At 37.0% G+C, this 287,090-nt stretch overlaps 5 protein-coding genes and 1 long non-coding RNA gene across 6 annotated transcripts; 3 read left to right on the top strand and 3 right to left on the bottom strand.

Annotated features, from left to right (window-relative positions):
• The first annotated feature begins 4,808 nt into the window (after positions 1–4,808).
• LOC135081267 (uncharacterized) lies at positions 4,809–5,798 on the top strand. Its single transcript, XR_010259166.1, has 2 exons — positions 4,809–5,070; positions 5,320–5,798. It is a non-coding gene; the product is annotated as an uncharacterized LOC135081267 (long non-coding RNA).
• A 38,415-nt stretch (positions 5,799–44,213) lies between these two features.
• On the bottom strand, positions 44,214–66,039 carry LOC135081266 (uncharacterized). The gene is made up of 2 exons (XM_063976006.1): positions 65,269–66,039; positions 44,214–45,379 (listed from the first exon to the last, which is right to left on the bottom strand). The coding sequence occupies exons 1-2, from the start codon at positions 65,753–65,755 to the stop codon at positions 45,324–45,326; spliced, it is 543 nt and encodes a 180-aa protein (XP_063832076.1). The 5' UTR covers positions 65,756–66,039; the 3' UTR covers positions 44,214–45,323.
• Positions 66,040–84,929: 18,890 nt separating this feature from the next.
• LOC135081265 (protein FAM114A2-like) lies at positions 84,930–95,190 on the bottom strand. Its single transcript, XM_063976005.1, has 4 exons — positions 95,077–95,190; positions 87,507–87,692; positions 85,695–85,818; positions 84,930–85,213 (listed from the first exon to the last, which is right to left on the bottom strand). The coding sequence occupies exons 1-4, from the start codon at positions 95,160–95,162 to the stop codon at positions 85,139–85,141; spliced, it is 471 nt and encodes a 156-aa protein (XP_063832075.1). The 5' UTR covers positions 95,163–95,190; the 3' UTR covers positions 84,930–85,138.
• A 155-nt stretch (positions 95,191–95,345) lies between these two features.
• On the bottom strand, positions 95,346–104,423 carry LOC135081390 (protein FAM114A2-like). The gene is made up of 7 exons (XM_063976110.1): positions 104,132–104,423; positions 102,969–103,160; positions 102,073–102,246; positions 100,677–100,887; positions 99,979–100,230; positions 96,424–96,549; positions 95,346–95,491 (listed from the first exon to the last, which is right to left on the bottom strand). The coding sequence occupies exons 1-7, from the start codon at positions 104,303–104,305 to the stop codon at positions 95,346–95,348; spliced, it is 1,275 nt and encodes a 424-aa protein (XP_063832180.1). The 5' UTR covers positions 104,306–104,423.
• Positions 104,424–107,133: 2,710 nt separating this feature from the next.
• Positions 107,134–187,392, top strand: LOC135081389 (protein kibra). The gene is made up of 20 exons (XM_063976109.1): positions 107,134–107,663; positions 122,575–122,684; positions 142,315–142,409; positions 170,198–170,306; positions 171,777–171,951; positions 172,542–173,387; positions 173,509–173,644; positions 175,352–175,454; positions 176,361–176,462; positions 176,929–177,033; positions 177,466–177,583; positions 178,130–178,310; positions 179,137–179,290; positions 179,755–179,846; positions 180,349–180,491; positions 182,407–182,517; positions 183,300–183,413; positions 184,803–184,955; positions 185,561–185,797; positions 187,176–187,392. The coding sequence occupies exons 1-20, from the start codon at positions 107,536–107,538 to the stop codon at positions 187,375–187,377; spliced, it is 3,414 nt and encodes a 1,137-aa protein (XP_063832179.1). The 5' UTR covers positions 107,134–107,535; the 3' UTR covers positions 187,378–187,392.
• Positions 187,393–188,861: 1,469 nt separating this feature from the next.
• On the top strand, positions 188,862–193,676 carry LOC135081084 (protein PF3D7_1417600-like). The gene is made up of 2 exons (XM_063975812.1): positions 188,862–189,280; positions 190,437–193,676. The coding sequence occupies exon 2, from the start codon at positions 190,444–190,446 to the stop codon at positions 190,882–190,884; it is 441 nt and encodes a 146-aa protein (XP_063831882.1). The 5' UTR covers positions 188,862–189,280; positions 190,437–190,443; the 3' UTR covers positions 190,885–193,676.
• Positions 193,677–287,090: the final 93,414 nt, after the last annotated feature.

Raw genomic sequence — 287,090 nt, 5'->3', positions numbered from 1 at the left:
AAAGTTATATCCAAACATTTTAATCTCCCGGCACTGTACAGCTCGAGACGAATCATTGTCACGACTCACGACGATTGTTCCAGCCAACAATACTGTGCGCAGGAGTGCACCAAAACTAAGCGGGAGGTTCCCATAAAATGCATTTGGATGCACCATTGCGTAATTGGTACAGAAATATTCACCTTGAGGAAATAAAGTTATTACGAGTAACTGACTTATAGGCTTAGCGCTTAACGCAGTAGATCAATTCCGATCTAATACCACAGAACAATAAATAAGTACTACGTACAGAAGTTTTACTTCGCGAAGGTATTTATTTATTTATTTATTTATTTATTAAAGACGCAAAACAGATTACAATTAAGGTTTCACAAATTATATAGCACGTAAGCTTATGGACTAAATTGTAACCTAACAACAAATGTAATAATAATTTAAAAAAATGTATGCTCAATGTCATTAACAATATGGTGTAATTTAGCCTGTCTCAAGAGTCAAGCACCATTTTGTTGACAAACGTCAGTGATCGGCACTGCGCCTAAGCTATTGGCTCTGTGCACGATTACAGCGCCAACTAGCGTCCACAACTTCGTGGGCTCTGTCACATTGACATTTAGGTCGTATATTTGTGAAAAAATATCGAAATGAAAAAATAACAAATATTTTCAACTAATAAATTGTTGTGATACCACGATTTGGGTGGAAAAAAGGTTTTGAAATCATTTTGGTCATTCAAATCAAATGAGGTAAGTCCAAAAAGTGTGTTTAATTTTGATTGTGTCAGGGTTTGTTTACTTCATTTATAGTTGTAGTTTTCCAGTAAAACAAAAAGAAAAAGCTACTTTAACGGTTTCATTATACAACAGTAAATATATTTAAATGTTCCTGTATCGCTAGTAATAAATTAAATATCGTTTTCAGATCGAAATCAGTATTGTTTTGAAGCCCGGGTTTGTGAGTGTTACAATATCAAATTCCAACCACAAACCGTATTTAAAGAAAAGTTGTTGGTATTGGCTGGACAAGTCCGAGATGTAGAAGAATTAAGAGCAAAACAAGGGCAGAGTTCAATATAATTTACGCTCTCAACATAAGCGTAATATAATATAATATAATAATAACACAACAACTACTGTGACTCATTGTTGGCTCAAAAACTGAACTCCGACAAACGTTACTTCGACATTACGTTACTCCGACACTACTGAATATCGACATAACTTTACTTCGACACTACACTACTTAGACAAAGGCGAATATCCTTTGTCGGAGTAGTGTAGTGTCGAAGTAAAGTCATGTCGATATTCAGTAGTGTCGGAGTAACGTAATGTCGAAGTAAAGTTTGTCGGAGTTTACTTAGGTAGCCCTCATTGTTGTACTACCACGATGTAACATAGTCTAGTTTTTTCCAAATTGTAAACGGCTATTAAACCAGCCCTATCGAAATACAGTCCACTCTTTTATTTAAGTTCCCAGTAGGACCTTTTACATGCGATTAATTGATGATATTAAAATGTATTATGTAGAATCGCTTTGCCATTGACAGATACATCTGATGACAGAGCTTACATTATTTCTACTTTTGACCACCATGAGCGCTGCGATAGATTATGTTACCCCCACCTAGTACTTCGCACCCAGCGAATAGGGCTGACTTCGGTAAAATGATGTGACGTGAGGTGCCAAACTGCGGAAAATGGCGGAGGAAATACATGATTTAGCATGAATTATCATGAATAATATTAACTACTTATTTACCTCTCAGGCAGGAGGAGGCAACTTAAAAAAGTACATTCTGTGTTTTTATTATTATTTAGGCAGTTAAATACTGCACAGTATTTACTACACCATTTTCTTTATTTTCTTCCATCATACACAAGGATACGCGTGCGTGAGTCAATGTTCGCTCGTATGTGAGGCCTTGTCGAATAGTATCCTGTAGCGTGTTTTGTTTTCGATGTAAACTCGCGGAGATGAACAGGCCTGCTAATACCAACATCTAATACCAATGGTATTTGTTTTAAGTCTTTATTATTTTCTATTCCGAACGAATACCACTTTTTAAACAAATACCAAAACAAGTTTGTAGGTACAGTCAATAAAAAAAACTTTTAGTTGTGAAAATAAATTGAGTTTATTTAATACTAGCTTTTGCCCGCGGTTTCACCCGCGTGAAATTTAGTATGTCACAGATCGTCATAAATTATAGTCTATATGTTAATCTGGGTTATAAACAGTAATACTGTAAAGTTTCAATAAAATCCGTTCAGCAGTTTTTGCGTGAAAGAGTAACAAACATCCAGACTAGAGATGAAACGGATAGTTGTTTGGCCGGATACCGGATACCGGATATCCGGCCAGCTGCTAGGCCGGATAGCCGGATATCCGGCGGCCGGATAGTTGGCCCATTGTCTCGTTGCATGTCGTGATGAGTTTAGCGCCGCACAGGTGCTTTGAACGCGAAACGCGTCACACTTTTCGAAAATCGAATCAGTCCGAATAGAATGTCAGATTTTGCCACTTGTCTAGGGGGCAGATCAATTCGGGCGATTTCGGTTGCCATCGTGAGTGTGTGATTGAATAGCGAAAATTAAATTAGTTTACTTGCTGCGTAATCTGACTGAACTGCATCATGACATCAGACCGTCAGTAAAAAAAGTTCGCCTATTTTATTTGTCAATATTTCGACTTATAGCCCGACCAGTGGGTCTAGACAAAGTGCAAATTATAATCGCAAACCAGTCGAAAAGTGGTCGAAAAGCCCCTTTTTTGTATGGAGTTTTGACGGATTCGATTTTCGATTCGATCAAAAAGTGCTTTTTGTCTAGGGGGGCAGGATAACATAAAAACCCTGGCATAGAGGCGCGTTATTTGCATTTGATAGTGCAACACTGAGTACAGTCGTACCTGTGTTAAATTAATAGGCTAACTTTATGTATCAAGATTCAGGATTACGGGCTAATTTGATATTTTCATAAATTAACGAAACAATATTATATGCATAAAAAATAGGTAACCTGGTTTAAATAAATTAAATGAAACCATCAATCGAGCTAGTAGGGTTTATTTTATTATTCATCAATAATCAAATTCAGAACTTGAATATTCAACTACAATGTCTGCTCATCAACGCTTCAAACTCGGTAAGTACTTCTTTCCCAATTCCATAAAATTCAACACTTACGAAGTGACAAAAAAACTTTAAAATAGGTAGTTGAAACAAACCACAACTAATTTTCATAGTGGACTGTACTATACGATAAACATGTCAGTCAATTTGACAACTTTGTTGGAAACATTATTCAATGAAAATATTGTCCGAACCCTTAGTATTTCTCTTCGACAAATACTTTAACACATAGTGCACCACTTTTCTTTCACGACTTTAAAAAGTTTTCAGCAATTTAATTCACAAAATCAATTGCACAAATTTTAAAATAAAGTTTGTTTACACTTTGACAGCAATAGACAGTTTAATTATTGACATGCAAGGTGACATGTCAATGAAGTTTTCAGTTACTGTTGCCATTAAAAGAAATTAGTACCATTAGTTTTCCGCAACATGGCGAGGGTTTTTATGTTCCTGGTTGGGCTATAACATACTTATTTACTATTTATGTATTCGTCATTAGAGTGAATAGCCCAGAAAAAGAAATTAGTTTTTTAAAGGCCTTAATATGGCTTTTTGTAACTTTTTGGACTTTAAATAAAAGCCGTCATTATTATAAGCCATTTTATTGATGTTTACCTCAAAGATTAATGTATTTCACTTTGTTAATAGGAAATTGTCGTAGATTTTTAATATCCGGTATCCGGCCGGATAGTGAGTTACTATCCGGTATCCGGCCGAATAGTAAAGGACATTGTCAGAAATCGCCTAAAAAACCGCCCAAAAACATGAACCCATCATAATTATTTTCTATTTTTTTTAATACATTAAGCACCCTTTCATTCTAATGGACACTTAAGCATTGAAAATTAAATAAATAAGTCTTTTAACGTTTATTCTATAATACTATTACAACTTCCGGACGTTTTGGTGCTTGGCATGGTCTAAAACCTATCAAGTTCCATAATTTTTGCCGATAAAATCTGTACGAGGCTTTACCGTACTTTATTGCTAGAACTGCAGATGCTTATTGCTAATGTTACACACACACACGAGCTCACGCACACACACACGCACACACACACAGACAGACACACACAAACACACACACACACACACACACACACACACACACACACACACACACACACTTATACACGCGCGCCATAAAAACTTACGCATAGGCACTTAGCACTTAACTTTAATCTTTTTGTATTGGAATTTCTTATTGTGGTCCGCGGGTGGGGGACCTGGAGGCCTGAAATACAGGGTGACCCTAGTTTAGGCTCCAGATCGCACACTCAGAACAACAATTGTTATCTTCCAAAATTTTTAATGTACTATAATGAGTGTCTGATAAAATAAACAATTTTTATTATTATTATTTATTATTGCTGGGAGTCCATGTATAGTGATGTTCCTGCGGCCATCATAGACAATAAAATATCGATTTTGAAAAAATAAATAAATCGATTAAATTGCTTTGAAGACTAGATTTGCGTTAAAAGCTAAAAATATATTGACACTATTACAAGAAGTTATCTAAAGTGTCCAACTGGTCGAAGGTCGTAAATAAAATAAAAATAATTAGGACCATAAACTGATATTCATGGTATCATAACTGTAAAAGTGTCAGAATCCGATGTTGAATCCAATGCCAGTTGAAGTGAGAGAAACATACCTATACCATCCTAGTATAGTTGCCAGTCTCTCATAATCTATGCCAATGAGGGTTTTCGCGATTGAAAAATCCAATCATGCAGCATTTGGACCTCGCGTCTACGTATTGCCATCTCGCGGATTTTTCAATCGCAAAAACCCTCATTCATAGCACATGTATAATAATAGACCAAATGAACTTTTATAGATTGTGAAAGAGAAGATAAAGATTTTATTATTTTATTAAAATCTTGCCACGAGGTAGTTTTTCAGTAGAAACCAGGATTGGATAATGGCTACAGGCAAGTATCAGAACATTTTATAAATATTTTTAATCAATTATATCCTTGTGAATCGTTTTAATAAATTGTCATTTTACTTTTTCAACTAAAACTTTTTCAATCCCTAGTCTTGTCAAACTGTCATAATGTCAACAAATTATAAATGTCACGTCAGTTGACTCAATTTCAGTCTTCTGTGCGTTTATTGTATTTTTATTTCAATGGAATAGTGCTAAAGGGTTAGTACTAAAAGTGAAAGCCTTTTTTCAGAAAGAAAACCAATGTGGAGCCCTTATTATTCATACTGTTTGAAAGTTACAAGTCAGTGATACAGTTGCCACCATTATAACTCCGTGGTGATACCATACCAAAGAAGAAGTTTTCCTAAACACTTGTGTTATTTTTATATGTGATCAAATAAAAAGGATTAATTCTACTGCTCAAATGGAATAACTTATCCCAAGAGACCGAATATAAAAAAAAAACCCTCCATAGAAATTATCACCATCACGAGGATGTGAATTTTTTTGAGAATTTGATAATGGTCCTGTAAGAAAAGTAGTTGTATTTCAGTAGTAGAATCAACCCTTCTTGTTTCATTAGCAAGAGTAACTATAAAAACGCCCTGTAGGTAGGTATTATTAAGCTGAAGAGTTTGTTTAGTGTCAAAGACTGTCACACAGTGTAACTTAAATTGGCATTTATTATGATAATGAACATAAAAACTTAAATAAATATTTATGTTAATATTTTTTCTATTTATTTATTTTCCCAAAGCTTCACAGTGACAGCTGAAACAGCAATACTGTTGTAAAACTAAACTTAGAACAAACTGTTACAAATATTTTACAAATTAAAATAAAACCGCATGTTGCTTTACTTTCTCGTATAGGTAATAAATGTAATTAATGGCTAGATTATTGTTACTTTGTTACCCTCAATAGTGAGGAGATCTTATAAAATGGTAACCCTGATTTTCATTGTCATTCAAGTGCTCTTTCTTCGCATAGGCTCATTGAAGTAATATTACTACGTATAGAACAGACATCGCGAACAAAATATGTACAGTGCGGGGTGCGGGGCGGGAATTTGACGGACAGCTGTCAGTCAAATCCATGACTATCAAGTTTCATAATTTATGGCGATAAAATCTGCACCAGAAAATGTCGTACTTCATTGATAGGATTGCACGAATAGTGACGTTCCTGCGGTCGCCTCATCATAGACATTGTGAATCGATTGTGAAAATAAACAAATCGGCTAAATTGTGTTAAATTTTCATGGTGCTCAATAGCAAAAAGGTTCAGCTACTTACATTATTTTATTTTATTATATTGTGCGTTTCCTGTAATGTAATCTAAGCTCCCCTCCCTTAGACTAAAATTAGCCCTCCTAGACAAGTGACAAAACGTAGCAGTTGAAACATTCGAAATCACTTCGCTCTGCCGTTTTTTGGTGTTAGTTACTTCACTCTGTGATGCGATTTTAAAATTACAACTGGCGATTCCGAATTCACAACTGAGGGGACTGAGGCTAATCGTGTTACTTGTGCTACAAGTGCGTATGGGCTTCATACTGATGCTTAAGCTATTAATTATTTTTCTTCCCGATTAAAATCTAATGTAATCGATAATCGCCTTGAGAATCGTTAACTGGTATTTTCTAATTCGATAAAAAAATTACCCATCTCTAGTTTAAAACTGTCATCCAACAGCGCACGAAATATTATGAGTTATAGATAATGATACCATTACAGAGGCGACACTTCGTTTACGTTTAGTTTCTGCCTATGGAATTGGATACTGTAAGGAAACATCGTCATCATCATTTTAGCTACTGGACGTCCACTGCTGAACAAAGGCCTCCTCTAATGATTTCCACATCGCCCAGTTGATAGTGGCCTGCACCCAGCGTCTTCCTGCTATCTTCAGTCAGTCCATCTTGAGATTTTAGAAAAATTCCCACTCGTCACGGTAGGAACAAAGCTAGGGATGACCCACGCCTTCATTCCAGAACCAATAAAATAACTGAAAGTCAGAAACTTTCAGTTATTTTATTGTCTCTATTGTTAACTATCTCAGTGGTTGAGTACACGTATAATAGCTGTGAGGTAGAAGTTACGGGACTATTCCCACCTCTCCTTTTCACCGCTGCATCTCCTGTGTAGCTAGCACCTAGACTAGTTGATTTAAAGCCAAGTTATATCAGTTTTTAGGTAATGACTTAGTGCATCTAAAAATGTAAAACTTTCTAGATTTTGTAACATTGAAAAATCTAAAAAGAAGCATCATTTTTTTTTACGTTCAAGTGTTTCTAAGAAATTTAAATGGAAGCTTTTGATGACAACGTATTGCTTACTTTTTCAGCTGTCGAACGAATCACTTTTATACTCATAGGTCCTGTACATCGGTAGATTTGGTAAATAAATGAATCCATCCGGACTCAGAAACTAAAAAAATTAAAATAGCTGTAATTTTTTAATACTGGATTTGTCGATTAAATTGATCATATTATTGCGCCCTAACGGGTCGGACACTGGTGACCAGACACACTGTACAATTATTATAATTTTAGCCTATCTCGTGAGCTAGGTGTCAATAATTAGGTTGATTTACTAACTAACCAGTCGCATACGAACAACAGCAGTGAGATTCAAACAAGTTTGATCCATGATGCCGCACGACTATTGTGTGAGCCCACCCGTAACCCAAGCTTATTTAGCTTAACACAAGGGGCTGGACGGGACTATTAGTAATTTGTACAATACAAAGTGCTTATAATCTTCAAAAAAATATTTTTATTGCTGTATTTAACCTTCCTTTCGTATACTAATTTATGCGTCAGTGTCAAGTCTGCGATTTTTATTCTTTGAAATTTTCGTAAAATGGCTGCCGCCGCGGTGACGCCTTGTAATTAACAAATTAAAATTAAATTAGTGTTTTAAAGTGCATAAATGTACAACTTAATGGTAAAAAGTCATTCCTTGATTTTTACTTAATATGTATCTGGAGTTATTTGAACAGTATTTTCGTCTATAGGATGGCATATTTCAAAAAACAAAACTGCACTCAAGCGTGTTGTCACAGCAACCGCTGAGCACATACTAATTGAATTTCGGTCCATGGACCTGTTTGCGTGCCAGAAACAGTCTAGTTGACATGTCTTCTCTAGTACGTAGTACATTATAACTCAATGCATAGGCTTCTGTGATTTGGCCAAGGGCCACACACATTGCGATAAAATTATGCGACATTGATTTGACGGCAGCGGAGTGAAGTCTTGCGACTATACAAAATGATACCCTGTAATCGTAGCGCATATAGACATAGACGGGATAGCTCGTAGAGCTGATGACCGCTGGGGCAGGAAAGTTCTTGAGTGGCGACCACGAGCCGAAAGACTTAGCGTGGGCAGGCCTCCCACTAGGTGGACCGACGATCTGGTGAAGGTCGCGGGAGGTGCCTGTATCACTATTTACCAGACATTACTATTTATTGTATACTCGCCGGATTACACGTAGGAGCACGCGCGTTACAGCTTCAGCCTTGCATTATTATAAGATCTTGTTCCGCCATTTTTCGAACTTCCTCCGTGAGGATATCCCCGCCGAATTCTATGATAAACCTATCAAAAGTCATATTTTGCAATGTCAAAATTAATTTGCCGAAATTCGCTGAACCAGGAACCAGCTATGTCAAATAATATTATTAGGTGTCAAACAGGATACCTTCAGAAATTAATATTACGATTTTAAAGATAAGACAAGACAACTTTTTATTGACGAAGTTGCTGGGACAGCTAGAAACTATTTTTTTTCCGGCACTTTAAGAAAATAATAAATGAATGAAAACGCAGCGTGGGACGTCCACCCACAAGGTGGACCGACGACCTGATAAAGGTAGCGGGAAGGCGCTGGATGCAGGCCGCTACCAACCGTGCGATGTGGAAGTCATTGGGGGAGGCCTATGTTCAGTAGTGGACGTCCTGTGGCTGAAATGATGATGATGATGATGAAATGAATGAAAATGACAAATCTTCGAACGTGTATAATACCGTGCCAAAGTAATCATATAATTTTGGCACCTTAATAACTATTGCCGTTTTTGTTGTAAAGATCATGCAGCGGTACCTTCGGATATTATTGGAAAGAAAACTATGTAGGCTCTAGATCTGAAGCCGCTTTAACGAACACGAACTCATACAATGCGGCGTATTTTCTTCCAGTCTTTAGTCAGGACTTTAGTCGAATTAAAACCCCGGTTGAACGTGATATAGCCGCACTAGAATACGGTGCTTTTTTGCATAATCGCAAGACTTCGTTCCGGTGTCGACCGAATGTCACGATGTATGTGGCCCAGGGGTTACTGTAGCCGCTAAGGTTTGAAACTTCTTGCTTAAAATATTGTAGTCTTTGGCATAGACTACGACGGTTGTCATGGAGATAGGAGTTTGTTATCTCGTGTCAGATGTAAATGGTGAAAAGAAAACTCATGATTCGTGTTATTTTTATGCAATATGTAGGTATTTTATAAAAGTGGAACCCCGAGTGATCTCCAAAACCCATTCTATTATTATATACGATTCGGCTTCGATATCTATAATACAATAGGAGTTTATTTCATGTGTCAGATGACAAGGGTGGAAACAACCTACGATTCATGTTGTTTATTTACGTGCAATATGTGGGCATATTATGAAAGTGAAATGCCGAGTTGTATTTCTAAAACTTGCTCTATTATTTTATACTATTTGGCTGCGACTCGGCGTGACGACAATACAAAACATTTTTCGCGAATCGGTGTTCATACATTCACACAATACATTAGACGCCATGTTGTCGTCATAAACGACATATTATAAAATCGCTGTAATTTAATATTCTTAATCATTAATTTTATGGCAAGTGTCCATCAGGAATCATTGTTCTTACACACAGAATCGTATTATTTCGCTTTCGGGTAGTAATATGTCAAAATTGTTGGTTCTTAGGCGAACAATGTATGGAGAACGAACATTGTCATTTAGGCCGGATATCCGGCCAACCGGATAGTTACCGGATATCCGTTTCATCTCTAATCCAGACATCCAAACATCCAGACATCATGACATCCAAACTTTCGCATTTATAATATTAGTAGGAAAATCAGTTTAACCAAACTTTAAATAAAGATAAATAAAATAATTTTTTAACTGACTGTCCCAAGATTCATGTTTTGGGATTAGTTCGGAATAGAACTTACGTTTATTAAAATTAATTTAAAGAGTGGTATCCGATCGGAATAGAAAATAAAAAAGTATAAAAACAAATACCATTGGTATTAGATGATGGTATTGGATCGGAATACATCACGCAGTCAGTGCCTGTGTTATGGAAGCGGGCATGGGAAGGGTAACATTAATATACACTCGGCATCAAATAAATCGCACCTCCCGCGACAAGCACTTATCAAACGTATGCATCCCCACTTCCCATCAACGTTGGTACCATTTTGAAAGCCTAGTTCTAAACTTCATTTCATTAAAGGAAAGATTTTTACCCCAAAAATGTGTCTTTACAAGGATCCAGAGTCACTTGTTCAAAAAATAGGTAGTTACGTTATAGCTATTTTTTATGACTATAAAACTGTTAAGTTGGGATTAATCGCTATCCATCTGTTAAAGAGGACACGTGAGATCTTTATTTGGTTTTATAACCATAAAAATGGGTCTATAGTCTTTTTCACCTAAGATGATCCGTATGACGTTTCGAGTTTGAAAGATTTAGAGATGTCACATAACTAAACCATAGCGATTTATCTATCGATTTTTTTCGAAGAGTTAGTAAAACCTACTTTTAGAGAAATATTTTGTATAGGTGTTATTTAACAAAAAACATATTTTTTTAATTACAAATATTATTGTAACACATTTTTATTGATAATATTCAAATTTCATGGTTCGTGTTCAAAAAAACGATTCCTAAAAAGTACTGGTTCTGTTTCTTTAAATTAAAAACTATTAATTTATTTTCAATGCGTTTATTAAAGTCAATAATCGAAAAATATCGTTGACTTTTGTGATGTTTTTAATAACTAAGTATTCACTGCAATCGATCAATGAACTGCGGAAATAATCGATTTTATTATACAAGAAATACCCCAGCACTAAATCTATTCCGTTTCACACATTGCGTACATTAAATAAAAAATATTTTTACATCGTATTTAATTAAAATATAATCAATAGACTCAGATTTTACTATACAGGGTGTTTCTTGTAAGGTGTCAAGCCGAAGGCAGGTGATAGGTGAGGATTAGACCTATCAATTTCACCCCTATGTATGTTCTACGATTTTTCGTAGTTTAGAAGTTATCGTTAATTTTGTGATTTTTTCAAATTGTATGACCCAGTAGGCTTTAAATTTTTTTATCTTTTTTTTGGGTCGACTTTTCTCAGATTTCTTTTTTTTGACAGATTCCCTATTAATTGCAGATGTTTGAAAAAAATAATCACCTTCCTATCTTTGATGCAAGATACAAAATTTTTGCTAGAAACATAAAAAATATGCTTTTAGCAGAACATTCTAAAATTTTCAACTTAAAACTTCGAAAAAAAAAAGAACTTCCATAGGTCCAAAATAATTTTGAAAACTGCGCAGTTTTCTGAACTTTCATAATAACACAAAAAACATGTACTTAATAGGCCATTATTTTCTGTAATCGCTCCACTAAAGTGGTAAGTCGGAGATTCCGTTACATGTTTTTGACTTTCTTAGGACTAACTAATGTTTGCAATCCCCTAAGTTTACGTTACGTAGAACACATTTAGAGACAATAACTGAACAGAAATTTTTTTTATCCACAACGAGGAAGCTCTTGCCCTTCATCTGACCTGATGGAAACTGATGGATGATCAGCGAGCTTCACCCGGAATCTTAAACCACAGAGGAATTGGCTGTCCTAAATAGGTGGTCTTACCACTAGACCACAGTGGTGATTCTTACTTTACGATTAAATTTGATATACCTACCTATTAGAGTGTGAGAGAAAGGTAAATAGCTTGTGTGTGTGTGTGTGTGTGTGTGTGTGTGTGTGTGTGTGTGTGAGAGAGAGAGAGAGAGATAGAGAGAGCAAAAAAGGGTGTAATGATTTAATTTAAAGTAAATGTTCAAAATGTCCGCCGTTGACCTGAATGCACATTCGACAACGACGCAAAAAAAAAAAATTACTAAAGCTTCTTGCATTCTAATGTGGTTTTGTGCTTCAGTCAGCTTTGTCCGCAGTTTATCAATATTTTCATATTCCCTGTTGTATGCCAGATGAAGGGCAAGAGCTTCCTCGTTGTGGATAAAAAAATGTTCTTTTCAGTTATTGTCTCTAAATGATGTGTTCTACTATAATGTAAACTTAGGGGATTGCATACATTACTTAGTCCTAAGAAAGTCAAAAACATGTAACGGAATCTCCGACTTACCACTTTAGTGGAGCGATTACAGAAAAAAATGGCCTATTAAGTACATGTTTTTTTGTATTATTATGAGAGATTAGAAAACTGCGCAGTTTTTAAAACTATTTTGGACCTATGAAAGTTCTTTTTTTTTCAAACTTTTAAGTTGAAAATTTTAGAATGTTCTGCTAAAAGCAAATTTTTTATGTTTCTAGCGAAAATTTTGTATCTTTTATCAAAGATGGGAAGGTGATTATTTTTTTCAAATATCTGCAATTAATAGGGAATCTGTAAAAAAAAAGAAATCTGAGAAAAGTCAACCCAAAAAAAAGATAAAAAAATTTAAATCATAAAATTTGAAAAAATCACAAAATTAACGATAACTTCTAAACTACGAAAAATCGTAGAACATACATAGGGGTGAAATCGATAGGTCTAGTCCTCACCTATCACCAGCCTTCGGCTTGACACCTTACAAGAAACACCCTGTATATTTCAAGACAAGTAGTTTTTTTTTTATTATACTGCTAATAAAATACAAATATTTTTTCAAAAATATTCTGCATATGTAGTATGCGTAATATGGATAACCTTGAAGTGTCATACGGATCATCTTACGTGAAAAAGACTATAATTGATCCCACAGGTGAGCCCAAAGTGAGGTCTATTTTCAAGTCACATTTATGGTATATGTTAATCATTTATTTAGAAATGAAATGTATTTTTCTTTAAGGATATTTATTGGGCTTTCAAATAACACCAATATTGTTGGGGTACCATGATTGTGTCAGAAGAAAATCTTTAAAGTTCGCGTCGCGGAAGGTGCGGTTTATTTGATGTTGAGTGTATTATGACGTGACAGAGCATACAAAATATCTGAAGCACATTAAATTTGAAGTCTCCCGAACGTTTGACGTCTCAAAGCACCCTCCCTTGCCGCTCTCTTAGCTCAGGCACTGATTGAGTTAAGAGCTAGGCCTATAATATGACATACTCTGTGTGTGGGAAGAAATGCTGAAAAAAGCAGTTAAAATGCTAAAAATGTTGATTTGTTTATGGGCTTCACACATGGAAGGTTCCCATAATATGCATTTGGATGCATTCGGAACTACGTAGGAGACTGTACCGAAATATCACCTTGAGAAAATAAAGTTATTAACGGAAAAGTTATTAAGAGTATCTGGCCCAATATAATTTACTCTGCGTGTGTAGTACTGAAAAAAGCTGTTCAAAATGCTAAAATTGTTGATGGGTTGCATATACAAGCGGGAGGTTCCTATAATATGCATTTGGATGCACTCACAAGGGCAGTCGGTACTGAAATATTCATTTTGACAAAGATAAAAGTTATTATAAGTATCTGACCTTAGTGTGTGGATTAATCCTGAAAAAAAAAGGCAGATTCAAAAGCTAAAATAGTTGACGAGTTTCAGCGATACCCACACATGCCTATTATGATAATAAGTTTGCCTGAGGTGAAGGAAATCGGCAAGACTTGGAGCGAGATCAAACCCGAAGCTCAAGACCGAACGGGATGGAGGATTGTGGACGCCCTCTGACCCATATAAGGAACATAAGACCTTAAGTCAAGTAAGTCATGTTTGCTTGTAGCTGTTTTGTATGTCGAATTTAATTTTCAGGCATTTTGGACGATACGTCATAGGGTGACTTGTTGTTCAGACGATGCTGTTGTTGACATGAAATTAATCAGAAGTAACTAGATGGAAGTATACTTACTTGTCGGCATCGTTAGGGTACATCGTCTTACTGGGTCAAACGCACATTTTCTATTGAAGGGCCGCCATCTAATTTAAACCCACCACGCTATTCAATGGACCACCGTGCGTGTGCCGGCCGCATTGAAGAAGAGTAAAACTTGTATGTAATGGTACTTCGAAGTTGTCACTATGTTTTTTTTATGCTAGACAAGGCAGGTTATGTTAATAAAATCTTTTTATTCTATTTTTAAGATCGCTACAATGTTTCAGGTCTACATGACGCACAGATATTATTAGTTCAGACTTCAGATGTAAGAGTCTTATGCCCGTTTTCACCATCAATCCCTAATTTTTAAGTGACCCCTATGGTAACACATAACAGGAATTTTGTTTTCATAGGTGTCACTTAAAAAATAGGGATTGATGGTGAAAACAGGCATTAATCGTGTAATGAACTGAAACATGAATCTAAATTGAGCTTTTACATGATTTTTCAGATAGAGAGAAATATGCGCATGACTTGCAAGATTTCATTACAGACACCGGACAGGTGAAACTAAATAAAAGCTTGTAAAAAACGCCTGCTGAAAACTTCTCAATATTTCTTAGTAGGTATTAGTACCTAAATACTAATTTTAAGAGATTAGAATGAACTTTGTAAATCTAATGTAATCGCACTACTCAGAACCACATTATGCTTTGCGATTTTAACCATTTTTGTGTGGAGATCTACTAGGTTAATATTTTTTTGTCAGATTTACGAACAAGCCGAGGAAGGGTTTCTGCCTCGTCCATTTGACTTGATTCTAGGTTAATAGTGTCATTGTGTCACAGGCTCACATTCCAAGCATCGAATGTTGATCGCCGGCATCTAATCGAGTACGCCAATCGCTGGACCACCGTGCGCGTACGCAACTGCATGGAAGACTTTTGATAGTTGTATGAGAAGACAGTGCTGTATGTGACAGTAATGTGGGTTCCTACTGAACCCATATGCCATAGAGATAGTAGATTCAAGTACGAAATAGGTATGAGGCTTGAGTTATTTCAGCAAGACTAGTGTCCGTTTTCACCATCAATCCCTAATTCTTAAGTGGCCCCTATGGTAACACTTAACAGGATTTTTGTTTTGATATGGGTTACTTAAAAATTAGGGATTGATGGTGAAAACGGACATAGGACACTCTGTCATAACACAAACTAACTACTTATTTTCAACAATATTTTCACTGAAGAATAAAATTATTAATTTTCTATAGTAAAACTATCAATGTGCCAAACTTTTTCTCTTCAGTTATGAGTTTCCGACGATCGAGAAAGAAGTCAATGTCGGGTTCGTTTCAACATGTCGTCCATTTGCGACGACACTGTGATATATCAAAAACAGTGGTTTTACAGAAATCGACTTTTTAACTTTTGAATGACCATAACTCTTAAAATAAGGTTAGGATTACCTAATTGTGTATGAAACGTTTAAAGATTAACTATTAATGAATTTAAATATTTATAGTAAGACATAACTTTGCGTCTAAATTGATGAAATTATAGCGATTGAAAAAAAAAGAGACAACTTATCACGTTGTTCTAGTAAAAAATAATATTTTGAAGATGGTAAGTTCAGTTGTCACGTTGTAGATGATATAAAAAAATATATTTATATAAGTCATTATTTAGATAAAACGTTGATCTTGAAAAATTTTTTTTTATTTTACTAACATTACAATCAGTAAAAATGAGGTAATTATTGGAACAGGCGAATATTTCGCTTTGCCATGTTAAATTTCACTTATAAAAACATTATCTAAGTAGACAGACAGTTGTATACATACAATATTTAAGTTCACATTAAGTTTTCTTATTCTAAAAACTAATACTTATCAAAATAAACGAAAAACTCTCAAAAGTAAAACCTCGTAAACTACTACAAAAAAACACAGTAAGAGAAACTGTACTAAGCATGTATGTATGCAGAAAAAAAAATTGTAGGTACCTACTAGGTTAGTAAATAGATGTTTTTTAACAGACTAGTTATGACAATTTAATCCTAAAACTATCAACGCAAAAATCGCCGTCTCCGGCGCATAAAATGGCAAAAAGCGACATTTTGGTACCTTTTGGGGTCTTTTAATTTTTTATACTTATTTAAAATTAAATTTATAAAAGATATTTAAATAATGTATTAATAGTGAAAAATAACAACCACTATTATTTTATAAATAATGTAGCCATTTTATTGGCGTAGTTTTTCTGCAATAGTTATACCTATTGCAATATTATTATACAAAACAATGTTGCGCCCGCCAAAGTAAATTTGGGCAAGATGCGATAAAATTCCATCAATTGCTGATGATCTGTAATTATATTAAAATTAATAGATAATTTTGTTAGCTATCGTCTTAGATTAAGCTAATCTAAGGCTTTTGTATGATAATATAAAATATTTTGCTTGTTGTGTCTGTAAAAACAGACAGTCGTATAAGTATGTTTTATTTGCACTGTATTTCTTGTATTTGAACTATTCTTCAAAACGAATGTATGTTTATCAACCTATATCTACTCATATTAGTTCCGACGTTATTGTAGCTCAAAGAGACCCTTTCACAGCGCTCGCATAGCGCTGTTAGTCATGTTGTCGGATTAGGTTGTGGAATTCCTTCAGGCAGTGCATCGCCACAAATATTAACCTTTGCTTTTTTGCATTGCTAGTCCCCATCTGTAATGATAACTGGAGTTTAGTATTACTGTTTAGCGTATACAACGTGACAAGTAGATATACCATTCAATTTCAATAACATGTATTCTGCAATAACAGAACATCAACAAATGACCTACAACATATTTCCAATATAGGAAAAATTTTCATCATCTACAACGTTACTAGTTAAGATGTCCCGATGATACTTCGATTTTCTTACAAGAATAACGTGACATATAAATAATGTATCTTTTACTTTGCTTTTTGTTTTAGAAGAACACTGTGATAAGTATGACGTGCCACATTGTCGAATAAAATAAAAATATTTTAAAAACTTACCTTTGTCATCAATACCGCGGTATCCTCGAGATGTCACGTTTTTCTTAAAAACGAAGAGCACCTCACATCTCAAGGCGCAGGTGGCAACTGAACTGTCACAGTGTCGAAGCCAACTAGATCGCCGAACGAGCCAGCGCTATAACGTAATATTTTGTCTCTTTCTCTCATAGTATTGTTGTTTTTGGAGTAACAAATACCCTGTTTTTGGAGATAAAAGAACGCAAGATCGCGGTTCAGAATTTCGGTAAAACAAAAAATCGTATATGTCGAGATGTCACAGTGTCGTCGCAAATGGGCGATGTGTATGTAACTCACGAACGACTTACATCGATTTAAATGGTCTCTGATTTTTCAGATTATGTCTAAAAAAATTTAAATTAGGTTTCTAATTCGGCCATCTTCCGCAATTAACAGTTAATGAGCTCATCACCTCTAGTAATAAATAAATAATGATAACACAGGGTGTACGGTGTACATATTGTATTACACTCAAATCATTCCGTCCGCGTCAGCAATTCCGCCGTTCGTACGTTCTAATTCCATTCAATAAATCAGTGCTTTCATCGCATTCATAGCAATCACACGTCATTCTTAGCATTAGCATAACATTGTAATTTACGACATATAGCAATAAACTCTTAACTATCTCAATCTCCAGTATTTCACTTAGCATTCTTTAGATGTACTTCTCTCACGGTACACAGGGCATTCATTAACTGTTAGACGAAGATATAATAATAAATCAGAGCACGTAAAACAAACAAACCAATGCCGTGGCAAAACAAATAATGAATACATATAACACAGTCATGGCTATTTTGAAATGTGTTAACAGCATAAAACCCCATTTCCGTGTACTCCCAATACAGGATCAGATATAAAACAGCTGGACCCTAAATAATAGAGAATTTGAAGATCATTGCCCTGGGAGGCCGGAGGGCCGGTAGGGCTGGCCAAACTAGCTGGTAGAAATAGTTTCATTGTGGAAAATAGACAAAGATTTTAGTAATTGTCACTACGAAGATTATCTTCATCTTGCCAAGTTTTTTACTACCTTGTGTCTTAATTACGGTGGGTTTCTTGAACTGAAATTGCAGTCAAAAGCTGTCTAGTCCTACTCAAAAAAGCTACACACTGAAGTGTAACTTTTACAGTTAAATCCACTAACGAATTTAAACAAATTATAAGAATCTGTATTTTTCTTGAATTTTGAATAAGTACTACATATAGTACGTTACGCCTCTGTATCCATATTTTCGGCTTTTAACCCACAAAAAATTTAGAATTAGCCTTATCGATAAAAAAGAAACACCAACTTAAAATAGGGTACCTATAGTGACGCCACCGGTTCAGTTTTAAGTAACTCAGTTTTCCAGCTAGAACGTGTTTTTTTTAAAGATGTTTGGAATTATGGTTTGATAGTAACTATCCAAATGCGCTGTATAGGAATTCCCTATGAATATTTGTTTCATCTATTTTTCTATAGTCCACGTGGCAGCCCTACCCGCCCCTCTATGATCAAGCCGCGTGCGCAGGACTCGTGAGAGCGCGTTAGGAATGCGTGCGCACAAAGCTTTACTCCCTAATGGCCCTCCGTATCCCACTCGTGAGATAATCCTAATCCAAATGTACAGACCATAACGCAACTTGATAGACACGGTGCCATCTTGTATAGTTGTAATAGAGGTGCTACTTACCCGATTGCACCAGAAGGAAGGGGTTATTTGCTACAACAATTTAGATAAAGTCTGTAATCTTTTCAATTTGACGTTATTATGCATGTTACTTCTCAATTTTTATCGAGGGAGAAGAAATAAAGTTCAATGTAGGATCTTGTACTAGTCCGAACTTGAGTACGCGAAAATTGGTTTAGTGCTTTATAAAATCGTAACAGACCTGTTTTTGTAACTAGGTAGCTATGGGGAAGGTGTACGCTTGCTTCGCACCTGATTAAAAGTAAAAAACAGGCTAAGCATAGAAGCGATATTTACCCTGAATCTTCAAGCACAGTTCACAGACAATATTTTAATTTGTTGTTAATGACAACACACTTAGGTAGAATAGCCAGGCAGACATAAACCAATCGCAAACATAAATCCAGAACAAGGAAATCTGGGTCTGATTTAAGTGGTTTTACCATTGATTGTACTCGAAGTTAATATTAGAAAATAACTTCTTCACAAAGTTTAATATACCTAGCTACTTTCTCTTATAAAATCCCTATTTACATAAGTTGCATCACACCATCCTGGTCATCAATTAGGAGCTAACGACTGGGCGGACACCTGTCGTGGCAAGTGGATAATGACGGCCAGTGTTGCCAGTAATTGCACTTGAGCCAATTAAATTTGAAAGTTGCCACTCGTTAAAGTGGAACTTTTTGGAACGAGGTTTAGAAGTTTGATGACGAAGAAATTAAAAATGGTGTACTTGACCCATAATAGTCAGTGGACATACAGTTATTTATTTCAGGATACTAGAAATCGAATTATACAGCAAATTGAAAACCAACTCAATTTTCAGGGTCTAGCCCTGAAAATAAGTAAGTTTTTAAGAAATCGCGGTTGGTGTTTTGGTTATTGGTGTCAACTGCCCTTAGAATCTTACTTATCACAGCTGAGAACGATACAAAGTGTGTGATACTGTGTGTGAGATAGGTACTGCCAGTTTTCTCTCAGTTGCCTGTCTCAAGTTCGCGAAATTCACAAAGTGTTTTTCATTTTGTGTACCTCATGTGGGAATTGAATTCAGAACTTTTGAGCCCATATGGATAGGTTTTTGAGAGACGGTGTTATTTTATTTATGATTTTTGGCACTTTCTTATGATTTTTACAAGATAACTGAATAGGTATATTACAGTTTTAAAATCTGTTAGATTAGACGGTTTTCAAGTAATTTCTAATTATTTATTTACCGTTTGTTTAATGTGTAAAATATTTTTTTATGCTAAATAAGTTTTATTTACCTTTATCTTTGATTTATTTATTTTTCCTTTGTGTTTCCCGACCGTTGCATCAAGACACAGCTGCACAAAAACAAAAGACAGCAAATCATCAAACCCTCGGAACTCAATCAAGTCTTATTAATGAGTGCATATTGTTTCGGGGTTCGTTGACCCCGACCACGTGTGCGCGCACGTGTGAACGCGCCTTTATGGAAATCTTTGTCCGGCGTCTTTTGTGATCTTTTCTAAGCCCTAAATTTTGGAGGGACAGTTGATTAGGACAGAGAAAGGGATAGAGCGGCACATTATAAAAAAGTCGAACGACAAAGTTTTGTTAACTTTATTGTAACTTTCAACTTGGCATTCGATTTTCAACTGTAATTAGGTAACTTGATAATGTCATTCAAAATAGTCGACATTAAATCCTAGAAGTATTTTTCATCGCAAAGTGGCATTGGGTAAACTTGCCTGAGTGCTGTAATATATTTTTTTACCCGACTGCATGCACCAGAAGGAGGGTTATATTTTTAAGTAGAGGCAGTACTTATTATTATTCTGTGGTAGAGGTATTGAGAACTAAAGTAAATTTTTTCGAGTAAGCTATACATATAGGTGATACAATAAGTATAAAGCTGTAAATATGTAATTTTGTACGTTTTATTGTAAAACCCCACAGGAAAGGCATACTAATGCGCAATTATTTCTTATCGTAATATTATTACTGCTAATGTTAATACTGTAAATTGTAAACAAAATCAATGTAATAAGCATATTTTATATTAGTAATTGGTTTTAACCGCGATAAATAAGTGAACGGGTTCTCTTATCAATTTCATTAAAAAAAAATGCATATCGGAACCATCAGCTGATAGTATGACCGTTGCATGTTGGTAAAGTAGGTATAAAATGAAAATAAAAACGATACAATAATCTACCTATGTTCATCATCATCATCATCATTTCAGCCATAGGCCGTCCACTGCTGAAAATATGCCTTTCCCAATGATTTCCACAAACGCAAGTTTGTAGCGGCCTGCATCCAGCGCCTTCCTGCTACCTTTATGATGTCGTCAGTCCACCTTGTGGTGTATGTCCTAGGCACTTCCACTCTTCATATTAAATAGGTATTAATACCTGCTATATATCGTTTCACGAAGACGCGCCCCACCAATTTTTGGTCGAGGAAAGCGCGGGGTGTGGGGAGTTTGATCCGAGCAATCCGAGCGTCATTATTGTAGTGTGCGTGAGCACTCATGGATGATTTAGCATGTACCGATAACACTCAAACATTAGCGGAAGAATGGTGGGGCGCGTCTTCGTGGATGAGACGTTCTATACTAATCTACCTGAAAACTGAAATTAATTATTCACGAATCTAAACGGCTCTACACATTTCTGTTCCCTGATCCCTCTCTGTTCTCAAGCCCTTTCTTGGTTGCACTTGCTAGCAAGCGACCCTCCGATCCTCTCCTTTGAATTTGACACTCCCATTCATAATCTAAAGAGGTATTGTATGACTTAATGCCCAGTCTTAGATTGTGAGTTGTGACCGAAAAGGTTGACTAGTTACATCACTGCAGACTGGTAACATACTCTATTTTATTACTTTCCTACGACAATTCAGAGGATTATTTCTTAGTAGAGGTGCGTAAAAATAGGTTACTACATCATTTTAAGGTTGACAAAGTTCAGTCAGACAACAGTCACATCACACCAACACTTATGTTAAACGGTTGTTGTAGACGCTTTATTGCAAAAAAAAAACTTTACATTTTTAGTGCTAATAATTTTATCGTAATTCTAGCTAGAAGATTAACAACGCGCATTCGTCAATAGAATCTACCTATCATCTGGATGTTGAATATCACTCTGGTACTTAGTCATGCATGATCCTTACTCCGGTATTACATTCTAAAGGTTCAGCCAAACCAACGCGATCAGCCGGCGTGCAGCGATGGCAATCAATGCTTTTAAGTCTGATCACCATCGCTGCACGCCGGCTGATCGCGTTGGTTTGGCTGAACCTTAATTCTCACCACATGGTAGGTACACCTGGTCGCACTACAACAGCCGCCAATATTTTTCCTTCATTCGAATACCTACTTACTGTTAATAGTCCAGTCAATAAAGCATTATAGATGGAAAACTGTAGAACACAATTTCTGACTTCAGGACTTTATTTAGACTAGTTAGGAGGTGAACATAGCAAAAGTCCCCGTCCTTAGCCCTTGAGCCGGCGGGGAGAGGGGGGTTTAAAGGTGCCACTTTTCGGTTTTTCGCTTAATCCTCGGAAACTATGCGTCCTAGTGACATGACTACTTTGAACCAAAAAAAGCATATTCAATTTGCTACAGATGAGATTGACAAGTTTTTCTATAAATTGTATAGTTTTCGCGGCATCTGCTCTAGAAGGTCTGTAATATTGGAAATTTTATTTTTGTCTTACATGTTCCCATCAGGAGAAAATCGACTAAATCAACATTGAGCAATCATTCTAGACATGCGGGAGCATGTTAAGCCTAGTTCCAGCGAGGGGACTACACTGTGCGTATATTTAGACGAATCACTTTGAGCCACTTTTGAATCCTCATCACTCAAAAAGTACTGTGCATTAATACTTCAAATTTGGCTTATGTGTTGAGACTTACAAGATATACATTAGTTTCAAATTTCATAAATATACCTCAAACGGTTCTTTAGATATTGACGTCCAAAAATCTACATGTCTGAACTATAGACCAAATTCTAACCACTTCCAGATGACCTCGAGGTTCAAATTTGGCATCCAGAAAGGTAGTTATGTAAATACAAAGGAACAAATAAAAAACCAGTAAATTTTAACATTTCACATGTGATAGATAGATAGTAGTGCTCTAAATATCGATTTTTGAACGTCAATACCTAAATAACCGTTTGAGGCATATTTATGAAATTTGAAGCTGATGTACATCTTGCAAGTCTCAATACATGAGCCAAATTTGAAGTGTTAATGCACAGTAGTTTTTGAATGATGAGGAGTCAAAAGTGGGTCTAATTGGTTCGTCTAAATATACGCACGGTGCAGTCCCCTCCATGGAACTAGGCTTAACATGCTCCCGCATGTCTATAGTGTTTGCTCAATGTAGATTTAGTCGATTTTCTCCTGAAAGGAACATGTAAGACAACAATAAAATTTCCAATTTTACAGACCTTCTAGAGCAGATGCCGCAAAAACTATACAAGATATAGAAAAACTTGACGGTCTCACCTGTAGCAAACTGAATAAGCTTTTTTTGGTTCATAGTAGTCATGTCACTAGGACGCATAGTTTCCGAGGATTAAGCGAAAAACCGAAAAGTGGTACCTTTAAACCCCCCTCTCCCCGCCGGCTCAAGGGCTAAGGGCGGGGATTTTTGCAATGTTCACCTCCTAACTAGGCTAAATAAAGTCCCGAGGTCAGAAATTGTGTTCCACGGATTTCTCTCTACACCGTCGTTAAGGCATTCATTGACTGGACTATAATAGTAGTTAATGACATAAATAACTTCAATGTAGTTAATGTCTTTAATGTTATTACTGATACTGTCTGGTACGCTATACTTATCTTCCCTCGTGATAAACATTGAACCCTGACGATGTACCTGTCCCTAATTATTCCTCATTGTATATTAACGTATTCACGATGGAATCTGCTGAAATCAGGACGTCCTGACACGCACCGTGACGGCGTAATGCATGCACCCCAGTATCCTGTAGGCAAACGATTGTATGACCTCGTTCGTTAATGATTTACACATATCTTATGTAGGAGTCCATCATACGTTGAATAAGACATTATTCAAGAAACCATTCACCTATAATTTTTGAATGTCTTTGGTTCCAAAGTGAAGTTTTAAGCATACAGACAGTCAAAGTGATTCGAGACATTTTTTATCATCACATTACGAGTATTATCTCAATCCAGTAAGCTTACTATGACTCATTCAGTCTAGATTGTATCCTCAGTCTTACTTACACCATAAAAGAAGAAAAGGAAGAGCCCACCACCATGCTTGGATTGGAAATCTAAAATATCTTTCCCTAGTTTGATATTTTTATTATTTTAGTGAAAACAACGTCCAAAAATACTTACTTATTTTGATGTAAAAAATGTGTTCCTTCATAGACGATTTGACGATACCCAATCATTATCACCTAATTAACACAAAAATATGCGAAACTGACCATAAATTGAACCTAAAAACATAACCTCCAATTAGTGGTGGTCATTTTTATTTTCCCAACATACATAATGTATGAAAAACACATAGGTACAAACAAAAACGTCGCAAGTCCCGTGGGAACGGGCAGTGTGCGTTGCGCACGCGATTCCATCAATCTGGGCTGACGTCACGCTCCTTGAGCAGGATTGCGATTGATATCGATTTCAATTTGGAATCCTTTTTTAACGAGAACCTGCCAGTAACATGTTGCAATCGAATAAACTCGAATAAAAAAGAAACAATACGAATTGTGATTGTGATCAGCCACAGATCACAATAAAACGAAACAAATGAAAATCAGATTCTCGTAAGTTGTGGTTCAATACCACACCAACCACACCTTCGAGTGCGTTTAAAGAATATCAGAAAGTTAAGCTTTGACTAGATGCAGGTAGCCCTAGTGACGCTCTACCTTTGGGCTTTGGCTTGACACAATTTTTGAGACACCCTGTGTCTCACATACTTAAGAAGAAAATGGTTTATTAAACCTAATTAAAATTAATTTAAAGGAACTAGAATTAACACCTGCTCATAAATGATTCAAACAGGACTTTTCTTCAATTATTTTTAATGGAGTTTTCTTTGATGACAAAATCTATTGATTCAAAACAGTATTGTGTAAAAATGTTTATATTTTTCATGATTCCACTAATTTGGTTTTATTTCATCAGTGTCGAGTTCACGAAGTCTTAGAAAATTTGCTGAAATGTTAATCGAATTCTATAGTCAATTAATTGCGCCTTAATTTAGTTTAAAAAAAGATTAATAAAACTTAATATTTATTCATAAACGAACCGAAAGTGTACGGAAGCATAGCACATTAAATAACTCGAAAGTGAAACTACAAAATGCTACAAGGACATACAAATCTTAACGATCATACAAACGCATAATATAACTTCCTGGCATTAGTGCAAGTGTGAAGTGGGGAAGAAAACGAATCTCATGCATAGTAATGAAGGAAAGATCCGCTCCACTGGTGGAACGAAGATCTGAGGAGTTGGTGCGTAAGGATTTAACATTTGGACGGTCTATAATAGCTTTAAATTTTAAATAAACAATTTGAAAAAATCGAACTGCCTAAAGGTGGAACTCGAACCCACGACCTTCCGCTTGCCGGGCGAATGCTCTTCCAAAAGTTTTAAATTTAGCGATTCGATAACTCTTTTAAAATGCGAACAGCTAGGGACTGGAATTCGTTGCTTGCTGCTGTCTTTCCCAAACACTATTCCGGGCCGTTTCAAGATGTGAGTGAATAAGCATCTACAGGGCAGATTATGTACCATAACAGCCAGCATCTCATTTAGGATCAGGTGCGATTGCGGGCAAATACCTGCCTTGTTCTATATAAAAAAAGTCTGAATTTACTGCTCATTGTTTTTTGGAAGTCGAGCCGTAGCTTCTAACTCCTATGATCTTCTGACTAATTTTGATGCAGGTCCGAAATAGAATGACAGCTTAACTTATTCCCAGATACTAACTTGACTTTCATTGATTCAGGTGGTTGGCCGCGTATGTGACAAGTGTAGAGAGATGCAGACTAGGACACCAAAGCACCAATCTACATAGTGCCAAATTTAATATGTTTATAGTGTATTAACTCTTTTTCAATGTTTCTTTGAAAACTTACATATTTCAAAAAAAAATCAGAGCTAAATATCTCCTCCAAATTAAAGCCTCAATCCATTTTCTTGTTTTTTCACAGAAAGGAACTAAAAGCATCATAAGTTTTTGGACTTAAGTCAATTTTTCAGAGGAAATAACTATTTATAATTTATTTATTGTTCTTTTTATTTATCAGTCAAAATTCACATTGCATAATTATTTAAAGATAATTGATTATAACTGAAGTTTAAACAGTATTACATTAGCTCATATCCGGATCAACTGCAATAAAAACGTTTCCTTATCGATGAGTCAATTGCGTCGCTGCCGGGACTCGAATCCGATACCTCGGAACTGGCAGCGGACGGCAGCTGTCTGCTCAACTTATTGGGTTTCACTGACACATGACAGGAAAGACAGTTTTTTAACAGCAATTGCTGATGTGGCAATTTTGTGGCACCAACATTAAAATTTTAGGCCTTGTTGATGTAAATGGTTTTGTTTCTTATAGAATCAAAATTAATACCAAAATGAAAACGTACACCAAACTTTAACTGTTAAAAATATCTTTACTTGTTATTACTTAGGTATAATCATTCATAAATACTAAGTATTCTAATCAATTCTCGTATTTAAATTGTGAATAGATTAATTTTAAAATCTTGAGCAATAGACAAAATAATTTAAGGTGGTCTGGACTGGTAGAGCCCTAATTTAAAAAAAAAACCCCTATTTTCTATTTAGTAGAAGTGTTTTATGAAATACTTTAAAAACTATTTATAATTTTAGTCATACTAAACCAACAATTTTAAAGTGCAAAGGTATACTTATTTTTTTGTAAATGATTGGAAGAGTACATTTTCTGGAATCCACGGGAGTGCAGCCAAAACAAATCAATTATAAAATTAAACAACAAGGGGATGCCCGGTCATTATCAATTAAAGTCCAATAATATCAATTGTTTCACTTATAAAATGATAACATTGGAAACTGCATTGATATTTTTAATCAAAAATACATTTTAAGTCATTGCCATAAGACAGAAAATTCGATGAAGCTTTGCTTGATAAAGTTGTACCTATTGCACTTACAGTTTTAGCACTTATCGATACGGCGGTGATGTGTTATCGATGTTATCAATGATTCAATACTTTAAAATTGATTGTTGAATTGTATGTTTGTTTTTTCTTAAACAAGATACAAGTGAAATTAGCTCACTTTTCCGATTTCAAATATTTTTTTCCCAGGAAAATTTGTGTAGCCACAAACGCTAAAAGCTAAGGAAAATGTTACATAAATTTGGCTGTTGGACGTGAAATAGCCAATTAATTTCCCATGGGTTTAGGATTCCGGGAGAAATTTGCATCCAACTTAGACTTGATCAGCACTTTTCAGAAAAATATTTATTTGGCATAAGACCCACACTATTACAATATTAATAAAAACTATAAACAACTGACAAATAAGGTAGACTAAGGGCTGCTTCCCAAGAAGACATCGCGTACCTATTTTTACGGATAAATTCCAGTTAGTATACGTTTTATAATATTAACGTTCACAAGAAGTTCACGTTTGCAGTGTGCCGCAAAAAACCGATCAGTACGAATTTGTAGTTCGAATTTCAAATACACATAGCTGCTCCTACATTACTGGATCCCGCAAAACGGATTGCCCTGGAAACGCACAAAATCAGAGCTTTCTCGTTTTTAAAAAAAAAATATATTTTGCTGTCTTTTATCGACATGACAGTGCGCTGCGTCGTGACATCACTAGCAGCTAATTAAATTCCGCTGTCCAAATGTGGGATAGTGGGCCCAATGTAAAAAGCATAAACTTGATTGTTATAGCATTCACTTCCACTATCGTTTAGAAGTGGTTCAAACGCCATAAAACTACTGTATGGAAGTAATATTTATGTGAAAAGGAAAGAAATATAATAGGGGAGAAGTTTAGACAAATTGATAATGGGATAAGATGGTTTGTTTTAAAATTATTATTTTCTGGTCCAATTACCAATTACATACCTACCTATCTACGAGCGTATTATTTTAGTTAATTCTAAAAATGTCATGACGCTTCAAGCCTTCAAAGTGACATTCTCTATTTTATGTAACATTCTTATGTACTAATAATTAAAATTTAATCTAAATATGATTTCATGTACTAGTAAACCTTAGATAGTTAGCTTTTTCTTACTTATGTTTTTCATTGAATTATTATGATTTTAAATATTTCCAGACGTTTAAAATCTGTGCTAACATTTTAACTTTATGTTAGCACAGATTTTAAACGTCTGGATTCACGGCTCAAAATACTCAAAATAGGAACCATTAAAAGCATTTTCCCAAAGTAATTCGAAGTAGGTAATTATAATTAACAACTGCATGTTGTGGTGACAGAGAATGTGAGATTAAAATCATTAAAGAAACGATTAACATTAATTACTCTTACTTAAGCATACTCGATTAATCTCGCTTTACGGTTTTAAATTAGTTAATATAATAGGTTTCTTGAGAAATTCCCACAAAAATCGAGAAAACCACGAACTTAAATCGATTTAAAATTATATGGATGTGGCGTTGGTAAACTATTTCTCCACACCATTAGAATGTCAGGGGTTGGTAACATTTTGTATGATAAGTCGAAAAATGTTTACCATTAATGAATCAGACGAATCCTTAATTTATTTAGGTTTATTTAAATGTTAAATGGTAAAATGAAAATCAAGTCCTACAATTCTGCTTAACTTGACCATCTTTTGGTATGAAACTCTTAAAATACTGCGTTCGTTGTGTCTAAAATTTACTAACTAGTAGTTTTATCAAGTGTATTTTGCCACTATAAATATAAAATAACTTAATGTTACAGAATTAAATATTCAACGTATTTTAAAATGTTTCCAATCTGCGTCCCATCCCATACATTACCCAAACCATAGCGAATGCATTAGGAGACGTACACACTGTCCCGGTGTCTTTCAAAGGGTCTAATGACATTAGGGCACGTACACAATAGCCGATGAAGGATTGCGCCCTTTGACTGATGAAGACGGATGGGGGCAAAGAGTACACGACTAAATAATCGAATTTAAAATATTCGATTGACGATTGAATCGATAAATTGGACCAATTAGTGTTATTATAGACCCTGGAGCCAAAAGGTTTCATAAAATGTAATTGAGTAAAATTTTTATTCAGTAAACTGGGTCATTTACAGCTTAATTAACCAGAAATGAATAACATTTTTAAGAATCTTATGATACCTAAGCAAGTAAATTTAATATTTGCTGTGTCAATCAGGTATAAGACCGAAACTGAATATTTATTTTAACACCACTTGAACTAAGAAAACGTATTAAGCTCCGAGAAACAATTATAATTAATATTTATAATATTACATACATCCGTCATTCACCGCCTTTATAAACACTGACTATTGCCATCTATCGGTGTTGGGACGTAATCACAATTTTTGTACAAAACAAAAAGGTAGGTTACTTAAGTCTACGTAATAACAATTGCTTAAATCTTTGCAAGGTTATTTGAAAACCTTCAAAAGTTTTAATTGCCATTTTTTATTTAATTGAGAGGCCCTTCATAATATTGTGTTTTTATAAGTTTAGCAGCGCAGGAAACTCAGACTATTATTTTAACATAATGATATTGAGCAAAAATTCATTCCTGAATAGGGAGAACTAGTGTTGCTAGTAACTATTTGTAACTTTTACTACAAAAAAGTGCATTGGACAAACCACAGATGGCTGAAATTCGACGCTATGGCATGCATGAGGCACCGCAAAAAGTTTACGAAAAAAAAGTTACGCAGACCGTTTGGTGCGGTTTCGTGTGATTTATGATCCCGACAAATGAAATAGGTCATTTTTTGGCGCGAAAAAAATGTTTGCGACCTCTGCCCAACTATGCAGTAAAATTAAATTAATTGTATTTGTTTTTACTTAGTTCTCGGCCTTGGCAGAGGTTTATTAATTTGAAGTAGGAATGGAGACTGGATTTAAAAAAATAAACACAAGAAAAATTTTCAAATCCCGTGGCTTTAAATATCAGTTGGTTTTTTTAAATATTTTTTTGGTACCTAGTTCGTATTAGCTATTTTCTTTTTTCATTCTACACTGCCCTTGTCTTTTTCAGACAATATTGTTAGTAAATTAAATTACACATTGTATCACTACCAATTTTAATATGTTACAGACTGAATCAATTATTTTACTTATTTTTATATCAATGCCTTAAAACAACTATAAAATAAATAGGACAAGCAACACCTAACGACATCTATTGCCGAATAGATAAAGCAATTTCAAAAAAGCTTGAAAAGGAAATCCCAATTTAATATTAAAATGATTTTACGATACCTACATTTATTAATGTTTTGACTAGGTAAATTTTGTTTATCGTGGAAAAATTAATAGACTGATTTTTAGAAACATAGGTAGGTACAGAAACTTACCTACTCCTAGATAAACGTACCATAAATACCATGATTAATTATTATGGAGATAATACTGTTTAAAAATATGTTTTTATAAAAAAATAGAAAGTAGCTACCTAAACATAATATTTATTGCAAAAATAAATCAAAAACCAAATAGCCTGACTAATCAATTTTTCTATCAGACACACGGTTAAAATTAATAAACGCCTATAAAATCATGGGGGATATCTACTTCATATAAAAATTGACACTCGACAACTTCCGTACTCAATGGGCCCATATTGTAACCCTAAAACAGTCACGGCTTATAATGTACCCGTATGTTTGTGAAAGTACTCCAGAGGGCGCTACGTGCGGTTAGACTCGTTACGTTCAATAGAAAGTCGGATTTTTATTCATTATGCCGATAATTTGATAAAAACTCATCCGGGCTTTGCTTAGTGACAAATAAAGAGACAGGGATTCTAAAAAAATACGGTGGCCATTGCGATTTTTATCATCACAAATCTTAACTGAAGTAAGTAAATGGTTTTTCTACACATGAAACGTGTTCTATCATTCAAATCTGTTATTGTAATGCCCTCAAGCTATTTTATGCAAATAAAAACTGAAAAAGAAGTTAACGTTTATTTTTATTAGTGTGATTTATATTTTTTTTAATAGGATAGAATTAGAACACGTTTGTGTTACTACTTGTTTTACAACTTTGTTTTCTAGCCGCGCTCACGATTTCAATCGCGTTAATAAATGTAGATACGTCAAAAAAAATAGGTATAGCTGGAATAAGACTATTTAAAATACTGCCAGCAAACAAAATAACTTTACTTTATTATATCAGCGAAGACATACTAATTTGAAGGCTGTAAAAAATAAGCAAAACTCCTTTGACATGAAATTATGGTTTGACTATGAAAAAAAATAAAAAGTAAACATAATAATGAAAGTGACGGGGTATTTAATACTCCCATGGCCAATCAATGGTCGATTTATAACAATTTTTTATCGCAGCGGGACGCAACGCAAGGGCGTCGAAACGTTTTATCACGAGATCGCATGCATCTGCCGATTGAAATTAATGATGCAGCTTAAAAACACATTACTCATTTGGTAGACTAATCTAAAACACATGTCTGATAAAACACACAAATCTGCCGAAGAATTCTGACCTTTATCGACCAAAACATAAAAGGCACAAAAATTGTCAATAGACGCAGGTTAAGTGCCAAGATTGACCACTTAACTTTAAAAAGCCATGAAACAACATGTGACGAATATTCTGCGGGTGCTTTTTTGCGAGAAATGTGATTTGTATAAAGAAAAGAACTCGAAATCCCATTAGCTGAAGTGCCGTCACCTAAAGAATCTTAAAAGATTTTTGTGCACTAAGTAGGTGAAGTGGGCTAAAATAAAAAGTCGTAACCGAAAAAGATACTTAAATTTTTAAAATAACGGTAACAGTGTTAAACTGAGTAGAGCAGCTGCATTAAAAAAGTAAATAGGAATAAACAAAGAAAAAAATAATTGGGAAAATTTCTCGTCTCTCGTTTCTTCTTCACACTTAAAATTACTGAATGTAGGGTGATCTAAATACGCAACATTGATTGATATGCAATGTTAATCGAAATCATTACATGGTAAGTTAGTTACAAAACTTATAAAACTATAACGCGCGTAACAATAAATTCTCTTGCCAGTATGAAGTCCGTGACAAAATTGTTCAAAAATTAGAACAAAACTTAATAAAATTACACACCCCAACAAAAGGAGCCCCAAAACATTAACAATTAAGATCAATTCGGTATCACGATGATGCGACGTTAATGCGCGTTGTGGCGGCAGATGGCGCTGATAGCATCGTGCGCACGCGCCGCATGTCGCATACGCATGCGTATGGCAGCTTAATGTCAAAATATAATTTAAATTAAGATTGGAATATAATTTGTTGCTGAGTGATTACTGATTACCTATTTACTTTTTTCTTTCTACTTTTTCTCCATCTTTTCTCGAGACAAAATTTTCTAAACACTAGTTGTCGTACGGAGAAGAACTTTGGCTCTTGAATCTTTTTGTTAGTTTTAATTGCATTTAAGTTATAATAATTACAAATTATTAAAAATCAAAAGAGGTACAAAAATTCTGTGCAAACCGGCAGACAAAATTCGTTTGTTTCGACTAAAGCCTATCTTTCTGCCAGGTAAAGTAGCTTATACATTATGAATATTATAATTTTTAATTACAAATAAGGCACCTTTTGCCCTCAATAAAATATATGAGCTGTCAAACATACGCGCCTAACGGTGGTTGTCCTAAACCGAGACTCCCTGCAGCGCTGTCACAGTGTACAGTCACCGCCAATAAAGAATCACAACCTTGTTTTAAGACATGATAAAAATCTGTTGAAGGCTTTGTAATAAATATAGGTTTAGTTTGTTTCAAACAATTGGTCACAGCTGGACAAACATCTCCCCCAAAGATTTTCACAAGATTGGATTCGTATCAGCCAAGGGACCAGATCTCTTGACTGAAATATGTCCAAAACTCCAGAAGATGGTGGTGATTACGGACTGTTAAGCCCAGAAATTGTCCCAACTGATGTATTGGTGTTAGTCAAAGTGAAAGCGACTGCAATAGATGCTGCGATTCACTATTTGAAGCCTACAAGATTGCCAAATAATATTGGTGCGGACTGTACCGCCTTCTCATTTTGTGTCACTTACGCGCAATTTATGCGCTTGCACACAAAAGGATCGCCAAAGTTGTGACAGCACCGTTAAATTTCGTAATCCTAAGTTATTAACAGCTGGTAAATACTTGGGTCTCTGACTCTGACTTATGTAAATACAATACGAGTATTTGTAATCAGAAGGGTTAAACATTTACATGCATATTAATATTTAATAAAAAATACCAACCCAATTGAGAACCTCCTCCTTTTTGAAGTCGGTTCAAAATGAAAAAATTAAAACAATTTTGATTAATTTTCGTTACAAAGATTGATGTGTTTCCTACCTAGTTACCTAATGCTTACCAGGCTTACTTCTTACCCCGAGATCGCAGATTTGATTCCCGTTCAATACTAAACATTTGTGTGTATGGATGGTTCCATCTGTTAAAGTGATCTTTTGGGTGTTTTCTATTTTATAAAAAATATTTAAAAATATTTATTTAGTTATCCCTGCTTACCTTCCTACCTATAATTATTATAATTAAACACAGGTATCCAACCGACGACATCGTAAAGGTAGCAGGGAAGCGCTGGACGCAGGCCGCTACAAATCGATCAACATGGAAAGCATTGGGGGAGGCCTATGTTCAGCAGTGGACGTCCTATGGCTGAAATGATGATGATGATGATGATGATGAAACACAGGTACGGGGCTATTTCCACCTCTCGTTCCCACAGCTGCAACTCCTATGTAGCCAAGATCTACAGATTGAATGCCAATAAAAACCCAGGTAATGAAATGTTTGTATAAATAGCTACTCGGAAGACTCACAGGCACTGCCTAGTAATTACTATACTAGACAATTACGTTGCCATGGAAACCAGCTGTCATCAAAGTATCACTTCGCCTATTTGAATAAAGTGCATTGTATGCAGATGAACCGGTGCATCCAAATTGGATTCACATAGTTAGTCCAGGAATTTACATCGTGACCCTTGACTACTTTCTCTGGTATTGTTTGATAATTTATACGGAAATTAACGATTGGTTTGATAATAGGACTCTTGGCCAGTCGATCTATGCTGGTTTTCTACATACATAATTATATTCAATCCGTCCGTCAACTGTCAAATTCCAAAATGGTTTTGATCAAATGTCTGCGGTTTTCGATGTTTATACATTTTATAAGACTAAGTATTTAAACAATATTAGTCTAAACACATCGAAAATTGTGTATATTTGATCGAAAACTGATTAAAATTTGACAGATGAAATTCGGATATGGACAAGGATTGGTTATGGAAAACGGGCGCTAGTGATTCAGAATCATATTAGGTTTAAGGTCATAGCACACTTATCAACCCGGAAAAGGATCAACATCGTATCGCCTTTCGCCGTGCTGTCAACCGCGAGGCAATGCGTTTTCGTCACGGTGCGGATAAGTGTGTATTGCAGTACAGAGTTTCATACAAAGAATACTGAACGCCTCGAGTTGATACAGCTAATCTCCGTTTTCGAGTTAATAAGTGTGCTTCGACCTTTAGTCAGTAAAACACCAAAATGAGTGCATGTTCCTAATTATAATTTCACAGCAGGGCTCAACCGTCAAATGAAGGCGGGTCAAAATGACCACAAGACACTATCAGTCCGTCCCTGTCTTGAAGGCAATGACATGCCAATTAAAACGTTATTATTACTAATTCATTAAGGTTTTTAGGCGCATTTTAGTATACATATTTGACACCCCTGTATGTGTTTTAGGGTACAAATGCATCGGCCGTTTCAAGCCTGTAAATCCTGTAATTAATGTTTTTTTTCACTTTCACAAAAAATTACAAGAAAGAAGTTTTTTAAATATTATACTTTCCACAAACTACACGAAAACAAATAAAGTTAAAGAGGATTATAGTAGAACTTTTAGCTTTTAAAATATTTTGTTTCATCATGTGAATTCAGTGACTTTCTTTGTTCAATGTTCGCAAGTGTGTAATCTTGTAAATATGTACATAGGTACTTACATAGCAGCTGTATGCCATTTACAGTACATCTGACTACATTGTCACCACATTTTGGAGTACAAATTAAATATGAAATGTCACTCGGTCACTCGACGCGTGCGCAGGGCGCGTGGCGTTTCCTAATTAATTCAGCGTCCGTCCGCCAGGTGGCGTGGCAGATGGTTTCATTTACATTTGGTGATACCTATTACTACATACATACCACAACATTTTATGTGATGACATATCGCTGGGTGATTATCTGTCCGAAAAAGATAATTGGGACTGCCCTTTTATAGCTGTGGATGGTATGACTGATTGGAGTTAGGTATGTTGTAACAAAATATCTTTCCAAACACATATGTATAAGTTGTCTATAAATTCGGGCATAATAATACATAATATACCCGAATTATACCTTGTATATTTATTAATAAGGTTGTTACTTTTATTTGAATCTACTTTCACGAAATGTCAATCAATTTTAATTCAATAGTCAACACATTGTTCAATATAAATAAATATCAGCTATGAGAACAATAAAATTATAGTATTTACCAAAATCAAGATTAAAACCCAACACTCACATTGACTGCTATAGCATTACTAGAGGGTTAAAATTCGCTCCAATTCAAAACCATAAAAACCCAATCTCCTTTAACCCCTCCAAGCCCGCATTAAAAAATAATAACGATCCTTTACACGCTTCCAGAATCAACCCTGTAATTGCCGCTATCTGTTCGCATCTAAGACAAAGGACTATGGGGTCGCTCACACCCCCAAGGCGTTACGGCCGGCTGGCCATAGAGCAAGCCAGGTGTATACCTTATTGATGCTTTAACATCTGGTGTAAGAACTTAGAATGGGGCAGAGAGCAATACTGGATGCAATGTGTATGGAAGCTCGGTGATAGACATAGAAAAATATTTTAGATGTTTTTGTACTTTTGAGAATAAATATTGATTTTTATTTTCAAGAGAAGAGTTCAGAGTTATCATGCTAGTAAAAAGGTACAAAAGATGGTGAGACACTTACAGATCAATACTGTCAAGACTATTTTGGTAAGATTCTTTCAATTTCCTTTTGTAATCGCCGACGAATGATCAAAATTAATTAATATGTCTTCGTATCTCGTATGTATCGTATTGTTAGTATCTACAGCAAATGTGTTTTTAAATAAAACATATTTTATTACACAATTTTATATTTGCAAACTGCCACTTCTTGTAGATGCCTATGTCTACTTTAAGGCCGTGTCTTCATTAGATCCAAGACATCGGAGGGTTGACCGGAGTAAATTACCTTTTTTCCAATTAAACCCACACCTGGGGTGTGCGGTACCCTCCAAGATGTTTATACGTTCGTTAGTTTTCTTTTGAACCCCATTGCGTATATCACGTCATCTTTAGTTTAAACCGTTTACCAGAAGTTAAGAGTTTTAACGAACTCTGGTACCGATTTATTTGCCCGCTGTTAACTCTTTTAGGGATTTAATTTAAAGTATTCTTAGTACTATCATCATCATCATCATTTCAGCCACAGGACGTCCACTGCTGAACATAGGCCTCCCCCAATGCTTTCCATGTTGATCGATTGGTAGCGGCCTTCTATTCTTAGTACTATATCGAAGTAAAATGTGGTTAAATGGAAAAGCGTAAGACGTGTAGTCGGTGAACTACCGGCGTTAATTGGCCAAATTCTAAGCTTTCAATGACATTTGCCTCTAGCAGTATACGAACCAGCCGTTGCAACTGTATTTGCAGTCCAGAACACAAACCACCAAGCCAAATGAATGCGAAACAAAATACTTGATATCTTCTGACTATTCCAGCGCCCTCTAGTCCTTAAGTTAAAGTAACTGACAAGCAATAAAGCTGCGATTACGCTTAAATGAAAAGTGAAAACGGAAAAAGCAATTTATAAGTATTTTATACATCAATCAACGCTGTGCGTTCAGAGCTCTATTCAATGCTGTGCCGATTTGCTGCTTCACTTAAGCAAGCATCGTTTGGGAATACGGGCGTTACTATATCACGCACAGTTTTATTGACTGACTAAATAAACCATGGTAAAGGTATTCTTGGGACAAATTTTATTAAACAGCATTTATTACAGTAATGTTCACTGATGTTCAGGCATGTCTGTTAATGTCTACAATTTTACGATTACTTTCGTTTAGGGCTGTGGTCAAACCCTCGACCAACATACCGCGTAATAAGACGTTAGGGTCGAACCCACCCCCGCGCTCGATGCGTAAAATTTATACAACACCGGCAAATTAGGGTTATTGAAGAAATTGTGACGGTATTGTACCATTTTAATGTTTAATCAAGTGACTGGATTTGCATTTTGATTAAGTGGTAACTTTGACCGTTGTAAAAGTTCAAAATGGTCGTTATAAGTCCAATTATTGATACATACTTTTTCTTCATTATGGTACTTGGGCTACTTTTCTATTCTCTGAACTAAAAGCTTCCTGCAATGATTTTCCACAAGGAAAATGGTTTTTCCTACTCAATGATAAATTCTAAGACAACGCCCGTATTCACAAACATTACTATGAGATCTCACAGTGCACGTGGACACACAGGGTGACACACGAACCAATCACAGAGCTCTATTCAACGCTGTGCGTTCGATTTGCTGCTTCACTTAAGCAAGCATAATTTGTGAATACGGGCGTAAGTTTTTTTTAAAGCCATGATGCTTTTCTGTCTTTATTAAAAACATAAACTAATATTTTACAGTTACGATACAGTCATAATTTTTATCCTTCGAGCTTCGCGCTAAGGTGTCGTGTGTCTTTTCAAACCGAAACTTCAGGCGACATCTATCGTCGGGTAGCGTGAACCAAATAATATTTTAATAGTAATTTTCTTAAACATTAATAAATATTTAAGTGAATTCAAATGCTACTTTTCATCCGATTTTACTACTGACCACAGACAATAATTTATTATTATTATACATTATAATGTCTTTCAAGGAAGGATTAGGATTAGTCTTGATTATAAGTAGTTATTAATAAATTTCGTAACCTACATTATGCTTATTTTCATTATGCATAAGAAATTGCAAAATTTCTGGAGCTTCATCAGAACATAGTCCTTGGAGGTCTATTACCTTAAGGTAGGTACAACCTGCAAGAGCGTATTGATACGTAAAAAAAATCGTAAATTTTTCTATTTCCCTTAATTAAGTACTTATTTAAAGCAACCTCTTGCTACAGCTCAAATCTAGTGCAGATGCTGCCAGATGCGCTGCAAGCTGCGCAGACAATAGCCAATCAACGCGTGCGCAACATCACTCATCCACGCATTCCAAATTTAAAATTGTAAGGCTGGGGTCTTGCTGTAGCGGTAGCGGTTTGATCTGTTGAAGTCCCTACAGGATAAAAATGGAAAGAAAAATTTTTTCTGTTAAAATATCCGACAAGTCTCTAAGTAAAATTTCAGAATGAAGAAAATTTAAATTAAGACTAATGCCTTGGATTTAATGTTATGAAAAACCTTCCCTGGTCTTTGTCAGGGAAAGTTGGAAAGATTAGAAGATACTAGTTAATATTCACCAATGTTATAAGTAGGTACACTAGCTAGAGAGAAATAAACATTGCAGCAGTGCTCAGAACACACTAAAATTAGTTTTGTTTAATGAGATTAAATTGTTTAAAATAATATGTATAAAAATTACAATATTGACAATAAATCAAAGTGAAGTAATTTTAATTTAATTCCACATTTATGATTTACCAAAACGCATACATATTCAGAATCGCTGAGCTCACACCCGAACCGCAGCTTTACATCAGAATAACCCTTAAAAATGCAATTACGGTCACTTCTCTGCGCTTGCGTCGAAAAAATGACCAATTTTGCGCCTGCTTTGCATACAAATGGACATAAAATGAGCCCTAATGCGTTTTTATCGCATTTTAATATTTGATTCTGTAAACACAATGTTTACAAAGTCAGTCTGGATGGCACGGGCTGGTTTTTGTGACATAACAATGGGACAATACAAACTTGTGTATACGGGTTAATTTAAAACAGGTATGAGATTTTGGTTAAATATTTATACGTTTAACAAAGGTATTGTTAATTTTTGACACAATGCGATCTAATCAAGGGCTTGAAACTGTTTAAGTATCCATCAGAGCAGAAAATAGAAATAAATTATTCATTATTGTAAAAAAAATACTAGGTACATTGAGGTATTCATTGTTGATTTTTACATCGAGTTAATGCGAGCTAAAATTATCTTTGTTAGTGAATTACGCCTCATCATTTTGTAAGAGCAAAGTCATCTTGAAGAACTCTGATCGTTAAGTTCAAGAAAGGAACAAGCTATTTTTGTCTTGACTAAATAAATTAACTGCTCTTTTGGCTCTTCAATTATCATAGAATAAGACATAAAATTTTAATTTTTAAGAATATTAGTAATAGTACCTATACGATACAATTTATTAATTATTTAAGTTTTAAATTGTCTTTGAACATAAAACAAGAAGATACGAGTACACACCACCAGCTCCTGAATGACGCCATTGTTGTGTAAAGGTTAACCATTATGGGAAAGTTTCAAAATGAATATAAAAACTTGAGAAACCATAAAAAAATGTAATATGTACCTACTTCTGGAACTTAATTTGTTTAGTTTTGTACAAACCAAGAAAGAGTGGCAATCTTAAGTAACTTCGTAAGCTCCTTCGAAAATTCTTTGCATCGAAACTTTAAGTGGAGCTTTTTTGCTAAGAAAATGCTTTAGGCGTTGTGTGTTTGCATTTACAACAACTGGGAACGTTTTAACGTTTGTTTTCTTATTATGTATTTACTTAGTATTTTTCATTGAAATATCTTTTTAAGATTGGTATTACCATTGGTTTGAGAGAGGGACACCAAGGAAGAGCTTTACATACTTTTATGGAGCGAAAAGAAGAAACAAACTCCTGTCCACATCTAAGTTTCCTTGGTCATTAAATTTCTTTGATAATAAGCAATGTTCTACTATAGTTTAGTTTGAGATACCACTTTTGAAATAGTTAGAGTCGCTCTTACAGTATTATTAATACCTAATTCTAATTACCTAGTTTTGTAATTGATAATTACATTAATTAAGTACCTACATTAGCTACTTACGAGTACTGACGTAAGTTATCGATGAGATGATACCTTTTTTTAAGTAATTTCATAACCCTGATTCATCTTTACACACAAGTCTCAGCAAGTTAGAAATTCTTACATCATCTTTAGTAAAGGTGAGGTGATATTATGTCGGTTCCCAAGCCAGATCCAGCGCATAGCAACAGTGAGTCATTGCAACGATGCAGTTGATGAGTCACCCTCTCCCTCAGTAGAACATACGATTTTTAGGGTTCCCTGGGCAGTGTATTAAGCCCAGCTCCCATACAGTGATTGGAATAAATTCAGTTTCTTCGAACGTAATTTAATCACGAATGTTACTTCCAGGGACAGAAAAAGTGGATAAGGAGTGTGAAACCTATCACCATATCACCAATTGGTGTTCTTCATCATAGTATTCGTAGGTAATATAATTTTACATAGTTTTTCGTCAACTAACTCAAACGATTGATCTATAAATAACTTGAAAAAACCGAATTGCTTATGAATCGAATCCATGAGCATGACTACTTTAGGTGAACCCGTCGAGATTTTCAAGTTTTATGATGAGGATTTTCAAGATTTTTAAAATTTGGTACACTAAACTCTAACAAAAAATAATAACAAATGATGCTTCGTCGTTTCAGCCGAAAGACGTCCACTGCTGGACAAAGGCCTCCCCCAAGGATTTCCACAAAGACCGGTCCTGCGCCGCTTGCATCCAGGTACTTCGCGACCTTCACCAGGTCGTCGGTCCACCTAGTGGGAGGCCTGCCCACGCTACGTCTTCCAGCTCGTGGTCGCCACTCAAGAACTTTCCTGCCCCAGCGGCCATCAGCTTTCGAGCTATGTGCCCCGCCCACTGCCACTTGATTTTAGTGATTCTGCGGGCTATGTCAGTCACTCTGGTTCTCCTACGGATCTCCTCATTTCTGATTCGATCACGCAGGGAAACTCCGAGCATAGCACGCTCCATCGCTCTTTGGGTGACCTTGAGCCTTCTTATGAGGCCCATAGTAAGCGACCACGTCTCAGAGCCAAATGATGCTTAATATCTCACAAATGAGATACATTTGTTCAACTTAGGGCTGATTTTTCAATCGTCAGATCTTTTATCTGAAGAATAACTGTCATTTTGACATATTTCCCATACTAAAACTGTCAATGTGCCAAACTTATTCTTCAGATAAAAGTTATCCGACGATTGAAAAATCAGCCCTTATTCAATACTCAATACTTTATTTGACTTATTGCGACTTTAATTTTATTATGTAAGGAACCAAATAAAGAAATGAGTGTTCTGTATTGTTTCACATTTGGTATGCTGAAAATGTGTGTTGGGCGTAGGGTTGCCAGATAGGAACTTATCAAATCCGGGACAGTTCTAAAAAAAAAAAAAAAAAAACCATGTCGGGTCGTGGCCATAATAGACAATATCATATATATAGTTTTTTTCTTTTTATTTTCAAAGGATTCATATTTATATTTAAAAGATGAAATGCCATTTTTTCTAAAACCATACTTTTATTAGCTGTAGGTATGTAGGTAATTAGCTTAAATTGGTAAATTAAAACTTTGGTAGACAATTACTAAATTACAAACAGTGCCGTAACTAGCCTTTTATGCGCCCGGTGCGAGCTTTCAAAACTGCGCCCTTGAAAAATGGTCTTGTCAGAAATTACCAGAAATATAAAAAATGTAACCTTTTTGAATAAAAAGTAACCTTCTACGGGGGGGGGGGGGTGCGGAGCGATTGTGTAAGGTTGTTCATGGATGGAAAATGAATAATACAATTGATCATCAATCATTTACCTAAATTCGAAATTTTGACCATTCCATGAAGACCGAAAAGTGACCGGTCGTATAAAAACGTTTCATGGATTTGCGTTTCACTATCGAAAAACATTGGCTAAAACTCATTTTCTATAACAAATAATAAATCAAATTCATGTTTAAATGCAGTTTATGACATAATTTTTAAATTGTCACTATTAATATTTTTTACTGAATAACCTGTAAAAGTTAATTCTACAATTTCTGAAAAATCACCTAAAAGTAACCTTTTCATTAGTGTAACCTAAAAGTAACCAATGCAGTTCAAAAGTAACCTAAAAGGTTACAAAAGTAATGCGTGATTCTTGATGTATCGAGGAATCCCCGAACATTGGGTGGGACGGCGCGGCAGAATGGAACGTTTGTGAATCGTTTAATAAATCGATAATGAATAAAATCAAAGATAAAGGGAGGACCAATGAATGTCGCTGACAGCAATGACAGCGTAACGTGAACTATAAGTACATCTCCTCAGCTAGATTGACAGATTTGCTTAGAACTTCTAAGTTAGAAGTGGCGCCCTCCAAATGAATATAGACAGAAATTGTCTCATAGTTACGGTATAGGTACTTTTGTTTGTGTATGTAATATTGCGAGCAAGACAAGGTGGATTTATATTTGTCTGATGTGTCGTGACGTGACGCGTCAGTACTGTATCGGTTCCATACATAAGCCATCACAACACAACACGTTACGCACTAGTGTGAACGTTACCATCCTACTAATATTATAAACGCGAAAGTTTGTATGGATGATGGATGGATGTTTGTTACTCTTTCACGCAAAAACTACTGAATGGATTTTAATGAAACTTTACAATAATATAGCTTATACATCAGAATAACACATAGGCTACAATTTATAAACATATTGTTCGAAATACTAATCCTGCGCAGACGAAGTCGCGGGCACCAGCTAGTACTAAATGTATGAAACCGATACCGTTCTGACGCGTCGTCACGTCACGACACATCAGACAAATATAAAACCACCTTTACAAGTGTTGTTGTTTCAAGATCGCTTGAAAAATGCCATATAGATATAGATAGTACAGAGGGCGCGTCTACACCATATTCGCAATAAAACAAAATGTACCTACTAACTACCATGCATGAAACAAAACTAGATACTGGTCTGGTCATTTCTGCGCCCCTCCAGGGTCTGCGCCCTGTGCCTGGGCACCGCTGGCACCGCCCTAGTTACGGCACTGATTACAAAATAAATAGTAATAAACTGAAGAAAACAAAACAATAATAATAAGATACATGTACCTTAAATAAATCTTATATCAATAAATTCCTAACTTAAAAAACAATCGGTACCTTGCTTTTTGGTACATAATGTTTTGTTATTAAGCTTTGGTAGGAAATCGGTACAAACAAATTATGTATCTTCTAATAAAAATAAAACTTCTTCTGATACAACGTAAATAATAATGTTAAATAAGGAGGCGGCGTGCGCGGGCGAGTGAAGTAAAACTATTGCACGCACTCCCGTCCCGCGCTCCTCCCGCACTCGCTCACCGGCAGCCATGTCATTCCATTCGTTGCTAGTTTATTTTGTTAAAAAATAATAACTTTTCAAAATCCGGGACAATGAGCGCTAATTCCTGGACACGGGACAAGAGGCAAGATTCCGGGACAATCCCGGATTTCCCGGCGGTCTGGCAAGCCTAGTTGGGCGTTTATAGGAAGTCGTTAAGTAGTTGTGGAGATATTCTTCGTGATTTTGACTGAAGGGTAGCGTGAGAATGGGCCAACCAGCCACTTTTAACGGTAACGGTTAGATTTTGGATCCAAGGTTAACTTAACTAATACTGAGTCTAAGGCTAGGTAGCACCATTTTACTTTAACTTTAACAAACGTTAAAAATCTGTCAAACTCCATACAAAAACACCGGTTAACGTTATAGTTACGGTTAAAGTTAGGTGATGCAACTCAGCCTTAGGTTGTTACCAAAAATGATTTGATGATTCTTAATTTTTGAGTACCTCATCATTTCAGCCATAGGACGTCCACTGCTGAACATAGGCCTCCCCCAAACATTTGAGTACCTAGGTGCTAGTTATTTTGTGTTTTTAGTTTATGAAGTAGGTATACCAACTTATACGAAAGGAAGTAAAACAAATAAAATTAGTTATAAATGAAAATTTATTAAACAATTTATCTTTTCAAAAGCGTATTTTACATTATTATAGTACAATAATCTACTACTATACACAATAATTCCTTTATTTTTCACCAACTTCATTCTTAATGATTTAACATTTCGTGGTATTTCATAAGTTAAATAATTTATTTCGCTGTAGTATAGTCGAAAATTTGAGTTGCAAAATTTATTTATTATTTACTTATTACCTTGTGTTTAAATACTGGAGACTGTAATATTTAAGTTCTCAAAATATTGTGTTCGTATGTGTGATTCTTAAACAATAATATTTATTAAAATTAAAAATAAACCGCATGTTTCATGCGGTACTTAGTAAATATTAATTAAAATATTTTTAATTTGCAACTTAAATATTTAATTTGATAAAGACACAATACAAAAGTCATAGGTTTTATGTTCAAATCAATATAAAACGAATATTCGCTGAAAAAGTTTCAATAATGACAAAATTGATATTGATACTAGTTACAATAAAATAAAGTATTTTAATAGAATATGTATTATGACTAACAAATACATTGATTTTCTGAAATTACAATTCGTTATTACAACGTTAATTTGCTCAAAATTAACGTGTTTATTTATTGTAGTTTTAAATAATGTTACAATATTTTTTCTAAAATGCATTAGCTAAAGAGAGTTTAGACACTGAAAATGTGTCTCTACAAATACAAAAGTTGCAATATTTTATACCTTTTCTTTCTACAACTAAGCTTATACTAAAGGACATCGTTATTAACATAGGAAGCTGTTTCTATTCGTCTTTCTTTGGACGAAAGAAAAATTATTGCAGAGATCACAGACTAGATTCTACAGGGCCTTAATATTTCGTCATTTATTATGTTAAATATAATTTTATTACAAAATATTTTATATTACAATAGAGAGAGACGTCTACCAAAAGTTTAATTCGGTATAAATTATTATGCGTTACATTTCGAATGTTGAAGCGTAAAAGTGTACAAGTAAGGAAATCCCGAAAATTAAATAACAAAAAAATCCACAGTACAAATATGTATAGTATAGACGTCTCTCGCTTCTATTTATCAAAGAGGTATTTATTAGTTATCTAACTAATTTTCTTTGTCACTAGACGCAGCATCGGCGTGTTTCCTCAGAGTCCAGTAATCTGAAAATAAAGAGAAAAAAAAAGGTTAGTTATGTTTAGAAAATATATCTTTTAGGTTGAGAAATAGGTTCATAAAAATATAACATTGTAATGGTTTTTCGTTTAGGACTACAAGCAGTCCCGGGATAGCTTCCCATAAGTAAGAATAAGAATAAGCATAAGAAAAACTTTATTTGACACAAAAAGAAAAAAATAAAAAACAAAAAACTAAGTGGCAAATGTTTGTGTTAGGAACACGATTATTTGTCCTGGGACATACATACTTGTACATAGTTGTCTCTATGACGCATTCAAAATATATTTAGTGTTCATAGTACCAGTAAAGCACTACCTTGTATATATCTAAGGAAGAATAAAAAAAAATAGGAAGGAAGTCTTTCTGATTTGTAATTTAGACTTAGTAAAAAAAAACAAAGAATGCACATAATGTTTTGGGTTCCATGCCATTAAAAATGTTCGATTTAAATTTCCCATGCCAAAAAATTGGATTTCAATTAGCAACCGAAGCAAACCAATTGTAGTCTTAATTCAAAGTCAAACGTCATAGCGTCCAGTTTCTATCAAAATAGCCATAAAGGTAATAGCGATTAACTCGGTTTACATAGCGACTGGTCGCGATTGCCTTTTGTAATACAACAGCCAAATACCTAAAAGTTTTCGGAGTAAGTCATGCGATGCCGGGACGCGTGAATACCCGGAATTATATCGGATGATCCCGATTTGGTTTGGGTTACTTTTTTGATAGCTACTTCATAATCTAAAATCGCTTCTGGCTATTTTCTTGGAAAATAGAACCCATAATTTGTTATTGAGTCAATTTTACCGGTTCAAAAACATAAAAGATTGAGACCATATCGGCCAGAGATAATCAGTTTTCTATTTTTTCTAACTTTTTCAATGAAATATTCATTGCATTTCAAAGATGATTTTACAGTGTTCTTGAGGCTCTTTTAAATATACATATAAACTAACAAGACAATTACTTTCAAATCGTGAGTTACAAACCTGTTTGGAGGTAATTGAACCGTAACTACGAACTACGAGCTCCAGTGCAGCGTAGACTAATAAGTAAAAAATATTACCCCCGTAAATTACGCTACAAAAAACCAAAGCGTTCTAACTCAAGTAGAGGGAGATGGCATTAGCCGCAAATAAAAACTGGTTTCCCGCTCTGCCGACTGTTGGACACTCACAGAAAATAAAAAAAGACTTAGTATTACAACCGTATTTCACAGGAACGAAGCGCATAAGTCGCAAAGATTTATTTCTCGGGCTTGTGACTAGAGTTAGAAACGATCTCGTTAGTTTGAGTTATTAGTTTTAGTGATGTTATAGTTTTCAGAATTAGCTATACTTTAAGGTACAGAGTGTAATAAAGTTTGAAATATTTCATGTTACATAAACATAAGTGTAAAGACGAGTTAAGTAGGGTAATACGTCACAAAATGTAGCATTTTATTGCAGAAATATTTTCTACATAAATATATTAGAGTACTAGTTTATAGTCAAAAGCTTATAATATTTTCATCATATCCAACATTGGCATTACAATCAACACCGAAAACCCCTTATCATCGTTATTTTTAGTCAAGATTTTATTTAAAAAAAAAAAAATCCAGTTTTTTTTAGTAAAAACAGACTTACGCACTTCTGCACCTCAGCCCCGTTTATTGAGGTTGAACCGGCTACCTGAGTTACGCACTACGCGGCATTCGTGCGCTGTATCTGAACAATCGAACGTGCCATACGAGGAAACTGATAGTCATGCTTTTATCTGATGTTTCGAGTTAGGTCATTGTACTAGAAATAAGAAATAAAATTTTGATTTTAGCTTGGTTTGGTATTTGCACTTTGATAGGGTTTAAGACATTAGATTGAAATTACTGCACAATAAAATAAAATCATTGAATTGCCTGAATTTCGAAATGAAGAAAGAGGTGCAGGTTAGAAAAACAGCAATGTATTTTATTACATGTTATTCAGGTTGTAATCAAATTATTTTTTGAGTAAATTACAAATCTGAAATCACGCATACCTAAATAATATGAACAATATATAAGTTTTGCTTTTATATTGGGGTCTATCAAAAAAACGGAATTCGATTAAGTATGTTCAGTATTTTCCTTGAGCCTATAATAGGGATCGTCCCTTCCTTTTCAGGAAAAATGTATTCGAAGAACTTTGTAATCTTGGAAAAAACTAGGTTGCTTTCAGATGCCGCTATTTTGTTATTTGCAATTCGAAATTAAATAAAAGATTCATTTATTTTGTATTGATTATGAAAAAAGTCCATTCAAAAACAAAACAAACATCAATTAAAAAACAAAACTTAAGTAATTCTACACCGCAGGAATGCTCAAAAAAGTGCCGCGTACATTTTGGTTGAATTTTAATTTATTTGCTTACAGCACTCGCAGGGTATACTTTATAAGCCTTTATTAGAGTAGGCGCACACCGTTGATTTTTCGTCGGCCGATAGTTTAGTCAGGCAGTTGATCAGTATGGGCATGTATGGGAGTGCGCACACTACGCCGATTCGATTTGGCCGATTCTTCATACAAATTAAAATCGGGCACAACTATCGGCCAACTAAAAATCAACGGTGTGCGCCTACTCTGAATGTTGCAAACAGGACTTATGAAAGTGAATCCAACCACGGGTGCCTTCTCGGAAGCCATAACACAGGCCACGCGTAATTTCAATACACTTCGAAGAATAAAAACGGTTCGGCATTGCAAATAAAAACATTCAAACACTGTGTTTGGTCGCCCCTTTGTGATTAATCTTTTTCTAAATACTTTTTGAAGTAAAAAAAAAAAATTGGGTATCTTGTTACGCTTTTAATTATTTTGCTAAGTTAGTTAATTGGTTTTACATTTTCATAACACTTAAAATAACAAAAAAACTAAATAAATAATGTCAGCATGTCGTTTGTCATATAAAAAGTTTATTGTTTTTAACATAAGAAATAAGTTTTCTTTTCAAAGAACAAAGCATTAAAAAAATAAGCATCAAAATTATTCGAGTTCCGGAACATTGATTTAAATTTTTCAAAAAATAAATCTTGAATTTCGAACGCGTTAGTTTAAGGCTTTTATAGTATTTGGACCACAGATATAATTGATTTTATGCGGTTGTTCACCCGGCCGGCTTACCTAACGGGAATGGGCTATGTTGCTGAACTAAGAACAGCTTTTAGCGAGAAGAGATAAGGTTTAAAATGGAACAACGCTACGGTACGACTTATACATAAGCTTAACATAGTTGCAGTACACGAATGTTGGTAAACAGAATAATGTGTAAAAGAGTAAATACGTCAGAAGGATCTGTTTTAAATCAGGGTGTATGGTATAAATTAGCCAAAATTTACAGTGACTCAACCCATTTGTCCACTGATTTCCGATAAAAAAAAACCATTATAATAATTTTATCTACCTACATATTTTTTCACTATTCAGTTATTTATTAATTTTTTAGGTACTCGTATTTTATTTCTAGAATGTACTTTCTTAAATGAGGACAAAATAAAAAATGTACTGTGAGAAAATCTAAATCCGGTTAGAAATAATTTCTTTTATTTAGGTGGTTTAAAAACCAACCTCATTTATTTTTTATATTTATTCTTTTACAGCTATTTTCCAACTAACTTTGATTTATGATTTATTGCACTTTATTGATTGATAGATATTAAATAAAATGTAGGGAGCTTTAAGAGTAAGCTTTTATGTAAGTGTAGGCCTACTGCAAGCAACTTTGTTAAACAAGGCGAAAGTTCCCAAGAAATGAGTCATTTCGTGAATGAGGGTAAGGGACTGGAATCAAGAACTTCGCGAAACCTACGACGGCTTTCCAATGGCCGATTGACCAACTTACAGGTCGATACCAGAAGAAAGAGATACGATGAGGAAAGAAGAAAAAAAACATAGTTTAGACTTAAAACTGCCTGAAATACCAGAAGTCAAAGAGATACGACGAGAAAAGAAAAAATCATCGTTTGGTAATTTCTTCAGATATGACAGTATCGTATTGTAAATGCTTCGTAGATTGTTGTAACTGAGGGCCTACCTAACCTAACCTACGACGGCTTTCCAATGGCCGATTGACCAACTTACAGGTCGATACCAGAAGAAAGAGATACGTTGAGGAAAGAAGAAAAATAAATCGACGGTCCCTACGTATAATAACGTATCTGAAAACGGCCAATTTTACAGGAGAGCGGTTTGAAGGTTTAAACATGTGTAGCTCGCGTTATATTTGTCATACATTGATGAAATTTGGTATAATAGTTTTATATGAGGTATATTTTATAAAACATGAAGAATTATCAAAAAATAATCACAATAAGTGTATTATTTGTCATTTACTCACTTATACAACGGAAAGTTTCTAATTACAAATAACGTAAGTGGTACTTACTAACTTTTACGTTGGAGTAATATGTTTGTTTAAATTATTAACTGCCACATAAGTAATTGTACACGGGAACAAAGTTCAGCTAATACTGACCGTAACTCTCACTCTAGGCCCATAGACATCTGCTCGACAAGGCATAACAGCGTCCCGCCTCGTTTCCCAAATAGTTGCATATTGGAGTCACTTCAATACCTTAAGATTGTTCCATAAGTAAGTCGTCTTTTGACTAAAGAATACCTGTAGAACCGGTAAATTTTCTTTGTCAATAGTTCCGGCCAGGTTTGACAGCATGGCATCGAGTCCGAAGATCCACATGGGTATTTTTGAGTTCGATCTTGTAGAACATTGAATACAACTGGGTACTATATGGAAACCTTTTCAAGGGCATGTACATTTCAAGGTATCATCTGTCATGCAGATAGTTTCATTATTACAAGAATATCCTGATAACTTTCAGAGCCTCCCCTCCAACAGCGAGGTGGCTTGCCTGGGCGCCACAGACGGCATTATGGTCGCCCCAGGCTAGGGACTACATATATTTAAAGGCATCTCTGACACCTTCACCTGACGCCCACATAACTGTGAAAGCTAAGGCCCAGATCTAATATCTAAGAGTAAGGTCCTGTTAATCACCAGTGACGCCAAGTAGTGAGCGTAAATACGGTGATAACCAGTGGCAGCTCGCACTTTTTCCAGTCCGTCACCGTGCCTATGGAAGACAGCTTGCTTTTTCGTGGCTGCTTCCCTAATTTGGAGGTCCGAAAACTCTATGTCGGAAGGCTATGGAGAAAGGCCGGGAGCTCTATACTGGCACCTTCAAAATCATTATTCTGTCCCAGCTAAGGCATCACCCTCACAGGGAAGGGTAACGCTGCCCATCTTCTAAGACCTTAACAGGCCCAGAAAGTCTACAGGGCTACATCGTCGGCTTTAACGCATCGTGAAGAACGAGGAGGACAGAGAGGCCGCTTGACGTGAGACTCGCTAGACTGTGCTATAGTCTAGTAGTTAATAAACCACCTCGCCGTGGCTAAGTTGGGTCACAGAACCTTATTCGCACTCGTGCTGAAGTTTAAGGCTCGCACCATGACTGGGCATGGATCCTTCGAGCCCTACCTATATTGCGGTGGCTAGGAGCATACGACACACCATATTCTTGCGGGATAGCATAGTCAAAGCTAAGTGGACGGTAAAAAAACCTGGGTGGTAATGAATCACCTCTATCTGAGAAGACAAGGTGCCGCAAGAAGCTGCGGTACGATAGCGTGACTACGAACCAAGTGCGGGTGCATTTGAATTCGCTCCAGGGAAGGTAACAGTATGATTTCCTCCTATCTTCCTTCCTCGGTAATGGCCAGCCTAACGGGGGCTGCAAGGGAGGCGTTGCATAGATAGGCCACCGTCTGCTGACGGTGAGTGTGTGTACGGGAAAGCTGTGTACTTCCAGTTGCTCTCGTCCCAACTGTCGCCATATAGGCGGGAGGTCTTAGTCCGGAATCTCAAAGTGAGCACTTATAGCAAGTGACGGGGTACTAGGGTATTTTTAGTGGTATACCCACTCATCCTTCTAACGGGTATGTATGAAATATCATGTAAACATCATGTAGGTATAGTAGCTTCTAAATGCATTTAATTGAAACTTTTGTTTGTATGTGTTACCTGCTTATATTTATTTCTGAATGCCTTAATATGCTTGATAAATAAATAAAATAAATTTTTCGATTGTTTTTTTACTTGTATCTTGTATTATAAAGTAGCATAGGAGAAGAACTTGGTTGCGTTGAGTCTAATAAATGACCCTAGATACTTCAGTCGTGTTGTATATCATATTTTATACTGTTTTGTCTTCACTTTTATCTCCACCACATATTGCTAAAATACAATTTCTCAGCGTAAAACACCGTTACTGGCACTAACTTATAGACATAAAACAAACTTTTCCAAAGTAAAACATTTGTAGTGGCAGTTACGGCTATAAGATACTTAAATTTTCCGATGTAAAAATAGGTAAGTGCCACTTATTTATAACAGTAACTTTAATTTTCCCTAGTAAAACAACGCAACTACCTTATGCCTACAGTTAATTGATTAATTTGTCGTTGGTATAAGTTTTAGTGAAATAAATTAAGTCAGAAACCATAATAATACCTATTTCCTTCATAAATCACGTATCAATTCACTCGATTTGCGCGAATGAAAGTGGCAGTTGCGGGGCTGGGCGCACGGAGTAAGGCGTGCGTTCCAACGTAAAATTTCTTAACTGCCACTAATGCGATTTTACTGCGGAAATCGTTCTAATTTTGTAGTTGCGGGATTTGTTTTTTGACGTTTTAAGGTTCAATTTGAATAAAAACTGTATGTTTTTTTAACTGAGCCGTAACTTTTGGGTGCTCTGAAGGTTTTGCAAACAAAAACGGCAAATCACGGAACTGGTAGATACTGAATTGTACGTAGGGACCGTCGAAATCGTAGTTTTGACATAAGACTGCCTGAAATACCAGAAGTCAAAGAGATACGAGGAAAGAAGAAAAATCATCGTTTGGTAATTTCTTTAGATATGACAGTATCGTATTGTAAATGCTTCGTAGATAGTTGTAACTGTAACTGAGGCTACAATATTAAATTTTTATTTGTATGACCAATGGTTGACTGGTAGAGAATACTTGTTGGCATTAAACCTACCAGATTCACCTTGGTTGATAATGTTGATATCAGACTTGTTTCTTTTATTTAATTGAAGTCTGAAAAAATACTTATTTTTTGGTCAATCAGGAGTTGGGACATTTTAGTCACAAAAAATTTTTTTTTTTACTTAACTGAAAAAAACGATTTTTGTTTCGAAATTCAATAATAAATAGTCAAAATGTACTTGTGACTAAAACCATTTACGTATAGGTAATAATCGAAATCAGTGGAAACAATGATTGGCTTCAAAAAGCCGCGACCCGAGGGCTGAGTGAGTTTACATCATAAAAAAATATATGAAAATTTTAGTTCTTGAAAGTTTCCGCTAGGGGCGCTGTACAATCCATCATTATATTTAATGTCATTTTTTTACGAGCTCACTATGTAAACTCACACCAGGCCTCCGGTAGGAAAAGTGTTTTTCTTCGCAAACGCAGTGATGGCAGCGCGTGCGTTGTTATCGTGGCTCGGTTCTTTATCATTTATCCAATGAAACAAGGAAGTCTTAGTTTGACCGCGTCCGTAGTCCAAATCAACACTTATTTTATTCACAAAATGATACCTAGACCAATCGCAAGGCTCTAAGTAGGTACTTTCCTACAGTGTGAAATTTTCCATTCAATTAGGCGGTTTAGAAGTTTACCTAAGCGGAGACGAGGGTTGTGTTTTAATAAATCAATTAGACTTCGTTATTTTCACATTTCCTCTATTCTTATCATTTGGTTTGGAAACCTGATTCGCTACTCAATATCAAAACACATCTCTTTTCGTCTCCTCTCTTCTCCACTTTACTAGGAAAAGCTTAGCTTTTCTTATGCCCATTTTCACCATCAATCCCTAATTTTTAAGTGACTCCTATGGTAACACAATATTATTGTGTCATCAGTCATGAATTTTGTTTTCATATGGGTCACTTAAAAACTAGGGATTGATGCTGAAAACGGGCATTAGACCCATTATTCCTTACTAAGAAAAGTGTTTTTCTCAAGCTCAGTGGCGGCGTAGCATGAGTTGGCACCCGGGGCGATCACCCCCTCATCCCCCCGTCATAAGTCCTAAGGCACCCCCTGGTACCCCCCGGGATTTTGGAGCTACCGATCCGCACCGTAACGTAATCGCCTCGCTCGCCAGCAATGACAGCTCGCGAAAGGCGATACGGTGATGATCCCTTTCCGAGTTGATAAGTCTGCTATGACCTTAATTTGTGGCTTCGGTTCGGAAATCAAAATGCATCTTCTCTCCTCTCATTGTTGGAAACTTAGACCAGATTTAGACCCATTATTACTTGCCAGGAAAAGTGTTTTTCTCAAGCAAACGTACCGGCGCGTGCGCTTATCGTTATCGTTTAGCCCGTCAAACAAGGAACTCTTGGGTTGTAGGACTTGTAGGTATGGACGACAGCACACACAGTTATTCAAAATACATCTCCTCTCCTCTGATTGTTGGAAACTTACACTCGTATTCACAAATGATACTTGCTTAAGTGAAGCAGCAACGTTGAACGCACAGCCACAAACAGCGTTGAATAGAGCTCTGTGATTTGTTCGTGTGTGTTAGCCACTTAAGTATTGTCTGTGAATAGGTTTTTGGGACCCTATGCTTTCACGCGCACTGTGAGACCTCATAGCAATGTTTGTGAATACAGGTGTTAGACCCACAATTCCTTGCCAGGAAAAGTGTTTTTCTCAAGCTCCTGCTGCCAGAAGCAGAGGACGCCGACACCACCCAGCCTGCGGCGCCTGCGAGACCCGTCTCCGCACCAGCCGCCACAGCACCAGCAGTCACAGCACCAGCTGTCGCAGCTCCGAAGCCCCGCTTCAAAATAGTGACGGCCCAACGCCCGCACTAAGAAAAACAACACCCGAACATTATGCGACTGCCTGAAAGCTCCCTGTCATCCAGGAACCGCCCGCTCGCTGGTCGTTCACTGGGCCTCGACCAACGTCGACTCACCCGGTGGGCTGGTACCGCGCCGAGGGCGGGACAGTGGTGCCAGGTAGAAGCCCAGGCAGTCCGTCGCCAAGCGACGTCAAACCACCGACTGGCAGTAGCCAGACGAGATGCAGCACGGGCCATGAGCACAAGCTCGACGCCCGAACCGGCCAAGAAGGTCGAAGACCTGTGATCGATCTCAAGCAAACGCACCGGCGCGTACGCTTATCGGTAACGTTTAGCCCGTGAAACAAGCGCGTGCACTATCAGGCCAGTCGCGGTCGTCGACCCGCTGCACTGTGAAGGGTCACGCTTGGAAAAAAGTACTTGCATTGTCTTTGGGTTGGAGATGGGTTTCATGGGACTTTACATTTAATTTACGGTCGTGGAAATAAATGTTGTTGTAGGTAGGTATACTGTCTAAAAAGACAGTCAGCGTTAAATAGTTCGAAACACCCATAGTGGCCAAAAAGTTGACAGAGTGGCTACTTTGGGTGTCACAAACTTTCTGACGCTGACTGTACATCGAACGGGGAGGCAGGACCGTTCGATTCTCATGTTATTTCATAATGGAAGTTTTTTTACCGATACCGATATCACTGCGTTAAGTACTTCTCTAAGATTGGATCTAAGATCTAAGATGTAAGAGTGGATTCGACCAAACAAGAGTAAATATTAATATCATAATAAATCGTCAGTTTTGACATATTTCCCATATTGAAACTGTCAATGTGCCAGTTATACCAGGAGTTATTCTCGTATAAAAGTTTGTTCGAATCGGGCCTAAGATGTATTACGATATGCTATTCCATCATCAAGCTATTTTCAATTAGTAACATTATTTTTAATTAATACTAACGTTATATTAACATGCCCTAATAAATAACGAGAGCATTCAATACAATTATTTTGAACCGTTAAATAAAGCTATTAGAGTTTTTTAATATTAACGGACATTTTCAAGATCATCATCATTTTAATCATTTTCTGTCAATTAAGTTTTGTTATAAATATCATCCAGTTATAATTCAAGGCAGAAAAAAACGAATCCTATTCAAAACAAATATAACTGGTTTAATTGTGCTTACCCCAAAGGTTGACTGGCAGAGAATAATATGCCTTGTATTAAGTACGCTTCATGTACAAACAAACAGCACATGAAACACTGTCATTTTATCTCGTTATAATAGGTGCCATTTTTCTGCAACCATGTACGAGTAGTATAGTCTGTTGTACAGTCAGCGTCAAATAATTGGTGACACCCAAAGTGGCCAAAAAGTTGACAACACAACCTTATTCCAATTGTAACAAAGACGTGTTGCGGACTTTTTGGCTACTTTGGGTGTCACGAACTATTAATTATTTGACGCTGACCGTACTGTTCATTTGACTAACAATGTTCTCATTACACTAGTGACCAATATTTACCAAAATGGGGGCTAAAATCAAAATCCTACTTCCTACTAATATTATAAAATGCGAAAGTTTGGATATCTGGATGTTTGTTACTCTTTCACGCAAAAACTACTGAACGGATTTTGATGAAACTTTACAGTATTTTTGTTTATAACCCAGAATAACATATAGGCTATATAATTTATGACGAACTGTGACAAACGAAATTTTACGCGGGTGAAGCTGCGGGCAAAAGCTAGTTATAAAATAAATCCAAAAACTGCTAGAACCATGAATCCTGTTATTAAATTAACCACCGTTTTTCAGTCTCTAAATCGTATTCTTAAAACCCACACGTATTTTTTCTACTAATCAATCATTTTGCTCAAATCGTTGCTACACTGTGGGTATAATTTGCAAAATGCCCGGGAGTCCATAGGGGGCTATTTTCGTATCGCACGCAATGCCGAAATCATGCTAATTTTAGCGAACGGTTCGAAAAACTCACTGATCACGAAATGTCAAAATACGATTCAAAAAGTTTGGGATTGGCGTGAGCTTTACCAGGCACCGCCTAGGGGCAAAAGGGAATAACATTACAGTTAAGTAACTTAAGGGTAAAATAGCATTAATTATCACTACATACATAATTATAAGAGGCTTTGCACGTGTGAAATTTTATCCGTCACAGAAAAGCTTTATTTCAGGCGTCCCCGATTTAAAAACCGGGTTAAAAACTATTCGATATCCTTTCTCAGGACTCAAACTATCACTACCTATACCAAATTTCATCAAAATCGGTTCAGTGGTTTTGGCGTGAAAGCTTAACAGACATACAGAGTTACTTTCGCATTTGAATATTAAAGTAGGGAAGTAGGAATCTCAACGTGTGACTGAGTTTCTTGCGCTGCCGCGTTGCTTCTTTTCAGCACTGGCCCATTTAGTGTCCCGAAGCAGTATTATTGGTAGGGGGACGTGTAAAAGTGCTCTTTAAAAACCTACTTGGAAAAATAAAATGAGTTTTTTATGAGTTTATCTTACAATTTCTTATCAGATTGTCTGATAGAAAACTAAAAGTGTGAACACTGGTCTATAAACCTACAAAATCCACTACCTACCACAATACTACAATTTAAAACCAACAATCAAAGATGGCGTATCTTACTTAGCAACAAAGCCCTTTACAGCAAATGAGCCAATTAAAATTCAGTTGGCAGTGAACGGCACCGAACCGGGGACCGTGACCGGGCACCCCACGTGTGCAACCACCGTGCCCTATGGGAAAGTGCTTGGCCTTCGCTCCTAGTTCCTACCAACCGGAGAAACGCAGCTGTAGTTTTGAATATTCTAACTTCTATTTTGAAATTAACGTACGTTTTGTTTTTGTTTAATAAAAAAAAACTTAAAATTGTAATTACTATTTTCTTTTTTTGTTTATTTGCGACGTAATTTTTCAGTTGTAAAACATAATTTCATTTTGGAAAAGGAAGTAACTACACTCGCGAGCAAAAGTATGGAATCACTTACATGAAGTTGTTTCCACGCGATCTTGTGTACTAACGAATTTGTTAGTAACTAAAAAAGTAGAATCATTTTAAAGATTAAACTTTTAACTTTAAATTGATACCAAATTCATTTAAATCAAACCGGTATTTAAAAAGATATCCCGGCTGATGTGAAGAAGTAAGAAAAAAGACATGTACCAACTGTTTGATACGTCGCGAGTTGCGGCCTATTTACCCCCTATAAAAGCACGTGTTATCGGATTTTTGCGTTCACACATTGATCCATACACATCTCGGCTTCTTTTGACACTTTACCTGGGATTCTACACCTTCAGAAGCAGCACAAATCGTTTCACTATTGCAAGAAGGGCTAAGCCAGCGGGCTGTCGCACGTCAGCTCCACATAAGCCAGTCCTGGGTTTCAAAAGTTTTAAGACGCTTTCGGGAGACTGGTGGCTTTATCCCGAGATCAAGTTCTGAACATTGCCGGTGCACATTGCAGAGGGAAAACCGTTTTTTCATGTCAACTTCTCTACGAAATCGTCATTTGACTGGTATCGACGTCCAGCAAGAGCTCAGAAATGTTCGTAGGATAGCTGTTAGCAAGTGGACAGTTCGTCTAAGATATGAGCAATAAAATTTGACTCCAAAAAGGCCTGCCACAGGCTGGAAACTGACGGCAGGTCGCCGACAAGCACGCTTTCAATTAGCTCGCACTCGGAAGGCGAGTAATGGAGGCGAGTTTTGTTCTCCGATGAATGCAGACTGTTTTTGCAATGCAGCAGTCGAAGAGGTCGGGTCTATAGACGGCCTGGGGAGCGATTTGTGCAGTCCTGGTTCGCTAAAACATTGGCTTATGGGGGTGGCTTGCTCGACTTCCCATCGAGATGTGTAGGAGCAAATTGAAAGCGTGCTTATCGGTGACCTGCCGTCAGTTTCAAGCCTGTGGCAGGCCTTTTTGGAGTCAAATTCTATTGTTTATATCTTAGACGAACTGTCCACTTGCTAACAGCTATCCTACGAACATTTCTGAGCTCTTGCTGGACGTCGATACCAGTCAAATGACGATTTCGTAGAGAAGTTGACATGAAAAAACGGTTTTCCCTCTGCGATGTGCACCGGCAATGTTCAGAACTTGGTCTCGGGATAAAGCCACCAGTCTCCCGAAAGCGTCTTAAAACTTTCGAAACCCAGGACTGGCTTATGTGGAGCTGCCGTGCGACAGCCCTCTGGCTGAGCCCTTCTTGCAATAGTGCAACGATTTGTGCTGCTTCTGAAGGTGTAGAATCCCAGGTAAAGTGTCAAAAGAAGCGGAGATGTGTATGGATCAACGTGTGAAAGCAAAAATCCGAAAACACTTGCTTTTATGGGGGGTAAATAGGCCGCAACTCGCGACGTATCAAACAGTTGATACATGTCTTTTTCCTTACTTCTTTACATCAGCCGGGATATCTTTTTAAATACTGGTGTGATTTAAATGAATTTGGTATCAATTTGAAGTTAAAAGTTTAACCTTTAAAATGGTGCTACTTTTTTTGTTATTAACAAATTGGTTTGTACACAAGATCGCGTGGAAACAACTTCATGTAAGTGATTCCATACTTTTGCTCGCAAGTGTACTTCAAACCTTTACGTTTCATAAGAACTACTAAAATACGCTTGTATGTAACTTTTTATTATTATTTATCAAAAGTAAGGGGGCGTCCATAAATTACGTGAGACAATTTTGGCTATTTTTCAACCCCCCCGCCCCCCTTGGTGAGATTTTGCCTGACCCCCTCCCCCACCCCCAAATCTCACGTGATATTAAAAAAAATCCGAAATTTAATAGTTTTGGAGTAATATAACTGAGAAACATTTTTTTTTGTGTGCTTTAACGTTGTCGCTAACGAGTGCATCAAAAAGATCTATAAAGTTGAAGATTTTAGTTCTTGAAAGTGTCTGCTAGGGACGCTGTACAATCATCATACATCTAATGTATGTCATTTTTTACGCAGTCGCTAGCGGATGACGATTGATGTAAAGTCGCACTAAGCCCACTGATTACGAATGGATCCAGAAAAACACGTGTACTGACAGCGGTTAGTACTAGGGTCACGTTGTTTTTTTACAGAAGTACCTAGTCTAATTGTTCCTTTCTACAAAATCACTAATAATCTAGCAAAATCGATTTTGATAAAAAAAGAACTTGTTTTATAATTTTCTTAATTTCGTCATTTATTCTGCATTTTAGTATTCACACATGCAGACGGAAGCATTTTTAGTTTTATTTGTTTAGACTGTATAGAATAAAATGACATTATCATCATACAAATATCATTTTTAGTCCTGACAAGGAACCCTTATAGTTTCGATATGTCTGGCTGTCTGTCTGTCCGAGGTTTTGCTTGAAAACTATTGGCACTAGGGAGCTGTAATTTTGTAGAGGTATGTATATTAATCACGCCGACAAAACGGTAGAATAAAATTTTGAAAAAAAAAAATTTTTTTTAGGGTAGCTCCTCTACATGTAAAGTGGGGATGATTTTTTTTTCGTCTTCTACTCCATCGTGTGGGGTATCGTTGGATAGGTATTTTAAAATGGCTTAGGGGTTTCTAAGACCATTTTTCGATTTAGGGATCCGTTTGCAAAATGTTAAAGTTTAAAGTGCCAATTTTTGTCCGAGTAGGGCGTCCCCCCCGCTAAAAACTAAACTGTTGGCTTGATAAATCTGGAAAAATTCAAGACTATAGTGCTTTTTATGAACTTTCAAGGAAAACTATAGCGGTTAAGATAGATCAGTTAGTTCAAGAGTAATAGTCGTTTTACTCATGTATTATAAAATTTCATACCTAATAAAAATTCCTTAGAAGAAAATATTAAAAGTGACTTTAGATGAAGTAATTGCTTACTTCTGAAATATATTGTGATAACGACGGACAACTACGGAACCCTACACTGCGCACTTGGCCAATTTTTTTACTGAAGATTTAACCCAGTTTTCTGGCAAACTCTATTTCTTGTGGGAAAAAATACGTGATATTTCCCGAGACCCCCCCTCTCCCCCACGTGAGATTTAGTGAGGTTTTTGTTGACCCCCTCCCCCCCCTAAAAGCCTCACGTAATTTATGGACGCCCCCTAAGAAATAGGATACCTATCTTATATTTAATTTTTCAGCAACAAAACATCTATTTCTTTCCTGAAAATTAGTTCAGCATCGTGATGAGCATAAAAGAGTTACTTACAAACTACCTAAGTACTTAGTTATACTGTTTTTAACTCTACAGTTACTTTCGCATTTAAAATAGTTAACACCGTACTAGATGGATAAGTTGGTATTAATTTTCATAATTTGATTTGCTTATTTACTAAGTATTGAATACATTGTAATTCGTTAATTTAACATAAAGCTATCTCATACTTATGCGTGTATAGTTGGTCGTTCGTTCGTTCTCGGCATTTTTTCGGTAACCACAAAATCGTTATTTATTTTCAAGGAGGATATTCGTGACTTCCTTTGGGATGCCATAGACAGTAAACGTGCCCTAAGGACTCAATTTTGAAAGTCTTCGCCGGGCTTAGCGGTAACTTTTTTGGAGAAAGCTTTTAAGTTTTGTGGCACTTTGGCTCTATTTACATTTTATTTATTGCATAAAATATGTAACTAGCCGACCAAGAAAAAATTTACGACTTAGACGCTTTGAAGTACCCACCTACTTTTCAGTAATGTAAAAATCAGTACGTTTACAATGCGAATATTAGGCCTCCCCAACCCGTCTGGCCAGTGTGGGGAATGTAAGGCCAAATCCTACATTTGCCTCTGGGTAATTAGAGGGTCTGGAGACTAAATTGCTTTATAAATATTCTTACAATTAATACATAATTGTACTTTAAAAAATAAACAAATATAATAATCCTGGTTAAGGCGGAGAATGTGACCATATTTTTATCACAAACGCTACATCTAGCGAAGTTACGCCATTTCTAGAATATGTTATCGATTCAGACAAATCGGTTCGCTGCCAGTCTATCTGTCTACTTCCTTGTATTGTTTCATTGTGTTTGTACTTCGAAGTTATAAAAAATGCTTTCCTATTTTTTCTGTCCGCCATTTGTCAACTACTTAATAATTCTGGATGAGTTTTGAGGCGGTAAGCTTACTATTGTTGAGTTATTTTTGTTTTAAGCTTTTTTTAAGTTAAGGTCTATAATTAGTATGATTTGAGGATAAAACATATAAACTTGAAGGAAACAAAAACTAACAATGACATGAAATCGCTCTGTTTACTTTGTCAGAACTAGTATAAGAAGACCAAGCATTTTAAGTTAAAATGTAATAGCTAAAAGAATCGCCGACTATTATTGGCTTTTTTGTTCTTAAGAACCTACTTTAAAGGTACCTATTGAAGTTAATGCAAAAGCACAAGAATCTACCAAACATAAAAACAATGGAGTAGATGATCTAGAAGCTATAGAGATAGATATAATTAAAGTGAGGAGTGATTATACAGCAGTATGCCATAATTGGCATTCACCAGATGAAATTGATCCCGAAGCAATGAGTCATGCGCACACGCAGGTCAGGTGTGGTCATATCTATTTAGTGGTTACGTCAATAATAAGAGGCCCAGATGGGCTACTTAACCGTCTAATGTCCAGTGTTTTAAATTTAATGCTAGGAAGTGTAGCAAACATTCCAACATTGTGTTAGTTCATTGATAACAATTGTTTAATGGTTTTTTTTATACACAACGTGGAAGCTCTGGGCCTGTCTCTCACCTGATGGTAAGTGATGATCAGGCCGAAGGTGGAAGCGAGCTTCACCCGGAATCCTCAACCGCGGAGGAACTGGCTATCTTACCTCTAACTGCCGGAACACAACAATGCTGTTAACATTGTTGTTATGGCGACAGACTTAGGTAAGATGGTGGTAGCTAGACAGGCGGACTTAGAACAAGCCCTACCACCAACTAAACCGAGCAGAACAATCTGCCCCCACTGCCAATCGAACCCGGGACCTCTGCATCTGAAGCAAGTGGTCTTACCACTATACCACAGAGGCGGTTACTGCGGCGGAGTATTGGTGCAATGAAAATAATTGTTAATGACATAGAGTTTAGGCACTCTACTATTCGAGAAAAATGATGAAATGGATGACTGCAGATAAAAAAGGGGGCTTTCTTTCATGTTAGTGAGAGAATGGGGAGTTAATCCATTTTGGTATACTCTGTTACTTACTTAAGTAATTAGAAGCTAACCGCAATTTCATTGAAACCTAATCTAAGTTCGTTCGTTTCAGCCGAAAGACGTCCACTGCTGGACAAAGGCCTCCCCCAAGGATTTCCACAAAGACCGGTCCTGCGCCGCTTGCATCCAGGTACTTCCCGCGACCTTCACCAGATCATCGGTCCACCTAGTGGGAGGCCTGCCCACGCTACGTCTTCCAGCTCGTGGTCGCCACTCAATTTTCACGGAGTTTCCCTGCGTGATCGAATCAGAAATGAGGAGATCCGTAGGAGAACCAGAGTGACTGACATAGCCCGCAGAATCGCTAAAATCAAGTGGCAGTGGGCGGGGCACATAGCTCGAAGAGCTGATGGCCGCTGGGGCAGAAAAGTTCTAATCTAAGTAGATGGCTAAAAAACCTTACTCTGTTACTAAGAAGGAAGAATCTATTACGTTATTCCCCGTCTTATAAAAAAGTTCCATTCCTAAAATCTTTATGAGAAAAATGTAAATTTTTTTGGGGAATTATTACGCTCAGTTTTCCTGGTTTTCCGCAATTTTACAAGTATTGTCCTGTTGGAAACAGTATAAATTGTTTGTCCAAATCATGCAACAGCAATGTTTGTTTAGCGAGGATATTCGGGTCAAGTAGCCGCACCCATACAACACCTAGAGTTAGGGTTGCCAAAAACACAAAAGCCGGACTCGGTGCTTTATTTGGCCGGACATTTGTCCCTCAAAGCTGGACATTCCTTTTCTTAAGCATGTCACGGGGGTGCAATTAGTATTATACCTCATGAAGTTATGACTACAACTATCATCTTCGATAGGTCACAACTTCCTATGCCCATGTGTGCTCTATAATACCGTGGCTCGACTTTTGACTGGCGCATAAAAAGCCTGACAGGCAGGACAAGAGAATATTTGGCCGAACAAGTCCGGCTAAAGCCGGACACCTGACAACCCTACCCAGAATATTTGTTTGGACTGCCTATCGGATGCATCGTGCAACCTACTATAGCTATCGTTATCATAGTAAATATTTATACATTTCAAATTGGGTCTCTGAATGGCAAAATTTGCTCGTCGATAACACCAATTATTTTCAAAATGTGACCGGCTATTAAAATATTTACTTTACGATATTAAGGAGCTAAATTTCATGTTATCTAAGCCGATAAATTTTAATGTTGAGCCAAAAAAATGGCTGACGAAAGCTCCAAACAAAGAAGCGTAATTATAGGATCGGAACAATGATATTAAAGAACTATAGATATGTTACGTTCATAGAAATTACGATTTTAATCCGTGCCGAGCTATTCCAAATTGCACACATTGACAAATGTAACTGATAAGTGAAACAAAAGATACGAAATAGCACGCAAATGAAAGAGATAGCTATAGTTTTAACGATTCTGCACTAACTAATCTATGTCCGCAGCGCACGCATCCTTATCGCTCTAACGTCAAAACAAGATCGCTTTCTCTTTCTTAACTTGAACATGGCGCATGGCGTCTTGATTGTTTGCATAAATAATTGAAAATATAAATACTAAATAATTTTGCATAATCACATGTGGTAAGAGATCCCTTGTATTTTGTTTACTTTAGAGTCATAATTGGTACACTTTCGAAACACACACGATGGCATTTTTTATTTATTTTGGTAAGAACACAGGAACTTACGGTGTGGTACACGCGATTGCGCACGACGCAGGCCACACGAAGACTAAACACAAGACGTCCCAATTGGGACGTATTTGAGTATTCACAGCGCGAGCGCTTATAACATATCTGCTTTTGTTTTTATATAATATCATTGGATCGGAATGATTCATAGTAACTTCTTGTTTTCAAAACATAAGCCAGAATATAAATAATGTATTACGTTATTAATCCTGACGATTTTTCCGGTGACGAATGAAAGCACAATGGCTCTAGCAATAAGGTTTAAATTAGATGAGGATGCTCTGAACAGAATAAGTTTGGGAGGAAGGAACTTTGTGGTGTAAAAAAAGTGTAATGGTCGGACCTTAGATGACGTAAGCGGTCGTTGAACTCTTAAACCATGAACAAATGGATAGCACCATCGGTCATATTCCGATTAGATGTACTTTAAGGTAGAGAAAGCAATGGTTGAATAACATTGTTATAAGGAATTGAATAGAGACTTGCGTAAATGCTGTAAAGTCATGAGTGATTGATTCAATAAAATAGATCTACAATGAACTCTACGAAGAGTAAAAAGTAATTGCTGCATTTTACAGCGTAAGCGTGCGGTTTTACTGCTTCAAAAATTACTTCAGATTATTCAGTCCTATTAAAGAATATCCTATTATATTTTAAAGATGAGCAAGCAGTAAACCAAAATGCGATGAAGGCGCAAAAAAGGAACATAATTCAAGAAGTTCTTAATGCAACCAAACACACTACAAACTAAAGACAGAATATTTGCTTACAATGTTTGAACAGGCTGTATTCGATAAACTTGCTTGGCCCACTTTAAGGAGCCTATTGTGCCCCACTTGGGCAAACAACAACACAGGTAACCGATTGTGAACCCGTAGTATCAACACAATAGTCACATCACGGCACATTGTAAAAATATGCAAAGTGATTTATGAATTCAAAATGCAAAGTGCAACAGATCAGGTTGCTACGAGGAAATGAGCTGCAAGTTGCTTGCACCTATGATAAATTGGCGCTTAAATATGGCTCATGAATAATTTATTAATATTCGAAAATAACTCACCAGTCATTTGCAATTGTCTTCTGGAGGCGGGAGTTCGAGGGGTGCGCGGGGTCCGGGCTGCCCTCGGCGTGCGGGGGGTGCGCGGGGTGCGGGGAGAGCTGCCAGCACTCCCGGTCCTCCTGGAAGGAGACCCCAACACCCTCAGGTCTGTGTTCCCAACACACGCCAACGCTTCCGCGGCCGATCTGATGGGACTCCTCGAGTTCTCCTTATCCTCATCACAGAACTTCACTGGCGAGTCCAATTTGGCGGCTTTGAACGGGCACTCCGTCTCGATGTCGAAGTTGAATCTCCTGATGAACCGCTTCCTTTCCCTCGCGTACTGTTCCTGCATCAGGCGATTGGTCTCGTCGCGGTCGGGCGCGCCAAACAAACACTTGCAGCTTCCGCGACGCCTCCTCGGCGTGTTGGACACGTTCCTCAAGGCTGCCATGCCGACGGACATCTCTAGTCTTCTCTGCTTGGGTGTGCGACCTCCGGCGGCCATAGCAATGTGTCAGGTGAGCCTCGACTGGTTCGCGAGAAACATCTGACTAATCTCCGGAGAAAACAGCTGTTGTGTGCAGGTAGGGAGCGAGAGGGAGGATGCGGGCGGTGATGCGTGCGAGCGGGGGCGACTATGTCGTTTCGCACCTGGCGGATGGGCAAAACGCGCCAACTCTAACCTAAAATGCGCGCGGTGGCGTGGCCGCGTGCTCGCGCGCGCTCTCGTCGATTACGACTGAGCGTTTCCCGCGCATCGCGGCCGCCGCGTGCGCACATTTCGGCACTTGGCGCGAACGCGAATCCATTAACAATGGAGCCAAGGACGCTTTTTGCCAGTCTCCGAACACAGGTGAAGTAAAGGGGACCGAAGAATTGGCGCGTAAACTACTTTTCTATTCATGTGACGATTCAATAAGTCAGGGTTGGTAGTGGCCAGTGATTTATTTTTGGATGACGCCGTTATCTCTGGTGATAATGATTGTGTAAGACTTGAATAGCGCGTGATATTGACATTGGGGCTGGAGCCTCAAATTGCTTCAATTTTTATGTAATTCGTAAGTACCTATTATGAATAATGCTAATGATTTGATGATGATAAAAGGTAATCTAACCAAGTTTCCACGTGTAACTATGGTCAGGAGGAGCATCAGATTATAATTAATAAGTACTTACTATGATGTTAATTTTGTCTCAATTCCCAAAGGAAGATTTATCAAGGGTTATGGGAAATGCGACTAGGAATACACAATTTTGTTAAAAGAAAAAAAAAGAAATTCTGTGACAGAAGACAGCCAAGAAAAAATCATCTTCAAATAATTAAATCCAAATATTTTTTTTCCATCTGATAAGTGGGCCTATCCTCTTTGTGCATAAATTAACCCAATCTTTTGCCGATAGTAACAAATTACCGATTGACAATATTTCTACCTGTTCCTTTCGGAACTTTGAAATCTTTTATCAGATGGCGATCAGTCAAGTTTTTTACTGAAGCCCTTTTTTGGATCTGAACTTTTTATGGCCTATTCAACGTATATTTTAGTACTTTTTAATTAGGCTCGCTTGATTTATGGTACGGGTGCGATCGTCATCCGTTGAAACAAAAGAAATAATCGCATAGAACTACATGACCTACCTAGTCCAATAATCGTCTTTGAGCAAAATTATAATAGGGCACAACTTTAGTTTTGTCATGTTCTCCACGCTTTGCACTGGAGGGAAGTCCAACCCTAACTTCAAACTCCTATGTTCTTCTGATTAATTTCGTTACGGGTCCAATGACAGTTTAACTTTTCCCCGGGACAAAATTGGCCTTCTCTGGTTGGGACAATGGTCCTCTCTTGGATTTGCCCACAGATTCTTATTCTAGGAGTAACTTACTGCTTTATGATGCTATCAGTGGATGAACTCTACTCCCCTTCAATACACACAATTCAAACCTACATTATTCTGCCAATTATTTGGAGTACATTACCTACATACTGTTGATTTTTGAAATAATAGAAAACTGACAAAATACATAATTCCTTCGAAAATTCCTAGAGACTAAAGTAGAGCTGCATGTTACCTACGTACGATGGTTAAGATACTTAATTTCCAGATATCTTCATTCTCTCCCCTACAATTAAAAACTAACGAAGCACAAATTCCCAATGGCTTGAAACAACACTCATGGTCTGAGCATTTCAATAAATAACTTGTGTAAAACATCAAAGGTGCTTATTACTTTACGAACCATTTGTTCGGCCCAACACCCTCACCTTAAGACGTAGTTGCGTTACGCTAAAATCCTTGTCAGTCGGTACGTCTCAAAAAATCCGAGGCCCTTTTACAACCTATTGTTCTAAAGGGCGCGCTAGTAAAAATCATTACCATAAATTGTATGGTGGACGTAACACAGGTAGCCCATTGGTTAAGGCGAGCTTAAAAAGCTACTTTGGAACCAAAAGCACTGATTGTCGGGCCGCGTAAGTTGTAAACGGTTGAGAGAAACCGCACAGAAGTAAAACCTCTTGCGGGTTATATTGAGGAATATCTTTAGGGCTGAGGATGTACACTTAAACTGAATTCCAAGTAAGCTTATTTTTGTTTCCTAATAGCCATGGGTGTAGCTGTAGTTAGTTGTTGCAAAGCTGATCACTTGGGGAATATTGTTATTTAACCATAAAAACGCCTGCACGAGGATAGACTTGGCTAGGCCATAATTGATGCATTTGCAGGAATGCTCATGAACTATAAATATTCGCAAGTAAATATTAAAATGATAATGTACTAACTAAACAAATTCTACGGGGAGTGATTCTACTTCACGATAGAAAATTATGTCAATCACAAGTACGTGTGTCTCTATGTTCCTGAAACAATATTCAGCATTGCTGATTTCTCCTATGATCATATTCTTTTTAACCCTTAAATAAGTAATGTAGGAGCACATTACGTGTAGTTACCAATTCTGTAATAAAATACTGTTATAATTAGAAATCTAACTTACGCTACTTCGTGCCTGAAATTATGTCAATATCAATCATTTTTTCAGTATAAATATGGACAAGTAAAAACCTAAGGCGCTGGATGCAGGCCGCTAGCAACCGGGCGATGTGGAAGTCATTGGGGGAGGCCTATGTTCAGCAGTGGACGTCCTGTGGCTGAAGTGATGATCATGATGTTGATAATGAAAGATGATTAAAGGAATTGACTCCATTGGTCAGGTATTTTCAAATCATAACATGACAGTATCGCGGGTGACCTCTAATGATTTATACAAGCGATGACATCACTTTTACCTGGCAATCAATTCCAGTGCGGTAATGATCACGATCCGCAGTTATTTTTGTTTTTTGAGATTGAATAAAGAAGCGTAGGTATTTATTGTTTTTTGTGTGTTAAAAAAACGTTCTTCCTATTTTCTTCATCCGTACAACTAACATTTAATTTTAATGTGTTTTTATTTTTTTCTATGCTCAACTTTATGAACTTTATAATTTATTTTGCTGAATTTCAGTGAAATACTTCAGTACTTAACATTTTAAATAGTAGTATCTACATATTGTAATGAATGGGTGAACAACAAGATGTAATAGTTTTTAGTTTATGTACCTACTGTAGTCTGTACACTGAGTTTAAATCGGTCGGCCGTTTGGTGTAGTGGTTTTGATACGGACTACTATGCCGAGAGGTCTCGGGTTCGATTCCCGGCCGGGCAGAAATTGAAATGATGAATTTTGATTTCTGTGATGGGTCTGGGTGTTACTATGTATAATATGTATATATTTACAAAAAAAACTATTTAAGTATGTTTATATCCGTTGTCTAGTACCCACAGTACAAGCTTTGCTTAGTTTGGAACTAGAAGCGTAGCGTAAAATGTCCAAGGATATTTATTTGTCGGCGCCGGACACAGATGCTGCAAATTATTATTGATGATTAATAGTACCAATCTTAATATTATGTTATCTGTAGAAATCTGTAGAGCAGAAGGTTTGTGATTCCTAAACGTAACACCCGACTGATGCGCAGAAAAAGATAACTGTCAATGAGTTATATCATGTCAAGTGTGAGCAGGCGGCTGCGAGGTTATCTTTGAGAGCGTGTTGAGTTTGGTGGAACGTTAAATTGTAGGAAAAGTGATTGTCAACCATCCAAGATATTATCTCCTTGCCCGTTAACCCACGCCAATGGAGATTCCACCCCTAGAGTTCCTTCTGATAGAGACCCAGTGCCTTTATATTTATTATTTATTTATTTATTAAATATGATAAATGTTAAAAGTTTGTGGAAATCCATGGGGGTCTTTGTCCAGCAGTGGACGTCATTTGGCTGAAATGAACGAACGCTAAAAGGTTTTACCGAACCAAAAAACTAGTATAGTATTGTTGAATTAGGACTACGGTGAATTGCAAAAAAATATAGTTATAAAACAATCTATCACTATAATTCAATTCCTTTTACCATATGCCACATGCCACACATCATTACTGTTAATAACCTAAATCAATATGTTACCGACCGCCACGCGCAATATCTAATTATATCAGAACCAACCGTCAGTTTTGTCATGCGATGCCAATGACTATCGGAAATCATTACAAAGCAAAATTAATTGTAATTGAAAATGCCAGCCAATATTTGGGGTTACACGCCATGAAATTATAGGCACAATCAATAATAAACAATAATTTGCAGCATGCACTCTACTGTCGCTTTTGATTGTTTTGAAAATAAAATGGACTCTAGTAAACTTATTTTATGGTGTAGAAAACCCTTATTTCGTGTAAAAAAACAAGCAACAAGAACAGAATTAATATTTTTGTATGAGTATCATAGAGCATAAACTTATGGTAGAGAACTAAGACAGTGACCCTATTAAAAGTTCCTGTACATACTTTAAGGCTTGGTATTTCTGCTAAAGTAGGTATTTCGCGCTGTCAAAATCTGCGCGCGCAATACTTCGCCGAAGACAGCGCGCCAAAGAGCTCTCGCGGCTACACAGTATAGAAATACGCAGTTTAGAAATACGCAGTTGGTTAGGTTAGGTTGACTTCCTTCCGTTCAAGCGTCACACTCACAGCACTTTCTAATACAAATCATATCCAAGTGATACAAATTAAAACAACTTTCAAAATTTTTGGGAATATATTTTAGAATCGAATAAATATAGAATATAACTGCCAAAGTAAACACGGTTCAAAGAGGCGTGGCGTCACCCGACCTTCCGGAAGTTCCGCGCCGGCTAAAAAAATTTCAAGATTACGTCACCCAACCTATCGGTAGATCCTCGGGAGCTTGAGCGATTGGAAAAACATTTTATAATCAGTTACTCGTAGTAGCGATTATTTAGAGCTTGGATAATAAATTATAGTTGTTGCAATTCACAAAGCTTTGCATGTGGTTAATTACATTAATCAGTACACGCATCAATTTTGTTCAGTCTTTTTGTTTATTAATAAATAAAAATATCATACTAAAATTGCATATATTTGTTTGTATTGGTCTGGGTGTTTTCTTTCCATAATTTATGTATAATGTATGTACGGGGCTCTGTATCGAAAATCACTATGAGCAATGAGCATCACACACTGTTACCTGGAGTGCATTACCGCAGCAAAATTTTTATAAATGTTGTGCTTATAGCAGATAATTAGTCCATCGTGAGCAGAAATTTGTCCACTAATAGCAAAATTCGTTCAAATTATAGTTTTAAAGTTATTGGCTAGAAGATTATATTTTTATCTTGCAGCTTAGACCTTTAGCTACAGACCTTAGACAGTATTTTTGAAACATTCTTACGCATGGTGGAGGAAGGGACGCTCTAGAGCAGTGGTTCTTAACCGGTGGTCCGCGGACCACTGGTGGTCCCTGGAGGCATTCCAAGTGGTCCACGGACCACTGGTGGTCCCTGGAGGCATTCCAAGTGGTCCACGATGTGCGCTTGCACACCTTGGTCAAAACCACTTTTAACTGATTTTTGCAGTCAAACTGGTTTTGACCGATTATGAGGTGGTCCCTGACAAGACAGAAATTTGGTAAAATGGTCCCTCATGACTTAAAGGTTAAGAACCACTGCTCCAGAGACTCAAAACTACAAGGATACACATGAACTCCAGTTTTAAATCCGTTGATATCTGCTGCATCTGCCATGTTTTTGGCTATAAGATTCTTCTATCTTACGGCTTAGACCTTTAGCTACATACCTTAGACAGTATTTTTGTGAAAATTCTTACGCATGGTGGAGGAAGGGACGCTCTAGACACTAAAGTCTACAAGGAGTCACATCAACTCCAGTTTTAAATCCGTTGACATCTGCTGCATCTGCTATCTTTTTGGGTAGAAGATTCTTCCATCTTGCAGCGTAGACCTTTAGCTACAGACCTTAGACAGTATTTTTTTGAAAATTCTTACGCATGGTGTAGGAAGGGACGCTCTAGAGACTCAAGTCTACAAGGAGTCATATGAACTCCAGTTTTAAATCCGTTAACATCTGCTGCATCTGCCATCTTTTTGGCTAGAAGATTCTTCTATCTTACAGCTTAGACCTTTAGCTACAGACCTTAGACAGTATTTTTTATTATTTATTTGTGTCAGTGTGCTCTTCTAAAGAGTGTAAGACGATTGTATGTAGGTACTATTAAAATGTAATTTTAACTCATTGGTTTTGTCTCATATTTGAGGAATGTACGTATCATGAGTAGAGTCTTCGTTTAAAAGGATGCGAACGATTTAAATTTCAATAGGTAGACAAAATTGATAATTCTTAATTATCAAAAATTTAAGCTTTCTCCAGTAACACTGATATTATTATACTGTGACTCATCAAAGTCATCATTGTCAAAAATATTGACAAATCGCGAACTGTCACGGCCATAAAACTGACACGCGTCCGTCCTCCGTAAGCGCCACCGCGCGACTGATTGAGATTGTCCAAGCCGTCAGGACGATTTTTTCCACATTTTTTAACATAGTAACTAAATAAGACGCAATATAAAAATTTCATCCGTTAAAAGCCCTCAAGTTATTTCTGAACTTTAGTTTAGTAAAAGATTTAGAATCTCAAATCGCTTATTTTAAAAATAAAACCATAAATAGAAAACGAATAGAGGTAACTTTGGGAATTTATTCTATCGAGTCAACTTCATCAAATCGTGTTTCCATCCGTTAATAGCCCTAGAAAATATCCTCAACTATGCCCAATAAAAATCTTAGCCTTTAATTTTACTGTTTAGTACCTCAAAAATGAAAAATGAAAACCTCATTTTCGCCATTTTCTCTGCTACCCGGCCTTAAAACAAAGTGTGGTAGAAAATTTTATAACTAATGTAGAGACTGACAAGAATTGCACTGCAGTTATTGTTACAATCAGAAAAGTAAAATTTAAAATACCTATTGACACACATTTAGACCCTATTTTTTTTGCAAAAGCTGTTACATTTATATCAGATCCCATTCTCTACAAACCTGGCAAATATATTTAGAGCCGAGCATATTTATTATGTTTAAAATTACTTACCCACTTCGGAATCAAATAAAATCGGAATTCTTAACCTTTTCTAAGTACTTTCTATTCAAACAAAGCAATAAATTATACTAAATCGTACTAAATTCATACAAATAACACACCTTGTCTCGGGTGTGTAATGTATGATATAACTACATATCATATAATACTTAGAGGATATAACATCAAATTATATAAAATCATTTAATATAATAATTATTCACTATAATAAACGAATAATATAATTTTAAAATGAATAATTTTAAGACAAATAACTAACAACTGATATAAAATGGTTTGATATAATGAATATTTTCTATAAAACTTACAATGTATACTATTTAAAACAAATAACATTCAAATCATATAAAAATAAAATGTCGAACAATCAAATGAGATAAAATTCTTTTCCTATAAAACTTAAATCATATAACAAGTAGGTACCTATTTTACAATTAAAGTTCAATTGTTATAATAAGCATTGCATGCAACAAGCAAGCAAGCAAACAAGCAAGCTAGCAAACGAGCAAGCAAGCAAGCAAGCGAGCAAGCAAGCTAACATGCAGGCAAGCAAGCAGGCAAGCTAGCAAGCAAGCAGGCAGGCAAGCAAGCAAGCAGGCAAGCAAGCAGGCAAGCAAGCAAGCAAGCAAGCAAGCAGGCAAGCAAGCAAGCAAGCAGGCATGCAGGCATGCAGCATGCAAATTTGACTAAAAACTTGAGACTTCTGTCACGGCTCCGGCACTGCGGGGCTCTGGCGGTCCCTCGCGTGCTAATCGTCGCAGATGGCTTTCGCTCGACACCGCGTCTTCGGCTTGCTGGCCGGCTTCGCCGGCCAGCCTCAGCCGCGGCGCCTCGCTTCCAGCCACCTGCTCCTCAGCCCGCGGGCCGCCTCGCCCCTCCGTGCCTACGCGCTTCTAAATTACACTCTAGGGGTAGGGCAGACAAGACTACGTGGAGTCGGTTTTACGGCGATTCGTTTTTGTCACTAAAGTCATTTATAAGTCAACCTAAAGAAGAACATACCTACTAAAAGTTATGTGTAGATATATGTATATCAGAAATTATATCAATTAAAGAGTAAGTATACCAAATAGTCGTTATAACAAATAATATTTATTTTATGTAATGGTTATATGAAATATTATTTATATTAAACAAAATTACATCAAGTGAGTCTTAGATTAAGTAAGGTTTATATCAAATGTCTTTATGCGTTATGATTGGTATCTGAAATGACATTATTAGAAATGATTCATTATATGAAGTAAACATTATATCTTAAAAAAATATATCAAGTGTTATTATAACATACGTTTATTATACAATATGAACGTTATTGAAATGAATTTATATCATATAAACTTATATAAACAGTCACGCACCCCCTTGTCTCTCCTTACAATATTAGAGCATTGCTACAAAAAAAAATCGACAGCACATCAACTATACATTTAAGTTGCAAAATCGTATCTATCACAACTACATAAAGATGGTATAGTGTAAAGCTTGATGTGCTTGATACAATATTGGCAACAATCTTGAAAACGCCGAAATTATTTGGATTCGGTGCGCGGGCGCCGGCAATATGGCGGAAATGGTCACAATAAGGACTTACACACGTCTTCCGGTACGGTCAGCAGAAAAACGAAAAACAAAATTTAAAATGTGCACTAAAAAGTAGAAATATATTGAACTAGCTTTCCGCCCGCGGCTTCGCCCGCGTGGAATTTTGTCTGTCACAGAAAAACTTTATCGCGCGCGTCCCTGTTTCAAAAACCGGGATAAAAACTATCCTATGTTCTTTCCCGGGACTCAAACTATCTCTATGCCAAATTTCATCAAAATCGGTTGCGAGGTTTAAGCGGGAAAGCGTAACAGACAGACAGACAGACAGACAGACAGACAGACAGACAGACAGACAGAGTTACTTTCGCATTTATAATATTAGTTGGGATTTTTGAAAACCAATCAAAAAAGTTTACAAGATATATAAAAAAAACAGAACTTTTGAAATCTGTAAATAAACAAATGTATCATTCTAGCAATAAAACAAACAATCAAATTCATTCCTCAAAATTAAAATTTAGTCCTTTTTGTGTATGAAATACCTAGTTTAAAGCTTTTTTAGCTTTAAAGTGCCTAACGATCTAAAAAATTCACAAAAAATAAGATTTTCGCACTTCTCTGATACAAAATACGGCTATTAGTTTACTCTTGCAGTTATAAATTAACTTTGCAACTTGTTTTTTATCACTATAAATTGCAATTTATACATTCTACAAAACTGCACATAATGTGTTTAAATTGATAGTAAAAATAAATTGATAGGTGGGTGAGCTGGAATTTTAATGACTTATTAACACTAGTTTGAGACCGTGGCTTCGCCTGATGCGCCTTCTAAATAAATTTACACGCGCTGGAGACCTCACCCGGTTTTAAAGTTTATTTTTCCAAACATCAAGGCAGGCTGTATCCTTTAATTTCTGCCTACCTACCTAGTATATGAAAATTGTACTAAAGTTCAGTTTTTTTGGTGAAAACAGACAGACCTGGTTAATTTTCGTAATATTAGTAGATTGATGGTTAGTAGTTGTAGATTATGCAGTAGGTACTCATATTTAAAAGAATTTACTTTATACGAGGCAAACTAAATATTATACATTGAAGTTTTGTACTGTCATTAAAACTTCTTAGTAGCTGTAGTGATTGCGAATTTGCGACTTAATACATTGAAGATAAACTTTAATTCTTTTTTTTTTCAGAATAAATTGGGCACATTTACTGTTTCTTTAAAGAGAGATGCAGTGTTATTAGTCATTTAAGAAATTCATTGATAGAAAAAGAGTTCGAAATAGAATTATTTTTTTCCAAGTGATTTATAGGGTGCCATAAAATAATCACCTTCGGCACCTAGTTATAAATTTTTAACTTCCTTTACCTGTAAATTGTGTTGCTGACCGTACCCCAGTCCTACCTGTGAGCTTCGGAAGTGGTGGTGTATTGTCTCACGCCCTGTTCCTGCGACCTGCACACTAAAGGTTCGGCCAAACCAACGCGATCAACCGGCGTGCAGCGATGGCGATCAATGCATTAAGGTCTGGTCGCCATCGCTGCACGCCGGCTGATCGCGGTGTGATCGCGTTGGTTTGTCCGAACCCTAATGCCGATTGTGCTTTTTTGCTGCTATTACTTTTGGCAAAAAAAGCGCGCGGGCGACGACACCGTTTTGTCACTTGGTTTTGCAATATTGGCAAGTTTATTCTTTGTTTGTTTGCCATTATAACAAAATATGGGTCTTCTGCTTTTCTTTTATTCTAGCACAGATTTGGGACGCGCTGTCTGGCTAGAATAAGGATTCTTTCATATAATGGATAGTTTTGGAGAATGATGAAGGTAAAGCGAAAGCACAAAAGATCGCAATGTCCGAAAAGTTTAGCGCGTTAAAATAATTACTTTTACGATTCTATGGAACCTATCTATGACACTTTCAGTTTCGTTTGCACATTGCAAGTTTAAATCATCCTTAATTAAAAAATATACATTGAAATATGATTACGTGCTTTAAGTTTGTTGTGACTTCAGTATAATGTGTATAACCACAGTATAACTTACAAAGTAAGATGTATTGTAGAATTATTTCATTTTGGCATAACCAGTGACTTTATAATGAAATTATTAATTTTACGCATGATGAGTTCAATTAAATAATATCAATAAATACTAATCAATACAGCAACTCTAGCGTATTTCCGCAAATTAAAACTAAGTTATAACTGCGTTCAATGCTCTTTTTGTAGGTACTATTGGCACGTCAAGCTTTACACTGTGGCATCTTATTTGATTGTAATAAGTGCTATTTTGTAACAAACATGTAAAGGCACTGCACAAAAGCACCAAGAGGCAGCTGATGTCAATACCAGGATGTACGGTTTCCTATCCAACAGGTTTCTTAACATCCTCTCATTAAGGAACTTACCCGTTCGACTACTTCTGGATAAAAAGAACCACTTAGATAATATCATTTTATTAGCTCGTACTACTCGCAGTAGTATTAGTATTTCTATGTTCGATTTTACTAACAAACTAGCTGTGCCCGCGACTTCATACGCCAGAAAATATTTTATGGGACTTCAGGACTTTAACTGAGAGTTCAGGAATTGTTTTAAGCTTCGAGCCCTGGGGACAAACCGAAAAATTGTGTAATTTTCACAAAATGTAGCTATTTTATTTATACGTTTTCAATAAACTTCACGCAAGCAAACTCGCGGTACAAGTTTGTAGGACGCCCAAAACTCCGTAACTGTACTTTGTTTCAATTTACAACAAATTATTAATCTTATTCATGAGGCTGGACATTAGCATCTTATATTTTAGTAATGACCCTTCAAAAGTAGTTTTTTAAGGGAATCTTATGGAAAAACACTTCATATTCATGCGATCTTTTCATTTTCATGTAAATGCCATTTAAGGACGTCTTATTAAATATTAAGTAGCCGCAGTTAAGATTGTAATTAGATAAGCTTACATTTTTGTGGGACGAACGTCTGAAGGTGAAATCTTTAAAGGGAAGGATACTATGTTATTCCTTCCCTTAGAAGAAGGATTGTTGTTCTGTTGGTAGAGAAGATTTTGTAGGTAGTTGGTAGAGCAAGATTCTCTGGAATTATAAGTTCTAAATTCATTTCCCGGACATTGTTAGTAAATAACTTTGTGTATTATTTGTTGAAGTTTGGGTTGGACTTGAACCATCCTGATTGTCCGAAATTAGATTCCGTGCTTCGAGGGGGGAGCTTAAAGCTTTCTGTAGTGCATGAGACACCTTTGGCTGTCATAAAAGTATTTTATTTCTGCAAATAGGCTTTTAAAAAGGGTTTTTACATGTCCCAATATTCTACCAGATCTTCGCGGCAGTAAAATAGGTATAAGTTTGCCAAGGTGATAATCTTATTATTTGTTACAAGAGTTAGCGAAGCGATCACGAAGTTGACTCTGACACAAAATGTAACTTTGTCTAAAGTCCTAGGTATCTTCCATTGACAATATGAGAGGTACAGATGGGCTGCTATCGACATAGTGTATCCTTTTGAAGACCTTTCTAATCATCGATCGGCATTTCCACCTTTAAAATCTAACAGTTCGCTCGTAGGTGCCATAACAACAAAACTAACATCTGTTGGCGCACTTTAAAATGGATGATCAATTATATCCGTTCCTTCCGATTTCTAATACTATTCATAATGTCTAACCGAATAAATTATGGCTCGAGCCGGCATCGATTGTTGATCTCGAGGATTATTTCCAGATGTGAAAAACACCTTTAGACCCGTGGAGACCCTTGGAGACCCTTTAGTCTCCCTGCGTTATCCTCTAAGGCTGGGTTGCACCATCTTACTTTAGCTTTGATAAACGTCAAAATCTGTCAACTCCAGACAAAAAACACCAGTTAACGTTAAAGTTACGGTCAAAGTTAGGTGGTGCAACTCAGCCTACAGTTGTTTGATCATGGTACTTTTCTAGTTTTTGATTAATTTTTAGGTAAATACTTTTAACCTATCTTCAACATAATTCGTGTCGGTCTCTGCATTTTGTGATCTAGCAGTTGTTTGAAATGAAACTTACGAGTAGGTACCTACACTGGAGTGGAAAAAAAGAGTCGGTTTGAAAATCTTCAATATCTTCAAAAGTTACAAAAGAAAAAGAGTAAATTAATTCAGGTTTTTTAATTTCAATAAATTTCAAGTTTATAAAAATGCATAATTAAGTAGTTCTTCCACTATGTTTGGTCTCTACATGTTTACATTTTGCATAAATAAAATGCCAACTAGGTAAGTCTTTGTATCTTTTTGTTATAGCTACCTAAAGAAAAATACAAACAACATAATCTCTGTCCAGCCATAAAAAATGTCTCAATACCTACCTACTAAGCTTCTTTTACTACCACTAAAGTATGTGATCATCCAGGACTTTAGCACAATCAAGGTAAACACAGTGAGACCACTAAGGCTGGGTTGCGCCATCTTACTTGAACTTTAACAAACTTCAAAAATCTGTCAAACTGCATACAAAAACACCGGTTACCTTTAAAGTTACTGTTAATGTTAGGTGGTGCAACTTAGCCAAAATAAGAAGACTTAGCTACAACTATATTCTGACCACAAATTAATATGAACTAACTAATTGTAGGTATGCCAAAGTTAGCGAGGTTGAATGGTAGAACCTACTGGATTGATTTTGATGACTATTAAATTTTTTTATAGGCTGATTAAGCTTGTTTGTATAAACAGATAAACAGTGCGTATTTACAACTCCCGACTGTCACCTGGTTCGCGCTATATCAAAACAGTTGCTATTAATATTGTAACGAACTTTTGTATCAGAACAACTGCACAAATAGAGATGATGATGGGAGATGTCCTCGTTGCTACACACTTCCCTAATAGCGTTCTAGATAGGTAAGTAGGTATACTCAATAAAAACTTGAGAGCACTTACTGCATTCTCTCTGCAGTGTAGTTCAAGATGGTCAAGCGCATATTTAGGTATGTGCAATAATTTACAACTGATTGTTTCGCCCAGTTTGCCTTTAGACTTTAGACTGCAGCAGAATACTAATAAACTCAAAGCATATAGATGGCACCATATTCTTTACTGGTCACAGTAGAATAAAAATCAGGATCGAATGGAAATTCAAAGAAAAGAATAAACAGTGTCAAAGCGCGTAACTGAGAAGGTCCCTGGCCCATTTATTGTCCCGAAACAGTGGTAGGGTTAATACTGGGACGTGTAAAAGGGCTTTTTAAAAGCCTACTTGCAAAAATAAAATGAGTTTGGTAATAGTGACGAAATGTAACCTGAAAGAATTGAAAGAAAGAGCCAGAGAGAGACGAAACGTAACAGAAAAGTTACATGGCTGAAACTCATCATGATTCATGAAGTCTGGCTGAAAAATATGTATTTACCTATGTATTTGACGTCACAAATACATATTTTGCATTTCTCTACTACATACCGCAGGAAAGTTCTCAGATGCTATTTGCCTGTAGTGTTCGTTCGTTTCCGCCAAATGACGTCCACTGCTGGACAAAGGCCAAGGTTTTCCATAATAAACGGTCCTGCGCTGCCTGTAGTGTAATAGCCTGAAATCGGAAATAATTAATGTATGGTAATGCAACTTTGCCTGAGAGAGCTAGAAGAACAATTGAAACAAACGATTAACTACTTAAAAAATCTATTAAACTTGAAAACCAATAAAACTATTAATTTATTACATACTAGGCCTCAAGAGTCCTCTCATAAAACTGCTATCCTCTTTTTTGTTTGTTTCTCTTTTCTCTGTTAATAAAATAACAATAACTTGAAATATTAATGATACTAAGTATTCGACCCTAACACAAACGGACGAGGGTGAAAATGTACCATACAATCACCATTTCCGTCCAGAACCAAATGAAAGCACGTGTCACCAAAACAATTACACGAATCCATTGGACCGGGACCACTGGCTATCCGCTGTAAGGGCAATCAACGATGATCATTTAGCGGTACAGTCGGCTACAATCAGTTTTACAAGCTTTTGCCCGAGCTTTCGCGCTTCGTCCGCGTGTCATCCTTTCAAAAACTGGGATAATATGCTTTTAAGGTCTAAAACTATATCTATCTAACCTATTAATTGTCCCTTAATCGGTTTAGCTGCTTAAGTAAGCATGAAAAAGTAACAAACATCCATCCTCACAAACTCACTATAATTTTAATTACTCAGAAAATTGTGCAACTGAAAATGTATCATCATAATCATTTCAGCCACGGGTCAGTGCGGTCAGTGCTCATTGTGGGTAGACGAGACGTCCCACGCTGCATTTTCCGGTACGTGGCCTCCACTCCAGAATCTTGCTGCCCCATCAGCCGTCAGTTCTGAGTATAGGTACTATGTGCCCTACCCATTGCCACTTCAGCTTGCTAATCCGTCGCTAACTGAAATAATAATGGGAAAAATATGTAATTTAAAATGTATACGACTGTATCCTGATTGGCATGGCAATAATTGTCGTTGCACTACTATTAATGTTGTCGGACAACATGCGCACACGCACGCCATCGACCCACGTGCTCCCTTTATAAGGGTGATAGGTCATTTGTGTGATTAATTGTAATTTTTGTATTGTCAAAACAGGTTTTTATGTATTATGTAGAGTATAAATTTCCATTTTTGTAAATTAAAAAACCGTCTATAATTTGAAGAATTATGTTAAAAATCCCACTGTAAGAGATGACAGCACATAAATCGAATCCTTTGTTCCAAAATAGTACCTATTATAACTACATACAGGGTGTTAGGTAAATGGGTAGCCTTCAGCCCCCTAAATGTTAATACAAAATAAAATTTATAAAATCAGGTTTGTATGAAAATTAAAGTAATTAAAATGATGATAATTATCAATTTTCTGACTTCCTTCGTTTGCTAGACTTAGGCTGAGTTGCACCATTTTATTTTGACTTTAATAAACGTCAAAAATCTGTCAAACTCCATACAAAAAGCACCGGTTATTGTGAAAGTTACGGTCAAAGTAAGTTGGTGCAACTCAGCCTTAGGTTCGATTCCCACCTTAGACAATTTGGAAGTAATTGAAAATTTATTTTGAGCAATGCAACTCCTCGCTAAATTTTTTTAATAATTGAAGATGCTCGCTTTTAATATGCTGACGTTCTTACAAAAACTCATGGGTTTTCAGAAAGAACATCTGAGCACCTATTGCTGCCAAATGCAGGTAATTTGGCCAAAAATATTCCCTAAAATAGTTATTATTAACGGAGTATCAAAAACCGCATCCTCCATCACACATGACGCGAAACGTGGCGGGAAAACGAATACTGCCCAGGGATGCCACAAACGGGAAAAAGCTAAGAAAAATAATAATAAAATAATCAAACTACTTAATATTATACCTAATGATCACGATCTGGATCTAGTGAACTAGAAATTAGAGACCTAAGAATTTGGGCACATTGTGTTTCACCGCAGTTCACTTTGACAATCGTAATATCGACGATATTTTATTTTTGCTAAAAATTTTTAGATGAGTTTCATTCTTTGAAAATTTTTTTGATTCTAAGAGATATTTAAATTTTCACAATATGACAACTTTGGCATCGTATAAAATTGCAATAAATAAATATTGTAATTGACAACCCTACTCGGCAAACGTCGGCGAATTGGCGAATTGTCCCAACCCTTGCAGCAGATGTGGGCCACGCACGTGAATGGCTATTATCGAGAAACTTATATTACGAAAGACTAACGTGGATAGGTACACCTCAAAAAGACTCCTCACAAAAACCTAAACATTTTTAAGATCCGTGGTTTTCAAAGTATAGTTTCACAATTTCTATTAAGTGTATTTTTCCTCTATTTTCAGCCTCTTCAGCCCGGAAAGTGCTCAGTAGCAAATGGGTTCCTGCTGAAAATCTGTTAGGCAGGTCTAGTACCTACGTAGGTAAGTGTCACTTTCTGTTAATAAAATTATGGTTTTCCTATGATGAAAAAATTAAACAAGCCAGTGTTTAGTTTAGAGATAAAGTTTAGAGATTTTTCTATTGATGTTGTATTTAATATTATGAAACTTTAAAAACATTCGACCTTACTCATTTTCAAACAAACCGCTGGCTTCGTAGTTATGCCTGAATCGAGATTTACCCTAAAAAATGCAAAAACATTTATCCAAGCATTTTTTTTTCTTATGCTTATTCATTCTTTCAAAGATCAGTCATCAAACAAAAATCTGATTATCGGACATTTCTACAGACGCAGGTAGAAAGTTAAGTATTTTTTAGTATCGGAGGAAAAAGAGGTTTCATGTATCAAAAGACTGTATTTTTGAGGCATATCCATAACATTCTTTAGCCCAAGGGCCAAGCGAACAGGTGTCCTTACAAAGGCTCTCAGATTATCCTCGCTATTATACGTTTTGCTGTGTTCGTGTGCATTTGGTCGAAACCAGGATGCCTGCAGGCGAAAATGAATTTTATTAATTTATAAGAAAGTTTGATTTTGTAATGACGTTAATGTATAAAGCTAACTTTTGCAAATGGTTATGAATTGTCATGATTGTTATAAAAAAATTACAGTGATCAAGTTATTTTGTTCTTTCAGATTTACAACCTAGATTTTTTATTTAGGTATTGTATTGGTATAAATAAGTATTGGTTCATACTTTGAGATCCTTGATGCACGGAATATAATATGTATTTACATAACATTATCAAAGAGTTTCATATTGTGGTAATTTTTTGCGCCACTCTGGCTGGTGAGCAATAGGACCTTACTCGACAGTGGCGCCAACTAGTGAACGCAAAGATGAAGGACCCTTTCAAAAGTATCATGACCAAATCCGTATATCTCTAGCATGAACAACTTTCGTCTTCGAATCGTTTGCGCATTCGTCAAAATTCGATACTCAACCTTCGAATTAAACGATAACGTGACAATTTTGATTCTCAAAATAACTTTCGTGCAACCATTTCTCATACTAAGTTCACTTTACGACACGTTCACAAGGGCGCTGTTGTAATTTTCGTAGGTAGGTCGAATACGCCAATGATTCGATTCGAACTCAAAAGTTTTTCGTGCTAGCCGTACAGTATAACTGGCCCACTGTTTATTTAACTTACTAATATTAGAAATACTGCAGGTGAATGTTAGTAAATAAAACAATTTTTGATTTTGTACAAAATGATTTATTTAGTACCGACAATGAGCTTATTGTCACGAATAAAATAAAGTTGTACATATACATACATACATAAGAACAATTACATTAAATTTACATTTACGTATAATACAACATTCATACAATTTGTTATTTTAAATGTTTAGAATTTTAGGCAAATAAGTTACAATCGTAAGTACACATATTTACGATCAATATTGACATAAAATATTTCCTATAAGAGTGATTATGAATCTTATGCGTATTTGAATTGCACGAATAAAATTAGTACATACAGCCCGATCGAGTTAACTGCGTACCTGTAGCTTGTGACGTCACATCACATCGATGCTCTATTGCATTTTGACAGTCAAGATCTCGCTGATTCAGAAGTCGTCCCATTGAAAAACAGTTGTAAATCCGTATTCACAAGGGTCATTTTGATAGAACGATTACTCGATAAAATCAAAATCAAAAATATTTATTCAGTTTAGACCACAAGCAGGCCTGTTCATCTCCGCGAGTTTACATCGAAAACAAAACACGCACGATGGCCCACCTACAGGATACTATTCGACAAGGCCTCACATACGAGCGAACATTGACTCACGCACGCGTATTCTTGTGTATGATGGAAGAAAATAAAGAAAATGGTGTACTAAATACTGTGCAGTATTTAATTGCCTAAATAATAATAAAAACACAGAATGTACTTTTTTAAGTTGCCTCAAGACACTGAGAGGTAAATAAGTAGTTAATATTATTCATGACAATTCATGCTAAATCATGTATTTCCTCCGCCATTTTCCGCAGTTTGGCACCTCACGTCACATCATTTTACCGAAGTCAGCCCTATAGCTTCGGCGCAGTGCCGATCACTGACGTTTGTCAACAAAATGGTGCTTGACTCTTGAGACAGGCTAAATTACACCATATTGTTAATGACATTGAGCATACATTTTTTTAAATACCTTCGCGAAGTAAAACTTCTGTACGTAGTACTTATTATTATTCTGTGCCACTAGTGGCACTTATGATAGGATAGGATAGGATCGCAACTCAGTGTTTTGTTGTCGGTAAGTTTTGTTACGTGAATAAGAATACAGGTATACGCGGGGAGGTGTGCGGGTGAGTGCGAGGGAGAGTCGCATTCCAGCGAGGTGCGTAGTTAGCTCGATCGGGTTATACTTAGAAGCTCTAAATATATACAGGGTGTTAGGTAAATGGGTATATGAGCCGACACTAGCCCATGTTAACATAGGCATATAAATGGTATGGTGAAGTCAGAAATTTGATATCATGATTTAATTGTTTTTAATTTTCATACAAAATAAATTTTATAAAATCCGATTTCTATGAAAATTAAAATAATTAAAATGAAGATATCAATTTTCTGACTTCACCATACCATTTATATGACCATGTTAACATGGGCTAGTGTCGGCTCATATACCCATTTACCTAACACCCTGTATATTTGTTAAATATAAATCTGCCGCTTTTTGGCAGATAGGAATAGTGTTATTTTTTATCAGCTTTAATAGTGTTTTGCCAATTAAATATAAGGATATTATACATACGTTATTTAATTATTTGCTAGATTAAGCTTTAAATGTGAGATTTGATGAACACCATTTTTATTTTTAACATTTAATGTTGTATATAAATTTAGGCTAAGTTGTAAATAATAATATCTATACAGCGCCAATTTGTAGAATGGGTAGTGCTAATTGGAATGCATTTTGAATATACGTAGAGCTGTTGCCGGCCTGAAACAAGGATAAATAAATAAAATTAATACGTATTATGAATTTATTTATAAATTGAATTATTTATAAAGTGTGAAACTGTCAAGTTATTATGTGATATGGAAACATATGTTAAAACATTTAAAATTGTTTGTTTCATTTAATTTAACAACAATTTAAAAGGTTTGATTTCTATAAGATTTTACTGTAGTTTACAAGTAGGTACCAGCGACTTGAGACACACTAGAAACCAATAAAATTGTTACCGCAGTCTCATGCGACCATTTAGGGTCCCACGAATTAGTAATATATTATTATATTTTTCAGTTTTGATTCAGCCATGACCAACTCATACAGAGAAATCATAATATTATTATAGGTAAAATCTGACACCAGACAGAAGCCGAAAGCTCTCACTGATGATTTATATCAGCCATTGGCTTAAAACACGTTAAAATTACGAACTTAGTCGGTCAGCAAAAAGAGAGCCTCCCAAACTTACCTCTAAAAATATATTGGTGATGTAGTTGTTGATTTGTTCCTTGTTTTCACTATTGATAGAGTTCAATTTCTCGGTGAAGAGAGTCGCCAGTTCACTCACATGTTTGGTCAGCACCACTGTCATTCTGGAAATAAATGAATAATTTTACTAACAACACTTCCTGTACAGATTGAATTTATTGTGAGTTCTAAGACAACCTGCTGTACTCAGGGAACTATTGGTGGATATGGGTCAGGGATGTTATTGATATCCGTAACCGTAACCGAAACTTTCGGATATCCGGAATAAAAAAATTTCCGAAACCGTAACCGTAACCGATTCAAAAGTTTCGGATATGTAAAGGAATAACAGCGATTTACCTTTATAATACTGTCTAGTATCAATTTTTATTTTTTTATTACTTTTTATTCGATGTAAAGTGTGCGGCTATGAATGAACTGTGTTGAATAACTATTGCAAATTGCATTCTAAAGCACAGATATCCGTAACTGTAACCGAAACTTTCGGATATCCGAAATAAAATAATATTCGTAACCGTAATTGAAACCGGTATAAAATTAATCCTATATCCGTAACCGTATCTATAACCGAAACTACATATCCATAACATCCCATTCCCTAATGGGAATATGCCTACACAACGTCGTGTTTCCGGCAGAGTACAAAACAGGACCACTCCCAGTCTTCCCGCGGATGTCGTAAAAGGTAGGTCAAAGCTTCCATTTGCTTCTGTAAATTAAAAGGTCGTGCCAATAATAATAATAATAAATAATATAATTAACTTTAAAAAAAATAAAACCGACTTCAAATGCGTGAACACAAAAAAAAAAAACTAAAAATTAAAAAATCGTTCAAATTGGTTCATAATCGGCGGGCGGAGATATTGCGTATAAAAAAGTTCATCCCCAATTTTCCACCCTTGGGGGTTGTTTTTTCTATTATTAAATTTAAATGGGACCACCCTTGAGGTATTACCTATACGCCGAAAAAAGATTTGTTCAAATCGGTTCATAATTGGCGGAGTTATCGCGTAACAAACATAGAAAAAAAAAAACATACGGGTCGAATTGAGAACCTCCTTTTTTGAAGTCGGTTGAAAATAGTTTATTTTTCCCATCATAATACAGAGCACAGGTACATTAACATTAAGTTTCAGTCACTAGTTTGTGTGAGACTGATGCCTGAGCTAGGTATAAAATACCTGTGTTACAGGACATCAGGCTCCCACCACTCAAAACGGCCTAAGCAGTACACTGAATTCAGGTCATTTAGAGCAGTGGACTCTAAATGACCTGATGACGATAACTGTTGGATCTATCTAGTAAGTTTTCTATCCAGGATGTCTTATTGCTCACCACAAGGTGGACAAATGATCTTCTATAGGATGCAGGAAAGTTCTCGAGTGGCGACCACGGGCTGGAAGACGTAGCCTGGGCAAGCCTCCTACTAGATGAACCGACGATGTGGTAAAGGTCGCGGGAAGAGCCTGGATGCGGGCAGTGCAGGACCGTTCATTATGGAAAACCTTGGGGGAGGCCTTTGTCCAGCAGTGGACGTCATTTGGCTGAAACGAACGAGGTTGCAAGAATGCACTGGATGCAGGCTTCCAACCGGTCAATCTGGAAACCATTGAAGATACATCTGTCCAGTAGGGGCTGTGGCTGAAATGATGATGGTGAAAATAATGACGATGACGATGATGAAGATGATAGTGATAATGTCGTAGGGCGACCTCGTCGGCGGTGGAGCGGCTGATAATGATGACTTTTGCAAATGATAATGACGATAATGATTGCGAGATAATATACTTACTGTGTTAGCGCATCGGCTTCGTCAGCAGTGGAGCGGCGCGGCTTGACCAGCAGCATTTCTGCTGCTTTATGGTACGTTAGCACCGCCAGCGCTGTGCACTGAGCTAAGCTGGATACAGCTCGCTTGTAGATGCCTTTCTCTAAGGGTTCTGCGGTCTCGAGCCATTCTAGCACGTCTGTGTACTGCCTAGAACACAAAATGGTGTGGTTTAATAATCATGATAAGAGTGTAAATAATTATGGGAATTTGGCTCGCTTTTAATAGCGTTCTCTACTGGTTCTGCTCTTTTGAGCCATGGTTTAATAACAATGAAGCGATGAAACCCTTGCATCGACTAAAATAGAAAGACATGAGTCTTAATACGCCGTGAGTACATAATGTGACCCGTCTTTCTATTATAGTTGAAATGGAAAGCGAAAGTTTAAAATCTTATATTAAACTTGCATCGATGTAGAAGCATCGAGTTGGTTTCCAATTTCCGTAGAAATAAAATTTGGAAGCTTTGAAATAAATAAATAGTTAGCGGCACTGTCAACGGCTGGACTGTGGTGTCAAGTGCCCAATTGAAATCTATAAATCAATGGTGTTAACGTTTATACTTTATTCTGATACATTTATAATATTAAGTTCAAAACGACGTCACTAGATGGCGCTGTACTACTTTACATCGCGATGATGAAGTATTTTTCTGAGTCTACAAGGACGCATACGTTTGTAATGTAGTTATTAAGATTCTCAATAGATGGCGTTGTAGTACTTTAGAACGCGGTATTAAAGTATTTTACTGTTCCTATAAGGTCTAACCCGTGTATTATGTATGTAGATCAATCTATAGATCAATATAGTTCAATAGCCCAAGTACTACGGTGGTTTTATTTACACACCTATAGTATTAGTGCTAAGTGCAAACTAGATCAGCCAGAAGTGCGACTTTTAACAAGTTCCTTCGAGCCGGATTGCATAGAGGTCATTTTTGAGCAGTGGTCATTGAGACCACAACCCCGCGCTCGCAGTGGATTACTGCGGATAAGGTGCGGTCCCAGCCACAAGCGGCAAGCGGAAAGCGTTTTTGCGGTAAAGCGCTGGCTGAAGCTGCTGAAGTTGGAGGAGGCGCTGGGTGGAGCCAGGCGGAATTGAGGCCACCTGAGAGGCGGACTTGCGGACTGAGGCCATCTTGGAGGCGGAGTAGCAGCCGGCGCAGGGAGTGACGTGTGCGCACTCAAGCCGGAAAGGATAATACGTCACACCAGGAAATCAGGTTCAGTTCAGTGAAGTGTTCAAGTGAGTAAACTTTTATTAAAACTTTGCCAAGAGATTTTGAACTCTATTTCATCGCGTTTAAAAACTTAGTGATTACGAAGACAGTCAAGATAGTTTGGAAGAAATAATTTGGACTTGTAATATTTTCGTGATTTGGACATTGACTTAGAATAATTTGCATGTTAGTTAAGGACTTAGAATAAGATCTCAAAAAACGGGGGAACGGGGAACCTATGCCCAATTTTGTATAGAAGTGTCAAACACTTAGAATAATTTGCACAAAATTTGTTAGCAGTAGTTTGAAGTTAGAAATTTTCTAAGTTACTTTTAGTTGAAAGAATTTACTATGGAACAATTACTTAAAGTTCAAGCTGATTTACAAGGTTCAATCCAAAAGGGTTTGTCTAATTTTAAGAAAAGTCCTAAAGATAGGATATCTAAAGAGTATGTGGAGGCCAGACTTGAAAATTTAGAAAAGGATTGGTCATCATTTAGGTCCAATAATAGTAAATTATGTGAGATATCAGACCCAGACCGATTAGCTAAATCAATTTATGTGTCAAATAATTGTTATGAAAACACAGAAGAAGAATATTTTATTTACAAATCTTTAATGAAATCAGTTCTCAATAAATTAGCAATGCGCGAACCACAAGTACAAAATAAAGGTTGTGGTGACGCGTCAAATCAAATTTTAAGGCTGCCAAAAATTACCATTCCCACATTTTCGGGTGCTTACTCTGAATGGACCACTTTTCGTGATTTATTTGTATCTTTAGTGCATAAAAATGAATCTTTAGATAATGTTCAAAAGTTACATTATTTGAAAACACATTTGTCTGGTGAAGCAGAGCAACTGATTAGGTATACGCCTATATCAGACGCAAATTACAGTCAATGTTGGTCTCTTCTTGAAAAACGTTACAATAATAAAAAGTTTCTAGCTAATTCTATTTTAAAGCGTTTTTTCGCACAAAAAAGAGTACAAAACGAGTCAGCTACAGGTTTAAAAGAGCTATTAGACACCACCATGGATTGTATGAATGCGTTAAAAAATATTGATATCGACGTGAGTACATGGGACGTTATCATTATCCATATCGTCGCGTTTAAATTAGATCCTGAAACACGTAAGCATTGGGAGTTGCATAATTCTGAAACAATTTCGAATGAATTGCCAACGTTAAATCAATTTAAAACTTTCATGGAAAATCGTTTCCGAGCTTTGGAATTTGTAGATCAAAAAAGACCCATGCATCACCATAGCAGTGGTCCTCATGCCAAACCAAAGGTCTTATTATCTACAAACACTAATTGTATGAGATGCGAATTTTGTTCTGAAGGGCATAAACTGTGTTTTTGCAAACAATTTGCAAGGCTAGACACTGATCAGAGACGTAATTTTGTGTTGAAAAATAAGATCTGCTTCAATTGTTTAGGTAGCAACCACTGTAGCTATGAATGCAAGAAAATGACGACTTGTAGACTTTGTAAAAAGCGTCACCATTCACTGCTACATCCAGAAGCCGCCAGAGCTGTGGTGAGGGACGTATCAGAGAGTAACAACTCTGAGGCTGGCCCTTCCCCAATAGTTTCGTGTACGTCAACTCATAAGGCACCTAAATACGAGCAAGTTTTGCTGGCCACTGCTTTAATCAACATAGAGTCTGAAGTTTGTGGACAGCAAGCAGTAAGAGCTTTAATAGACCAAGGCTCGCAAGCTTGTTTCATTACAGAAGCTGCAGTTCAATTACTTAAACTCAAAAAGGAGTCCATAAGGGGAACAGTGACTGGATTAGGAGACAAAGGATCGACGACATTCAAACATGTAGTCACAATAACTCTCCGGTCTAGGATTGATAAACAGTTCCAGGTTAAAATTAGAGCTTATGTCATGAAAAATCTCATAATCTCACATTTACCAGAGCAAAAAATAGAGTCACTAAATTGGGTGGGTTTAGGAAATTTACAACTAGCAGACCCACAGTTCAATATGCCCAATAAAATAGATTTATTGTTAGGGGCTAATGCTTTTAGTCAAATACTAAAAGAGGGAGTGCAAAAAAGTCCAGATGGTTTGCTTATAGCGCAAAATACGTCATTGGGATGGATCGTGTCAGGGATAGTTATGAAGTATAGGAAATCATCAAGAATAGGTCATGAAAATCCCAAAATATCAGTAATGCATGCGCACATTAATGAAGACGATGCATTGAAACGATTTTGGGAAATAGAAGAGCAACCACATTCTACTAAGAATATGTGGACAGAGGAAGAGCAAAAATGCGAAGAAATTTTCGCCAGTACAACAAGTAGGACACCTGAAGGACGCTATATCGTGAAGTTACCTTTTCGTGAGAGTCAACCTGGCTGTAAGGGTGGTAATTCACGCGATATCGCTGTAAGAAAGTTCAAATCACTAGAGAAGAGGCTATCGAAAGATTCAGATCTGAAAAAGAGTTATATCGAAGTGATAAACGAGTACTTGCAGCTAGGACACATGAGACCTGTAAAAAAGAATGACTCAAAAAAGGAGGAAGCTGTCTACTTACCGCACCACGCTGTAGTCAGAAATGATAAAACTACAACAAAAGTAAGAGTAGTTTTTAATGCGTCTAGTAAAAACAGTTTCGGAATATCGCTAAACGACACATTGATGGTGGGACCAAAGCTTCAGGCAGATCTACGTCATTTAGTATTGCGCTGGAGAGAGCACCCTATTGTACTCGTGGCTGATGTCGTTAAGATGTATCGGCAGGTCAAGATAGCCGAAGAAGATGCTATTTTTCAGCGTATTGTGTGGCGTGACGACTCTGAATCTGAAATACAAGACTTCGAGTTAATGACTGTTACTTTTGGAACTGCTTCTGCTCCATATTTAGCAGTACGAGCATTGCATCAAGTCAGTTTTGATGAGGCCAAAAGTTTCCCGCTGGCAGCACCAAGGGTAGTTAATTCATTTTATATGGATGATTTGATGACAGGATGCAGTGATGTTACGGAAGGAGTAGCATTGTACAAAGAGATGAGAGAGCTATTGTTACGAGGTGGTTTTCAATTACAAAAATGGAATAGCAACAATAAACAACTACTTTCAGAAATATTTAAAATTGAAAATCAAAGTACAAATAAAACAGAACAACAGGACACAAAAACAAAGTTAGAACAAGATAATACAAAAAACGAAAAGAACAAAGAGATTGATATGAAAGCTGATAATATAACTAAGATTCTGGGTATTACCTGGGATAGAAGCGAAGATCATTTCCGGTACTCGGTGAGTCTCCCTACGGCGTCGCCTGGACCTGAAACAAAAAGATCAATATTATCAGAAATAGCGCGATTATATGATCCGCTAGGTTGGTTAGCCCCTAGCATAATTATAGCAAAGATGTTCATCCAAAAATTATGGCTAGCTGGCATGACTTGGGACGAACCAATCAGCGATGATATGAAACGTGAATGGTATACTTACCGGGATTTGTTGATTAAACTCACATCTGTTCGAGTTCCTCGGTGGCTGGGCACTTCCGGTAGAGAAGACATGCGTGAGCTGCACGGATTTTCTGACGCATCCAAGTTAGCTTACGCAGCAGTTGTTTACTTGCGGGTTGTAGACGCCAAAGGCAATGTACACGTTTCTTTGTTGGCAGCTAAGACTAGAGTCTCTCCCATAAAGCAAGTAAGCATCCCGCGATTAGAGTTGTGTGGTTCTACACTTTTAGCACGACTTTTGTCTGAAATCAGCGAGGTTATCAACATTCCTAAGAGCAACATTAAGGCCTGGACGGATTCAACAGTGGTATTGGCATGGCTAAATAGCCACCCAAGTAAATGGAAGACTTTTGTAGCGAATAGAGTGTCTGACATTTTGACGACTTTGAATTCATCGCAATGGTATCACGTGTCGACGAAGGAAAACCCTGCCGATTGCGCCTCCAGAGGTGTTTCACCCGACGCCCTGGCAAGTAATGAACTATGGTTTTCCGGTCCAAAGTTTCTTCATGAACGCAACATACCATATAATAGACCAAAGAATTTGAAACCAACTCTGGAAGAAGCTGTGAAAGTACATTTGAACACGATGACTGAAGATACATTATTGCAACGCTTCTCTACTTTAAACAGATTACTTAGAGTAATCGCTTATTGTAGACGGTTTTATAACCGCGGAGAGACACGTAACAATTACTTGTCTAAGAAAGAAATCGAAAATGCATTAGTTTGCTGTATCAAGAAAGTGCAAAAGGAAGAATTTTATGAGGAGTACTTAACTTTGCAGGCCAAAGGATGTTTACATTCGAAAAGTTCAAAACTCAAATCTTTATGTCCATATCTCGATGAAAACGGAATAATGAGAGTGAGCGGTAGACTGCAGAAGTCGCAGTTACCAGAAAACACCAAACATCCTATTATATTACCGCACACTTCACATTTCACAAAACTCCTAATAGCTGATGCACATAAAAATACCCTGCACGGAGGAGTTCAGTTGATGATAAGCTACTTAAGGGAGGCATATTGGATAATAGGTGTTAAGAGCCTCGTTAAACAACACATCCGTAAATGTGTCACATGTGTTCGACAGAATGCTAGAGTTCAAACCCAATTCATGGGGTCTCTCCCAACAGTGCGATGTACACCAGCCAGAGCATTCCTACATAGCGGAGTGGATTATGCTGGCCCTATAAAGGTTAGAACAACCAAGGGACGGGGCAATCGCTCCTATAAAGGCTATATATGTTTATTTATTTGTATGGCCACTCGAGCCATACATTTAGAAGTCGTGAGTGACATGAGTACGCAAGCCTTTATAGCAGCATTTAGACGGTTTGTGTCTCGGCGTGGACACTGTGCTCAATTATGGAGCGATAATGGCACTACATTTGTTGGGGCTTCGAAAGATTTAGCGGAATTGAATAGTATTCAAGGGGAAATTGTGGAATACTTAGAAGGCCATGGGACGGAGTGGAAATTTATACCGCCCCACGCACCTAACTTCGGTGGGTTATGGGAGAGTGGTGTTAAATCCACTAAATACCATTTGAGACGCGTAGTGGGGGACACAACCCTCACATTTGAGGAAATGTGTACCTTCTTAACACAAGTGGAAGCTTGCCTGAACTCGCGACCACTTACTGTAGATAGTTCAGATCCAAATGATCCAAGACCTTTAACCCCGGGTCACTTTCTGGTTGGGGGACCACTGCTAGCGGTACCCGATGCAAGTAACTTTGTAAAGTCAAATGTTAATTCACTAACCCGTTGGCAAGTTGTTCAAAGAATGCTACAATGTTTTTGGAGTCGTTGGTCAAAAGAATATTTATCAAACTTGATAAATAGATATAAATGGAACAACATGATTCCGGAGCCTAATATAGGAGATGTTGTCCTTATCAAGGAGGATGATTTGCCACCGAGTCGTTGGTTAATGGGTAGAATAGTGGAAAAGCACAAGGGTAGTGATAATGTAACCCGTGTAGTCACTATTAAAGTTAAGTCATCTACAATAAAAAGACCTACTTCTAAGTTGTGTGTATTACCCACTGATGGTGATTAATGTTAAGTTCATTGTTAAGTTTAGTTTGTTAATATTTTATTGTTAAGTTTTGTCACCGTGAACCAAACTGTAGGTCACAGTGGGCGGATTTCCTAAATTTTATTTGTTTGTTGAAGTACATTTCTCACTAAATGTCCTTGGTGGGCGGAAATGTTAACGTTTATACTTTATTCTGATACATTTATAATATTAAGTTCAAAACGACGTCACTAGATGGCGCTGTACTACTTTACATCGCGATGATGAAGTATTTTTCTGAGTCTACAAGGACGCATACGTTTGTAATGTAGTTATTAAGATTCTCAATAGATGGCGTTGTAGTACTTTAGAACGCGGTATTAAAGTATTTTACTGTTCCTATAAGGTCTAACCCGTGTATTATGTATGTAGATCAATCTATAGATCAATATAGTTCAATAGCCCAAGTACTACGGTGGTTTTATTTACACACCTATAGTATTAGTGCTAAGTGCAAACTAGATCAGCCAGAAGTGCGACTTTTAACAATGGCAAGATTTTAAAATATCCCTGTTTCATAATCTCATCGGATCATGGTGTCATTATAGGCCGCTGTATCATTGAGGGTCATGGTTGCATAGTGGCTCATGGTTGCATAGTGGACCAAGGTGTCATGATGAGTCATCTGAATGCCAGAGATATATGGAAATGCTTTGCGCAATGTCATCATTGCCCGGGATAGGGTGATGTGTGGAACTTCTGACATCGTGAAAAGGGTGCAACGCTACTTACTTAACTAGCGGCTGGAATTGCAGCTTGAGTCCCAAATCCTGCGTGGCGGTTTGCAGGCGCTCGTGGAAGGCGTCTGGCTTGGACATGTCTTCTGATGCTGGCTCCTCGTCATCGTGACCCGCATATCATGGTGTCATTGTGGGTCACGGTGTTATCGTGTCATCGTGGGTCACGGTGTCATTCGGAATTATGTTGTTATAGTGAGTCATGGTATCATTGTGGGTCTTCCGTGTCATAATGGGTCATGGTGTCATTATAGGTCATAATACTCACTTAACTAGTGGTTGGAACTGCAGCTTCAGTCCCAAGTCCTGCGTGGCGGTTTGCAGGCGTTCGTGGAAGGCGTCTGGCTTGGACATGTCTTCTGATACTGGCTCCTCGTCATCATCATCCTCTTCTGGCATCTCGCATAGTTCTGTGAATTACAGAATTTAGATTTGGATGGGTAAGCATTAAGATAAGTAATCAAAACACTGCAGTGTCTTGTAATAGATGCTATTTTGCAAGAAACATGAACGCTGGCTTTGCGGGCAGAGCAGAAGCTATCTACAATACCTACAATAATTTTATAAAAAGGAAAGATTTGTTTGTTTGTACTTTTTCTTGGATAGGCTCCGAAACTACATTACCTATTTGAAATTTTCTTTCACCAATAGAATCCTACATTATTTCTAATGAACATAGGCGGTACGAATTTCGTCGGGGCAGCTAATATGAGATAAAATAAAAAAGGTCTGGCCAGCGTGGGGAGAAAAGGCAAAATCCAGTATTTGCCTCTGGTAAATTAGAGAGGGTCGTGCTTCAGGTAAGACTCAAAGACCTGTAAACGTTGGAGGCGCGCTGCGATAAGTCCATACACATTTGTCTAAAGGCTTCCACAGACCAAACGCGGGCCAGAAGCAGTGCGGGTCAGTTGCAGCGCGGCTGAAGCACACTGAAAGCAGCGCAGTTTCAAAGCAATTGCAACGCGGGCGGTTGTCAAAAATTTAAATATTCGAAATCCGCTTTCAACGCGCTGCTACCGCCCTGCGTCCGGTGTGTCATGCTAATATGGCCGCCATAGTAATACAACAGCGCGGGCCCGCGTTCGCGCCGCTTCTGTCCCGCACCCGCGCCGCCTCGTTTGTCGTTCGGCAGTTGCAGTGCGGCGCGGTTGGAGCGCGGGCCCGCGTTCAAATTTGGTGTGACACACTTCAAAGAGTTTCTTGTATTACAACTTGCGCGGGCCCGCATTCAAACTGCGCTGCTATTGCCTTGCGTTTGGTCTGCCCAAGGCTTAAAATAATCGATAAGATTCTATCACGCCGCGCATCCTAGCGTGGCTGATGACAAAGTCAAGCATCAAACCTGCGACTTGCTGCATGGTCTCCTTGATGTCCTGTCGCTTGGCGGGGTCCAGTCCGCGCATGCGCTCATCTATCCGCAGCGACACCTGGCGCGACAGCATCTCCAGGGCTTCCAGGTGTACGAGACCTAGAATATTAGAACAATGATTATAGTTTGAACGAAAATCTGAATAAAAGTACAGTCACGGAATAAAAAGGTTCGTCAGTTTTCAAATTGATTCCTTCAACGAATCGCGAGCACATTATTACCTTTTGAAACTATGTTACAGAATAATCTCGAGTTAGAGAAAATAATCTTTAACTGTTCGTCAGTAAAATTCAAAAATATTCAGATCAAAGTTGTTTGACGATTTATCTTGTCAAGAAGATTATTAAGATTGATAAACTAACGGCCGAATACTGAAACGCCATTTAAATATTTGACGGCTTCTCAAATAGTTAAGCAGCTCCTAAACTTACATTTCGCATACTCAAAACAATATCTGAGCAGTTCTCAATTTTTAAGCACCTCTCAAATTAAGTTGCATTCAAACGCCACTTAAATGAATTTTCGCATACTGAAACGCCATTCAACGCTAAGCATTACTCAAACAACTGTCAAATCGTCTTAAGCAGCTGTTAAATTTGAGAGTGCTTGCGCGGTATCTTAAATCCTATTCTTATACCTAAATCGACATAAATAGTGGTAAATAATGTGTGTCATCGTTATCATTTCTTTCGAGCCTCGAGGAAATACCTAGATCTAATCGCAGGAACGCAATAAGGCTGAACGCTATTGAAAAATATTATTATAATGACATGCAATTCCGAGCGAGGTTCCGCGTCTCTAAAGAAACGGTGTTGTTTCTGGATTCATAATTTGGAAGCTCTTTGAAACCCCTCACCAAACGCCATACAACCAGTGGACCAAATACTTATTATAACCCTACTGTTCTACGCAACGGGAAGTTATGAACGTGTACTAGGTGATATCTTCCACATCTAACAACCAACTGTGCATCGTATAGTGCACGAAGTAACAACCAAAATAGCTGCTATGAAACCGCAATACATAAACATGCCTATTTCTGAGGAATAAGGGGACATCGCTTATATATATGTAGCAGCATTTCCAAGAGTTGTTGATTTGTCAATTTGATGCTCTGTCAACAATGATTGTCAATTGTCAATTGTGGTTACGTTTCGGTCCACGATCGCCACTTAATAGATTTCAACAATAAAAAGTATCACCTTTAAAATTATTTTTTTAATTAAATAAAAATGCAAGCATTAATTTTTTTATATGACAAAACGAGATTTATATACAGTGTGTCCGGGCTTGTAGTGATCAAACTATAAGGGCGTAATCTATGGACAATTTTATCGATGAAAATACTTTAAATTTGGGGCTTGACCCATTTCTCGCAAAATTACGAGGATTTAAGTTTTTAATTTTTAGTTTTCACCTCTTCCTTCAAAAACAAGTGAAAGCGTGGGTAGCTTAACACTAATAAGCAAAAATTTTATATCATGCGATAGTCAATAAAATTATCTATTAGCAGAAGTAGAAAACAGATACAAGTTTCATACATTTTAAGGGAGTAAGAATTGATTTAATAAGAAAAAAACATGACTTTTTTCACTTCTTTTTCAGTTATTTTCCAACACAAGAAAAACCAGGTCGTTAAGATATGTTTTATTTGCATTGTATTATTAGTTTTTGAGCTATTCTACAAAACGAATGTAAATTTATTAGTCTACGTCTATTAGTTTCGACGTAATTGTTGAACAAAGATACCCCCTCCCAGCGGTTTCCATAGCGCACGCGACATGCGAAAATGCACTGCCTGAAAGAATCACACAACCTATTCCGATTACTATGGAAACCGCTGGGAAGGGGTATCTCTGTTCAACAATTATGTCGAAACTAATAGACGTAGACTAATAAATTTACATTCGTTTTGTAGAATAGCTCAAATACTAATAATACAATGCAAATAAAACATACCTTAACGACCTGGTTTTTCTTGTGTTGAAAAATAACTGAAAAAGAAGTGAAAAAAGTCATGTTTTTTTCTAATTAAATCAATTCTTACTCCCTTAAAATGTATGAAACTTGTATCTGTTTTCTACTTCTGCTAATAGATAATTTTATTGGCTATCGCATGATATAAAATTTTTGCTTATTAGTGTTAAGCTACCCACGCTTTCACTTGTTTTTGAAGGAAGAGGTGAAAACTAAAAATTAAAAACTTAAATCCTCGTAATTTTGCGAGAAATGGGTCAAGCCCCAAATTTGAAGTATTTTCATCGATAAAATTGTCCCTAGATTTGGCCCATAAAGTTTGATCACTACATGCCCGGACACACTGTATAATAGAAACTAAAAATAAACTGTTCTATGTTAAGTTGATTGAGTATATTTCCATAAAAGACAATACATAAACAAACGATGCTGCGTGTAATGGATAAAAAACGCAAAGTTATCATTTGTGTAAATGAAAACATACTTTTTTTGGTAAATGTTGCCATTATGTAAACATTTGAGAGCTGCTTAGCTGATCACGGCTTCAAATCCGTTGAGTGGCGTTTGAGAATACCATTTAAAATTGAAGGATACTTAAATTTAGGAGCCCGTCAGCTGAGTGAAAGATTTGAGTAGCGTTTCAGTATTCGGCCGTAAAACCTTCTTGTTGGTTCAACCTGCCATTATTATTTCTATTAAATAAAAAAAACTATTGACAATTTATTATTGGTCAATGTCATCATTGCATTGCACTGATGGGATTGAAAAATAAACAAGAAAAACCTTATTCGTTAGCAAACATCATATTTATTTAAATGTTAGCAGCACTGTTTCTTGCACGGTTATGTTGGCAGGTTTGACTCATAAAGTACCTAGTGCAAGCGAAAACCGACACTAAGGTGACGAACCTTTTCATTCCGCGACTGTACATTGAAATAGCCTACTAATGCACACAAAAAAAAATACAAGGACCAGCAGTAGTTATTGGATAGTTTCTATGTCTTTCCGAAGGGATGCGCGAAGCCACAACAAGGGCTCTCGCGGAAGACCAGCTTCTTTGATAAATGCTGAGCTTATTGAAGCAGTGGCCCACTATTTTCTATATTCGTTTTGTGTTGTTATTGTTTATAATTTGTGCTTACTGTGTGATCACAGTTACTTTACTGATGTAAAGTTTATTCTATTCTATTCAACTTGCGTATCATATTGCTTAATTTTTGAAATTCAAAAGCACTTGTATTTTAATAACTTAAATCAGTTTACAAGACAATATATTTTTTTTTAATTTTCTATACTGCTGTTTCCATGAAACAATAATCCAATCATCTGTCTGATTTCAATTCGTTTTTGATTACTAGTTGGCTACAATACAAATAAATGCAGATTTACTCTCAGCATTATCACAAACCTTTTAAGATTGAATATAGCTAATGTTTTGGCATTACGTTTTTTCTACATCTTATGAGTAAATATTTGTTGCCTAAACTTGACTAGATGGCGCTGTATAAAATTTCCCAGATATGAAAATTACCTTCACAAAAAACTACTAACCTTCAAAGTCATCAAACAGCCGCTCATAATGGACTTCCTTCGCCTCTCTCTTCTCCTCCCTCACTTTATCCTCCTCCTCCGCTTTAGCCTTGGCCTCTCTCAGGATCTGGGAGAGCACGGGCTTATCACCAGAGTCCAGACCAAGCATGGCTCTCTTCTTGGCTAACCCTGGGTCCCCATCTTGTAACACTTCCATTGTCTTCTTGCCGATCGTTTCTAAAGTGTCAAGACCTCCGGCTATTACTTTTGTACCTGAAATTGTAAAATTAACTCTGATACAAAAGTATCTATAGTTTGGTATCGTTTGTTTCAGCCAAATGACGTCCACTGCAGGACAAAGACCTCAATGACTTACACAATAACCGGTCCTGCGCTGCCTACATCTAAAAGTACACTCCCGTGACTCTTACTATGTCTTCTGACCCATGGTTTAAGGGCAGCCCTTACTATGTCTTCTGACCCATGGTTTAATGCATTCATTCCAATTATGTTCAAAAAGAAATCATTGATTTAAAACAGAAACTGACTTAGATTATGTGATCACAAAATTATTTGACTTTGCAGTCAAAAACAGGGGTCTATCAAGTATTATTAGAATTATAATACTTGATAGGAGCATGTTTAGACCTTATATTATTAAACCTAATTTTTCTCAAGAAAAAACTACCTACTTGTAATAAAAAATTTTGTACACTTACCTGTGGTTTCAACAAACTTGGTAACACCAGAGAAGAGACTGCCAAATGGGAATGCAGCTTCGCTCGATGCAGGCGTTTCAGCCTTCTCTTGGACTTCACCTGGTGTGGTTTGATCAGTTTTATTGGCCGCCTCAGCCTCTCTCATGTTCTTTCTAGCCAGTTCTTCAGGGTCTGGTGCACCGATGCCTGTTTCTAGGACTGTTGTTATTCCCTGGAACATTAGTATTTTTTTTTTATTTTAAAGTAAATTAAAACTGATAACTTCAATAAAATGACTTAGAGAGCTCACTGACGAGCGACATTATGTCGGCAACTGCTTGTGATCGTGGTAGGTGACTGTGAGCGACTGTAAGCGACTGTCGGCCACAGTCTTCGACTTACTCCTTTCACTGTCGTGACATGTTGACACTCTCTGACTGCACGTCTTCGGGAGTCGCGATACATTGGCGACTGTCGGCGACCATCGGCGGTATTCGGATGCGTCGGCGACGGTCGTCTAATTTGAATATCTATCGTCGGCGATCATCAGCGACATCATAAGCCGATAAACTGTCGTAAGTCTGTGAGCTCCCTTACTTTTAAAATTAGAGTACAGATAATGGTGGGTGATACCAGAGTAAATACAAATGAGTAGGTCATCTTCATAGAAACGCACCGAGCGTGGTTAGTATGTGAGCGCGCGCCAATACGTATGCGGCGCGCACGCACACACTGACAAAATTCGGGGCAACTCACCGCTAATCAACGCCACAGAAAAAGTAATAGTCAACGCTAAATTTTGTCAGTGTGTGCGTGCGCGCCGCATACGTATTGGCGCGCTCACATACAAACCGCGTTCGGGCGTTTCTATGAAGATGACCTACTCATTTGTATTTACTCTGGTGATACTAACAAGCATATCATGAAATGAAGTTATGAAACATAAACAATTATATTGATAATGAAAAATCTTGTAGCCATTTTCTGCTATTAAATAAGTGTTTAGCCACACACTTGGTGGGATATACTGAACAGGTGTCCTTTTTGGCACAGTCAAAAGGGGCCTATAATAGTATTGTTCAGGATTTCAAATAAGAGTCCTTTTTTACATAAGGATTAGTTTAATCTTCATATGCTGCGTTTACAATGGTAAAATGTAGAAAATATACGAGCTACGCGCTCGAGGATTCGATCTCAAGGTAAAGATGGCCGGACGACGGCGCTAGTGATGTTCTTTACTTCCTGTTTGGAGGCATTGGCGATAGTGACGTCCGGCGCGGGGTGAAAAAAGGTTGTAAGCGCACTGCGCGTACAAGTACCTATTATAATTTGTCTTGTTTCTGTTTTTTAAACATGAAACACTGTAATGTCACATAACTAGATTTGGTAAATATAAATGATCAAATACAATATTTACCTGTGAAACTTGATTAGTCAGCGTTGTGATACCAGCAGTGGCGGTACTGAGCAGCGAGTCTACACCCCAGCCCCAGCCCCAGCTGTTGCTCTTAGTGCTAGCCGATGCGAGCCTCTCGGTGACTTCCTTGATCTTGGCATCGGGTTCCTGCTGAACTGGTTTTGTTGGTTCGGTCTGAGGACAAGTTTGGTGATTGTTTGAGGATAGCAGTTAAGTACCTATTTTATTGTATACAGGTTGTGAAGTAAATTGTACAGTAAAATCTCGATTATCCGGACTTCGATTATCTGGATATCCCATTATCCAGACTCATTTTTCAGTTTCTAATTACCGATTCCGGGTCTGGACCCATAAAAACCGAAGGCGCAATGGTCAATAGCCAATGGTCTATAATTTAGATTTTTGGACTCTAAAATGATGTATTGAAAACCTTTTCTATTGTAAAAAGTTAATTATTGTTTGATTTTACTTTGAAATTGATTATCCGGATTTCCGATTATCCAGAACACCCCTGGTTTTAATTGATCCGGATAATCGTGATTCTACTGTATGTATACAAGGAAGTGTTAAGTCACCATTTGGGTATGGCATGGCTTTAGCCAGATGGAGTAAAATATTATAGAAAAGATTGTAAAACAATTTGAAGAAAACTAGATATAATTGCGGACAGATTGTAGGTAGAGTAATACATAGTTAAAAATCCAAATAGAAGTGTTAAAAATATTATTTTTTGTCATAATGTTGATTAATTAATTTACTTTACTTTTCTTTATTCAGAAAACCACATCTCTTTATAATATTAATAATAATACAAACAGGTAATTTTATAGTTCTTACAGCCAATAATGGATTAACATTTGTGATGTTTAAAACAGCTTAATAATTATTTTTATCACCTTTTTGTGTTCATTGCTGGTAAAATCATCCTGCCCCCAATCACCAAAGTCGTCCCAGCCTGTGTCCTGTGATTTTGTGCTTTCTTTAGCTTTAGGTTCATTTTCTTTTTTAGAAACAGCTGTTTTGCTAACATTATCGTCTAGTTCATTGTTATCTATGTCAAAATCATCCCAGCCGTCTTTTGTTTCTTCCTGAAAACAGATAAAGAATATTGTAAGAAAGAGAGATTTAGTTGTGCTTAATTGGACAACTGTTTTCCACCTATCTATACTTATAATAAATCTGTAGAGAGGTCAATTCTGTACATGAAATATACTTTCAAAATAACTATCAGGGGGTGATTAGTGATCGATACTGATGCCAAAAATGCAATCAGTAAAATTTTTGTCTGTCTGTCTGTCCGTCTGTATGTTCCTTATAGAAACAAAAACTACTCGACGGATTTTAACGAAACTTGGTACAATTATTCTTCATACTCCTGGGCAGGTTATAGTATACTTAGGAATTCCCACGGGAACGGGAATTCGTGGGAAAATCCCTTTGTATGAAAAATCTAAACCGCTTAAGCGAGACGCTTGAAATTTGACATGTAGGTCTTCTTAAATCTTAATAAACTTAAAGCTTAGTTACAACAAGGAATTCCCGAAATTCCCACGGGAACGGGAATTAGTGGGAAAATCGTTTTGTATGAAAAATATAAACCGCTTAAGTTAGATGCTTGAAATTTGGTTCACAGGAACGGGAATTCGCTGGAAAATCCTTTTGTATGAAAAATCTAAACCACTTATGTTAGACGCTTGAAATTTGGCATGCAGGTACCTTAGTAAACTTAAAGCTTAGTTACAACAGGATATTGCAAAATTCCCACGGGAACGGGAGTTAGCGGGAAAAAACATTTGAGTGAAAAAATCTAAACCGCGTAAGATAGATGAAGGGGGTAAAACGGGATCCACGCGTATGAAGTCGCGGGCGGCCGCTAGTTGAAGAATAATTGAGTTAAATCATGTAGTAAATGCCAAGTTACTTTAGCTTGTAATAGGAGGAAACAAACTAGTGATACTGTAGGACTGATTGACTCAAGTAAAGACAAACATACTGCAAGTAAATTATGTAAATATGGTGTAACCACACCAATGTTTAAAACATTTTTTATACCACTTACCTTAGGTTTCTCGACGATGCCACCTTTGCTCGACGTTTCCTTAGGCCCCAAGTCCGATTCTAATGCGTTGTCGCTATAATTTGATGAAGATAAACGTTTTTTTCTTTCCTTTCTTTCCATATGTGTCTGGCCTTCGTCAGCACTCTCAAAATCTTCGCTGTCACTCGATGGCATTCTAGTACTCTATCAGGATGGCTTACTTGCGAAATTTAAGGAATTTTGTAAGATTACAAATAATTTTACGACTTTTGTAAAACACGTATGTTGTGACAAGTCAGCTATCGCCAGCCAACGATCATGACAGCAAATGTCAAACTGACGTAGTTTACGGGGATCGTTCGAATCTATGTAAAATCTATCAAGATTCATTAAATTAAAATATTATTTACAGTATTTTCTAAGTAAATTAAAAATCTTGAGGGAATATTACTACTTACTGCATAGTTTTAACACTTTACATAGTCTATTATAAAAATCGAAAATAATAATGGGAATCTTAAGACATAACAAACTCTGCGCATGTGTTTGACTATCAAACGTTTTTTTACTGCTTTGAAACTGGACAACAAAAACAAAAGAAAAATTATGTTTTCTTGCAATTTTAAAATTAAAAACAATGTGTAATGGTTTTGTTTTATTGGCATTCTTTGTGATTTTGTTATTCCTAAACAAAAATTTAGTGTTATCGTGAAACTTTTATGGGGTAAGTAAGTTTTAGTATGAAATTTTGTAGGTAGGTAGATGGTAGGTAGGTACCTACCTACTTACCTAGTAATTTAAGTAGAATAATATTATTATTCAGTACCTAAGTTCTTATAAAAAAAATAAGTGTATGAGTAGGTAAGTCAGGTAATAGGATGTAGGTTAACTATAATTTTCATAGGTAAGTAGGTAGGTAGGTAAGTTTTAAAATGGCAAAAGTGCGTATACGTAAACAGGGAATTATTCCATTAATCGGCTGTATGCATTATAAATGTGGCAAAATGCTTGGCGAGGTTAGTGAAAAGGAGGGCCCCGACCCGACCGCGACCCGATCATGTAATGTTAGGGTGATATGCCGTAGTTTCGTCATTCTCAGAATTTATTAGGTCAGTCCAGAAAATTACGACTAAAAAGCTTTTCTGTATTCCAGTATGATTTCTTACGAATGGTCATTGGTCCCTCCTAGAATATCGGGTGGTTTCTGAATTGAATCCATAAACCGGGGTAGGTACCTATAGTCATACGTAGGTATTCCTACAGAATTTATCATCATCATCAGATTTCGGTCTCCACTGCAGGAACACAACTCTTTAATTTGGTCTATTCCACTTTGATCACCTGGCTGTGATCACCCAGGTGATCAAAGTGGACTTCAGGCGACAATTTGGTGTCCTTTGATCACCCATGGATAAGATGACCTGGGTGATCAAAGTGGAATTTAATTAACATTAATTAATCTGGAGTTCACTTTGATCACCCAGGTCATGTTATCCATGGGTGATCAAAGGACATTAAATTGTCGCTTGAAGTCCACTTTGATCACCTGGGTGATCAAAGCCAGGTGATCAAAGTGGAATAGACCTCTAATTTACCTACTTCCCACGCTGGCCAGACGGGTTGGGGAGATCCTGGCTACAGGTCTATTCTACTTAGTTCACCTAGACCAGGTGATTTTATCCATGGGTGATGAAAGGACACCAAAGTGTTGCCTCTCGCCTCGAGTCCACTTTGATCTGCACCTTGGTGATCAAATCTAGGTGATCAAATTGGAATAGACCTGGCTACACAGGAAATACAGGGAATAAGAGGAGGGAATAGTCCAGTAATACTTAGATTATTCGTATATTTTTAGCCTTAGCACTACTTAGCAGAGGCAAATCCCATATCATGACATTTAGTTGATGTGATGATTATTTCCCTTGTATTAATGAATCACCCAAATCAATGGAGTTTCGTGCTGTTTGATACATTTATGTTGCTGACAAATCCATCTGACGATCCTTTTTCCAAAGTCCTCTAGACAGCTTTGACGAGTTCGCGTCTAAAGTTGTTTACGCTCATTGTAGAGTCATACATAGGTCCATAAAATGCTTCAGTCTTCAAAATCCTCTAGATAATTCTTATTGAAAGCAATCGGTTTACTTTTGGAGTCATTTACATGTATGAAGTATTTGTTATTCTTGAGAAAATAGCGCTCTACCTTTTCTCTTATATTTTTTCGAATATCAATCAGTTTGTATCAGCAGTATTTCTACCCTATTCTATTGATCCTATTTTACAAAGTATGAAGGTAGTTAGTAGTACCATAGAACTGTTTAGATGTAATTTTTAAACAATATCGAAATCAAACTCCTTTCGTTTTTGAGAAAATGATCCGACAAAACCCCACAAAATCACAAACTCTAGTAGTACCATAGAACTGTTTAGATGTAATTTTTAAACAATATCGAAATCAAACTCCTTTCGTTTTTGAGAAAATGATCCGACAAAACCCCACAAAATCACAAACTCTACCTGTTAAAACGTTTACCCTTGTTTTTTCTCAATTCATTCAGTAATCCAGAAAGTAAGCAGGTAGATACGTACCTACGTAAAAGGCAAGCCAATAAAATATACGCAAGTAGGTACCTGTTGCTGTCAAACCATCTGTTCAGGGTCAAATCGTTTGGCTCTACAATAATATCAGAGGTGTAAAATACATTCTAACCAACACCTTGATAATTTCAAAAGTTATAAAATAACAAACATGTCTGCATCATTATTCTTTGCATTTGATTTATTAGCAATATTGGGTTACTAAGTAGCGAGTTCAATGAGATAAATGTACCTACTTACGTATCGCGGCGACGAACTATCTGTCTGCAATTTGTATGTACCTACGTCTGTACATACGCTGTGGAATGCGCTCTGTACACGTCTACGTATAGCTATGTACACGCCTGAATCGTAAATAGATTGAATGGGTAAGCATAACTACCTACTTTTTGCTCACATTGCCAGTTCGTTTCGCGCTTTCCGAGTTCGCATAGTTGAAGCATCAGTTAGTGATTCGGTTCTGGTGAACCACCGTCGTGTGTGCCCTCTGTGTATAATGTAAACATTAGCCTGAGGAATGCATTTAGACAGTAGGTGTTGGAACATTATCATGAGCTGTGATAACGTGGCGGCGAGTCGGCGCGGCTCAGTAAGCGACGAGGGGTCGCGTGGAGCGGTCGCGTGTAACTTCGCTGTCGGACAAGTGACGTACGAAAGCACTCTGTGTTCGCGCTCGCGTACGCGCCGCATTCCATCGTGGGGGCCCTTCGCCGCCATTGGCCGATCCCGCGTGACGTCACTCCTCGTAATGAGGTATTCAACATGGCCGTGTAGCTAGTTCGCGAGTGTGTTTCGTTATTCGTTTGAATGGATTTAATCAGTGAAATATGCCAAGGAGACGAAACGGTGAGATACCCTTGCCCGACGGATGGGATTACGCGAGGGACTTTGACGGAAAACTGTATTTCATCGATCACAACAGTAGAAAAACGACGTGGATCGACCCGCGAGACAGGTAAGTTTTCCAAAGAGAAGTGTTAACCCGTAAGAGCCCCATGTCAAAACTTTACATTCCAATGTGATTTCTGAAGTTTTCTGTTTGAATTTGCATGTGGTGGCGTCAGTGGTGAAAAGTGCAAACGTTATAATCCGCCCTGGTGAACTTGCGAGTGGTAAACATAGTTCTAAAATAGAATAAATCGTGAAAAACAAACTGTTCGCTGGTCGCGCCGCTGCTGCGCTCTGGCGGCAAACACGCGCAACTGTTTCGATTTCACACGACATTCCACAATTTAGTGACAACAAATGAGCTAAACACAAATTATGGTTATCATTTGTTATCCTTCGGAATGTGCATTGTGGCGTGGTTGTTGTTGAAGGGTTCGATTGATAGCTGAGCGTCGTCAGTGCGGGATAAATGGGGCCACGGAACTGGTTCATAGCAACGTTAGTGGCCGAACTGGCGCAGAAATAATTCGATGAAGCGTTTATGTGTTAAGCATGAGTGTGGCATGCCTAGATGGTGGTTTCGTAAGGTACACGCGTGTGTGTACGGAGCGATAGCTCGGGCGGTGGGAGATGGAATGCAACACATAGGCGAGTCGCGCGGTGTGAATGACAGGCCATAGAATGTGGCCGGCCTGAGCCCGCGGCGATGGTCGCGCCTTTCTAAAGCGGCACAACGCCCCTCCCCTAACCCCGCAAGCTCCCCCTTCACCAACCACCGAGCTACAGGTGCCGTAAGACATCCCTATTAAATACCGATCATGTCTCTAGCCGTATCTATTTACCATAGTTTAAACGACACCTGCATCATTGTCTTAAAATGTTGACCTTATAAACTTGGCACCTGCACTGAAAAATGCACCGATACAGTTAAAAATGCTAAATGGTCGCGTTGAGATGTTAACGAGAATATTTTGCAGATCTCTTGTGGATAAAGATGGAGTGATGGATGTGAAGAAACCTATGCAAAAGGTTAATATTTCATCAGAGACACATGAAATTATGTAGAACCATCGAAGTTTTTGGGTTTCGAGCTTTGGAGCAATGCATACAGATATCGTCAATGTAAATAAAGCTTTATAGAGCAGTGATAAAAGTGATTCTGATCCTTTAAAGCATTTCATTGTTAAAAGACACAAAAAAGCTGAAGAAATAAAATTCCAGTCTGTTAAAATATTTGTGATATTTAATGTTAAACTTGAAAGAGCTACACAAAAAGGTCCGGCCAAATATTACGCACTAAACGCGTATGTGGATTAAATTGATTAAGCTTAAGAAGGCAAACGGAGAATCTGGTTCCAGTACATTGACACCACAATAAAATTGGCCGCTGACACAGGAAACATAAAGTGGTATTTTTATTGAACCTTTTGGCAAAGTGCATTCCACAGTATCAGCACCGTGGTCGGCTTAAGACTAAGATACTCGAGCTAAATATTTGGAAAAAGATATAAAAAATATTTAAATGCTAAAATGTTTACAGTCGATGAATAAAATCAGGGTAAAGCTGAGAAGAATTCGCTCTGAACGGATAAACTTGAGTTAAACAGAGTGCATTGTTTTGAACAGAATGCTAAGCAGGCACTCAAAATGGCAGTGACAGTTCAGAATTGACCTAGAAGTGGAGGCACCGCGGATGTCACTGACGTCTACTTGTGCAAAACGCGCACATAATAAACCGAGCCACTAAGCCAATTTATTAATGTCTAAAAATAACCCGACCACGTCTCTGGCGCATACACCACACTATAACCTTATACGAGGGACCTAAATGCTCTATGAAAAATGTCCGCCAAGTATGGAGCCGCGTGTTTCTGCCAGAATGCAATTTATTTACACGAGAATGTTTTAATTTTAGAGCTGGTTCTTAATGCAGATCATCATTTCGAATTCGAGATTTCTGTGATTGTTTACGGACCAAAAGTTTCGCCCTTGGGTCTCGATGTGTCGTCGTTTGGTCCGATAGAGATCTTTATGGTGCTTGCACGCAGGGGCTAGCATTTGCGGCGATAAGTGGCATCTCTTATGAGCCTGTAACTAGGCGTTGCCTGCGAATGAGCATTTTGCGGTTTTCACAGATCTAAGGAGCAGTGTGATACGTAAACTTATGGGGCGGTTGAAAAAGATGGGGCAAAAACTCGACGATACAGAAGCGTTCGACAGCTACGCATTGTAGATCGAGGAAAAACCGCTCATTGTTTCTCTAGGCAAGGAAGCGGGGAAGACAATGATAGCGGCGATTAACAAGCGAATGGGAACTTATACCCGTGTACGTCGGTGTTTATTACTTTAATTGTATCGGTTGAATGCAGTTTCACTGCCTCAGTACATTGTTTGGCTCGCATACCAGTGTTGCGTTCTGTTCATCGTTAATGCATAATTCTATGTTGCGAGTGAAATCTGAGTTAGGTATGCCAGCCTGGCTGTAGGGAAATGCATGTGGGAATCGCCTGGATGCGTATACGAATAGGAATGTCTTGATGTCTGACCAATGAGTGTCGTGATGGCCAATTTAATAATGTAATTGTTTGCTCAACCACTTACAACGGCCTTACTATAAATAATGCAGCAAATACGTATTGTGTCGACGAATGGTTTGTTTCCGAAGATTTTAATTTGGCGTCACTAATTTCTTGTGATTGTTTTATAGTCATTATGAACTTGACGATGAGAAGGAGCTCTTGATTACAGTTTGTTTTTCTAGAATTTGGAATGTCGTTTATGATAATAAGCACATGACGTGACACGTTGTGTACAACTTCACGTAGATAGCGATGCAAATTAGTGTAGATCTATTTTGGAACTAAATCGTCCATTTGTTTTGATATTTAATAACATTGTTATTATGTAGCTGAGCAATAGGTGACATAATGCGACAAATATTTAAATAGGGACTTCAGTCATCATCGTTAGAAATATCCTGTTGCAGAATATTACCGGATTATTCGACCTTTTGATCCTCCTGTTCATATAATTTTCATTACTTCTTTTTATGACCGATTTCAAAGACAAATGCGTTACATAAACGGTATTTTAATCATCTGTTGAATTCCATATCTCGTAGAATTTCCAAACTAAAAAACAAGTTGATTCCAAGTTTTGAAACAAGCTTTATATTTCAAGAAACATTGCAAGCTTCTGAGGTTTCTGTTGCGTGTCCGCTAGCTTTGGTATTACGTGTGTTTACAACCTTCCTCGTGTTGGTTATTTCGAACCTTACTCCGTGGGTATACGGACTGTTTTTTGGGTTAACTGTACCATTGATTGTAACGAAGCTCCAAGATTGTGTAACCCAAGTATGTGTAAAGTATCTTGCGGATACTTCCCACGCCCAAGACGGCTCCCTCGACCGTAACATAGGGGCTGGGCTCTGCGTTTCTTGACTTTGAGTGGGCGCCAAATAACTCCGATTTCGTTTACCAAATCAAACATTCTTAACTTGTTATTTACACGTTACGCACCAAGGTGACCGGCATTTAGGGTTACCAACTGGTTTACGTTGAAATCGCTGTGTCGTGGACCGACTTCAAATGTAGAGCTGTTCTTTAGAATATTTTCTCAATTATTTCACCACAAAAATTTGGTCAAGATTACCTTACTCTCTTATCTAGGATTAGAATTCTGACCTAATTAAGAATTTAGACTACTTTAACATCAAACAATATATTTTTATGTGCCTTTTGATAGGTAGTCAAGGAAAGAATAAGTAAATCAATTCGAAATCATGAAATCTTCATCCTTTCCTGAATTGATATTTTTATACAGGAACAATTCTTTAACTCCTGTCCATAGCAACCCAAAAGAAAAGTTGTTTCATAATAATTTTGGTAGCCCTACTGGCAAGCAAAGTGTTGCTGGAATGGACCAAACCGGTCACCTATCCGCTAAAACGATGGCAATGATGTATGTTAAAGGTCCAATATTTAGAGAAGACGAAATTCTTTGGCTCTAGATAAAGCATGCCGAGAAAATCGTGTGCGTCAGAACCGCGGGTGGGGTATCATGAAATCGAATGAAACATATTCTGGTATTTAGTAGTGTTTTACTATTATTTGATAGCGAAGATAAAAATTTTAGTACTTATCTATAAACAAAATTAAACGAAAAACAAAGTTCCACCGCCAACCTGACGTCAGGATGGCGGGTGGGTAGTTGAACGGTGTACAATACTTAGAAACTGTAAATGCCAATTTTTAGTATCTCTTCATTTAATAAATAAAATAATGTTAATTCTTATCTACGCCTTTTTATTTACTTGTGAAATATATTTTTTTCAATGTCGGAAGCCATACAAATTTTTTTTTTGTTTAGTTTCAAAAGTTCTCTGATTAAAACAGCATTAAACGATAAATGAGGTCCACTGATATTTAATACATATCTACAAGTATTGCATAGTAGAGTAAAAAGATTTAGTAGTTCTACTAAATACAAGATGAAACGATTAACAAAGTTCGCCGCCGTCCATTCTGACATCAAGTTGGCGGGTGGAAATAAAACGGTGTAAAATGCATAAAGACTATAGATAGATGTTAACTTATTATAATAGTCCTTTGGTAACTACTTACATTTATTTTAAAATTATATCTTTTAACATCTTTAAATATTATTTATTTCATTATTTTTAATAACCATTCTGTGCGCCCACATGTTAAGAGTCGCGGCTTAGATTAAATTATGGATTGTAATTTGTACTTAAATATGACTAACTTGTTTTGTGAGCCATAAATAAATAAATAAATAAATAATAAACCCTTGTTCCACATACTTTATGAGATCTAGTTGACGGGAGGGATGATCGGGATCACATTCTTTATTAGCCATGGAACATTTCTCTCGACAGAGTAAGAGCAATGAGAATGAGAAAATGTTTAAAATTACTGCGTTTCATCTTTTTAAGCTACTAGCTGACCCGGCGAACTTCGTACCGCCTTAGCGTAGAGATTTTCTTTATATTTTTTTCCATAAAAACCTTGTACAGAGTATTAGAAAACTACAAAAAAAAATCAGCCAAATCGGTCAAGCCGTTTTCATGTTATGTCGTGACAACGGAAAACGGGTTTCATTTTTATATATATAGATTATTTAGGTACTTACCTACTTACTAGTACTACTACTTAATATTGGCGGATATAATAATAATTATAGTTAATTTAGAGATGATTATGAATAAATTATGTAAACAGCAGTTGTTTTATTTAAATATTTATAAATTGAGGAACTTCTATGTAAATGTTTACTAGTAAGTAGGTAAGTACCTAAATAATAGCTTAAAAAGATGAAACGCAGTAATTTTAAACATTTTCTCATTCTCATTGCTCTTACTCTGTCGAGAGAAATGTTTCATGGCTAATAAAGAATGTGATCCCGATCATCCCTCCCGTCAACTAGATCTCATAAAGTATGTGGAACAAGGGTTTATTATTTATTTATTTATTTAAGGCTCACAAAACAAGTTAGTCATATTTAAGTACAAATTACAATCCATAATTTAATCTAAGCCGCGACTCTTAACATGTGGGTGCACAGAATGGTTATTAAAAATAATGAAATAAATAATATTTAAAGATGTTAAAAGTTATAATTTTAAAATAAATGTAAGTAGTTACCAAAGGACTATTATAATAAGTTAACATCTATCTATAGTCTTTATGCATTTTACACCGTTTTATTTCCACCCGCCAACTTGATGTCAGAATGGACGGCGGCGGACTTTGTTAATCGTTTCATCTTCTATTTAGTAGAACTACTAAATCTTTTTACTCTACTATGCAATACTTGTAGATATGTATTGAATATCAGTGCACCTCATTATTTTATCGTTTAATGCTGTTTTAATCAGAGAACTTTTGAAACTAAACAATAAAAAAATTGTGTATGGCTTCCGACATTGAAAAAAATATATTTCACAAGTAAATAAAAAAGCGTAGATAAGAATTAACATTATTTTATTTATTTAATGAAGAGATACTAAAAATTGGCATTTACAGTTTCTAAGTATTGTACACCGTTCAACTACCCACCCGCCATCCTGACGTCAGGTTGGCGGTGGAACTTTGTTTTTCGTTTAATTTTGTTTATAGATAAGTACTAAAATTTTTATCTTCGCTATCAAATAATAGTAAAACACTACTAAATACCAGAATATGTTTCATTCGATTTCATGATACCCCACCCGCGGTTCTGACGCACACGAGAAATTCCGTGTTTATTAATCTTGTTAATGCAATGAGTCTTCCTTTTAAACTAGTTTTCTTTTTTGTTCTAAACATGATCTAATTAATTGTGTGTGTACAGTACAGAATTGCGAACTCTACATTTTGGTAAAACGAGATAGCAAGAAGCGGGTAGCTAGGTAGAGCCAAAAAACCCAAAAAGATTTATGATTTTTAATGAGCAACGAAGTAGATATTTTTGAACGATATGGTGACAAATTCATAAGGTGTTTTAGAAGCAGGTAGCAATGCATATTGTTACAGATGTCAAGGTAAACACAGTGGGCTTTATTGCAGTTGTAATAGGAGCGAATTTGCAACAAAAATGAGTAGCCTGATGTGCTGTCGTCCGTACATACGGGTGAAAACTTTTGAATGCTTAACTAACCAGTAAAAATGTCTCTTTTATCGAATATAAACTACTAATTAGTACGGAATGGTACCAAACGTCAACCACAGGGCGCGGCCGCAAAATATGGTTCAGCATTGTTTACCATGCCCAGCGCATTCCGCTCAGATAAATATGTCCTTGGCGATTTTACGCGCAGACGCGGCGGAATAGTCGCACGCGCAGATGTAGCGATTCTATGGTTTTGCAGTTGTTTTGCTAATGATTTCTTTTGGTAGACTTCTTGATATTCCATTAAAAATCTATGGTAGAGTTTAAAAAACAAAACATTATCTTTGAAAATATTGTCGTTTTTATCATAATAGATGTCTGTAAACGTTTTTGCTTCTTCTTTAGTACCTACTCTTTTCAGATTCGATAGTTTCCTATGCTTGTATATTATGTGTTGCTAGTAGAATGTGTGTTTTTACGTTTATTGCGTTGCAATTGTAAGCTCTTTTAGATTTTTTGCAATTGTACACGACCCATTATTGTCGATACGAATGTGATTTCACGCGCTGAAATCGAAACGAATTCCGAGTATTACCAGCTTATTTAATATTCTTATCGTCACACTACTGCAAATGTGTTTAAAATCACGCATGTTATAAGTTATCTGTGTAAGTATGCGATAAAGGCGTGTACGGCACTGCTCTCGTTTCTAATCAAAATTAGCATTCCATTCTTATCTGCGTCGCCGTAAAGTTGTTTACCTATTCGTAACAATTTTTCATTGTTACACACGCTTAACGGTGCCATTAAGAACTATTGAGGCTTGCACGACGTGAGCTCAGCCTTAGCCCAGCACAGTGATAAGCCTGCAGAATATGGCAAACCCACATTGCGACTATGGAATGGTTACCGAGATGGAATTTGTGCGAGTCTGTCCTCCATGTAAGGAGTGTTGATAAACCGACCATAGTCGTCGCTCATAAAACCGAACAAGTATTCACCTGATTTGCATAATACTGTTTGATTAAGCTCCGGAGGATGCCCAGACGTCGTTCGATAAAGAATGTCGCCCATTTTAATGTCTCCACCACAAACATTTGAGACGATTTAATGTCTCTCGCTCGCAAAACGCGCGATCCCAATCTACTGGATAGTGGATAGAATGAAAGCGATACTGTACCGCTATCTGACTCAAAAACGTCAAATAAAAATTAAAATTGTTATTTACTGACGAGTTTATTAATGAAAGTTTTAGTCGGATGTAATTAACGCGCCTTTTATAAAGGTAAACATCGGTATTGTGCCGAGCGATGGCGCTTCGTTAGCTCGCCGTCTGGTGATGAAATATATGACTGATGTTAATGTTAATGTGTCGGTAACAAATTAACCTCGTATCTGGCACCTAGACGATCTAAAATGCATACATTTGCAATTAGAATGACGAAACATTCGATGCAGGCGTTGGTGTTTCTGAAAATTATGGTCTTGAAGCGTTGATTACTTTTCAACTAATTTGTCTTTATATGGAAGCTTAAAGGCTAGCAGGCTTCGATCCTTGATTTTGAATAAATCTGTGGTTTTGGGCGTGGGCGAAATATGTGAAAACATTGTCACATTGCCGTGAATTGACCGTTCTAATATGCACCTTGTATTCTGGTGTAGTGCGGCGATTGTTGCTCGGACCAATTGCGTTCTGACGTCCGTTTTTCGTCAGCGTTTTGGTATGCGAACCACCTGTAGAGTATATATTCAGTAACACCAATTAGGCGATAGAATCTGGCTATATTAAGTTCTGTTTTGTCTCGTGAACGACCGTATTTCACGAAACGTTATTGTTTTATTTGCCATTCATGCGTGTCTCACGTTCCTTTCCTTTAATTGAAATTGTTGAAGGTTTATTTAGATACTGGATGTTGTCTGTCTGAATGTTGATTTTAAGCATTAAAGCAGCTAATATTCTGCATAATCTTGTTGTTAATGTTCAAGGTAGGTATTTTGTGCGGAATGTTATCTTGTTTTCGCGTTATCTGAGAAAACATGAATACCTAAATGCAGAATGCCAACATTTTGTATTTTTGACCGACCAAAGTTATTCTGTTTGAGGATCTTTGTAACTATTTCAAAGATTCATAGCTTTTGGGTTTTACTATGTATAAATTCTAATTCCAAGGGGCTGTCTTTAGTGAAGTTCTGTCAATGTGGGCAGTCACCTCACAACTGAAGTGCCATTTAAAAGTGAACGAATAACACGGTAACACTGTAGACAGTACAGAATGAAACAATGAGCCTTAGGAATTTTGTACCCAAACATTCGGCGAAGTTGGTGCCTCCCATTCAATCGCGTTGATATCTGTTTGTCAATGTTTAACCGAAGTTTCCGGAACGCCCTCTGTCGGTCAAAGATAACATTGAAGTGATACATCCTTCAATAGGTATTTAGCAGACTGAATGGAGACTTCATTTGTTTATTTTGTGACTACTATGTATCATTGTGTCTGGAGGATAGACGTCCGTCAAATCTTGAGTGAATATGATGCATTGAGTTTCATAATCATCTGCCACTATGTGTCTATCTAAATTATTTGCAGTTGCTAGAGAATTTCTTAGTAGAACTGGAAGTTATTTGGATATAATTTTTGGACTCTTGCCTGTAGCAAGTTGTCTTCTGCTAGTTTTCCGTTGGTTAACGTTTCCAAGAGCTTCTATTAGTTATAGTTCAGTAGTAAACGGTCTAATAACAGCGCATGTGAACGTTGCTTTGCCATTCTTAATGTTTGACTTTCTATCACTGGAAAGTATCATTTGTGCCCCGGCGGCAGCCGACAAACGACGTTACATGCCATTAACAGCATTTCTATCATACTTCTAGGGCTTACACACTCATGCGCAACAAGCACTAGTTTCTTTCCGACATTTTGTATCACAACTATTGCATATTAACTAGCGACTAGTCATATTAGTGATAACTATTTGAAGTTTTTTCTCCCATTTTTTGCTGCCTCGTTAAAAGCGTGGGTTTTCGTGGATTCCTCAGTAGCGAATTCTTAGAACGGCCATACACGTTCTCTTGAATTTATGTAAGCAGTTTTTATATTGCCTAATTAATTAGCATACGCATCGTTAAAAATACATCTCGAATGAATGTACCATAAATTACGCTGACCATAAACTTTTGTTCTCTTGTCCTGTCTGATTTACATTGACATGCCTTTGAAACATTGAGAGTGGGTCCTTTCAAAATTTATTACGGTAATCTCCATCAAATAGCAATATCGTAGTAGGAGTGACTACAAAGCAATATCAATTAGGAATTCCTTCAGTTCCAAAGATACTGCTATTCATCATTTTCTAGGTATATTATTATAGGCTGGTAGAGTACGATTAAATATTTCTCGGCCGATTCGTGATACAATTTAAGCAGCTTACAATATTGTTCAGACATTATTTTACTATAACTACTCATCAATATCATAATCCTTTGCCAGTTTTTAATTAAAAAAGTACTTCAATTGGCCCAATATTGATAGATGATGATGATACACTACAGAAAAGTTATTTAAACCTAACCAAGCTGAATTAAAAAGTCGTAGCGTCAACATTATTTCGTTACTTATAAAATCCAGACTGAATTATGGTAAGTTTGTGTCTGATATTGTGTCGCCGCACGCGCCGGCCGCGGCGTGACGAAGGCGACTGGTATGCGGCGTGATTCAATCGGAAACCCTATATATTCTGTGTTTATGCAACCCGCTGTCCGTCCATCCGTCACTTCTACAGACAGCGTGCAACATTTAATACAAGCAGGTTCCAATTCGAATACACCGAACGCAAGTTTATGTCGACGATGTTTTAGTTTCGTTACCGCAGTGTTGAAATGATGCTGATCCTCTTTAAATTCAGCTCGGAGTGTTACATGTTTGAATTCTCCGTTCCCAAGACGAGCCTGAGACCTTGGGGTGACGTGACGTGCGTCTCAACAGCTCGGTCCACACTAAGCGCTGGAATGTCGTTTGTCAATGATCGTATAACGTGACGTCATAGCGTCACATTAGTTGCCCGCGCGCATACCATCACACTACATAATTACAACTTTCGAACGATTGCCGCAGCAATTTGGGGATAAATTCGGTGATTGGAGTCGTGACGTAAGGCACGTGGAATGCTCGAGTATGGCCTCCTTGGATCAAATGAAATACGAAATTTCGTATTCACGTGTCGGATCATCCGGTCCGGCGGGTATTCGTAGAATCCATTGCATGTTGGGTTTAATTCGACTATAACTGCGTTTACCAATGTGTCAGCGATTTGGCATGCAGGAGGAAATCACGTTGACCCCTAACGTGCTTCCTTTTTCGGTGTCAGTAATCATCCTGTTCGTGAGCTCTCGGCTTAAACAATCGCTATGAATGTCTGTCTATACTACCAAATAAGTATTTACATGACAGATACCGATCTGCAAATACACAAGCTTATGATTCTGCATTGAAGCTACATTATGGATAGATAGTTTTATTGAGCATTCAAATCTAAGTAGGGCAACGCCCTCGGTGAAGGAGTAAAAAATCGAGATTGTTCCGAAGCCCAAGGAATGTGCATTAAACGGGCCATCCGGATTAAAATATTTCCCTGGCGGTATTTATAGAGCATTAGGTGTGTGTGTAAAGTCTCGGTCGATATGTGTGAGACAGCGTGGCACCGCCTCCGACCAGACGTGCTCCAACTTTGTCATAATCCCAGGATTTGGTCATTGGACTTTTCGGCCACCGAATCGCAAATGAGTAACGTGCTGAAATTAGAACGTGGAACAACGAATATGTGAGCCAAATACCAGCCGGGGAACGGCGCCTAGACTCGGATAGCAAACAATCATTGAGACGGAAATGTGGGCTGCTTTCAGTAATTGTTGATATTCTGGAATAGCTCACAACAACACGCAACTTTTATCGTCGATTGTGCACAAAGCTGAAGCTTAAGAAATATCCACCACAAAGACTAGATTAATGACCAAGGAATACTCAAAAATGTGATAACTCAGAAAGTAAAGATAAACGAACTGACTGATAAACGTGCTATAGAGAGTAGCGTGAAATCGGCAGACCCTGCAACGCAATAGCCCCAAAGCGGTAGCAACCTTCTGGATTTATTCTGGGATGGTGATCGCGAGTACATTGGCCTTCTGGCGCGCTATTTTCCAGCAAAACTCACTGCAATTCGATGACATATCGTACGAATATACCATCAAAATCTTTGCAAGAAGTTTATAAATCCCTATATCTTATTGGTCTTTGTTTTGCCCAACTCCTTCCTTGTCCTTATAAATATTTCTGTTTAATTGTTGCTGAACTTGCCCGAATTCTTTACTTAATTGTAGTTGTTGAACCGGAACAAGGAAATCCAATCATAGTCTGTGATTTTTGTCACCTTTTCGAATGTAGGTAACCTTTCTTAAAGTTCAATAAAATGCAGGTCAACATACAAATAGGTATGTATCAGTGTTTTTAACTGCAATAACAACTCAAAAAGATATGAAGACAATCGTAAATGCCTGTTTTAAAGCGAAAAATAATATGGTACCGTTTTATTTCTGAATCAGTTAGGATATTGACTCTACATAGAACATATTAAATTCATATGACCTTTTGCCTCTTTGTATATAGCAGCTAAAATATTGGCTTTAACTGCACTTCAATTACTTATTTCCTTTCCCGGTAAATACCATTACAAGATAAATATAAACATAACGTCATAAGGAAATTGTAAGTTGCCCTTTTCCTAAGTCAATTAGAATTTACGATTTATACCGACAAAGAAAACTTTTGAATAGCCTAATATATCTTTGAGTAAAGAAATTTAAAAAAGAAAATAGTCTAGCTGTGCCATATAAAATACCTATTAAAGCTTTAAGTATTGTAAGTCTGCTACTAAAATTGTTAGACTAAATTAAACTTTAAATGACAGAGTCACAAAAAGTAGCCATACAGGTTATCCACTATATGAAAACTATTCGGACAACCTGTTCATCATAGAAAACTATAACAGCGCCACTCAAAAGCGGTTCAGCGACATTTACTTGTATTATGGCACCAATAAAAATTCTGTCACGCCTGTGTTTGATTCGAGCCAAAAAGTTTGGTGGTGTGCGTGAAAGTCTATGTGTGCAGCAAGGGATTCCATGACACAGGTCACCGTTTCCGAGAACTTGAACGTCTTGAGTCTTGACGTTCCGATGACAGGACTGGTTTGGCGTTTTACCACGGCGAGGTAACATTGTGTGTGAGGTTGTCTCGCTCGCTCCCGCGCGGCGCGTCGCTGCATCCCGCTCTTGCGCTGATGTATTGGATGCGCGCACGCACGCGCCCTCTATCCCCTCACTTCGATAAGAGTGATCGTGTTTTGAAATGGACGCCGCTCGGTAGCTGTGCGGAAGGGGTTACGAATTTTCCATTGAAGATGTAACTTCATTTACGTTACAGAGAACGGCTTTTGGAATGTGAAAGGATTACTTGAAACTCTGCTCAGTAAAGTCCTATACATTCGAAGATATTCTTCAACTTCTACTATAAACTGGGATTGGAATCTATTAGTACCTACTTAAACATAATACGTAATAAATGCGTGGCTAATCTTTCGTATCATTTTTAATTAGAGCTGCAAACTAAAAACGGAATTCATTTCATGAAAACAGTCACAAAAACTAATTTATCAACTGTAAAACCTAATGGAGTACAATCTGTTTCCAATTATACAGCAATTGAAAACATTGCATGCTTTACCGCTCACAAAACTGCAAAGCTGGACCGTCACGCGACCGAAAACGCTGATTTTAAACAAAACTGGATGTAAATATGGCCAATTAAGCAGAGAATCTTATTTAATATCCGACTACCGTATAAACGCCATATTAAAATGTAAGAACCGTTAAGTGGGATGCGTTTGCGGTGGATTTCGTCACGTCGGAAATGTGGGGCCACTTTTTGCGTTTAAACTCGCTGAATCATGCTTGAAACTTGTAGCTGGCTGGAGTATCAGGTCTCTGGCGCCAGGGGACCACGCCCTGCGAGCCTCAAGCACCTTCTATCGGACGTCATTAATATTCTGCAGCGCGGTATTATGTGCATGCGCATCTATGATCGCACCTGTTTTTGCGATATCTCCAACTTCTTTTTATTCTACATTAGCCACATTTTCTACCTGCGGGCTGCGGAATCTAAAATTCAAATTAAACTGCTAGTATGTAGGCCTAGGCATTAAAGTAAAATGTTCTTGTGTAGAATGTAATCGTAATAAGATATCTGTTTGCATTTTATTCGAAGCTAGCCAGTCATTAGCTTAGAAGCCGTATAGGCTTACTGCTCGATTAAGGGGATTGGTTAAATGATTTTATTAAGTAAACAGATAATAGGCACTTATACTAATGCTATTATGATTCATAGAGAAAAATATGTGTGAAGTTTGAACTCTCTTAAACTTGGCTGTGGAACTATCTTGAATTACCTTAATATTTAGCAGCCTATGTTCTTCTTTATTTCTCTACCAAAATTTCACCAAATTAGTTCAGTCAGGCGTTAAACCGAAACTATCAAACCGGCTGTTACTTTGGCATTTATGATGTAAGTATAGACAGTACATTATGGTTTTACGACCTCTACATGGGTCCAAATACGTGTTTACACACAAAACGAAATTAGGCCTGCTCAACTGGGCCCATACTAAATAACTAGTATGAATTATCCGGTCCAAGATCCAAAATAATAATAGCCTTCGTTGTTTTTATTTTGGCTTAATGATAGTAATAGGTATGTTTTAATAGGCTCTCCCCTGCGCTTCGTGGGAAGAGTTGTATAAGAGTTTTTGTATGGTATTTTTGGAGCAGTATGCTCTTGATTTAATAGTACACTGTGATTTGATACGGTGATTTTGGGTGCCATACTGCTAAAATTACGATGGTTATAAATCAAGCTGTAGAGGTAATAAGAGTGTGGTTACTGTATACTTGAAAGTTGAAATAGGTAGAGGAACGTGTAATTTGAATTTTTAATCGATATAATAATATCTATCTTCTACAAGTTTGATTTTCTTCCACCACTTCTTTCCAACACCAGTCTCGAAGTCATGATAGAGGGCAAGATTTAAGAAAAGGGCTAACATTATAATTATTACCAGAAGTGGCTGAGTTGCACCATCTTATTTAACTTTGACAAACGTCAAAAATCTGTCAAAGTCCATACAAAAAGCACCCGTTAATGTTATTGTTACGGTTAAATAAGTGCAACTCGGCTTTAGTCTGGCAATGCAAATATTAATAAGAAAGGTTTTTTTAACTTCTATCTCTATCAGGCTTTGTTTAATCAATTTGTTTATTGTTTCAGATACACGAAGCCACAAAGCTTCGCGGACTGTATCGGGAATGAGCTCCCTCTCGGTTGGGAGGAGGCCTACGATCCTCAGATCGGGCCTTACTACATCAACCACGTCAATCGTGAGTATTCTTCTTTTATCTTCTTTAATTCTTTTTTTTCTTCTTTAATTCTTTTTTTTCTTCTTTAATTCTGATGTAGAGAAGTTGTCATTGGTAGTATTCTGTCTTTTATCTTCATTAATATCATAGGTTGCTGCCTAATGCGATCTAGCATCATAGAAAGTCAACTGGTAGCTCTATATGACGTATGGTGCACCATCACCTGCACTCCTAGAGTTGGCTTTGGGAAGTTGTATGAGTTAATCATGATCCATCTATTATAAATTATTAGGCATTCTTATATTGAATACTTTAGTGGCTTTTTCTATGTAGAGACACAATGACAAAAGTATTGGAATCCAAACGAAATCGCACAAATATGACAAAAAATTAAGATATGTAGGTAGGTATGTGAATTGATTTGTAATACATACTTCTAAATGTGTCTCGAGATGTCGGAAACATGTATCATTTTAACTTCTGAAACTTCAACACTTATTGTTGTGGAGAAAATTAATATGAATAGCAGTAAATCAAGGTTTTATCTAAAGGCAGCGCTTCAGAAATAAATAACCGCGCGTAGCAACATTTTGAAGGGAGTAAATTGCAAGCGAGCATTCAGTTTGTCAAACGGTAGCAAATGGTACAGTCGACCGCACGTCGACGTAAACACTGTGGTATCTTACGTAGTTGCGATAAGGGCGACTTTGCAACGAAAATGTAGTCTGATGTGCGGTCGTCTGTACATTTTGCGGAGGTTATAACTCATCATCGAACAAAGAACCGTTTGGATTTTACTATTTATGTTCTTTGCAATTATGCAATTAGGGTGTGTGGACGTTTGTGAGATATAGCGGAGGCGGGCTACTGATAACAGACTTAAAAAAATCCACATCTTATTTTAGAGACTCTCTAATAGAGTCCTAAAGCTTGCACCCTACTGAGCAAAGTCTCTAAAGGACGATTGAGTCACACTTAATAGATTAATGCCCGTTTTCACCATCAATCCCTAATTAAGTGACCCCTATGGTCAAATAACAGGAATTTTGTTTACATAGGGTTTACTTATAGGGATTGATGGTGAAAACGGGCATAAGAATATCTTTTCTACTATTCACTCTACCTAAACTCATTCAGATTTTCACGTAGTTTTTTGAATATGCTCAATGTAATCAGTGCAATGCGAATTTTAACCTAAATAAGTGCGTACCAAATTGATATCATTAAAGAAAGGGTCAGTCTTAAGTTGCCGACTTATAGTTTTTATTCAGCTGTAACTCAGTAAAAATTATAGCTCCCGCTCTCGCCTCTGCAATCGCTACCACCTGTGACTATAGCAGTCCAAGAAAAGTGAAAAATGTCCCTTGTAGGGGGCATGCAGTGGCTCTAGGCATTCTATGAATTATGGAACAGCATGGAATCATGTACAGCATAAAATGTGGGGTCCATGAATTCGATATTTGAAATCGAGGTAGACATTTTTAGTGTCCTGCCATGGAGGATGGATGGGTAGGTTTAGCATTTCTTAGACTGTATGATACTTATGGTGGGTAACATAATAACATTACAGCTGGATGTTTTTCGTAAGGGCATTGGATTCGTATATTATCGGTGTTACGTATTTATTTCACATACCTACGCAAACTCAATTTATGATTTCTAGTCGTTGCTTGTTAGGTTTGGGTATTGCAGGCTTTCCCAGTTTTCCACATTTTCAGAAAATAAATAATATATCGGCTCATATAATTATCTAATAACTAGGCTTATTATCTTTAGTTGTTACATGGTTGAAGAAGTGACTAGATTGGGTAGCAAACAAAACTGAACAGCTTCTTTAAATTTCAAATTACTTTAACCTCTGAAAACATGTTTTAAATCTTAATGGAATATTGGAAAGTACATGATTTCCTTTCAAAATATTTTGCGTTTATGAATGAATCATTTCCTATTTGCGACTACTATCACAGTTGGAATCTCCCAATGTTCCCACAAGTGATAATTTACATGTTAACACACACATAACCGAATAACTAAGTGACACGACTGTATAAAATTATAATAATACCGTCGTGGATGGAGCGCCATGTCTTAGAAATGTCATATTTATGCAAAAACCTTGGGAAGCGTTTAGGTGATGGCAGAACAAGCTGTGCTACTGGATAGTAATTTTGTCTTGAAGATAGTTTAATAATCAACAATTGCAATTCAAATAGAATAAGTAATGAGACGGAACGAAAGGTACCTGGATGGAGTCACATGGTCCATTGGCTCGAGGTGGACGTTCTCGATCCATGGGTCTGGATTTTAAACTCAGTGTTTTCCACATTTTCTGTGATGATGTTTTTACTGTGGAAAACATCAAACAGAACAGAAGATCCAAGTTTTGTTTTGTCCTGTTTTGTGTGGTAGTTTTTCTGGTTCGGGGGGCTGAAAAATATACCTATAAGTATGTCAAGTATGTCCTAAAAATGATCGATGCAGGTCCCTAATTACTATCCTCCTCAATTTAATTGATCTCAGTTTATTGTTTTCTTTTTAGACTTCTAGTAACTCGGCACAAAATTCATCTATTTTCTACCAAACCTTCAGATTTCATCATAATATTAAAGGAGCTACCATATTTTCACCTTTCTCTGTGTGATACGTAGAAGTAATTTCACCCTCAGTCACGTAGCAGAATGTCCCATCGAGCTATTGATTTATTTTCTTAGCCTTCAGCAAAACCTTTCATATGTAATTTCCCGGCATATAGCTATTAATATACAGGGTGTTGCGTCAGCCGTGCATTTTCACACGCCGCTGCATTATTTATGGTATAAGGTAGTATCTAGTGGAAGATAATAATATGAACTATTTTGTATTAAAGCCCTCTTTTGTAGAATTTAGAATACACTGGAATAATAATAAAAGACATCGAATCTTTCTGTGTGATGCCAAATTGGCCACTATTCTGTTCTCTGTAGTGTCGTGATTTTTGTTGTATTTTCAGTTAGAATAAGCTATGCACTCCCCATTAAACGAATGTTATTTAATTGTAAATAGTATTCAAAACAAAAAATACTTTATAATTAATAAAAAAACATTTTTCCTGAAAAAATCCCCTCGAATTTCCCGGAATTTTATTTTTAAATAATATTTTACACCCTGTATGTCCCGACATATCGCGATAAATATTACAGGCCCGCCATTCGTGCATTTCGCACGCTGCCGTCTGCATTATGTATGGTGAAGCCCCGAGCTTTTCCGTGCTTTCCTCGCTTTTCGAGCTTTACCACAGACCACCCGTTAGACTGGTTCAGGTAGAATAACCGACTTTTAATAGCTTTTTATTTATAATGAAAGACAGAATTGGATCTTGAATAGCGCAAGGAAGTAATTGGAAAATGAATATTTTAATACACGTAATAGCCGTAACATTTTATGCAATGTGGTATAGTCAGCATGAAATGTGGTAAGGTAAGACCACTGCTTCAGACGCAGAGATCCCGGGTTCGATTCCCAGTGGGGGCAGATTTTTCTGTTCGGTTTGGTTGGTGGTAGGGCTTGTTCTAAGCCCGCCTGGTTAGCTACCACCATCTTACCTAAGTCTGTCGCCATAACAACAATGTTAACAGCATTGTTGTGTTCCGACAGTTAGAGGTAAGATAGCCAGTTCCTGCGTGGTTGATGAATCCGGGTGAAGCTCGCTTCCACCTTCGGCCTGATCATCACTTACCATCAGGTGAGATACAGGCCAAGAGCTTCCTCGTTGTGGATAAAAAAAAACAAATAGATTGTGACACCCAAAGTCGTCAAAAAGTCGACGACAATACCTTATTCCAAGTAACAAAGACGTATTGCGAACTTTTTGGCTACTTAGGATGTCACGAGCTATTTGACGCTGACTGTAAGCTTACTTTAGACTCCTCTTTCCGGCAAAGTTCGCCAAAAAAGTGGACTACACAACCTTATGCTAATTGTAACAAAGACGTATTGCGTTTTTTTGTTAAAATCTTTTAGACTGCTAACAATGTATGATACGTAGACTTTAAAGCTTTTTGTTGTGTCTTCTTTACTGGTAATTTCTTCGATATTATAGGGGTTTATTCTTAACAAGCGGGAAGTGGTTTCATGTGCGAATCTTTGTGTGGTGAATCTAGGGCACTGAGTAAGTAGGTGTTCCCAGGTTTGCGGGGTTTGGTCGTCGCAGGGACAGCGGTCATCTGCGACGATATGGAAACGGTTTAGGTATGCCTTGTGGTAACCATGGTTGGTTGCGAACTTTTTGGCTACTCTGTGTGTGACGAACTATTTGACGCTCACTGTACCACCTACCTTAGGCGGCTCTTGCTGGCAAAGTTAAATTACGATGTAGTTTTCAATCAACATAATCCATGTGAACCATCATCATCATCATCTCATTATTATCATCCGTAAGCTATCTGCGGCTGCAAAGTCAGCTGATTTTAGTCCATGGGTGTCTTCTGCTTTATTGGTGTCTGAGGTTCTTCCGCCACTTCTTCTCAGCACCAGCCCATATTGTCCCGAAGTGGTGATAGGGCAAGCTATATTTGGGACGTGTATAAGCGCTCTGGAAAGGGACTATGTACTGAATAATTGATTTGATTTGGTATTAATCCCTTATAATTTCTCGAATGATTAAATATATGTTACGGTCAAAGTGATAAATGTGAAAATTATGAATAATCGCCGGTTATTATGAATAATTACCGCATGATTTGGTAAATGTGATTAATATGAGATCATTTATGTGTGTATAAAACTAAATAGGCGGCTTAGGGGTGGCCCAAGGGCCACCCCCGCCGCACCTTAACCTATTTTTCACTTTAAATCAAAACAATATGTTATGGGCTTTATGGCAAAGTAATGTTACGAAAGAAACAGTCCAAACTGATTATGCCAAATTATATTAATATATGATATCAAAACTTGTGGCTGTACACAAGCACTATACATGAGCCATTGTTATTTTATGATATTTCATAGTACTAAGGTTACATTATTAAATAATCACTGATAAATGTAATTCATTTATTACTTTTACCTCAATTGTCGGTGATTATTCATAATAACCGGCGATTATTCATAATTTTCAATTTATCACATTTACCGTAACATATATACAAAAAATGTACTTCCCTGACAGGAATAAAGGTTTATCTGCCATAAAGTATGTTTCTTTCACCTTCTAATTACCGTAGCCAATTGAATATTAAATATATGAATATGTGCAACAATAAATTAGTACAACTGGCAATAAGTTGTGTTATTTAACCGGTCGCTTTAATTCAAACAAGTTGGGGTAAAGTAAATGCATATTTACGGCCTTGTACTGGGGTTTAGTGATGTCAACATGACTTCGTATCGATATATCGATATTTTTATTACCGTATTTGTATCGATTACACAGTATTTAAACTGCTTCATAAGTCGAAATTAATCTAACTTAAGATCATGATTGGCTGAAATTATTTTCAGTCATAATATATAAATTGCGAGACTCATTTGTATATCTTAATCCCGTTTTTGAAGTTTTTGCTTGCAATCTCAACCAGAAAGTTTACATGTAATCCCAGAATTCCTTGCCCCGTTTATCGATATTTTAAACATCGATACCATGGACGTCTCTACATGGTGCGGTATTCTCATAATTTAGCTGCGACATGCGTACGCGCCGCTTCCAAGCTTCTACGGTGTTGTAGGGTGTCCACTGTCCGTGCTAGTTAGTGTACTGCAATAATTAAGGACCAATAAATAGCGGTAGTGTTTTGTTTACATTAAAGTTTTGCATTTTGTAGCTCACTTTGTTTCTTTTTTAGATTTTACAATTTAAATAAAGGTTAAAATATCACTCAAATAAAAAACTAGTCTATGTATTAGATTTCAGGATCTGTCATTCCATCTGTTGTAAAGAAAAATCATTTTGGAAAGTAGTAAAACTAAAAAACTTTCTCATACGTGGAGTTGTTGATAAATGCATATATAACTCTTAATATTTTAATTACAACTCACGCTTAGCTATAACAATGAAAAAGCCACATGTGTAGGTATTAAAAGTAATTTACTACATCGCATAATTTCCCCTACAAAATTTTCAATTTCCAATACAATGTTGTTATCATCATTTAATGACTTCAACTCTATCGTATTCAGTCCATTGATTGTGAACATTGTGTCTTATCTTGGGGCAACGCTCCTATATAGCCCCCCCCATGCCCCCAACTATGCAGTATGCAAATGTGTACCCTCATTTAGCCAACCTGTCTTTACCGTGTTTTACTCGTGTAGATCGCTAGATAGCGTCCCATTGGAGTCAGCATTATCGTTACTTATAGTCCGGCCAGTGGTTCCCAGCCTTATGAATAGCCCACCTGGTAATTTAAAAGCAGTTTACGCCCCTCTAGTAACTTCGTTTGGTAAGGAGGTATTTGGGTATTTAAAAAAAATAATGTTGCATGTAAACTACTGCTTGATAATATACAAATCAAATATTTTGTGAGCACTGTAGCACCTAATGAAGAAAGGGGTAATGGAGTAACTAGGACGATTGGCTCTTTGTGATTTCACCATTATTGTAATTTGAATAAGAGTGGAATTTAATTCCGGAAATCCAATATTTTACATGTTTAATTAATAAAGCAATAAACTCTAACTTAATTCTGCGCTACATCTTAAGTTAATTCATATTTAATTGCACCTGTCTCTCTCCATTTAAGTATTGAAGCAATTTTTTAATTATGTTAATGATACATCTATTGAAAGACAGACAAATACAACTAAGAATATGGCTACATCTTGAAAGAAATGTACGATTTAAGAGTCAATGCTAGTTGAGTTTGTATTTTGTATGCACGATAGCTAATTTCTATTCGCTTGTGGACATGTATTATTATGTGTACTCGTTACTTTAAATTGCTTAGACTTTATAACTACAAAGTTATGCTCGTTCTCCGGGTTTGTTTATAAATACCTGTTATTCAATACCACCCAGCCCCCCAGAGGTGGCACCCCCATTGAGCATCACAACTGTAGATGTCACATCACTAATTACTAATTAAAATAATACAGTGTGAGTCACGTTAAAGTGTACATATGAAAATAGATGAAACTAGACCTATTTTTATCGACAAAAAAGGGGGCAAAAATTTTTTGAGATTTTTTTTTAATTTTTTATCGAATTTTTTTTCTCCCAATTACCTATTGTAAAGAAAACGTAATAACTTTTAAACTAAGCGGTATATCCTGATAAAATAAAAACAGTAATAATGCTAAATAACAGGCGATACTAAAAAAATACATAAAATACACAAAAAAGGCCAACAAATAATAAAAAATGATACTTTTTGAAAAAAATCTGCTTAAAAATTCGTGTTTTTTTGGTTATTTGATAAATTTATCCAAAAAATGCCCCTATAACCGGTGGTTTTTATTACTTTGTATTATTTTCTATCGTATTACCTTCGTAAAACCAAAAATCGCATGTCCCTATCCCTATCACAACGTTTGCAATGATTGTTTGAACTAAGCCTCTCCGGGCGCGCCATTCAACGCTTCGTTAACAACGAAAATGAAAATGGCTCTAGATTTGTAATTTTGATAAAGACAAGTTAGATTTCAAATAAAAACAAAAGATTTCGAAGTAAAATAAGCATTTTAGTTAAAATTAAAATTGTCTCTACCTGTAGCGGAGAATAATGTTGTGGCAGGCCTTTGTTCAAACGATCATAGCAAATGTTGTGATAGGGATAGAGACATGCGATTTTTGGTTTTACAAAGATAATACGATAGAGAATAATACAAAGTAATTAAAACCACCTGTTATAGGGGCATTTTTTTGAGAAATTTATCAAATAACCAAAAAAATATTATTTTATCAGGATATACCGCTTAGTTTAAAAGTTATTACGTTTTCTTCACAATAAGTAATTGGAAGAAAAAAAATTCTATAAAAAATTTAAAAAAAATCTCAAAAAATTTTTGACCTCTTTTTTGTCGATAAAAATAGGTTTAGTTTTATCTATTTTCATATGTACACTTTAACGTGACTCACACTGTATATTAAATTCGCGTACAACTTGTACTCGATAAATTGCCACAATGTGAGCCTTGGGCGTTTCTTAATAGTACGCGAGTTCTTTTATTTTTAAAACCGTTTAATGTTAATTAACTACTGATTTATTATGGTTTTTAGCGTCTAGCTATTAGTAATTCATATATTTTTACTTTTTTCTGTCCTTAAGCGGAGATACGAGTAATGTGTAGTCAAATAAGTCTGCTTGGTCAATTTTTTAATCTGTCATAGTTTCCTGACATTTTTCTTTATTTTAGTTTGGTATTTAAAAAAAGTGGCCATGTTTTTTTTTAATGTATTGCACGTTATTGTTATTTACAGATTTTAGTGAGTCTTATGTTTCAGGAGTAGTTTTAATTGATACAAGATGATTGTATGCCCATGGGTGTATTTTTCCTTTTCCTCTGTTTTTCTTGTGTACTTTGCAATTATTAACTCTGTTATTTTTATTTTAGTGCAACTTTGTTTCACATCTCTCAAGCCCAGATCAGGTTCTATCGTCCAAAGTAAAAATTACAAGTTCTGTAATAGATTTACCGCGACCATTTAGATAAAAACAGATAATTTATGCGTGCCAGGAATTTTCCAGGGTTATTAGACCTGGAAACAAAAACACGTTACCTCACCCTAAGGCGTACAATTTACGCATTAAACATCTATACAGAAATAAATGTAGGGATATACATATGCACATTAGGTTATACACTGTAGGATCTTAAACAGTTAAGATAAGGTGCTGTTTTGTTTAAAAATGTAAAGTTTCATGTGCTGTAGAGGTCTATCCGGTTGTAGCGAACCCTGATGGGATCCTGATAGCTTTCATTCAAATACGTTTTGCGTTATATGTAGATTGTAGAGTCGAAAGCACATTAGGCTTATAGTTATACATTTTTGTTGCCCAAGCGCAACTATTAGGGCTCTTTTACATTGCGACTTTTTGCAACGACACAAACGCGATTCAGTCGAGTTACAGCACTTGCAGCGCATCGATACAGTCGCAAAACACGCGATACTAAAAGCAGCGATACAATTATAATGCAGTCGTGTGTCTGTAAGCTCCCTTATATCTACAAAATATGTCAGTGTTTAGCTTTGTTTTGTAAGATATTAATGAAACACTTATTCGCGATTTATTTGGTAAAAAATACACAGCTCTGCAAAAGTTCTGGATGTTTTAGCAGCGAATGTACTGTCACTAGTTAAAATTGTCCACAAGTACTAAATGGAATGTGGTCCTTCTTTCTTCCCTCCACAATTTACTATGATTTTTATTATACCTGGACAAGATAACATCTGGTGATCAGGGCCGGATTAACCATCTCGGGGCCCCTAGGCACAGCTCGTGTCGGCCCCCCCCACAAAACCGCAATTTGGAATTTTTTACTATCTACATTACGAAATAGAATGAAGGTACCATCATCATCCACAACAGACTTCAGTCATCACATTGCAATGGTATATAGGTACGCTTTCCTTCAAGTGAAAAGAAGACTTTCGGCACTATCTAGTACAGCAAGAAGTATCCGAGTCATTTAAAAAATTAAACAGAATAGGAAAATCTTGCATATTTTTATAAAACTGACATAAACATTAAAAAATAAAAATGTACATAAAGTCATGTAAACCAAAGCAGTAATGCCAACTAGGCCAGTAGAATAGGACATGAAAATCAATCAAATCGGAAATAATTCCTACAAAAGGTTTTCTTGTTTTAACTAGCTTTTGCCCGCGGCTTCAGATCGTCATAAATTATAGCCTATGTATATGTTATTCTGGGTTATAAACAATAATACTGTAAAGTTTCATAAAAATCCGTTCAGTAGTTTTTGCGTGGAAGAGTAACTAACATCCAGACATCCAAACTTTCGCATTTATAATATTAGTAGAATGGTTTCATTGGTTGTTCTTTAAGATTATCGTAGGTTTTCGACTTCGACGGAGTTGTACTTAAGTGGTGTAGGCCCCCGAAAGGGGCATTTTTGCGGTTTTACGGTTATACCGTGTAAAGGACTTGCAGTATCGAAAACTGATCTTCATGATGATTGAAGGGCATTTAATCCTGCATTGAATAAGACCAAATACATAGGTACAGGGTGGAAACGATAAGTGATCTCACTCGATTATTTCTAAACTATACCAGATATCGAAAAACTGAATACTGATCCTGAAAGTGCTTCACGAGCTCTTTCAAATGATACCAATAACAGGTTACAGAATAAACGGAATCTATCCGAAATTAAATGTTTCCAGCTTCCATACTAAATGTATGCCAACCACTCAATATTAGAAGTGTAATTTTTAAAAAACTTAAAATGAACTCGTAAATTGCATTCTTATTTAAAATTATTTATGAAAAACATTAGTTTTAGGCTATAATATATAGCTATAATATTATCAAGAGACGAGTGCCATATCTGTGATAGTACTAAATGTATGGAAGAAGGAAACATTGATTTTTTAGATAGATCCAGTTTATTCTGGAACTTAATATTAATACTGTTAGATAGAGCTCGTGAAGCACTTTTAGGATCAGTAACCAGTTTTACGATATCTTTTGTAGTTTTTTATAATGAGGCGGTACCAAATGTATGGAAGCCGGAAACATTGAATTTTCGGCTAGATCCAGTTTATTATTTAACCTATTATTGGTACCGTTTGATAGAGCTCATGAAGCACTTTCAGGATCAGTAACTAGTTTTTTGATATCTTGTATAGTTCAGAAATAATCGAGTGAGATCACTTATCGTTTCCACCCTGTATATTTTGGACAAACCGTTCTCGTGCCTATCTTCGACAAAGTAGAAAATATACGTATAATTAATAACCCTCTCTACGTCCAATGGCTCGTCACCCGCAAGCTCCAAAGCCTTGAAAAGGGCCACCTTAACCAGAATATTCCTGTCAAGCCTCGCGAGTTGGATTCGTCTCTCCTTATTCATCCCAGTGCAGCCGTTCCTTTACTACGGTTGCTGCCTCTCTTCCTTGCACCCTCCTGCACGTCTGCGCCTTGCCAAGTCTTACAGCTGGTCCAAGGTCCGACTCCAAAAATACACAACAACAGGTTCGTTCATATTAAAACGCTGAAGAGTTTGTTTGTTAGTTTGTTTGAACGCGCTAATCTCAGAAACTAGTGGTTTGATTTAAATAATTATTTTTGTGTGGTCTAGCTCGTAAATTGAGGAAGGCTATAGGATATTATACCATCACGCTACGACTAATAGGGACGAAGCAGTAAAGAAAAATGTTGCAAGCACGGGAAATAGTATTCAAACTATTTTCTCGCGTATGAAGTTGATTTTGTGGCGTCGAACCTTGGACCAGGCGTACGGCTAGGCAACGCAGTCGTGCAGTAGGGTGCAAGGAAGAGGGGCAACCATAGTAGATAACACAGAGTCGTTCAGGAGGGTGCAGAGAAGATGTGCAGCAACCGTAGTTAAGGATGAAGGAGGAACAAGGATAGGTAAATCCAACTCGTGAGGCTTGACAGAGATACGTGGTTAAGGCGGCCCTTTTCAAGGTTTGGGACCCTGCGGGTATATTTTCTACTTTGTCGAAGATAAGCACGAGAACAGTTTGTCCAAAACATATGAATTTGGTCTTATTCAATGTCCTTCAACCGTCATGAAGATCAGTTTTCGATACAGTAAGTAAGTCCTTTACGCGGTATAACAGTAAAACCGCAAAAATGGCCCTTTCGAGGGGCCCCACCACTTAAGCACACTCCGCTGAAGTCGAAAACCTAGGATAGTATTAATGGGCAACAAATGAAGCCATTAAAACAATAAAATCTTTTGTAGGAATTATTTCCGATTTAAAAATCTAATTCTATGGCCTAAACGATACGAAAATGAATTAACTTCCACAATATCGAAATATGACGATTTAATGTGTAAACCAAAATATGGCGAAGTGTTGAGGTGGTTTGAGTTTTGTTGCATAAAAATAATCTTTAACATGTGTTTTTTTTTCTTTTTTTTATTCGGGAGTGCTAGGCCCCTGGTCATAGTGGGCCCCTAGGCACTGGCCTAAAGTGCCTTATGGATAATACGGCACTGCTGGTGATTCTGGTGTACAGTAAGCAACGTCAGACTAAACATTTTTATTGCATAATAAAATCACTTATTACAACGGTTTAAGACAGTGTGTCGCTTAACATGCCGTCGTCTGTACAATTGAATATATATTATTTTACACCTCATTTCGTTTGAAATGTAAGTTATTTGCATTAGCAACTTAAATTATAGCGCTGATGTACTTAAATAATGTTGTAATGTGAACATAGTCATTATTTAGTGTTTATAATGCTACTTCTATGTAAATTTTTGTGTAATAGTCGTTTTATCGAAGTGCGATCTTTAAGTCTTTTCAACAGTAATCAACAATAGTTTTAATGTTTTTTTAACACAGATGTGCCATCGATAACATTGAGAAACATACCTACATTTTGTTGTGTTATTTTTGCCGCAGAAATTATTTGACAAAAAAATACGAGTGTTACAAAACAACTAACTACCTACTTAATCCAAACCTAGATAGAGTCCATGCGACAAAAAAGCAATGAAGTAAATAAAAGAATCGTCAAATATTTCGCTCTCTCATAACTGACAAAAAGTGATAGCTACAATGATAAGGACGGATAATGATCCGTTCTGTTATTTTTGTTTAATTTAATATCAACGTAGGTATATGTTATAGTTATGTGTGTATCATAATAATGGCTTGCTATACGTGATACGTGCTATCCTCATCCTCTATCGGTCTATCAAACCCAGTTCTTCTAACTGGAAGAGATGCATATCAATATTGGTCTGCGTGTGGTCTTCACGATCGCTTTGTTTCGGGTTGTCACGTGCAATCGAATTAACGATGTGTAATGTCACTTTGTCTACGGATACCAGTGTTTCTTATAAAGCACATTAGGCGTAACATACCTCATTTGTTGCGGAATAAAACCTAATTTTGCAGTGTTGATAGGAATTGTTGACGCTTGATCTCTCGTAGAGCACAAAATAGAAATGCGTGGAGTTAAAAAAAAGCCTTTAAAGACCCTTCTCAAATGCTTTTCATTAGTTTCATCCGAATATTACATTAATTACATAGCCCCAAAACGAATATAGTTAAATAGAATACATAGTATACATGAGTTTGTGGCATAATTATTTGTAAACGTCCATGACTTCTTTATTGGCGCTCTAATTATGCATGCTTATTAGGTAAGTCGACTGACAATACAATACGAGCCAAAGTGAAGCCGCAAATTAGCATTTCGATATTATTTGGCCTCCGATTTGTTTATAAATATTTATAAAGCATTAAAAAGCTAGACTATTAATCTACCTGTATAAGTAATCCTACTAATCTTTAGTCACAAGTCCGTAAAGTATCAAGTAGAAACGGTCCCAGTATACGAAGCGATAATCACTCCGTATACGAAAGTCACAGCACTATGAAATCCGATGGACACAGTGGATTTCTTTTGATAATCTTTATTAGTATTTGACAGGTGACGACGCGCACTGAATAGCAAAATCAACCGTGAGCGCAGGTCACGACCACTTTGATGCTTGCTGACCGATTTTTTTGTTCTTCGCCGACAAGCTGTCTTTGGGTTTACATAATAATTGTCACGATACTAATAAATTGTCGAATTCTCCATAATAGAACTGGGTTACGTGTAATGCTGCGACTCGATGAATACCAATCGAAATATCAAAGTATAATAAAACGCAGGTCCCCCATATTCTTTGGTTCGGACTTTCACCACCGTGGGAATCTCCACATTTTGTGCATTGTCAAAAAATTGTTCATTCAATTTGCTCCGTCTACAATCTCATGATCATTATTAAGATTCCGAGGTGAAAAGTTTATGACCATAGTAATTTACTTATTTACTTCGCCTCAACAATAATAAGCTGTTCAACCATGTTCTTAACTTTTAAAGCTAAAGTATAACCTTCGAAGTGTTTCTCCGTTAATGTAGAGCAAAATCTAGATAAGGTTACAGAAAGAAATACAAGTGCGTTCGTTTCAGCCGAATGACATCTACTGCTGGACAAAGGCTTCCCTAAGGATTTTCGCAATGACCGGTCCTGGATTAGTAGTGCGATTGTGTAAGGCAATCGTATTCATTTGACAGTTCATAACGTACGGTAAGTATGATGTGTCAAACTACTAATTCTAATTGTGTACCAAAAATAAGTGGTCATACTGGTTCAAAAAGTTATTAAAGTGCATCAAACAGATCTTTATGGGATGTCACGCATCATGGCCCTAGGGAAAACATTCCTAAATGGAATGGAGTTTGAGGAATTTGTCACAATTATCCTAATACCGCTGACGGGCAGATGGCCTCTGGAGATAAGTGATTTGGAAACTCTAGCCAGATTCCGATGTGGCAGGGCCGTATTTCACAGTTGCGGGTGCTACGGGGCCCCTGACCTTTGGACTTGGTCAGTGCAAGCGCATAATTTCTGTCTCTTTGAATGTCAATGTGGGTCATGCTTGTCACAGGACTTGTAAATATTTTGGAGATAGAATCAGCCATTTCTGTTCGGGAATATTAAAAGTCTGTAGCTACTACCGAGTGCATTCAGTAAATCAAAACACCTCTACTTTTAATACATTTCACCTATAAACTTTATTTCCGTAATAATGCTATGTAATAAATATTTCATATTAAGTTGACATCTATTTATCATATTTATGACAAGACGTGAACAGATCAAGAAAAATGATCTTGATATTTTCATAAGAATAATATTGGGGAGCTTTGCATAGTCCATAAAACTTCACACCTAAAAGCCATCACTGCTTATACTTTGTAGTTAAAAATATGTATACTTATTAACTCATGTTCATAATTTTCTTACTCGGGGCCCCAGGGCTATAAATAAATCCCCCGAATACGGTCCTGCGGCACAGCTGCACAAATCAAATTAGCAAGGAATTCGGCCGGCATTGTTTTCCTAATCTGATCCGAGGACCTCGGCAGGACGATATACACAAGCAAAGCTATAAATTATTAATCAAGAACAGGTGTTGGTTTGGAGTGTCTGAGGCTGTGGTCTCCTATACAGGGTGTCCAAAAAAGTAGTGTCAAGCTGAAGCCCAGAAGGTAGAGCATCGAAAGGACTACAGGAATCATCCTTATGTATGTTGGGGTGGATGGGGATGATTCGAGCCCTACTGATGCTCTACCTCTGGGCTTTCGCTGGACACTACTTATTGAGACACCCTGTATAGGCCGTAGGCCGAGTCACAAATGTCACAATGCTTATTATAGAAAAGTACTGTTATTGCCTCCTTCAGACGTTGACGTCGGCGTAAGGATACTATGACGTCGATAGGAACGTTTGACGTTGACTTTGTACGCCGCGTTATAAGCAACAAAAATAAATGTCAAATATTTTCCATATTTGGAAGATTCCGATCTTTGACGTCTATAGCCATTCGTTCTTTGCACTGCATCGGACGATAATAAAGGCAAATTGATAACGTAATTGGAAGACTATGTACGCTATCACCTTTGATGACGTCTTTGGAAAGTCTGACGTCTTCTGTTTGTTTACAGAGTTTACTTTATTTATCTTAATGTTTAATTAAGCCGTTATAATAACTGGCGACTCTGATTTTTATGAAACATAGGCTCTTCTCCAATTTAAATCCATCATTGATCAGTTTCCTATTATTAATTATACTTTATTATTTCTGTAGTATGTATTATTCTCTTTTTAAATATCATTAATTTAGTAATGTCTGTAATTACTGTGCTGGCATCTAGTAGGTTTAATTCATGATTTAAAAAAAATATAATTGAATTGTATCCAATTTTGCTAGCCTAATAAAATATTCAAAGTGCTGAAGTTACGGTTCCCATCAGTGATGTTACTAACTTTGTAATTTTATAGCTATTCATATTAAACACAACCTTTTGACATTGTCTAGTAGTTGTACAGCAATCAGTCTTTGGATCGTCCTTGCCTCCAGAATTGAGCATAATAATTGAAAGATCGTCCACTGTCACGCGGCGGGCGGGTGACCGCGGAATGCAGCTGCCATCCGATTGATTCCTAGTCGCTATGCCGCTGGCTTTAGGGTTTCAGAGTGGAGTATTAAAATCCTTTGAGCGTCTTCTGTTTTTGTCGTAACTACTGGTTGCTGCAACTTAAGTCACTTCTTTAGCTTCACACCTATTTAACCTTTTTTGAGGTAAGAGTCCTGTGCTTTGATTTGTGTCGTCGTTTTGAAGATTTGTGTGGTAATTTAACACAGTAAAAATATGTTTGGGGTCTTCAAAGATGTAAATTAACTTGGCCAGTTAAAAATTGGATGGTTCATACTTACGCGTAGCATACTTACTCTATTCTATACGATAGTAGTTGGGGAACTTTCGAGTTGAGAAAAATCTGATACATCTATAAAAAGTAACAGGACACTAACGAATTATTCACGACCTGTCTACAGAACCTTGCAACTCATGTAAATAGTTGCGCCTGACCAATTCCTAGCATCACCATTAACTTGTTGACTCACAGCAATACATATTCCATATAGTTCCTATATCGCAGCGACACTGTCCACTGACTTCTAACCTCAAATTGTCAGCTTGTTTGCTGACTCACTAATCGCAGTATAAGTGATCCAAGGCTGATCCTAGAGTGGTATCTATTTTAGAGCTCTCTATTTGGGAAAGTTTCCATTACTTTGACAGATTATTATAGAATTTTTATTTGTAAATAAAATGACCAGACTAAACTTGTAACCTTTTAGAGGCGATAATAGACCAATGGTGTCAGTGTCAGGTCAGATCCGAGGAACGCGGGTTCGAATCCCGCTGCGCCTTTGGACTTTTGCGGGGAACCCCCTCGTAACTCGGTACCTACACTCGATTTTGGGAGAAGACAATCTACTATGAAACTGTTGTAATCACTTGTTCATTTTTCACAATTTTTAGCATAGTAACACGTTTCAGTTTTTCAAATTTACGTTTTTTTTTTAACTTTCTCGTGTTATCTTCTCGTGCGAAGTGTTAGTATTTTATTTAAAGCTTAATTATCTATTTGCATATTAGCTGTCTGAATTTCGGAATTCCGCCTATATCACAATTCATAAAAGTATTATCGCATTATTAAACGCGTGAACCACGCCCTAATTTACGACTCGGAACCAAAATCGCAATGCAGTAAATTTTTATCGTATTTTATCGGATGCCTTTGTACCGATCGATGATTAATTTCGTCATCGGTAATCGGTAGCTGATCGTGGCGAATAGTTGGGCGGTGACTAATTTGTTTTACATTGACGATTTGCTTTTTGGCATTGACGGTAGTTACATAAGTCACTAAATGGCGCAAAACAAGGTCTTGTTTTGTCTTATGGTGGTACTTTTCAATTACTTATATATTTTTTCCTTTAATTTAGTTGGATAATTTGTCTTTTGAAGTAACCTTTTGTCTCTTATAGTTTTAGTTAATTTTTATTTAATTTTATCATCAGTCGATTTCTAGAAATAAGTCGATTGTTTTTATTTCCAAGTTCTAGGGTTGTAGGCCACTCATATTAGTTTGTTCCAAATAGAATTTTGACTTTATAATCACTATTTTTTGTATTTGTTATATCTCTATTTACTTCTCTATCTTCCATTAAACTACAAAATGTACTTACTACAATATTCTCTGTATCTTTTCCGTCTGCCATGCTTGCCTAATCGTCCAACCTTGGCGTGCTTGGCATACCACGATGACATTAACCACTACGCTCCTGAGCCCATTCAAAACATTTGTATGGACAATTCGAGCAATTAGGCAATGTAGGATAATACGGTTAGTTAGAGCACCTTACTGCTGGATTTTGTAAACCTCGAGTTTTTTTTATGATTTGGTATCATTTGACAATAGTGTTAATTGGATCAAAGATTTGTTGCAGAAACTTTACAGCACATTGATGTAACGAAATCTGTTGAGTGATAGTGATATGAATTCAGAAGTGGTTCCATATAATATTCAGTGAAATAATTTTCATAATCAAGCTAAAGCTGTACAACAATAGAAAGCGTATAAAATTGTATAACTAAAGAAAGTTCTCTAGGTAAACAAAAGCTAACTTGCGATCCAACATGCCCAAACTTGGACGCCTGACACAAAGCATGTCAGTGCGTAGGCGCTTTAGCATAAAACTCGCGTTAGGTCAGTTTGCGACCTGGTTAACTTTCAACTTGGAATTTGCGGATATTTAGGTACAGTCAACACAGACTGCATCTTTGTTGCAAATTCGCACCTATTACAATCAGCTAAGATGCCTGTGTTCAGTTTTTTTGATGTAAGACGCTTCTAACATGTAGCTGGGGACTTGCCTTATGAAGCCTATCCAATAGGCTGTTTTTTGCAGCTTCTATATTTTTAACGTTGCCATCTTTAAATTAAATATTTTTCAAATCAGACTTACATCTTTGTGATCTTTGTGGCAAATTCGCATCTATTACAATCATCTTAGATGCCACAATGATCAGTTTCATGTGCCGTTTTTGGTACCTAAGACGCTTCTAACATTTAGCTGGGGACAGCTTATGAAGCCTCACCATTAGGCACTTTAATTTATACCCTTATCGCAGCTTCTTTATTTTAGGGTTGCCATCTCCAAATTTTAAAATATTTTACATCTGGTATCTACTATCTAACTGGACGCACTATAAGATCAAAAACAGGTCAACTATAATGCACACTGACAGTCGGCCAATAACAAAAAAAATTGTTAGAGCTTTCAATTAAATCTTGCCGTTAGCTTTTTCTTTCTTTTTATGGCCTTGTCACAGTATTAAGAAAAGGTTAGACAAAAGTTTAAAAATTAAGCTCTGTAATACCTAGTCACCTTGTAATTCATTTAATTTTTAGCGGTTGCCATTAAACAATATGCATTTTTGATTGTTTGTAAAATAATTTCTGTATAATGAATATGTTACGTACGCCTAATCTATGAAGATCGCTGCATCGACGCTGACCCAGTTTACCCAAATCAACATTGCAATCAATTGTCAAATTAATTTTACTAATTATTTTATAATCATATTCGTTTCATACTTCGAGACGGTATCACTAGGCTAGGCTAATTTTAGTTTAATTGTAATTTCTTTCTTTTAAATTAAATTTAATTAAATAAAGTTTGCTTTTTCTTGGAACCTCCGGTTGCAGCTAACGAAATTAATAGACAAATTGTCTAAGTCAACAAGTTTTGTGAGCTGTTTTATTTCAAGTGTCATCTGATTAACAATAAACAAAATCGAATAGCTAAAGGTGCTAAGATTATGACGTATAGCCGCCTGACGCTGTCACGTATACATTCTTGTTCATTAGGTGTAATAAAATGGTGTTTATCTACATCGTAAATGTTGTATATTTCCTCGGAAACGCGTGACTGTCTGCTAATGATAACTTTTTTCGGGATCCCATTATAATTATTAAACGAGACAAGAGACAATAATAAGAAATTATCATGTAATCTATTACCCTTAAAACGCCTTATCACAGAAGAAGAGAAGATTAATCTTGGACTTGTGGACTAAATTATTTAATATTTTTGTTACAGAGGTGACGCAGCTAGAAGACCCGAGGCTAGAATGGCTCAGCATCCAGGAGGCCATGTTGAGGGACTACCTCCACACGGCCCAAGAGGCGCTGGAGGTGAGTGTTTGAATCATAAGAATAATAAGAATAAAAAATTTATTCATAATGTTCATTACATGTCAAATTTTCAATATATTTTCTTATTAATAATAAACAATTGCAGTATTAATAAGAAAGAAATACACATCATGTCCAAATAAATTAATAATACAAATAGAATTAATGTCATACTTAAATAAATACTAGTTTAGATTATCTCTCCAAAGAGAACAATGGACTGACGGTAAAAGGTTTGAGGGCATGAATTCCTGCCTTAAAATAAGGGACCTAAGACTAGAATCTAAACAACAAAATTTGTAAATTGATAAAATTTTGACTACATAGATGTATTAAGAGATCTAACTAGAAGTGTATAATTCACTTGTGAATTCCACCAGTATGAGCAAAATGCAAATCTATAAAAATACAGATCACAAATACCCCTAGAGTGTAATCAGTGTAATATTAAACCGTTCCTACGTAAAGACAAATGTTCATGTTAATAGGCCTTTTAATTGAATAAATAGCTGGACTATAACTACACACAAAGTATTACTATCGCCAATCGTTAAGAGCTGACAAATTATTACGTGGCTTTCCAACGATTACGTGTACGGCCACTGTATGTCTCCGATAGTGTCGAAGAGGCCTACGCTTCACAGGTCGTAGCAATTTCCGTTTCTAATAACACATCTTATCCCCTAGGTCACGATCTCATGGGAAACCCTCAATATGATAATGTTTTCTAACGTCATTAGCAGTGTAGACGTATCTAATTTCAGTAATATGCCTTTGACCGTTAAATTGTGCTTCTAAATTACACTCACCATTACCGATCGGTTAGATATTACTTCCTAAGTTCCATTCATTATTGTAATGACTAAGTTTAGCATCTTCATTAACTTTAGTAGCTATACTAATTTCAGTACCAGCCACATGATTCTGACCCTTATAAGTTGCTTTCAAATCAAATTCAAGTCCACTTATCGGGCTCATCTGATTTCTAATACAAAATTTCAACTGTTCAACTTCGTGGCTACCAATAATCATTTTGATCTTTTATCATCTAATCGCCAAATTAAAAAGGCACCTCCAAACTATTGTTACGGACTTAAAACCATCAGCGTGGCTTCTGACTTGTTCATTATGACTCGGTTTAATAAATTGAAGGCAACTCAAGTTGGTAGCAAGATAACATCGCCACTGATGGGTTCATTCTGATTCTACTTTTGTTATATGTCACAGTCGAGATAGTGTTGCTTGCTTATTGTAGCCACTTTGTAGTTCGGTGGGAACGAAATTTTAGTAGCAGTGTTGTTGTTGTTTATATTTTTATTTGGATCTTTAAATAGTACTTAGTTACCACAAGCCTGGCTTTTACCACTACCAAATATATTATTTATTAACTGAGCATAACTTATTTATCGTTCAGATTTTACTCGTAAAGTTACTCCACAAGAGTTTCTAACGATGAAAATGGAGCTCCATCAACTTACTGCTGAGCAACACAATGCATTTTACTGCCTCGAAATCTAAACTGAGGTTCCTCAATTAGAGAGCGATATCATCGAATTAAACAGCAATTTTATCTATAATTAATGTACTCAAAAGCACATTAAATGATCAGCGGGCTTCTACCAGATAACAGAGGAATGCGATGGACCGATAGCACCAGATAAGAGATAGTGCGAAGTGGCAAGTAGTATTGTTTGGATGGGGCATACGATGGGAAATTTACGATCAGAAATAAGGGCACTCTGGTTTTTAGAAAGTGGGAAAGATAGCCATGTTATTAAAGACATCGTAAAGACTAAACTATGTTATTATTTCTTTATCTTCTCATATTGGAACAACGAAGTTGAAAACAGTGACGTATTTCTAGTTATCTTTGGTACAAAGTTTCCTTCGGAAATATAGTGAAAATACAACTCATTATTATAATTTTCAGGATTTTCCCTTGTTTAAAATAACACAAATGGGAGTTGATGCTGTATGCACCGTTATTCTTATCAATTAATGAACAATTACTCAATATCTCTGATCCTTCCCCAAAAGGTCGGATCATTAGCAAACTTAGTTGCAAAGAACAAGTCCCTTACTGAAACTTATAGCGCTGATAACCTTGACGGAACCCAGTATTAATTAACAAAGAGATACATTCTATAAAGTTTAGAATTTGTTGCCTGAGATAAGAGGAAGGGCGAGGTATCATTGATGATACAATGCTAAAGGTGATGATTGAGGAAACTTATTGTAAACAAATTGAAGGAAAGTTAAATACTGTAGAAGTCCTTGTGTGAATTTGCATTATTCTACGCATTTTATGTCCAGTTTATCTTATTTTGTCAGTGAGGTGGTGATCTTGACAATTATCCATTCACAACAACGTCTTACTCATAACTTAGGTGGCCTTCAAATTTTGAAGACATCATAAGAATTCCCATGTTGTGTGACCAAATGTGTAACGTCCCCCGGATTCTCTGTACACCGATGGTTTACAAACAACTCACGTCCACATTTGCACTCCGTGAGAATACCGTTATCACATTGTATCTTATTTAACCATGAAGACATACGTGATCGAGTTAATACAACGCACTAAGTATCAGATTTGAGACACACGGGAATTCGTGGTAATCGCAAAAGGGATTTGACAATGGAAAGGTCATAATGTCGGGAAGTGCCCTACTGACCCCACGTCTGTTTCGATGACTGACATCATAATGCGTAGAGGGTTTCACACACATGTTATTGTTAGTCGGATTTTGACTGTCATTACAAGTGTGATTGCCAGTCAAAACATTGTTGGGTTGAAAGTTGATAAAAATATGCATCACAGTAATCGTAACGGCCTCGAAGTAAATAATTTATCCTTATGCAAGGAAGTACGAGTAAGTTCAGGAAAATTGGGCCCAAAAATTATTTAGTTTGGAATTTTTTGTTAAGGAATTGGTTGTAGTAAGGTGGAGACTAACATTTGGCAAAAGCTTCTGAAGCTATTTGACATAGTAAAATACAATCCGATAAACCCCAACATGCCCTATTTATAATAGATCATAGTTTTGTTTTGCTGACTTATTACCTCATTGACATGCGATTGGAGCCATCTGATAACCTTCAGCCGGGTATTGACGTCAGTAATCGATAAAGCATCGAACGTAAACAAAAAGATACATTAGATCGATCAATTACCCACAATCGATGATGAACTGCGACCCCATAGACGCAAATCTATGTAATTGAAATCTTCCATTAGATAGCTCACCTTGAACTTAAAAGTTGGAGATTAGACAGTGATTTATCTTCTGTAAACTTACGCCACAAAATAGCTATTTAACCTCAATGACACTTGGTGTTAAATATAATAAATAAGTCTAGTTAACTCTGGGGCATCTTAGGTTGTTGCAAAAAGTCCTATTTTCCAACAAAAATGTATTGTCCAATAAATTCGGGACTATTCCCATCTCTCGTTCCCACCGCTGCAACTTCTGTGTAGCCAGAATCTACTGCTTGACCGCCAATGATAACCCAACCAGTGATGGTCAAGTTTGTCCCGGGGGAATGTTAAACTGTCATTGGACCCGAAACGAAATTGTCCAATATTCTTCATACATATTAAGTTTGAATCTTCAAAATATTGCTTTAAAAAGCGACTCCTACTAAGTTTACCTCCGACTAATTTGTTTTACCGGAAGAGCCGTTCGTGCCGATGTCTCTACATAATAATGCTTGATGTACGGTTATTTTATGTAGGTTTATGTGAATCATTCTATGCCAATATTGGTTGAAAACAAATGGAGAGTACAGCGTAGGATGTAGATTTCTCGCTTATTTGGAGCTTTAGGCTACCGTGTGATAGTGTCTTTAGTTTCACCTTTCACACCAAAATTATAGGTAGCCATAAGAAAAAAATTGTTAGTAGTAGGTCTCAGATTTTTAAATAAAATTATAGAATTGTCAACGAATTACGTAATGTCTCTCTCATAATCTTGTTTACATTCCAACAAAATTGCAATTAAGTACTATATTTTTTATCGCTCAATGATAATACAAGGAAACTTCCATTTTATGCACACGGAATTTAAATAAAATTCCACAATTAAATTGCGTAGAAAATTTCGCTCGGGGGTCGATGAGTCAATCGCTCGATAAGCTTCCGAGTAGCGATGGTTCTGCGAATAGACGCCCGCTGGTCTGCGCGGGCGCCGAATTATGGAGTTTCCTAGGAAATTTCTAATTTTATTGCATACCTCTGGGATTAGTAGTGCAGGAACTTGTCCATTTTCCTTAGATTATTGAAAAAGGAGCTGATTGAGGGCTATCGTTTTGGCTGGCGACTGAAATGACCCTACTCTATAGTGTCGCCATCCTGGTGATGCACTATTGCACTTACAGATAGTCCCGCGGTACTACCGCTTCATCATTCACCATTTGGCACCACTGTCTTCGCCACTAGCAAGTGACAGTGACCTTAGTCTACAGTGGCGCCAACTGGTGAACACTAAAAGGATTGAAATGGCAGAGTAATAGAAATTCGTTAGCCTCTAGTAATTTAACTGTAACATTATACATATTTAGGCATTAAATTTAGACACAGCCGATAAATGACAGACAGTAGTCGTGTACGCAACCAAAAATGGCTAACATTTTGCTAACAATGATAATAATTAATGGCTGTGTAGAGCTTGTACTGTAACTTTAATGATTGATTACAGCGGTTAATAATAGTTAATAATAACAATGAAGTAATTAATTACATCATTGAAACTTAACGTTCAATAATTCCTAGAACAAGAACCAAAACAAGACAGTGTATTGACAATAGATCTTAATGTATAATCGATTTTTTGTAGCTTGTAGTAAGTAGCATTTAGTGTGAGTCATGATTCATAGTTATAACTATAATTGATAAATTAGCATTCCCTCGTTATGTAATACATTAGTATTAGTTAGGTACTTAGAACATTATTTCGATTAGACGCAAAAACAATAACAAAACTTTTAGACTTATCTACGCTTTACAAATATGCTTAATCTTTGAATTATTTATAAGTCTATAAATCTAGCTATTGTGTGATTTATTGTTAATACAAGTCCAAGACAAGACAGACAATAATAATAATATGAGTATTGGATTTAATAATATTCGTAATGCCGAAATTCTTAGTACAGACTACAGTGCAAACTCTTTATAACGACACTTAGGGAACTGAGCATTTTTCAACGATACAGAGAGTCGTCATTGAACGGACAGAAAACAAAGTAAACCAACAAAGTCAAGAAATGTCGATGTTATAAGGACTTTTTCGTAAATCGAGTGACGTTACAAAGAGGTTCACATTGTATATTCAAAGTTTCAGTGCCATGCGAGTCGTGCGTGCTTATATGAAGATCCCACTGTACCATTAACAACGTTTGAACTACCACCCACATCTAATAAATTGCTATACACCGAAGTAACAGCATCTATTAGCATTATCTTGCTAAATTAGATACTAAAAGCATTATGGATATTATGAAGTACGCACATTCTCTCCACGATATGGAAATTCTTGTACAAGTATCACCACAAGTATGATTTTCTAATGAATTTATAATAAACAATAATAAAAAGGACTAGATGGTGCTATATTATGGTTATAGGGTTTTTTATGTAGCGCCAATTAGTCCCAATCTGAGTATAGCTTGTTACTATGGGACCCAGACATACGCATATTAAAGACTGCATAATAACTCTACTGTGGCAGTTTTTATGTCTTGACCAGTGGAGTCCCAAACAGACAATTTTATAAACAACTACAAACTTTAGATAAGTAGAAAACAATGTAAAGTAAAGAAATGACTTAGAATGGACAAGATACCAATAACGACGGTTATTTACTATAGTTGTTGACTGTACGAAAGAACTGCCATCATTTGCAATACGTCGACTCAATTCACATAACACAAGTCATTTAAATATTGCATCTCTTGCATAAACAAAGTAATTCAATTCGAACGCGATGGCCGACGAGCATGCGGGAGGCATATGAAAAAATGGCGGTGTATTTCTAGATACAGCAAAGGATCCGTATGTGAAAACTGAAATTTTATTTTTGGCAGATCGCAAAAGAAACACATCAAAAATAATACCAGACGGAGCAATATTAGGCATAGGTTCTCAGCATTTAGGAATTTTATGAAAAACGGAATGACTATTTTACTTATTCATCTAATTGAGCCCAATCATGTTTTAAAAAATAATGTTCTATACGAAAACCATTGCTTTTTAGATGTTTTTAAGTGTATGAACAAAAGTAGAGAATTCTGTAACTACACAAAAGGTTTCATTTCTCTAAGGATCCCTAAAATCGCTGGGTAATCTTGAACGGTAGCATCGCACCACTATCACTACGCGAAGGCATGCGTACGGGGACAATAATCCATACGTTGATGCTTGCATTGCCCTGGACGATAATAATCCTTAATTCAATGCAGTTATGGACGAGGACGACTGTTTTACGACCTTAGACACAGATGGCATGCCTGTACACACACTTGCTTTAAGTACTCGTACACTGCTAGACCAAAGACGTGTTGTGTTTGCGCAAGAGAAATGAGAGGTCCTGTCTTGTGAAGTATTTGGCAATAGCTACCCACATGGATAAATATTTGTTCATGTGCCTTGACAACACAGCCACATAACATCAAGTCCTAGTTGAAGTACTAAAGATTCGTGTTAATATGCAATACAAGTGCCTAAATGTAAATTGATGGTTTTTAAAATGTGTACTTCTTAAATCACAGAATTTTACATATCTGAGGTGGAATTGTGTAAAGTAATCGTAATCATTTGACAGTTCACAACGTACGATAAAGTGAGTAAACAAAGCGTTTGACAGAATAATCGTACGTTATGAACTGTCAAATGATAACGATTGCTTTACACAATTCCACCTCTGATGTTTAGCTACTTAGATACTGTTAGCTTCCTATAGAGCTGAACTAAATATAAATTCAATATCACAAATAATTACGACACGATAAAAAATCAATACCGAAATACTTGGTATTTTAATACTTAACCTTTTCTTTACCCAGAGGGCTTTATCTGAAGCAACTGCTCCCTAAGTAGTAGCTGGGTCGAAATATTTCGCGGAAGGCTCGCAGCTCCATCTCGCGTCGGTTCCGAGAACTGCGCACGCGCGTTCGATATCACGCCGTGTCGTGGCGCTGCCGGGCGAAGGGCTCCCATTCGTAAAAATGAAATTTATCTCAATCTCCGTAATTCAATTTTGATAATTCACGTCGTAAGAATTTACTCACTTCTTCACTAATATTATCTTGTGATTTCGTAAATTGGTTTGCTTCATTTTCAATTTTGTATTTTGATTAATCGTTTTTATGACCTACTTAATTTCCTTTCTATTCTCGTTTTGGCTTTTGTTTTGTATCGACTAATGTGATAGTTTCCGTATTATACCACTCTCAGCAAAATAATTTCAAAGTCATGTTGTATCACCAACACCTCATTACGAAGCTAGAATTTCGCTTCCATTTCAGTAATTTGATCCACCAAGCGTACTTCAGGTATGATGTTGATACTATGATGTCATCTTTGTTTTAGTGTTACGCCAACATTCGGGCCTATGTTTACTTTTTTCTTGTCACGTCCAACTAATGCTTACTCATATATCCACAGATTCTAATAAGTTTCAAGTAGATTGGGATGATTAGCATTTCCTACAACATTTCAAGTGTTATCAGATAATGAATCTAACGTACGTGCTTTTAAAATTCTTACATTATAAGTATCTGTTTTAGTAGCATTTTTGGTGGCTATTTCCATTTGAATCAAATCAGTTATGTTGTTAGAAAAATTTTAGTTGACATTCCTTTCAAATTATCTTTCTAGTTATTTACGTACCTAACAATTTAGTATACGTTTACCGTTTTTATTCGCACAAACTGATACTTGAATGGGAGGGGAAGATTAATAGCGGTTATTTTTCTACCATTTAGTTTCCTATCACTATCATTAATCTCGGCTGTTAAATGTACGCCCTTCAATGATACCCCATAAACCAGAGCCAGTATAATCAGCTGTGCGCAAATTCAGAGCAGCAATGCAATTATTCAAATGCACCGCCACAAACGCTAATACATATTTAATTGAACACACCCTCAGTATTATACTTGTAACGACTGGCTTAAATACAATTTCCACTCAAATCTCTGAAATGACGGCCAAGCGAGAACCTGTCTTGGAGATATTTTACTTAATCTACTGTATTTTGAGAATTTCATTGATTGCTTGCTCCAGTAGGTTTTACCAAAGATGCACCTTAGAATATTTAGAGAAGTTTGATCTGATGCTGTAATAGCAAAAGACATTCCAGATATTTTTACCCGAACAATTTTTAAAGAAACATTTTGACCATGAATAAAATGCACTTCAAATTGACCAAACCAGCACAGTCATCTTCATCTCATAATTTCGGGTTACGGATCCCTAGGAACCCTAAAAAAGGGGCCACGTATAATTTGTAGTATTTTGATTGTGATGGCCAGTAATTGGTGGGTGCCCACGCTATCATTACGGCTGACCCGGGATGTTCCGGGAAGGTCGACGTGGTCTCAAGCCCGGGGCACTACAGGTGAGGGGGAGTGGTCCGGCTCCCAGTTTTTTTGGAACCTGTATTGGAATAGGCAAGGTTGTTTGAAGGATCCAACTAATACCCTTTCCTTGATGAAACAAAATCATAATTTGAATCTAAATTTTTTTGTGAATATGTACCCAGTTTCATGGATTAAGCGTTTTATTCACCTCATTTTAACATTCCCAACCTCGCCACAAGATCTCTCTTAAGATAAACCAAAATTTAGCTTGTTCTTGACATTTTTTTCTTACAGCGACACCTTAAAATGTCTTCGCAGTAATTACTGATTATATTATGCTCATTACAAACTGACAAATAACTCAAGTTGTTTCTCTTGGAACCCAAGGTCCATATTCACATTGTTAACACGATAAAGACAAGGTTTTTTTAGATATGTCGAGTATTTTTAATCCAAATGTCAACAGTAAAAACACACACGATGCTAAATATAGAAACATAATTGATTCACCTATTAATTCGTAAGAACGTCAAACAAATGAGTAATAAATGACATCAACAGAAATTGATTTCTCAGTCGTTGCCAATGTCGAGGCTTTTGAACGAGACGCGAACAAAAAAATACTTTAACAGCCAGTCGTAAAAACAACGCAGCACCAACTAATGACAGAGAAAGATAGTGGACTGTAAATCTGATACGTACAACAGGCTACAATGTTAAAATGTTGAAGCGCAGCCTTTACAGCGATTAAGCTGAAGTGTGCGCAGGAGTCAAGCTCATCATTTTACTAAATTTAAAACGAAACAAACCGTCCATAAATATTAGTTATGATCCCGCCACCAGGTTACGCTGTGGGCAAAAAGAACGCGGCAAAAACTTGGCCGACCAAGTCGCATACCCGTTTATGTAGGAATGCGCGCGCGGCTATAGATCTATACATCGTAACCTCGCTCCGTACAGTTTTCATAAATTGCCACAATGTTTTGAACGATGAATGACCCGAGTGATAATTTATTACAACACCGGCTACCGATGAAAAATCTACATTTTACATTTTAACTCAAAAATAACGTACATTATAACTGTGTATATTTTCTTGTAGTTTGTGTTTTATGGGTTCCCAAGTATTATAACTGGATTTAATCATTTAAAAATCCACTTGAACTTAACGAAAAGGAAGTAAGAAAGATAAATTGTCTGCTTCTCTGAAACGTGAAACTAAAAAGTAAAGATGAAATCGATACACCTGCGTGGACCGACGAACCCTAAGCCGGAGGAGCAAAAGGGCCAAAAAAACTTAAGGATTGCCTTTTGCGGATCAGTAACTCTGATAAGTTCGGCAATGTCGAATTCTAAACTAATGTTATCTTCATTGTATCCTGACCTCAGAAAGCTGAACAAATTGCGGTGTACATCCGACATATTTATGAAGTAAATGAGTAAAACCCATTAAAGTTATAAATTCATACCATTGATGGAATTTGATACTATCAGTAATTAATAATCTTCTAGAGCCCACACCATTGAGGACGGTTATTTGTAACAAGATTTAAGATAAGGTCTCGTTTACAGAAAGATACGTAATTCTAGCATTAATATACAGTTGTTAGATGGACTTAAATGAAACTCGTCTGATACAGAAACTGATGTTCCCAGTAATTGGACGGAGCTTATCACAAATACCTTTCGGAAATCATAAAGAAAAGATGAGATTAAACTCCTAGATGTAACTGCCATTACAAGTCTAGTTACAGTTTCAATAGATTCACATCCTCTATAGCTCGATCTACTGCTGTGTACTTTATAATGTTTGCATCGAAGGGATCAACAGGTAATTACAACCGACCAACAGCACAGCATAATATTATAATAAAAGCCACTGACTTAGAAACTGGTCGTTTGTTAGTATAACACAGCGCCGGGGAGCTACTGTGCGACAGGTAGGCTCGGCTGGATAATATATTGAGCTTAGATGTAGCCTTGATTATGATATATAAACCTGCCTCCGATTCAGGCCCTTGCGGCACGCTGCCTTCCAGTTGCGATTAGATTGAGGTGCGTGGGATGTTATTATGTCAATTTCACGCTCTGCGTCCGATGAAAATTTTGGTCTGCACACAAATCGTGAAGGTCGAGCATGTTCGCCACGGTTAACTATTGTATAAGTGATTACGGTCGCATTTATCAAATGTGTGCCGCGAAATAATACTACATCATAACCCGCGGACAAGTAGAAAGCTTTAAAGCGGTATGCTGATTTCAATACGTAGTTATAAATGGTCGTTCTTAGTCCCACTTGGAAGAGATACATCTAGATAATATGCAAAGCGATTCTTCCATTTTTCATCGTAAATGTACAGCACCGGTGAATTGATTAAACCCATTAACATACCGCCGATATAAATCGTCTACGTCTACGCATTTGTCATACCGAATCCAACCACATATTATATCTCTATGCAAGTGTAATTTCTGTTCTGGCAAATTTAAATATTTGATTGTAATCTCCAAGAAAAATATGAACCGATTTCTTTAGAAGTACATATTTTAAGCGTAGATGGCTTGATAAGGTTGGTCCGTTCAGTTGTAATGTTTCCTATCTATCATTTAATTAAATTAATTAATACACAAATTTTCTGTCAGCAGGAACGTATATTAACCATATACTTGTTTCTAATTCATTATACATATAAAGTAGCGATGACAATCTTTCTTCATATTCAAATTCCATCTGAACTCGGTTTGAATGCGTCTACAAAACACATGTGGTTAGCGTCATGGTTTTGGAATGTACACAATGTACGGTCATAAAGAAAAGATTGATATTTCAAAGGTTACACATACGCACTTCAATAGTGTATCTCACGAGTCGCTTTTTTATTTGACTTTTATTGTATTCAGATATCCGTACTAAAATCTTTCGAAGTATTCCGTTATAAAGGAGTTCAGTTAGTATTGGTCTTTTGTCTTACATTTCATGGGTTTATCGTCGTGTCGTATATTAAACCAGCATTGGCCGTAACATTAACGAGTAAAGACGTCGTTATCATCAGTCTTTTGGAATTTTAAGAGGCTGGAAAGCTTCCGCCCGGTAGCGACATTAAAATTCACCTTATAATCGTCAATGCATATTTTCTGGGCAGCAACTTTAATGGTGGGCACGAGAAATGTGATGGATTCAGTTGAGATAGCGTTGCATATAACGCAGCTGAATGGTCCATTATTTATTTTATGACTTGATTGACTGCGGTCTGTAATAACAAATATTGAAATCGCTGTGTCGCAGGCTTTCACGGAATCGTGCGGGGAAGCAGCCAGAGATATGAACTTAAGTGACCATTACTTGATGGATGGGAATATTTGGAAAAGGTTTATAGCCCAGTCAAATATCAGAGCGGTTCAAGATATCGTATCGCGTTCTAAGTGTTAGCTTTTAAACGGCTGGTGTATAACAATGATGAATATATTACGAGAACTCAAACGTGTTATTATGAACTCTGATTGCTTTAGAAAGGAGCAGAGCTACATGGCAAGTCAGATCAAAGCATCATCCCTGAGGTGAAAGGAGAAATTTCAAAGGTGTTAAATCACGGACAAGAACACGATTGCTTAATAATATTGCAAAGTTAAGACCCCATTAAAAGGAATGACGCCAATGGAGATAAAATGTCTTTTAAAGCTCATTAAAAGTGTAAGCTAACGCTTTAAAACCACTAAACGATTCGTTAAAATAATTCCAACATTCCTCGACCAGAGCGAGGTTATTAACTATGGACGTAAAGTGATATCCATCGCATAGAATGCTATTGTCACATTGTGTAAATCTATAAAAATGTGGACCCGGGGTCAGAAAGGTCACGTTAGTTTCCATTGAATTCCAAGTGGATGGTTCTCAATATCGTCTTATTCGATGTAGGATGAATGTGCCGAGATAAATATTAGATATTTCCATTGTTTCAAATGTCGATACAATAAAGCAATCTTACAGAAAAATCTTGTGTGGTCATATTAATGTGATTAGCTACATAGATTCGACTAACGGTGTGTATTGTAATAATTTTATCATAGATTGCATTTGCATTTATGTATGTATTTTCAAGTTGTTTTTTTAAAGTCACGAAATCAATAACATTGTTGCTATAGCAACGAAATTGAACTAACGTTTCATTACCCAGCAATTAGTTGAGTCACCTCATTCTCTGAATTCTTATTGTGAACCGGTGTGAGTATTTGTAAGAACGTCTGTTACTTACGAGCTTCTTACATTTCAATGAGTGTTTTTAAATCATTTAAATAATTATTAGGTACGTCGGGCTGGGTGCTCGGTGCTACTGTTCACAAATTATACGTTTTTCCCTTTATCACTAATTGCGGGTTGAGATGTGAACGAAATTGTTCCACTAATTACACATGCATGCCTTCGGCGTCTGTCATATGTTGTGGCTCTTACACGTTATTATATATTTTAGAGTTGTCCCTTTTTATCTTTCTTGCTACTGGAAATTGTACAATGTGACCCGTCTCACGAAACAAGATTTTAAGCCGTGAAAGTAAATCTTAGACCCAAAAAGAAAAAAAATCGAACAAGTGAAATATATTGTTACCCCGAAGAAAACTGTCACAATATTTTTAAACACTTGCATTTCCATATTGTGTGTTGGTCTCCTTTCTTTTTTAACATCAGCATTAAAATGAAAATCTAAAAGAATTACCGATTAATTTATTCAAACCCGAGTGTATAAAAATGAAGAGGGCTTTAAGTTCTTAAGCATACTAAATAGTTTACACAAAGAATCATTTAACACTATCTAATCTCTTGTGCGTAGCACAGAAGCCAGCGTTATCCCGGTGACTTAACCATAAAAATAAAACATGTTGTCCCACCAAGTCCCTTGATATAGTGCCAGAACGGGAACAGTAAGTCGAGAGCGATGCTCGCAAAGTGGTAATAATCTATAAGATTTTATAAAGTATTTCTCTTAGATTTTGTTAACAATAAGAATAAGAAATACAGTTATTAGACTTTAGAATTCCTTTTTATTGTTAACTCCAGTAGTATTTTCAAGATCCTTAAACATAACGTCGGTGTTTTTGTTATCATTATTAACTTTAATTTGTGTCTCGTTTGTATCGAGAACCTAAGGCAAAGATCCAGATCTGTTGCCTTAGGATCTCGATACAAACGAGCGGGAGAACTTACTTTTTCTGTTTTTACTGCACTGTGCCCTTTGTTGGGCGTGTTGCCCTCTCGCTCCACCGTTTATTAATAATGTTCTCGGTTCTTGCAGTCAGAGAATGGAATGTGACTTTCCTTGCCTCAATCATCCACAAATGACAGGCCAGATGTTCCCTTTGTCACATTTTTACTCTCGTACTTTTTAACCTGATCTCAGTTGAATAACTCGGCATATAAGTTACATCGGATGTTAAGCTTTGGAACCGTTATACATATTAATTCGGCTTTTCATATTTTGGAAGAGCATAATATATGAGATCGTTTCGGTTTTCGCTGGTTTTTATGTTGCAAATATATTGCAAAGATAACGATTTGTGTGTGTCGCTTAAAAGCGTCACTTATTTATTAGGACCTGTTATGTGAAGATCATTATAAATCAGGAGTTTTTCTGTCTAAAGACGACATTTTGATACGGAATTAGCTTCGCTTCAAAGAATTAACTTCATCGTTCCAATTAATGTATTCTAGATTTCTGTCCTGTGCCTTTGAATTTGTATTAGAAAAACGAATACGAATTTACCGGTCTGTTTGTTGAATTTATCATAGTCAGAGCTTTTTTGCATAGTTTAGTTTATGTTTTGAAGCAAGGACTGATAAGGCTCGCGTCCTCAACCTGGGGCGGTGACCTCGACGCGTGCGCCCATTGTTCCCAGCGACCAGACCGTGTCTCTACAGAAGGTTTAGAAGGTTTGCGCTTGCTCGCTTATTTGGATTTGACTAGGAGTATTATTGGCTTGGATTCAGTTGTTGTTTTTGTAGCTAAACTAGGGCTGGTATCGTCTTTGAAGTCAATGGCTGAAATATTGAGTTTATTATTGTTCTTTAAAGGTTCGGTAGAGTCATCGTTTGTGTTTTGATCTAAAAGCTTACTAGCGTTAGTTTGTTTTATGTGTACACTATCAGGAATCCCATTATAGTTGATAAAGCACTCAACAATCATCGCCTTCTGCTTAGTTATTTCTTTACTCTAATAGGTCATCACTAAATTAAAGTTTCGTACCGACAGTTACCATCGAAACTCTTAATAAACCCCTTCGCAGAATTTTTCGACTCCAACATTGAAATCCTGTGCGTTAAAGCATTAAGCCTTTGCGTTGAGTGAAGGACGGGTAAGGTCGCGACCGCGTGCGCATTGTTCTACCCGAGCTAGTGTTACCCCGTTGTAAACTGCGAAGTGTGACTGTACATTTGTGACGAATTGGGAAATTTGAGGACTTCATCTTAGCTGGCTTGTTCCAGAGCAGATAATTCCATTGATGTTATACTTTTAAAGGCGGTGTGGTAGAGTGTTGTTTCTGATGAACTGTATGATTGAACCATGAAATCCTTATCTTTACGATTTTCGATATTCTCTGCTGCAGCCTGCACCTTTTCCTAGACTCTCTGCAATAAGGGTACTTCTATTTTTTGTAGAGTCGCGATCACGTTACTTTAAGATGCTATTTCACGTTACTTTTGACAACTCCGGGAACCGAATCCCGCAGAATCCCTACGCCATGCTCACCTCACCCCGCTGCGCTGTAACCCGAGAGTGTTTCCACGGCGGCGCGTGCGCACTGCTCAGGCGACCTCCGGGGACCTTGGCGACTCGCGCGCAGCCAATTATATGTTCATGCTTTAGGCCTCGTTCACGCACAGGCGGAGATCAGCGCGGGATTTGAGGCTGGATGGGAAAATGATTTGGCAAATGGTAAAGATGCTCATGGAAATTAAGAAAAGAGATAGAGAAAGAGAGATTAGTGCGAGTTTTCACCATCAATCCCTAATTTTTAAGTGACCCCTAGAGTAACACATAATAGGAATTGTGTTTTCAAAGGGGTCACTTAAAAATTAGGGATTGATGGTGAAAACGGGCATAGGACTTAAGTTCAAGCTCATGTGTGTGCCGTGGATATTACAAATGTTTGTTACTACTTGAGATTAACTAATAGGCCACTTACAAGGTGGATAGAGGACCTCATAAAGGTAGCAGGAAGGCACAGGATGCAGGTCGCTGCCAACTGGTCTATCTAGAAATCATTGGGGGAGGCCTATGTTCAGCAGTGGACGTCCTATGGTTGAAATGATGATTATGACGAAATAGCTTCACCATAGTCATTCTTGTGCAGTCTTATTTTGAAAACTCTCTAACTGTAACTCCTATTACCACTGTCTTAGATTTCAAATTATTTATCTTCACCTGGTGCTTTCTGTACGTTGACATACTATACTTTATGTTGACTTTGCCCGCCCACGCTCTGCTCGACGCCCCGCCTAAGCCCCGCGTATGGATGCGCACTTACAGTCCACATACCTGGAGCGAGCATAACGTCCGAGCCTTTTATTTCTTCCTTGGCGTCGTTAAACTTGAGGTTTTTTTCGTGAAATTCGAGGACCACTTCAATCTTGAGTAATCTGATGATTTTTAACAAGAGACTTACATAGTTGATGACATAGATGTAACGCACGCTCTATTCTAAAATCTGATTTTGGGAAATAATGGTGATTATTCACCTGGTCAGGTGTTAAAGAACTTTTCAACGTCTTTGCCTTTTAGTTCTTAATTTGTTTTTTGGGGTTGTTCAATTAGAATAACTTTTGAGTTGAGACATTTTTGCAATACCAGATTTTGCATATTTTTCTCATTTAATCGCTGAATGACTACAAACGCGTACATTTTTCACAGTTATCGTCACAGCAGCGCGTGCGTAGACACGTCAGTATGCCTTATACGGTGCAGATCATTCTTGGGCCGATTCTTAAGTAATTAACCTCTTAAGATGACATTCTTGCGCATTATTATCCTGGTATTTCTAACTATAAAGCATCGCCGCGTGATTTTAATTGTAAATTATTGTAGCACATGTTTTTTTAACATCTAGTAATGGATTCTTAGTAATTTAGCATAGAACCTGTTATACTCGTAAGAATATGAAACTGTAAGGAGCCTACGGTTAAGTAGGTATATACATAGTAAATACAAACGTGTAAGGGAATAGGGGGGTGTTGTACATAGAATAGTAAAATATTTAAAAGAAGACACACAGGAAAGTTTAATATAAAACTGTAGGCGTCTATTAAGATTCAAACCAATAAAAAAGCAAAGAAATCCCAAAAAGTTTATTTATAAAAAAAAAGATAAGACTTAAAAATTTAAATAATAAAACTATAATTTTAAACTCTATCATCAAGGGCTGAGAATCCGCAAGATACAGACTTGAAAACAATTCAGTTAATACCACCATATTAAACACAAGAAAAACGTGGCAGTAGCCAGCTTGTGCATCAAATGTCTCAGCCAATGCCTTCACTTTAATAATAAAAGCCTCAGAAAATAATTTGTAAAATGTTAATAATATAGATTTACGTTAGGCTTCAAAAGGAGTAGTCAATCAAATTTCTCAACAGCTACTTCTTCTTATTTCAGCTTCTTAAACCTATTTTGAAACAAATTGTGGATGTCAATGCTCAATCCTGCCTGTCCCATCTTTTACACGCGTTTGTGAAAAGTGGCTCATCTTGCTTTAGATCAGTTTTAGGTGTTAAGCGATCGCGGGAAGTTTTAGTTAGTGTTTTTTCCAACACAAATTAAAATACAATCTATCAATCTTTATTTATTCTCATTTGTGTAGGCTTTATTATATCATTAAAAGCTTCATAATGAGATCTTAAGCTTTTATTTTTTGTGCAAAGTTTAGGATTCATAGTGTTGAATGATTACTTAATGTTTCTTTGATAGGCTTTATTAGCTACTCAAAAGTAATTTTCGATTTTTTTTATAACTATATATTTTTAGTTAATATTGTGTGAAGCAACTATGATGTAAGTTTTCATCTTGTAGTTGTATCATAGCCGCTTCCCGCTTCGCCTGTGAATAAACTTTAGTTTGAACATACGCCAGAGGGTCACAGTCAGTATTAGGCTGTCTTAGTTCAGTTGCAACTGGTTGATTTACGAGCACACGCCCGAAGTGTAATTTGCCTTAAGCAAATTGTACTCCCTTGATTTTCTATTTCAACAGTTGAAGGATTGACGAAGACGCTTCTAGATGGGTGCGTGATTGCTCTGTCGGTTATGAGTTAGACCACTATTACCCCATTTGGAGTTAACATGTCTGAATGTTACAACGGTAATAAATGGAGATTTCTGCCCTAAACTTTGTGTAACGGCTTTGCAAATCACTTGAAAATCGGAGGGACAAGTCGCCGGTATAAAGTGCTATGAAAACTAAATAAAACATGCAAGCGCAGTCTAAATATCTCTGTGGTCGGCTGGAATAAAAACCATAATACTAAAACCACACCAGATTTTGAGCGTAACTACTACATCCCATTCCCAACCCAAGACCATTGGTCCCAATCTCTCAAGTTATTTCGTAAACGCTTTATCATTACATTAATATTACTAAGCTTACTTGATCAATCCCTATTTACAGCTCTAAGGTTCCATAATAGTTGTTTAGTACACCAAATCCTGTATAATCCTAACTTAACACACAGTATCTCCCGATTCCATTCTCAATGCAGAAATTATGGAGTTTATGTGGTTCCCCAGGTAGACTTCCAAGTTATGGAATGTCTTATTATAGTCCTGCATACTTGTCTATTCTTGAAGCGTAGTCTAGTGTTGGGCAGGCAGTTCGAGGAATCGACTCGATAAATATTATTTATAGCAGAACTAGGTTCGTGGTTGCACGTCATACTAACTCCAATTTTTTTCATAACTTCTTCATTGGATTTTTATGTAATTTGATCTATTTTTACCAGACTGCGCGACGCAATTTAGTAGTAATGATTTCTCTATAAAATATTATATTCACAGGTGATATATTAAAAAAAATCTATAACCTAATTTATGTACAGTACACCTTTAATTTCGAATTTAATTTTGTTCCAACTTTTTGGAGCAGAATCTTTTTTATACCTTTCAAATATTTACTCGATAAAATTAAACTTAAAAACCAACATCACAACACTACGTCTTCCCTCTTATACTGCCCAACAATGCCCTTTATTCTATGAAACAAACGTAAGTATGGCACGCGAATTCCAGGAACCTACGATTCCCATCCTCGACAAAGAACACCCGCTTTTTTCCCTCATTTCTCACGAGGGTGGTTTTTTTCTGGACATTCCAGAGATGTTTATATTCGAAGGACGCAGGTAGAGCCGTAGAACCGTGTACCGTTTGGATTGCGTACTTCCCAACTCTTAACAACATGAGCTTTTGTTATGAAATTGGTGTTAGATAAATGCGTCAAAAAAGAATTAGACATTTTTTTTATCATGATACAGTATTAATAAATCTTTACGACAGAATAAGTTACAATAAATTGGTCGTACCAAATAAAAATTCCATCAAAATTCTTTTCCATAATCAAATCGTAAATAGTGCTGTATGATTTATCGATGTCTCGATGATAAAAAGGCTTTCCGAGTTAAAACGTCACTGCGAAGGCTTTGATGGATGTCATTTCACAAGTTAGAACTGCAATTATCTAGTATGGCCGCCGATTAGCGGTCCAAAGTGATAGGATGATTACTATAAAAATATTTATGGAATTGATTATGGTTTAAAGTGAATTTCGTAATAGGCCCTTTAATGGTAGCGGTGCCTATTGTGAATATCTTTGCTGTGGTGGAGATGATTGTTTATAGGCCTTTAAGATTTCAAAAGTGTTTTGAGTATGTAGTATGGTATTTTAATGCGCAAAAATGTAAACCTACGTCAAAGTAGACATTTTTTTCTAAAAAAAAAACTTAATCTCTCTGAAAATGCCGTGTCTGCGCGTACGCACATCTATAGCGCATTCCACGCCCGTAACACCGGGAGCGGTCGGGCCCAATAATAAGAATATGAGTGTAAAAAACGAAAACGTCAAACGCAGCGTCCAAACGCGGCCGCGGCACGGCCCCGGCCTTCTGTCATATAGTTTTTTTACCCTTTTTTTGAACGGTGTTCCGTATGAAAATTGGGGAAACGTTGCACCCGTGTAACGTAAATGAAGGCCATCAAATTATTTTTTTGAATAATGCACTTACACTGTTTTTCTATCCTAACGCTTTCTAAAACCGTGCTCCTAGTTGAAAATATATATAAATATCGCTTTAAAGTTGCTTAGTGCAAACCGGTAGACAATGCAATAAATAAAAAATACATCAGCCGTCAGAATTTATAGCTTAAAGTGAAAACAACTATAAAACATCTATTAATCTCCGCTGTTTAAAAAACTGTTAAAACGAAAAATAACATGAATGGTCAATAGACAAAACAGGATTAAAAAAAACTACGGAGCAATAATAGAGCAGGCAGTTTTTTTAATCTTTTTGTATTCTTCGAGGATTCGAGGATAATCGTGTGTAACACTAGACTATATTCGGCCTCACCTCTAACAAATACATTTGAAAGAAAGAAAGAATTTGGTGCATTCTTTGTAAGTCGAACTTATGATTGATGATAAAACGCGTCCTTGATTTTTTGTATGTAAACTTGACATGAGCACCACTATGTTGATATAAAACGTGATGTAAACACAGTGACTGGTACAGCTAAGCGGAAAATAAAGACTGATAAATATTTATTTATAACAAATGACAAACTGTTTATGTTGTGATTGAAGTAAAAAATTCAATAAACTAATTTTTTTGAATAAATTATATGGACATAATAAAAAGTACAATATTAAAAAAATATTATAAAAAGTAATTAAACAACCAATAATTCTTGTATTAATGTATTCTATTACTTTCAATTTCATAAGTTTCCTCAAAACCAGCACTTTTTCAGTTACAACATTATTATCACTAGCCCACTCAAAGCGAGTCGGTTTTTCGTCATTGCCCACCAAGGTTAGACGGCCGAGTGCGACCATCGTCGGTTTACTAACTTCGTAGTGCGGGTTCGAATCCGTGCATGGTTCCACAGACGGTGTACTTTATAGTCACGGTCTTCTAAGAACATGCTATAGAAATATTTGTGTTCCCATTTCTGATTGTGGTCTCTTGTGGATCATAATCTAAGTGGAATGTGAATTACATTTATTATTTTATTAATACAGAATCCATTATTACCTGCGAAGGTAGGTGATTTTGGACTGATGCGATTTTCTGCAAAAAACACTACAGGATTTTGAAATACTCGTAGGTACTAAATAAACTTACAAAAAAGCTACTGCATTTTTATAAAATACTGTAGGAACCTACATACTTGAATATTTTTTGAAATATCAAATATCTCGAAGCGCTGGTAGGGCAAAAAAAGAATGAGACATGTATAGGCTCCTTAAGAGCATTTGACGATTTGCAAGAACTAATTTAATTAGTCTAAACAAATAAAGATAATTTTGATTTTGATTTTGATTAAATACATTGCTTATTTATTTATATTCTGTATAAAAAATCTAGTAATTTTTTCTTTTTCGTTATTAGAAAAATATTGAAAGAAAAATAAAATATTAAGGTCTTTTATAGTAAAAAGTTACGCTTTTTAAAATAACCGACTTAAAAATAGTCGCATTGATTTTTCCATGGTCCTGTCGCGTCGTATTACGTTGTAATACCGGCAATGGTAATCAGCCCTGTAATATGGTAATACGTTCTCGTGGGCCGACGCGCGCGCATCCAGCCGCGCCCCCAGCGTCTTAGGGTTACTACACACTTAAGCGGGCCGACATTAATCTGCACAACCTGGCGTTAAATACAATAATATTCGTGATATTAATTAACTACTCTCCTGAAAAATTGCTAGATCTGTTTAGCACGTATGTCGTCTAGAGCGTCGATAGATGAATATTTAGGAAAAAAGCCATAAAATATTACTAGCCACTGAAGCCAAAAAAATGAAATAATTTCATTGGTTTAACACAGTGTTTTTCAACCTTTTTCATGACGCGACCCCCCTAGTATGAAAAAATATTTGGCGACTCCCCCACAGTTCGCTTTTTTTTTCATGCATTTTATAATGTTACAAAGATGTTTCTAGGGACCGAATACTTCAATCCATACAACATTTTTTATGCATTTGCATAATTAGATTTCGGATAAAGATAATGTTTTTTTTTACTGAGGTAGTTTTTACGACATCTCACGACCCCCATATAGAGGCTTCGCGACCCCCCAGGGGGTCGCGACCCACAGGTTGAAAAACACTGGTTTAATGATAGATCGCCCGGAGTCCTGCCAGCAGGACTTAAAGTACTTCCGGTAGGACGCAAAATTAAAAGATCACAGTTTCGTAAGTATACATTGTACAAATTTCAAATTTACACAAAAAAATAGAGTGTTTCTCTCTCTTTCACCCAATAGTGCCCAAGATCGAAAAACGCGACTAACCGTTAGTCGGAGCCCGATGGCGCACGAGTATACACGGGGGCAGCGCGTTCGCGCTCGCGCGACACATTTTGACGCGCCGGGCGTGGAGTCGGCAACATTTTGGCGATAATATTATAATGAATGTGAAGTATTCCAGCCTAATCAAACATTTATAATTTATTTCTTGTTTTTGTTTTTAATTTGTAGTGTATTTGTAAGTGATAGGTGTAATTTCTAATACAAAGTGACGTACCAAAGTAATTAATTTAAAATTCCTTATTATAGTTCCTATTAGTTAAGTTGAAAGAAGATAAACAAGTTTATAATATATTAAGAAAAGTAAAATACTGGTTAAACAAAATGATTCTACGACATGACTTTTTATTTAATAAACACTAACCAAGTGTTTACTACTTCTGGTGAGGATGAGTTCAAATTTGAAGGTCACCGTACTGCTGGAAGGACCAGCAAGCAAACACGTACAAATTGCGTACTGCGGGCAGGACTTGCGATAATCTTCTGGCAGGACGTTTAGAACAAAAGACCAGTCCTTCCAGAAGAGCTTCCAGCAGGACAAAGCACCGGGCGATCTATCATTAACACATTGCCTTGATGGCCGAACCAATAATGCCAGCTCGCTTAAGTGCGTAGCAACCCTTAACGGCGCGACAATTATAAATAAAAAGATATGGTGCAAATTAACTGTTGCAATAGAACAAAAAACAATTTTGTAATCATTTTTACATTGTGTGTGCTGTTTTACTGCTTTTTTTAGCTGCAAGCTTGCTTTTGAATTTTTTCGTGTTTTGCTCTATTTATAAGTTCGAGAGCATGTTTATTAAGCAGTTTATGTGTATTCTTAGTATCAATAAATTTAGCTTACTGTCAAAATATTGGGTTTAGGAAAAAAGGAACAAAGTTGATTATGTAAAATTGTCTTCTACTTTAGTTACCAATATCTAATCCGGTCTATTGCCATTTATTTTTATCAGTATTAAAAAAATACTCTCCCAAAAATCATTACCCTTTTGGCTTCCTACTTTTATTTTTGGTGATTTTTATCAAAGTAAAAAAAAACATCATCTCCCATAGGACGTCCACTGCTGAACATAGCCTCCCCCAATGCTTTCCATGTTGCCGGTTGGTAGCGGGCTGCGCTCAGCGCCTTCCTGCTACCTTTATTCCTATGACTGAGATGATAATGATGATGAAGAAAAAAATAAACAAAAAAAAATTCCTCTGTCCACTCTATCGATTCCTAACTCGCCGGCCGGCAGGCGTTAGGCGTCTGGAATTTTAATCGCATCCCAACCCCAGCTCGGGCGAAACCAATAAAAAGACGGCTTGGATTTCGGAGGCGGCTGTCTAGTGCCTTTGTTTTAGTGTACGACTCTACCTTTTCGGAGTACCTGTCTAGTAGTTTAAATGGTCGGTGGAATGCGGAGCTAGATGATTTCGTTTGGGAGATGGAAGGTGAAGTTAATGCAATTTAGGATAAGGCAAAATGTGTTGAAAATGATCGAGACAACGAAGGCTTAAGTGTAGAAGATCGTACACAGATTTAAAATGTTTATTTAACTTTAAGACAGTTTTGGTGCATTTTAGCAATGATACAATTGTAAACAAGTATTTCAGTTAAGTTTTAATATAGTTCGATGATCACAAATTCACAACAAAGTCGATATGAAATAATAATATCGTAAACAGAATCTTAAAAGTTTATATTCCTTTGAAGAAAGCATACAATCTGAAAGCGAGCACAATAAAGCAAAACGCTATACTATTAGATTCGATCATAAAACGTGAAACTTATAAATTTTTAAAGCGTGAAAGAAAAATCCAAAGCCCCAACCGTTTGTAGATAGGCAACGAGAAGTAAAAGACACGATGTTAGTACCACACGAGCGAAAGAGACAGAAACACACGAAATGCTAAGCGAGACAGGGACGGATGAACATGGAACCGGTCTAAGGGAAGCAGATGCTGCCGAGAAACCCCCCGGGTAAAAGATTCCAACAATAAGAAAATAATCATTAAAACATTTCCAGTTAAACATTTATCCGGGTTTCGCATGGGAAATAAAATTGCCTACTGCTTACATAGTTAAAGTAATTAATGACTATATCCATGTCAATAATGTCCGTAATAACCTTACATGAAACGGGTTGTTTCAAGACAAAACTCGAGCTTTACAACTTGTCACAAATTTTTCAAAATTTTCCTATCTTTAGAATGTCAAAACAAAATGTTTTGATTTGCCTAAGCTTCCAGTTTTAATTCATCGCTATCAAACGCATCACTAAAGTCGTCTACGTTCATTTTAACCGCAAATGTAAAAGCAGAAGTGCTAGTAGATACGTTATTTTCGTCATTACCTGAATTTCAGGGGATTTGTTTGCAAAAAACACATGGCGTTTGAACGGAGGAATGTGGCAGCTAGCCAAGCGCTGCTTACACCATTAACTGGTAAACATACTTTTGTGAATAAACTTCTACCTATTTGGAGATTTTCTATGAAAGTTTCCTATACATTTGTTTATCAGAAGCATTTAGATCATTCAATATACTTTTGGGGTTATCCAAGGAACGGTTTTAAACCCATTGTTCTTTATACATGTGTGTTAAGAGCTTTTCTATAAAATAAACATGCATAAATTTAGAATAGAGACTCTTTTTTGTTGTTTATTCCTACATGGCGTATTTAATTAGGTGGCTGTCCTTTTTTTCAAGGTTACCTTAGAAATTTAAATTATGACTTCTAAAGAGTACCTTTTGAATATCTTTTTCATTTAAATTCAATAGGATTAGCAACCGAATATGGTCCGAAAGGTAGTATTATGCATTCTCTTTTTTTTCGTCTCTCTTTTTTCAAATTAGTTCATTACTTTTCCCTCATATTAAGCTGCGTCTTCTTAGCATAACAGCACATTGTTGTCAACGTGCGTTCGACGTTTATCTATGAATATAATCAACACGAGTCCACACATGTGTGGCTTAGGAATTATGCGGTTAGTTAGCTAGAAAAAATGCTAGCTATTCCTCCAGAGGCCGCTCGCGTGAGAATAGGCTATACGCAGACTGGTATACTCGACTAATTACTTCTTACACGTTACGTGCAAAGCGTTTTCATGTTCTTTGATAATTGAAATCGGTGCTGGTCGATTTGTGGGTTTAGATTAGTTGCAATGTAAGTCGGGCTTAAGAAGCTGCGCCGGGACGGGATTGCAAATGCGTGTAAAGGAATTCCGGAACAAAAATGCACGTCTACCTGCGCAGCCGCCAGATGCGCCGTCCCCCGCGGCGCCCGCGCTCCTCCATTAAACCGCGTAAATTGATTACGTGGAAAATCTGAGAAAATCGCACGCTAACTACAGCGGCTCGTGACCATATGAAATTGCCGAGGACATTCCGCCGCCTCACCGCCTTCTTATGTTACCGCGATTACAACTGTTTACCTAATCAAGCATCTGCAAATAAACTTTTTATTTTTATATCATCGGCCAAAGAATGCGGAGATTCGGTGAATGATTCGCGTGCAGAGGACACGGGACGAGGTCATCGGGGTCCGTTACGGCGTCGCTCCGGCCGACACCTCGGCGGGCGCGTTCGATTCGACGAACTTATTACGACAGATGGCCGGGCCGGGAGGCGGGAGCGGGCGCGGACCCCGGCCCTTCGGAGAGATCGACCTCCGAAATGCGCCCGAGATTGCATTCTTTCGGCGGTGCGGGCGCATTCCACCGCGCGCCATCCGAGCTCCGCGCGCCCGCGCCAGTCGACGCGCGCCCTTTTGGGGGTTAAGATGTGTCCGCTGCGGCGGGCGGTAACGATGTGGTCCCAGCCGCCTCCCCCCGGGCCGAGCGACCCGCCGGCGTTCCGCGCGCGCGCAGCCTCCGCCGGCGCTCACACCTGGTGCCGCGGCTGCCTCGAGCCTCGCCAACTCGCCCGCATGGTCCGCGAACCACCCGAGTACGGCGTCCGAGTCGACAACACCTCCGCCCGCCCTCCCGGTCTCCAAGTCCGCGATGAGCCCCAGTACCAAAACCTGGACGAGCTCCGCAAACGACCCGAGTACGCGAACCTGGACGAAATCAGCCGCGAGTTCGGGTACCGTCTCTGCCCCGAAGGACAGAACCTGGAAGACGAGGCCATATACGAGAACATTTTATCAGTGCGTCAAATACGTTCCGCGGAAGTGCGTCTAGTGCCGGTGTCTGAAGTGGCATACTACGAAGGCCAAGGTTACGTGGCCACGCAGGTCCTCAGCCGCAACGGCACCTTCCCCCAGTGCCCGCCTCACACCTGGAGCCGGCTGCAGCACGCCTGCAAGCTCACGGGATCCCTCCGAATGTTCACTGTAAATATCTTTCAATACTCCAACTTAAGGATCGGATCGAAACCTGTTGTACATCGCTTTTTCGGCGGAATGTATATTAAAATATTTCTTACAGAACAGGATATGAGCGTATGAAATGATGTACGAGTACATACTCGCTTTTTATGCGCATTCCGAGCAAAAAGCTGTTGCCCAATGTAATACTGTATTTATGTCCCTCACAAAAAATACGGATCGGAATTTTGCTCTAATGACTCGTTAATTTTTGAAGTTGCCCGATGAATTTCGTATACACATGTGAAATACGGTGCTGTGTTACGGTGAGCCTCTAAACGCGGGTACGCTTTGGATTAGATTTAGTTTAACTTATTTGTTCTTAACCCTAATTTTCGGTTGGTGAAATTTAGAAGTCAATGTTACATTTCGCAGATTCGCGTTGGCTTTTGCAATGTTTGTTTTCTATAAGATAGGCTATATTAATAACTGTTTCATAAAGTACCTACCTCAATTGGGACTATTACTTATTTCTTTGTCTTGAGGCGAAATTATTTAATTGAATGAAGCAATTACTAATTTTGTTTTTTTCGTGCGTCAAGCTCTTGTCTATTAAATTACTCCGTCAGTATCTTCAATTTTTTTTCCACTACGGGTATAACGCAGACCCATCTTATTTCAAATTACATGTTATTACATTTCAAAGCTATATTTAGGTTGCCATTTATATAAAGATTTATTACAATATCTATACATTCTAGATGAGTTCGTCGTGCAATATCTTACGCAATTAAATTATTTAATTGATCTTTCGGAGCTTGTGCAATCTAGATTCGAACAACATACTGATTGTGGTGGCAAAAATTATTACAAAGTTGTTAAATACCTACATATTTTCAGGAATAAAAATTCACCTGAAAATATTACATGAAAATTACTGTTCTAACTCAAAAATAAATCAAATTTTCTTCCATATTAACATATAACTAAACGGGGTTCGAATTAAAAACTATGCTCATACTGTTGGATTCTATACGTTACCCATTCCGTACTCTACATTTTATGAGATTAAAAAATGTTTTACCAATAATCCAGATTAGGTATGAAGTTATTTTGCGATGTCTACTTATCTATTAAATGCAATGCAACATGCAACTAGCCTTATGTAGCTATTCCAGTAAAGTTGTATTATTACAACTAAAACTTATTACATCATAAATCACAGGTAGAGTCATAATGATCGAAGTACCATAAATATTAATTTATGCTGCGTCTAAACTTTTACTAAAAAAAATTTTAATAATTACTATTGTCCTTTAAACTGTATTTAATACTTGTCTCATTTTGTTGCCAGGCAAAGAAGGAGATGTACGATGTGAAGAAACAGAGGCTGTGTTTGGCTCAAGACGAGTACAAGCATCTCAACAACGCTCTGTCAACTCTAGCTACCTCCAGAACCAGTTGTGAGTACATATTTAATACACTAGTACTATGTATAGGACATCCTAATAATAAGTACATAGTAATGGTCCGTCTCATATTTCAAAATTACCTTGTAGTTCCTATCTACATATAGAACACCCTAAATGTTGGGAACTGATATCATAGGAAGACCAACCTTTTTTTGTTTTTTATGTTTTCATACTTTTTATACCTTAAGTTTTTAGTTAAGTTTATTATTGCGTTTTTTGTTAGGGCATTTTTGGGCCAAATAATGTTCCTTGATTTTGAGAAAGACTGATTTCCGCGCTGACCCGCTCTAGCAGCTGTCCTTTACACTAAATGTTACCTCAAATTTTTAAGCACTCTCACAATTGTCAATCGATCCAAAAATGACGATAGATAAGCCGTGGAAAATTTTGGAATGCGGCTGGAGTTATAATAATTTCATTATCCAACGCAAATACAGAATCCAGACTAACCTGATATGTCTTTATAAAAGAACGTAAGGAACCAGTCCTTACACGACTCGCCTGGATTGCTTGCGAACTGTAATCAGTACAAAAGCATATATTCGCTTGCAAATGGCCCGATGAGGAGTGAATAAATTGTAAATAACCTGCGAATCATTCGTAAGACTAGGGTAGGTGACCATTTTATTGGGAGAGTTAGTGCGAAAGAAAATGGTTCGTAATAGAAGCGAATACAGTCCTGTAATGTAGAGCATGAAGTGGCGAAGTTTTAAAGTACGTGTACACCAAGTCTACCATAAATACTATGCTAATACTGGCTTGCAAAAAAGAATAGATCATTTAATTTATAATGAGATATTTTTTAGAAAATAAGTAAATTATTCATTTAGATCAATTTTGTAGCACCTTATAAGAGAGTGTAACAGCGCTTTAAATAGATTTTCGCGTTTTTATTTTCATTCTTGTGGTTCAATGTAAATAATCATTTGCATATTTTTTAAATACACATTCTTCGAATGCTCGCATCTGTGGAACTTGCCCATTCTCCGCTTATGTTAATAATGTTAATATCTGGCTCTGGCGTAAAATTGCAGACATTATTAAATTATGTATTTTTATCATTACTAAGTAGGTAGGCTATGCTTAAACTTTGTATGAACACATGGTTGAAATTAGTTTTACAAATAACATCTTTTAATGGCCAGAGTATAAGTATGTAATTAATTTTATTTTAGACGCTGTTGTTTTATAAAATTATTTTTATACTGTTCAACTCGACTCGTTTAGGCTTGACACTTTTTAGCTATCGACATAGTCCAATGAGGGCTATGGTTTTTATACATAACAGTTGGCACCACTGGCGATTGAAATGACCCTACAGTAGCGCCATCCTGATGGGTGCAAATGCGATAGTCCTACCGCTTTAGTGCTCACCGCCTCTGTGTTTGCCACGCAAGTGACAGTTATACCCTACTCTACAGTGACGCCAAAGTACCTATACCTACTGTTTATTTGCCGCAGTGTGTTCATCAACCACGTCAATGACGACAACCTCAACGACGTCACGACACGACCCCGAGCTCCTCCGGTCCGAAGTGACTCAGGCGCGGGGTCGCGTCGCCCAACTACGCAAGGAGTTGCGCCAAGCGAGAGCTGAGGTGGCCAGCGCTCGGAGAGGTGTCGACACGCTTGCTGAGTGAGTATATACCTTCAGCTGTTCAGGATAGAGGTCAATATTGTACGCCTAAAGTGAAGCAAGCAGGTGTAGCCCAGCTACATTTGCGTTTGGTGGTGTCTACCTTCAGGGTGTGACTTTAAAAGTCAAAATCGTTAGTTACATCCAAAGTGCGCTGCTATATCCAAATTGATGCAGGCAAGCCAGATCCAGATTCCGCCAAGTACGGGAAAAACTGATAGCTTAATTGTGAAGTTAGATAAGTTATACATTCGCTTGCAGAATGTTCTTTAGTATTGCATGCTTTTAAAGACTCGCCATAACAGTACTACAGTTTGAAAATAATTGAACACATTCCTAGAAAGCTATCTTGTTGCCATACATAGAAATGAGAGATGTGCATAACTTTGAAACAACATTTCTAAGATAGTATCGAAATGATAATTGTAATAGATCGATTTGATATTCCACACCACTATGGGTATTGCTTACGATAATAACAACACCAATCAACGTCACTCTTTGTAGAACCTTCCCTTTTCTGAACATTAGAAATTGGTCTATGCTCCATTTATAGCGGTATCTAATTGAGAATTTATTTCCTATTTCAGAGTGGAACAAAAACTAAATTCCCAACAAGGCTGCTATAATATCACCGAGGCCCAGGCTATCATGACTGAGCTGAAGAATATACAGAAGTCATTGACGTCTGGGGAGAAAGAACGGGCTGATCTTATGCAGTCGTTAGCGAAACTGAAGGATGATTTGACGAGACTCCAATTAGGAGACGCGTCTCCAGATCTGTCAACGCTAAGTCTGCCCCAAGAAAAGTTGAGCACCGCCTCTCAAACGGACCTTTGCGCTGATCTAGTTCCAATCGGTACGAGATTAGCAGAAATGGCGAGAGTCCGGTTGCAGTACGATGAAGCTAGGAAACGAATACAGCAGATCCAGCAACAATTAGCAGACCTTGAAGACAAAGTGCAACCTGGTCAAGCGGAGTCTGATAAAGACCGTCTGCTGCTTTTCCAAGAGAAGGAGCAATTGTTAAGAGAACTGAGGAGTATAACCCCGAGGACGAGGTCGAAACAAGAGATGAGCGACATCCAATCGGAGTGCAAAAGGCTAGAGCAGGATTTGAAGAATGCGTTTGAGATGTCCAATAAGTGTATAGCGGATAGACTAAGGCTTCATGAAGAGAAGCAGTTGCTGTTACAGCAGTTGAAAGACGCTTTGACGTCTATGACGACGTTGGAAGGGCAGTTGAAGACGTTGTCAGCTAGTACTCTGTCAGTGTCGAGTAGTTCCAGCTTAGGATCCTTGTCGACTGCGAGCAGTAAAGGATCTTTGAGTTCTGGCATTAGTTTCACGGACATTTACGGCGGGCCGCAGATTGCGAGCTCGTTTCAAGCGGACAAACCTATTGATATGGTGGATCTACATCGAAGAGTGGAAAGGTGAGGTGTTTCTCTTTAAATCTAAATTATTTGTATTAAAGTGCCTTTTTTGTTTTGACATAAAATATACTTTTATATGAATTTCTACTGTTTGTATATTAACATTAAATTCAAATTGCAGGCTACTGCGAGGTACCAGCTACAACGCTGATAGCGTAACGCCTGGAGCAAGCAGTTCACCTTCACAACCTTCGTTATCGCCTAGAAGTAGTCTGTCTTCTGCCAGTCCACCACCACCCCCACCTTCTTATAATCAGGTAAGATTCGATTTTTGGAAACCATTATTTATATTTCAGGCTCTACAGTTATTTATATTAGGTCCACTTTATAACCATTTGTATTTTATTTGAATTGATTCTGGGTTTCGCAAGGAGCATTACTAAGCCCCTGACTTCAAAGTGTAAAATCAAAAATATAAATAAATCTTCTTCTTTTATACCGACTAAAGCCTTGGGAATCAAACCCAGAATTTCCAAATCAAGAGTAAGTCAAGAGTCAAGAGAGTACCCATCTAAACACTAGACCTTGGGGCACTCAAGTACTTAATAATTTCAAAATCCACCGCTTATTTTTTAACCACTTGTAATATGAGATTGACAGAATATGTGTCAGATTAACGCTAAAGCGTTTGACATTAACGCATTGCTGTTCCGATCTGTCAGAGATAAAAGATTTCACTTTTACTAAATCTAGAGTCAGAGGTCAGATGGGTGAGGCGATAAAATTAGGAGTATATTGTGCGTTTTGTACGCGGGCCTCTTCGATTGTTTGATCGAGTAAATATCTCGAAATATTTGGGTTACACCTTTGAGCCTAGTAGACAAAGAGGATTGTTAAATGATCAATCATTGTGTGTCTTTTTGACGTTTTATAGTGTACATTAGAGGAGAGTGGGAAACAGTCTTAGAGAATCTAATTCCTCTATGGAAACAGTGGATCATAAGCTATAGTGGAAAAAGTTATAGCTTTTTGTTTATGGCACAAATAGCGACTTTGTTTTTCTGTCATTTCTCTAGTATGTCTCCTTACGATCCCCACAATTCCCTATTGATTTGGTAAATAAATAGATTTGCGGATGTTTAAACAAAAAATACTCTACGCAATGGTCGTTGTGGAAGCCCTTTGTCCAGCAGTGGACGTCATTTTGGCTAAAACGAATAAACTTGTAGGGATAGGGTAAATGAATTGTTATAATAAGATTGAGTGAAACTGTCTATTGTTTGTAGGCCCGTTTTTTGTTATTTAAATGTTGTGCCTGGCTCTAATCGGAGTTTAGACTTAATATTGTGCTATGTTGTTGTGTTAATTGTATTGTTATGGTTTGTTCTCTGTAGCTGTGCCTTATATACTCAACATCAAATAAACCGCACCTTCCGCGACGCGAACTTTAACGATTTTCTTCTGACACAATCATGGTGCCCCAACAATATTGGTGTTATTTGAAAGCCCAATAAATATCATTAAAGAAAAACACATTTAATTTCTTAATAAATGATTAACATATACCATAAATGTGACTTGAAAAAATACCTCACTTTGGGCCCACCTATGGGATCAATTAGACCAATTTTTATGGTTATAAAACCAAATAATGATTTCACGTGTCCTCTTTAACAGATGGATAGCGATTAATCCCAACTTAACAGTTTTATAGCCATAAAAGTTGGCTCTAGCGTAACTACCTATTTTTTGAAGATATGACTCTGGATCCTTCTAGAGACACATTTTTGGGGTAAAAACCTTTCCTTTAATGAAATGAAGGCTAGAACTAGGCTTTCAAATGGTACCAATATTGGTGGGAAGTGGGGAAGTATTCGTTTGAAAATGCTTGTTGCAGGAGGTGCGATTTATTTGATGTCGAGTGTATAAATAAATAAATAAATAAACTATATGCAAACCTTGACGCTTTTTGTTTCAATTAATCGTTCATAGATAGTCAGATATTTAAATTTCTTTTTTTACAGGTGGAAAGGCAAAGACGACAGCAAAGAGAGCTTGAAGAGAAGTTAGCAGAGATGAGGATAGGTGTCGCCACGGGCATCAACGAGGTCACTGGACTTGCTACAAGTGAGTTTGTCGTAAACATAATCTTATGTTAGTTGTATTAGATGTTATTTTACGACAAAAATTAAAGTAGCAAAAAGGATAAGTAGCAACATTCTTTTGGCACCCACTCAAACTGGTATTAGATATTGACCACTTCCTTTATGTTTTCAATCGTGTTAAGCAATAATTCTTAATGGTGCGTAATAGCTGGTGTGTATACAATTTAAATCGATGGGATTATTCACAGGCCTGAATGTATGTAGATCATCATAGATATTATGGGCCACAGTTCCAGCTACCCATTTTCGGTCATGCCGTCTCGTTCTATCGCAAAAAATCGCCATGTGATGAGACGAGAGAAAAAATGGAAATGGGTAGCTGGAACTGTGGCCCACTGTAAAATTATTTATGGCATGGCATTGAGGGGTGCCAATATTGATACTGGCAGTTGGCCCTTGAAATTAGACACATCATAATAGACTAGTTTCCTAAGAAAAAATTTTAGTCCGTCAATTTTAATATAAATAAAATGTTGGACACGTATATTTTTAATTATCAATCAAATAAATAATTACAAAGTTATAGTGCGTTAAAGTTCCGCGCAACGTCACAAAGTGCTGCACTTTTACGCACTCACTGACGTCACGGGCCGTTTCCATAGAACTTTGGCACGCTATATCTCTTTACATTTTCATTAGTTTAAAAAAATGAAAAATACGTGTCGAGTAGTCAGACTAATTAAAACTCTGGCTTTTTTACCCAGAAAACATCCCTATTCGAGCTTCATTATTGTAGTGTGGTGTGCACTCATGGATGATTTAGCGTGTACCGATAACACTCAAACATCAGCGGTAGTAGTGGGGCGCGTCTTCGTGGATGAAACGATCTATAAACATGCTATTTGACTAATAATGCCTTTATTCTTAGTTCCAGTCCAACTGCAAGGCCCGGGGCGGCCCAGCGAGCCGTTGTCCCCTATTTCAGAGACACCCCCACCACCGCTCTCGCCAAGAACTCCCTCATCTAGTGGTGAGTACCTTTTATATAAAGCTTGATGGATTAATTAAGTCCACAGACACAGACCTTAGTTCGCAAAGAACTCAGAATACCAGGGATTTCACGAAATCCCTAAGGATACCAGCCGCCTAGCTATACCTAGTATGCGCGCCGTGATAAAATGTTATCGATGATTTTAGACGACAAATGTTTGGGCTTATCGCGTAAAATCGAGAAAAGTTTATCGTGCGCGTATCATAGGCCTACAGGACATTATGTGTTAAAATATTGAATTTCAGCTAAAAACTTCCTTTTAACAAGTCCTTTTCAAAGGACCAAAGGAATTAGTCCTCTTCAGAGGACCAAAGGAATTAGTTCCCTTCAGAGGACTCCATGAAGCTTACATAATTAACGTATCGTGTGTTTTAGCTCTTGTTATAGTGTATTATGTGTAATAGTTAAATCTTTATTTATTTCATATTGTGGTATTTGTCCCCAGGTACAAATACTAGATCAGTGTCGGCGGCAGTGAGCGACGAGTCGGTGGCGGGAGACTCCGGCGTGTTTGAAGCGGCGCAGGCGCAGAACGATCCCTCCAACGCCGGTAAATATAACCCTTATTCAGTCGTGATAGGTGCGATTTTACAACCACAAAGTGATACAGCCTTTGTCGATGTTTTTGTTTTTGTCTGTCAATTATTTTGTGGGAGGTGCGTAGTGAGTAATGTAACTACAGAGAACTAAACTAAATTTGAAAATTACAGAGATTTCCTAGATTAACCTGATATTAGTTGCATTAAAATAAAAGACGAAAGGCCAAAATAAGTAATCGTTTGAAGACCAAGAAAATATTATTGTATTTTTTTATAAAATTGAAATTTTATTTACATCTATCTTTTTAATCTGTCTCCTTGAGGGACCTTCATCCACCTTCGAAACTTAGGGATCGATGTCAGAATTTATTAGCTCAGCTGTATTTTCATTGTATTGTGGTCATTATAAATTTTAATAATTTTTATTTAATGTGTTATTACAGTGAACAGTGCGCAAATTGAGATCAAATTGCGGTACTGTCCAGACGAGGGCGCGCTTGAGATCGGGATCCTGCGCGCGCGCAACTTACACGCGCTCTTCATCGATGTTGGGACGGAAGTGTGAGTACATTTATCATCATCATCATCAAAATTGGATCTCAGTCATCATAATCAGGGTCTTTATAAGCCTTGTCCGCACTAGACGAGTAACCTAATTGAGTGGCGGATAATTTACTAGCCAAACATGATCTAAATCTTTGACTGAACACCAAAAATTTTGTCTACTAGGTTAATAAATCATCAAAAAATGTGGCGCCGGGCACGCCCCCCCTCGACAACTCGACCAAAGTGAAGGAGCACAACCTTCTCTTTCTAATTTACCAAAAACAAATGGCTTTGGCCTACACTCCTCTCCTCATGCTGGCCAAACGGGTTCGAGAGGATTGGTATTTGCATATTTTTTTCTTAGTCGCCTGTTACGACATTGACGGGAAGAGTGGAGATGGTCAAATTCTAGTTTGCCGTAACCATAACCTATATTATTTATATCATTTTTTTCACTCCCAACGCAAAAGAGAGCTGTTTTAAGTTGAATGTACTCGTATGTAGGTGTCATCGAGGTTCCCAAACGAATGGACCGATTTTAATACGTTTTTTTCTTTTTAGAGCGGTCCGAGGAGCCCTAGTGATAGGCGGGGGCTGCGGCATCGCGTTCGGTAGCACGGCTCTGGCGTGGCGTGGCGCGACTCTGGCGTGGCGTCACATACAGCGGGCGACTGTTGCGGGCGCGAGAGCGTTGCGGGCTGCCACGTTGCAGGTCAACCTTACTAGCGGGACTGAGTGCTTGGTAAGTTTTAGACCTTATGACAATTGTGTAGTATTTATGGTCTGATGTGGCGTGACGTGACTCTGGCGTGGCGTGACTCTAGCGTGGCGTCAAATATAGCGGGCGACTGTTGCCGGAGCGAGAGCGTTACGGGCTGCCACGTTGCAGGTCAACCTTACAAGCGGGACTGAGTGCTTGGTAAGTTGTAGACCTTATGATAATATGCTTACGGCCTGATGTGGCGTGGCGTGACTCTAGCGTGGCGCCACATACAGCGAGCGACTGTTGCGGGCGCCAGAGCGTTGCGGGCTGCCACGTTGCAGGTCAACCTTACAAGCGGGACTGAGTGCTTGGTAAGTCGACCTTATTGTGTAGTATTTATGGTTTGATGTGGCGTGACGTGACTCTAGCGTGGCGTCACATACAGCGGGCGACTGTTGCGGGCGCGAGAGCGTTGCGGGAACGTTTCAGGTCAACCTTACTAGCGGAACTGAGTGCTTGGTGAGTCGACCTTATTGCGTCATACTTACGGTCTGGCGTGGCGTGGCGTGACTCTGGCGTGGCGTCGCATACAGCAAGCGACAGTCACGTTTGTTGTCTTTGGCTATACAGCTCAATGTCACTAATCTATCTTGTATACCTATACATTTTGTATTATATCCATTCTTTACTTTTAAACTACAACAGACATTACGTGATGAAAACTAGCCAAATTCGAGTATTCGGCTTCCAGCCTTGAGTGCCATGTGATAACAACCGGGCGAGAGCGATTCTTTCTGACCCTCCATCCAACCATTCCAAAACCAACCATATCACCAACATTACTAAGTTCAATTTCCTTCGACAGGGCTGCGCGCAAGTCAGCCTGGCTGACTACGACTCAGAGACAGTTCTGCAGAAGTGGTATAACGTGCTGAGCTTCAGGTGTATGAGGAGGGACGAGAGTTCTGACGAGTCTACCGTCATATCCTCGCAGACTTCCACTCTCACGAGGAATAGAGGTTAGTAACAGTCCATAATTTTTAAGTGACTCCTATGGACACATAACAGGAATTTTGTTTTCATAGGGATCACTTAAAAATGAGGGATTGATGGTGAAAACGGGCATTAAAGTCACTAGCTTTTTTGACAGCCGTTTGATGTAGTGGTTCGGGTACCGAACTACTATTCCAGAGGTTGCGGGTTCGATTCCCGCACAGTACAAAGATTTATGTTTTTATTGGTCTGGGCGATTTCTTTTCATTAGATTACGCATGCATTTATCGTTTTCACACGTAGTACACGCTTCGATGGCGCAGTGTATAATGATCAAGAATATTTTATCTACATATTTCGTCCGCGACTTAGCTCACGTAAAAACGTCACTAAAGTTCCACTCCATTTCCACCCATTTCATTCCGTTAAGGGCTGAAATTTTGGAAAATCCTTTCTTAGTTTACCTTACTAACCAAACATATTTGTCCAGGTCCTGAGAGTATGATGAGCGCGGAATGCAACGTGGACTGTGGGGACAACTCGGCGTCAGACGACGAGGAGTCCAGGGAACCGCTCAACCAGGTAATTAACAAGCTATAAGTGCTAATGTCTTATGTCAAGTAACACCTTTCTAAATATTAAGAACTAGTTTTACACCTGCGTGAATTTGTCTGTTATAAAAAGTATTATTGCCTCAGTGTTTCCATCCTAAAACCGGGTCATAGACCTATCCTACGTTTTAATGTTTCCAAAAGACGTCCACTGCTGGACAAAGGCCTCCCCCAAGGATTTCCACAACGACCGGTCCTGGGCTGCCCGCATCCAGGCACCTCCCGGGCCCTCACCAGATCATCGGTCCACCTAGTGGGTGGTTGGTTGTACACACTACATCTAAAGGCCCGTGGTCGCCACTCGAGAACTTTTATATCCTTGCGGCCATCAGCTCTGCGAGCTGTGTTGTCCACTGCCATTTCATTTTAGCAATTCTGCGGGCTATGTCGGTCACTTTGGTTGTCCTGCGGATCCTCATTTCCGTTGATGGTCTCTGTAGCGTTATGATAACACAGGATTCTCGCCCTTGCAGATAGTAGAAGAAGACTCATTCGAGGACTACATTCCCGAGGACATAGCACTAGAGGAGGAGTTCCTGCATCCATCCACCGCTGAGAAGGAAACCAACACGGAATGCAACTTCTGTCCCGAAGGCGCTCGGCAGCTGCATAGGCGGTAAGTTACCCTTATTTTAGGATCAGTGTTGCCATATTTATGTTACCTGAGGATAGCCGTGTTGCCAGATAGATATGGAAATTTTCCCTTAACAAGGCAGGTATTTGACCACAATCTCACCTGGTGTTAAGTTGGATACAGTCTAGGATGGTACATAATATCTGCCCTGTAAATGCTTATTCACTCTCGCCTTGAAAAGGCTAAGGTATAAAGTCAAAGAAGTCATGTGAGAGAGAAAAAATTCCCGGATTATCTAGCTATGCTCATCACTATAGGATATTATTTTATATACAGGGTGTAATTTTATTCTTGATCAAACAAAAAGGCTTCTACTGCTCAAATGCAACAACTGTTGGTCCTGTAGGAAAAGTTGTGCCTATTTCAGTAATATAATCTACCCTTCAAGTATAAAAATTACACCATGTAGAATTTAAAAAGTTCTTATAAAAAATATTGGGAAGGGTCTTCTTTTGGTGTAGCTGTATATTGCATTGGTGGAGGCTAAATGTTCTTGTATTAATATTGGTGTATTCACTTATTTATTTTTATTTTATTACTCTAAAATGTTTCCAGATTCCATAACTTTTTTCTGAATTTCAAACTTTATTTTTCTTTTTTCCTGCCAGTTGTATTTTTGAAAATCAGATTAAAAATAATTTTATTCCATCTCTTTCTTTTTACCAGCAAATTAAAAGAAACAAATAGAGGTGATTACTCTGTATTTCGGAGTATCTCAACCATCTGGCTTTTGTTTCGTCAATTTTCAACCTTTGCTCGCTACGTTAAGGTTCAAAATACCTTACCTACATTCTAACACTAAATCTGGAATCATTTAACCCGGTGACGGCCATTAAGGGGTGCTTTCTCTGCCAGATACCTCAAATGCTTGAGGCGCGTCGCAGCAGACGGGCGGCCCGAAGACGTCACCTTAGAAAAATAGACTCCGTCCGTACCGCACATGTATATATTTGTATATAGGTACGTTGGCGTTGTGTCAGAGTGAGCACTGAATGAGCATGTAACTTGAGTTTATTAGGTCTATTCCACTTTGATCACTTGGGGGCGTTTACGTCGTACGTAACTGCGTTAAAAAAATATACATATGAAGATTTTAGTTCTTCAAAGTTTCCGTTAGGTGCGCTGTACAATCCGTCATACATTTAATCTCACTTTTTTACGCAGTCGATATTGAATGCGTTTGACGTAAACTCACACTACGCCCTCTGGATTTGATCACCCAGGTGATCAAAGTGGACTCCAGGCGACACTTTGGTGTCCTTTGATCACCCATGGATAAGATGATGGGTGATCAAAGTGGGCTTCTTATCCATGGGTGATCAAAGGACACGAAAGTGTCGCTTAGACCGTTTATTAGAAGTTAACACGTCCGACGCACTAGATACAGATTATAAAAGACAATATTTTTAAGGGAAAATTACCATTTACATTTTCTACTGCTAGAATGTAGCAAAATTATCACTTCACGGGATTTATTGCAACAATATCTATTTTAACGGAAAATAAAATATTTACCCTCCCGACGTTAAAATGCAACATAATAGTTTAAAATATTATGTAGCAAAATTTACAGAAATACGAGAAACGAGAAACACATACATAATCTCCGCTTAATGTATCACGTTTCTACTATATTCGAGATTTAATACATGGCGTTGGACGATATCGCACGTTAAATTAAATTAAGATCTTTTTTTGCATGGCATGACTCGTGGCACAATGTGAATGTTACCTTTTTCATACTAACCCATTTTTGCTATTTACTTACACCATATTAGAATGTATTTTCTTACTTTTTATATACATATTTCGTTTGTATTCTAGTTTTGTAGAGTGTGGATCAAGTTTTTGCGGATTTCAAAGGATTAAATTGTAATTTATTTGTTTATTTGTACAGGAAAAGCCAACAAGTAAACGCCAATCCCGAAGAGCCTCTAGCTACAATAAAGAGATCTCAAACGTTTTCGCCGCAACCGCAAAGCATCGGTAAAGGACAGTACATTTGCAGGTCAGTTTCTGTTCTATTAAAAGCACATTATGGCTGAGTTGCGCCATCTTACTTTAACTTTGACAAACGTCAAAAATCCGTCAAACTCCGTACAAAAAGCACCGGTTATTGTTACTGTTAAAATATGGTGGTGTAACCCAGCCTATAACATTACCACTTCTATGCTGTGAATCATAAACATAGGTTTACTATGTGTCATTAAGTAGGTAGGTATCTACTGGATGAAGTGTTATTGCTGCTTTTGTTTGTTTTAAAATCAAGTTAAAACGCAATAAAAAAAAAACACTTTTTTAGAGTTGTAATAACTGTTTAACACCATACGGGATAGGAATCCCATCTTGTGATATTAATTTTTGTTTAAATGTAAATATGTTGTCAAATTTTAATGAGCGTAGCTAACTAGCGTAGCGCAGATACTTAGATGAAATCAGATAATTAGAGGCCAGCAAATCCGGCATTATTAATTTATTAATATTCATAAATCAGTCTCTATTATTTTGGTTGGTTTTAAGAGGTTCCTAATTGGTATTTTTGTCCAATGAGGGCTATCGTTTTAGCGCTCACCAGTTAGCGCCACTGTAGAGTAAGGTCCAGTCACTTGCTAGTAGCGAAGACAGTGGCACCAACTGGTGAGCGCTAAAGTTGTAGGAGGACTATCGCATTTGCACTCATCAAGATGGCGCCACTGTAGAGTAAGGTCCTGTCAATCGCCAGGGGTGCCAACTGCTAAGTATAAAAACGATAGCCCTCATTAAATTAATTCAAATATGTCCATTCCGCAGGCTAAACCGCTCGGAGTCGGACTCGTCGATGGCGCTGTACGCGCGCCGCACGCTGCAGCCTCCGCCCACTGGCATTCCCTTCGACCGGACGGTGCGCGAGCGACGCTCGCTCAGGTTAGTACTGTACTTACATTAACTTTATTATTTAATCCTTCTATACAACCTGAGGTGGAATTGTGTAAAGTAATCGTAATCATTTGACAGTTCATAACGTACGATAAAGTCAGTTAAACAAAGCGTTTGACAGAATAATCGTACGTTATGAACTGTCAAATGATAACGATTGCTTTACACAATTCCTTCCACCTCTGATCGAGCTAACTGCGCACCTCGCTGGAATGCGACTCTCCCTCCCACTTAATCGCATTCGCCACGTCTGTTTAGTGTCGATGTGACGTCACGGCTGCCAGGTGCGCAGTTAACTCGACCGGGTTGTACTAAGTAGGTAACATCACAGAATAATAATAAGTACTACGTACAGAAGTTTTACTTCGCGAAGGTATTTAAAAAAATGTATGCTCAATGTCATTAACAATATGGTATAATTTAGCCTGTCTCAAGAGTCAAGCACCATTTTGTTGACAAAAGTCAGTGATCGGCACTGCGCCGAAGCTATAGGGCTGACTTCGGTAAAATGATTTGACGTGAGGTGCCAAACTGCGGAAAATGGCGGAGGAAATACATGATTTAGCATGAATTATCATGAATATTAACTACTTACATATTTACCTCTCAGTGTCTTGAGGCAACTTAAAAAAGTACATTCTGTGTTTTATTATTATTTAGGCAGTTAAATAGTGCACAGTATTTAGTACACCATTTTCTTTATTTTCTTCCATCATACACAAGAATACGCGTGCGTGAGTCAATGTTCGCTCGTATGTGAGGCCTTGTCGAATAGTATCCTGTAGGTGGGCCATCGTGCGTGTTTTGTATTCGATGTAAACTCGCGGAGATGAACAGGCCTGGTAACATTAAAAGATGGTTGGTTTTTCATAAATAAAACGCTACACACTATTATTTTGCACTAATATTTTCATAGTTAGCTATTTTAGAAATAAATTACGGCATAATAATGACACCTGTCATTCGTTCAGCCATAGATTACAAAAATATTTAAAAATAATTATTGACGTTAACAGTAGTTACTTACTGAAATAGATAGCAGATGGCTGTCCATGTTAGGTATACAGAACAAGATAAAGAATCTCGTCTCGATCAGTATGTCGATTATGAGCGAGCGAGATAAGCAATTGTGCTGTGGATTTTTTATTTCAAAGTTGACTATAGTCTGGTCTGTGTATAGTGTTGCTGTCGCGCTCGCACACTCACTGCGGGCGTCCGTCGCACAGTCGCGACAGCAATATAATTACGCGCGAGCGATAAGGTTGGGTAGCTTGGGGTCATTGGACAAAATTCTACGTGCTCACAGACCGGGCTTTAGTTGTAACAATCGAATATAACCTTTTAAAACATTACCATAACGTCCAATTTCTCCTACAGATGGGGCCGCGTGTCAGGCGGCGCGGCGCGTCGCAGCCAGCGCGTGCGCACAGCAAGGACGTCTCTGGACTTGACTTTGGACCTGCGCGCGCAGAACGACCGTCTTAGCGACCTGCGCAACGAGATCAGCCATCTTGCGCTTTTGAAGAAGAGGTAAGGAATTTTATTGGCTTTTGTTTGATATATTGTGGTGTGATAGCCAGTGCGTGCGCAAATCAAGGACGTCTTTGGACCTGCGCGCGCAGCGACCCTCTTAGCGACCTGCGCAACGAGATCAGCCATCTTGCGCTTTTGAAGAAAAGGTAAGGAATTTTATTGGCTTTTGTTTGATATATTTTGGTGTGATAGCCAGCGCGTGCGCAAAGCAAGGACGTCTTTGGACCTGCGCGCGCAGCGACCGTCTTAGCGACCTGCGTAACGAGATCAGCCATCTTGCGCTTTTGAAGAAGAGGTAAGGAATTTAATTAGCCCTTGTCTGATATATAGCCAGCGCATGCGCACAGCATGGACTTTTTTGGACCTGGCTTATCGACCTGCGCAACGAGATCAGCCATCTTGCGCTTTTGAAGAAGAGGTAAGGAATTTTATTGGCTTTTATTTGATATATTTTGGCGTGATAGCCAGCGCGTGCGCACAGCAATGACGTCTTTGGACCTGCGCGCGCAGCGACCGCCTTAGCGACTTGCGCAACGAGATCAGCCATCTTGCGCTTTTGAAGAAAAGGTAAGGAATTTAATTAGCCCTTGTCTGATATATAGCCAGCGCATGCGCACAGCAAGGACTTTTTTGGACCTGGCTTATCGACCTGCGCAACGAGATCAACCATCTTGCGCTTTTGAAGAAGAGGTACGGAATTTTATTGGCTTTTGTTTGATATATTGTGGTGTGATAGCCAGCGCGTGCGCACAGCAAGGACGTCTATGGACCTGCGCGCGCAGCGACCGCCTTAGCGACCTGCGTAACGAGATCAGCCATCTTGCTCTTTTGAAGAAGAGGTAAGATTGTGTTCTACTTGATGTATTTTAAATAATTGTCTTTATAGTTTGCGACTACATAGGTCAGCCATGTTTCTATAATACTAACAAAATAAGTTACTTAATTTTATATTGAAAAAAAAAAAAATCACATAAATATTGTCCCTTAGTCGCATTTTACGAGTACATCATCCACGGGAAGAGCGGGAATGGTCCTATTCCAAACTGCCTCATGCCCAATGTGAACATCAGACCTATGGGCGGAATATAGAACAAATCAACAGTTCCAAAATTAGATAAGGTCGTGCTCTTGCAGTGGTCACTGAATGACCTGATGATAATGACATTAAGCCTAGGCGCAGACGACCGATTTTTAGTTAGCTGAAAGTTGGGCCCGATTTTAAATTGTATGAAGAATCGGCCGATACCAAATAGGTGTAATGTGCGCACTTTCATACATCTCCGTACTGATTAACAGCCTGACCCAACTATCGACCAACTAAAAGTTGGTGGTCTGCGCCTAGGCTAAGTGTATCACTTTTTATCGGATTACTAATGTTTGGCCAAAAAACGTTTCCCAAATTATCACATCGCAAACAACGTTTCGCAAATTTTCATTTGGCAAATTCCCATTTGGCAAAACAACTTATAGCAAACTTTTAATTCGCAAATGCCGTTTTTGGCATATTATTGTTTAGCAAATTATTGTTTGGCAAAGTATGTTTTGGCAAATGTTTCATTTGGCAAAAATATTTAACGATACACTATTTACAAAAAATTTTGATTGGTGCTTAGAATGGAGTACAAATTAACAAGTGGTTATTATTTTGTTTAGTGGGTAGTTAATATAAAATTTGTTCTATATAAATTTTTCATATTTCATTCTTTTTATCGAAATTCCCAAATGATTCATTAACAATAGAGGTGATTCTAGCGCTCGGCGGCCGCTGCCGCGGCACGCTTCGCTCGCCTTCGCGCGTTAAGGGTCACTGTTCTAACCTAACCTAACCTACTATTTTCTGCAATACCTACTTTCTGCAACCATACTATTTTCTGCAATCTCTTTGTTTTACATAACATTCTTGTGAAAACCATGATCATCTGCCTCTGCCTTATGGTTTGATTTGTGGGTAAGTATGTGAAGTGTTGATTTGACCAAACAAATTATTTGGGATATAATATTTGGCAAAATAAAACATTTGCTATATAAACATTTGCCAAATAAAATTTGGCCAAATGATAATTTGTCCAAATGAATTAGTTGCGAAAAGTACAGTTGCTAAAAGTTCATTTGGGAAATGAAACTTTGGCGATAAGTTGTTTGCGAAGTGAAATTTGGCGAAAAGTAATTTGGCCAAACGGAAGGATACCCTTTTTATCATTGCTTTCCTTTCCCCAGGTTGGAAGAGGCGTGCGCCCGCAGCGATCCCTCAGTCGCCGCGTGGGCAGCCGAAGACGAGACTCTCCGGCGCCTCCTGTCCGGGCCGCCGGAGCCCGGGGACCGCGCCGCGCGCCTGCTGCACCGCACCTGCCGCGAGATCTACCGGCTGCGGCGCTCGCGCCAGGGCGGCAGGAAGCCCGACCTCGTCACCTTCAAGTGAGTGTCTTGAGGACTAGTTCTTTCCTTAGGTCACCCCTAAGAAGCTGGCTGGCCAGTACCTTGGAACCCGCCACCTGGTCGCCTTCAAGCAAGTCTTTTAGGTCTACTTCTCCCCTCTTTCTATCTTCTCCGTCGTCTGCTGGTTAGTCCCTTGGAGCTCAGCAACTGGTCACCTTCAAGTGTCTTGGAGGCCTTCGTCTTCTCCCCTTTAGGTCGCTTCAGTCAGTCTTCTTATACGCTCCGGCGCCTCCTGTCCGGGCCGCCGGAGCCCGGGGACCGCGCCGCGCGCCTGCTGCACCGCACCTGCCGCGAGATCTACCGGCTGCGGCGCTCGCGCCAGGGCGGCAGGAAGCCCGACCTCGTCACCTTCAAGTGAGTGTCTTCTTCCCTTCAGACAGACACTTCTTTCCTTAGGTCACCCCTGAGTTTGCTTTCTCTGACGTCTGCTGATAGAACCCGGCTCCTGGTCACCTAAACCTAGTGAGTATCTTGGGACTTCTTTGAAGACTACTTCTTACCTTATGTCGCCCCTCAAAAGCTTGCTGGCCGGTCTCTCGGAGCCTGGTACCTGGTTCCCTTCAAGTGTCTTTGAAGTGTTCGTCTTTTCCCGTTTCGGTTGTTTTTCAGTGTATCTTCTAAAACTCCTGCAATCCGGCTTCATGGAAGCCCGACCTGGTCACTTTAAAGCGAGTGCACCTCTCGATCTATCTTCTCCGGCGTCTGCTGGTTAGTCCCTTGGAGCTCAGCAACTGGTCCCCTTCTAGTGTCTTGGAGGCCTTCGTCTTCTCCCCTCTAGGTCGCTTCAGTCAGTCTTCTCAGACGCTCCGGCGCCTCCTGTCCGGGCCGCCGGAGCCCGGGGACCGCGCCGCGCGCCTGCTGCACCGCACCTGCCGCGAGATCTACCGGCTGCGGCGCTCGCGCCAGGGCGGCAGGAAGCCCGACCTCGTCACCTTCAAGTGAGTGTCTTGAGGACTAGTTCTTTCCTTAGGTCATCCCTAAGAAGCTGGCTGGCCAGTACCTTGGCGCCCGCCACCTGGTCGCCTTCAAGCAAGTCTTTTAGGTCTACTTCTCCCTTCAGTCTACCTTCTCCGGCGTCTACTGGCTAATCCTTTCAGCTCAGTAACTGGTCACCTTCAAGTGTCTTGGAGGCCTTCGTCTTCTCCCCTTTAGGTCGCTTAAGTCAGTCTTCTCAGACGCTCCGGCGCCTCCTGTCCGGGCCGCCGGAGCCCGGGGACCGCGCCGCGCGCCTGCTGCACCGCACCTGCCGCGAGATCTACCGGCTGCGGCGCTCGCGCCAGGGCGGGAGGAAGCCCGACCTCGTCACCTTCAAGTGAGTGTCTTCTTCCCTTCAGACAGACACTTCTTTCCTTAGGTCACCCTTTAGTCTATATTTTCTGATGTCTACTGCACCAGCCGTTCCAGGGCGGCAGGCTCGTCACCTTCAAGTGAGTGTCTTCTCCCCTCAGTCTATCTTGACGTCTCGATTCCTGCGCAGTTCGTAGAAGGTTTGCTGCTGAAACCCTGGACCTGGTCACGCAGGAAGCCTCTGTCTTCTCCCCTTCATATCTTTTCAGATGCTTGTTGGTCCAGTCTTCTAAGACCGACCTCGTCATCTTCAAGTCAAGTGTCTTTGGACTACTTCTCCCCTCGTTCTATCTTCCCCGTCGTCTGCTGGTTAGTCCCTTGGAGCCTAGCAACTGGTCACCTTCAAGTGTCTTGGAGGCCTTCGTCTTCTCCCCTTTAGGTCGCTTCAGTCAGTCTTCTCAGACGCTCCGGCGCCTCCTGTCCGGGCCGCCGGAGCCCGGGGACCGCGCCGCGCGCCTGCTGCACCGCACCTGCCGCGAGATCTACCGGCTGCGGCGCTCGCGCCAGGGCGGCAGGAAGCCCGACCTCGTCACCTTCAAGTGAGTACCTTTGGGATTCTTTGAGGACTAGTTCTTTCCTTAGGTCTCTCACCAGACGCCTGCTGGCTGAAACGTTGGAACCAGGCACCTGGTTACTTTCAAGTGAGTGCCTTGCGGACTTCTCTCTTTCAGATGCCCTTTATGTCTTGGAGAACCTCGTTTCTATAGATCACCTCTTAGTCTTTCGTTCTTCAAGTGTCTAAGGACTACTTCTCCCATCAGTCTTATTTGGCGTCTGCTGGCCGGTCCCATAGAACACGGCACCTGATCACCTTTAAGTGTCTTGGAGGCCTTCGTCTTCTCCCCTTTGGGTCGCCTCAGTCAGTCTTCTCAGACGCTCCGGCGCCTCCTGTCCGGGCCGCCGGAGCCCGGGGACCGCGCCGCGCGCCTGCTGCACCGCACCTGCCGCGAGATCTACCGGCTGCGGCGCTCGCGCCAGGGCGGCAGGAAACCTGACCTCGTCACCTTCAAGTGAGTGTCTTTGAGGACTAGTTCTTTTCTTTAGATCACCTCTAAGAAGCTGTTTGGCTAGTCTCTTGGAGTCCAGCACCATTCGTCTTCTTCCCTTTAGGTCGCTCCTCAGTCTTCTCAGACGCCTGCTATCCGGCTCCATGGAAGCCCGACCTGGTCACTTTAAAGTGAATGCCTTTGAGGATTACTAACTTCTCTCCTAAAGAATCAGATGTCTCTTGTGTCTTGGAGGACCTTGCCTTAGGTCGCCTTTCGATCTGTCTTCTCCGTCGTCTACTGGTTAGTCCCTTGGAGCTCAGCAACTGGTCCCCTTCTAGTGTCTTGGAGGCCTTCGTCTTCTTCCCTTTAGGTCGCCTCAGTCAGTCTTCTCAGACACTCCTGGGGAGGGCACCAGACCATTCTAGGGAGGGCCGTGCCACCTCTGCCCCCCGCTATACACGTGCATGCTTCAGACGTCCTTTTGGAAGACTTCTTTCCTTAGGTCACCCCTTAATCTGTCTTTACCATTATCTGCGGCATCAAGATCGGCATTTTGATTAAATATCCTTAGGAGTCTGATGCCTAACCTATTCACCTTAGTGCGTACTTTAACACCTTCGTCTTCTCTCCTTCGACCACCAGACAGTCTATGTTTAATTTTTTTGTTTAAACTACATAACATAACTTATAAATGTTTTACTTTCAGAGAAAAGATGGCCTTCTTCACTCGCACCAAATCCACCATTCCCATTCTGCCCGGCGAAGGGGAGAACGTGTCCGAAGACGAATGGGACGATGAGCTGGAAGAAAGAAGAACGCCCGATGGCCGCTCTTCCAAAACCTTCTATGAGCTGCGCAGGGATCGAGACGTCAAGAGCTCCGAACCAACCCCTCAGAACAACGAGGAAGCACCAGTTGCCGAGTGTAACAACGTTGCCGACTGTAACAATGTTGCCGAGTGTAACACCATTGCCGAGTGTAACACAGTTGCGGAGTGTAACACAGTCGTCGAGTGCAAGAACCCTTGCCTCAACGAGCCGTGCTACGAAAACCTACCCGCGAAAATGGAAGCCGCGAATGAAACGCAAGAAACCAAGACTGAAGAGGTGAGGTATGAATTTGTTGTTGACAGAGTTCTAGGTGTACAAGTTTGAAAGATGATTGGGTTACTTTTGAATTGTTTTTAATCAAATTGGCTGGCCAATTTTTTTACTCCGATTACATCGGTATTTAATAATAGTTTAGTGTAATATTTTAACTCATTTTAGAGAGTCGCTAAGTAATATATTTCCAAAACTATTTATTTTAGTAATATTGGAAACGATTCAAAATAACTCATAAGTATGGCCTTGGTTAAAATGGCACCATAAAATTTGCAAATAAATATTTACTGTGATTATAATGCCTATTGAGATTTCTGGAATGAAGACTGAAGTTGAAAAATATATGTTATATCCGCTATGTATTTGTTATTGGTGATGTATTTAATATATTGTATCAGGACTCTGAGCGAAGTACGTAACGTGCAAAAAGGAGTGCCATAAGAGTTCAGGGATTGAAAAACCTCAGAAATTGGCTCAGATTGAAATATTTTTGAAGTCAGTACACTAGGCAACGGTGACAGGCATCATTGTGTGACAAATCATTGGCAACGTCGTGCAACGTTGCACACATTGTCACTATGATACAGCTTTAGTGTCCTCAAAACTAACTTACTGCCTATTTTATATTGTCAGACAAAACATATCAACTAATCGATCTACTTAACATAAATACCAATTTCTGAGATATCATTTTATATCATACATCAGTTTTTGTAACCATGTTATATTGTATTGTACAAACGCAAAGTGCCTTAAAGTCGTAGGTGCCTTCAGAATAGCAGCCTGCATAGTGCCATAGGTCGGCAAATATCAAGGAAAATATTTAGGTACAAAATAGGTGTATGGAGAGTCACAAAATATTATGCCAAACACTATTTTTATTCGACAGTGGAGACTATTTCATTGTATATAAATACGTAAATATATCTACATAAGCGACTGCCCACCGAAATAGTTGATCTGCTGTGAAGTCCGGTTTTTAGTTAGATCATTATTGAAAACTAAACCTAAAGTACAGGATTCTCTGAAGTCACATTAGAAAAATATACCCAGTATAAAACGAAAATTTATTCTATAACTCTGTTCCGCCTTAAAGGCAATAAATAAGCCATCGCAATTTTTCCTTATTTGCTCACCGTTTAGACCTACCCTGGACTACGACAAACATTTTAAAACCAAAATCAGCTTAATCGGCCCAGCCGTTCTCGAGTTTTAATCAGACTAACGAACAGCAATTCATTTTTATTTAAATAGATAGATATAGATAGATAATGCAGGTATTTGTCATCATATTATCTTTACCCAATTTATAATGATCATAAACTATTTTTAACAATCGTAATGTATAACTAAAAACTGGACTGTAGATAAATGAAAATGAGAGATATGTTAAGAAAATCTCCACCGAGTATAGACTTGTCAGGCCAAAAAGAACGCTTTGTAAATACAGGCTTAAGAATTGAGTCCATTTGGCGTGTGTGTGGAGTCTTTTTTTCATTCCTTACGCGGGCCCAGATTTTAAATAATTTATAAACTGTATATCCAGAGTGTCATTATATGATTCACCACAGGTTTTTTCAAAGTAGAGTACGTGTATTCTTGGGACTACAAATATTGGAATTCAATTAATGTTAGAAAGAGAAAAAAAATCTTAATTTGTGACAGAAATCACATTAAACATCTTTTTTGGTCTCATCGTAAATGGGATTTTATTGTCTTGCAAATCTAACGGACAGGGCCGGATCGTGAATTTGTGGGGCCCTGGGCTGAAACTTCTTATGACGTTGTCACGTAAAAATATCGTCCGTAAACCGACTTTATAGACAACTATTTTTTTTTACAAATTATGGCCTACTTTTTAGCGGGATCTGGGGGCCCCTTGTAACCCCGGGGCCCTGGGCTGCAGCCCAATCAGCCCATATGTAGATCCGGCCCTGCTAACGGAGATACGCGTTACTATAACTTTGAGAAAACCTGATCTGCATCAATGTTTTTTGATTAATATAAATCATGAATCAATAACCGTGTGAAGTGTATTTTTAATTGAATAACAGCGAAATAAATACAGGGTGTAACTATTTTCGGTACCTGTCCTATGTCGATGACTTGTCTGTCTGGGTCCAAGATGTTTTGTGGATATTTTGAACGTAAACGCGGGCGCTTAAAACGTTTTGACGTGCAATATTGAATGTACTTGTCCTAGTTTTATTCCATAATGTGTAGAGATCTGAACATGTACTTGGTTGATATCTCATCGTCATTTGTATGTTATTTTTGAAATATCATTAGCTTTATCATGGGGCGAGACGAAAATATACTACTATTATATTATTTTTATTGTCATCAGTAAAATACTATTTGATTTCAACTCGTTTTCGTTCTCACCCTGTATGTTAGGTAGATTAAATTAACATAATTATTTTACTGTAAATTTTGTATGATATTTAATATTATTTTAGCGCATAATTCTCTTGTAAATAATCTGAAAATAATACTTCAACAATTTGCATATCTGTATTCTGATTTTGTTCATTTAATTATTAATTGTTAGCAATATTAGTTGATGTTAAGTATTTTTTATAACAGAACGATAGTCTCATAGTGAATTAGCTGTATAATGTTACATTTTTGTAAAAAATGTATATTTTATATAAACATTTATGTTTTATAAATATCTACTTTTGTAATTGTTATGAGGTTAATTTGGATTTGCCAAATTAATAATAAGCCTTGTTTTAATTCTTCCATTAAAAGAAAGGGAATATTATATTTCGTAAAGATGCCAATATTGACGATAGCAGGTTGATATAAATAAAAAATGAAAATAAAAATTATAAATTATACTCTCTTGTTTGATTTTACATGCCTTTAGTAATTACAGCTATTATTAAAACATACACAGTAGCAGTCGGTCAAATTACAGTGATATTAGACTAGACCTAGAATTAAAATTAATGGAATTTCTTACCAGAAATTTTAATTATCGTCAGCATACCACACTACACGTTTTTATATAAAAAATGCATCAAATATACTGCAACTTCTTATAATGTATGTTTCAATACACCGATACACTATGCCGTACATAATATGTACATTGACCAATGAAAATGAATTAGAGTTTTAACAACTAGAAGAATCTCTACTTGTCTAACTAACTCTATATCGAGTTCAATTTTCCAAATTCATGCTTTTGCCAATATTACTTTATGTAACTAACACCCCGTATTATTATAGTAAAATAAAGTTATGTCCAAACTATAAAGTTGGTCACCCAAAGTAGCTAGACGTAAAAGATTTGCAGTCAAAAATATGCTCCAAATAATTCTGTGTAAGTCACCTAGAAGTCATTTGGCTATTTCGTTATATTTCTCCGTCCAAAAGTGTAATTATGTGTAGGGTCGTAATGCTGAGCCATAGATCAAATTAATAAGCCAGCACACTTCACTCAAAACTCGAAGAGAGCATTTAATTCCTCTCTAGTTTTTAACAATCACATACAGTCTTGTTGGCAACATAATTATCGCCTCAGTTATAAATAATGCGACGTCGGTAAAACTACAAGATAGAAAATTGTTTTATGTGAGAATTACCCTGGTGCTTTAAGTTTTCCAGATGAGATCATTTCTTTCGTAAGTACTACCATAAAAGCTTAATTTAATTATTATGGATACTATTGAAAAGGACAATTGGATTTGATGATTTATTGTTCTTTAAAAAAGGGTTACCTTAGCAATTTTTAGAGTTGTAAGATAGACACAGTAGTCCATTTTTAAAATTTTTGAACTGACAAGTATGTTACAGCTTCTGGAGTCTGCTTCGGCGTGAAGGCATCTCACAACGAAACCGAAAGTTACAGGTGAGTTTATAATAATACCTGTCTGTATTATTCAGGCTGTGTGGGCAGTGATGGGTGTGCGTCGAGGCCCAATCCGCAGCACGCGAACCGCCAATCCTGCTATCAGTGCGCACGATCGCTTAGATTACCGCACTAGCTAAAGGCTGCTTGGACGATTATTGTGGAGGTTTATTATTACCTATAACGTTATATTGATGTTCATCATGCAGATGAATCACGTCGTGTTTGAGAGACTTATGTCCGTTTTCACCATCAAACCTAATTTTTAAGTGACCGCTACGGTAACACATAAAAGGAATTTTGTTTTTATAGGTCACTTAAAAATTAGGAATTGATGGTGAAAACGAGCATTAAAACCGCGGAGAAGCATTTACTTATTACATTTACTTACGCCCGTACCCGTATTCACAAATGATGCTTAAGTGAAGTAGCAAATCGAACGCACAGCGTTCACAAGAGCTCTGTGATTGGTTCGTGTGTAACTCTGTGCGTCCACGCGCATTGTAAGATCTCATAGTAAGTAATGTTTGTAAATACGGGCGTTAGAATATATTTCAAGAATTTATGCTCATGTCACAGTCTTACTATAGTACAGTTTTGCATCAGAACCCGTTGGTTTAATGTAAAAAAATATAATACCCACACGTGGCCACACATGCTGATAAATCATGATGCTTTTAAAAACACTCCTCACGTTCTTGGATAAATGGCAGTATTGGCAGTCTTTTGTTCTTGTTGACAATGTAACTTCCATTGTGGGGGTTTCGATTCAATCAAGTCGCCATTTTATCTAGGTACTACCTAGTTATCTTATTTGTAACCGACGGCCACATAAATTACATTGTAGAACTATCTGAAAACCAGAGGCAAATGGAGGATTTGGCTTTCACCCCACACTGCACTGGCCAGACGGAATAAGGAGGCAGTATATGTTACCTACCTACGCACTCATATTACCTACACCTTTCTTTATGTTTCAACCGCACCGCGAGATCAAAGGCCAATGACAGGTCGCGCAAGGCCATCGCCATCAACAAATGAAGAAGAAGAAGAAGACAGGTCGCGCGACCCATGACAGTCCGCGCGACTTGGCCTATGATCGCGTCGGCGATGGCGATCTGCACGCGTTGGTATGGTTGAAGCTTTAGTAAAAATTCAACCAAATCAAAACAAATCTCATGCTCGCACCCTAAATTAGTATTCATGCTGTAAGGTACTCGCACGCACGCGTCCGGCCGCACAGGATATGCTTAATAAAACCCAGATTGTAAACGTACGGTCAAGGAGCCAGGAATTTGTACTTTTTACTCCGTGGGGTGAAGCAAATTGGGAATTTTCGGGACTTCAGGAAGGAATTTGATGTGGAACCGAGATTCGGGATTCGAATTTTTGATTTGTAACGGCTTTATGACTTGTTTGGTGCACGCGAGCGGGGAATGGGGTTTTGACTGTGACCGTTTTATTGACCATGTAATAAAATGGTTCTTTTTATGTTTGAACTAAAAAAGTTATTGGTACTGATTCTTTAGAGCCAGTAGATAAATCAGCACTAAATGTTTTGTGTAGTACATCTCAATCCCACTTGAGTGATCAGTGAACCCAAATCATGGGGAGATCTAAGAGGGAGGATGCAGTTTACTCAGTTCTATTCATTCTTATTCACTGCCTTATTGCCACCTAGATTAAAATTGCTTTCACCATATCACTTCTCAGTGTAAGTAACAACAACGATCGAAACAAATCTACGTCATAAAAGATCTATAACGTCAAAAGATTTAGATAAACCCGCTCTATCTGTCTTCCTTACTCATACCTCAATCCAGGCTGAGTGATAGAGACGACGAAAACTGAACATTTAACTCGATAATGCTAGCGTGTGCCATACAAAATTCATAAATGACAAGCATTAGTGGTATACTAGCTGTGCCCGTGACTGCGTACGCGTGAAAATAGGATAATATTTCCCGTTTTTGCAACATTTTTCTTTACTGCTCCGCCCCTATTGGCTGTAGGGTGATGTTATAAAGCTAAAAACCTTCCTCAATAAATTGGCTATCCAACACAAAAATATTTTTTTCAAATCGGACCAACAGTTCCTGAGATTAGCGCGTTGAACCAAACAAACAAACTCTTCAGCTTTATAATATTAGTGTAAATTATTTAAGCCACCGTGCTATGATGGATGGGAATAATATGGAGGTCCCGAGAAGTAGGACTTGGTCAGCTAAGATATGGAAATGAGGTAATTTAAATTTGGGAGGGTTTGAGTGTAATTTTGTGGAGTGGACAAGAGCTTTTTAGGTCAAAGGGTGTTTTATTGTGCAGTTTGTTTACTCCAAGTGAAGTTCTACTTCTTCTTTTTTCCTATGACTTATCCAGTTCATCATCATTAATGATTATGTACTGATGATCAGCACTTGTCAAGTGTTTGTCTCGAAGCGTTACGCGCTGGTAGGGGAAAAAAAATGAAACATGTAAAGGCTCCATAAGAGCATTTGACGAATTGTAAAAACTAATTTATCGGTCTGAACAAATCAAGATATTTAATTTTAGATTTTGATAATATTAAGGGCATGTCTCTACACTGGTCTATTTTAAACTGAATAATGTTAATTTTCTTCAAACACCTACTTTTTACTGCTGAGTTATACACATACATCGTAACCAAATTAACACATATAAAATCCAAATATAGCCTCAACAAGCAATAATTCTATTACATTTATTGGCCCAATAGTCCCACATTATTAATAATGTGCAGATTTTACAATCCAGATCGCCTTCGCAACTATGTCGATGCTATGACTTTACAGCTCGGGTTATAAAGTTTGACAAGCAAGTCAAGCTTTATGATCTAGATACTAACTAGGCCTGCTTTTAATGCAACTGTTCAAACTGTTAGTTACGAGTGTTGCCAACACAAATTAAGGCTGAGTTGCACCACCTAACTTTGACGGTAACTATAACGACAACCGATGTTTTTTGTATGGAGTTTGACAGATTTTTGACGTTTGTTAGATGGTGCAACACAGCATAAAGTAGAGTAGTTAATAATACGTAATTTTCTAGCTAGGATACCAAATAGTTTTTAAAGTTTTCTTTGTAATTAATGAGAAAACAAGAATTTATAATTAATAAAAATCAAATATTACCTACTCTATTTATCTTGTAAACGAAACGTCCTGATGATGATCAGTTTACAAGAAAAACGACTGGATTCTCGCGCACTGTGAAACTTCATAGTAATGTTTGTGAATACGGGCGTACGAAATAATGCCAAAAAATTGGTATTTATGTTAAAAATTCAAATTAATTTGCAGGGATCGTCAACATACCTATAAATCAAACATGTCAAAGAGTGGTTTTTTGCTCGACTTGGCGACAACATAACAAGTAGGGTTTCTGATTTCTCGACCTATTTTTTTTCTCGAGTTTCGAGAATTCTCGAGGTCAAAGTCTCGAGTTTTCTCGGGTCTCGAGTCTTTTAATTAAAACTGTCGAAATCGGTTGAAATTTAATAAAAACATAGGTTTTTTAATCTAATATACCTACTTTTATTGCACAACAATCAATATTAGAATTTAGTACCACTTATTTTGGTAAGGAAAGAAACAAAAAAATAAAATCTTCTTTCATAATTAATATTAATAATCATAATCATAACAAAAGTCATAAAGTCGCGTGTACTTTAAGGATAAATAACAATAAAAATCTGGAGCTATAATTGAATCGCTTGTTTTCCAAAGAACACAAGTCCAAATAGCAAAATTACGATAAATAGTTTTTTTTTATAAACATTTATTTATTTTATTCGTGAATAGAACGGTAGTACCAATTACACTATTCAAACAAGACGTAACAAAGTTCAGAATAACGTTTAAGTACTTATAAACAATTTTTTAACTTAATAAAAAAACATAAAAAACTTTTCGATAATTTTTTAAATTACTTGATAAATTTTTAAATTTCTTAAAGAAAACGACTTCAATAAACTTTACGAGGAGGCACGAGTACCTAACCTAACAGACAGTTAACAAATTTTTCAGTCTTTAAATCAGTCAGAGTTAAACATACATAATAAATATAGCATACTCGTAGGTGAACATTAATACTTAGTTTCGATTGAGATCATTACTTGCAATACAAATCAGTTAAAAAAGGAAAGACTAGGCCAGTCTAAAAGCAACGTTAACCTATTAAATATTTAAAATCTTAATTTTATCTAAGAAAATAGGTTTTCAAGAATATTAAAGCTTCAAAATCGAAACTCGAGAATTCTCGAGCTCCGGTAATTTTTTTCTCGTCTCGAATGAAGCCAAATTTCTCGAGTTTTCTCGAGTTCGAGAAAGCTCGAGCAGAAACCCTAATAACAAGTAAATACCAAAAACACTCTTTTACCGTATTTTTAACAGTCCAAGTTATTGTTACACAACCCCTGTGTAACAATAACAACGTGCCCCTAAATTATTTTATCATTGCTTTCAAAATTGGAGCGAAAGAGCTCGCCAATATGGCTTCCGGTGCTTGGCCGGTGCGTGACTTGGACCGGAAGCGACCGGCTAAGGGGGTAGGACCACTGGCGTTGTAGAAAAATCAATGCTTCAGTAGTTTTGAAAGTGCGGGTTTTGTATGTTTAGGTTTTCATGAAACACGGATTTTGTTGCAAACACAATATGAAATTGACAATATCTTAAGTTTACAATAAGTAAAAGAACATGGCTAAAGATATAGCCTACAAGGAATTAAAATTCAGTATAATTTTCTTACATAAAGTGAAAATACCTATTGGATTGTTATATGTCCAGTAGTAACATGTGAAGCACATTATGGTTAGGTAACATAGACTTTAATTTTGTTTTAAAGTAGAAATAATAAGAGACTTTTCAGAGCACTAAAACAAGGTTTACATGATTCCAATTTTTTTGTAAAAGTTCCTCATCATCATCATTTCAGCCATAGGACGTCCACTGCTGAACATAGGCCTCCCCTAATGCTTTCCACGTTGATCGATTGGCCTGCATCCAGCGCTTCCCTGCTACCTTTACGATGTCGTCAGTCCACCTTGTAGGAGGACGTCCCACGCTGCGTTTTCCGGTACGCGGCCTCCATTCCAGAACCTTGCTGCCCCATCGGCCGTCAGTTCTGCGTACTATATGCCCTGCCCATTGCCACTTCAGCTTGCTAATCCGTCGTAAAAGTTCCTACGTAATAATAAAATACGTTCACAATATGCGGCTTAAGGTTTTACAACTAAGTCTATTATGGCAACACCGAATTATGGAAATTTGTAACAATGGCTAGACCCCGACTTTTACAGTCACATACCGATTCACAGTTTGATTAAAGTCGGCTTTAAAATTATTCAAAGAGCGTTGGTGTTCGGAGAATGCTTTACATAATGTAGAGCTACTTAATAATATTTGTAACTCCATGGCTTAAAAGCCACACTATTGTGATTGACTGTATAGGTAGTAAGATAGATAGAACATACTGTATTGTCCCCACACAAGACAAGTAAAGAAAAAGAAATAAATACATATACAAAGACATGGCACAATTTAGGCACAATGTTGTAGTGAAAGAAATATATTGGGCACTTTTGCGAATACCTAAAGTACCTAGTCAAATAATATCGTCCAGTTATCTCGTTGTAACTTCTTACACATTATTATTTACCAATAACTTTATAACGTAAAACAATTTGGATCGCAGTTTGTACAAATAGAGCGAGCTCAGTCAGGTAGAGTCGTGACCTATCTCTACGTGCTAATCGGTATGTAATACAAATGTTTAGTAAGCCATTCATTTGACTCAATAATAAAACAATAAAGTATTATAACCTCCTTAACCTAGTTAATAATAACATTAACCTTTTTAACCTTAGAGCTGAAGTTGTTTTAGATCGATAGTGGTTATATTTTTATCGACACAGTTTGCGTTACGAACAGAGAATTTTAGGCTTAAATCCTATTACCAATTTTATGTCAAAAGGTTGCTTTTTCAACTACGAACTCTGTCGCCCGTATTCACAAACATTACAATGAGGTCACACAGTGCTCGTGGACGCGCAGGTTGACACACAAACCAATCACAGAACTCTATTCAACGCTGTGCGTTTAATTTGCTGCTTCACTTAAGCAAGCACCATTTGTGAATACGGGCGTGTGCCTCTAAAAGAAACTCAATTTGTAAAAATACGTTTAAAAGTATAAAATACTAAACTCAAATATTAAAGAGTTTTTAGTAGTTTCCCCTATTCATACATTTCCCATTGTTATGCTCCTTGCTATGATGATAGTCAAAAAGTACCCTTCATTTACACTGTCTAAAACCCGGATTTTGTATAAATTCTAATATTTCTAAAAAGGTGTGCAAATGGTAAATCGGGGACAAAAACTTTAATCAACAAATTGAGTGGTAACAATAGAATGAGGGTGAATTTTGCAAATCATTGCTACTTGTTAAAAACACAATTTGTATGGTTTCGTTCTGTGGTGCCAGGCTGTACCGAAGCAGATGTGTGGTTAACATTTTGACAATGGAGTGGAGGTTTTGAATGTAGGGTAGTTAAAAGTTAGCTGGTGCTTTCGGCTTCTATTGCGTGCAATAATTAAAGGTCTATTATTTCTTAAAGTTGTATCTATCTCTAACTTAATAAAAAATAATAAACCTAATTCAAAACTAAAGTTTTTCTTCTTTTTTCCGCCAAAACAGCAACTGATGTACGAAGGGCTCTCCGAGGCTTCGACAGCGACCAGTCTTGTCCTGCCTGATTACAAAGACGGTCCTTTTACATAAATGATACTGAAATCACATTCTTAAATTATCAGCACATCGAATGCTATCTACTAAACTAATCTTATTATTGCTGTACTTATTTAAAAGAGACAAAACGGTGTTAAAAGAGTAAAGGAATAATCCTGTACCTAATTAAAAGAGACTAAATGATGTTAAAAGAGTAAGGGCCATAGTAATTTTAATATCCTAAAAATCTAGCTAACCTTTCATAAATGTTGACTGTCATGACATAAAACCTCTATCAAAAGAACCACAACCGTACCAATAGATAATCAGGTTCTGCCCTGGTGACGTGACAGGTTATTTGCCTACATTTAACCTGTAATGTGGCATAACAAGGCTACCATCTTTGACTAATAGGGCGGGGGGTGTTCAGGGCTGCCTACAGAATGTTTTTCTATTTAAAAATACTTACTGTCATTTTAGGTAAGCTCTGAAAAATAAATTAGTGTCTGTCTGTAGTAATCAATGATAAGGGCATTTCTACGGGGACGACCGATCGACCTACTGGGGCGAAAAAAGTACCTTTAAAATTGAATTACGGACTTGAAAAAAATCACACGTATTTATAGGACTCTTGACTTGATGGAGAGCATAATAAGAAGACCGCCAGGTTTACATCTCGCCTTGAAAAAATCCGAAAGTTCAAAAACGGGCGAAATTTGGCCTAAAATGGAGTGTCCGGTTTCCAGAATTTACTCGTTTTTGCTTCATAACTTTTGAAATAATAACTTCCCCATTATGATACCCACATTCACAGAACAAGGGATAGTTAATAAAGCCATATAAATAAGTTTCTTTATTGGAAGTCCTTGGGTTTTAATACAGTAACACATTTAAATTTTGTCCAACGTGTGTGCCTCAATTCCGTGATTTTTACTTTTGTGCTCTTATATCACTAACTACGCACACTAAGAACACCCACGACTGATTCCCATAGACCAGCAGTTGCACTCGAGTGGTCGAGCAGTATAAAAGTGAGATCTGTCGCTTTGAGGAGCATTTTTCAGAGGTTTGAAATCACTCAGAATTTTTGGTCACTGGTCATTTCTCAAACCGGTGTGCGACATTAATAATGTTCATGAAGTATTTAATGAGATTACTGCTGAATTAATTAAGTATTTAACTGATATCTGTCATTACGTTTGGTAGAAATTGTTGTAATTTATAATATTTTCGAGTAATTTGATGAAATGTGATTTTTCCTCAATCCCGTGGATCTCAATTCCGCGGAATATGGGGCATCGAATTGAGAAAACACGTACACCGAATTGATATTAAATGAAAATAGAGACTTTTATTGTGCTATAAATTGTTTGTCTATCTTAAAATAATAATGAAATCAATAGTGCATAATAATAGGGTGAACTACCAATCATTGGACCGTACCAGTCATTGGACAGAAGACAATAAAACTTATTTTTTGAGGTTTCATTAAAAATAATACACTGCTATTGCTATCTTATCAAAATAATTCTTCCAGGTTCTTCCCTCGACCTTTACCAGATCGTCGGTCTACCTAGTGGAGGGCCTGCTCACTGGTCCGTGGTTTCCACTCGACAACTTTTCAGTCCCAACAGCCATTATCTGTACGAGCTATGTGCCCCGCCCACTGCTACTTGATTTATTCAATTCTGCGGGCTATGCCGGTCACTTTGGTTCTTTTGCCGATATTTTCATTTCTGATTCTTATTAGGCTCATAGTCAGCGACCACGTTTCACATCCATACACCATCACTGGCAACACACACTGGTCGAAGACTTTTGTCTTAGGACACTGCGGTATTTCAGTCGTAATAGCGAAGCTTCCCGATCGATGCTTAGCTATGTTGAATTCAGTGATAGACCTCTTTCTCAAAGTTGGACCTAACTATCTGGACTCTTGTCCCAGGTATACACAATTGTCAAAAACTTCGAGTGTAGTCTCCAACCTTCAGAGGAGTGGGTGCAACACGGACATTTTGATATGATTTTTGTCTTGGTCATTTTGAGACCCACTTGTTGAGAGGCTCTGTGGAGGCCATCGAGCATTGTGCTTAGATCTTCCAAGGTCTCAGCCATGACTCCGATATCGTCCGCGATATCGCGACTCCTTGGTCTTCTGTATAATCTGCCGTAGCGTACCTGTGTGTGTACCATAAAACTAAAGCCTTTTCGGAAACAAGCTTGTTCGGAAGACTGGAAGTCGTCGAGTCTGCGAGCGAGATTACTGGTAAGGACTCTCGAAAACAGCTTGTAAACACGCCTCATAAGTGAGATGAGTCTATAATGCTATCACCACACTTCTGTGCCATACCGAAGGCGTTTTTTCTTCGAGAATGACGGAATTGAACTGCTTCTGTAGAGCATTTAGTACCGGTGAAGCTCAGCCATGATGCCGTAACACCCGGTGCCTTGTTGTATTTCAGCTATTTGAGAGCCATTTTAATCGTGTACAAACTGACGTCCGATATATCTTCGGTATAGTGTCAGGTCAATCTAGCTCTTGGGTCTTGCAATATTTGTTTTATGTTTAAGGTTAAGAATAAATAAACAATGAGACCCTGTGTTATGTATTTATTTGTTTTATTTAAATAAAATTAAAATTGTATATATTAAGAATTAATTATAGTTCCTTATTAAAAAATTAAACATAAATTGATTAGGATTTTTTTGTTTTCTTCCATTGGTATTTCAGACACATAAACCTAAAATGAACCATCTAACTAATAGACCAGCAGTCAGATATCAAAACGTTTTAAGTATTTATTATATTGATTACTGAAATACATTAGATATTTCTTCATAATGTCATCAATTCTAACTGCGGAGCGATTTTTATATTTGGAGATTCATGTCTCAATTCCGTGATTCATTTTCTCAATTCGGTACTCTCTCAATTCGGTGCCTAACTTTTCTCATAAACCACTTCGCAATATTTAGTGACAATGCTATTTTTACATTCAGAATGGAGTAAAATTTATTTTTTTGTATTGAAACTACTTAAAAAACTAAATATAAATTTTAGCACCGAATTGAGAAAAAAATACACCGTACAGTAGAAATGCCCATAACTTCTGATAATAATATATGTAAATACTAGGTATTACAGATAAGATTATTATAGTTAGAAAGTAAGAAAAAAACCAGACTCTTCTTATAACGCAAAAGGCGACTAAGGGATAAAATTATGGGAAGATCAGGCCTCCCCAAACCGTCTTGCTAGCGTGAGAGTAGCCTAAAACCTCATCTAGTATTAGAGGGTCGTGCTTCTCTCATCTCTACTAGAGGTAGAGACTAACTAAATGACCTGATGATGATGACATTTAAGTTTCCAGTCATAGATATTTCAATTGTCGCATTAATTTGACCTTCACGGGTTGTTTTTTTATTGGAGATCCTGGCTACACAAGAGTTGCAGCGGTGAGAACGAGAGGTAAGAATATTCCCGTGTCAAATTAATCCCGTGACAGCCCTACAGGTTGTCAGCTGAGCTAGAAACAGACAGATGCGTGCGCGCACCTGCCACGCGTGCTCTAGCGTAGATCCTACTGTGCGGTGGACAATTAATTTGTATACTGTTACACTATGTTTCTTAGTTGATGCGTCGACAGTTATACGCACTACACTTTCAATCATCAATGGCCAAGGACTTAGAGCGTGCCCAAAAAAATGTTTTGACAACCAAGGACAGACTGTCCTAGCGCCTCAGAACAAGAAAACCCCAAATAATGGGAAAAAGGGCTCGAGAAAAGAAGAAGAACATTTTGATAATCTAACCAGAATTCAGACAATTTTCTACATTGACCTTAAATTAAGAAATTTTTAATAATTGGGCGATGGAAAGAAAAACTTAAATACGCATATTTTGTAAATACGAGAGCTCTCTATCCTTGCAATTTTTAATTTTTCGTAGTTAAAATAACCAATAGTCAAATTTGACAGATGTCAAATGACAAGTGGTTAAATATCAGAAAAAAATGTTTTTCGAACAATGGTAGCTTGACTTTTAGTACATTTTTAACTATTAGTTTACATTTTGTTAATATTTAACCATTAGTAGCAAAATTTAACTATTATTTATTTTAACTATGAATCAAAAAACTGGGCCTAAGAGTAACCTGTGGTTGGGTTTCGTTGGTGGACAAACTGTAGATCCTGGCTATACAGGAGTTGCAGTGGGAGGAAAGAGAGGTGGTATTAGTCCTCGGGAGATCAAAAGACGGAGCCAACTTAAAAATAAAAAAAAAAAAACATTGGTAACCAATGATTACCTACTTATTTTATTTCCATAAAATTTTCGCAGGTAGGCAGGCCTCCTATTAGGTGGACTGACAATCTGGTAAAGGTCGCGGGAAGAACCTGGATGCGGGCAGCGCAGGACCGTTTGTGGAAAACCTTGGGGGAGGCCTTTGTCCAGCAGTGGACGTCAGCTGGCTGAAACGAACGAACGAAAAATTTTCGATTACAGTGACGATTTTTTTTTAAAGATTATTAGCAATTTGTATTGCACAAATTACTAATAGTCCCGTTAGCCCCTCGTGGTAAGCTAAATAAGCTTGGGTTACGAGTGAGCTCACCACAATAGTCGAGCGGCGGTGGGATTCGAACCCGCGTTCCTTGGATCTCGAGTCGGCCACTCCGACCCCTTCACCGTTCGGCTATCGTGGCTATATAGATTTCGTCTTTCACAGTATTGCTCCGTACATAGTACATACTCCTATATACCGCTCATTACATGGTCCGCCGACGCGACGCGGTGCGTGACGGCGCGGCGCGGCGCACCGGACGTTGGGAAACTATGGACTCGCGATGCTATCTGCTGCGATAATATTCGGGCTGTATGGCTTTCAAAGACTTAATATAATAATAGACAGGCTGTTCAGAATATAAATTGTGTGCAGAAGTGTGCTGTTACTTCTTTTTTTTAAACACGTAAAAATGCCCTCGTAAATACATTATTGTCAACGTTCGATTGGTCTCATTTATCACATATCAATATACAAAAAAGTATGTTGCACAAACTTGCAGGCCTCTATCTATCACCCTAGGCAAAGTTACATTAGGTATACAGAAAAGTCAAAGCAAAGCGATCACGAAATTAAGTCTATCACTAATGTTATTTTATATAAATCTTGCTATTAAATGAGTTATTGATGTAATTAGGAAGTAAGAGCTACTTACTTATTTATATCTGCTTAAAAAAAACAATTTATACTGTCTAGTAGCACATAGAAGTCTATGGCTATATGTGACGAAATGGTTGTGTTAGAACAAAAGATGCTGGATCGGAATCAGCAGATTTGTTCTTATGTTGCATTACTCTACATTTTATTAAGTAAGGATGGAGGTTCATCAAGGTAAACACTCCAGAATTTTATACAGGGTGCTTATTTATTTATTGCTAAAGATTTACCAACAACATATCATATCACATGCATCGTCACATTATTAGAAAGCTAGAATCTAAAAGATTACAGGAAAATACAGCATTCAAAGAGAATAAGCTTGTCGACAGAAAAAAAAATGTGAAAGTGTTGTTTTGTAAAATAACGCCCAACTCAGGGGTGTTAGTGCACATGAAAGTAATTACAAGAAAAATATAAATAAATAATTAACTAATCTGTTAATACTTTATTAGTAAAAAACTTTGTTCAAACGTATCCAAAAACGTTCGGGACGCGCTTGTTACCGTTATACTTACTTAATTTTAAAGTTCTTTTTTAAACCTTGTAGGTAATTAATCTGTAAAATGACAAGCGCAATATCGCCGCCATTAAGCCGTTATATTATATTATACTTTTACCACCTGAGCTGCTTTTCCCATATTAGTTATAAAGAGATCAGGGTAATGTGTTAGAAGTCTGTTAGAGTGTTAGAAAATTGGTAATGATGGAAAATTGACGGTAAATGACTTTTATCGGAAGAAAGCGGGTTATTTTCTTTCACTTTTATTGTAAACTAGGCTCTTTATTTACGCTTAAACTCGTTTTCCACCGTCAAAGATGAACTAGGGATGTCTAGCTCTTTTTCATTTTCGCTGGGGCGAAAGTAACTGTTGGGCCAAAGTGACTAAGGGCTGATTTTTCAATCGTCAGACTGAAGAATAACCTTGTCATTTTGACATATTTCCCAAACTGAAACTGTCAATATGCCAAACTTATTCTTCAATTAAAAGTTATCCGACGATTAAAAATCAGCCTTAATTGGTTTTATTCTTAATCTGATGGATTTTGAACAGTGTTATCTGTTGAAGCATAAAAAAGAAATGATTGCTCTATGCCTATACAACCAATTAGTCACTTTTTTCATTGTTACTTTCGCCCAGGGTGACCTAGAATTTTTGTATTGCGAGGTAAACGGAGTCATTAATGGACTCGCTCCGTTCGTGGTGGAAAACGAGCTTTAAACGGGTGATATTGGCTACTATGCTACATAAAGACTATGGCTTTTATTGCACAGTGGTGTGAATTATTTTCATTCACAAACTGGCTGCAGGTAGGCTTAAATGGCATCCATATGATAGAATATTAAACGTGAAAAGTCGGTGGGAAAAATATCATTGGCTAAGTGCGTTGCACCTTGCACTTCTTAGTTAGGTAGAAAGTATAGTTATTATTTCTTCACTTCACAGAAATAATACTAATAATAATAAACAGTTTAGAGGTATATTTTGCCTTTTAAAAATTAGTAAACAGCAATAGTTTTTATAACAAATACCTAGTAGCCGACTTTTTCTAAGTAGCTCTACTTGGAAACCAAAAACAGTCTAAAATGATTTACGCCCGTATTCGCAAACATTACTATGAGGTCTCACAGTGCGCGTGGACGCACAGGGTGACATTCGAACCAATCGCAGAGCTCTATTCAGCGCTGTGCGTACGATTTGTTACTTTAATTAAGCAAGCATCGAAAATGGGCGTTAGCCGTTTTTTTGATCAAAGCATAATAAGTAGTCAGAAAGACAAACAGACAGGTACTTTCACAATTTTTATAATAAATGTATCTTTCTTTCTTTCAATTTTATTGTTGGATGTATAGAGATAGAGAGTTTTCAAGTGTACAAATAATTAGGGTTGATTCCTATAGCCAAAATACACCGACAGCTGTTAAAGAAAGTTGATACCACCTGACGTACAAGCCCCAAGCAACCCCTATAGGGCGTTATAAAGTTATAATTAAGTTCGTCTTTGCCAAGCTTTAAGCATAATAATCAATTAAAATACACGTCCTTTTAGTGAATGTTTATATTAAACTTTTGAGCATTCTTTGTACTCGTAGATAACTACCTATATAGTTAGGTACATATTACCGACAGAATAGTCCTGAATACTAGCTAGACTCAATTGAAACATAGATTGAGGTCTTTGGTTGGTTTAATTTTCGAAAAACTGTTCTAGGAGCCAACTCTCCTATAAGTCGGATCTGTAAGATCTACAATAAATGTAGTGGTCCCCTGGACGTGCATTTCATGTCCCTACCCAAATTCAAGGCTACAGCAACCGACTCTTTATCATAATAATTTAACTTATATAACATCATTTATGCTAACTAAGCAGCAACTTATATTTCTTGCAAGCTGTGTATACCTTTAAGTGATAGTGCAATTAGCTTAATATTTTGCGTATTTTTTAACATATTGTGTATTGTTGTACCTATCGTATTGGTGTACCTAATAAATAAATAAAAATAATTATGTAGAGTCAGTGTCAAATAGTTCGTGACACCCAAAGTGACAACACAATCTTATTTTCATTTCTAACAAAGACGTGCTACGAACTTTTTGGCTATTTTGGATGTCACGAAGTATTTGACGGTGACTGTATCGCAATTTACAAAGGATTTCAATTTTAAAGGCAAAACCCAAGTTAATAAATAAATTATTTAAAGAGCAGGTGAACAACTACCGCTCATAGAGAACATAAACTGACATGATACTAAAGAATATTTTAATAATAACTTTAAATTAAACTAAAACATAAGAATGAAATCACAGGGCTATCAGACACGAATTATGTGTCAATACATAAAACAGGTTATATCTTTCGTAACACATAAAACACAGTCCATCGCATTGAGTGACACCCATCGGTGTAAACAGTAATTAATTCAAGCAAATTTGAATTCCAAACCACTGCAGTAACAATTAATAAATGGTACAAAAACATATCAATAATATGTAAATTTCAACGCTGAAACTGGTTTGGTTAATTATTATAAATACGAACGGGCTTTTGACTACCAAGTTGCGGTATTTAAGAATATTTTAAGCGTTTAGTTTAACCAGAAGTCTTTAGATTACTCTTCTAGTTATTTTAAAATCAAGCTCTAACTGGAAACAAAACTTACATCAGCTCAAAATGTTAATAACCTAAAATGTTATTGAGAATATGGTTGTTGGATAAATTAGCAGAATATGAATGTAAAAGACTAATAGAGTAGAGGAGACCGAGGAGAGTTGAACTGGATTGGCCACCGTTCACATCCCCAAGCAGGCTCTGGATTGGAACCCCCAAGGTAAACGCAAACGTGGTCGCCCCAAGCAAACTTGGCCGCGCACTGTAGCAGACGAGGCGAAGAAAATCGGCAAGACTTGGAGCGAGATCAAACGCGAAGCTCAAGACCGAACGCGATGGAGGACTGTTGAGGACGCCCTCTGCCCGATCTAGAGGACATAGGACCTTAAGTCAAGAGGAGAGTTGACATTGTCGATTTTCGGAAACCTATTAACTCTATCAGCGAGCTCGCTAGTAGTTAATAAGTTCCAAAAAATCGACAATAACACAACTCTCATCGTTTACAAGTGTTACAACTCACCACGGTCTCTCATAGTGCCAGAGATTTTTACCTTGTATTTGACTCCTGACAAACTAACAAACCAACTGCATTATATTTATTTATAAGTGTACACATTTTTGCATTATTAATTAACTTTGCAGTTTAACGAACCTGATTTATCGGCGCTAAATCAATTAAATGCAACTTTTACTGTTCGACACTGTTACTTTATAGCAAAATACACATTTAATTTTTTAATGCTTGTCTTTATGTCTCTGTTTGATGAGATGTTTACTAATAAGAGGTTTGATATGTTTGTTTGATTAGTATGTTAATTAAAAAGATCATTTATTATTCATCATCATCATCATCATCATTATCATTTTCAGCCATAGGACGTTCACTGCTGAACAAAGGCCTTCCCCAATGATTTCCACAATGGCCGGTTGGTGGCGGCCTGCATCTAGCGCCTTCCCGCTACCTTTATGAGGTCGTCGGTCCATTGCCACTTCAGCTTGCTAATCCGTTGAGATATGTCAGGGCCTTTATCATATTTTTATGAGGCTATTTTTCTTCAAAAAGTTACACTGGGCCCTAAAAAACTTCCCAACTCGTCTAGCTAGGTGAGGTGAGTACAGAGCATTTATTTCTATGTAATGTAACATTTAAAATAAAGGCGTGTTAAAAAAGGGTAAAATATAGGTAGGTACGTACGATGTTTGGTTCGTGAAAGGGTGACACTGACATTAGAACATTTTTAGAGCGGCTCGTTGTTCTGTACACGTAAATTCTCTAGTAGAGTATAGACTCATCTTTATAAATTATAGGGCTGTGCTCTTCAGTGGAGACTATGACCTGATAATGATAATGTTGACAGGTCCTAGGAGGAATGATCGTTTAGTTCGTTTGTGAAACTAAAGCCTTGAAACCGCATGAAAAGGCTTGTATTCTCGAATCGGTAAGTCGACGTGTATATTAATGGATATTTTACGATTTTTGTCGTTCATTAATGTAATGTGTGCTTTACAACATATCGACGAATTTTATGTCAACATTTTGGACTTATAAAATCGAAGATTTGTGTCAGATATAAAGATGTAAACGAACTTGCAACTGTTTATGAGTTATTTGCTCATAATAAGTCAAGTGGCGAGTAAACTCTGATATTTATGTAGGTTTACAATAGTACAACATTTTCACCACCTTATTCTCTACCATTCTCGTGCGTCTTCCTTCTTTTTTTTTTTCAAGCAAGAGCTGAAAAACAGTGTTCTGCTCATTTTAGAGCAGTGTCTACACTGAGCTCTCTGCTTTTTTGCATCGCTGCGGCACACTTATACCTTAGGGCGCAGGATTTTCTTTCTTACTCTTTGTAATGTACTATATCTTTCCTGCTACTCCTGTGTTTATTAATCTTACTTTTTGCTTCTTGTGTGCAATGTGTTTTGCAAATAAACCATTTATCTATCTATCTATCATAAACCTTAACTTTGAACTCCTCATGTCCTTCTGATTAATTTCGTTGCAGGTCCAATGACAGTTTAAGTTTCCCCCGGGATAAACATGGCCTTCACTGGTTTCCTGGCTAAACAGGAGTTGCAGCGGTGGGGACGAGAGGTAGGAATAGTCCCGTAGTGGCGAGTAAAATTTTCCAATACGCGCTCTACTTTATTTTTCATATGTGGATTTTTTTTTCAGGAACTCTTATTAAAGGTTTCTTTCCTATATTTATTTATTTACTAGCTTTCCGCCCGCGGCTTCGCCCGCGTGGAATTTTGTCTGTCACAGAAAAACTTTATCGCGCGCGTCCCTGTTTCAAAAACCGGGATAAAAACTATCCTATGTTCTTTCCCGGGACTCAAACTATCTCTATGCCAAATTTCATCAAAATCGGTTGCGAGGTTTAAGCGGGAAAGCGTAACAGACAGACAGACAGACAGACAGACAGAGTTACTTTCGCATTTATAATATTAGTTGAGATGTTGTATTTACAAACTGTTAAATTTCAATTGGTTCCAATAAATATTTACTTATTTATTAGTATTGCACAAATAAAGAAACTTTAATGACTGCATTTACAGCATTTTCCACCAATTAACTTTGAGTTGAGGCAATTTCATTTATACAGTTAAATCGAAAGGAATATAAAAATAACTGTTATATTTTTACTTATTAACATCCTTTTTTGTTAATTGAAATCAAATAAATTCAGTTTTATAACTTGTTTGTATGTACCTAATCCAATTATAAACATAATATTATGTACCTACCCAATCATTTAATTTTATTGCACTAATAAGTACATATGAGTAAAATTATTGCAGTACTACCTAACTTCAGAAATATGTATTGTATTTACTTATTAAAAGTTATACTTATTCTTTAACTTTCTACTATTTATTATTATTTATTAGAAAATATCAAAGCTGGATTGCATCATCTTAAATTACATTAACTATATCAAACGTAAAAAGTCTGTCAAAATCCATACAAAAATACCAAATTATAGTTACAGTTACGGTATAAGTTAATTTGATCCCAGTTCACAGGAACGAGAGAACAAATGCGATTGACCTTAAGAACTCGAATGCGTTTCTAAAAGCTCGTAATTCTAAAGTGACTTCCAAAAGGTTGTCATCGCCATAACAGCATAATGCTACTATAGATTGTTTGCTATTGTTTTTTACTATAAGGCAGGTGCGAAGGCGTACGCACGTTTATTAATTTAAACTTTATCGTTAAGCTATAAAGCCGGCTTTACATCGGTAGTAAGTTACGAGTAAGTTGGTTTTCCGACTGGTCGCTCGACGCACGCGCTCTATGCCCCAGTCTCTACCGAATCGGCGCAGGAGTCGACCGCGCGTTCGTTTCAACAAAAAATCTAATTTCCGCGAAAAAATTGTAGCAGTTTTCCGAAATTTGTCGTAAACGACATTGTGATACTGTGAACCACTGTGCTGTGTTGTGTTTGGAAACTGTGCAAAGTGCAATTAGGATTTTGGTGGTTAATCTGTGATTTGGAAATTATTTTCGGTGAGTTGTTTTAGTTTTTTGGGTTAGTTTCGATTGACCGTGCGTTATTGTTATGTTTCTGCAGTCACGACCAACATTTTACGTACCTACCTTTGTAAAGATTTTGATTGCAAATGATAAAAATACCGGTAGAATAAACTTTGTGCACTAGGTATAAAACTGCGGCAGTGTATTTTGAGAGGAAATTGTATTCTGAAGGACATTCGTCAAACATTGTAACATTGCCACACATTTTAAATGTCATTATTGTTACATAAATTACGGCCCCTGTACATTACCTATAGTTACAGCAAAACCGTAGGTAATTGATGATTATTAAAGTTATTTGTCGGGCGGAAAATCGAAGCCATTTCCTATGGTAAGATTTTGTAATTATAATTTTAAGTGTTTGTTCATGATTTCTTAGTTATTTACCAAGAAATGTGTTATGTCATTTAATTAATACACTTTTGCTCAGTGTGAAGTCTTCGTTATAATTTGTTTACATTACATTTATTCTTTGCTATAGGTAGGGGGAGTCCGGGAGAGTTTACCCGCCTTCCACTATAATGCTCATAAATATTTATATACTTACAAATCGCTATTTTTTATTAATTGTATGTTAAGCTACATTATTTAGCTATATTTTCTTCTAAGAAAGTTTAATACATCATTATTAGTTTAAGAGTAATTAACAATTTTAACCAAAATGATATTTGGCTAATATCTCCCGCCTGGGTGGGAGACTTGACCCCCCAAGTAGGGAGCCTTTACCCGGGTTTAAAAATAAGCAAAATAATCAATAAAAATTATAATACTATAAAGAAATAAATGTCTACGTATGCGATTTTGTCGATTTGAAATGAATAACGAAATATACATAGTCTAAAGGTTATAGAAGAATTTTCAGCATCTTTTTTGTTTGTGAACAAAACTAGAAAACCGCTGCAAAAAACAGCTCTTATGTCAGACGCATATAAGTAGGTACCTACAGTTAATTTTATACATATAAAAAGTTGTGACCTGTCAGAAAAATAGAATACTTGGCTGGGTTGCACCATCTTACTTTAACAAACGTCAAAAATTTGTCAAACTCTATACAAAAAGCACCGGTTATTGTCGCAGTTACCGTTAAAGTTAGGTGGTGCAACTTATGCCCGTTTTCACCATCAATCCCTAATTTTTATGTGACCTATATGAAAACAAAATTCCTGTTGTGTTACCATAGGGGTCACTTATAAATTGGGGATTGATGGTGAAAACGGGCATTAGCCTTATAAATGTTGAGGTTTCAGCTTCAAAAGGTATCTGGGCCCTAACCATTAGACACCCATAAAAATCCCATGGCATTTGTTACGCACTGGCCGAGAGTAAGCGGACCTCCTCAGCCCCATTACCATATAGAGGAAACTGTTACGGTGAGGATATAAAAAAAATGTGTGTTACAAGACACTACTGAATTAATTTACTGGAAGGAAGTCCCATGACTTGCGACATAGGAGGTCTGCTAATTTATTGATTTAATTAATTGCATGGTATGTAATTAGCATCATTTTCGCGAGAGTTGACATTTTACTAACTCTATAAAATGTGATTGATTTGCCAATTTTGCCCTCGGTGGTAGGTACTTGAATCTGGGACTATAGCTTCAAAACATAGGCTAATTAAAAAAATTAAACTGAAAGTAACATAGTAACTTACTTATAACTTACGTATAATACGTCCAGTAATTTACACTTAAAGGCATGTCGTTGTGTTATTGGACAGATCTTAATTGAATTAAAAATAGCATTTTTATTATTTTTACATTAACTAAGAGATTCCGACTGATGGAGATATTATTATTAAGGTGATAAGTTGCATTCTCAAATCATAGTATGATCTGAGGTTGCATTGCAATTTGCATTTGAAGTAACATTAATTACGGACATTCAAGGGATGTTTTGTCTAATGACTGTTAGCGTCCAATGACAGGAACTTTACCCTAACTACTTTTAAACTTTCATTATCTTTTCGCTATTTTTAAAATTTTCTTTCTAAAATGTCACCTTTTTAAAGTCGGGTCAAAACCAGACAGCTAGAGTTTAAATTAACAAAATTGCTTTTCTCGATCCCTATTATAAGATTACAAATACAAAATACATACAGAATGTCAGCATTAGAGCAAATTAGAAACAAACATGGTAGATTAAATATGTAAGGATTTATTATCTTGGACTGAAATCAACATGAATCATATTCGTAACGTGTGATTGAAATGGAAAAATATGGAAATAACTCACAGGCAATCGAAAAGTCACGTGATTTAGAGGAGGTCGTTGCCCGGGTTGAATAGGTTAGCGGGTGGAGTAGAATAAACTTTTGTATTCGCGTTTTGAAGCTTAAGTTTTTTTCTTTAATGGAAAAGCACTGAAAGAAAAAGGGCTGAAAAGCTTTTTCTGAAAAGTGAAGAAAATGCATTGATATTAATTTTGACCTATTTTTGTCAATATCTACATGTACACGCCCACACTGTTAACTATCCATTTCCGTTTTTGCTCTCGCTCTATTCAAATGGCAATTCTTTGCGATAGAACGAGATGACATGACTTTCAATGGGCAGTTAACACTGTTGACGATAGTACACTACATTAATATTAAAAAGAAAGATTTTATTGTTTGTTTGTATTGAATAGTCTCCGAAACTATTAGATCGATTTGAAAAATCTTTTACCATTAGAATCCTAAATTATTTCTATTGAACATAGGTGGTACGTAGTTCGCCGGGTCAGCTAGTTAATGATAAAATTACATTTCCAAGTAGAACCTAATATTAATGATATTATATTATAACTTATCGACATTTTGCAAATAAAATTATTTCGATTTTAAAGTAACTCACATAAAAAGGTCAGTGAAATGACCACTTTTTAAAATGACTTTTCTTAGTTTCCTTTCTTTAAATGGACTTTACACTTGTTACGGTTTACTTTTTGTTGTTGGTCTCGGTCGCTTGCGCACGATTCGATTTGAAAAACGGTTAAGTTTTTATACAGGTTCAATGAAAATTGACCTACTTAACTACAAGTTTAGTATTATATTAACGTGAAAAGTAAATGCTTTCATCAATAGCTGTATCAGTTACAGGTTATTCGGTGCATTTATTATTTAATAATGTGAACAGTTTTTTGATTTCAAAATAAGTCTTATAAATTGAAGATAATAATATGTCTGTCTATAGCGAATAGGGAGGCAGTGTAGAACCTTCCTAAGTAAATACACAGGACTGTATCAAAAACTAATTTTAACACATTTATTAAAAAAATGTCAGATCAAAATAATATTGTCGTTCTCAAAAAAGTGTTAAAACTTGAGTGTTAATTGCTCTTTAGAAACAAAATTCGGGTTTCAATTTAGTTCTTTTTTGAGAAATTGCAAGAAGTCGCGGGCAAAAGGTAGTTTCTTATAATATCGACCCCATCCATTCAACTTCAGGTACCTATACAGATTTTTGAAATAAGATTTGAACAGAATTGACTCTTAAGGCTAATAAATCACTTTTAAAATACCTACTCATGCCTCGTAATCAAATATTGTTTAATTATAAACAAAAACAAAACAAATAAATATTCGTTACCTGAGTTTTCTTGTTTTCTTTGGGCCTTACAATGTCATATTCAAATGAGCACAAAATATGTTTATTTTTGCAAAAATCCGTCGATAAGTGGTGTTTTTATTAACACCAAAGTACTCGTATTACAGAGTGGGACGGCTGACACTTCTTTGTTTTTATTTTATGGTCCTACATAAACCCCTAAAAAGGGGGAAATATTGTGACACTTAAATTGATGTAGGTGAAATAGTACCAGAATATACCGTGACTTCACTCTTTTACTTGATTTTCCTTATCACAAGATTTAGGTATCTAAATGCTAAAAAATGTGTTTCAATTCTTGATAGAGTATCTGCTTTAGGCTAGAAATGGAACAACTAGGACTGCCCAAGTACACCCACTAAAACCTTCGTGTGTGCCTTCTGGCCTCTAGTTGTAAGAAATTGTAAAAAAAATTAGTTTTTTTTTTTGCAAGTAGGCTTTTAAAGAGCACTTTTATACGTCCCAGTATTAACCCTACCACTTGGTAGTGGTAGGTACAGTACATGGTTATAGTGGACGTCATTTGACTGAAACGAACGAACGTGGTTACAAGTAAATATAATAACTCAAAGGTGACTGACATAGTGATCTATCAACGCACAGCTCAAACCACTGGACGGATCGGGCTGAAATTTGGCATGCAGGTAGATGTTATGATGTAGGCATCCGCTAAGAAAGGATCTTACGAAACTGCACCCCTAAGGGGGTAAAACGGGATCCACGCGTACGAAGTCGCGGGCGGCCGCTAGTTACACATAAGTTTTTGGATTACAAAAATCAGAATGTTCTGCCATTAATGATTGAAATGATACTTGACTTTCTTTACTATTATCTTTCTTAATAGGTTCGCATGCGCGGGGGCAATCCGTTACAGAACAATACGCAATTGTAATATCGTAACCACTTTGCTGGAAACTATTACATTGTAATCGTGTAATGTGATCAATAAGTTGCGTAATTGTTTGATTTTTCACTGATTGTGACTTAAGAATTGTAATTATCGAGATAAAATTCATTAAAAATTTTAATTTATTTTCTTTTGTGTGAATAGACTTCTAAAACATTTTTACCAGGCAGATAACAGTTTTAATTACTTCACGTGTAATGCATCAAAGTGACTCCTTGTTCCATCTGGGTATTGAACCCCGGATCTCCGAATCGAGAGAGCCCAAAACTAAGCACTAACAGTCTTTCCCAAAGTGGGCGATAACGCCCCCTTGTGGGCGCTGCAGGCTTAAAGGGGGGCGGTAAGAGACCCAGAAAAAAAATCGGGGCATTGTGTAGAGGCTTGCGAGGCGTCATTTACTAGGAGGACTCTTAGACACCGACTGAGCACTCGACACTCGACTACAAATGGGAACCTCTAACAATGGAGGCGTCTCTAGTTCGTTGATGTCTTTTTGACGTATGAGCAAATTATGTCCCATCCCTGTCTTTTACGCTTTGATGGAAGACGACAGCATCATTTGTTCATAATTGGAGGCACTTTAAAATCTATCTTGACTGTTAGTGATCAAATTAACATTGAAGTTAGAAAAATTTATTTGACCTTCACAAATCCTTCACCCGCGTGAAATTTAGTTTTTCATAGATCGTCATAAATTATAGCCTATATGTTATTCTGGGTTCTATAAAATAATACTGTAAAGTTTCATCAAAATCCGTTCAGTACTTTTTGCGTGAAAGAGTAACAAACATCCATCCAGACATTCAAACTTTCGCATTTATAATATTATTAGTAGGATTTATTACTCGTACATATAGGTTTTTATTTTGGGAAAGCATAATGTTCAATAAGATATTATTGTGTTTCTAAAGTTGAATGTGAGACACCCAGTTCTCCTGAGGTTGAGGATTCCGGATGAAGCTCGCTTCCACTTGTTCACACTTACCATCAGTTGAGACTGGTTGAAACGAAGCTTCGCCAAATTTAACCGTAACTATAACGTTAACTGGTGTTTTTTGTATGGAGTTTGACAGATTTCTGACGTTTGTCAAAGTTAAAGTAAGATGGTGCAACCCAGTCTAAGGGTGAGTTGCACCACCTAACTTTGAGCGTAACTATGACGATAACCGGTGTTTCTTGTATGGAGTTTGACAGATTTCTGACGTTTGTTAAATTTAAAGTAAGATGGTGCAACACGGCCTAATATTTTTTACCTAATCCGTATCTTGTTAAAAAGTAAAAACTATATTTTTTTGTAAAACTAGCGTCACAGTTTACATAAATTAAACCAGACTACAATTTGTCCAGTCCATGTTCTAACAAGTCAACTCGATTCGTTCCATCATCGTCTTCATAAAAGTACTAACACAATGTCTCAAGCCAGTCATACTAAATCATAGAGATCAACATAGTTGAGATATGACCAGTAGTTCCATGAGAACATAGTAACATATCAAACTTGACATGTTGGCTTTGAGATAGTGCTTCGTTCCTTTGTATATTACAACCCCCTTACTAATAAAAAGTTACACAGTTGTTGAACACTGTTTTAAAATGACATTTCCATACTAAACGTCACTTTAAAACACTGTTCAACGAGCGTGTAAGTTTTATTAGTAAGGGGGTAAGAGTGATGTTGTAGAGACATTGTCACACTTTAAGTGACAAGTGCCCTTGCAGTATACTCGTATTTCGTGTTCAATTTTTTATTGTTGGTGTATTTATTATCACTTCTTTAAAGTGACGTGATTTTTGCACTTTGAAAATTAACTACTTTAGGAGGGGTTCAAAGGCAAACCCTGTGTAAGGAACCTTTCAGTATAAAATGATTCAGGATAAAATGATACTAGCTCACAATTAAAAGTGATCCAACTTTGATTTATACCAATGTTTCTTTAGCTCAGTGGTTAGAAGTCATTCAGCAAGCGAAAGTATAAAGTTTAGCCAAAGTTGATAGAGTCGATCGAAAAAATCCAATGATCCTGTAGTGTACTAACTACGCTTATTAATTTGGTTTTAAGCTTTAAAGAAAGCTGTAAATTTATTTGCACACCACACAAAAAAGACAAATAGTGGATTTATCACCTGAAAATCGAATCCAAAACTTTTCAATTGCTTAGGGTGGGTTGCACCATCTTACTTTGACTGTAACAAACGTCAAAAGTCTGTCATACTCCATACATAAATCACCGGTTATCGTTATAGTTACGGTCAAAGTTTGGTGGTGCAACTCAGTCTTAGAGTACAACTCTCAACGCGTAATGTTTACAAGAAGTGATTCTACTGAAACATTCTTATCTATGTTCCAAGTTTGAATGGCAGCACATTAACATTCTACGCGTGCGCTTGCGCCGAGTGTACCCAGCGACGAAAACTCTGAGGAAAACCGACTCTATTTCCTTAGACTTAAGGGTTACCGACCAGTTAGGCAGAGACACCCCTCCCCTCAGCAGGTAGCTACTACTAAATATAGATAAGTCACACTGTCGCCCTGGCGACATTCGGTGCGGAATGTAACCAAATTGTTACTATGTAACTTGTTTAGTAAAATAAAAATTATACTAAAAATAACATTGAGTGTTGGTTACAATTTTTGAAAATTTTGATTAGAAAATGTAGGTCTAGCATACTCTAGTTTAGATTTAGGGTTCCTAACTAGGGACAACAAAAAATGAAAAATAAAAAATATAGATAAAAATACTTAATTTCTTGTTTTCGCCGTCTCTGCCTCGCCTAGAGGTTGACTGGTAGAGAACGTTTAAATCTCTTATTGATTTTAAAATGTGCAATGTAAAGTTATTAATCTAAAATATATTACAACATGCATCAAATTCACAGAAAGATATTCATGAAATAAGCTCATGTTATTGATATGAAAGAAAATCGCTCAAGTACCAAGTATCTCGTAGCTCAAGATTTATGCAAACATAGTGAGCAAACCTGTTAACATGAGATTCAAACCGTGATCTCTTTACTCAAGTGGTAGGTAGTGTCTAAACCAGTAAGTATTGAACCAACAAATAACCACTTGCTCTTTTAGGTACCTAACTAAGTCGTGGTTAAACTAAAGGTCTCTTTGTTTACGAGGATATAAAGTGTAGCTGTTAAATTGACAATCAAGATAAAGAATATTCTGGTAGAGTTAGTGAGATGGTATTTTGTACTAATGACAAATCAGCTCTATGTGTCTGGCAAAGTTTGTCTTGAAGGACTGGCAGGGTAAAAAATCATGATGTAAAGGCTCCTTAAAAGCAAAATTTGACGATTTGTTAATTAATTGTTGGTGTTCAAATAAATAAATACTAATTAATATGACCTCACTATTAATAAAGATATTTTTGATTTACGAATGAGAGTTTTCATTCTCCCTTTGATCTCGTAAAAGTCGACTAACAAACAAACATGCGAACATCAGAGGGCTTAGTGTGAGTTTACATCAAATGTTCTCACTAGTGAGCGCGTAAAAAAATGACATTAAATGTATGACGTATTGTACAGCGCCTGAGCGCCCCTAGCAGAACTTCAAGAAGTAAAATATTCATATTATATTTTTTTAACGCGCTCACTAAACAATGAGGACGTTTGATATAAACTCAGACTCAGCCCTCAGGCCTCCTCAATGACAAAATTCATCAATGAACGTTAAAAAAGAAAATTGACAAGTCACTATGATAACACCAGTTTTTTCTCCGACTCATGTCAAGAAAGTTTGTTGACAAGTCCGTCCCTAATTTTGTGTTATTCGGACGCTAACTAGGCAATGCCTTCATTCGTACCATAGAAAACATCATCAATACAGAAATCTGTTCCAGAAATTCGATATTTGGTAAAGTGATGTTCTATTGACTTGACTTGCCGTAATATCTTATTGAAGAGAAAACAAACTCACATTTTTGTTACTGATTTTTTGTTTCAATAACATTATCCAAATACAACATCCTCAGGGTTCTCCAACCATTAATCATCACATTAATTAGGTCATCTTCACACTTACCTGGAGCCCTAATCCGAAGGGCAAAGGCCTACCAAAGCTGGGAAAGGCACACACTGGGTCCGTGTGGGCGGGTGACTCACGCTAGTGATGTTAACATGATTTATGGAAACGGTAATTTCACATTCAAATTCAATACTTTGTACATTCAAAACTCGATTATTCACTTAAGTACTAATATATTTTAGAAAAGATTCGGGGACCTTATTCGTCTAGTTGTGAACTTTAATGTGTGATTTTGATCTGAAAGAAATTTAAAGAATGTGAGTTTTATAAAATCTCAACCGTATGTTGTAAAAAGTTAAAAACGATAAAAAACCTTGTTTAATCTAGATTTCAAAATACCCAATTACCGTGTGCAGAAATACAGAAATGAAAACTAAAAAGAGCCAAGTTGCTAATATAGATTTGATTTATGTATTTTTATTTCCAAAATCTTCCTCTTAGGCATCAGCCTAAAAAACCGTTTTAATCGTAAAAATTTTAAACCGCGGCGTACTTATTTATTTATTGTAAATGAAAAATATTAACATAATTATGATACTCTGTATTTTTTTATGTTTGACCAAGCATTTCCCCGAAAACAACCGTTAAAAAATATTTCCCCCATCACTACGACATCTTTACGGTTTGGCAGTGAAAGTTGGCAACTTTCGTTTAGAATAAGTAAATCGTTTGTCTAATTACATATTGTCTGGCCCCCAGAGATTAGCGCCTATAAATATTAATGGCATGTTAAATGTTTTATATTGCCCATTGTGTTGTGGTAGTGTTTGTAGGTAGTCAAGTTTGTGCGGCGAGCAGACTTTATAAAAAAACTACAACTTTAAACTTTCAATGATTTTAATGAAATTATAAAGTATATAAATTACAACTAAGTGTTCAGCGATTGAACGGTACTAGCCTAACTAACCTAAGGTGCTTCGAAGTGGAAAGCCTAAAATCTAATGTGCTTCGAAGTTGGAAGCCTAAAATCTAATGTGCTTCGAAGTTGGAAGCCTAAAATCTAATGTATTAATACCATCATCACGGGCTCCTTATATAGGGCTGATTATCGGTCCGGTGGCGTGAGGCGTCTACCGGGAACTGCAGGATGTTGATTTCAATTATCCCGACTCAGCATCAGCAGTTTAGGTTGTTATTGTAATATGATATCAATGATAAATGCTTAATATGCTTATTTCGTTATCTTAATGCTTATTTAGGTACTTGGATAATGCGTGATGGCATGTTGGAGGACATAACTCCTCCCTCCTTAAGTTCGAAATCATCCGATTGCTTAATTGGAATCGGAGGGTTTCGATTACATAAAGGACATCATCCACGTTTAATATATTTTTGGTCCAAAATCAAAAGTGCCGGCCAACAAAAAAAAGTGCTGTATTCTGACAGAATACGTCTGCCTTAGCATTTGTTACTATGGCACCAAAGCCGTAGCTCCACTGTGCGTCGAGTATTTGAGATCTAAAAGTCATCGACTATTCATACATTTTTTGTTCAAAATCAAAAGTGTCGGCCAATAAAAAAAAAAGTGCTGTATTCTGACAGAATACGTCCGCCTTAGCATTTGTTACTATGGCACCAAAGCTGTAGCACCACTGTGCGTCGAGTATTTGAGATCTAAAATTCATCGACGATTCATACATTTTTTGTTCAATATCAAAAATGTCGGCCAATAAAAAATAAAGTACTGTATTCTGACAGAATACGTCCGCCTTAGCATTTATTACTATGACACCAAAGCTGTAGCACCACTGTGCGTCGTAGTATTTGAGATCAAAGTCAGTCGTTTCATATATTTTTAGAACTCAAATACTACGATGCACAGTGGTGCTACAGCTTTGGTGCCATAGTAATAAATGCTAAGACGGACGTATTCTATCAGAATACAGCACTTTTATTTTTTGGCCGGCACTTTTGATTTTGGACCAAAATGGATGATGTCCTTTGGGTACATTTTCTTTATCTTATAAAATATAACTATACTTATAACTAACACAATTATAACATATAAAATTACCGTGCCAACACTAACACCTTTTATGTTTATCACTGCATCACTTAACACTTGTTTTTCGGGAGATTTCAGCGCGTACGCCAAAAGCTGCAAGTTGTCCAAGTTGATGTCGTCCAGGTTTACAGGTTTTACTTCATCTGCGTTAACAGGGCCTTGTGCTACTTCAGGTAAGTTTATCTTTGCTGTTTTATGGTATTTGAAGCCTCTCGCTCCAGAGTGGCGTCGTCTGAGAGTTACCTTTTGTATTTGGAGATCGCATACTCCGTCCATTCCAACCAGGTAAGTGCCACGAAGTTGTTTTCTCGTGATTTCCCCCTTGCAAGTTTCCTTCAGGGTTACCGGATTTCTGGAATACACAATCCACCAGTTTTCATAAAAAGATCTGATGTACAAGTTATTGATTTCCACGGCTATAGGTTTGCACATGGAAGTGTTAGTTTCCGATTTCATTAAGCTTGAAGTGCATAAGTCCTGTTCTTGTGTAGTAGTATCCACGTTTCTGCATAGGTGAAGGTTTTCATCGATCTCCTGGCATGGTGAGGGGAGCGACCAAGTTTTCGCCTCTTGTACCAGGATAAAAGGGGATTTAGGTGCAAGGATGGTGGTGATATTATTTTTATTAAGGATGGGTAAAGGAATTACTCTATAGTAATTATATATGTCGGGTGTAACCAAGGGAATGCTCATAATAAACGTTATCTGTCTTTCTTTAAAATATGCTTTTAACTCTATGGTCTGTTCAATTTTAACTAAATTCGCTAATTTAGCTGGGAATACTAACTTATTAGTTATTTCGATCTGTTTTAATACATTTAACAATTCCTTATTATCGATTATTGATTGATGTAACACCTTAAGTCTACTAAAAGCTATAGCGGTTTCAATATCGTCCAAATGTGTAAAGATCGTTTGAAAGTTATGAATAAATAAATGAAATACTTGAATGATCTTGTTTTCTAATTTTTCTACGTTACTTTGATTTATCTGTTTTTTAATTATTAATAGCTCTTTATTGATTTGGGCGAAATTGTGTCGAGTTGCATTGGTATTATTGGCTATAATACCCGCCATTTCGGATAAGATCGTTACTTTATTTGCAATAGCGTCTTGATTCGTTTTTAATTCTTTAATCATGGTATCGTATCAAGTTTGTCGAGTTGAAGGGCCCGGGCGCGGATTGTCAGGATCATCATCAGGATGAGGCACCTGCGGAGGACGCCTTATGTCTTTAATTGGAACTTTAGTGGGTCTATTTTTTGATATTACAGGGACTGTGTTTCTAACTATTTCACCTGAGACTTGTGCTTTTTGATAACGGGGTTTATCCTTACTTCGTCTTTCATTCACGCCTTTTATAAACACTGTATCACCCATTTGGATGTCGAATTCAGTTTCACCGCCGCGTTTGTTCCTAATGCTTTCTTTAGTTTCAATAATTTTATCGGTTAAATATTTGTATAAATGTTTCGTTTTTCTTACGTGTTCCTTTACTAGCTGTTGCGTATATTGCTGATTAAAATCTACGTTAAACGGGCTTGAAGATTCCGTGTGTCCAAAAGTTACTTCAAAAGGCGTTAAACCTGTCGTTGAGTGAATCGTTTGATTGTATGCCAGTATTGCATATGTCATTACGGCTGCGGCGTCTGTGAATTTTTGTTCGAATTTAGCGAGTCTGTAAATCTCGATTAGTGTTGAGTGGAATCTTTCAACGATTCCCATTGAGTTGGGGTTATGTGGAGTACCTATGTGTAATTCCACTTTATTAAATGTTAACATTTCTTTTAAAAGGGCGTTATTGAATTCTGAGCCTGGATCGCAATTGATTTTTGTCGGAACTCCATAGAATGAGAAATATCTTAGCAATGCTCTAACTACTTCCGGTGTAGATCTATTAGGTATTTCCATGGCCTGTCCTAGCTTACTAAACGCGTCTACGATTGTAAGATAGTATTTGCCTTCTATACTAAACAGATCCATAAAAATTTCCTGAAATGGTTTTGTTTGAGTTTGCGTTAACTGTAGTTCGGGCTTAAAAGGTTTTCTATTATATTTCATTTGTTTACAAGTTTCACATGCATTTATGATGCTGGAAACAGTTTCTTCCATTTTACTCCAAAAGTAAGTGCGTTTAAGACGCATTATTGTTTCTCGTATTCCACGATGACATGTTGTTCCGGTGTGATAAGTTAGTACTATAGCGCGTTGTTCTTGTTCGTCTGTTATATGAATGGTTCGCTCTGTGCATTCAAAGAAATGTACAGTATCTTTTTTAAATAATGCTATTATTGTTTCTACAAATAGTTTACGATGATTAGGGTCAGTGAAGTGGATAAAATGTTTTACTTTAGGTCGGGTATATCGTTTTAAGAAGTCTTTAATTAGATCAGGGCGATTTAATGGTAAATTGATTTCTAAAATGCGTTGTTTGGAATTAGAAACATCGACTACTTCTAACTTGTCTAATCCCCAAGAATCTACTATAATTTGATTAGGTTTCGTGTCTATTGCTTCATTTAATATGGGTATACCTATGGTATCTATGTCTTTAGCGGAGTGTGCTGTTGCGGAATGTGAACTACTTTCTGGTGCTGATATTGTGCTACTATTTGATGGTGATCTAATAGCTCCGTAATCGTCTTTTTCTACGCGTTTTTGGGAATTAATTGAATTACTGGAATCTGATGAAATTGTCACTATACTTGATGGTTTATCATTGTCTATATTTACCTGCATTGACATATTATCATCATCGGTGAGTGCGTTTAATTTAATTCGGGATAACGCGTCAGCGTTGCTGTTTTGTTTACCATTTTTATATATGATGTCATAATCAAATTCCGCTAAACGTAACTTCCATCTGGTGAGTTTACTGTTGGGTTCCTTTATTGAATTTAACCATGCTAGTGGTCTGTGATCGGTGTAGATTGTAAACTTCCTACCATACAAATACGGTCTGAAATGCTTTGCTGCCCAAATTATGGCTAGTAATTCTTTTTCGATGGTACTGTATCGCGTCTCGGCTTCGTTCAGTGTACGACTTGCGTAGGCGACCGGTTTATCGCTGCCTACAGTTCCTTGTGATAATACGGCTCCGATAGCGAAATTAGAGGCGTCTGTTGTTAAAACAAACGGTTTCTCGAAATCGGGATATTGTAACAATGGTGCGTTTGTTAAAAGTTCTTTACATGTCGCGAAAGCGGATTTGTATTTGTCATCAATTATAATTTTATTACGTTTTTTTAGACAACTGGTAAGTGGCTGTGTTATTTTGGCGAAGTCTTTTATAAACTTCCTATAGTAACCTATAAGACCTAAGAAACTTTTGATTTCTGTTGTAGTTGTGGGAATAGGGAAATCTAAGATGGCTTTAATTTTGTCATTGTTCGGTTTAAGACCTTCCTTAGTGATTGTGTGTCCTAAGTACAAGACTTCCTTGCGTAAGAATTCAGATTTGTCTAATTGGATTTTAAGGTTGGTTTCTCTTAACCTCCTGCGTACATTTGTCCTACACACAGTACATAAAGAATAAAAAAATCTGTTGGCTTCATTTTACTAGAAAACACTAAACTATGTAACTTTTCATGTTACTTGGCAACACTAATCTATGGTAAAAAATGAAAACGTCAACTAATATCTATAATTTGGTCTAAAATGGCGTCCAGAGATAGATTTGTGACTTTGATTCCGCGCAAAGATAAATAAATCTTTATTCATCTATAGAAATAATAAGTAAATATGTGTTATTTTGTGGTAAATAATATATTAGTTGTATAAACTAAACATTTGAAGTTCTATTTTGTTGAAGAAATAAATACTGTGGTCCTACCCTCAATTTAATTTTTTATGTCCTTTGCAAAGTACAATAGCATGTAATTAATACTAAAATTCTAGAGTTCTGATGTTCTATGTAAAGTACATATACGTAAATTTAAGTTTTTTACAGCGGTTAAAAAAAGATATCATTGCAGATATCTTGATGACACCAAATCGGACTTTTCTGGTGATGATTCCGATGAAAATTCCCACCAAAATTCCAACAAAGAACAAATGACCATCGTATCAGTGAATCTAGTAGCTCGGATAAGGGAGAGATAGCTTTGATCACTCCTGTGGATTCTCAAACATCTTATGCATCATCAGATTCCTCATATCTACCACCAATAAGAGGATGACTTAGTATTGCATCGCGGGAGCGGGGATGTTCGCGTGGCTTTAGTCGTGGCCGTACCGAGGTGTTGGTTCGCCATCGGTATCTACGCCAGATAGCTATGCAAAACAATGCTAACACTCAAAATAGATGGCCAAATGACACACTAAAAATAGAAAATTAAAAAAATGATGCAACCTGCCTATTTTCCAGAACATAGTGTAAAACAATCGCGCTGCAGAAGCATTGGTTGTAATAAAAAACTACAGTTCTCTGCAAAAAATGTGGGATCTACCTGTGTTTCACTCCTAATCCCAACTTTTTCACCAATTTCCATGTAGAATTAATAAATTTGAGTCTTAAAAACTAACTATTATGAAGAACTGACTGATCTTTAATGTTTCTATTGTTTAATTATAGTGATTTTGTAAGAGAAAGTTAAATTTTGAGAATTATGTTGATAAAAATTTGAATTTCGTTAATTTTGATAAAGAACAATAAAAATTAATATTATACATTTAAAATTATGTTTGAAATAACCTATTATTTGTAGTATATTCTAGATTAACCCGCAAAAAATGGCTATGTCCTTTACAAATGACATATTGATTAAATACCGTTGTCATTTATAAAGGACATAGTGAAAAACAAGATTTTCCAATTTAATAATTTTTTTTCTATTTTTTTTATTCTAACTTACCATAATGTAGTGCACTACAAAAATTTCACAACGAAACTCCAAAAAAAGTATGTCTGGTACTCAGGAGGTTAAGCGATCAAATATCTTTCTTAAGCTCTGAATGTGTTCCTGTAAGCTATTACTGTAAACTATGATGTCATCAAGGTAGACTAAACAGTGCATTCCTTGTAACCCACGCAGTACGTTATCCATTGCGCGTTGAAACGTCGCCGGCGCGGTTTTTAAACCGAACGGCATGCGCAGAAATTCGTAATGCCCCGCTTGGGTGCTGAATGCTGTTTTCTGTCTGTCATCCTTATCTATCTCGATTTGATGGTACCCACTTGCTAAATCCAAGGTGGTAAAGTAAATTGATTTTCCTAGTTTATCAAAAAGATCCGCGATATTGGGTAATGGGTATTTATCGTCGGTTGTGATTTCATTTAAACGTCTGTAATCAATGACCATCCTAAATTTTCTTTCACCTGATGCATCCATTTTTTTTGGAACTAGATGCACTGGAGCATTCCACGGGGAATGTGATTCCTGAATTACATTATCTAATAAAAGTTTTTCCACTTGTTTATTAATTTCGTCTGTCTGGACTTGAGGTAACCTATACGGTCTTACGTAAATAGGATCCTCATTTTTAGTACGGATTTGGTGTTTTACATTGTTTGAAAAGCTCAAAGGTATTTTTTCACAATAAAAGATATCACGGTATTCATAGCAAAGATTCCTAATAACCTTTCTTTCCTCATCATTCATATGTTCTAACCTGAGTTTTTCCAGATTCTGCTGTAACACTTCGTCGATCTCATAATCTTGCGGTGCGTCACTGATATTATTAACTGGTATTTCACTGACACTGTACGGTTCTACTGCGAATGGTTTAGATATAGTTATCGTTATATAGTTATCCGAACTATTTTGGATCACGGTATACGCATAACCTCGTTGACAGCTCACGAGAGCACTGGGCATACGGACGCCTTGTCCGAAGTTAGTATAATTAATTATTGCGTCACCCTCTGACACAGTGGTGGGGATTTTAACACGTGACTCGGATCGCGGTGCTATAGTTACTTCATATGGTGGGCTATATATTATTCGCAACTGTGTGTTATGAGTTTTTAATATTTGCTTGTCCATGTCTATGGTAGCGCCCAACTGTTTTAACAAGTCGCTACCTATCAAGCCATCGAAACGATTGTCTACGTTATACACGTAAAACTTATGACTTCCTGTGGTTGCAAATGATTTTAATAATGGAATATGGATTACTTCATTATGGCTACTACGCGCGTGCGTGCTAATGACTTCAAATGGCTCTACATATTTATAGGCGTTGAAATACTCGTTAGCCTTTTTCGGGCTTATGAACGATCGTGTACTTCCCGTATCTATCATAAACTTTGCTTTAATTTCAGGTATTAACACGTGTGGCAATCTTAACATTCCGTCATAATAATTTAGATTTATCACTTCCGATTTATATCCGGTGAGGCTTCTATTTGAAAATTTTCGTCATTATGAGTTTCCGGTTCTACTATTTGCTCTGATTCATACTGAGGTACGTCCTCGTACTGATCGTCGTAGTAATAATAGTACTGGTCCTCGGGACTCTCGGGTTCGGGCTCGTAAAAGAGTGTTTCCGGGGTTTCAGGGTTATTTATTAAGTTATGATGGATTGGAGCTGCTGAACGCATTGAAACATCAGTGTCCAACTTGTATGAGGGACGCTGCGCCAAAGGTGGGTTGCTTAATCCGAATTTAAATTGGTTATTTTGTTGTGGGAATTGATTGAATCGATTCATTGGAACCGAATATGGATTAGGTCTGTAGTGATTGTTATTATTGCTAGGCATTCTATAAATAGGTCTAGGATTTTGATTAGGCTGGAATCTGAAATTTTGTGGATTCTGGTTTGAGAAAACAAACTTGGGTTGATTGGACATATTATTAGGATTCTGTGGCATATTATATCTGAAGTTTTGTCCATTTGGGTTAAACCTATTGAAAGGTGTGAAGTTTTGTTTGAATGGATTATTATTATTGAAAGGTATGCCAAACTTAAATGCTTGAGTTGGCGATACGAAATTCGGTTTAAATGCCGGTTGAGATTGGGTAAAACTGGGTTTACTAGGAGTAGGTGTGACTCCTTTGTTCTTATTTTTCATATTGTACTGAAATTGGAAGTTTTCCTCCTCAGTCACAATGCTTAGGGCTTGCTCTAAGGTGGTACAACCTCTAAGTCTAATCACTCTAATCATGTCTTCAGTTAGATTGAATAGAAAGACATTTAACGCGGTATTATTGTATATAATTACTTTAGCTGCTTTAATGCCTTCGTCCTCAATCATGTTGACTTTGGACATCAGTGTGCTCTTAACATTCTGAATACGATGACATAACTCGCTATACGACTCTCCATGTTTAATTTTAATTTGTTCTAGTTCGATCGCTATGCAAGCTTCCGATCTGGGGTCTCCAAAATGCTGGGTTAACACTTGTTTTAATGCTATCCATGTATTAATATCTTCGCGCTCGCTTAACAATGCCGCTGCGCGTCCTACTAATCTACTAGTTATCGCATGAAATACATAACTGTTTTGTGTTACATTTTCATCAGGGCCTCTATATATATTTATAACATATTGGCATTCCCTTAGGAATAAATTCAATGTTTTACCGTCGCCTTCAAACTTCGGTATTAAATTTAACATTTCACTAGGTATAACATTTATACGTTCCATTTTAATTAATTAACAATTTTCTGATAAAATAAACAATTTCAAAATATTTCTTTCCTATTACTAAGCGCTGGCGTAATCCTTAAAGTGGAAGGAACTACGAGCAGTAACGTTTATTATGATTTGGGATAAAGAACGTTACAAAAATTTGGGAAGAATGGTACAAAAACGGTAGCGAAAAGGTTTACTCACTTGCCGCTCACCCCCATATCTTCTCGGTGTGCCGCTGCTGCTGCTGGTGCTGCTGCTGCTGCTGGTGCTGCTGCTGGTGCTGGTGCCGCTTGACTTATTTGTTTGGTTCGTGGATCCCGCCGTTGTAGACTTGATAGCCTAACCGCGATTGCTCAAGACCGATATAATCGTTATACTTTGATTATCGCGACGCGAGATCCTACCGGCTGCGCCAGTCAAGTTTGTGCGGCGAGCAGACTTTATAAAAAAACTACAACTTTAAACTTTCAATGATTTTAATGAAATTATAAAGTATATAAATTACAACTAAGTGTTCAGCGATTGAACGGTACTAGCCTAACTAACCTAAGGTGCTTCGAAGTGGGAAGCCTAAAATCTAATGTGCTTCGAAGTTGGAAGCCTAAAATCTAATGTGCTTCGAAGTTGGAAGCCTAAAATCTAATGTATTAATACCATCATCACGGGCTCCTTATATAGGGCTGATTATCGGTCCGGTGGCGTGAGGCGTCTACCGGGAACTGCAGGATGTTGATTTCAATTATCCCGACTCAGCATCAGCAGTTTAGGTTGTTATTGTAATATGATATCAATGATAAATGCTTAATATGCTTATTTCGTTATCTTAATGCTTATTTAGGTACTTGGATAATGCGTGATGGCATGTTGGAGGACATAACTAGGTAGATAAGTGTATGTCTTTATTTAAACGGAGGCGTTGGTTGTGATTTTTTGGGCTCCTAGTTTCTCTACTTTCGAGGTTAAATACAAACAAAAAGATTTAGAACATTCATGAATATTTCTTGTTTCTTAATCCAGATAATTGAAAGCTTTATTATTTTGCGTTTTTTTTTCCACTTCTCCTGATCTTTCTGTGTGTTCTCCCTTTCCTAAGCCATAAGCCATGTACCATACGTGTCAAGTCCCTTTCATTGAAACTTTTACTACATTTTGACCGCCTATTCGATCAGCATAATAAAGTCATAATCGTTAACTAGAATAAATTTTCTAACATAAAGTAGCATTCTTGATAGACTCTATTTCGTGATCGCTGCGCTACCTCTTTTTTATCTTATTTCGCTACGTGAAGCGCTTACACTGTCTACAGGCATACAAATCACCCCTACCGCATCGCTAGACATTTCGTTTCAAAACCGTTTCCTTGCTAGTTTAACCACCAAGGTGGCAACATAATCTGACCGTTGAAATTGGAATGGAATCGTTCCTCGCGGTAACGAGCGCGCCTTATAATTACCGAAAAATGTGACCCGCCCCGGGCCGGTGGATCATACGGGACGCACGCTCGGAGGCAATCGTGGCTTGGCATAGATTAAGTATCACGTAGAAGGGAAGTTCGGTTTATTTTTTGATGTGTTACCAGTTTGTGGATATTAAGCGATGCAGTATCTGTGGTCTACTATTAACGGCAGGTGTCCTTTCGATGTGCAATGAGATCTTAAGTTTCTCTATTAATTCGCTGGACTCGAAAACCTAGGCGAATTTCATTACATTACTTATATGGGTTATACGAGTAGTTGCTGGATCAATAGCGCGTTTTAGCTATACATCTTTTTCTGGGATCGGTGAACTGTGAATGTGAGAGTGAATGTTTGAATGTGAATTGGCAATACATTATTTACAATAAACAAGTTTGCATGAACTTACATGTCAAACATATTACTCAATCAAAGTTTTACAACCCATTGATTCCTTTTAAACCGAAAATACACCAACAGGTGTTAACAGGCAGCAATTCACATGTTTTCAATCATAAAAGGCTGCCACCACAGCTTCACTAATTAGTCATGCTCATACACTCCTACGGAACCCGTACGTTTGTCACGTGCTAACCAAATTAGCGACTCTTATAAGAGCCAAAGCACACGATGCGTTGCAGCCGTGCGACGCCGGAGCGGTGTCGCTGCGTCATCTAATCTTGCAAAGAAATATCTGTGGCGGGCATACGAGCAGCGCGCCGCGTCGCGCGATTCCACGAAATCTTTGCGATGCGGCGCTGCAACGCATCGTGTGCTTTGGCTCTTATAGTTAGTGGGTGTAGGCAGGAAACTAATTGTATTATTTTGCTTATTCTTTGTCTGGGGGTCAGTGGGGCAATATGGCCACACGAAGGCTGGTGTAGCTCAAATGGAACAGAAAAGATAATGTATTTCTTAAAATAAATTATTGTTCCACAATTGTAAGCTTCGGCAGGAAGAGTCCCACGTAACCCACTGGCCGTCCCCGTCGATCAGTGCGTATGCGCAAAGCATTTTCACTTTTAATAAAAAGCTAAGCTTAAGCTTTCAATCATCGGATGTCCTTATTTTGTTAAGCTTCCATGTAGAATTTTCTTTAAAATAAAAATCATATCAGACTTAATAAAACCTTTAATCGCTATTTTGTTATTGAAAGCCTAATGAAATGTTTCAGGTAATAGGTATTAGTACGTTATTTATTGATTACATTATGTACGAGTATGTCTAGTTTATTGCAGATTTTCACTTTTCCATGTAATATTACTTATACAATAGAAATAAGTTTTAGGAACGTATTTACCCTAACGATTATTAGAATGTCTTTCTAAATGTAGAGTTTATGAAACCTGGCTGTTCAAGTTAGGCTATGCCTCCACTAGCCGAGTGTTATCGAGTTTCATGTGAGATATCATTTTCTTGAAATCTCGATCGCTTTATGCCCTGTGTTTATATTGAAAAATGTAATGGCCGTGCACTGTACCCGGAGCACGAATAATTTTTGTATGAAAAACGAAACAGTTCCCCTACGGTTGTAATATGGAATACGATTAAGAAAATTTTCGTGCTCAGGGTACTGAAGTTCAAAGGATTGTGATACATTTCGTGACGTTAAAAAGGCTTACTGCAAATGGCTTTTGTTTTTAAATCGTTTTTGTATAGGTACGGGCAATTTCATATTTATGTTACAAAAAGCAATTAAAGTTGTGTTATTCCTCGAATTTTCATGGAACTATTTAATTGTAAATGAAAATTACTGATCCCTAGCTTACATGAAACTTTTCAGAATACTGGTATTAAAATCAATGTTCCAATAAGCCAAATTATACTACCACCCCTGAGATGGGCATTGTTTTACAAAACTACATCCTGTATTTCGCTACGATAACGGCCAAAACTATACCCTATCTAAACACGAACTGCTCTACAAAACACAGAACGAGATTCTGGAGATTTTGGAAAATTCTAGTAAGTTGGTATTATAAAGCGTAAACAGATTAGGATATTAATTTTGACAGTAATGTTAACTTATTGTATCTTATTTGTAGTACATAAAGCTTACCACCAAGAAAGTAACAGAGGAACAAGAATGAAAGATCCTAAAAAATAATTATGTGATATTCAACAATTTCCCATAAATGTATGTATTATTGTGAGTGAGCTCTATTTTGAATAAGATTTGTAAGAACATCTAACAACTTACGTCCTGGCAAGACTCCTTGGCTCTCAGTTTTTCCTGGAACTCTGTGTTTTATGTTCTGAGGACAAACCTTGTCTCTATAAGGAATGGTAGAGTAAATAATAATAAATAAATAATAAATTAATACTTATTTAACTTCGAGTTTACTTAAGATAGATAGTTGTGATTCAAAACCATATGTAATAATTTTAAGCTCTTGAAGTCTTTTCTGTTGAAATACTTAAAACTTAAAAGTTCAAAGGTCGAAATATTTGTCTGATATTGAAACCTTAATATAGGTTAAATATTAATAATAATATCAATTAAATAATGTTACCTTACTTTATTTAGTATTATAGTATTTTGCGTAAAAAAATTACAAAACAGCCTCTTCATAGCATCAGCAGTAACAACGAACTGTGAGAATTTACTTTCCTGCTTTTTAACTGGAGGTTCTAACATGCGTTTCCGAGGGAAAAATGATATTAATAGAGAAGCACGTGTGCGCACGCGCAGGTCGCATTCCGTTGACCTGTGAGTCACCGTGTGTGCAAGCGCTTCTTATTTTGTAGCAAGTACATTCAGCATCATTTTTTTTATTTATTTATTCTTTACAAGTAACAGTAAATTTACAACTTTAATCAGATCTGCCAAACTGTGCGACAGTTTGTCGCCAGTAGCTCTCGTGAACTTAGGCGATTATCACACTGCACCGCGCTCCGCCGCGGTACGCGGGACGACAGATTTAATCATTATATGCAAGTACCTCAGTTTGTATAGAAAACACGCGCGGCACAACACACTGACAACGTGTTTGCGCGCGGGATTCGTTATTATGTCGCCACGCGGACCGCAGCGGAGCGCGGTGCAGTGTGATAATCGCCTTATAGAAGATACATATTAAACTATTAAAATACACTCGGCGTCAAAAAAGGCTCCTCCGGGGACAACAACTTTAAAGATTGTTCTCTAACATAAACATGGTGCTCCACTAATATTGGTGCCATGGGAAGTTGGGATGCATACCTTCTCTTGAGAGTGCTTGTCACGGAGATTGCGATTTATTTGACGCCGAGTGTAGTTTGTGATACCTAAAGTAGTCAAAAAGTTCGTAACAAATCTTTTTTACATTGGAATAAGGCTGTGTTGTCAACTTTTTTGACTTCTCAAATTTGTTGACAAATTATTTGACGCTGACTGTACACAAAGAGCTGGGTTCATTTTGTAGTAATTGAAAGGATGGCCTTATGCAACAATAGTTGACCATACAAGAGACTCGAGATCCGAGGAACGCGGGTTCGAATCCCACTGCCGCTCGACTATTGTGGTGAGCCCACTCGTAACACAAGCTTATTTAGCTTACCACGAGGGGCTAACGGGACTATTTATAATTTGTGCAATACAAATTGCTAATAATCTTTAAAAAAAAATCAAGCTGAATATGTGGCGTCTATCTAAGTGGTTTTAGTTGTTTTTGCAACAAAAATTCATAATGTATTGTCGAAATGCAATGTAAACACTGTGCACATAATGTAGTGGTTTTTGTTGCTAATTTGTACCAAAAATTCGTGCTTTGTTGTGTTTGTTGGCTGTACTATGGCTGTACCTACACCTTGATTTATTCATAATTTTACTTGTAAATTCGAGTTGAATGCGGAATTTTTAAATCAGTATTCTATTTTCAAAATTGTATAGGAATAAGTTGATTCTATTCGTACACAAATTTTAGAAGTACATTTCCTGCAATTTGGGACTTGGTTTTACTCGTGTTTTTTCTAAGAAAATTCATGAACATGTTTGGTTGCGTTTGACACCTATTTTTAACATAATAAAAACGAGTTTTTACCTATTCTTTCAAATGGGATTGTTCCTATCTCCCCTTCTACTCCCGTCACCATTTATTAAAATTCTAAGTAAATCCTGTAGAAAATACACTACCATTATTTTGTTTCTTTCTCAGAATCGGTTATTTGTGTATTATGTTTACTCTGAAGCTAATTTGAAATCAATCCATATTAATGTTTTAACGTAAAGCCGCCGACAAATACATTACAGTTTTGTGTTTACACAACTACTCGGGACTCATTAATTTAAAATGCAAATATTTTTTTGACTTCGCTTCTGTGGAATGCGTAATTACCCACATTTGTGTTTTTCTTGTTTCTGTGTTTAACCTAAGGAGTACCTACAAAATTGAGGAAGTTATACTATAGGTAGGTAGATAAGGTTTTTCCGTCAATGAACTTTTCTATAAATGGTTTTATATTAAGCTTCAGCCAAACCAACGCGTGCAGAACGCGTCGGCGATGGCGATGGCGATCACTGCGCGATTGCGATCGCCACGACTACCATTAGGTATATCCTTTTTATACACCTTATATTATTATACACCTACAAACTTGTTTGTTATAGGGTGTAGACATCTGCAAAGAACGTATTTTACGAAACTCCACCCCTCAAAAATTTGGGTAAAATGAGGTCCACGCGTACGAAGGTTTTATTTTATCATGCAAAAACACTGGTTATAGTTATTAGCTACTATTAAAGTAAGATGGTGCAACTCATCATTAGTCTCCTCTTATGACATCCACAGGAACAGGGCCCCGATTACGCTAAAAATTTTCATCTTCAACGTGCCCGGACGACGAACGAACATCAGTGGGTCTAGACAAAGTGCAAATTATAATCGCAAACCAGTCGAAAAGTGGTCGAAAAGCACCTTTTTTGTATGGAGTTTTGTACGGATTCGATTTTCGATTCGATCAAAAAGTGCGTTTTGTCTAGGGGGGCAGCTGTTTTGACAAACGAAGCATAGACGTAAACGTAAAGCTAAATATCTCATGTGACAATGAAAATACTAGGAAGGTACGTCCATTACCGTGATACCGAATTTGCACCTCAGCTGGAATGAAAAACGGAGCGCAACTGGAGAAGAAGCGCGTATGTATGGAGACATTAAAAATTAGCGTAATCGGGGCACTGTGGTCATATTCTACTGTGACATCAATGTAGTATTCTAGAGAGAAGTTTCAAAACTCTGCCTCTACCACCATACCACCAATTATGACGTCACTCAGGGTCTTAAAGTAGCTACTTACTTTTAAAAATACTCATCGCGATTAGTCATTCCGTTACTGTCACTGTATACCGTTAACAAAATAAATAAAACATTTTAACTAACCTTTTTGGGATGAACTTGACAACTTACAGTATGGTACAGTCAGAAAAAAAAGATTAATTTGTCTAAAGATAAATTCCATAAAGGTTCTGCTTCTTTCTAACGCCTGTATTCACAAACATTACTATGAGGTCTCACAGTGCGCATCGACGCACAGGGTGACACACGAACCAATCACAGAGCTCTATTCAACGCTGTACGTTCAATTTGTTACTTCACTTAAGCAAGCATCATGTCTTTAACTTCATGCTTTTTCAGGAAGCATTAAGCTAATTTTCCCGGTAGTTTTCCCCAATTTTCCTGGTATTATGGAAATTTCTGGGAAATATTTCCAAACAGCTCTCTCTATACACTTGTAACCTTATTCGACGGATTTTTGTAAATAGAGATACATTTCAACTTGACTGTCCCCATAAAAACATCGTAAAAGCACTTACATGCGTGAGTATGCTATGTACGGTACAAGATATGCTCTTACGTGACTAATGTATGACGCCATAATGTGTGGGTAATTATTTTCAAAGTTTCTTACTTCTAAGAGTTTTAGTTAAGTATTTTGTTGAAAGTTGACATGTTTTTTTGATTGTGTATGGCAAAACAAGCACTGGAAACCCGGCTTAAGAAACGATGAGATGTGACATAATACTACTCAAAGTTGAACTTATTACTTGCACATTTTTGGTATTTCTTTAGTATTAACCGCCTCTGTGGTCTAGTGGTGAGACCACCTGTTTCAGACGCAGAGGTCCCGGGTTCGATTTCCAGTGGGGGCAGATTTTTCTGATTGGTTTTGTTGGTGGTAGGGCTTGTTCTAAGTCCGCCTGGCTAGCTACCACCATCTTACCTAAGTCTGTTGCCATAACAACAATGTTAACAGCATTATTGTGTTCCGGCAGTTAGAGGTAAGATAGCCAGTTCCTCCGTGGTTGAGGATTCCGGGTAAAGCTCGCTTCCACCTTCGGCCTGATTGTCACTTACCATCAGGTGAAATACAGGCCAAGAGCTTCCTCGTTGTGCATAAAAAAAATTAGAAGCACAAAGCGATTCTGAGATCACCTCAGTCGTGTTCTAAAAATAGCTTGCTCTTAATTCACAAAATGTGACGTCTTCAAGTGCGATTATTTATCGTCAGTAAACACTAGAATCAATACCCTGATGATACTGTATCACTGACCGTTGTACGTTACCGTTTTGAAGATCATTATGGCATTGACAATAAGGTCGAGAGTTGTACAGAATGTTTTAAGAGTACACCGGTAGTTAAGTCGTGAAATTGACACTAGGGGTACTGTGATTTGAGGATAAATTGGGACTGAATTTAAAACAAAACAAAAAGTTAAAGTAAAATGTGGCACAGTTAGAAATAATCAGAACGCAAAATAGAGTCAGTGTTTTTTTTTACTTCTAAATGCTTCAATGAATGTTTCTCATTGTTGTATGAAAGTTGGAACCTCGTCTAATTTTCAATCAAGGGGGTGTGGTTGTTCTCACACTAGCTAACTCTATAAAGCTATGATTTATAAAACTCTGAATGGATAGGTAGGTTTAGTTATCTAAAAATTTTGATTTTTTGCTGATCATGTATCAGGTTGTCAAATAAGATAATGTAACTAGTAGTTTTGTTTGTGTTTCAGTTTGTAGTCCGGCTGTTGCATAGTCTCCAATGTTTCCTAAAATGATTGTCACCCTACCCGCGCGCGCGTAAGGTGTCACTGTAACAAATCATGCGCGGGCGTGACTATACAGTTACATGCATATTCAAGCTCTGTGACAGATTTGTCGTGCGATGCGCATTTTCGGTACAACTGTACCTGCACTTGATATCATTAGCTACTCATGGACATTATGGTCAACCGTGGCAACGAAGATAGTAGAAGTCTTTTACCAAAGTTATAATCCTACTAATATTATAAATGCGAAAGTCTGTATGGATGTCTGGATGTTTATTTATTTATGTTTGTTACTCTTTCACGCAAAAGCTACTGAACGGATTTTGATGAAACTTTGCAGTATTATTGTTTATAGCCCAGAACATAAAAGGCTTAATTAATGACGATCTGTGTCAAACTAAATATCACGCGGGTGAAGCCGCGGGCAAAAGCTAGTTTTAGATATAATAGGTGTAAAAACTTTTGTATTTATAGAATAGTATCAAATACCGAATAAAAGCAAAACCTAATGTACAGCTATACAGAGACTAAATAACGTACTAACATACTTAAATGGGCAATATTGCTCGGTTCCATTACACTAACATTTGTCCCCAACGAGATTCAAACCCACAACGAATGGGTCACCTTCGCTCGATAAGCTATTTAATTTTAAAAATTATTGGGCATTGATGTTTTATAAAGTTTCTTCAAATACGCTTCTCATTTTCAACTAACTCATTATGGAAGCCTTAAATCTAACGGGTCTCCTTAATGACTTGATGATAATCATAATTAATTTATCAAAGCCAAAATTGTTGATATTCGGTCGTGTTCGTATGCAAATATTAACAGTATACAAGCAGAAACATTAATTACAATTTCTACATAACCAATCAAAGGGTAAAGGTTAATTTTACTACTAAATGAAGTCAAAGACTCAGTTATTGAAACACGTGTCAAATAATTATTAAATTTTTAATAAAAATCTGCATAAATCTCACCGTGGGAGGTCATTGATTCAACCACAAATTCAACAGTTTTGACAAATGTGTTATGTAAAAATATTAGAAAACTATTTTAAGTAGCTCTATTCTAATTTGGTTTCTAAATGGTGTCGAAAAGCTTTTTAAAAATCAGATTAAACTATCATATTACATGATATATCTAAAACAGACGAAATTCAAAAGTTTGAGCCAAGAAAATTTATCATTTGGGGTCACTGGAGACCACCATGGCAGTGAACGCGTTAAAACAACTTTTCTAAGTCAATATATCGCAAAAACAGATGAAAATCAATCTTAATACTTTAGCTAAGACATAAATCATAAATCGATCGTATTATGCAAGAGCTAAAGCACACGATGCATTGCGGCGGCGGTGCGACGCCGGAGCGGTGTCACTGCGTCATCTTACATAGAAATATCGGTGGCAGGCACACGGGTAACACGGTTACTCGTTGGGAAACAACTGCACGCAGGAAGATTATTTTAATGAAGGCTTCTGACAACGCCAATCTTGTGACGGAGTTTTGGGCCGACGCTGTGTAGGTTTGTTGTCGACACGACAAGGAGAATTTTGATTTTTAATGTATTAAGTATTTTGTACATTGTTTCTTTATAATGAAATCTCCTATATCCTGTTAATAAAGGTGTGACTCGTTGGAAACAAGCGAAAATATCACTTTATGGTGCGCAGTGCCGCAACGCACCGTGTGCTTTGGCTCTTAGTCCATAAGTTATACTGCGTTCTAAGCGTGTATACCTTGGTCATTACCGACTCCGAGTGTAGCACAAATCTGGGACAATGCAGCGGGCCTCGGGACCGGGTGTTTTATTAGTGTTATGCCCTTTACATACGATGCAGGTACTTTTAAGTTGCTTTAATAGGCGTGTGACAGACTGAAGTGATATTTATTTGAGACAAGGAAAAGAAATTTGAAATGCATAACGTTGCATAACGTTTCCACCAAAGGACGTCCACTGCTGGACAATGATTTTCACAGTGATCGATCCTGCGCTGCCCGCGTCCAGGTACTTTCCGCAACCTTCACCAGATCGCCGGTCCACCTAGAAGGAGGCCTGCCCACTCCCACACTACATCTTTCGGCGGTCACCATTCGATAACTTTTTTGTCCCAACGGTCGTCAGCTTTAAGATGTGCCCTATGTGCCCCAATACTATTGTTTAACATTTAAACCTAGAAATCAAACCCAGAACTGGATCCAGATGGTTAACTCTAAAACTACTAGACCGTAGCAGTGTTATAGATATGAAGCTAAATAAAATCTAGTAATTAATTTAAAATGCTTACATAGCTACTAATATTCTAGCATAATGGTTACATGCGCGAATACACTTTCTCTACTAATTAGCATTTAAACCATAAGGCATTTTTTCTCATTAGACAAGTTACGTGGTTGTAATTAGAGAAACAATGAGTCTGTTAATACTAGGAATAGCTAGACTTGTGATGTTACATCATTGTCTGCTTGTACAAACTGTTTTTCCAATCGAAGAATGCTTTTTCTGCTATTTTTGACAGGTTACTAGTACAGGTACTGCGCGGGTGTTCTTTTCGGTAACGGGACTATTCTCACCTCTCGTTCCCACCGCTGCAACTCCTGTGTAGCCAGGATCTATACAATAGCCTGACCGACAATAAAACCCAACCAGTGAGGGTCAAGTTTGTCCCGGAGGAAGGTTAAACTGTCATTGTTATCCTCTAATATTGTTTTTTGGTAATATTGTTCTTGTTTTTGCATTCTTCGTCATCATCATTTCAGCCACGGGACGTCCACTACTGAACATAGGCCTCCCCCAATGATTTCCACATCGCCCGGTTGGTAGCGGCCTTACATCCAGCGCTTTTCTGCTACCTTTATGAGGTCGTCGGTCCACCTTGTGGACCACCTTTTTTGCATTATTCAATAGTTTAATGGCAATTAAAAGTTTTCCTTCTTTCTTTTCAAAGGTGCTAGTTAACATATTGAGTTTTTGAAGGAAATAATGCTTGTAGCCGTAACAGGCAATTAAGTAGTTAAGTAACGAATCCTATTTTAAAACGATATCGAGCAAACGTCATAATTATGATAAAAAGTTAAAATTTTATTGTGTTACAAATAAAGTGTTACATTGTTTCGAAATCCCTGACCTGCATAAAAATACCTGCCTTATCTCCGACTACCTTAACAAATAAAAACTAGTATCTCCCTGACATATGAACATAAATATTTTTAGCACGTTAGCTTACTTTGTAGCTAATGAAGTTGTAGAGGCCAATGTCATTGGGTAATGCTGTGAAAATGTCGATAAACTATCTCTGGAATGCAGTGAAATATCGATAGAGCAACACTTGTTTTCAAAAGATTGCATACTTTGTTGCTAATATTTGATAGGGTCATTAGGGGACCGCGTAGGATACCAATTACCTACGTTATAAGAGGAGAGGGCCTTATAAGAGGAAAGTAAGTACTTTGCATTTATGGTACAAATACATACAAGAAGTTATTTGAAAGGATACCTACTACATTTTATCTTTCGATTTATTTTAGGCTTGATTTTTCATTGGAGTAAGTCACCATTAAAAAGATTCAATCATGTATCATCATTCAGAAATTATGTAAAATAATGAACTAAAAACACACTAATAAAGTCGAAAGTATCAAATTAAGACATTAGAAAATACAAGCTATTCGAATAACTCTACCACTATTAATTATTATTTCCAAACTAATTGGTTCAAGCTAAACATAAAATTATATTTTGATATCGATAAACCACTTTCCCAAGGCCATAACATATCGACAAACGTTCACCGCACTATCGAGACTTACAATCGATTATATTATGGCCCATAGAACACTTGTGCCAAGTTTATGTTCCAAGTGTCTTACAGGTTATTTATGTTATTATTATGAAACGATTTAATCACCTTTTTACGGCCTCGGCAATATAAAATTTTAAGTTTGTTTTAATGGACATACTTAAGTGGAGTGAAAATGAAGTTTTAATTTAAGCTGCTACAACTTGAGGTTAATGGCAAATCATCATCATCATCTCAGCCATAGGACGTCCACTGCTAAACATAGGCCTCCCCCAATGCTTTCCATGTTGCCCGGTTGGTAGCGGCCTGCGTCCAGCGCCTTCCTGCTACCTTTATGATGTCGTCGGTCCACCTTGTGGGTGGACGTCCCACGCTGCGTTTTCCGGTACGCGGCTTCCACTCCAGAATCTTGCTGCCCCATCGGCCATCAGTTCTGCGTAATGGCAAATGGCAAGCCCATATTATTGTTTTCTCTGTTTTATTAGTTTCATCTTTCTGTAGGTTCTCAAAAATACGAAACTATTACAGTCTTTGAAACCCAACTCAAACCACGTCTATCTTGAATGTGATGTCATTAGTCTTATTCCAAATATTAAGACCTTTTTTTAAATTACTTATGATTTTATCTTTCTTTTTCCCGGATTTTTGGGTAGAGACTGCTCTCTACCTATATCAGCTTAATATAACTGTGTTATTTTACCTTTCCTTCTAATTGTCACTTGTTGTGTCGTATGCAAAAAATGCAAGTATCTATCGATAAAATTATATAAATTGAATACGATTGAAAAAATTCATATATCTAATCTATCAAAGGTGTCTAATAAAATCAATAAATTAATAAATAAATCATACTCATCACAATTTTGTCTCCATTTCCCAGTTATCCTACTTACGCGATGTTTATCTAATACCTAAGCATTACGGTACACCATCCGCATCTAAACCCTTGTTATTGCTGCGCCCGCGCAGGCTTACAGTTAGCTGTCAATTGGGCAGCCCGCGCACTGTAGGCTCTTTATGAAATGAGAGGCATCTTCACTGGTAGGGACAGCAGAAAAGTTTAATGTTATCTAAATCTAAACTAAAAATTACAGACAGCTAAGGCTGAGTTTCACCACCTAATTTTAACGGTAACTATGACGATAACCGGTGCTTTTTGTATGGAATTTGACATATTTTTGACGTTTTTGAAGTTAAAGTAAGATGGTGCAATCCAGCCTAAGTTTCATGCACAGGCAAAAACTTCATTACGTTTTAGAGCTGTGACGCGTTCCACTGCATGTGGACAGAATGTATGAATCTCTAGTATCTCAATGTCGCACGATTCGAAAAGGATATTTATTATTATGCCCGGGGGTGAGGATCGGGGGTGTGTGTGTGGAACGAGTGGATGAGGCGCGTAACCTTGGCGTACTTATGGATGGGCGCCTGAAATTTGAAAATCACATACGAGAAACCGTAAGAAGCTGCTACTATAGGTTGAAGGTTCTTTATAGGATAACCCAGTTCCTGAGTGTAGAGCTTCGCATATACTTCTGTGAGTCATTGATACTGTCTAAACTAAACTATGCAGACACACTCATTGGAGGCTGTCTTATGGCTCGCACTAAAAGGATCATCCAACGTGTGCAAAACGCTTGCGCCCGCTTCTGCTTTTCCATCCCTTGCAGAGCTCATGTTACGGCTTTCCTTAATAAAGGTGGACTCCTGAATATGGAGTCACGTTACAGACTCCACCTTGCCGGGCTTCTTTTCGGGATCATTAAAAATAGAAACCCGTTTTACCTCTCCGACAAGCTGGCGTTTTCTTGTAGACCGGTGCGTATGACTTATAAGCTTACTTACCCAAGGCACACTACGGCTGCATTCCGCGGCAGTTTTCGTTACGTGGCTACAAAATGTTGGAACAATATACCCCCACCAATCCGGAACTCCTTGACAGGATATGCTTTTAAAACCAGATTCAAGGCTTATCTTCTTGAGCGTCAAAAACTGATGTAGTTTTGCACGTAACAATTTTGGGGACTGTTTGCACGTATCTACTGTTGGTATCTGATCTTGTGCCTTGTTATTCTCATTATCATTGTCATGTTTGTTGTTTCTGCTTTACTTAAACTTATGCCAAAATGTGTATGTGTAACCGTTGCTCAGTTGCGTCTTGTTTTTTAATGTTTACCTGGCCTCTCCACCACTACAATCAGGCGACCACTGAAAACCAGCGTCGTGGTGCTACGCACTGCGGCATTATGCTGAGTGGAAGCCTATTTGGCATAGTTTTTAATTTCTTTTTTATCGTATTAATATTCTGTAATTTGTTGTGTGCCAAATAAATGTATTTTCTTTCTTCTTTCTATTATTTATTTATTAAAACGTTAAATTCACTCTCACTTATGAGCCATTTTTTTCGTTAGGCCATTTGTTTCCACTGCAGGAGCACGAGCAAATTTACAAACATACTAAATTAAATATTTACAGCGACGTTATATTAAGTTTAATTACACACATTTTTCATACATAGCACAAAAAGTTTAAAACATAAGTAAATGAAAGAAATTATTTTACTACATTTAGACAAGGAAATATACGGACTTTTTTGCTGACTCTCCTACACCTAACGTTCAAGTTACGTACTACTGTACTTATTGTTAAATCATGTTAAAGTTATGGGCTAACTAACACATGATAATAATAATCTTATCACTTTATGAGCATATAACGAAGGTGTGACTTTACTCATCTTTAGAGTAATACCAAATAATTTGCAACTTCTGTTATCATCCTTGCTGACGAAGTATTCGGTTACCAAAAATACGTAACTTAAACCGCTGTCTGTCTGTTACAAACTACTGAACTGATATCGATGAAACTTGGTATTAATTACCCAATAATATTAATATTATGTAAAAACTCCCCCAAGGTTTTCAACAATGAACAATGGGGAGGCTTTTGTCCAACAGTGGACGTCATTTTGCTGAAACGAACGAACGATGTTGATTTTGATCAAACTTTGCAGTATATTTTTTACATCAGAATATTATAATAAGCAAAAAATTATGACTAAAGCTAAAACAGGCGCAGCGGCGGGCAAAAGCTAGTTTAAATATAATGTAACTTACGAGTAGCTAGGCTTCTATTTATCTAGATAATTTCAAATCCTATGTATTTAGGATTATGAAGGAATTACTATGCGCCGTTTAATTAGTGTAAGTAATAAGTACAGTAATTTAAATATTTGTCAGATGTTTGTATCTTAATGGTATAATAATGCAAATGCCGGTTACGTTTGCTATGCCCAACTATTGCACAAGTAACGTGTGGGGCAACGTGTTACAAAGTTGTCAAACGGACATGTTAACCCTTTGCCTGGTGGTGGCTGAATTGGTTCGTTCGTTCCAGCCAAATGACGTCCACTGCTGGACAAAGGCCTCCCTCAAGGATTTCCACAATGACCGGTCCTGCGCCGCCCGCATCCAGGCACCTCCCGCGTGACCCTCACCAGATCGTCGGTACACCTAGAATTTCCACAACGACCGGTCCTGCGACGCCCGCATCCAAGAACCTCCCGCGACCCTCATCAGATCGTCGGTTCACCTAGTGGGGTGCCTGCCCACACTACGTTTTACAGCCCGTGATCGCCACTCGAGAACTTTTCTGCCCCAGCAGCCATCAGCACTGCGAGCTATGTACCACACCCTAAATTGGTACGATATTTTAAACTTTAGGGAGAATAAGGACTAATCTAATAGCTTAAAGCATCGGTTAAAGTTATAGTTACGGTTAAAGTTAAGGTTATGCAAGTCAGCTATACAACGACTGGCTTTACCGTTAAAAATATCATGATAGAAAAAGCTCTTAGTTTATGAATAATTTTGAAACCGCGTAAATATTTTCTGCTTTTATGCTAAATTCCAGAATAACCTAAAATATTTTAGCATTTCTATTACCATTAGGAAAGGTTACAAGGGATTTTACATTGTAAGTATTGTAAATGTAGGCCGGCTGTATAGAAGCAACTTAAACTGCTTATGGTAGTAATTTAGAAGCTTAGGGCGAAATTGTAGGGGTCTGGTGTTTACGTGCGATTGAGCTGATATTGCAAGTAATAGAAGCAGAGATTTGAGGGAATTTGAATGGAAATGATTTTGTTTTAGTGTTGGAGACATCAAGTTTCTTAGCACATGTAATATGAATAAATTTGACCATTAAACAGTTGAGTTTATGCCTATGTGCAGGGAAATGGGTACTAAAGTTTAATAAAGAAAAGTAGAGTTAACAGTTGAATTGGCAAAACTTATCTACCTACTTTGTGCAAAGGTAAGTTAAAGTAAAAGTTTTGTGAATAAGGCAAATCACATAAGTGTTGTTGAACTACGTTTTGGTCTGGACGAACCTTACCAGGGGCTCAGGATCTCAGGACTACCTCGTACTTCTATAGCAATCATAATCGAAATATCAAAATCAAAGACAGTTGTCTGATATAAGAAGAAAGGTAAGAACGGTTATTATTCCTAAAACCTATAAAGGAAATATTACAATTACTTAGGCACTGGATTGCTTAATGGTAGGTAGGACGCTTTTAGCAGTTGTAAGACATTAAATAATAAAATAATCCAAATAATTGCAACTAAACCTGTCATTAATTAGCCGAACACCACGTTATCTAATCTAGTAATCCTTTTTATCAATCCAACTAATTCATAACACGCAAATCTGCATTAAAATTGCGGTTTAATGGAAGCCACTCATAACTTATCTTGTAACGTTACTTGCTTGGACAAATTACCATTAATTATCATTTAAGTCATCTGTATCTAACATCATAATTCATAATTGCAGTCATTGGACTATGCACGTGGTTGCGACGTTTGACGCGCCGCGTGCGGCCGTCCTTAGGGTACAGATGTGGCTACTGTAGGCAGGTTACACGCTTGCGTTTTGCAATTCCTAAATATTTGAACCCAAAGAAAAAGACCATGCATGGAGAGCAAACGATTGAGAGACACGTCTTCACGTGTCAAGACACTATAAGAGAAAAAGTGAATAATTATGTAGTCTATTTTGCATAGACCTAAACTTTAAAAAATAAATGTCTTGTTGTCATTAGGTAGTTTCAATTTTCCTCCTCTTGGCCACATACCTAACTTGTACTTATTAAACTTTATGAGCAGCCATATCATGACTAAAATTGTCAAACTAGCAAATTAAGCAACCACAGATGATGAAAGCAAGTCCTATTTATAGGTAGGCATTCGTCAACAATCATCGCAGCATGTTTTGTCGGTTACTGATCATTGTCAAAAGCTGTCCAGTCCACTGGATCACTGTCCACTGCTGATTGTAATTTCAGTCCATCGAACTGGTATGAGCCAAATATGTTAATTTTATTTTATGTGTTAAGAAATAATCAACGTGTGTGGACGACCTAAAATCAATTGACGAGACAAGCTTAGCAGGTTTCAACAGCGATTCGCATCCGACACGCTTGTACCCCCTCGAAGTGTACCTTATTTTGACCCTTATTTCTTAAGAAATAAGTGTCAATATACTCCATACTTCTGCTACAGCTTGTATGGTTATCGCCGTTAAAACCAGGAGGATCTCTCGTCAGTACATTACGATAAACGCAGACATTTGCAAAATGATTAGTGCCATCATTTCATTTCATCATTCGTTATTCATAGTGTAATTGTATCGTAATATAACTCTAATACGTTTAATATTAATTGTACCTACATTAAAACTGTTTTATTTTATACATTTTATTGAGATGAAGATGTAATGGCGAATGAATTGATCGATGAATGGATTTGTGACGGATAGTGTTTTAAAAAGTATAAAAGAGACAAAATGAGTGTAAGAGTGGAAGTGCGAATGAAGGTGATAAAGAAAGGACTGAAAGAAGACGTTGTTTGTAGACGAAAAAAAAGTTATAGTTTTTAGTAGAATTTAAAAAAATCTATAATAACATGAAACCGCATTCTTCTTCTTGTCGTGTCGACAATAAACCTACACAATGTCAGTCAAAATCTCCGCTACAAGAGTGGCGTTGTCAGTAGCCTTCATTAAATCTTCCTTCGTGCAGTTGTTTGGGCACGAGGGCACGACAACAGGCATGTGCTTCGTCGACTGGGGAACAAAACCACACTTGCACTCCAAATTTGAGCCATCCAAGAATCCCTATAATATTTATTTATTTAATTTTTGCTATGTCTCTTTTTGTTGGCAGTCAAAAGGTTAAGAAATTAAGAATACAAAAAGAAAGGTTTAACACTGCAAACAAACCAAAGGTTTTAGATACTCACTCGAAGTCAGACTTGCATTGGAAATTACGATAATAATGTTGCAAATAAAAATACATATTTATTCGCGAACCTTTCCATCGCCAACGAACATGCAATATCAGAATCAGAAGAGCTTTGCCATCAAAAAGCATTTACAGTACGCGACAAAGAAAAAAGCTCAAAAATATTAACTAACTTTAGTGATTGTTATGTAAAAAAGTTTTTTTTTAAGTAAACAAGATTGCAGAAGACTTTTGCCTAAAACACCCATTTTTAACGCAGTTATTTTTGATCTCTTGATGATCTTTTTAAAAGTTAGTATTAATCCATCTGGCCAGCGTGGGAAGTGTAAGCCAAATCCTCCATTTGCCTCTGGTAAATTAGAGAGGGGTCGTGATCCTGCAGTAAGTAGTCTAAATGAATGATGACCTGAAGAAAAACGCAAAGTAGCTCTACTTACAAAATTTTAGTTTTTCAAAAATGAAATATTATGTAAGCACGCGATAGCTTCGCAGAAAAATGCTCATACGAACCAAGAAAATAAGACTGAATCCTCCAGTTCTAGATTTGTGCAAGTCCTAACTGGATTAAACAACTATAATGTCGCAAGATGACGGATTCGGCCCTTAGCATCTGGTCGGGCCAAACATAGCTCCCCTACTAACCCGAATGAATTCTAATTGGGTAATTATCGTTGGGTAACGGACGTGTAATGTGTACTGAGAAGTTTGCAGGAAACGTAGAAGTGTAGTAGAGTTTACGCTAATTTTTTGAATGAAGATAAATGAGATTTTTTAATACTTTAAATTTATAGACATGACCGCAAAGAAAAAAAAAGATTAGAAAATTCCACGCGTACGAAGTCGCGGGAGCAGTTAGTAATAACTAAAATACAAACAATTAAACCATATAAGTGGCCGATCGCTAATTGAATCAATGTTGAACTTTAATTGCTATATTGAGTTATAGCCTGACCAGGAACATAAAAACCCTCGCCATGTTGCGGAAAACTAATGGTACTAATTTCTTTTAATGGCAACAGTAACTGAAAACTTCATTATAATGTCACCTTGCATGTCAGTTTATTGCTGTCATAGTGTAAACAAACTTTATTTTAAATGTGCGCAATTGATTTTGTGAATAAATTGCTAAAATCTTTTTATAGTCGTGAAAGAAAAGTGGTTCACAATGTGTTAAAGTATTTGTCGAAGAGAAATACTAAAGGTTCGGACAATATTTTCATTGAATAATGTTTCCGACAAAGGTTGTCAAATTGACTGACATGTTTATCGTATAGTACAGTCAACTATGAAAATTAGCTGTGGTTTGTTTCAACTACCTATTTTAAAGTTTTTTGACACTTTTTAAGTGTTGAATTTTATGGAATTGGGAAAGAAGTACCGAGTTTGAAGCGTTCTTAGCAGACATTGCAGTTGAATATTCAAGTTCTGAATTTTATTATTGATGAATAATAAAATAAATCCTACTAGCTCGATTGATGGTTTCATTTAATTTATTTAAACCAGGTTACCTATAATAATATTTTTTCGTTAATTTATGAAAATATCAAATTAGCCCGTAATTCTGAATCCTGATACATAAAGTAAGCCTATTAATTTAACACAAGTACGACTGTACTCAGTGTTGCACTATCAAATGCAATTGACGCGCCTCTATGCCAGGGTTTTTATGTTCCTGGTCAGGCTATAATGAATTTATCGCTACACCGTACGAGGTAATTATCATGTCGTATAATTAACAAGATAAGCACATCCTCGATTAAAACGGCTCCTGCATTGATTTCGATTTCCGATACATTGCAGTTTGCAGGCTATAAGAGAATTATTTATGCTTTTACTTTACGTCCTTTTTACTGTCGCGACAAACAAAATCTTCGAGTAACTGTACTTTTTGTGCTTACGAGTACCATGAGTTTTCGTTAGGTGTGCTCGCTAGCGACTTCGTAAAAAAATTACGAAAATGTATGACATAATTATTATACAGTGCCCTAGCGGTATCTTTCAAGAACTAAAATCTTCATAGATTTTCCATTGATTTACTGATTTTTCACTGATTTACTCTTCAAGGTTAGAGAATTATCTACGTACTAGTTTTTGTTCGCGGCTTCACCCGCGTGAAATTTAGTTTTCACAGATCGGCATAAACTTTATTATAGCATATATGTTATTCTGGGTTATAAACAATAATACTGTAAAGTTTCATCAAAATCCGTTCAGTAGTTTTTGCGTGAAAGAGTAACAAACATCCAGACATCCAGACATCCATACAAGCTTTCGCATTTATAATATTAGTAGGATATGATTCCCATGACGTAACGTACGTACATTCTTACGATGCGCATCTTCATTTTTTAAGACTACAAACATGAAGATGCGCATCGTATGAATGCGCCTTAATTTTACTGTCCGTCTCTAGTCTCTACTCGCTCAAAGTATAATTAATTTATATTAGAGGCTTGTTTGTGCACCTAAAGTCCCAGTTTTATATTAGTTATACGCCAGCCGGAAATTAGGCTCCATAAGTTCATATCCTTATTGCGAGTAACGGGGCAGCTTACTAATTATACAGGGTGTAGCGATAAGAGTTAACAGGATTTTCTGCCATTTATAGAGAAGCGAAGACAGTACTTCAATACTTATTTTGTTGTTCTTAAAGTCCTACTAGGTGGACCGACCATCTGGTGAAGGTCGCGGGAGGTACCTGGATGCGAGCGGCACAGGATCGGTCTTCGTGGAAATCCTTGGGGGAGGCCTTTGTCCAGCAGTGGACGTCTTTCGGCAGAAACGAACGAAAGGCACTTACCAAAAATAAATAAAGCGAAAGAAGATCGGCAATGAAACTAGTTTTAAACTTTTATTACCAAATCAAAAAGATGCTTCAAGTCCTTTGGATGTCATTAAAGGGGACTATGGGACCAATATGGGAACATAAGGCCTCCCCAGCCTGTCTGCCTAAATTATCAATATTGCCTCTGGTAGTGGTGTTGGTGGCAGTTGAGACTAAACGACCTGATGATGAAGTGAAGATGCAATTATTGACGGTTAGGTTATGGTCACAGCAGACATACTAATTTTAGCATCGCCATTCAGCGATTTTGTGGCTGCATCGAGCTTCCGAAGAGCGACTCTAGCCCGTTTTCACAATCAATCCCAATTTTTTTTTTAAAAGTGACCCAAAAGAAAACAAAATTCCTGTTGTTACCATAGGGGTCACTTAAAAATTAGGGATTGATGGTGAAAACGGGCATCAATCACCGTGTTTGGCATTTTTAAGTGTGCGGTGTGGAATGTGTGGTCGCTGCTTTCAACTTCTAGCTGCTAAATCCTCGAATGCCGATGCTAAAAGTATAGCATGTGTTGTGGCTCTTATGCCCGTTTTCACCATCAATCCCTAATTTTTAAGTGACCCCTATGGTAACACATTTCATAACAGGAATTTTGTTTTCATAGTGGTTACTTAAAAATTAGGGATTGATAATGAAAACGGGCATTAATCAAACTTTTGCTCCTGCTTAGACATTGATAGAATTTTTACATGAACCCGCGGAACTCATACCATAGACCCTTTGAACCCCAAGTTAAGAAACCTTGCTATACAGCTCATTTGAATGAACAAACTATGCGAACTACAATGTTGTGATGCTCAGTATCAATGGGGAATTCAACTAACTGTACAAGTGTTTACTTCGATAAAATGGAAAATAAATGTGTGTTCCCTTAACACTGCTCGTAGTTGTAGGCGGAGATGCGGATTTTAAATTACAGCACATCAGATTTTACATTTTTGTTGCAATATAACTCGTATTACAACTAGCATAAGATACTGTAGTTTTTAGATTGACGTGCTATCGTCTGTGCATAGAAATAACGTAAATGAACGAGGAAATTTGAGAACATGTGCTCTAGGCAAATTATTGTATGTGTTTTGATAAATGCTAATATGTGAAGTAAGATCATTTGCCATTCTCATTCAATGTGATAGGAAACATTGTAACTAATAATAATAGAAATGCAAAAGATCTGGGGGCACGGCAGTGCCCCCACCAAGTCGAGCACGGCCGTACCATCCTTTTCTCGAAGCAATTCAGGCCATTTTCGACCGCCTGTAACTTCGTTGTGGATAAAACTAGAAGGCTGAATTTTCATTAGCTATGCAGGCATTGTAAAGACACGGTATATTTCAAATTTCATTCAATTTGAACTAGTAGTTTAAGAATTATAACGGGTCAAAGTTTGTTAATTTTGTCACTCACTGACTGACTCACCGATCATCAAAATGCTAAGGCACTTCTAGACGACCTAGAAGCTTCAAATTTGGAATATAAGTAGTGTTTGGTGTATGAATCAAGGAAAAACTAAAATATTTGGGGGTACGGTAGTGCAACCGCCAAGTCGAGTAAAATTTTTCAATTTCGGTCCAGTTTTCTAGATACATAACTGCTGTCTACAAAATACAAAAAGAAATGAGATCCCATCAAAAACAATACTTGTCAAAAAAACCAAGTCTCGCAACTCAGTTGTTCTACGGTAAAAAGTTGTGAGATCCATGTAATACCAAGTCCAGGCCAGGAAATCTTTAACGTTTTACATAAATATATTGACTTGGCCATCGCATGAAAACACGTGTAAATTAAATTATTTAGTGCGATGGCCAAGTCAATAATTTATGTAAAACGTTAAAGATTTCCTGGCCTGGACTTGGTATTACATGGATCTCACAACTTTTTACCGTAGAACAACTGAGTTGCGAGACTTGGTTTTTTTGACAAGTATTGTTTTTGATGGGATAGGTATGTTTGTCTCGTTCACAAGTAGGACCTAAGCCGCAAAACCAAATAATTATGATTTTTTAAATAGATATACAGGATAGGCGTTTGGTAGCAATTAGTTTTTAAAGGGAACAATATTTAATTGTAGTAATTATGTACTAGGTGGACCGACGATCTGGTGAAGGTCGCGGGAAGAGACTGGAAGCGGGCAGCGCAGGACCGTCTATTGTGGAAAACCTTGGAGGAGGCCTTTGTCCAGCAGTGGACGTCATTTGGCTGAAACGAACGAACGATGTATTTAGTTTTAATAATACCAGAGAAATATCTGGTTTTGTTAAATGAGTAATTTGTTCATAACCCCAGCTTAGCGGAAGCGTTGACCATGGCTGTGCAGGGTGCTTTCACGGCGGATTAGCGAGCTTAATCGGTAAGTTCGTGTTACAGCTTGTTTGGGAACCAGGCAATTTGTTTATAAGCTAGAACTTGAGATGATTTGTTGATTTAATTATTGTTTTAGAACGTCAAAACCTAATTTGATATTTTAATAACACTTTAAATCTCTCAATTGAGAATTAATTAGAGGAAAGTGCTGTGGTTAATTAATAAACCACAAAATTCTGCAATTTTGGCACTTTTTATGCAGAACAAAACAGGTATTTGACCGCAATTACACCTGATGTTAAGTGAGATGCAGGCTAGATGGTGCATACCTACCTCTACATACTTAGAAAGCGTTTAGAGTTCAAATTTACCATTAGTACATTTATTTAGAGCGCTATGTGGCTGTACAAGATAAACGTTGTTATTGTTAGCCATAGCTAACAAACGTAATTACACAAAAGAAAAAAGATTCATTAACAAAAACATTTTTGTGCCTTAATCAACGGATAAATAAAGGGCATTGCATGCAAACTTCTTAATCTCTACACATCTTGGCCAGAGTTCAGCGCCCTGCAAACTGCCGATAGAGTCGTAACACTGCTACGGTTAAAACATTACTATTAGCCGTTCCACACATTACCCAAATATCATATTGAACGGCAACATGCATATTTTTCCACACTAGGCCGTGGCGGTTCGACAGATCTCAAAATTAGCGATTCGTTCCTTTTAGAAACGCATCTAAAAATGTCTGCGCGTACGCAACTCGATACAGTCTTTAGCTTTCTGGAAATTATCGGTCGTTGTTATATTATTATCGGTCATTAAGGGAGTGGTAGCGGGTGTAAAATTTAGGCAGTTGTCAGGCACCTTTGTTGTAGAAATCTTGTTAGATTGGACTGGTATGGCTTCGTCAGAACGTTATCTAGTGGGCGGAGTCTGTAGTCCTTGTATTGTAGAACTTGGGAGAGTGTCTTTATAGATTTTTTCGGTTCATAAGACTCGTAGTAGGCTTGCTTATCGAAGAACGGAATCATAATTTTCTTGTTAGAAACGTACCTACCTAAGTATCTGGAAACCGCACATACAACCTCTGAGTCAAGATAAACACTCTTGCAACTAAAAAATCACTGCCTAAATATAGATTTTAAAATAAAAATTTGTATCACTTTGGACAATAAAATGTACTGCGTTAGTTCAAGGACTAAAATTCACAGACGACTCATACAAATCGATTTTCAAAAGCCGACAAAGTAACAGTCTAAGACTGGCCAATGTCATTCGCTTCCTACACGGAATAGTACTCTCGTAAGTCATTAAAATGCAAATAAACTCCTGCGATGACGACTCATTATGGCCGCCGGAAGCTCGAGGAGGGGGGAGCTCCGGAAGTGACGTCATATGCGCGCGCGCCGGCGCGTGAAGCCTGTGGGGGGATATTTTTTCAATTAATAACATTATAACGGTTTTTAGGGCTTCGTATGGCAGATGGTACGCCGTGAGATTTTGGCGGGTTTTTGATAAAAACATGGTGTTGCTATGTTAATTTGGTGTGTGGGAAAGTTTTGCTAATATTAATTAGTGAGTACGGCGCTTTTAAAGTCTTTTTGCATTTTTATTTTTAGCACATGACGTAGGTACGGTACTACTCGTATGGTTTTATGTTGGTGTTTTTACCATCAGAGTAGTATTATTAACACGGTTATGTCTTATTATCCTAAATATCAATTTCAATATCTAGGAAAATTAACTGATTTAACAAAAGATATTTAAGTTCGGAAACAAATTTTCTAATAGTAGCCTGTATGTTTGTTTATAGCGTACTTACCTAAAGATAAATCATTTAAAGAAACATACTTAACATAAAATTCAGGTGCGATTGCGGTTCATAAAAACGTAATCCAGATTTATAACAATATCTATCCTAACTAATTTAGACACTTAACATGGCATCTTCACCGTAAAATAAATAATGTTATGTTTTAAAGTCATAGCACACTTATCAACTCGTAAATTGATAAAAATCAACATCGTATCGCCACAGTATAGGCTTTACGTTATGGTGCGGAGAAGTGTGCGTTGCTGTACGGAGTTTCATGCAACGAATACTGACCGCCTCGAGTTGATACTGTTACGATCCGTTTCCGGATTGATAAGTGTGCTTCTTCCTTTAAAGCTTTCTAATTCTAGTTTTCAGTATCTAAGTTACCACTTTACCGCTAATGCTAAATATTTTCTTCACAATAAGGCACCATTCACAGCTTTCTTAGCCCTCAGGGCTTCTAATTGTCAGAATTCACAATATGGCCTTTGGAGCGGTATTTATTATGTTGTAGTAACTGTGCGGAATTGTGCAAAATGTGTAATGACTATTTGTTTATTTTCAGGTAAGAGGAGAGAACTGAAAGTTTAAGGAACACTGTGAAGGTAAAAGCATGTGTTAATTGCGCATTTAGTACACGTTGCAAGATTTTGTAATAAAATACAATTTAGAGTTGTAAGTTAATTCTAATTTCGGTTTGGATTTAAGGTTAACTGGAGGAGAATGCTATAAGGCGGTAGGTTTATTTATAAGTTTTAAACAATCAATAGTTTTTTATTGTAAAGAACACACTTTAAAATATTATACAAGCTTTTTTAATAACAACTGGTGATACAAATCAATTCAGACATGACTCTACGAATGATTTGTAGAGCCTCCTAAAAATAAGGTTATTTACATTTATTACCAAAAATATTACTGCATCTTACGTAATAATACAAAAATATGTAATTAGTTCATTATCACCGTAATTACTTTCTTACAAAGAAAGTGATAATCTAAGCTCTATTGAGCGTTCAGAAATAAGAATGCTCGTTACGGTCTGCAACAATGCCACCTTTTTTCAAAATCTACTCTATAAGGTTGACAATAAAGTCCAAATTCTGTCGGCAAAGGAACAGGTGCAGTCACACTTTAACAATTTTATTCAAATTACTATCCAGTCGAGCGAACCGACAAATGATAGGCCCTGGACCGCGACAAAGGTACTGATACAATAAAAACCTCACTGTTAGGAAACCGTTAAAAATTACAAGTTTTTTTATATTGCGTTTTGATGTTCGTTACGCAAGATTATTAAAAATATTGCAGATGAAAGTTGGTTTCATTGTCTAGGAACTCAAGGAACTAGAAACACTAGTAGAAGTGAAGAGTGCTGATAGAATTAAGATTTAAAGAAAAAGAAGAGAGTGATGAGAGATAGACCGTGTATTTTATGAGAGAGAAGTGAAGTGACAGCTATAAATAAATAGTATAAAAGTCACATTCAAATATAGCTATCAAAATATATAGAATGTATGTACAGCCAGTTCTGGTTACTCAGAAAGCAGGTTTTTACACATTGTCGCGTACATATAACAACATACTCGTAATGTTGTTTTTGTATCGTGAAACGTCAGCGAGATTTCAGATCTCCTGAAAATCTTTTGTCACGTCACAATATGTCAATGTCACACTTCCTGTGCTGCCCCCATAACAGGCACGACTGAAGCACTAGCCTACACCTTTTAACCATAGATTTTTTTTAACCACAGATCACAGTAACATATATAAATATGACACAGGTATACCACATATTACAGGAATCAAACCTGCGATCTCTGGCATAGTAATCAATCACGAACCACCAAGGCTAAAGATGATAAAATTGTGGTAGCAAGTTATTAAGATAACTAACTACTCCACTAATTGCTCCAGACACATTCTTGTTACCGAGTAATTACTTCATTATTACTCAAATATTACCACACTGAAGTAAAATTACCATAATACTCGTATACTTATATCATAGCATCACACACTCAAATAGTACAACTTTTAGTGTTTATGAGGTAATAATAGCCCTTTGTACTAAGATCACATTAGACTATACATTTTTGCTGTAAAATCGCCCCTATCACAACTGAATAAGAGCCTAAAGTGTTTAGCTTGACACGCTGTAGACTGTTTTAACGGCAAAAGTAGTAACTTACCCACGGTCTTTCGGCTTGAGTAAGTTCACGAGTAGTTTTTTCTGTCCCCACAAAAGGGACATTAATGATGATGACATATTATTCTTGCATTTAGTTTTCGACCGGATTATTTGATCGTTTAGGCTAAATATCGGCCGAAAATACGGTCTACGGACAAAAACCTAAATAAGTAGCTTAAGTCAATTAAAAAAATATAATAAATATTATTTTATAGAACTAAATTAAAAGAATTAAAATTAAAACGGTTCAATTTAGGCAGTCTTATCGCTCTCCTTTAGTCAATAGAAAAAGTGCTTTTTAAAAGCCTACTTGCATAAATAAATGTGTTTTTTATGTGTTTTACCTACCTTTTCTAGACAACCAAGAGAAAGGGCATGTCATTGTATTAAATTTAGGTATTTTACTTATCAGTTTTATTAATACTATTCAGTTTTATTAATATAATACCTACTTAAATTATTCAAACCGAACTAACAAACACAAGTGGCTGAACCTCATTATTCCTGTTACTACCTGAATGGTCAATCAGGGTAATTGAACCATGTGACTTATTTCCCTGGATATTTCCTAGTACAGCACATAACGTATCGGCAGTAGATCAATACAAAAATGAATTTCCCCCAGTAGAAGTGGGAATACTATATCAAGAGAGCGAGCAGTTTATTGAACTGTAAACGAATTAGCTTTTTTAATGGTTTCCCTGATAAAAAAATCCAATTTCGTTGTCAGTTGAACAAACTGCTCTTGTCCTGTACCTCGCCTGGAGAGTGATGAATAGATCAAAGCTTCACACAAAATCCCTTTAATGACAGAGGCTATAAATTACCTCCAATTGCTGAAACTTAATAATAGGCAGACTTAAGACTTAAGATGGTACCTAGTAGCTAGCAATGTGGATCACCCAGAATCTTCTACCTCGGAGGAACTGAAAAACTGCGGAAATACAACTATGCTGACAACTTAGAACAAGCCCTAAATCTACCAAACCGAGGAGAAAACCTCTGTACTGAAACAGATTGTGTAACTTAGTACTACATTACAGTTATAAGCAGTCAACAGTGTTCCTATGTCAAAAAGTTAGGTTAGATGGTGGTAGAGTCAGTCGGACTATCTGGTCTATTGTAAGCACCAAGTATTATTATTACAAAGCAAGGTATCGCACCGTGAGAACAGGCGGCAGTTGGCAGCGACGCTAACGACTTGCGGCCATAATGTTCGCGATTAGTGCGCGCGCGCACCGTAGCGCGCGATGACATAGTACACGTGTATGCAGAAGCATTTTCTTTATACGACGGTAAGCCTTGTGGCAGAGTAAATACAAATGAGTAGGTCATCTTCATAGAATCGCACCGAGCGCGGTTTGTATGTGAGCCCGCCAATACGTATGCGGCGCGCACGCATACACTGACAAAATTTAGCGTGGATTAGCGGTGAGTTGCCCCGAATTTTGTGTATATCATAATTATTAGTAAAAGGCGCTACTCGCATTTTGTCTGATTTACATTTGTACAAACCATGAAAAAGTAGTTTTATAAGTAAGGTACATGGGAGCCAGTATAGCCATATTTTAGTCTTATCAGTAGAAGGAGTGCAAGATGCGAAGATTACTTTATGTGGCAGTGAATTTGATATTTTTTATCAGATGCCTTCTCTAATATCTCTTATTCTTTATTACAATTCTATCCATAAAAAAACTCATAAAACTTATACATTTTTGCACTTAAAAGCACTTTTACACGTCCCAGTATTAACCCACTTACTATCTCTACTCTCTCTGCTTTAAAATGAATCTATCTAAACGACACAAATCTATACTGCTAGTCTGCTACTGCACTGCGCCTACTGCTATTGCCTGTTTTGTAAAAATGCAGACGAATTCAATTATAATGCTATCATTTTTTCTACGCTCCGATGATCTGGTGGTTACTCTAACCAGGAATTAAGGTTCGATTCCTAGTGCGGTCAAGCCAGGAAATTATTTCCATCTCTACATTTTGACTTTAAGGCCGAGTTTTACCGGTTTTTACGGTTAAAGTTAACCGTAACAATGACAATAACCGGTGCTTTTTGTATAGAGTTTGACAGATTTTTGACGTTTGTCAAAGTTAAAATAAGATGGTGAAACTTAGCCTAAGTTTGCAAAATTTTGCACCTAAAGTTATGTTAGACGTGTAAAAGTGTCCTAATACTAAAATACACCAATTTTTTATGATGTTTGCACCGTCTTAACTATCTCTATGATACAGAAATTATGCTACAACTACAACACCTAACACCTAGGTACCTACTAACTAACTCATTATTATGTAAAGAAATAAAATAAGGGTCAAAAGGTCCACCTGACATGGCCAAGTCTACACCTGCAGCATGAGGGTAGGTACTCGAGCGTATCAGCGTAGTACTTATTATTATTCTGTGGTATCAGCTTATAGTAATAAATAATAAATAAATAAATAAACGACCGACGGTGGACCGTCCTGCGCCTTCCTGCGACATCGTAGCAGGAAGGCGCTGGACGCAGGCCGCTACCAACCGGGCAGCATGGAAAGCATTGGGGGAGGCCTTTGTCCAGCAGTGGACGTCTTTCGGTTGAAACGAACAAAGACGTTTTGGGAAATTTTTGCCTACTTGGATGTCACGAACTATTTGTCGCTGACTGTACAATTTCAGGCAACTAGGCAGATCTTGAAATCTAGATTTTAGTTGATTAAAGACTTCTCTTGAAGAAAAAAATTCAGGTCAATATTATACGAGTACTTATTAGATATTTAACAAATGTATTTAATCAGAAAAGGCTCAAAACGGTACTTATTTAACAATTGCTACTTTGTGTTATGTACAATGGATTATGAATTCTATCCGTCTCACGTTACTACATCAATATTCAGGATGTATTGTTGAGAGTAGTGTTGTAAGTTGCTCGACAAATATCGATATTATATCGATTGTAGCAAAGAGTATTTGTTAGCAAGTAATTAAAAAGTTTACGTCTCTCCTGATCGGGAAGTCTGAGCAATGTCAGATGGCGATAGAGACTCTAAAAATTGATACAACTTTTGTGACTCCAGTTATGACAATCTAGGATTTTTTTATATGAGTGTAGGTACTTTAAGTACTAATTGCCGCCTTTTGGCTATAAAAATGCTTTATCGAAACTCGACAATTTTCCTAAATGTTTTTATCGATGTTGGGGCAGCACTAGAGGCGCGCGCGTGTCATTGACCCCAGTGCACGAAATTTGGAGCTAACGATTCGTGAATAGGGCGTTATGTGCTCATCTAGTTGACTTTAGGGTCCCCTCAGAAGTTTTAAAGAAATTTTTGAGTTTTTTTTAAGCCACAACGAAGCTCGTGGCCTGCATATGGATCATCTGATGGAAAAAGGTGATCAGGCCGAAGGTGGAAGCGAGCTTTATCCTGAATTCTCAACCATAGAGGAACTGATTATCTTACCTCAAACTTTATAGGTAGGATATAAAGAAGAGTAGGGATGAAGTATATCTAATTAAATACGGGTAGTCCGCGGTGTCGTACCATATCAATGACGGGAGGTACGAATATGAAGTTCGCTGGGCCCACTAGTTGTATAAAAACCGGCCAAGTGCGAGTCGGACTCGCGCACCGAGGGTTCCGTACAAACCTGCAAGGTTTACAAAGTTCGTTCATTACGACAATCGAGTCATAACTATGGTATTTTTATTGCAAAATGAAATTCATAACATTACAATGGGGAAAGATGGAGGAGCATAAATTTAAGACAAAGATCTCTTTATCGTTTAAGTAATCCTTTATTTTATATTAACACATATCATTTATCTATAATATAACTGAAACACTTTTAATAGCCTTGCAGCAGACTTGCGAAAGTTCTTTTATTAAAGTTATTTATTTACTAAGTTTTTTAGTCACTATTTAGAAATCTGGTTCAAAAATATTAATTAAGTATTAAATTTGAACCAGACTTGTAAATGGTGACTGAAAAAGGTATGAATAGTACCACATTGAACATTGAAGTTCGAAAAAACGTTATCAATAGTTGTACAACTGTATAACTACTTAAAATTTTAAGCTTTTCGGAATTTTTCTGTTACCTGTGCTGTAAGCTATTGCTTCTTACCAAATTTCGACATTCTATGTCAACGGGAAGTGGTCTTTAGGTTTTAATTCCCTTGCGTGTAGTTGCGAGTTTCAAAATATGCGGTATCAATGGTTGTAGTTTTGCGTTTTTGCGTTGACTTAGAATTTTTTTTTTCACGGGTTAAAGGCAATTAGATCTAAGTATTTGATATGAATTTCAACTTGATAGCTCTACGCGTTCATGAGGAAAAAAGTAATAAGTTTATATTTATTAAAAAATATATATTTTGTAATGTAACTAAAAATTTAAGGTTTTCGGAATTTTTCCTTTATGTGTGCTATAAAACGTTGCTTCATGCCAAATTTCAAGATTCTAGGTCGACTGGAAGTACCCTTTAGGTTTTGATTCCCTTGCGAGTACTTGCGAGTTTCAAAATATGCAGCTTAAATTGCTGTTTCTTTTGATTGCGTTGACATAGAAGTTTGATTTTGTTACAGCTTAAAGGTATTATAGACCTGAGTATTTGGTATGAATTTCAATTTAATACCTCTACGCGTTTATGAGGAAATGGGTAGTAAGTTTAAAATTATTAAAAAAAAATATATTATGTGATGTAACTAAAAATTTATGGTTTTCGTAATTTTTCCTTTATCTATGCTATAAGACGTTGCTTCGTACCAAATTTCAAGATTCTGAGTTCACGGGAAGCACCCTGTAGGTTTTGATTCCCTTGCAAGTGTCGAAAATTTGCGGCATAAACGGCTGTATCTTTTGATTGCGTTGGCTTAGAAGTTTGATTTTTTCACAGCTTCAAGGGACAGTAGACCTGAGTAATTGATATAAATTTCAGCTTCATACCTCCACGCGTTCCTGAGAAAAAGGATCTTGACAGACGGACGGACGGACAACAAAGTGATCCTATAAGGGTTCCGTTTTTTCCTTTTGAGGTACGGAACCCTAAAAATGATGGGGAACCTACCTTATCTAACCGAAAAAAATATTGTAGTGTGTAAATGCCCTTACTCTTTCTACAGACGTGGTTAATCATCATTATAGCAATTTAGCATTGTTTGTCATAAGTATGTGTGTAATTTTAAACCAGAAAAGTGTGACTAAACGATATTTTACGACATAATAAAAGAGATGATGCTCTTTTTAACATTTTTAACAATATCAAGACGGAGTATCATTTTAAAATTATTCACGGTTTTTGGTATTTTGACATATTAAATACTTTTTAACTAATGAGGCGAAAAAGAACAGGTTAGTTTTCAATTTCAAGACCGTCTGTAAAAGTCGTCGAGCAGAAGTGCTCACTTATTTTTTATTATTATTAGACTTTTTTTTTAAATATTTATTGTAAGCACTATCTAACTAACTGACTTCGTAATAAACACAGTATCTAACTAAATAGTCTCTACAAATATAAGGTGTTATTTTTTTAACTGATCATACTTTACCAACACATCTAATAAAATCATACAAATAAGACCCAAGTGTTTTTTCAAAAAAAATCAGGCTAGTTTTCGAGTAAAACGACAAAGAATGTTATACTATTCACAATTTTTGTATAGCTCTATGCTTAGGCTGAGTTGCACCACCTAACTATAACGGTAACTGTCACGATAACCTGCATTGTATTTTGTATGGAGTTTGACATATTTTTGACGTTTGTTAATGTTAAAGTAAGATGGTGCAACCCAGCCTTAAGTCATTGGTTGATCCACTTTTCTAACTTGGTAATAAACACAGTATCAGCTGGTCAGTGTCAAGCACGAATGCCAACGAATAATACAACAGATGTCCTGACCAGCTGTTCAAGTTCACTGATGCATGGCTTCCATTCAACTACATTCATGTCACTTCATGCCTTTTGCTCCCATAATGTAACGTTCAAGGTTACATAAAGTGATACTCTGCTAAATTCTGCAATATAATAAATGATAGAGTTATAGGTTTAAAAAGGGCCTTACACCTACGTCCCAGTATTGGCATAACAATGGCGTCGGATGCAGAAAATGTGTTGCTAAATTACGGAGTTATTTCTGAATCTAATAAAGAAAATGTTATAAATATGTGTGTCGACAGTGAGTTTAAGAACAATTTTAACTTGCAATTGAATAATTTCTATTATTCACAATGTGGAACAGTCAGAAAACCGTGGACAAGGGACCGAGTTTTGGAGGTTATCAAAACCGCTAAAGTGGCTATGGATCAGAATCCATAGCCACTTTAGCGGTTCGGTGTTCGGTGTTCGGCGGAATCCTACTAAATATTATTGGTGCAAAAAGACTAAAAGCCAGATAATTATCATTTCTTAAAATGTTAAGAAAAGTTTAAAAGTTTCAATGACTAAAGCCAAATATATAATTTACTGACTTACAGTAACGAAAATAATAATTGTTACTTAATTACTAAGGAATATCGTGAGAAGAAATCTGTCTTATTAAAATTTATTTTCATTAAACATTGTTTTATTTTGTAAGTATGGTCACCCTACAATCTAAATAGTAGTACGATGCGGCTAAACGTGGGCCGCCGTATTGAAAAACGTATCGCAATGACAATCCGCCTAAACGTTGAACCGCCGTATTACAAAACAGAGCTGTAATGTAAAATGCCTAGTGGTAATGTAAAACGGCGGATTATACAATCCGACTGCGACATTACCACATGCTTCTGAAAATAAAGCAGCGCACGAAACTCATCAAATCAAATCAATTCAAGATGGTTTGATTTCCACAAAACTCAGGATATTGTTTGACAGATTTTCTTACGCTGTCTCTCCCAATAATTATTATTGTCAAAAACTTGAAATCGCAAACCATTAAAGAATAAGCAATTAACAAATCTAGCGCCAATACAATTGGGGTTAGAACTACGCAAATAAAAATCTTTTTCATAAAAATGTATGACCGGAACAAACATTATGACCAATTTGTGTCTTGTTAAATTAAGTTTTATTGTTCCTTTGTGTTCTGTGTCAGATATGGATGTAGAGGTATAGTCAATAGCTCATCAGACTATACATTTATATTGAAAAATAGAACCTATTACAAGGAAATAAGATGCCACAGTGTTAAGCTTGATGTGATATCGTTAGTACACAGTTCAAAGTGTAAAGTCGACACATGAAACTTGAAACATAAATGATGTTTGTAGCAAAATAGAAACTTGAGCGTTTATCAACCGTAGTACAGTCGCGCATACTGCAATACTTCGGACATGTCTCGAGGCGGGATGACAACTCCATAGAACGACTGGTCGTCCAGGGAAAAGTCGAAGGAACCCGATCGCGTGGCAGGTCACCAATGCGCTGGACCGACCAAGTGAAAGCAGCAGTGGGGGACGGCTTATGTGACTGCACCAGACAGTCTGCCAATAGAGAGAGATGGAGGGAGATCGTGCGGAGAGTTGTATCCGCCTCTACAACCGATGTGAACAACGCCTCAACGTGACCACGACCGCTCTGCCAAGAGCGTAACGAATAAGAAGAAGAAGCAAAATATAATATAATTATAATTTTATTAACATGCCATTAAGCTTGAAGTGCTGCCTTCAGTACCTACTGGGCCTGCTTACTTATGAATTTGCTAAAACTTGACGTATTCCACTTTGAGCACCAGATAGCACTCGCACGAATAGCACCTGGCTTGGCTGTATGTATACTAAATACATTGACCTCACCAAAAGCTTTGTCCATATTCCTTTTTTGTTGGAAATCTTTATATTTTAGGTTTTGTGTGGGAATCGAGACATAATGGAAGAAAATTCAGTAAGACCTCTGCTTTGTTCTTTAAAGTTAGTTTACAGAAAATTCAAAAAAAGGATATTTTGTTTTCAACTTCCTGAAAAATTGCGAGATTAAGGCAGTTATTTGTACGCAAAAAAGTTGGCAAGACTTGGAGCGAGATCAAACGCGAAGCTCAAGACCGAACGCGATGGAGGACTGTTGTGGACGCCCTCTGCCCCATATCTAGGGTACATAGGACCTTAAGTCAAGTAAATCTTGTCAGTTATTTGCTTATTTTATGGGACTACCCAACTTCACTAAGTAGTGGAGTTTTATTGGCAATCGAGTCTACATCTTGTTGTACAAGAGTTGACGAGCTGGGTGTTGGTATGTCTCTTTCTGTATTCATTTTCAGGTCATTTGGTCTTCACTGTACGATACTCTCAAATTTACCAGAGGTAAATGAAGGATTTAACCTTCACTATCCACTATCCAATGGGCGGGACTTCGGGTCTGACGAGTGTTCATTTTTAACCGACTTCAAAAAAGGAGGTTCTCAATTCGGGTGTTTATTATGTAGGTATACGTACACCGATTACTATGCCGAGGTTTCTGATCCGATTTCCGAGATATTTTTTTTAGTCGATGCGGAATAACTGCCATTTGGTCCTATAAAAATTTAATTTATAGTTTGGCTACGTAATTTTTAATTTACTTATGAGCAAAAATGCTCACTTGGACGACGAAATGTTCACGACATCTTTGTTTATGTACTCCGATTACTTAAAGATTTGTGATCCGATTTGAGTGATGGTAGTCAGTTAGTTACTGTGGATAAAGCCTTCTGTCTCCATGTACCTTTTGAAACAAAACCGTACACCGTGACTAACTCAGTGAGCGATTCCTTACTCGATTGTCTGGGTCGGACTGTTTATTTTGACTACACAAATTGCCGGAGCGATGGAGTGAAGCTAATTGTTGGTTTAAGCCTTTAACTGATGGTGGCAGAATTAACGGCATTTTGAACTTTAAGGAGATCGCATAGGGTTCAAAATCAGTGAAAAATATTTCTTTTTTAACCAGTTAAAGGGTTAAAGATATCTGGGTGTGCTGGTTAACACCAATGGGCGATAGGAAGCGAAGCAGTTAAATAATTTGAATTTTATTCTGTATAGACATTGAAAAGTAGCGCCTTTGTTTAGAAAATATTCCGCTATCTTAGACAGTTACGAGTAGGTATTATTTGAACTGAAAAGGGTAGACTTTGATGTTTCAATTCAAAATCTATGTTTATTGGTGGTCCATCATTGGTGTCTCTAAAATATCATTGGTGTCTCAAAGCATACATTTATTCCTTATTTCAATGCAAAGTAAAAAAGAGATAATTTGGGATTTATAAAAATCTCTACTTACATCTTCGCTTGCGAGTAGGTATATCTCATTATCTATCAATATAATATGTAATTTTTAACTCTCCTTTTTCTGAAAAAAAAGCACTTTTTGAGCTCTGTGCTTTTTCTCCATATAAAATGATACTACACTTTGCATTGCAGTGTCGTCTGGCCGCAGTACTGCAATAATACTTAATATCGATGTGTGTTAATAGTTTTGGTTATGTATAAAAGCTCTCTTGTCGTGCCTTTAGCAAAAGCTTCTTAAAAGCTATCAACACGCTAAAATCAATTAATAACTAAAAATACCTTAATTACTTAAAACCTATAGAAACAAGCGGTTGTAACTACACTAGCAATATTTATAACTTCGAAAATATAACTTTAAGTGCATCAAAGTGTAAAACACTGCCTTACGTTGACATTTTTAATGAGATACCTTAATTGGGATGAAAAACAAGCGTCTACTACGAACTACTATGTACTATACATCAAAACACATAATTTTTTGTTGCAAAACCACTCTTATTGGAACTACGTAAGGTATATTAAACTTGTAGTGTTGTCAGTATACGTAATAATAAAAACAGTTCAATACTCCACGTCGAGTACAAAACAAAAAGTAACCACAACAATAATAAGTCGTGTGAACTACTGTCTACTGTCTGTTTCATACAGGGTGTCCCAGAATGGGTGAATCAAACTGCTAGGGGAGGTAGCTCTATAATGTACTATCTCTAAAAATATGAAAAAAAAAGCGCATAAGGACACACACTTTTTTTTTAAGTGAAAATAAATCAGCTTTGCCTAAGTATCTGGCTATAATTGCTGCGTTTGGAGTTTATTTGTACTTTTTTCTTACTAATATTAATTTTACATGATTGCTTCGTTTATTTGTAAACAAAGTTTTGAAAATAATGACTAGATTTTGAGTTTAGAGCACTTTATTTAAAAAAAAAATCCGAACTATTTTTTTTTTTTCATATTTTTTAGGGATAGTACATTAGAACAGCTACCTCCCCTAGCAGTTTGATTCACCCATTGAGGGACACCCTGTATATTGTACACAAAAGAACATCAAGCTTACACTCTGGAGTCTTATTCAGTTGGGATAGAAGCTATTTTTAAATAAAAATGTATAATCTGATCAGCTGTCGAATTTACGTCGCAACACAGGTACTTTTTTACTTGATTAATTAATTAACCTTTTATCTACAGCGTTGTTTATTTAGAAATTAGATTCTGTATTTTATACTTATGTAAGTAATTACGTTAAAACCAAAAATATGTACGTTACTGTTAACCTAGCTTCCGTCAGTAAATCTTTATTTATACGACATTAATATAAAATTAATAAATTAATTTCGTTCCTTACATATTTATAACTCGTCGTGTATTATTAGTAAATAAATATCCTTGGACTGAATGTCCAGCGCTACATGTAACTTCAAATTCAAAATGTAATTAAATAAAACTGGTATCAGACGTAAGATAAATACGTAAATACTTTTTTTTACATCAATAAATAAGTAGGCACAGTTAATACCAATACAGGTAATATTCAATGTTCATGCACCAAAATATTGCCCGAAAGAACTAACGCCCGTATTCACAAACGATGCTTGCTTAAGTGACGCAGCAAATCTAACGCACAGCGTTGAATAGAATTGTGATTAGTTCACGTGTTCACCTGTGCGTCCACTCGCACTGTGAGACCTCATAGTAATGTTTGAGAATACGGGCGTAAGTACCTCGATAGAGTCTGGCACCCTGGCGCCCTTTAAAATATTGGCATCATCCACTGCATCCACAGACCCTATATTCGTATTTAAAGCTGAGATAAGCTGAACAATGGTATCTTATACAGCTGTAATACGTGACATTTTTGATTGAACAAAACTGTAGTCTGCTGGCGACGGTAGTAAGACAACAAAACAATCTTTAATATCGAGGGTGGTGCGAACTGTCCTATCTCAACACACTTACAGGTATTCATAAGCAATAAAAAGATAAGGTCCGTTAATCGTTTCGCTCCCAGTATGACAATGTACGATATCTTAAACAACACCACAGTCAAAGTAGACTACAGCAGTCTTAGCATTTCCCGAACACTATAATCCGGGTCTCTTCAAGGCGAGAATGTATAGGCACTTATAAGGCAGATATGTACCATTCTAGACTGTATCTAACTTGATATCAGGGTGCCTCACCATCCAACCACCGTGATACCAGTGTAAAACTTTAATAAAGGGAAAACACATATGTGTCCCAGATCTGACCTTGATATTTTTGTCGAGTCGAGACCACGATTTTGCTAACTCATAGACGTCTCTGAGTAAACGACAGTACTAATAGAAAAATTGGGACTTTTGATTAGCAGTTAAGTACCAATATCTAAGTACATATTTTTGAAGGATTTAACAGCACTTGACTAAGGTTGAGTTGCAACACCTAACTTTGACCGTAACTATGATGATAACAGGTGTTTTTTGTATGGATTTGACATATTTTTGACGTTTGTCAAAGTTAAAGTAAGATCATGCAACCCAGCCTAAAATTCCTTGGTAGATAATTATGAATGCTGAAAAATAAACAAAAACAAGTCATATTTATTTACGAAGATTTACTAAATTGTACTCTTGCTTTCCTTGCCAAAAGTAGAGTGAGCTACTGAACCTTTGTACTGATGATAAGTAAATACAGCAACAAAACGGTGGCCAATTCTGCTGCTATTATTAAGATATTAATTTTATTCATTGATCCAATATCGCGTTTAATTTAACAGCACTATTTTCGTATGTTTTTTGATCAGTCGTGTGTTTACAGGGTAATTTTATCTTTTTACAAATATTTCGTTAAACCAATCTATACTTATTATACTTTTTCTCTCATTAAATAAAATAACTAAATAAATTACTCTATGAAAATTAATTAGTACTAAATAAACCATTATAATATAACCACTTTTGATTATGTCACTTCCCACGGTCCTCTTTTAATAGTTATGTTTAAAATGTAGTAAAATATGTAGACACAAAAACACAAAAGGCTCTGACGCGTGACGTCACATTTCATCTTATAATAGCTGTGGTCCATAATAAATAATACTCATATCAATATGTCAATACGTTAATCACACCTCAACAATGTTTTATTTGCGTTAATAGCTCCATAGTAAGCCGTTCAAAAACTAGATGCGACTAGTTTATTTTTAAATTACGTACAAGGACGACTAGAAAAACCGTATCAGAATAGGCCTTCATCCCTAGTTCTCATCGAACTAGTATTAAATAATGGGCACAGGACTGAAATACAAAAAATACCTAACGGGCCGGACGAGTCCATACTAGTCGACTAGTAAACTAGTAAAGACAAGTTGTAGATACTACTTAGAGTAATGGGGTAATCAGAGTGAGGATATTAGTAGGCAGGTGGCGATCATTGTATTTACTATGATGATCTGGACTGGTGGAGGCGTGCCGGAGTAACGCTACATACGGTAGCAGGTTTGAATCCTGATGAGGACAGATGTGATGATGAGTTATGTCTGAGACGAATATTCTGTCTAATTGGAACACAAATAACATTTTATAACTGTTAAACTTCAGCGCAATCTTTTCAGTGATTTGAGCTGGGTTTTGATAGATCAGTCAATAACGGTTGACCTTTCAATGAATTTTGGGGGAAGTCACAATTTTGCGGTTAAATGACCTGCTACGAACTAACTGTACGACAGACAATTGAGTTTCTATCTAAATATGTATAACTCATTGGTGACTGACTGACTGACTGACTGACATAGTGATCTATCAACGCACAGCCCAAACCACTGGACGGATCGGGCTGGCATTTTTGTCATGCAGGTAGATGTTATTATGACGTAGGCATCCGCTAAGAAGGATTTTACGAAACTCCACCCCTGAGGGGGTAAAACGGGATCCACGCGTACGAAGCCGGGGGCGGCCGCTAGTAATAAATATATCATTGGAAAAACATATCGATTAGTACACTGTATTGCCAGGAATCGTTAATTGATTGCACTCGTACACATTAATTATTCTCTTTGTTTTGTTCGTATTGTATTGTTTCCCACGGGTTGCTGTTCGATACCGTGTGCAAGACACTGCGTTTTACTATTGTATAGATTTTATTAGGACTTGCAATGCTTAGAATGGATTTAGACGGTCGAACCCAAAAAAAATCCTGTAATTTTTGCAACTTTTAGGATTTTTAGAATAGTGTAAGAATTTTATTAATCGGGTGAGATCACTTATCGTTTCCACTCTGTATATAGGTTCAAACTTTGGCACTCTTAGGCTGGGTTGCACCATTTTACTTTAACTTTGACAAACGTCAAAAATCTGTCAAATTCCATACAAAAAGCACCGGTTATCGTTAAAGTTACGGTCAAAGTTAGGTGGTGTAACTCAGCCTTAATAGTTATTATGACGCATCTATGCATCATTGATTTGCCATTTGAAATGTTTCCAAAGTTTCAAGCATACAAAACCAAATGAAAATCAAACATAAACAAAATCATCTATTACTAACTAATTAGTGGAGATTATTTACAACTGTTAATTAAATTTGAACAAGGTACATTCAATCGAGACGGCTGTTGATACAACAAAATGAATAATGCACAATCGAATTAATAATTTAGACTTAACGCAATCAAATAAGCAATTTGTGCTAATTCGATTGTTTTAGAATCAATATACAATCAAAAGATAATTACTGGGAAGTGAATTAAGCAAATCGTAATTTATAGCACATCAGATTATACGTATTTGTTGCAATATAACACCTATTACAAGTACACAAGATGTCAAGGTATCAAGCTTAATGTTGCTGTTCGCTTGTAAATAGTACTTAGAAATTATTGTCGTGTCAATGACATGGTGTGGTGATTATTATGTGTCACTTTTAATCTTTATTTTTACAATGTGAATTTACTGACAACTGAAGACTTTCCTGTTACCTTTATGAGGTTGTCAGTTCACCTTGTGGGTGGACGTCACACGCTGCTCATTAAGGTAGCAGGAAGGCGCTGGATGCAGGCCGCTATCACCCGGGCAATATAAAAATCATTGGGGGAGGCCTATGTTCAGCAACTACATACCTTTTCCTGTACACAGGGGGATTGTGATTATATTATATTTTTTACTATTATCTTTTAAAAACTAGTTCTTTGTAATACATCAATGGATAAAATACGTCACACCGCAACCGATTGGCATGTGAGCATCGTTTGTCAAAAGCGGCATTGTGGTCACATTGGCATGGCGACCACGTACGCTATGGCGTCTCTACCATCGCTATTGTTAACGTATGTTTGTTTTTATATTAATGGTTACTGGTGGGAGTAGACAAAATGTTGAAGGTCTATCTACGAAATTAACTGTTAGTTCCCAGTTTGCCTGTGAGAGCACTTTCATGATTCGGTAAAGATATTTATTTGACTATGTTTTTCTTCATTTGGCTTAGTACTTTACTTATGTACTGAGCGCCTGCTGGTCTTCTATATTAACTGTTAATGTTTTTTTATAAGTGCTCTAGTAGTTTGTGTACTAAAGTAACCCAGCAGTGGTAGTTGGCTTGAATACTGCTAGGGTCAAACGAAAATATATACTCAGTCTTAGAGTGATTTAGCGTGGGGATAGGGTAGGCCAAACGTTCCTTTTACCTCTGGTAAGTTAAAGAAGGCCATGTCCCTGCATTGAAGACTAAATAAACGACCAGATGATTATGATGACCAGGCTATAACCCTTGGATTTGCTGAACTGCACTAGACCACAAAGTGTGCTGTGGATCCTGGCCACACAGGTGTTGCAGCGGTGGGGATATGGGGTCCCATAGACCATAAGGTTCAGTTACACGATTACGTCACATTACATTTCTAAGCGTGCTGCGCTGACGTGATTTGCCTAATATCAGCGTGTGAAATAGTTTTTGAAAATGCGACATTTGAATCTGAATGTGCGATTAAAATTCGAAATTGCTTGTGAATCTATGCTACTTTCTTTTATGGCCAATGACAGCACGATCATTTTTGTTCGTAATTGAAGAAACACAGCACGCGTTTTGGTACCTCCATGAAGACCAATCTATACCTATCTTTCACCTCCATGACATAACATTGCTTCCACGAGTTACTATTAACTTCTTTTTCCCCTATCCTGATGGTTCATAAGTGAAACTTCGTGAAATCTGAAATCTTTCATTATTTTAAACAGTTTCAGATATTTCTAAAATCATAGAATTTCAGATTAACATTACTTAGAACATTTTAGTTTTCATAAACGTCTTTCAGGTATCCTTAAAGTCTGAATGAATCCTGAATCAGAGTGCCGATCAGTCCTAAAGTGGAAAAACAAAGCTTTTCCAATAGGTGACATATGACGGGTTTTTATCAGTTCACTTAACATAATGATTTTATCAATCAAAGAAAAACAACAGTTCCAATGTTCAGTTCAAAAACAGCAACATATGACCTTGTCAAATACAATGACCGACAAATGGCCGACAATCGGACAGACATGGGAATAAGGTCCGCATTTGTCATAGTCATACAATGGTCATACTCGTACAATGGCCCATTCAAACGGCTACTGAATATTCTATGGGTTTCTAATGGGACAGACTTAACGTCTTGGTCCATTACCATCTGTATGTAATTAGTTGATTTGGTCGGTGTTGCGGAATTGATTTAATCTTTCTAAGCGTTTAGAACAAAATGTTATCAACATTGTAGACCAAAAACGCACGAATATGGTCTACGTTTACGGTTACGGTACATTTTTTGTGCTCCTGCAATTCAAATTCAAATAATTTTTTCACACTTAGGCCCTTCCCGTTCTGGAAAGGCAAGAACTTGTACAATTGCACATCCCTGCCACTACTTCAGGATTCTAGGATTTCAGGTTATATTTGAAAAAAAAAAACAGAAAAATACTATCAGAAAATAGCATCTCAATAGATTTTCGGAGAGTTTTAGTCTATGTTTCCAATCTTTGATTTCTAAAACAAGAATTTTAAAGTCTTCTTTCATTGGAAATTCAAATGCATATCTTAATACAAAAATAGTGTTTGTTTTTTCATTTGTTCAAGTTGGTACTTAAATCAATATATTTTTCAGACTGGAAAGATGATTTTATAATATCCTCATGTATCTTTAGAATCCAACTAAAACTACATATAAACAACACTACATTCCCGTAATTGCGTTTTCACTTTTGCTTGTTAAGCCATTATGGTGTCAATATGGTGGTATGGAGTCTCATCAGTGAAAGGTGGGAAATATTATGTTTTCTATTAAATTACTAACATTATTAGTGGATAGAGAACTCAAGTCAATAATAAGCCTAAACTTGAAAGTTAATACTTAGTAAAGACTAAATTAGTATGTGTTTAGGTATCTTATTGTAAGTACAAATTCACATGCCAGCTGCACTAGTAGAATAACTCCCGTATTCACAAACATTACTATGAGGTCTCACAGTGCGCGTGGACGCACAGGGTAACACACGAACCAATCACAGAGTTCTATTCAACGCTGTGCTTTCGATTTGCTGCATCGTTCGTGAATACGTGCGTAAGCTGCACATACATATTATTATCTCTATTGTAACATCATATTTTTTGCACGACCTGTGGTCACGTGAACAATCTTTGAATCTTTATGTAGCAGCCTGTAGGACCTTAATAAGTAACTATTTCGCCATCTTAATAAAGATATTGACTATTGACAAGCCAGGTATTTGTATTGATTTCAAAGCCAATGAAGCTAAAAAAAAATTTTTTTTTCTAGTACCTACCAAGAAGTGTTATTTTTTTAGATCAGTTGTCTTCTTATCTTTTTTTCCACCCTATTGATGATAGGATAATGATTTCAAAAGCCCAAGATTACCGTAACCGTAAGCTCTAAGAGCAGCACGCATTGTGAAGCAACACTGGTCTAAACCATAACTCATAAAGTAACTATGAGCAGTTTACTCTATCACGACCTAACTGTTGCTTAGTATCGATGCCGTATCCCTGCTCACAATTAAAATGGCTGCCATCACACCGTAACGTAATAGGGATTCCTTAAGGCACTAAGTTCACCTTGTATACATTCAGCGTCAAGTAGCCAAAAAGTTCGCAACACGTTTTTGTTACGATGCCGTATCCCTGCTCACAATTAAAATGGCTGCCGTCACACCGTAATGCAATAGGAATTCCTTATGGGCCATCCATAAAGTACGTCACACGAATTTTATGATTTTTTGAGAACCCCCTTTACGTGTGACGTACTTTATAGATGACCCCTTATAGCACTAAGTTCATCTTGTATACATTCAGCGTCAAGTAGCCAAAAAGTTCTCAACACGTCTTTGTTACAATCCGAATAAGGTTATTGTGTCCTTTTGGCCACTTTGGGTGTCACGAACTATACAGAAACGATAAGAAAAGAAGCTGAAAACATTGAATTTTCGAATAGATCCAGTTTATTCTGTAATCTATTATTGGTACCGTTTGATACCACCAGTTGGCGCCACTGTCTTAGCAAAAAGCAAGAGACAGGACTTTACTCGCTAAAGGCGCCAACTGCTGAATGCAAAAGGAAACTCATTTATATGCAATAATATTAAATAAATAATGCCCAGGATGTTCGTGACTTTAGAAGGGCAGTCGGTTTATGGTCTCAAACTAGGTAGCATTAGGTTTATTACCATCGATGAGTTCATGGGAAATAGGCTAGGTAGTCTATATTGCAGTAATTAGCTTGTTATTTCATAAATATCCGCGAAAGGAAGTATCGGTTGTACTCGTAAGTCGTTTACGAGACGGATATTCTAATTGGTTAGTGCAGTATTTACTTAGTATGTAGTTAAGTGGATATTTTCAATATTATTCTGTTTTGTACAATTATTTTGTATTTATTTTTCTTGTTCAGATATCATAGTGGTTCCAGTGATTATGGTAGAGATACTGGATACTTCAAATAAGTTTTTTAAGTTGCGATGCGTTTTCATTTTTCTCCAGTAGATAATTAAAATCTTTGTTTATTTACGCTCGCTTCGGTGTGACTGAGTCCACTTTCGTGTTCACCCCACAACTCAGCGGAGTGAATGTTCGCGCGCATCAATTACCATGTTCGGTTCGGCTGCGTTTGCGCAAACCACACAAGTCGCAATTTCAGCGATGTAATTGGTAGCTAGGAAGAGACATGGCTATTTTATGAAGCCATTTCTAGGGTATATTTAGCTAGAATAACACTAAAATTGGTATGTATGTATGTGAATAGGTACTATTTATTAAGGTACTAGCTTTCCGCCCGCGGCTTCGCCCGCGTGGAATTTTGTCTGTCACAGAAAAACTTTATCGCGCGCGTCCCTGTTTCAAAAACCGGGATAAAAACTATCCTATGTTCTTTCCCGGGACTCAAACTATCTCTATGCCAAATTTCATCAAAATCGGTTGCGAGGTTTAAGCGGGAAAGCGTAACAGACAGACAGACAGACAGACAGACAGAGTTACTTTCGCATTTATAATATTAGTTGGGATAGTTGGGATTTAGTTTAAGTCTTGAATTTATACATGTGTCGCAGTCACTTGGTTAAATTAGTCAGCTACTACTAACACTTAGGCATTTCATTAAACGTCCGCAATAATTGGATACTTAGGCCAATAATTAATTTAATTAGAATCACTCAACGTTAAAAACTTGGCGGCAAGATGACTGACAAAAAGTAACTTTTAAGTACAAAATGAAAAAACTGTATTAATTAGTTCAGGAGATAATTTAAAAAAAAAATATCTTTGGACATTTTACACTGCGCCTCTAGTCCCAAACTAAGCAAAGCTTGTACTATGGGTACTAGACGACGGGATAAACATACTTATATACTTTTTTTTTGTAAATACATACATATTATACATAGAAAACACCCAGACCCGTCACAGAAATTAAAATTCATCATTTCAATTTCTGCCCAGCCGGGAATCGAACCCGGGACCTCTCGGCATAGTAGTCCGTTCTGAACCGCTACACCAAACGGCCGACTTTCTTTGAACTATAATCTCAAGGAAAGCCTTTTATTTCATCTCAAATTGCCCACTTTACTAATGAATTAAGTTTAAAGATGTGGCGTTTTCTAAAATCACGAATACGCTAGCAATTCTTTTTAATCAATAAAAGAATACATGGAATACCATTCTGCGATTTGCGCATGGAATATTTAGTTGCTAAACGCGTTTTTTCCAGGAATGTCTTTGCAGCTTACTTCATGGTAATAAGGTAGCATACTGTGTGGCAACCGGTCAAGGTGTTCGATTCCCATGGATTACGAATGCTCAATGGCTGATGAGTCGTCGTTCTAAGAAAGGAGCTGACCGTATGAGCTCTTTGAATTTGGTGGGAATTGATGATAGTGAGTGGCGGGCATACATTCATTTTGACGTAGGCATTTCCAAATTGATACATTTTCACTTAATTTCGATTAAACGAATCAAATTATGTAATTATTTTCGGAAATTAGGTTCCAGCACCGATTTATTATCTTAAAATAGGAGCTTAATGAGTAGTTAATTAGGTAACTTTTTAGTAAATACGTCATGTCGTAATTAAAGAGGCAATAGAATTTCCCCTTTAGATACCTGCAGAAAATGTGCCAGAGTTTTGCTGGTATTTGATTTTTCATACCTAAAGAAGCAGAGTTAAAAGCAAAAATTGGTTAAAATAATGCAGTCAAATACCTGCCTTGCTCTGCATAAAAAAGTTAAGAATCAAGCGTGATGAATAAAGTTCAAGTTTTATCTTTCAAAAATCAAATAAAAGCAATTTAAAAAATAAAACTTCTAGTTTTCCATCAGCTAAATGTAAAACTATTTCCTTTGTACAATGATTAATGGTGTTCCACAAAGGTGTCATTGGGCAGATCGTAAATCTAACCTCAAATAGAGGGTATGCTTCAAATTGCCTTCATTACAGGATATAGACAAACCAGCTATGCTAGCACTTAGACTACTACTTATGATAGCACAAACAATACTAGTACAGTCACGGAATGAAAAGGTTCGTCAGTTTTCAAATTGATTCCTTCAACGAATCGCGAGCACATATTACCTTTTGAAACTATGTTACAGAATAATCTCGAGTTAGAGAAAATAATCTTTAACTGTTCGTGAGTAAAGTTCAAAATTATTCATATCAAAGTTGTTTGACGATTTAACTTGTCAAGAAGATAAACTAAAACCTTCTTGTTGGTTCAACCTGCCATTATCTATTAAATAAAAAAAATTACATTTTGTAACATTGCACTGATGGGATAGAAAAATAAACAAGCAAAACCTTATTCGTTAGCAAACGTCATATTTATTTTAAATGTTAGCAGCACTGTTTCTTGCACGGTTATGTTGGCAGGTTTGACTCTTACAGTACCTAGTGCAAGCGAAAACCGACACTAAGGTGACGAACCTTTTCATTCCGCGACTGTACAATTAGGTCATGTCATTGAGTAGCGTGGGCATGCCTCCTACTAGGTGGACCGACGATCTGGTGAAGATCGCGGGAGGTGCCTAGATGCGGGCAGCGCAGGATCGTTCATTGTGGAAAACATTGTGGGAGGCCTTTGTCCAGCAGTGGAAGTCATTTGGCTGAAACAAAGGCTGAGTTGCATCAACTACGTTTAACCGTAACTATTACGATAACCGGTGCTTTTTGTATGGAGTTTGTAAATTTTTTGACGTTTGTTAAAGTAAGATGGTACAATCCTAGAATAGAATAGAATAGGAGTAGAATAACCGAGAAATGAAATAACGACTCTACCTATAGTATAGCTTCTAAGAAAATTTATAGAAAAAATACAATTCCTCCTTGAAAACGGCGTCTATGATCTGAGATGTCTGTGTTACCACCCCATTAGTATGGGATGGGGAATCAAAACTACAAGTTTCGACTTTGGTTTTAATGGAAAATCAGTAAGTATTGTTTTTCGAATCCTATAAATAATACAAAATCACGCTATTCAATTGGTAGTGAGTGATTTATGGTGTAAATATTGATTTATTTAGGTCAAGGTAATTTTATGAAAGATAGGTATAACATAAAACTTTCTTTCTTTCTTTCATGCAAGAAGATAAAGAGTCAAAAATATGCAAATGACAGGTATTTTCATTAATAAACTTTTTTATGAGACTTCAAATTCGGTTAGCTATAAATTTAAAAAAGGTAACAGAAAATCACCCACAAGGTGGACCGATGACATCATAAAGGTAGCAGGAAGGCGCTGGATGCAGGCCGTTGCCAACTGGTCATTATGAAAATCATTGGTGAGGCCTATTATGTTCAGCAGTGGACGTCCTGTGGCTGAAACGATGATGATGAACAGAAAATCAAGAAAAAATAATATACTTAGGTATATCGAGGTCGCATTGGTTGAGATGGAATGTCGGCCGTTTGGTGTAGTGGTTCGAAACGGACTACTATTCCGGAGGTAGCGGGTTCGATTCCCGCAGAGTACAAACATTTGTGTGCATGAACATATTTGTTTGTATTGGACTGGGTGTTTTCTATGTATAATAAGTATGTATTTACAAAAAAAAAAGTATTTAAGTATGTTTATATTCGTTGTCTAGTACCCATAGTACAAGCTTTGCTTAGTTTGGGACTAGAAGCGCAGTGTAAAATGTCCAAGTATATTAAAAAAAAAATTGCAATGTAATTTTGATATAATATAGCAAATCAGTCCAAGTACCTAAAATACCTTTAAAGTTTAATCTTATCAAATCATCTTGTAGAGAAAGTAATTATCTTGCACACTAAGTAACCATTTTTTTTATTTCAAGCCAACCCCCCACTGCTGTTATCAGTAAAGAAAACACGATCTTTATTAACTCTGTTAAACTACCCTATTTTTAGTAAAATCTGGTTATCGTCACCATCTCGCATGCGTAATGCGCCCACAAAATACGGGTTGTGGTAGATTACCCCATTTTTGGGGAATTTTCTAGCGCTTTTCATGCATCAATCATTTTCCCCTTGCTTTCATATTTAAGCCTTGTTTAATTAATGTTGAGATAAAACTATGCATAAATTAAGGACGATAAGTTTTAATTATACCTTCTGCCTATTTATCATTATTTGTAAATTCATAAAACACCATAATTTTGATACTTTTTTGTTGGTTAGGTTGTATTAAGGTCCTTTAGGTATCTGAGTGTTACTGTCAATAAGTTGGTTTAAATGGCTACCTACAGGCATCATCGTGATTTTTTATTTAATAAACCTCTAAATACTCTTTAATCATTGTGATTTTAACATTTCTGGTAAATAAAATAGGTAAAGTTTGGGCAGCCACCTCACGACATAGCACACTCATGCCACACTATGCTAACGGTTATTGTAGTGCTAAAGATCGTTTCATCCACGAAGACGCGCCCCACCACTTTTTGGTCGAGGGAAGCGCGAAGTGCGGGGAGTTTAATCCGAGCAATCCGAATGTCAGGGTAGGACGCAGGCCGCTACCAACCGGGCAACATGGAAAGCATTGGGGGAGGCCTATGTTCAGCAGTGGACTTCCTATGGCTGAGATGATGATGATAATGAATCCGAGTGTGTGTGCACTCATGGTTACTTAAATGAAACGATCTATACATTCAACAGGGTTGTTTCCAAAGATCAGCTCTCTATCTAATAGAGTTGTTTACAAAAGACAACCGATAATAAACGAAAAGGAATTTTCCTAACCCAAACCACTCATGTATGGGTTATACTTATGGCGCTAGTGATAGTGATCCACTACACATCAGCCATGGTAATAGCGCTTAAATTATTCAGTCGTGTTTACTAAAGGCTGCCGGATTATCGATTCGCTCTATTGTCGAGTAAGCACGTCTAGGCAGGCCTTAATGTATATAATCTGGCTATACCTAGAGCTATGGAAACCTCGGGTTTTTTATATCGATGTGATGATCAACTCCCTTACTATTAAAAAGTTACACACTCGTTGAAAAGTAGTTTAAAGTGACATTTCCATATTAAACGTCACTTTAAACAAGTGTTCAGCGAGTTACTAACTTTTATTATTCACTAGGTAACTCTTTAATATACAACCTTTCGACACTAAGACATCCCAAGTAACACGCAATCTGTATATTCACTGAAGTTAAGATTGATTTACGTTTTAAAGTCAGACTATCACTTTAAATCAGTTTTGACTTAGTTTAAATGCTTTTGAGTAGAATGCGGCAAAATTTACAATGCATGAAGCTATTATATGGTCTAAAAAATGAAGTTAATTGGCTTATAATCATACTAAAACATTAATTACTTTTAATATACAGCACCTTTAACAGCATTTACACTAACACAAAGGTTAAAACCGTATATTAGTAAATAAGAAAACCTAATGCATTAAATAAACGTTGTCGAAATATTCTATAGTGCATTCAGATATATTAACACATTTTACAGATTGAACGCATTTTTATGATCTTTTCTTATGCTTATTTACTGCTCAGCATTAGCCAAACATTTACTAAAGTTTTAGCTCTGTTATCTTCTTATTTTATTGTTACTTTAAAGCTTTTAGCACTATTTAGATAAAAAAAATATATTTTATTACTTTAGGTCATAATTTGGCCATAAAACCACGAGCCGTATGATTATATTCATTTGTGCGTTAGTAGGTAGGTCCTGTATATTCATTAGAAAATTTATGTCGAACGTGTCACGTTATTGACATGAATAAACAGTGGAAAAAGACTTAAGGCCGGGTTGCACCAACTTACTTTAACAAACGTCAAAAATCTGTCAAACCCCATACAAAAAACATCGGTTATCGTCATAGTTACGGTCAAAGTTAGGTGGTGCAACTCAGCCTTAGAGAACAGGTGGAGTAAAGAGAAAGATAAAGACGGAATATTCAAACTTTATATTTGGTTTAAGAAATGCAAAACGTGTTTCAAAAAATGATACACCTCACACAAAATACAGTACAATCGGTTGTTGTGTGAGTCAAGAAGTTCCGTAGAACATTCCTTCATCCCTTTCGGTCGTTTGCACTATTTTAAAAGGCATCTGAAAAAAAACAAATAAGCTTATTTATGACTTAATAGAGAAGTAGTTACCTGAAAACTAAATAATTACCCGTATAACGCATACCCTTAAAAAAACGACTACAGCAACACTACTAACTAGTTACAAAAAGTTCCTTTAAATTATTACTATTACAATGAGCGAAAAATAAGATAGGTACCTAGCTATATCGTGTTTCATTACAAATTACATTTGTAGTGATAATGATTTTATACTTAACACTTGTCAAACTAGGTACCTACCTAATTGGAGACAGATAAAATTGAAAGACGTGGAGTAGGGGATCATGACGTGATTAAAGGATTCTAAATTATTGTTTCGGTACCCTGATTAACACTAAAGCAATCCATTTTTATGACGTTTAAACCTAATGAACATTATAACATACCTAAAAAGTGTTACAGTAATGCTAAAGATATCACTTAGATATTTTATATGTAGGTTGAATGACTTAACCATTTTCTTTTTACTATAATAAGACTGACAACATTAAAAGACACTAGTTGAAAGTTTAAAACATTAATATTATCTGACGCCATTTGCTTTCTGTTTTCTCTAACATAGAAAATAAAATTATAATACACATATGCATGAAATACTACTTATTATCCTTTTCTTACAAGCGGAGTATCGATAGAAGCAATTTTATAAGTTAAAATTAATCAAATCGTTAAAAAAATCACAAAAAGTGTCATATGTCGATTCTAAATTTGTCCCTATTTTATTAAAAAAAAGGATTTCTGTGAGGGCGCGTGAATTATAAACCACAAACATATATATATTTTCACATAAGTCTAATACTCCCAGCTCATTTTCATTCTTGAAACAAAAAAAATGATACTTACCTTATGATAAATTATTTTAAATAAAGACATTAAAACATCTCCTCACAACACCATTGCACTGCAATACTCTAAACGAAAAATAATCAAATCGGACAATAAAATGCGATAAGTTTTTTCGAATACTTTCAAACAAACAAAATAAAACGTTCAGCCTTAGAATAAAACGTAACTTTGGCATTGTAATTCTGAAAGCTGTTTCAAAGCTGTACTAACATCTAATAAAATGCTTTTTACATTAGAATATGCTGTCTAACAACTTTACTAATGTCTGTCTTCAATAACATTATAAGCGCTGGTTAGCAGCACTAATAATATTTAATAATGCTCAAAGCCGTATTATTTGGGGCCCAAATTGCGCTTACAAGACACTTATAGACTTTTAAACGGCTGATATAGTGCTACATATGCTGCTCATATACTGCTCTGCACGTAGGTTCATGCTGTTGTACGCTTCTTATAATTGTGTTTTGTGTTACTTGGGATTCGATGATTCGACCATTCGATAATGTGACCATTCGATGATACGGCATTCGATATTTAGTACGTTCGAGATTATGACCAATCGATGAAACGGCTTCGATGAAACGGCCTCCGATGAAACGACTTTCGATAAAACGTAGGGAACCCGGAAACCTCATGGATTAAAGGTATCCTGGATTCATGCTACGCTACGTAGGCGGTTTACCTTTTCAGTTAACTTTTAACAGTCAATAGTTTTAACAAACCAAAAAATAAGGCTGAGTTGCACCACCATATAAACGTAACATTTACAATAACCGGTGCTTTTTGTATGGAGTTTGACAGATTTTTGAAGTTTGTCAAAATTCATGTAAGATTGTGCAACTCAGCCTATGTAGGTTACATAGAGTAATAATAAATAACTACAATAGAAAATGATAGAAATCAATTCTAACTTGAACTTATACTTAATAAACTGGATTTCCGTAGAAAAGGGCCCGGTTCAAATCATATCTAAATACGTTCACACCAAATATCTTCACTTTAAAAAATACAAGACCCGCAAACTAGCCTATAAATGAATCAGACCAAGGTCGATTCTAGAACCAATTAACGGCTGAATTTAATTGAGAAACAAATCAATTTGTCTCGAGCAGACGTTAGAAGTAGGCCGATGACTCACCGATGATTCGAGCTGATAACTTGGAAATTGATGAAGAGGTAAACCGTAAAGATTTGACTGTCGTAAGAGGATACTGAGGAAAAAAATATGCAAGCATCAGGCTTCACCAACTTGTCACCGTGGAGACTGAGGAGTGTAGGTCAAATCATCCATTTGCCTCTAGTTAGAGTGTCATTGTGTAACAGTGGAGTCTGAACCTCCTGATGAAAAAGACGGATTCTTTTTCTCATTGATGCTTCTCATACTTGGATGGTTTAAAAAAAATTTTTTCCAAGAACGACTGGACGTTTCGTGATCTCTGATTTCTTGGATTCCTCTCCGCTCTAAATATTAGCAGTATAATTTATTCTCACATTAGAAAAAATAATAATAAGGTTGAAAACTTCCCTATCTCCCCCAACTGACAGTTAACGTCAAGTTTACTCTGTAGCATTATAGTAATAAAAATAAGAGCGATTTTGAAACAGTAGTGCATAGTCTGGTGTGCTTATAAGAACTCCCTAACTTCCCCAACTGACAGCTAACGTCAAGTTTACTCTGTGGCGTTATAGTAATAAAAATAAGGGCGATTTTGAAATGTATAGTCTGATGTACTTGACTGTACAATATGTTGCACCATGCATTTTCCCATTTGCCTCGCTTGAGGCCCATTCAAAGATAATCTCAGTTTTCACACAGCCATAAAGTGTTCATGGCGAAAACACATACATTCTTGCAAACTCATTTGCATACAAAGTTTCAAACTGTTTGGTTTTATTTTACTTGTTTTTTTTTCATTTAAATAAAACATTCAACGCAAAAAGAAAAACAACTCTAATAAGGCTAAATTAGTCATATAGCTCATACAGTCTTTAATCATTCAGTCAGTCAGTTCAGTCTTCATTCAGGGTAAAAAAAACAATCGAACATCACTCATGTCAAAATTTAAGAAGAAAATCCTCATATTATCGTGAATGTGAAATTGTGAAGTCACAAAGCCAATAAGTAGTTAAGTGTGGCAATAAATATAAGGTGAGTATATTCATAGCTTCTTTGATAAAGCATTAGTCAATGACTATAGCTTTGCACTCAAAAATAAATATTGACATGAACATAATAGAACTAAAATAACTATTGAAAGTTCTTTCATAACGTACAATCATAGAACCCCGTAAGCTGTCATATTACATCAAGCCTTGGACCGTAACGCGCTAACAATAGAGGCTAATTTCGCAAAGCGTTGCGTCAGTGACGCAGCGACGCGTGCGCATCTTATACCGCATCTCCGCTTGCGCAAAGACATACGGGCATTGTGTTCAGCGAACAAAAGATTGAAGTGCGTTGGGTCAAACTGAAAAGTGTCTGAAAGTCTTGAAAATTGTCCATTGTAATATTTTGGGCTGTAATAAATGCATAGGAAATTCCTATTTATTCAACATTCCTAGTCGTATATTAACATTTTTAAAGTATCAAAGAAAAAACAACTCTTTTATTTGACGAATCCAAAGAGTCTATATTTTCATACTGTAGCATAGTTATTTCAAATCCGAATTTCGCGCATTGTTATTGCGTCAAATTCACGCACTGCGCGCGCGCATCTCGCCGACGCATCTATGATACCTACACACGGTCGATACGTTCGGCAAACATAATAAATATGATGATATTGATTACCCCT

The sequence above is a fragment of the Ostrinia nubilalis genome, chromosome 19 (assembly GCF_963855985.1).
Source record: "Ostrinia nubilalis chromosome 19, ilOstNubi1.1, whole genome shotgun sequence".
Classification (NCBI taxonomy): Eukaryota; Metazoa; Arthropoda; class Insecta; order Lepidoptera; family Crambidae; genus Ostrinia; species Ostrinia nubilalis.
The sequence above is the reverse complement of the archived record's forward strand: the minus strand, read 5'-3'. Positions and strand labels throughout refer to the sequence as shown.

What these genes read in the sequence shown, in the direction of transcription:
- LOC135081389 (XM_063976109.1), top strand. Translation starts at nt 107,536, where the DNA reads ATGCCAAGGAGACGAAACGGTGAGATACCCTTGCCCGACGGATGGGAT. An exon ending in GGTCACTGGACTTGCTACAA is followed by an intron (nt 175,455 to 176,360) that starts GTGAGTTTGTCG and finishes CTTTATTCTTAG; the next exon opens with TTCCAGTCCAACTGCAAGGC. An exon ending in GAACGATCCCTCCAACGCCG is followed by an intron (nt 177,034 to 177,465) that starts GTAAATATAACC and finishes GTGTTATTACAG; the next exon opens with TGAACAGTGCGCAAATTGAG.
- LOC135081265 (XM_063976005.1), bottom strand. Translation starts at nt 95,162, where the DNA reads ATGTCCAAGCCAGACGCCTTCCACGAGCGCCTGCAAACCGCCACGCAG. An exon ending in CAATTCCAGCCGCTAGTTAA is followed by an intron (nt 87,693 to 95,076) that starts GTAAGTAGCGTT and finishes TTTGTGTTCTAG; the next exon opens with GCAGTACACAGACGTGCTAG. An exon ending in GAAGCCGATGCGCTAACACA is followed by an intron (nt 85,819 to 87,506) that starts GTAAGTATATTA and finishes ATTTATTTCCAG; the next exon opens with AATGACAGTGGTGCTGACCA.
- LOC135081266 (XM_063976006.1), bottom strand. Translation starts at nt 65,755, where the DNA reads ATGGCCGCCGGAGGTCGCACACCCAAGCAGAGAAGACTAGAGATGTCC. An exon ending in AAGACAATTGCAAATGACTG is followed by an intron (nt 45,380 to 65,268) that starts GTGAGTTATTTT and finishes CTTTATTTTCAG; the next exon opens with ATTACTGGACTCTGAGGAAA.
- LOC135081084 (XM_063975812.1), top strand. Translation starts at nt 190,444, where the DNA reads ATGGCCTTCTTCACTCGCACCAAATCCACCATTCCCATTCTGCCCGGC.
- LOC135081390 (XM_063976110.1), bottom strand. Translation starts at nt 104,305, where the DNA reads ATGCCATCGAGTGACAGCGAAGATTTTGAGAGTGCTGACGAAGGCCAG. An exon ending in TGACTAATCAAGTTTCACAG is followed by an intron (nt 100,888 to 102,072) that starts GTAAATATTGTA and finishes CTAATGTTCCAG; the next exon opens with GGAATAACAACAGTCCTAGA. An exon ending in GACCATGCAGCAAGTCGCAG is followed by an intron (nt 95,492 to 96,423) that starts GTTTGATGCTTG and finishes TGTAATTCACAG; the next exon opens with AACTATGCGAGATGCCAGAA.